This window comes from Lithobates pipiens, unplaced genomic scaffold (assembly GCF_037356315.1).
Source record: "Lithobates pipiens isolate NorthernLeopardFrog02 unplaced genomic scaffold, aLitPip1_a1.2 Scaffold_13, whole genome shotgun sequence".
Lineage (NCBI taxonomy): Eukaryota > Metazoa > Chordata > Amphibia > Anura > Ranidae > Lithobates > Lithobates pipiens.
In genome coordinates, this window is record NW_027507718.1 from 273816708 (window position 1) to 274050829 (window position 234122).

General features: G+C 42.8%; 1 protein-coding gene across 8 annotated transcripts; it reads left to right on the forward strand.

Annotated features, from left to right (window-relative positions):
* The first annotated feature begins 38787 nt into the window (after positions 1-38787).
* NFKB1 (nuclear factor kappa B subunit 1) lies at positions 38788-231686 on the forward strand. 8 transcript variants are annotated; one of them, XM_077476639.1, is made up of 25 exons: positions 38788-39003; positions 81274-81313; positions 87705-87813; positions 96709-96796; positions 104049-104089; positions 105916-106014; positions 150102-150250; positions 163230-163384; positions 167026-167184; positions 167556-167660; positions 168522-168613; positions 169975-170113; positions 173191-173337; positions 178392-178472; positions 180436-180576; positions 190372-190513; positions 195063-195177; positions 199349-199550; positions 201855-202024; positions 207317-207419; positions 209397-209518; positions 210782-210842; positions 212611-212783; positions 219257-219416; positions 230874-231686. In XM_077476639.1, exons 3-25 carry the CDS (start codon positions 87811-87813, stop codon positions 231038-231040), a joined length of 2814 nt encoding a protein of 937 aa, XP_077332765.1. In that variant the 5' UTR covers positions 38788-39003; positions 81274-81313; positions 87705-87810; the 3' UTR covers positions 231041-231686. The 8 variants fall into 8 exon arrangements, with proteins under 8 accessions (XP_077332765.1, XP_077332767.1, XP_077332766.1 ...); XM_077476641.1 differs by having other exon boundaries at positions 104052-104089; XM_077476640.1 differs by having other exon boundaries at positions 96712-96796.
* Positions 231687-234122: the final 2436 nt, after the last annotated feature.

Here is a 234122-nt window from a genome sequence, read left to right on the forward strand (position 1 = left end):
GCATGCGCAGTGTATATAAAGTGGAACACACGTGCATCGTACGTACAATCTGTGAGCAGAGGAAAGAGTAGCGGAAGCATTGATCGTTCTAAAGAAGGTACAATTTTAACTTGGGGCATCAGTGGCATATACTGCTTATAGATTGAGGCCTATATTGGGACAAGATTATGTGAGTTTAGCCTGATCTTTGAGGGTTTGTCTTGTTTTGTGTCTTGCAGATAAAATGGATAGATTCAATGATCATAATTTACTACCCCAATTCATTGATTTGTACGGAGAGCTGCCTTGTCTGTGGCAGACAAAACACCCCTTTTATACAAATCAACTAAAGAGGAAGGCAGCACTGGATAAATTCCTGGAATTTGTGAAGCCACAGATCCTCATGGCAGACATCAACTATTTGAAGTGCAAAATTGGTGGCCTGAGAAGCACTTATAATAGGGAGCGCAAGAAGGCCCAAGATTCCCAAAGATCAGGAGCAGCAGCAGATGACATTTATGTCCCCAGGCTGTGGTACTATGAAAGATTGTTATTTCTGTCAAACCAGACTGAAATCAGGCCATCACTCTCAACCCTTCCTTCCACTCTTCCTTCCACCCTAGCATAGGCTTCCAATGTCCAACCTGGGCCTTCCACCCAGGAAGAAGATGTGGAGGAGCCCAGCATGAGTCAGGTATAACATTGTTCAACATATTTCTCTAAATTGTGTGTGATTGATGAACAATAAACTAAAACTATGTCCCTTTTTCATACACAGCAAAGCCTCAGCCAGGAAGAGGCTGTGGAAAGTGGCAGCCAGGAGGTGGCAGGGGAAAGTGGCAGCCAGGAGGTTGCGGGGTAAGTGGCAGCCAGCAGGTGGCCAGGCCCAGTAGCCTGACCGAATCCCAGGTCCCTCCCTTCCGCCTTCAACAAAAAAGGCCCTGGAAGGGAAGGAGTGTGGAGGAGTCAGCACTTGGGTTAGTTTGGCAGGCTTCTGCAGCCCTCAGAACCCCCCCCCAGTCTTCTTGCGGCCTATGCCTGCATGGCTGCCAACAAAATGCAGGAAATGGAGGTGGGCCAATGCCTCTTTTGTGAGGAAGTGATATATATGGCCCTAAATAAGGGGTTGAGGGGCAAACTCACAAGAAAAACACACATGTGTGAATTGGACTCTCCTCCTCCTCCACCTCCTGCCACAACTCCAACACCAGAGCCACAGCCTGGAAGCAAGCGTGGAAGGAAGTGTGGAAGGAAGACAAACGAGTGATGGCCTGGGTTTGGTCTGGTCTGGCAAAATATGTAGGCTGTTGTAAGACCACAGCTTGGGGACATATATGTCACCTGCTGCTGTTCCTGATCTCTCTGAGTCCAGGACCGGATTGTGCTCTCTATTAAATGGACTCCTCAGGCTTCCAATTTTGCATGTCAAATAGTTGATGTCTGCCCTGGGGTACAAAGGTTTCGCTAATTTCACCAGTTTATCCAGCGTTGCCTTCCTCTTTATTTTGTTATGACCCCTTAATAAATGTATATATTTTTTAATAAATCATTGGCTATGTGTTCTAATTAAAAAAGGACAGTTTTTTAGTAGGCAGGTACATTTAAAAAATACAATGTCAAATTAACAAGGGACACCAACACCAACCAATCTCTTTGAGGTTAAAAATTACAAGATAATAATGGTGTTGTGGTAACTTGACACATAAAACGAGAAAAAATATCATGGAGATCACTAGAAAAAAAATAAAAAACAGGAGATCCTGATTTAAAAAAAAAAGGAGATCACTATAAACAAAAATTATAAACATTATTCTGGAGATCTGGCGAAAAAATAAAAAAAGATTATTCATGAGATCACAAGAAATAATAAAGAAATCAGTTTGTCAGAACTCTGTGTGAATATCAGCAGCAAAACAACTTTATAATTCTAGCATTATAAAGAAGAAGAGAATGCGCCGCATTAAAAGATTAAAAAATGTGCAGCGTGATGAATGTGCTATCTCCATTACGAACACTAGTTGTACCAGACTGATCGCTTCCGTCTCATACTTGATTCAGAACATGTGTGGAATTTTGTGCGTAAAGGAATTGTGTGCACATGCTCGGAATTTACAACCGATTTTGTTGTTGGAAAATTTGAGAACCAGCTCTCAAATTTTTGTATCGGAAATTCAGACTAAAAATTTCAGATGGAGCCTACAACAAGCTCCCATCGAACATTTGTTGTCGGATATTCTGACCGTGTGTACGCAGCATAACAGTCTGAGTAGCCCTCCATAATAATTCACAAGTTCTGTCTTCTCTAATCCAGCAACTATACAGCCCTATCAGTTTGTCATAAGATCAAAGTAGCTCTCTCAGGACCTATAGGTAGTTCCTAGCTTCATTTTTTAAGAGTAAATTTCTATAGCTTTTAGATCTGTTGTGGCTGCTACTTATACTGTTCAATTGGAACCTTTTACTACCGGACAAAAAAAAGAACAAAATGTGTCACAGCAAAAAATACTTAAACAAGCTTTTTTCAAGTTTTAATGAATCTGTGAAAATCATGCTGTTCCGTAACACAGCTTAAAGTATACTCTCAAACAAAATACTTAAAACGAATGGTGTTTTTCCCCATGTCACCTTTGAATCCACACTAAACAAATGACCCTCTCTCTGCTTTATGGTATTTTTTTACTTTAAATGTTTTTCTTTTTTTGCATAGGACCTAGGTGCCCCATGGCAGCCCAACTCCCCATTTCTTTTTTTTTTTTTTACAATTATTTTCCTAATAGCCTTGAAAATGACCATGAATGATTATCAAGATTTGCCACCATAGACTTCAACAGGGTTTCTTTTTAAGTTGGGTACCTCCAGACTTTATGCAGGGTTTCACAAAAATGTCTTAATCATACAAGAAAATACAATACAAAATGAAAAAGGTTTAATAGACCGAACCAAATTTTACAATTCTACATGCTTAGTAATATTTTTTACATTTGAGTAGTCATATTATTGTTAAAATAAATGCTGACCAGTTTACATGCACAAAACTTACTAGCACGGAATAATTAATTCACTGTTCATTCACCACTTATTTGCAGCAATCTATGAGTTATTTGTCATAGTTTGAATTCATTAAAAAAGTATACATCTTGACTTCCCATTTTCTATGGAAAATCCAGGTCTTAATATTGACTGTATTAATAATTTTTTTTTTTTATAAAACTAACATAGCCACCAAGCCTGGGCTATCTTTTGACATTCACCATCAGGAGTAGGTGTATAATTGAATTTATGAAGAGAATAAAAATCCAGCACCAGGATACCTTGGCATTAAAAATGTATATCTTAATTTTATCCAAATCATAAAAAGGAATCAATTCCTAAAAATGTACATGTTTCAGCCTACTACATAGTCCTTGATCTGTTTTTTTCCCCTAATTGCTTTGCCCGAATTCTGAAAGCCAGTGCTCCACAGGAGAACTGTAATGCCGTGTACACACGACCGGACTTTCCGGCAGACTAGGTCCAACGGTCTTCTCTACTGACTTTTCAGCGGAGTTCCGACGGACTTTCCGAATGAAAGGACTTGGCCACACACAATCACACCAAAGTCCAATGGATTTGAACGTGATGATGACCGAACTAGAATAAGGAAGTTCATAGCCAGTAGCCAATAGCTGCCCTAGTGTCGGTTTTTGTCTGTCGGACTAGCATACAGACGAACGGATTTTTCGACCGGACTCGAGTCCGTTGGAAAGATTTGAAACATATTCTAAATCTAAAGTCCTCTGATTTTTAGACAGCAAAGGTCCGATGAAGCCCACACACGATCAAATTGTCCGGCGGATTCGTTCCGTCTGACCTTTGCTGTCGATAAGTCTGATCGTGTGTACACGACATAAGTCTCAGCACAGTGCCGATCTCTTGTCACTGACCTGACCCTTGAGATCTGTACCTCTGCCTTATATATATGTAGCTCCCCATCCTAAAACAGGGTTACGGGTAAATTTAGCTTTGCTAGTTGGTAGCTAGCCTAGCTAATTTGTAGTGTTTAGTGGTCAAATGGCTTCTTTCCTAAACTGTTTAGCTGTGGCTTCCCCTTTTTGTCAGTAGGTGGGTAGCTGTTGCCTTTGACATTAATATGATGAGCTACAGTGAATGCAGGTTACGAATAAACATACAGTGGTGTGAAAAAGTGTTTGCCCCCTTCCTCATTTCCTGTTCCTTTGCCTGTTTGTCACACTTAAGTGTTTCGGAACATCAAACCAATTTAAACAATAGTCAAGGACAACACAAGTAAACACAAAATGCAATTTGTAAATGAAGGTGTTTATTATTAAAGGTGAAAAAAAATCCAAACCATCATGGCCCTGTGTGAAAAAGTGATTGCCCCCTAAACCTAATAACTGGCTGGGCCACCCTTAGCAGCAACAACTGCAACAAAGCGTTTGCGATAACGTGCAATGAGGCTTTTACAGCTTCCTGGAGGAATTTTGGCCCACTCATCTTTGCAGAATTGTCCTAATTCAGTTACATTAGAGGGTTTTCGAGCATGAACGGCCTTTTTAAGGTCATACCACAACATCTCAATAGGATTCAGGTCAGGACTTTGGCTAGGCCACTCCAAAGTCTTCATTTTGTTTTTCTTCAGCCATTCGGTGGTGGACTTGCTGGTGTGTTTAGGATCATTGTCCTGCTGCAGAACCCAAGTTCGTTTCAGCTTGAGTACACGAACAGATGGTCGGACATTCTCCTTCAGGATCTCTTGGTAGACAGCAGAATTCATAGTTCCTTTTATCACGGCAAGTCTTCCAGGTCCTGAAGCAGCAAAACAGCCCCAGACCATCACACTACCACCACCATATTTTACTGTTGGTATAATGTTCTTTTTATTAAATGCAGTGTTCCTTCTACGCCAGATATACTTGGACACACACCTTCCAAAGAGTTCCACTTTTGTCTCATCGGTCCACAGAATGTTGTCCCAAAAGTCTTGGGGATCATCAAGATGTGTTGTGGAGAAATTGAGACGAGCTTTGATGTTCTTTTTGCTCAGCAGTGGTTTTCTCCTTGGAACTCTGCCATGCAGGCCAATTTTGCCCAGTCTTTTCCTGATGGTGGAGGCATGAACGCTGACCTTAACTGAGGCAAGTGAGGCCTGCAGTTCCTTGGACGTTGTTGTGGGGTCTTTTGTGACCTCTTGGATGAGTCGTCGCTGGGCTCTTGGGGTAATTTTGAGCGGCCGGCCACTCCTGGGAAGGTTCACCACTGTTCCATGTCTTCGCCATTTGTGGATAATGGCTCTCACTGTGGTTCGCTGGATTCCCAAAGCTTTGGAAATGGCTTTATAACCCTTTCCAGACTGATAGATCTCAATTACTTTCTTACTCAATTGTTCCTGAATTTCTTTGGGTCTCGGCATAATGTGTAGCTTTTAAGGATCTTCTGGTGGACCTTACTGTGTCAAGCAGCTCCTATTTAAGTGATGCCTTGATTGTGAACAGGTGTGGCAATAATCAGGCCTGGGTGTGGCTAGAGAAATTGAACTCAGGTGTGGACAACCACAGTTATAGTATGTTTTAACAAGGGGGGCAATCACTTTTTCACACAGGGCCATGATGGTTTGGATTTTTTTTCACCTTTAATAATAAACACCTTCATTTACAAATTGCATTTTGGTTTACTTGTGTTGTCCTTGACTATTGTTTAAATTGGTTTGATGTTCCGAAATACTTAAGTGTGACAAACATGCAAAGGAACAGGAAATGAGGAAGGGGCAAACACTTTTTCACACCACTGTACCTTTCTCAGCCAATCAGACTGGCCGCTATGAATACTGGGAGAAGGTATTTATTTGGAAGAAGTCAAGTGAGCTAGGTCTTCGGGCTGCGGTCTGGGTGGGATGTGTGTGAAACGTTTCCTGCTGGGTAGGCCTGAAGTCTGAGGCCTAAGCGTGTGCTCAAGGTTCTGCAAGGGATAACCTGCTCATTACCTGGAAGCATAAAGGAAAGGATGGAGACCTGTGATGAAGTACCAGAGGTGACTCTTGCATGGACTCTTGTATGGACCCATGGAGAGCCTGGGAAAGCGTCAAGATGGAGTCATCCATAGAAATCCTGCACCTTCCGTTAAGTTCAGTTACTAAAAGGAGACAGTCTATCCTACAAAGTACAGATGTGCTGGTTCAACTTAAAGGCTCTTTTCCTGTACTGCTGTCTACCTCATCTCATCATTTTTGTCTAAGGAGTCTGCTAATCTGCCTATCTGCTGATCGTTACTATTTTTGTCCAAGGGTGTCCTTGTGCCTAACCCTTCTCTCCCACGTTTTCCTGTTTGTGAGAAATAAACTTCTCTTTGTTTAAGCATAAAAGTGACTGGCGCCCAATTCCTATCTTGTTCATCACCCACCATGCCTAGTAACCTGCACCCTGAGAAAGTATGTCAGTCCTCCCTGCCTGTCACCATCAGGCTCCCGGAAAGTTGGGGTAGGCGCTACATTTGGCACCCAATGTAGGGCATGTCGTTTTTTTGTGGCGGCTGGTGGTTCATTTTGGGGAAGGGGCAGAAAACAACCACCCATCCCCCCAGCGGCACCCTCCCGCTGTTTGCTGATCAGAGCCTCTGGCTCTAATTGGTGCTTTAAAAAAACAGCTCCTCTGCATTGGATTCCATGTGCTAGTGTCCTAAAAGGGGCCGGACGTATAAATGGGGGAGGCGACTATAGACGTGGGCAGCGCCCATGCGCCCCTAATGAATGGGCCGCCCCTGCACCCCTAGCAATGGACTGCAACTACTACAGAAATGTTGTTTGTCTCCATGGGAGAGTGGAAAACAATGTCTGTGTACCTCAGAGATTGTGCTATTGTTTTTTTTAAACCACGTGGGGAAGAACCTAATTGTCTTTTTGCTCTTGTGAGAGTGTCAGCCTGGTCTTTTGTCAATTTGCGCCAATGTTGAAGGGGTTTTCCCAGACTCCAGAAGAGTTTTGGTGTGCTGCTGGAAGAAAGAGGCAGGAACAGAAGTTTCTGCTGTGCAGCCAGACCAATCACTTGTCAGGGGGAGGAGTCACCGCTCTTCAGAGGAGGAGACGCAGCTGTGCGCAGTGCCATCTTGGGTCCACGTGCTGCAAGACCTTGAGAGAAACATGGCATATCTTGGAGTTTCTATTGCTGACTAGAAAGTCTTCGCACCAGGTGTCGGCCCTGGGCCTGTTGGGCCGAAAGAAGCTATTACCGACACCAGAGTGGGTTTCATCCCACTTCTGGTGCTCTACACGGCGGGAGGCTATGAAGCGATTGGGGTGTTATGTTCAAAGTGTTCAGGACTGGCTACAAATATCCAGCCCTGGATCACCTGCATCCACTGCGGAGACACGTTACTGGAGGTAGTCTCGCCGACATTATCACCGCGGGTGCTGCAAGTGGATTGGGCCAAGTGTGTCGACAGCTACTACTCCAGAACCAGCTCCTGTGGTTGCTGACATTGTTGCTTTGTCTGCTGAAGTGTCCTCTACAGCAGTTACCATGCCTACTACAAAGCCAGGTGCCTTAGTGACCTCCCAGGGAGAAAATTGCTGAGCCTGGTAAGCCAGATGTAAATGAGAGTAGTGTGCCTGTTGGGACAGTGAAACCTATAGTCACAAAAGAAGTAGAGTCAGGAAAGTCTGCCTCTGCATTTTTAAAGTCTAACCTACTCCTGGCTGCAGAATTCTCCCCAGAGTTAGACTCTGATATTGTGTCAGATAGAATTTTTGAGCTGTCCTTTGTAAAGAGATAGACTGATAGCGATACTTAACAGCAATTTGAGCCTACAGAGGAGGATGTTCTCTTATCCATTCGTACATTTAGTAATAGGCCCGAACTGTCCACCTCCACCTCTCATGTCCCTTGTCTGGCAAGTTCTCTGGAAGAGGAGCGTTGGGCTCACTGTGCTAAAATCACTAATTTTGCTGTGCGAGTATCCTCTTCATTCACAAGCATCTCTCAAAAGCCAGATACAATTGCAGGTTATCCTATGAAGTGGGCTCCAGATACTCCAGTGTTACCTAACTGTGGAGACCCTAAACTTCTGCCAAAGTTGTCTAAACTGCAACGCATTGTGATGAAGAAAGTGGATGAAGAATATGGTTACCTGTACCCATATGTACCAGAGACTCTGATTTCTGAAATCCAATGTAGATGAGCACAGTGGTGTGATACCGCTATCAGAGACTATTTGAAAATTTCTGCTGTTTGTGATGTAAAGAAACTATCACCCAGAAATGCAGGAAGATACACTACTATCTTGCAAACCTGGGATTATGGTTGGCACATTTACCCGGGCTGTGTTATGATCAGATGGCCTAATCAAGCTGACTTATGGCACTACATCACTACCATTGGATCATCAGGGAAGCCAATTCAACTACCTAATCCCCGTTACTACTAGTGATGTCACAAGTCGTGAATCTTCTTCTCACGTCAGCATGGAACACAACTCTGTTGCTCAGTTTAGCTGTGCTTGGTCAACAGGAATTACTTCTTTACAGAGAAAGAAAATCCTGCTGTGGGGACACTCCTACCTGTGCTTTTTGCTGCTGGACTGTGCTTCTGATGTCAGCAGTTACAGGAAGTGCCCTAAGAGTGACATACTGGTGTGTTGCTTTGGAATTGCCCGTATACCTCACTCTGCAAAGTGATGTGCTGATCTTTTTCTATGTATTGTCAGCATGTCCTTGTCTTCCATGTGCAAGGAAAATAACCTCAGTCTCCTGCAATAGGCATGTTTCAAGTTTTTGTGTTGCCTATGTGAAAGTTTGCAACACTACAGTTTAAGTCTTTAGTCACTGGAATTGGTGTGTAGGGAAAAACAAGTTGTTATCTTTACTGTGAATCTTGCGATACAAAAAAAAAAAGCAAGTAAAGTACCTGTTGGTCTTTGGTGTGACAGAGCCAACAGGAATGTTCACACTAACGTTTGTACCTACTGAACTCTGGGGATACAGAGGCAGTAAAAATCGTCAAGGACAAAGACAAAGAAAAAAGGAATTTAATTAAAGTCTGTGCCTATTGAGGTTTCAGAGACAATATGATAATATAGTTAGGTAGTGAGGTAGACTGTGCTTTTGTGCCTGGGGCAGACCTACATTTGAAACCTACGCTTCATGGACTGCAAAGTATGCAAACTTTCTGTTTTACTGTCACCAGATGGCAGCGGAGTAGCTAATCTGAGTAAGCAGTATGATTTTTTTTCCCCCAATAGTGATATGTTTAAGGATTTAATGATTTCAGTATATTGATATGATGTATATATATATATATATATATATATATATATATATATATATATATATATATATATACACATTCTTTGGAAAAACTGTGTCACTGTAGGGCCTTGTTTCCACCACATATTGATATTACTATGTACAGTTAATTGCTAAAAGAGTAAAGTATATTTAGATATGCTAATGTGAGTTTACCTTATACATTTTATCTTCCTTGGCTGAGAGTAGGCAATGTTCTGAATATATTATATATATATAGATATGTTTAATGTAATATATAGTGACAATAATTGTCTTCTTTGGCTGAGGACAGACAACATTTCAACCGTATACATAAATGATTGCCTTAGTATAGACATATAATGCTATAATGGTAGATTGTAGTGTTGTGTGTTGCCAATTAAATATATATACACTGGGTATTCCTTGGCTAAGGAGAGACAATATCTCTAATTTTGTACAGTAATATTCATTTTCTATTACTATTGAATAGTCAATTACTAGTGTGTGTTATATCCTTGCGTCTTCCTCGGCTGAGGAGAGACAGTGCCTTAAATTGGTTTAATAACAATATTTTTTACTACTTGTATAATACATTAGACAGATAAGTAGTTAAGGTTAAAATGTAATTCGTTTTTTTGCATTCTTCATCTGTTTTTGTGTGGAATGCCACATGCATTTGAAATTCAAAGTTTATCTTTTCCTGTTACCCTTCCCTATCCACTTTTTGCCAGGACATCCACTTTCAGGCTTGAAAGCATATGTTTTTTTGCAGACTCTGAGGACGTAGTCTCTTTGGCAGGGGGAGAATGTAGCACCCTCATCTTAAAACAGGGTACATGTAAATTGAGCTTTGCTAGGTGGTAGCTAGCCTGGCTAATTTGTAGTATTTAGTGATCAAATGGCTTTTTTCCTAATCCTGTTTGGCTGTGGCTTCTCCTTTTTGTCAGTAGGTGGCGCTGTTGCCTTTGACAATAATATGATGAGCTACAGTGAATTCAGGTTATGAATAAAAATACCTTTTTTCAGTCAATCAATACTGGGAGAAGCTTTTTATTTGGAAGAAGTCAGGTGATCTAGGTCTTCCCTGCGCAGGCCTGAAGCCTGAGGCCTAAACATGTGCTCAAGATTCTGCAAGGGAGAGCCCGTAGTCACGTTCAACTTCCGGTCCCTTTGGTCCTAGTGCTGAGCTAGGTGGAATGCACACCAGCACAGGAGGAAACCGAGAGAATAACACACAACCAACAGACACGCTCACAGCCCCTGTGCTGGGCAAAGGCACTACATATATAAGCAAGCCACTTGTTTTTTTTTAATATAATGTTATTTTAATAAATGGGATTACATGATATCCAGTTTTTATATCTCTTTATACACACTATATGATTCTTGGTGGGAAGAAAGATTTTTCTCTGCAAGTCCAAGACTAACCATTGCCAGCAGGTTCTGCTACAAGCGATATATGACCTACTTTTTAGTTAAAGTGGTCAATCCAGTCTGGTAAGCGGCCCATTTATTTCAGCACAATATGGGTGATTTAAAGTGGTGAAGGCTGATGTTCTTTGAGGAACACTAGATTATAACTGCATGGCATCAAGCTATTGGTTGCTGACTTATAAAAACTTTCTTTTTTGTTTATGAATTGTTTTTGCTTTTTTAGATCCACCATTATTTTTAGGTGGCACATGTACTTGCAATTGTGGACATGCATGGGCTCTGTGCACTTGATATAAGATTGATGTGATTTTAGTTGTTATGCACTATGATGAACAATTAATGATTAGCACACTCAGCCCATACTTTATTATATGGGTATTTATATCCCAAATGTCCTTTTTACTATGAAAACACATAGCGCCTCCTTTTCTACATAATTCAGAGCCTGCTCACTACCTGGAAGCATGAAGGAAAGGATGGAGACCTAAGATGAAGTACCAGAGGTGACTCTTGCATGGACTGGGGACCCCTGGATAGCCTGGGAAAGCATCAAGATGGAATCACCCATAGAATTCCTGCATATTCCGTGAGTTAAAGTGGTGTTGCCCCCCAAAAAATAAAACTACTTAAAATTCTTTAAAAAAATCAAAAAAAATAATTGGCAAAAAAAAAATTTTTTACTCACCTCTAAATACCGGTTGCTAGGGGGTCCCTCGTAGTCTGCCTTCTTCATTGCCCGGACTGGTGACATCACTTCCCCTCGCGCCGCACATTCACCTGGGACCTGTCACGTGTCCCAGGTGACTGTACGGCGTATCACGGCGCCCTGCGCCGCTCGCGCATGCGCAGTGGGTGCCCGGCTGTGAAGCCACAGCCGGGTGCCCACAGTATGCATGACGGCGCCGCGAGCGGAGCGGGGAGCGAGGGGGGGCTTCGTTCCCCCGCATCGCTGGACCCTGGGGCAGGTAAGTGTCCGATTATTAAAAGCCAGCAGCTGCAGTATTTGTAGCTGCTGACTTTTAATTTTTTTTTTTTAGGGGGTACCCCACTTTAAGTTCAGTTACTATAGGAGACAGCCTATCCTACAAAGTACAAATGTGCTGGTTCAGCCTAAAGGCTCTTTTCCTGTACTGCTGTCTACCTTATCTCACTATTTTTGTCTGAGGAGTCTGCCAATTTGCCTATCTGCTGATTGTTACTATTTTTGACTAAGGGTGTCCTTTGCCTTATCCCTTCTCTCCCACATTTGTGAGAAAAACACTTCTCTTTGTTTAAGCATAAAAGTGACTGGCCCCAATTCCTATCTTGTTCATCACCCACTATATCTAATAACCTGCACCCTGAGGAAGTGTGTCAGCCCTACCTATCTCTGAGGGTCACCGACTCACCACCAGGCTCCCGGAAAGTTGGGTTATGCACTACATATAACACAGGACAGGAGGCTGGACACCAAAAGCCAGCATAATTATAGCAGTAGAATACAACCCCCATACTGGACATCCATGCTAATTTAACTAGTAACACCTTAGGCAACCTGCCTACATCTTTGCATTTTCGTATAGCTATAAAAAACAATCACATTCCCTCATTTCCCTCTGTTCTCAGCTGCATAAGAGCTGGGGGAGGAAAAGCAGCAGCACACTGAGCTTCCCAGTGAATGGCTGTGCAGCGGGGGCATGTCAGGAGAAGTCTGATCATTGGAGGAGAGCAGGCCGAGTTCCGAGCATAGTTAGAGAACTGACCACAATGTGCTCTCATGCTTAGTGTGGTCAGTTTGTAATTGGAAGGCAAAGGGACTGGCAGGAACACTAGGGATTTCACATAAGGGAAGCAATACAAAGAAAACTGGAGACTTTTTCATAAAAATATATTGTACAGCAGGCACATATTAGGAATATGAAATATTGGGGTAACACACGCTTTAAGACAGAACTCAAACTTTACTTTATGAAATAAATGGCCTTTACCCTTACATTATAGTCCTAATTATGTTAACACAATCGGTCTGATTTACTAAAGTGTGAAGTGAGGTAAAGTGAACCTAAATTAATTTCAAACATTCAGCCATGTACAGTAAAAGGTCTCTGCCATTCCTACAGGTGATTAAATGTGTGAAATAAACAAAGGTTCACTTGACAGCATAATAAATCAATGTGCCCTGCAAAAGAAAATGTAAAACTGTAAGGAAACTGAAACGCATGTCATTATGTAAATTTGCTGCCTGACCTATGCTTTGTTTAACTCTAACTTTCGTCTCTAGCTGATTTTAGTTGTTTTTTTTACAAATCATGGCATTATTTACATTTTGACAAGATTTTGAAGGGTTCCAGTAAATCACTGATTTTGTATATTCAGTATTTTCTTTCTTATCACCAAAACGAAAAATGATTATGTTAAAAAATGTTTTGTCTTATTGTAGTAAAAACAAATATTTAGTAGCTTTGTAGTCGGCTACCAGATGAGTTGATTTTTACATGTTTTCCTGGTTGTGGTTTACAGAGCTCAATAGTTCAAGCTGAAGTTTACACACAGAAGTAAATGTTCTGCCTCCCTCCCTACAGTTCTGTCTACACACCTTGTATTAAAACTCAAGACTTGGAATGGGGCTTTAAAGTAGAACTAAAGCCTTATGCCACGTACACACGATCGGACTTTCCAGCAGAAAAGGTTTGATGGTCTTCCTGACGGTCTTCCCGACGGAGTTCTGACGGACTTCTGACCGAACAGACTTGCCCACACACGAACGGATCAAAGTCTGTTCGTTTTGAACATGATGACATACGACGGGACTAGCAAAGGAAGTTCAATAGCCAGTAGCCAATAGCTGCCCTTGCGTCATATTTGGTCCGTCGGACCAGCATACAGACAAACGGTTTTCCCGATAGAAATTGATTCCGTTGGACAGATTTGAAACATGTTCTATTTCTAGGCCCGTCTGAATTTTTTAAGAAAAAAGTCAGAGGAAGCCCACACATGATCGTAATATCTGATGGAATGATTCCGTCTGACCTTTTCTGCCGGAAAGTCCGCTCGTGTGTACAAGGCATTACAGTTTTTTTTATCCTAATAACACATGCTTTGGCCAGTTGAGTATAGGAAAAAAAAGCTTTCTTTTAACTAAATGTGGACTGCCCACCGTACATTTACTGCGGCAGGGTGTCTACTCTGTACCAGATTATGTACCTAGTACATGATCTGACACTTTCAGGTCTGGGGCGTGCGAGTGTGCCACCGGTGACCCGCCCCCACTGTGATTCTACACAGTGGGAGCCCAGCAGCAGGTACTGTGTACACAGTGTCCCCCAGCATCCGCCGATTACACCTGGCACAGGCAGAACGACAATCTGCCCATGTAAACAAGGCAGATTGCCGTTCTGTCAGCAGGGAAGGTATTGATCCTGTGTCCTGTGTTTCTGTTAAGCAGGAACACGAATGCCTAGTCAAAGCACCCCCCACCCCCCCCCCACAGTGAGTAAGCACAACCTAGGCACCTTTTGATTGCCCTAGATGTTAACCCCTTCCCTGCCAGTGCCATTAGTACAGTGACAGTGCATATTTTTTTTAGTACTGAATTAGTGTTACTGGTCCCTAAAAAGTGTCAAAAGTGTCAGTTAGGTATCCGATTTGTCCGCTGCTATAAGTGGCTGATCCCCAGATGATGTCCCTTTGTGATGAAACGTAGGGTGGGGCCAGTGACGCTGGCGTCATTACGCTGATAGGAGATTTATGGATAGCAAAACAACAGCGGGATGCCTGTGGAGACGCCGCAATCTTCGTTTTTGATTTTACATGCTCAAATTTGATGTTCCTCTTGTAAGTGCATCTTTTTACTACTTAATAAATAAGTGGTTGAACAATTACACTATGGGGGCAATTTTTGTTTTTGTTTCCTGAGCGGCATGCCTGTTATATCAATCAAGTGAGCTGCCTGAGCAGCCGGTTTAGGTACTGGGGATACCTGGTGAGAGCATTGCAGTGTGGTCATCTGGAGTCGGTAAGGGTTATTATTACTAACCTGTGGTGTGTCACTGGTTTGGATTCAGTCACCATTCTGGATAAAGGATTCTGTCTTCATTGACCTGTGATTGCATTGCATTTTTGGACTATTATGTGGACTTTTGTGTCTTTTCTTTTTATGCACTTTAACATCCTTCATCCTTTTTTAATTATTATATAATTATTATTTTTTTGTATATAATTAATTGTATATATATATATATATATATATATATATATATATATAATAATTTATACTGGCTAGATGGTGTTTCTGGTATTTAGGGTTTTTTAACCACTTGCTTACTGGGCACTTAAACCCCCCTCAGTCCCAGACCAATTTTCAGCTTTCAGCGCTGATGCACTTTGAATGACAATTGCGCGGTCATACAACACTGTACCCAAATGAAATCTTTATCATTTTTTCCCCACAAATAGAGCTTTCTTTTGGTGGTATTTAGTTACAGCTCGGATTTTTATTTTTTGCTAAACAAACAAAAAAAGATGCAAAAAAAAAAAAAAAAATCATGTTTTAATAGTTTGTTATAAAATTTTGCAAACGGGTCATTTTTCTCCTTCATTGAAGTGCGCTGATTAGGCGGCACTGATAGGCTGCACTGGTGGGCACTGATGGGCTGCATTGGTGGGCACTGATGGGCTGCATTGGTGGGCACTGATAGGCTGCCCTGGTGGGCACTGATAGGCATAGTTAAGGTGGCACTAATAGGCACAGATAAGGCGGCACCGATGGGCACAGATAAGGCGGCACTGATGGGCAAAGATGGGCACAGATAAGATGGCACGGGTGGGTGGCACGGATGGGTGGCACGGATGGGTGGCACGGATGGGCACTGATAGGTACCACTGATAGATGGGACTGATGGGCACTGATAGGTGGCACTGATAGGTGGCTCTGATAGGTGGCACTGCTGGGCACTGATGGGCGGCACTGCTGGGCACTGATGGGTGGCACTGGGGTGCAGCACCTTTGAGGCAGATTGTGGGCACTGCTGGGTGGCACTGTGGGTGGCACTGCTGGGTGGCACTGTGGGCACTGCTGGGTGGCACTGTGGGCACTTCTGGGTGGCACTGACGGGGGGCACTTACTTTTAGTAGATGTGGCACTGCAGGGGGCAGGTGGGCACTGGCAGGGGGCAGGTAGGCATTAGCAGGGCTGGCCGTGATCGGGACTGATGTCCCGATCACGGCCGCCGGTGATCGGCTTTTTTTTTTTCTCCTCGCGCTGTCAGCGCGAGGAGGAATAATAGCCGATTACCGGCTCTGTTATATCACATGATCAGCTGTCATAGGCTGACAGCTGATCACGTGATAAGGGGTCGGGATCGACCCCTTGCACGGATCGGTGATCAGGCGAGTCTCATGGACTCGCTGATCACAGAGCGCGCCGCGCGCGCCCCTCAGGGGGCGCGCAGGCCGCTCGTACACGGGACTACGTCTATTGACGTTGTCCCGGAAAAGGAGATCCGCGCTGTAGCCGTCATTTGGCTATAGCGCGGATCTCAAGTGGTTAAACACTCACTAGTACAGTGATTCTCAACCAGGGTTCTGTGGAACTCTAGGGTTCCTCTAGAGGTTGCTAGGGGTTCCTTCAGCATTGGGCAATTTCTGCCTCTCAGATAAGTTCCCAATGACACCATTCCTCTTTTTAGCTATCTGTAAGGAGGCAATTCTATATAGTTTTTATATATTATGTAATATCACTGATTTATTTATTTGCGATATTTTAGTGAGATAACTGGTTTAGTTGTTTTTCATTATTATTCTTTTAGTAATATTTATTAGCACTGCACTTTTTTGCACTTTATAAGTGGCTGATTGCTGCCATTACTAGTAAAAAAAAAAAAAAAAAATTAAGATTAATAGATTGTAGATGTAAGATATTACCTTTGCACAAACCAAGTAATATAAAATATGTAGCAGAATACATATGGGCCTAAATTGATGAAGGAATTAGATTTTTTTCTATTTTTTTTTTTTTTTGTCAGTTAAAATAACCCAGTGCCATATCGCAAAAGATGGCCTGGTCAGGAAGGGGGTAAAACCTTCCAAAGCTCAAGTGGTTAAATAGCCAGAACTTCTGGTCAGGAAGTGTGCACCGATAGCCCAGTATTTCAAATTAGGAGAAAACCTGTTTGCTTCCCTCCAGCAAAAATATGAAAGAGGTTACATCAGCTTTGACATTGTTCTTTGCTGACTTGAACACTGGATATAATGATCATGGAAAGCCATGAAGATTTATGACTAAAGGGAGAGTCATTCTTGACATATCTCAGATAAATCAGTGGCGGAAGGGTGTTTTTGCCAGAGCTCTTGGTCCCTCTCAGGGGTGGACTGACAACTCATGGGGCCCCCGGGCAATAGGAGATTATGGGGCCCCCAGGCAATCCGAGATTATGGGGCCACACAGTATACAATCACACAGTATACACATACATGTACACACAGTATACACCGACATGTTTCTATTGGCTGAGAAGAAACTGGAGAGGTGGGGCAGCTATAATCTTGGGATTTTTAGACCAAAAGGATGTCGGTAATAGACATTTCAGAGACAGTGTAGACATGTAAAAAAAACAGATTTTTATATACTGTCCCTGGTTTTACTGAGGCTGGCAACCCTGATGGGGCCCCCTAGTGGTTTGGGGCCCTCGGGCAGTGCCCGAGTGGCCCAATGGTCAATCCGCTCCTGGTCCCTCTTCTTTTTTTCTTCTTACCTGGAAACTGTAGAAACAAAGCAGGGGTACAGGATTTGTTTTCTGCACAAATCTGAGTGCCTGAAATTAACAGAGATATTGGGAAAAATAAAAGGAAGATTCCTGTGCTAATCGCAATAACAATGATCTGATAATACTTAAAATCTAACATACCCAAAATCCAGTCTGTATTTACATGAGCACTGGAGTTAAAGACGTAGCAAACATTTATCATATTGCAGTTTACCAATTTTTAGATGCGATGGCTGCATTTGTTTTCTTTTTTAGACTTTCTTCTATCTGGTGATCTGGCCAGTAAGTCTGTTCTTTTTCAAAGGAACGAGCTCTGGTCTAGATGTATCAGTTACAGCGATGAGACCATTTATCACAGACAGGGGTTCTTACAATGATCAGCTTTTATTTATTTATGTAAAACAAAACTGTTTGCTGTAATGGCTTAAAAAAATGTTAGCTGGAGTTTGGCCTCAATTTGTTAGTGTATCTAAATCTGCAAGTATATCTAACACTCACCTCCCCCCCAAGCTGACAATGCTGCTGTCTGCTGTGCACCCTCCTTCATCCAGAGTAGGGGGGCCACTCTAATACAGAAGGTGTAATACTGGACAGATCACCAGGTAAAAATGGAGGGGAAAAGGCCTAAAAAAAGAAAACAAATGCAGCCACCACAGCTAATGATTGGTAAGCTGCAGTATATTATATCTTTGGTTTTGGGTTTAATAGCACTTTAAAGTGGTTGTAAACCCCTACATATACAGAGTAAGGGGACTATCCTCAGGCGATACACAGAGATCGAACAAATCCTCCTACATAAGTTGTACCTCTTCTCTACATCTGCTCAAAGTCCCGAATTTATACGTTTGTCTGAGAGTCTAGAAAAAAGATGACGGAGAGCTGAAGTCACACTGTGAGGAGAAGTCACACACAGGGACAGGGCTAAGACTGTCAATCATATTGCAGTTCCACACTATGCAGCCGCAGACAGCAGAGAGATTACAACATCTCTCTGCAACATGCCTTCACTCTGGGACACAGCAAGTGACAAGCCTCACCTTGTGGCAGGCATGTGAAATGGCAAGGGACAATCCGCATTGTGTGGCAGGCAAGTGACATGCAAAGTGACAATCCTTACCTTGTGGCAGGCAAGAACATGACAAGTGACAATCCGCATCTTGTGGCAGGCAAGTGACATGGCAAGTGACAATCCTTACCTTGTGGCAGGCAAGAACATGACAAGTGACAATCCGCACCTTGTGGCAGGCAAGTGACATGGCAAGTGACAATCCACACCTTGTGGCAGGCAAGTGACATGGCAGATGACATTGCGCATCTTGTGGCAGGCAAGTGACATGACAAGTGACAATCTGCACCCTGTAGCAGGCAAGTGACATGATGGCAAGTGACAATTCGCACCTTGTGGCAGGCAAGTGACATGGCAAGTAACAATCCGCATCTTATGGCAGGCAAGTGACATGGCAAGTAACAATCCGCATCTTGTGGCAGGCAAGTGACATGGCAAGTGACAATTCGAACTTGTGGCTGGTGACGTGGCAAGTGACAATCTGCATCTGAAGGCAGGTGACGTGGCAAGTGACAATGCGCATCTTGTAGTAAGTGACAAGAAAATGACAATCCGCATCTGGTGGCAGGCAAGTGACATTGCAAGTGACAAGCTGCATCTTGTGGCAGGCAAGTGACATGGCAAGTGACAATCCGCATCTTGTGGCAGGCATGTGACATGGCTAGTGACAATCCACACCTTGAGGCAGGCAAGTGACATGGCAAGTGACATTGCACATCTTGTGGCAGGCAAGTGACATTGCAAGTGACAATCCACACCTTGTGGCAGGCAAGTGGCATGGCAGATGACATTGCGCATCTTGTGGCAGGCAAGTGACATGACAAGTGACAATCTGCACCCTGTGGTAGGCAAGTGACATGGCAAGTAACAATCCGCATCTTGTGGCAGGCAAGTGACATGACAAGTGACAATCTGCACCCTGTGGTAGGCAAGTGACATGGCAAGTAACAATCCGCATCTTGTGGCAGGCAAGTGACATGGCAAGTGACAATCCGAAACTTGTGGCTGGTGACGTGGCAAGTGACAATCTACATCTGAAGGCAGGTGACGTGGCAAGTGACAATGCGCATCTTGTAGCAATTGACATGGCAAATGACAATCCGCATCTGGTGGCAGGTGACGTGGCAAGTGACACACCCGGGGGTTTTAATGATTCTGCATTATGGTGAGTTGAACTATTTAATTTTATATTACAATGTAATAATAGAAATAATGCACTTCAATCATCCTGACACCATATTAACCATGGTGCCGTGATGATTGAAGTGCCAACACCAGCCATTGCCCCGATATTTCCTGGCAGTGCCCCTCCCGAGACTAGGCTCTGGATCCGCCCATGCTCCCCTGTCACCATTTTTCTCTTGGTGTCAGGAAGAATTGTCAGAAGTGAATCATGTTGATAGCAGAGGAACAAAGCAGCAAACAGAAATAACACTTAGGCCAGCCATACACGGTTCAAATCCCAGCCGGTTCAGCAGGAGCCGTCCGAGATTCAAAGTGTTAATGGGCAGGGTGAATGTACCAAGTTGATCGATCAACTTGAGTACAACCAGCCTGTTGGATTCGCTTGCAATTATCACAAGTGGCTGCTATACTAGCTAGCTATAATCACTGTCTTCTGCCAGTAGTGATGGCTTCCCCCTCCGGGAGAAGACAATTGCTGATTCTCCTGTCAGCACTGCCTGTGTTGATGGGGGAATCGTGCAAATTTCTTTACTGCAACCATGAAATTTGCACCATGTATGGCATGCCTTAATGCTTTTTCTTGACAAGTACACACTATGGGATTGTTCATATTTCATGTCTGAGGTTTACAACTACTTTAAGAGATCACCCAACTCGCTTTTTGTTGGCATATGAGTCCCATTGCATATAACTGCTCACTGGTGTTGGTGCCCAACAGGGGAAGCCAAGCAATTGATTGGTTCAGCCATGCACTGAATGTAGCAGACAAGATGTGGGCAATCACTCCACCTCCCTACCGCTCACACGTATACTGAACTGAATTTAAATTAGCTCCAACATTTAGGAGGTGCCTGATAGGGATCATAACTGTCTGTCGAGCGCTTATTTATAGGGCCGATATGTGAATGAGGCTTTATGGACAATTGTGTATGTTGACTTCAATAACAGGAGGAAGCTACTTCTGGTTACAGAATAACCATAGATTGATAGTATGCTATGTATATTGATTTAAATGGAAAGAGAGAGGTTCCCCTAAGTGGACTTTAAAGGCAACTATAGAGTATTTAAAGATGTACTAAGATAATATAATAATAGAAATGCTTTATTAAAGATTGAACATGATTAAAAAAAGGACTGAAACATTGATTAACTGAACACAATCAGTTATGTATCACCATAAAGAACATTTACATGATATAACATCCTTACACCCAACGCATTTCGGGATAACGTCTATTCCTTCTTCAGGGGTGCTAAGGAAATAGGAACCCCTGAACCTTCTTCAATAGACGTTATACCGAAACGTGTTGGGTGTAAGGAGCTTATATCATGTAAATGTTCTTTATGGTGATACATAACTGATTGCGTTCAGTTAATCAATGTTTCAGTCCTTTTTTAATCATGTTCAATCTTTAATTAAAAAAATTCTATTATTATATTATCTTAGTACATCTTTAAATATTCTATAGTTGCGTTTAAAGTCCACTTAGGGGAACCTCTCTCTTTTCATTGAAAAAAAATTTGGATGTGGCACTAAAAATAGCACTGTTTCTGCCATTCGCTCTCTTTTTCCCTGTATATTGATTTAGAGGACAAGTGTATCTATGATGTCATTTTTATCTCTGTATGGATATAATTTCTTGTAGACCAGAAGGAAAGTACCCTACATTCCTATCACACATAGTATACATACTTTGTGTGTATCTGGAAAGCCCAACATGTGCTATTTTCGCTTCTTATTTTCAGTTTACAAACGCAGTTTTCAAACAATCTTGACTTTCCCACTAGGGTGACCTTCAAGCTGTATTAAACCCAAAAGCAAACATTTAGTGTATCACAGCTTACCATTTCTTAGATGTGATGGCTGCATTCCTTTTCTTTTTTTAAGCTCTGTTGTACATTATTTCAAAAGAACAAGCTCTCTGTATCAGTTACAGGGATGAGACAAACTATTCAGCCCTGACAGAGGTGCTTACAGTACAATGATCAGATTTTATTTATTTGTGTAAAACCTTTATCTCAAAAGGAAAAAACTGTTTATTTTACCTGTTTGCATGAAACCTTTATCTCAAAAGGAAAAAAACTGTTTGCTATAACTGTTTCTAAAGTGTTATCTGGAGTTCTAGAGTATTTAAATCTACTAGAACAGGGCTCAAAATTTAAAGTCCTGAGCTACTAGCCAGGCATCAAGGGTCACTCGCCATTAGTTGCCCCACCCACCCCCTATCTCATGAAATTACACTTAAAGGTTTTATGCAGAATTAAGTTATAAAAACAAATATTAACAACAATTTTATCAGTGACCATCAGTGCAGCCTAACCTGTGCTCAACAATGCAGCCTACCTGTATCCATCAATGCAGCTTCATCTGTGCCCAACAATGCAGCCTACCTGTATCCATCAATGCAGCTTCATCTGTGCCCAACAATGCAGCCTACCTGTATCCATCAATGCAGCTTCATCTGTGCCCAACAATGCAGCCTACCTGTATCCATCAATGCAGCTTCATCTGTGCCCAACAATGCAGCCTACCTGTATCCATCAATGCAGCTTCATCTGTGCCCAACAATGCAGCCTACCTGTATCCATCAATGCAGCTTCATCTGTGCCCAACAATGCAGCCAACCTGTGCCCAACAATGCAGTCTGTGTCCATCAATGCAGCTTCATCTGTGCCCAACAATGCAGACTACTGTGCTCAACAATGCCACTTCACCTGTGCCCAACAATTCAGCCTACCTGTGTCCATCAATGCTGCTTCACTTGTGCCCAACAATGCAGCCTACCTGTGTCCATCAATGCCGCTTCACCTGTGCCCAACAATGCAGCCTACCTGTGTCCATCAATGCTGCTTCACTTGTGCCCAACAATGCAGCCTACCTGTGTCCATCAATGTTGCTTCACCTGTGCCCAACAATTCAGCTTACCTGTGTCCATCAATGTTGCTTCACCTGTGCCCAACAATGCAGCCTACCTGTGTCCATCAATGCTGCTTCACCTGTGCCCAACAATGCAGCATACCTGTGCTCATCAATGCTGCTTCACCTGTGCCCAACAATTCAGCCTACCTGTGTCTATCAATGCCGGTTCACCTGTGCCCAACAATGCAGCCTACCTGTGCCCAACAATGCAGCCTACTTGTGTCCATCAATGCAGCCTACCTGTGTCCAACAATGCAGCCTACCTGTGTCCATCAATGCAGCCTACCTGTGCCCAACAATGCAGCCTACTTGTGTCCATCAATACAGCCTACCTGTGCCCATCAATGCAGCCTACCTGTGCCCAATCAATGCACCCTACCTGTGTCCATCAATGCAGCCTCACCTGTGCAGGAAGAGAGAGGAGAGGGAGAGGATTGCCAGCCGGATCATTAGAGTGCCAAAGAACATTGCTGTAACAGCTTTCATTTCAATTGCTGTGTGTTCCACACGCTCACCATCACATACAGCCCTGCCTCCTGGGTCGGGGACTTTGATGCGGGGAACACACGGCAATTTAAATGAAAGCTGTTACAGCGATGATCCAGCCAGCTCTCTCTTCTCTCTTCCTCTGGGTGATCACTGGGAGAAGAGTTCCCATTAAACCTGCCTGCCGGCAGTGCTTGCCCCCCCTCCCCCCCGCTCCCAGGCAGCCCACGCTCTCCAGCCCTCATTTTCCACTCGTAAAATGTGAGTAGGTGAGTGGAAAATTTGAGGGCTGTACTAGAACACCTAACAATCCCCTTTCTCCAAAATGACAATGCTGCTATCTAAATGTGCCCCCTGTGCGCCTTCATCCAGAGTAGAGGCACTGTAATACAGGAGGTGTGTTATTGGCCAGATCACCAAGTAAAAAGAAAGGGATAAAAATAAATAAAAAAAAGAAAACGAATGCAGCGACCACATAATGATTGGTAGGCTGCAATACAATACATTTTGGGTTTTGGGTTTAACATCGCTTATTCACAGGTCCTGCATTCATGGACCTTGCTTGGCAGTTTGTGGGACCCGATGCAAAAGTTGACCTGGAACCCCCCCACTACCACCCACCACTTCCACCAATGCTTGCAGATACATCCACTGCATGCCAAGATACTCAAAGTGGCTTAAGAGTTTTGAGTTCCCAGAGTTCCTCCTTACATCAGAGGACAGGGATCGCCGCTGGAGAATCAGAGGACAGGGATCACCGCTGGGGAATCAGAGGACAGGGACTCCTGGCAGGTCACTTGGCAGAGCTCCTTTCCCATCCCAGCAGTGTATACAGGCCCCCCCCCCCCCCCCCCCTCCCACACACACATTACACAGGGCTGAAATCACATTGCTTTACACACAGTATGTCAGCCTACACAGGGTGTATCCGGTTTTATGTTGCCATTCTGATCTGTGAAATTCTCTGGTCGGAATGGCAGTGTAGATGCAGTAGGCAGCTACACCCTGTGCAGATCGAGGCTGACTGGCTGTGTAAAGGATTGTGAGGAGGAGGAGTATAGAGTGCTGTAATGGGAAAGGAGCTCAACAGCCAGGCATAGCGTCCAGCAGGGGCGGACTGACCATTGGTCCACTCGGGCACTGCCCGAGGGCCTCGTGCCACTAGGGGGCCCCATAAGAGTTGACATCCTCAGTAAAACCACTGAAAGTATGTAAAAATCTGTGTTTTTTTTACATCTGTCTCTCCAGTACCTTCTCAGTCAATAGAAACATGTCTGTTTATACTATGTAATTGTATACTGTGTGTGTGTGTTTGTGTATACTGTGTGGCCCCATAATGTCTGATTGCCTGGGGGCCCCATAATCTCCTATTGCCCGGGGGCCCCATGAGTTGTCAGTCCGCCCCTGGTGTCCAGGCTGGGGGGGGGTGGTCAGGGGGCTTTGGTAGGGCAACTTAGATCTGGGGGGGCAAAGCCATGTGACACAAAATCGGGAGCCAGCAGCCGCTCAGGAGGTGTTAAGGGATTTGTTTTAGCAATTTCTGATGGTTTCTTTGTTAGTGTTGGCAGGTGGTGGTGGGGGGGGGGGGGGGGTCTTTTCCCCTTTGTCAGGGTAGTGGGGTAAGTGGACATCCCTGGGTGGTGTCACATAGAGAATCCCAGCTGATGACTAGGAGACAGTGAGCGGTATCTTACCTCACCAGTGACATCGGTCCCATTGTGGCTACAGGACGGCACTCTCCTCCTCTTGCCTCCCTGAGCTCAGTTACCATTCCATGTTGCCAGCACAGAGCACAGACGCTTCCCCATCATAGGCTGTTCTCACTTCGTGCTCCTCTCCATTCAGGAAATAAATCACAGCTTCTCCCCAGCCAAAGAAAATGGAGGGGTATGGACTGTGGAGGGCTGTCAGGAAAGACATCTGCATAGTACAGCTGCCATTTCCAGATATACACATGTGTGCAGTGGCAACAACGAACAAGCAGAACAGTTCCGGACACATATACAAACGCGCATGCGAGAACGCAACTGCGCATTCGCGTACGTGCACCTGTCACCAGGACTAGCGCCAAACAGAGCTTCAGTGCTGTCTAATTGCTGCTAGGTCTAAAGCTTTTGTGTATGTTCTGATTCCTGTGTTTGACTTCTGATCCGGCTTGCTCACGGCTATCCTTGTCTGTTACCTGCTCAGACCCCTGGCTTATCCTGGACTCTGTCTCTGCTTGTTGCTCTTCCAGTTCCTCCAGCCTACTACAGCTCCTTTAGTCACGCCCAGCACCTCCATGTTCTTGCTTCCTGTTCGTGCATCCACAATCTGTCATCAGCCAAGCCTGCCAGCCTGTCTGCTGTCTCATCTGCCTACCAGCCAAACCTGGTTTCCTGCTGGTGGGTTCCTGGCTACTATATGCACAGACTTCTGGACTGATCCCGGGCACTCTTACCCCACCCTGCTCCAGTGGCTGCTCTCTCACCATCAGTGGTCCTCGAGCCGGAGCTGTATGAGAGGCCTTCCTCTGCACGTCAGGCTCATCAGCCAGGTACTTGACAAAGGAAAAGTGGAAGCCCAGTACTGGAGCATGGCTGTGGGGCCCTAGGGCAGATCGGAGCTGGACTTTGTGGAGGATATCATAATATGACTAGGAGGATGCAGGGGCCCCCAGGAGCTAGGTCCGGGGGTTGCGATTCTGACCCCTGCAACCCTTTATGCTACACCCATGTTGCTTGCCATAAGCTATATGTAACATCTGAGGCATTTGAAATGTCAGAACTCACCTTTGCCTCCTCATGTATGGGCCTAAAATCATTATAAAGTCTGCTTCCTTTCTTAATATTCTTTTGGTTCCTATGCCAAGGTAAACAATGGCTGACTTTTTAATAAACTTTCCATATTTTATTTCAATGTGTACCAGTCATTAAAACCCACATGAATCAGTCGAGCTTTGGAAAGTACCTATTTGTGACCACCAATTTAAAAAAGCTACTGAGCCAAATAAATGAAAAGAAAAAATATATAAATGAATCGTAAAAAAAAACAGCTAAAAATATTACCTAAGAGAAGGGGATTACAAAATTAATTAGGGCTAATTAGGCTTAAAGTGGAAGCTTATGTTTGGCAATATTTGCATAGTTACAATTGTCCAGCTTGGACCAAACTAAGTATGTACAGTATGTGCCATACCTGTGGAATCCCCGTAGAAGCTGATAACCATTGTAGTAGGCACCACTATTACAGTAATCTCCACTTGCTTCCAGGTCCTGTGCTGAGTGACTGTGCTGCTGTTTACTGAACACAGGAGGTCAACTGGTTGGTTTCGGCCAGTGTGTATCCAGCTTTAATGGAAACTGTGCATTTTCTCAATGAATGAAAAGAGCTCTGATTGGATGAGGCAGAGATGGTGACTTCCACTGCCACCGCTCCACCTAGTTCAGAGAACACCTTGTATTCACTGAGAAAATGCAAAGTGTTCTCTGAATGGCGCCTGTGCCGAATGAGCGACTTTGAGTGAGCTAATATTGATCACTGTAAGCCCTTGTACACACAGTTGGATATTCCGACGGAAAATGTCCGATCGGACCGTGTTGTCGGATAATCCGACCGTGTGTGGGCTCCATCTGACTGTTTCTGTCTGAATATCTGACCAACAAAGTTTGAGAGCTGGGCTATAAAATTTTCCGACAACATGATCCGATCGGACTTTGTCGGATCGTTTGTAGAGAATTCCGATCGGACAAAGTGCCACGCATGCGCAGATCAAATTACGACACCAAAGCTATTGGCTACTAGTAGTCCCGTCGCAAGGCATGAACGTCATCACGTTCCCGAAGGATCGGATTTTCTGACAACTTTGTCCAACAGTGTGTATGCAACACCACTTTCGGACAAAATCCATTGGACAAAATCCGAGGGATTTTTTTTCGGAATGTCCGACCGTGTGTACAAGGGCTAATAGCAATGCCTACGGTATTAATTTTCAGCTTCCACAGGGACCCCACAGGTAAGGCACATACATACTGCTGGATGGGAAAAAATCAGCAACAACCATTATTTTATTTTGTGAAGTTACTTTACATTTCATTTAAAGTGTTAGTAAACCCACAACAGTAAAATCAGTCTGTATATGCAGTAAAGCATACTTGTTATACTCACTGTAGAATCAAAGGGGTTAATCCTCTGCATTGTGTAAAAAGGCTGTTAGTTCCTGTCTTCTCCGATCCACCCCTTCTTCCACAGTCCCCAATCCATCTCCTGATAGAACAGAGCCTTGAGGGAAAGCTGCACATGCTCAGTTTGGTGTGTATTGCTAGAAAAAAAAATTCTTTGTAGAGTGCATGTGCTCAGCACAGGGCCATTCACCACTGTCCAGACAGAGGGTCAGGGGTCCTGCAGCCTCATAGGACAATCAGAGTAGAATGAAAACTCCTCCTACAAGCTTTAGCCAGACATTGATAGAAGCCATAAGACTGCTATATACTGTTGACGAGAAAAGGTATTAACTAAATTATTTGCATGTCCATGTTTTGTGTACTGTGTGAGATCAGATATAGTGAATGTAGGGTCCTGGGTTTAGTAACACATTAAAGTCTAGGTAAATCAAGGTAATGAAATAAAGCATTTTTGGGCATACATCATACACCGAATACCCATAAGTGGCTGATACACTAATGCCCCATACACACGAGCGGAAATTCCGCCAGCAAAAGTCCAATGAGAGCTTTTGGTCCTGAAAATGCGACCGTGTGTATGCTCCATCTGACTTTTCTGGCGGAATTCCAGCCAGCAAAAGATTAAGAGCATGTTCTCACTTTTTCGGTCGGAAAAAATTCTCGATCGGAAATTCTGATCGTCTGTACCAATTCCGAAGCGCAAAATTCCTACACGTGCTCGGAAACAATTTGACGCATGCTCGGAAACAATTCGACGCATACTCAGAAGCATTGAACTTAATTTTCTTGGCTCGTCATAGTGTTGTACATCACCGCGTTCTTGACGGCGAACTTTTGTGTGACTGTGTGTATGCAAGCCAAGCTTGAGCGGAATTCTGTCGGAAAAACCATCCAAGATTTTTCCGATGGAAATTCCGCTCGTGTGTACGCGGCATAAGGGCTTGTTCACACGTGAGGTTAGGGAGTTGTAAAACCCCATGGGTGAGACACACTTTTACTGCTCCCCAACCGCTACCCTCTTTAGCTCCATAGACAATGGGGGTTATTTACGAAAGGCAAATCCACTTGGCACTGCAAGTGCACTTAGAAGTGCAGTCGCTCTAAGACCTCTTTCACATTGGGGTGTTTTTCAGGCGTTTTAGCGTTAAAAAAAAGCGACTGTAAAGCGCTTGAAAGAAGGCTCATCTGCAATCCCAATGTGAAAGCCCAAGTGCTTTAAGATCTCTTTCACACTGCCAGCGCCTGATAAAGCACCACTTAAACTAGCGGCCCTTTACCAGTGTTTTTCAAGCGCTAGCAGGGCGCTTTTAACCCCTGCTAGTGGCCAACTAAAGGGTTAAATGCGCCCACAAAACGCAGCTGCTAAAAGCACTTTGCAGGTGTTTCCCAATGATTTCACTGGGAAAGGGCACTTAAGGAGCGGTGTATTCACTGCTCCAAAAGCACTGCAAAAGAAGCTGCTTGCAGGACTTTCTTTGATGCCCTGACAGCGCAGCTCCTCAGTGTGAAAGCAATCTGGCTTTCACATTGGGATTGCAGATGTGGCTTCTTTCAGGCGCTTTACAGGTGCTTTTTTTAACGCTAAAGCGCCTGAAAAATTCCCCAGTGTGAAAGGGGTCTCAGTGTGAAAGCACTCGGGCTTTCAAATTGGGATTGCAGAAAAGGCTTCTTTCAGGTGCTTTTTTTAACTGTAAAGCGCCTGAAAAACACCCCAGTGTGAAAGGGGTCTAAGGGGTAGATCTGAAATGAGTGGAAGCTCTGCTGATTTTATCATCCAATCATGTGCAAGCTAAAATGCTGTTTTTTATTTTCCTTGCATGTCCCCCTCGGATCTACAGCCACTTTACTTCCAAGTGCACTTTCAGTGCAAAGTGGATTTTCCTTTAGTAAATAACCCCCAATGACTTGGAGTATATGCATACCACGACCGCAATGCTTTGCATCACAGTTGTGGCAGAAGTTATACCCCCTGTTGCTTTCAGTGGGCACGATCCATTCAAGAGAATGGGGCTGCTCTGCAAGCACCCTACAGCCTCAGTTTCACTACTCTAGTGTGGGATTCAAGGGGTTAAAGCAGGCGGTGGGGAGGTTATACAATGCCTCCTCACCACCTCTCTGAAGAGTGATCCTAACAAAGAATGCTCTTCAGAAATAAAAGTTAGTGTGAACGAGGCCTAAAACACAGAAATAAGATGTTTACATGAAATTAATATTTTTTACATGTTAAAAAAAAAGCTATACAGGTATACCCCACATTTAAGTACACAATGGGGTTTATTTACTAAAGCTGGAAAGTGCAAAATCAGGCTCATTTCTGCATAGAAACCAATGAGCTTCTAACCCCAGCTTGTTCAATTAAGCTTTTGTAATAAAACCTGGAAGCTCATTGGTTTCTATGCAGAAGTGAGCCTGATTTTGCACCTTCCAGCTTTAGTAAATAAACCCCATTGTGTACTTAAAAGTGGGGTATGCCTGTAGTTCCCCTTTAACAAGCTAAAAAAAATTGTAATTATAAGTTATTTGAAAATGTAAAAACACAGCAGAAGTATGAGAAAAATGTGAGGAATTAAATCTAGGAATATATTGAAAGCCAGGAGATGGCAGCACTTCACAGATTACAGTATACTAAACTGAAAAAACAATCAAGCTACTAAACTGAAAGCACAAAACACTTTGATGAACAATTGTGAATGGCGCGCTAACATAAAGCTAAAATTGATTAGGAGATTTTTATTGAATCTATTGACACACCAAGGACATAATAAGGTTTACATGACTGCTGTATCTCAAAGGGCTCATTCATTGAAGAACAGATACTTCTTAGGGCTCATGCCCACCCAGTGTCGGGACAAGGTCATCCAGAGCCCAGGGCAAACATGCCAAAATGCACCCCTGCCCCCAAGGTGTATGAGCATTATGCATCATCAAACCCCCCCCCCCCCCAAAAAAAAACTGAGCACTAACCTTTTTCACCCCCAACATAAATTCCCCCTCCTCCCAGTGCAAATCTGTTCCCCTGCTGAAATCCCCCCCCCCCTCCCAGCACAAATCTTACCCTCCATCCCCCAAATCCCCCCAATTCAAGTGCCCCCCCCAAAAAAAAATCACTCCTCTTAGCACAAATTATCTACCCCTAAGATTACCCCTCCCAATAACCCCACTGGAAATCCCCCCTTCCAGCACAAAGTGCCCCAATCATCCCTCCTAGCACAAATCTTCATCCCCCATTCTTTCTGCCCCTAAATTTTAGCATACCCCAAATTTCCCCTCCTAGAACAATACTTACTCCCTGCTGACCCCGCCCCCCCCCAAATTCCCCTTTCCAACACAAATTCCCTCCCCTCTTTGTGGTGCCCCCCCCCCCCACCTCACATGATACCACAGTGCCCAGGGCAGCCATCCCTCCTGCCCACCCCTTGTCCCGCCCTGTGCCCACCATATCCATTGAGCTGCACTGATTAACACAAGCTCATAGCAAGGGCACATAGAGAATCATTACACCATAAGGCTGCACTGAGGGGCTGTGTACATATAAAAATCAGGAATATATGCATTTTTATGCTACAGTGCATAGACTTCAATGAAGAATCATTTTGTGACATTAAGTTAAAAAAAGAGTAAACAGTGTGATACAATGTAACAATACATTGCACCACCCCTTCCTACCGCTAGACAATATATACCAGCGGGCACACTATTTTGGTTGTGATCTGGTGTGAACAAGACCTTTTTTTTTTTTAAGTCAGCAGCTACAAACGCTGTAGCTGCTGACTTTTAATAAAGACACTTACCTGTCCAGGGAGCCAGCGATGTCGCCCCCCACCCAAGGCCGAACCGCCCATCAGATTGGGTGCAGGCGCCGCCATTCTAACTAAGAGTAACCGGGAACGGAGCCTTGCGACTTCACTCCCGGTTTCCTACTGCGCATGCGCAAGTCGTGTGGCGCTTTGTGAATGGCCAGCTTGTCTTCTGGGACACATGCATGCCCCAGAAGACAGCGAGGGGGCTTGCCGCACAAGAGGACGTGACATAGTGTGTACCAGGCTTCAGTAAAACACACTGCTACAGCAGCTTTGATTGTGATTGAAAGCCTATGATAGCGGCCAATGTTCAAAAAACAGTGCAAGTGGTTAATGCCACTTCAGCTCTGGAAGGATTTGCCCCCTTAATGACCAGGCCATGTTTTGCGATTCGGTGCTGTGTCATTTTAACTGACAATTGCGCAGGCGTGCGACTTTGTACAAAACAAAATTGATGTCCTTTTTTCCCTACAAATAGAGCTTTCTTTTGGTGGTATTTGATCACCCCTGCGATTCTTATTTTTGATTTTGTGCTAAAGAAAAAAAGCGACAATTTTGAAAAAAAAAAACATAATTTTTAACTTTTTGCTATAATAAATACTACCACTTTTTTTTTAAATCTCTTCCTCAGTTTAGGCCAATATGTTCACTTCTACATATTTTTGGTAAAAAAAAATGCAATAAGGGTATATTGATTGGCTTGTGCAAAATAGGGGCTATATTTATAGCATTTTTATTATTCTTTTTTTTTTCTACTAGTAATGGCAGTGATCTGCGATTTTTACCAGGACTGTGACATTGTGGGGGACAGATCAGACATTTGAAATTTGTTTGGGTCCATTGACATTTATACAGTGATCAGAGCTATAAAAATGCACTGATTACTGTGTAAATGACACTGGCAGGAAGGGGTTAACCGTAGGGGGTGATCAAGGGGTTAACTGTGTGTCCTAGGGAGTGATTCTAACTGTAGGGGGGGTGAGATTGCTTTTGTCAGGAGACCGATCCTGGTTCATACTTAGTATGAGCAACAGTTCAGTCTCCTCTCCCCTGACAGCACGGATATCTGCATGTTTACATTGACAGATCTCCGTTCTGTCTCTGTGTGGAGCGATCCCGAGTACCCAGTGGTCGTTTCGACCGCCAGGCATGCGCATCGGCTCCGGCAGCACTCGCGTTCCCCCTAGTGGCCTGAAAGCGAGCCTATGTATAGCTACGATGGTTCACCCAGGGAAGCCAACCTTCCGCAGTATAACTGCAGCGGCTGGCCGAGAAGTGGTTAAAGTGGAATTACGCTGCATCTGAGCACCACAAACCAAATATTTTAAGGCTACACGAAAAAATGCAAAACGCGGGCAAAAACGCAAACTGTGATTTTACCATGATTTGCGTCTTCTCATAGTCAAACTATCCTGAACGCGATTCTTCCGCATGCAGCAGCTCCTAAACTCTGCTAAAAGCATATGTGTACATGGATACATAATGTATCATGTTCTGCTTGTTAGGCCTCTTTCACACGGGGTGGATCAGTAATGATCCGCCCCGTGAAGATCCGCTCGCTCAGCGGGGATCGCTCCGTTGTCCCCGCTGAGCTGGCTGCGGACAGGGCGGTCTCCGCACACTGTGCAGGGACCGCCCTGTCAGCTCTCCGCTCTCCTCTATGGGGATCGGACGAGCACGGACCGTGTGTCCGTGTTCGTCCGATCCGCTCTGCAGACGGATAGAAAAATAGGATTTTCCTCCGTCTGCAGAATCGGACTGTTGCGGAGGCGGACTAAATCGGTTGTCTGCGGATGCTCATCCGCAGACACCCGCTATCCCATAGGGATGAATGGATGTCCGTATTTCATCCGCAAACGGATGGATGAAATACGGACATACCATCCGCATGTGTGAAAGGGGCCTTAGAGGAGAAAAGTGTAAACAAAAAAAGTGTGTGTAGTAGGAAAAACAAAAAATAATGATAAAATGGTTAGATCAGGGTTTGATCTGAGGGCCAGTTCACACCAAATGCATTCCAGTGTATTTTTTTTTTCTGTATGAAAAACACACGGACAGCAGGTTATATGGTTTCCAATGGCATAGTTCCCCCCAGTGCGGTCAGTTCCAGGGTGTTCCAATTTTAGAAAAAAAGTAAAACATGCTGCATTTTTCCTGCACTGGACTGTGCTAGAGTGCAGTAAAACGCATCAAAAATGCACCCGAATGCACTGGAACGCATCAAATATGGACCAGACCCCAGTATAGTAAAAAAAATAAATAAACTGGAAATAAGAAACAAAAAAGCATCTAGGATGCATCCAGAAACACATCAAAAACGCACTAACAAACGTATTGTATATGCGTATACAGAAATGCATCTAGAACGGATCTGGTGGTATGAACCAGCCCTAAGTCAGTGTTAGGCCCCTTTCAGACAGAGCGGAATCTGTCAAGGGGATCCATCTGCTCAGTGGGTGGGATCTCTCTGCTGAGCAGGCAGATGACAGGCATGTGTCCACTCTGCTGTGCGGACATGGACAAAGCCTGCTGTCCTCTATGGGACGGTCAGATGAAAGTAGGCTGCCTGTCCATTCCTATCCGACTGTCATCAGATCAGCCAGACGGATAGGAAACAGATCCCGATCCATCTTTTTTTTTGCCGACCGGATGCTGGCGAGTTTCAGTGGACACATGTCCACTGATATCCACTGCTCTATAGAGAACAATGGGTGGTCTGATCAGATCTGCCTTAAAAAAACGTCAGGCAGGCCTGATTGGTCCGCTAATGTGACAGGGGCCTTAGGATTAGAGTCATGCTCAGAGTCAAAGTCAGGGTCAAAGGTTAAAGCGGAGGTCCACCCTAAAGTGGACCTTCCGCTCATCGGAACCCTCCCCCCCTCCGGCGCCACAATTGGCACCTTTCAGGGGGGAGGGGGGGTGCATATACCTGTACAGTACAGGTATCTGCACCCACTTCCGGGATAGCTCTCTGCGGAAAGGGGCGTAGATTACGCCCCTTTCCGCAAGTGCCCGCCCCTTTCCGCAAGTGCCCCGCTGCCTGCTGGGAAACACACAGATCCCAGAGGCAGCGGGGACCGTCCTTATTGCGCAGCGCGATTCGCGCATGCGCAATAGGGAACCGGGAAATGAAGCCGAAAGGCTCCACTTCCTGATTCCCATACCCAAGATGGCGGCGGCAGCACCCGAGAGACGATCTAGAGATCGGCTTCGGGTGCCGACATCGCGGGCGCGCTGGACAGGTAAGTGTCACTATTTTAAAAGTCAGCAGCTGCAGTATTTGTAGCTGCTGGCTTTTAAAAAAAAGTCCCGGCGGACTCCCGCTTTAAGCTCAAAGGTCAAGGTCAGTGTATTTTAAAGAGGGGTTCCCATTGAAAAAAAAAATGAAAAGTCAGCAGCTACAAATACTGCAGCTGCTGACTTTTAATAATCGGACACTTACCTGTCCCAGGGTCCAGCGATGCGGGGGATTGAAGCCCCGCTCGTCTCCCCCTCTTTTCGGCGGCGCCGGCATTGCAACTGTGGGCACCTGGCTGTGGCTTCACAGCCGGGCACTCACTCCGCATGCGTGAGTGACACCACGCGCCGTGATTGGCCGCGCAGTCACCTGGGACCTGTCACGTGTCCCAGATGATTGACAGGAGAGAAGGGGCAGAGCTGAGCCCTTCCTGCGCCGAGGGGAAGTGATGTCACCAGCCCAGGCACTGAAGGAGGCAGACTACGAGGGACCCCCTAGCAACAGGCATTTAGAGGTGAGTAAAAAAAAAAACAATTCCTACTTTTTTTTTTTTTTTTTTTTAGGCTGAAACACCACTTTAATTCGGCTAGGTACTCTCCACTTTGCAATTTCAGAGAAAATATGTTGTGACTTGGTTCCGTTTTGGATGTGGTTCGCATATTCTATGGACCAAATCACATTGGGGGTTATTTACAAAAGACAACTCCACTTTGCACTGCAAGTGCACTTGGAAGTGCTTTCGCTGTAAATCTAAGGGGTAGATCTGAAATGAGAGGAAGCTCTGATTTTATCATCCAATCATGAGCAAGCTAAAATGCTGTTTTTTATTTTCCTCGCATGTCCTTCTCGGATCTACAGCGACTTTACTTTCAGTGCAAAGTGGATTTTCCTTTAGTAAATAACCCCCTACTCTAAATTGCACCAAAGTGGCACAGGACCCTTTTCCAAAATTGCGCCACTTGAAGTCGCATTGATATAAACGGACACCATTGAAAATAATGTGATTTCCATTGTCATGTGATTCTGTGGGACTAAAGTCACATCTGAAATCACACTATTATGAACAAGGCTTAAAAAATAAAACTTTTTTTTAAAATTAGCGTCAGTGTCAGTGTATTTTAAGTAGGATGAAAAAAGGCGACATGGGCCCTACTTACGGGTACAAATAAATAACATACACAAACAATATATTGTCAAAAGTATTGGGACACATGCCTTTACACACACATGAACTTTAATAGCATCCCAGTCTTAGTCTGTAGGATTCAATATTGAGTTGGCCCACCCTTTGCAGCTATAACAGCTTCAATTCTTTTATGAAGGCTGTCCACAAGGTTCAGGAGTGTGTCTATGGGAATGTTTGACCATTCTTCCAAGTGCATTTGTGAGGTCAGCTACTGATGTGGATGAGAAGGCCTGGCTCACAGTCTCCGCTCTAATTCATCCCAAAGGTGTTCTGTCAGGTTGAGGTTAGGACTCTGTGCGGGCCAGTCAAGTTCCTCCAGCCCAAACTCACTCATCCATGTCTTTATGGACCTTGTTTGTGCACTGGTGCGCAGTCATGTTGGAACAGGAAGGGGCCATCCCCAAACCTCACAAAGTTAGGAGCATGAAATTCTCCAAAAATGTCTTGAAGCAATGCCTGTGTAATCTTGAGGTCTTTGGACCTCAAGTAGCATCAAAGTCAGACCAAAGTAGTGCAGGGACTACTTTGAAATCACTGTGATTTGAAGTCGCACAGATATGAATGGTACTTGGAAATCATGGGGTACGACTTGTCATGCAATTTTGCAGGCCCAAGTCGCAGGACAAGTTGCAAAGGTGTGTAAGCGGCCAAGCCCAACCCCTGAAAAACAACCCCACACCATAATCCCCCTTCCACCAAAGGATTTGGACTAGTGCACAAAGCAAGGTCCATAAAGACATGAATCAGCGAGTTTGGGGTGGAGGAACTTGACTGGCCTGAGTCCTGATCTCACCTGTGGGATGAATTAGAGCGGAGTCTGTGAGGCAGACCTTCTCATCCAACATCAGTGCCTGACCTCACAAATGCACTTCTGGAGGAATGGTCAAACACTCCCATAGACACACTCCTAAACTTTGCAGACAGCCTTCCCAGGAGAGTTGAAGCTGATATAGCTGCAAAGGGTGGGCCAACTCAATATTGAACCCTACAGACTAAGACTGGGATGCCAGTAAAGTTCATGTGCTTGTTAGGGCAGGTGTCCCGATACTTTTGACAATATAGTGTATGTGGTATCACTGCAATCCTCAGGAGTAGGGGAATTTATATTAGGTGGTTGTTTGTAATTCTGTCGAGCTACATTAAAATATATATTTAATTAATGTACACTTGCAAACCAATTCAAATGTCTTTTATGGCAAACCATGTTGGTTTTCATGGGCATATTACTAAGGCTGGGTTCATATGGAGCAGATCCACTGGACTGACTCTGCTAGCTCAACGGGGGGATCGATCCGCTGATCCCTGCTGAGCAGGCAGATGACAGGTCCATCTCCGCTCACTGTGCAGAGACGGACCTGTCAGAGCCTCGCTGTTCTCTATGGGGAGATCGGATGAAAATGGACCGCCTGTCCATTTTCATCCAATCCCATCCGATCCGCTGGACGAATTGTGAACGTATCGCCATCCGTCTGTTTTGAGCGGATCTTGTCGAATTGGATGGCAGGTGGGTGTCAGCGGACATTTCTCCGCTAACATCCGCCTGCCCATAGAAGTCAATGGGTGGCCCGCTCGGATCCGCCTTAAAAATGGACAGGCAGATCCGAGTGGGCCGATAGTGTGAAAGGGGCCTTATAGCCCGTACACATGATGCGAAAATCGGACGATGGATTGTCTGTTTTTTTTGCATGCTAGTTGCATATCGAAAATGGAGAGGTTGCTAAAGGTGCTCCCACCTGAGCTGTGGATCTCTGCAGCTCCTCAGAGTTACCATGGACCTTCATGATGCTAGCTGTTCACTAAGGTCCCCTAACAAATCTCTGAGGGCTTCACAGAACAGCCATATTTATACTGAGAATAAATTAACCACAGGTGGACACTATTTACTAAATATGTGACTTCTGATGGTAATTGGTTCCACTAGATTTTAGTTAGGGGTATCAGAGTAAAGAGGGCTGAATACAAATGCACGCCACACTTTTCAAATATGTATTTGTAAAAAAAAAAAAAATTGAAAACCATTTATCATTTTCATTCCACTTCACAATTATGTGCAACTTTGTGTTGATCTATTATATAAAATTCAAATAATAAAATACATTTACATTTTTGGTTGTAACATGACAAGATGTATGAAAATATTAAGGGGTGTGAATCATTTTTCAAGGCACTGTAAATTTCAATGTTGCTAACTGTGTTTCTTTTTTTTTTTCTTTTGTAAATTTTTATAGATTATTATGACCAGTATGAGAGAGTGAGAGCGATAACACCAAATTTAACACACCTGAGATCTTGTAACACTAACGAGTCACATGACACTGAGGAGGGAAAATGGCTAATTGGGCCCAATCTGGACATTTTCAGTTAGGGGTGTACTCACTTTTGTTGGCAACAGTTTAGATATTAATTGCTGTGTGTTGAGTTATTCTGAGGGGACAGCAAATTTACACTGTTATACAAGCTGTACACTCACTACTTTACATTGTAGCAAAGTGTCATTTCTTCAGTGTTGTCACATGAAAAGATAGAATAAAATATTTACAAAAATGTGAGGGGCGTATGTTTGTGAGATACTGTGCATATATATATATATATATATATATATATATATATATATATATATATTTATTTTTTTCTACTATTATACTACTACTATACTATTATGCCAGTTTGCCTTTGATAATGAAAATTAGGAGATATGTTACCATTTCTTACCAAAATGAATTTCTCCTAATATAAAACGCGGTATAATCCACTTGGATACACAAAGTCGCTGTGACAACATGTACAGTTTTACTAACGCACGTCAAAGTTGCAAACTTGCGCAAGAGGGTTCTGCGTAACATTTTTTGTCGCCTGCTTAAGGGACATTTTTGTGAATTGTATTTATTTTTCTTAATTTTTAAAAACTCAATAAAAGATAATTTTCCACATAAAATTGAGTTGCAAAATGGTGTTCAGGTGTTAGGATTTGTTTGTGAAGGGGTTAAAAACGAGTAAAGTGCAATGTGTTACATTGTAATGTTTGGGCTGAATAAGGGGCCAGACCTGGTGAAAGATGAGCGGATGAGGTGAGTGAGGTGAGTGACTGGGTGTTTGTTGTTGTGACATGCGCATTAGATAATAGTATTGTTTATTATTGGTGAGGGGACATTTCACAGAAGACTTTCTTGTGAACACCTCAGCATCACTCGCTGCCATCCAAAATCCCCATGACGTGCTGTGGGGTGCCGTGTGATTGGCCAGCCTACTGCACTCATTGAGATGGGAATTTCCAGTCAGGAAGTGAGAGACGAGTTTAGTGGCCGCACACACCTCCAGCCTGGGAGGAGGAGGAGGAGGAGGGAGGAGGACCTCGGTGCTGTGTAATGAGCTCACCCCCAAAACCCGCCCAGGAGCCAGAGAAAACAAGGAAACTGAAAGAGGAACAGGCGACACCGGGGCTCAACTCAGCCTGCACTGGTCACAATGGAGCCTTAGAGGAGGAAGAGAGAGGAGTGGTACCAGCACCATCAGCGCTATCACCTCCCGGGGGGACACACCGCTCCAGGTGAGACAGAGCCGAGGGCGCCACACACTGGCCGGACCTTTATTAGCCACTTTTAGTATAGAAACTTGTCAAGAACGTACTCCATGGTTACATTACAGCTGTACAATAAGACTTCTTCATACACAGAGCACATGTGACAGCCCTGATACACACTACACAGGAAATGGAAGGACCAGGGGCTGAACTACACACAGTCAGCTCACACTCTGTCCTATCACACTGGGGTTAGAGCTCACACTCTGTCCAATAACATTGAGGTTAGAGCTCACACACCGTCCAATTACATTGGGGTTAGATCTCACACTCTGTCCAATCACTTTGGGGTTATATGTCACACTCTATCCAATCACTTTGGGGTTAGATGTCACACTCTATCCAATCACTTTGGGGTTAGATGTCACACTCTGTCCAATCACATTGGGGTCAGATCTCACACTCTGTCCAATCACTTTGGGGTTAGACATCTCACACTCTGTCCAATCAGAATGGGGTTAGATCTCGCACTCTGTCCAATCACACTGGGGTTAGATATCTCACGATTAGGGATGATCTCAGGCGTGTTCACATGGTCCACGTGCAGAGCCCGCCAGGAAGTGGGCGCAGTGCTGCGCTAATCACAGGCAGTGAGACATTGCCCCAATGTGTGGCTGCAGAGATCGAGCAATGTCTCACTGCCTGTGATTAGCGTCGTGCTGCGCTGACTTCCTGGCAGGCTCTGCACATGTTCCATGTGAACACGCCTGAGCTCATCCCTACTCACAATCTATCCAATCACACTTGGGTTAGATATCTCACGATCTGTCCAATCACACTGGGGTTAGATCTCACACTCTGTCCAATCAGAATGGGGTTAGATCTCGCACTCTGTCCAATCACACTGGGGTTAGATATCTCACGATTAGTGATGATCTCAGGCGCGTTCGCATGGTCCACGTGCAGAGCCCGCCAGGAAGTCGGCGCAGTGCTGCGCTAATCACAGGCAGTGAGACGTTGCCCCGATGTGCGGCTGCAGAGATCGAGCAATGTCTCACTGCCTGTGATTAGCGTCGCGCTGCGACGACTTCCTGGCGGGCTCTGCACGTGTTCCATGTGAACACGCCTGAGCTCATCCCTACTCACAATCTGTCCAATCACACTGGGTTTAGATCTCACACTCTGTCCAATCAGAATGCGGTTAGATCTCACACTGATTGGGGTTAGAACTCGCACACTGTCCAATCAGATTGGGGTCAGTGTTGCCAACCTACCTGATTATCATTTACTGACAAACACCCAAAATTTACTGGCACAGACAATTTTTTACTGGCATTCCCAAAAGTTACAAAATTACAGTTTTAAGTGCAAATGAGAGTATTTAGGCTACAAACAAATACAATATGCAATTAGCAATCTGATTTAAAGTAGACAATAAGGCAAAAAAACATATTTCTTATTTTATTTTTGATATAGTAAGTGGCTCAGGGACATGACTTAGGAGGGCAATAAATTATAATGGGCGGCACACACACATTAAATTGACTCTCACAGTGACACTGACAGCAGTGTGCAGCAGCAGAGATGATGATGACACCTCACTGACACAACATGTCCCCTCCTGAGTCACAGTGACAGTCTCTCTCCAAGCCAAGCGATCCCTCCAGTCCACTAAAGTCTAAACAGCACTGACGGTCTCAGCCTGCCTTGCTCTCATACTGCAGACCGCACACAAGGCTCTGCTTGGCTCCATTGCACCATAACATCACACGACATGCTCGGGCACCGCCTTTGCCAGGGCTGCCCGATCACACTGTAGCTTGCATTGGGATGGTCTCAGCCAACACCGGGCCAAACTGAGCACCAGAGCCATATTTATTACTGGCAACCTTTTACTGGCGGTAGAAAATTGCCTGTTTTTTACTGGCTTCCAGTAAAAATGCTGACAGATGGCAACACTGATTGGGGTTAGAACTCACACTCTGTCCAATCAGATTGGGGTTAGAACTCACACTCTGTCCAATCAGATTGGGGTTTGAACTCGCACTCTCTCCAATCAGATTGTACTGCCTCTTCTGTAGTGTCCATACCTACTTCTATAAATCATCCAATTCTTTCCCCATGGGAAATAATCCATTTATAGTCAAGAACCCCATATGCCGCTTGCTGGGAAATGTATTTCAATCGATAATTGGAGGAGACAATCGTAAGTCCTCAATCGTACCTCCCATTAGGAATAATTAATGGCATTTACAAAATGTTTGTTTCGGTAGCGGTATGCAAAAGGTAGACAAAACCAATAGGCTGTATGTAAAGTGGGGTACACCACTATAAGAAGATCAGGCGAACAATTGTCCGATTTTTCCTCGTTTTCACAGCAAGTCGGAACCAAGGAAGGAAATAATGTATGAAAACTCCAGGGTGGATTTGATTTAAATCACCATCATTATTATTATTATACAAGATTTATATAGCGCCAATAGTTTGCGCAGCGCTTAACAAAATGAAGGCAGACATTCCAGTTACAATACAATTTGGTACAAGAGGAATGAGAGGGCCCTGCTTGCTAGAGCTTACAATCTAAACTAGAAAAGCTACAATTTCTGGGAAAATTGTGTGAAGTGTTCTTGCCTCTACCTACTGGAGTGGGCGGTGTAAAATAATGTTTTGGCCGTCATAATGTTTTGTCTGGTCATAATGTTTTGTCTGGTCATAATGTTTTGGCTGGTCATAATGTTTTGTCTGGTCATAATATTTTGGCTGATCATGGGGTTGTCAGCTTTTGTCACCTCCCACTCTAGCTTTGAACATTTCGCCATTCATTCCTATGGGACTATTTTTGCCGCAAAAACGCCAATATTTCGTGAAGCATTCAGCAAAACGTTCCAAAAAGTAATAGCACACCAATCGGGAACAATCCGCATGTTTTGGTATATTACTGTCTATGTAGAGTAAAAGCTGTGGGAGGAGTTAGGGTGGTAAATGTGGCTATAATAATAATAATAATATATATGTGAGATAACAGTAAGTGCTCTTGCTATACAAGAACACTTAATCACCAGTAAAAAGGTTTGATTTAAATCAACTCGATTTAAATCATAATTTTTAAAGAGCAACTGTCATCTCTGTCACGCAGCTCCTCCTCCTCTAACCCGCTGTTGACTCACAGACAGTCCAATTCACTTTAAATGGACGGCTGGTGAGGTGGCAGTGACCCAACAAGGTGAGGGACGTGGCGGCATCAGGTGAGTGGATGCCCGCTAACAGCCATTGCCACAATGGATCTGAAGTTACAGGTGCTCTTTAAATGTAAGGACGTATTCTTGTTGGTAGTTAGAATCTTTAACCACTTCAATACCGGGCACTTATACACCTTCCTGCCCAGACCAATTTTGAGATTTCAGCACTGTTGCACTTTGAATGACAATTGCGCAGTCATGCTACACTGTACCCAAACTAAATTTTTATCATTTTGTTCCCACAAATAGAGCTTTCTTTTGGTGGTATTTGATCGCCTCTGGAATTTTTATTTTCTACTAAACAAATAAAAAAAGACCTGAAAATTTTGAAAAAAAAAAGTATTTTTTGTTTCCGTTACAAAACATTGTAAATAAGTAAGTTTTCTCCTTCCCTGATGGACACTGACGGGGCTGCAGTGATGGGCACTGATAAGGTGGCACTGGTGGGCACCGATGATGTGGCACTGATATGTGCCACTGATATGTCGCACTGATAGGCGCCACTGATATGCAACACAGGCACTGATAGGTGGCACAGATTGGCATGGATAGGCGGCATGGATGGGCATGGATAGGTGGCACGGATGAGCATGGATGGGCACTGATAGGCGACATGGATGGGCACAGATGGGCACTCATAGGTGGCATTGTAGTGTACAGTATTATACAGTATTAGTATTATATTAGTATTAGTATTAGTATTATACAGATGGATGCCCATCAGTGCCAAACAATAATGCATGCCAATCAGTGATGCCCATTGTGGGCACTGATTGGCATCCATTGTGGACACTGACTGGCATCCCTGGTGGTCCAGGGTGGCATACCTGGTGCTGGGCATCCCTGGTGGTCTGGTGGCGTCCCTGGTGGTCCAGTGTGGGCATCCTCGGGGGAGGCTGCACTGATAATCGATCAGCACAGCCCCCCCCCCCCCCCTGTCAGAGGAGCAGCCGATCGGCTCTCTTCTACTCACGTCTGACAGACGCGAGTGAGGAAAAGCCGATCAACGGCTCTTCCTGTTTACACTGTGATCACCCGTGATTGGTCAGAGACTCTACCAAAATCGTAGTTGCTGGGTGTCAGACTGACACACAGCAACAATGATTGCCACAAAGCGTGCCCCCGGGGGCGCGCAGCGGCTTAATATCCTGAGGGCGTCATATGACACCCAGTCAGGATATTGAAACCACTTTGCCGCTGTCATTCTGTTATATGGTGGGCGGCAAGTGGTTAATATTTGCAAACAAAATGTAGGTTTCCTATTTAGAATAATAAGATGTCAGGTTAGTAAAACAGCGATATCAGAACTGATTCAATCATACAGTTTGTAGTGTACATAGATTTGCAAAACAATGGGATAAAGGAATATTCCTAAACTTGGGTTTATCTCATGGCTACAATGAAATTGTATGAATGCGTCAATGCAGTGCATTTTATCTCAGCTTTAGAACTTGGATTCATTGAATTACCAAAATGTAAATATTGCAGAATATACAGCCTTATGCTACATAACTAAGCTCCATTTCATGCTTAATAAACTAAATGTATTATTATTGTATTATTGTATATTATATGTTTTTTACTCCAAAAGCATTTTATTAAAATTAATCTAATAAAAAATCAAAAAAACGATTAAACCACAAGCTGACAACTCGCTGTTGTTTGGCGGCGGCAAAATGGCTCCCCTGCGCAAATCACAGTAACTGTACAGTGTAACTGTGCATGCCCACCATGTCACTAAGAAACCGATGCGTGCGCTCATTGGCCGCGATGTACGCCGGGCACCTGCGATTTCTCATGACAGAGCAGTAACGTGGATCTGTGTGTGTAAACTCACAAAATCCACATCCTGTCAGGGGAGAGGAGACAGATCCTGTGTTCCTATTATATATTAACAATGATTGGTCTCCTCCCCTAGTCAGTCCCATCCCCCCACATTTAGAGCAAACAGTTTAACCCCTTGAAGGCCCCCTAGTGTTAACCCCTTCCCTGCCAGTGACATTTATACAGTAATCAGCGGCTATTTATAGCTCTGATCGCTGTATGAATGACTGTCAATGGTTTAAAAAAAGTGTCGAATCTGTCCGCCGCAATGTCCTGAGTAAAAATCACAGATTTCCAACAGTACTAGTGTAAAAAAAAATGCCATAAATCAATAACCTATTTCATAGGCACTATAACTTTTGAGCAAACCAATCAATATACGCTTATTGTGATTTTTATTTATTTATTTAATTGTTTTAATAAAATATGTAGATCACATATCGGCCTAAACAGAGAAAAAATGTGTTAATTATTGGTGTATTTATTATAGTAAAAAGTAAAAAATAGTGTCTTTTTCAAAATTGGCGCTATTTTTTGTTTATAGAGCAAAAATAAAAACCGCGGTGGTGATCAAATACCCCCAAAACAAAGCTGTATTTGTGGGAAAAAAAGGACCTCAATTTTGTTTGAGTACAACGTCGCATGACCGTGCAATTGCCAGTTAAGGCGACACAGTGCCATATCGCAAAAAATGGCCTGGTCAGGAAGGGGATAAATTCTTCTGGAGCTAAAGTGGTTAAATAAAAAAATCAGATTTAAATAAAAAAAATCAGATTTTTTTTTTTTAAATCATTGATTTTTTTATCCATACTGATTGTAAGTTACGATCATAAGTCATCAATCTTATCCCCACACAAGAATAATCCATCTATAGTCAATAACCCAGTTGATCAATATACCACATACTGGGAAGTGGATTTCAATCAATAATTGGCAGATACGATCATAAGTCATCAATTGCATCTCCCAATAGCAATCATCAGGGTTATTTACTAAAGGCAAATCCACTTTGCACTGCAAGTGCACTTGGAAGTTCAGTCGCTGTAGATCTGAGGGGAAGCTCTGCTGATTTTATCATCCAATCGTGTGCAAGCTAAAATGCTGTTTTTTATTTTCCTTGCATGTCCCCCTCGGATCTACAGCGACTTTACTTCCAAGTGCACTTGCAGCGCAAAGTGGATTTACCTTTAGTAAATAAACCCCATTATGTAATTTACAAATTGTTTATTTTGATAGCAGCATGCAAAAGGCAGAGTGTAGATACATCCAATAGGCTGTATCTAAGAGCTGTCGCCAAGAACATATTAGTTTCTTTCTACAGGCTTAGAATGAGTGCATATGTCATACAAAAACATAATATAATAATAATAATAGAATAATTGATCTATAGTAGATAAGCCAATTGATCCATATGCTACATGCTGGGAAGTGGATTTGAACCCATAATTGGAAGTTTCAATCACAAGTCATCATAAGTCATCAATCAGGTCACCCAATAGGAATATTCCAGTCTAATAATACAGTACATAATCTAGTCAATCGATATGCCACATGCTGGGAAGTGAATTTAATTTGATAGTCGGAGGATATGATAGTAACTTATGAACTCTACCTTCTGATTGGAAAAAAAAAAATCAATAGTTGACAACACAGTTGACCGACAGGCCGCACGATGGGAAGTGAATTTCAATCGATAATTAGAAGATATGATCATAAGTCATCAATTGTATCTCCCATGAGGAATTGTCAATCTATAGTCAACAACCCAGGCAACCGATATGCCATATGCTAGGAAGTGGATTGCAATCAATAGTTGGAAGATACAGTTGGAAGCTATCAATCCAATCTTCTGATAGAAATAATCAGTCAATAGTTGACAACACAATCGACCAATATGCCGCACACTGGGAAGCGTATTTCAGTCAATAATTGGAAGGCACAAACATAATAACTCATTGATCCTATCGCTTTTGTGACAGCACAGATATAATTCACACACTGGACAATCTGATTGTACCCTTTCTCAGTTTAATAAATAATCAGTTTCTTTTCCGGTCCATCTCTCCCGATAGGACCAATCAATAGTCAGCAACACAATCAATTGATATGCCGCACGCTTGGAAGTGTGTTTCAGTCATTAGTTGGAAGATACAACTCATCGATTAAATCTTATGATAGGAACAGTAAATCTATAATCGACAACACAATTGATCTAGACGCTGATCGCTGAAAAGTGTATTTCAAACAAAGTAGATTGCAATCAATAGTTGGTAGATACAAATCATTAGTCATTGATCATTTCTTCCATGGGAATAATCGATATTCGATAGCCGACAACACGATTGATATGTCACACTCATAGGAATTGCAATTGATCATTGGAAAATACGATTGTAAGTTATCGATCTTATCTCTGTTTTTATCAGATACTCTCAAAATATGATCGGATTCCTGTCAAAATCATCTCAGTGCTGCTGATCAATGTCAAACAATCGATCATTTTTTGCCCTGGGTTATCTAAAGAGTCTAAATCAAATCGGAAAGGGAAGTTGTGCCTATGTGATCATTTTCTGATTTGATTGTTTTGTTTGAATCACACATCAAACAGATAATAAAATCAAAGTCCACTATTAGAAAGATCAAAACCATATAATACAGTATGAGGACAGTCCTAAACGGCCGTCAGCTGGCATCAAATCAGGCAGACCTGTGAACTAGCTGGTTGATGGCAGATCTAAGGACCGCCATACACTTTACAATCTCACTCCCATCTCTGTAAAGTCAACTGTAGGTCTACCAAAACAATGTCATATAAAAACCTATTAAACGATTTAACCAATTTGTATTTAGTGAGGCAGGCCCTTGCATTACATAGTTGTTGCAAGAGCTACAACCAGATTGTAATGTGAGTGGTGAGCTAAGTGATTGTACACTGAGGCTGTACTGTGTATGGTAAATTTTAAGGAGATTGTACAACCAGATAGTATAGTGTATGGCAATACATCAATTTGTGATCAATCTAAGTATCAGTGCTGCAAAAAGCTATTCATTAAGGCAGCAGCTTCAGGTTGGAAGGTTTATTACCATGATTGTGGATTGTTTTTGTAACCCTTACACCCCCTCTTTTACTGTGCATTAAAGATCCATCCTGTGTCTGATAGCATGTTTATTAACCCCTTCACCTCCTTATCCTGGGACCTCCGCCAATACAGGGACCTTTCCTCTTCTGGTCTTCCCTTACAGAATTGGAGAATGTTTCAATGTTTTTGAAAATAAATTTAACTCCTGAATTTCTCATTGAGACAAGAATTATATCGGGGCACCGTGCTGCCTCTTGGGATTGTCACATCATATTCCAAAGGCAGCGATTTACACAGGGGCCACAAAATCTGCCCAGGCACAGACATGGCAGTGCTCTGCCAAGTGTTTGGGAAATGGCAGCAACCCGCGGCCTGTCTGCACATGCGCACAGATGCTGGGAGTCCCTGCAAGGTCCCGGATCCCAGAGCATCTGTACATGTGTGGGATTCCCCCCATGTTTTTGCCAGGTCCTAGACACTTGGCAGAGGCCTGCGGACATCTACACACATGGGATTTTTAAAGATGGAGGCACAGAAGGCAGGGGACAAACATTACAGGGGGGAAGTTCAATCTCCATCCTCCTCCACCCTCTGTGTATGACCTATACAATACAGTATCTACTGCACCATTACCAAACTCCATGATTGAATCCCCTCCATTCCAACTTCATTTCCAATAGTTGTGGCAAAAATTAGATCACTTTCCAAAAATTCATAATTTAGAGGGTGTTTGTACTATCCTGGCATTTTTATGTGATATGATTTATACCAGAAAGTAGGGAAATAGTTATTTTTTCTTTTATATCAGGGGTCTGCAAACTGCAGCCAGTTGGCCAGATGTGGCCCTTTGATGGCCTTTTATCCAGCTCTTCAGACACTATTCCATTCATTTATAAAAGGCACTATTGCTTTTTCTGACATCAAAGACTGGGTACTATTCCTCCCACTGACACCGACATGGGAGTACTATTACTCCCACTGACACAGACATGGGGGTACTATTCCTCCCACTGACACAGACATGGGGGTACTATTCCTCCCACTGACACCGACTGGGGGTACTATTCCTCCCACTGAAACCAACATGGGGGTACTATTCCTCCCACTGACACCGACTGGGGGTACTATTCCTCCCACTGACACCGACAAGGGGGTACTATTCCTCCCACTGACTCCGACATGGGAGTACTATTCCTCCCACTGACACAGACATGAGGGTACTATTCCTCCCACTGACACCGACTGGGGGTACTATTCCTCCCACTGACACCGACATGGGGGTACTATTCCTCCCACTGACACCGACATGGGGGTACTATTCCTCCCACTGACACCGACATGGGGGTACTATTCCTCCCACTGACACAGACATGGGGGTACTATTCCTCCCACTGACACAGACATGGGGTACTATTCCTCCCACTGACACCGACTGGGGGTACTATTCCTCCCACTGACACCGACTGGGGGTACTATTCCTCCCACTGACACCGACTGGGGGTACTATTCCTCCCACTGAAACCAACATGGGGGTACTATTCCTCCCACTGACACCGACGTGAGGGTTCTATTCCTCCCACTGACACCGACGTGGGGGTACTATTCCTCCCACTGACACCGACTGGGGGTACTATTCCTCCCACTGACACCGACTGGGGGTACTATTCCTCCCACTGACACCGACAAGGGGGTACTATTCCTCCCACTGACTCCGACATGGGAGTACTATTCCTCCCACTGACACAGACATGGGGGTACTATTCCTCCCACTGACACCGACTGGCGGTACTATTCCTCCCACTGAAACCAACATGGGGGTACTATTCCTCCCACTGACACCGACGTGGGGGTACTATTCCTCCCACTGACACCGACGTGGGGTACTATTCCTCCCACTGACACCGACTGGGGGTACTATTCCTCCCACTGAAACAGACATGGGGGTACTATTCATCCCACTGACACCGACGTGGGGGTACTATTCCTCCCACTGACACCGACGTGGGGTTACTATTCCTCCCACTGACACCGACTGGGGGTACTATTCCTCCCACTGACACCGACAAGGGGGTACTATTCCTCCCACTGACACCGACATGGGGGTACTATTCCTCCCACTGACTCCGACATGGGAGTACTATTCCTCCCACTGACACAGACATGGGGGTACTATTCCTCCCACTGACACCGACTGGCGGTACTATTCCTCCCACTGAAACCAACATGGGGGTACTATTCCTCCCACTGACACCGACGTGGGGGTACTATTCCTCCCACTGACACCGACGTGGGGTACTATTCCTCCCACTGACACCGACTGGGGGTACTATTCCTCCCACTGAAACAGACATGGGGGTACTATTCATCCCACTGACACCGACGTGGGGGTACTATTCCTCCCACTGACACCGACGTGGGGTTACTATTCCTCCCACTGACACCGACTGGGGGTACTATTCCTCCCACTGACACCGACAAGGGGGTACTATTCCTCCCACTGACACCGACATGGGGGTACTATTCCTCCCACTGACTCCGACATGGGAGTACTATTCCTCCCACTGACACAGACATGGGGGTACTATTCCTCCCACTGACACCGACTGGCGGTACTATTCCTCCCGCTGAAACCAACATGGGGGTACTATTCCTCCCACTGACACCGACGTGGGGGTACTATTCCTCCCACTGACACCGACATGGGGGTACTATTCCTCCCACTGACACCGACTGGGGGTACTATTCCTCCCACTGAAACAGATATGGGGGTACTATTCATCCCACTGACACCGACGTGGGGGTACTATTCCTCCCACTGACTCCGACATGGGAGTACTATTCCTCCCACTGACACAGACATGGGGGTACTATTCCTCCCACTGACACCGACTGGCGGTACTATTCCTCCCACTGAAACCAACATGGGGGTACTATTCCTCCCACTGACACCGACGTGGGGGTACTATTCCTCCCACTGACACCGACATGGGGGTACTATTCCTCCCACTGACACCGACTGGGGGTACTATTCCTCCCACTGAAACAGATATGGGGGTACTATTCATCCCACTGACACCGACGTGGGGTACTATTCCTCCCACTGACACCGACGTGGGGTACTATTCCTCCCACTGACACCGACATGGGGGTACTATTCCTCCCACTGACTCCGACATGGGGCTACCATTCTTCCCACTGACACTGACATGGGGGGTACTATTCCTCCCCTCTGACACCGACATGGGGTTACCAGTGGTCACCTAACTTGTGCTCCATTGAGAATCAGCGTCCCTCTGCTGTGCTGGCAGATTTGTGTGGTTTTTTTTTTTCTCATTTACCCATCTCTGAGAATTAATGACCCAGCTGTGGTGTGGCCCAAAATTCAAATATGATAGGAACCAGCTGGGAGAAGGACCCCCAGTTTCTGTATATACAAAGGGTGGTGGTTTGCGGGTGAGGGGACTCTCTAAATATGGTGGCACATTGCAAGTCAATAAAACATTGTTTATGTTAAGGAAAACACAGCAATTTGTCTGTGCTTTTTACCTGCTTTTTTTAAAATTGATGTCAAGGTCTCTCTAAGTCTGCGAATAAAATATTTAGTCACCGACAAAAGTAGATTTGCATAATAAAAGTTGCAACAATTTGTAACTTGATTTTGGTACATATGACATTTAAATGATGAAACAGAGCAATGATTAGTAGGAACCTTAGCCAAGAAAAAACCCCAGGAAATTTGAAAAATGTTCATTTGTTTTGGTTACAGTTGTCATTTCACTTAAAGCAGAAGAGCTGATTTATGAAATTGTTAACTTAAAGTGGTTGTAAACCCTCATGTCGCGTACACACGACCGGACTTCCCAGCAGACTAGGTCCGACGGAATCAGTCCGTCGGACAATCCAATCGTGTGTGGGATAGTCCAATCGTTTTTCATAAAAAAAAAAAAATCAGACGGACCTAGAAATAGAACATGTTTCAAATCTGTCCGACGGACTCAATTCCTACTGGGAAAACCGCTCGTCTGTGTGCTGGTCCGATGGACCAAATACGACGCAAGGGAAGCTATTGGCTACTGGCTATTGAACTTCCTTTTCTAGTCCCATCGTACGTCATCACGTTCAAAACAAACAGACTTAGTCCGTTCGTGTGTGGCCAAGTCCGTTAGTTCGGAAAGTCTGTGCGAACTCTGCCAAAAGTCCATCAGGAAGACCGTCGGACCTAGTCTGCTGGAAAGTCCGGTCGTGTGTACGCGGCATCACATACACCCAGTGAATGGACTGGCCTCAGGTGATACACACAGATGAAACAAATCCTCCTACAAAACCCGTTTATACTCTGTCTTCTCTACTTCCATTCAAAGTGCAGAATTTATAAAGGCTTGTCTGAGAGTTCAGAAAAAAGGGGTGGCGAGCTCAAGTTACACTATGCAGAGCTCCGTGAGGAGAGACCTAAGAGCTGATTGGAGGGAAGGGACATACCCCTTTTCACACAGGAACACAGCTGAGGCTGTCAATCAGCTTGAGATCTCTCCTCTGTCACCTTTCTTCTCTTGGTGTCAGGAAAGGTGACAGAGGATTCATGCTGACAGCAGTGAAATGAAGCAGCAGAGAAGTGACACTTGGTGCTCTTAACCACTTGCCAACCAGCGCACGCCGATTTACGTTGGCAGAAAGGCACTGGTAGGCAAAAGGGTGTACAGGTACATCCCCTTTAAGAAGTGGTGTCGTGCACTTGCCGCCATCTCCGTGACCGCGGGTCCCGCTGACTCGATGTCTGCTGGGTGCCCACAATCGTGTCACGTAGAGGAAGAGCGGGGAGATGCTTTTGTAAACAAATCTGTCATCGAGAGCAGAGATCACTGTCCTGTGTGTTGAAGCCCAGACCCCCTCACAGTTAGAATCACTCCCTAGGACACACTTAACCTCTTCACCGCCCGCTAGTGGTTAACCCCTTCACTGTCAGTGTCATTTACACAGTAATCATGCATTTTTATAGCACTGATCGCTGTATAAATGACAATGGTCCCAAAATAGTGTCAAAAGTGTCTGATCTGTCTGCCATAATGTCGCAGTCCCGATAAAAATCGCAGATCGCCGCCATTACTAGTTATAACAAAAATTAAAAATGCCATAAAACTATCCCCTATTTTGTATATGCTATAAATTTTGCGCAAACCAATCAATATACGCTTATTGTGATTTTTTTTTTGTAGAAGAATACATATCGGCCTAAACTGAGGGAAAAAAATTGTTTTTTTATATTTTTGGGGGATATTTATTATAACAAAAAGTAAAAAATATTGCTTTTTTTTAATAGCGCAAAAAATAAAAACCGCAGAGGCGAACAAATACCATCAAAAGAAAGCTCAATTTGTGGGAAAAAAGGACATCAATTTTGTTTGGGTACAACGTTGCACGACCGTGTAATTTTCAGTTAAAACGTTGCATTGCCGAATCACAAAAAGTGCTCTGATCAGGAAGGGGGTAAAATCCTCTGGGGCTGAAGTGGTTAATTGAGACAAGTACACACTGTAGAGGGATTACTCTTTGTTAACATTTAATGTCTGAGGTTTACAACTACTTTAACTGTTTTAAATGTAATCTGCCTGCATTAATCCACAAAAGCCAACATGGAGATAAAAATGGAACGGAGATGGGTGTCACATATGTGACATCTATTTCCCATGCCATCTGACTCCGCAGGGGATCAGCCAGCCCCAACGAGACTTAACAGTGAGCATTCATGTGAAAGAAGCCTTAAAATAATGAATGGAAGAAAAGAATACTTGGCTTTCTTGCAGCAAATGATGCACATGGCCCCCACCACTGCCAAAATTACCAAACACTTGGAATCCAAATCTTAGTTGAAGGGCCTTGTTGAACAACAGTTAAAACAAAACCAGAAAGTCAGCACCACTGCTAAAAATCTGATCATTCCCCTAAAGGCGTTGTAAAGGTTTGTGTTTTTTCACCATAAAGCAGGGGTGCCCAACCTTTTGAGGCACGAGGGTCACTTTAGCGACTTGGTAACCAGTCGCAGGCCACAATTAGTGTAAAGGGCGGAGGGCAGGTCTGTGTAGAGCAGACATGGATGCAGCCCGCTCTACCTACCTAAGGGCCCTCCGATCTGCCCAGACAGAAGGGGACAGATCCCCTTCTGTTTTTTTTTTAAGTAGATCGGATTGCAGCTAGGCGGGTGTAAGCAGACACGAGTCTGTTTACATCTGCCGCTCTATAGAGGGTAATGGAGGGGCTGATCGTGTGAAAGGGGCCTAAGGCTGCTTTCACACTGATGCACAGCGGTTTACCTACATCTCAACTGACCTCAATCTTCACTTCTTCCTCGGGATTCCTGCAGCTGGTTGCTGCTGTTCCCCAAGTGCTTATAACTGGTGGCTGCTGCTGACTGTCCTCCAGGGCTGGTACTGCTGTTGGGTACTGTCTGCTGGTACTGCTGGCAGATACCACTGGCTGGTACTGCTGGTTGGTACTGCTGGCTGGTACTGGTACTGCTGGCGGGTACTGATACTGCTGGTGGGTACCGGTACTGCTGGTGGGTACCGGTACTGCAGGTGGGTACTGATACTGCTGGTGGGTACTGGTACTGCTGGTGGGTACTGGTACTGATGGCTGGTACTGCTGGTGTGTACTGCTGGTGGGTACTGGTACTGCTGGTGGGTACTGCTGACTGGTACTGGTGGCTGGTACTGGCACTGCTGGCTCTGGCACTGCTGGCTGCTGTCCGAGATCACAGGAAGCATGCAGCTGCAGTAGAGAGCATGCTTCCTCCACATTTGGTATCACTCTGCCTCTGAAGGAGTCAGCGCTATACAGGAAGCATCGACTCCATTCTTTGCGCTGATGCTCGGAGATGGCGGGTCGGGAACCTGCAATCTGGGCTTGTTGACCCGCCATCTCAGAGCAAGACGAGGCGGGCCACATCGGAGGGCGCTGCGGGCCACATGTGGCCCTTAGGCCAGCAGTTGGGCACCCCTGCCTTAATGCATCCTATGCATTAAGATGAAAAAACACCTGTCAGTGACCGGCCCCCAGCCTTTAGTGTCACTTTAAAGCAGACCTGCCCTTTGAATGTCCCTATCTGGCCCTCAATGCCTCCACTGTCAGCTTCCTCACTGGGACGCAGACAGATGTTCATGTGGAGAGCTGCAAGAACTGGAAGGAGTGAGTCCGATGAGCTGATCAGTACAGCACAGTACCCTTTAAATTCTGCTGCTGATGGTCCTAAAGTACTCTGTATGTATAAAATATGTCATCAATGTATAAATAATAAACATATACTATTTATTTTGTTACCATTCTTTTGACAAAAAAGTTATGCACCGTGACCACAGACATTGATAACTTTTGATGGATGCAGTACTTTTTTTTTTTTTTTTGTTTACAAAATCGAGAGTTGTGTAGTACACAATGGCAATACACTACACTAAGAGTGAAAGTGGCTACATAAAACAGGATTGAAAAATAGCTTGATTTCTTCGGTGTAGTGTAAAATGGGTATTTACACAGGAACTTGTATGGTGTGTATTAGAGAAGTCAGACAAACACTGACTAAAATGTGTCATTTAGAGTGAACTGTGGCCAGGATACAGACAGCTCATTATTTACATATTCTTAACAATATAGAATCTTTCTATATTAGAGGCATTGAGCGCCACTGTTCTACTTTGATTTCTGACTTCTATAGTCTTATACTACCCGATCCAAGTGTATCTCAAAACAAACAGTGGGTACCCTTTATCATGATTAACCTCCCTGGCGGTACGATTATTTGGGATTTTAGGTGCTAAAAGCGGTACCATTATTTTGCATGAAAATTTGGCGTTTTATATTGTAGTCCTGTAATTCATAGGAATAACTCTCTTAAATCTTAAACCAGAGTCTAGCAGACATCCCGGGTATGATAATGTTTGAAAAATGAAATCATAAATTATAATATAATAAATAATTATAAATAATTATACCAAATAATAATATAACAATAATAAAAATTATTCAATAATGTAATCAAATCAAAAACACAGAAATTTGCTCAGTTGCAGAATTGTCACTGTCATTACTTTTCAGTATTTGATGACGGATCTCCCCACAAATCGCTATCCCTCAATTCTGCAAGTGATTACAATTTATTATCGTTGTTTTCTAGCTGGTCTAAAATTATTTTTGATGTAAAATGACAGTTTTGGTTGCTATGGACAATGTCCAGTTTCCAGGCATAAAGAACAGTTTTTATTATATAAAACTGCAAGCAGAGCACTGGGCAGACCACTAGGGACAAAGGGGATGTGAAATAATTACATACAGCAATGTAATCTGTAAGATTACATTATGCTGTATGTAATGTGTGTGTTTCACTTTTTGAATTTGACGTCGATCTCCATCCCCACGTGTCGCAACGCTCGCAGTGAACGGAGACCGGCTCCGTGATAGATCGAGCGAGACACGTCTCGCTCCTACAGCGCGGGGACATCGCTGGATCCGAGGGAGAAGGTAAGTAAACCTCCTCCTGGATCCAACGATGCAGTCCTGCTTTTGGCATAAAAATTCCACCCCGAGCCAGACTCGGGAATACCGTCAGGGGGGTTAATCATCCCTATTTAAAGCGGTTCTCCACCCTAAAGTGGAAGTTCTGCTCATGTGATCCCTCCCCCCCCCTCCGGTGCCACAATTGGCACCTTTCAGGGGGGAGGGGGGTGCAGTTACCTGGATAATCCAGGTATTGGCACCCACTTCCGGGACAGACCGCCGCAGATGCCCCCCCCCCCCCCGTTGTGTTCTGGGAAACACACAGTTCCCAGGACACAGCGGGGACCAGCAGAGAAGCGCAGCGCGACTCGCGCATGCGCAGTAGGGAACCGGGCAGTGAAGCCACAACGTTTCACTTCCCGATTCCCTGACAGAGGATGGCAGCGGGGACAGCAGAGAGACGAGCGATCGCTCGTCATCTGCCGCCGACATCGCTGGACCCTGGGACAGGTAAGTGTCAATTTATTAAAAGTCAGCAGCTGCAATATTAGTAGCTGCTGGCTTTTAATATTTTTTTTAAAGGTGCAGAACCACTTTAACTGAACCTAAGGATACTGTATATACCAATATATACCAGAGCCCTGCATGACCACGCTCTTATTTATTACAGGTATTTTTATAGCATTGACAATTTACACAGCGCTTTACATACATATTGATCATTCACATCAGTCCCCTTATGGAGTTTACAATCTAAGGTCCCTAACTCATATTCATACATAAACATACTAGGGCTAATTTAGACAGGGACCAATTAACGTGCTAGCATGTCTTTGGAGTGTGGGAGGAAACCAGAGTACCCAGAGGAAACTCATGCAGGCAAAAATCAAGGCAGGTTGTGGCATGGATGGGATTAGAACCAACAACCCTGTTTTCAAAAGGCGGCAGCAGGGAGAAGTTTCCCCAGCTGCTGTCACACTGAGGGGGGGATCGAGGGAACTGGCAACAGGAGCTGGAACATATTACCCTAAATATGTAACATGTTCCAGAAGTTGAATTTAGCTTCTAAGCTGACCTTTAGTCTAATTTCCATCATTTACTCTTCCTTAACCTAAAAAAACCAACCAATTATTTTGGTTACTCCTTTTTTCTTTTTCTTTGGTTTTAAGGTCCAGCCTGCCCCATGTCTGCATCCTTGCCTAGGCAAGAATGATGTTATCCTGCTTCCACTGCTGCCTGGGCTATTTATCCCAGGAGGCATCATAGGTATGGACACAGCACTGGAGGAGGAGGACTTTCTAGCTTGTTATTGCTAGGACCTGGAAGAGAGAGCCATTTCTGATGATGTAAGAGATTGGAGAAACTCGGGGCTGAAGTTCCTCTCTAAACTTGCATTTACAAAGATATAGGACTAGGAATACATTTAAAGGAACATGTTTAAATTATACCTGTCTATAAATAATTCTTTTTCTATAGTTCCACTAGACCTAAGCCCAAAACGGGCAAACTTCTCTATTCTAGGTGAAGAACTATCACTCCATTTTTTTCATTATTCCCAATGAGACAAAGCACAAGTAGTACTTTGTCTCATCTTCCTAGGTTCTCTAAGACACTATTTGTAATGTTGGACACAGCTTCCTCCCTATTGTCACCCAACACCCCAGCTAGCAAGATGGCTGCTTTTGATAACACCTGTCCTAAGCTCCCAGCAGTTGCCTGAGGCAAGCACCAGCACGAGGAATGCTAAGGAAGGTAATGTGTGTCAGCTTCACCTCGTGTTGATTTTTGCATTAGGCACCAAGGATGATGGGACAAGGCTCTTTGTCCCATCAGGACTTAAAGGAGAAGTATGGCCAAAGCATTGGATCGATGCTTTATCCACCTAGATCAGTGTAAATGTTTATTTTTAAAAAATCCCAAACCTCTTTTTTAAATAATTAAAAAAAAAATAACGATAGTTCTTTAACCATTTTATGTATGTTATCAGTTAATGATACATGTACAGTGAATTGGCACACATTGCACCACTATGAATGGTATCCATTTCAGGCATCACAGGCATTATATTTAATGAGATTCATAAGCCGCTTTGTTTATGTTTTCCATTCTGCCATTTTGGTTAATGTTCAATGAAAGCTAAATCATGAATGCAACTTACCAAGTTGTTTGGTGAACTTACAAGCGCAGGCAAGATGTTCTTTATGTCTGAGTCAAACATCGGACATTTACAAGGTTGGCAAAACTAAAACAAGTGGTAATCTTACAGAACATTCCCATCCCATGCCCTAATGTTTAGTCACCTATCCCTAGTATTTATTATCCCCCCAACCATAAAATGTAACTAACCACCTAAAGTTAAATAACACATAGGGGGTTATTTACGAAAGGCAAATCCACTTTGCACTGCAAGTGCATTTTCAAGTGCAGTCGCTGTAGATCTAAGGAGTAGATCTGAAATGAGGGGAAGCTCTACTGATTTTATCATCCAATAATGTGCAAACTAAAATGCTGTTTTTTATTTTCCTTGCATGTCCCCCTTGGATCTACAGCGACTGCACTTTCAAGTGCACTTGTATTGCAAAGTGGCTTTTCCTTTAGTAAATAACCCCCATAGAGTATATTTAGCCAAAACCTTTTTTCTTCTATTATCGGATAGAGTAGGAATACCTAAATCACCTGCCATTTTTTTTTTCTTTTATTTCAATGGCATTGTCTTTTGTCAGCAAGCCAATCTTTAACCTCCCTGGCGGTATGATTAGTTCTGATTTTAGGTGCTGAAAGCGGTACAATTATTTTGCATGAAAATTTGGCGTTTTATATTGTAGGCCTGCAATTCTTAGGAATAACTCTCTTAAATCTGTTCAAACCAGAGTCTAGCAGACATCCCGGGTATGATAAAGTTTATAATATAATAAATAATAATAAAAATTATTCAATAATGTAATCAAATCCAAAAATACTGAAATTTGCTCATTTGCAGAATTGTCGCTGTCATTAGATTTAGTGTTTGATGACGAATTTCCCCACAAATCGCTATCGCTCAATTCTGCAAGTGATTATAATTTATTATCGCTGTTTTCTAGTTGGTCTAAAATTACTTTTGACATAATGGGACAGTTTTTGGTTGCTATGGGCAATCTCCAAATTCCAGGCAGAAAAAACAGTATTTATAATATAAAAGTGCATGCAGGGCACTGCACAGACCACTAGGGACAAAGGGGGTGTGTAATTTTTTTATACAGTACTGTAATCTGTAAGATTACAGTACTGTGTGTGTTTTAACTTTTTTGAATTTGGCGCCGATCTCCGCTCCTGTGCGCCGTAACATCGCAGGGAACGGAGCTCGGCGGCATTCGGGCACTGTGTGAATCGAGCAGAGGACGGCTCGATCACACAGTGGTGGAACATCGCTGGATCCAGGGCACAAGGTAAGTAACTTCTCCCTGTATCCTCTCTGTATCCAGCGATCCCGAGTCTGGCTCGGGGTTACCGCTCGTGGTACTGAAATCCCAGCCCGAGCCAGATTCGGGATCACCGCTAGGGAGGTTAAACAGAACCGCAGGAGATGGTTTCTTGTGATGTGACCAAGGCGAGAAGGCAGAGGTGAAGTGAGCTGGACAGCTTTAAGTAGGCAGGTCAGACAAGCAAGATCAGGAACAGCTGGTAACTGTGGAGAGAGATGAGAGCTGGCAATTAGCCGACAGCTGAGCAGCCAGCCCAGAGAAGGAAGGGCTAAGCCAACCCTGACATTTTGCTACCTCCAGCTAACTGTGAGTTTTAAACTATCACCTGAACTATTAAGTCAATATTTATGTTCTAAAAGTACATTACAGTTGCAGAGAGGTTTTGAAATTTGCAGATGCAGAGGTCTTGGCTGCTTCAGTTGTCAAACAGCTAGTGGAATCATCTGATTGAGAACCCCTAAACAAAGTTTTGTTATTTAACCACTTGCTTACTGGGCACTTAAACACCCTTCCTGCCCAGACCAATTTTCAGCTTTCGGTGCTCTCACACTTTGAATGACAATTACTCAGTCATGCAACACTGTACCCAAATGAATTTTTTGTCCTTTTTTTCCCACAAATAGAGCTTTCTTTTGGTGGTATTTGATCACCTCTGGGGTTTTTTTTTTTTGCGCTATGAATGAAAAAAGACCGAAAATTTTGAAAAAAACGCATATTTCTTTGTTTCTGTGACAGAATTATGCAAATTATTAATTTTTCTTCATAAATTTTGGCCACAATTTATACTGCTACATATCTTTGGTAAAAATAACCCAAATTAGTGGATATTATTTGGTCTTTGTGAAAGTTAGAGAGTCTACAAGCTGTGGTGCGAATCGCACAAAATTGATCACATCTGATGTACTGGTGGCCTATCTCGCTTCTTGTGACCCGAACAAGTCAGGGAAGTACAAGTACCCCCAAATTACCCCTTTTTGGAAAGTAGGCATTCCAAGGTATTTAGTAAGAGGCATAGTGAGCTTTTTGATGTTGTCATTTTTTCCCCACAATTCTTTGCAAAATTAAGATTTTTCATTTATTTTTTTTTCTCCACAAAATTGTCATTGTAATAGGTTATTTCTCTCACGTGGCATGTGTATACCACAAATGACACCCCCCAAAAAATTCTGCTACTCCTCCTGAGTATTACAATACCACATGTGTGGGACTTTTTCACAGCCTGGCCACATAGAGAGGCCCAACATGCAGGTAGCGCCATCATGTGTTCTAGGAACATAAATTACACATCTAACTTGTTGACTATTTATTACACTTTTGAAGCACCAGGACAATGACACGTGACACTGATGACAGATGGCACTGATACGTGGCAATGATGACACTTATACGTGGCACTGATGACACGTGGCACTGATGACAAATGGCACTAATATGTGGCACTGATGACAGATGGCACTAATATGTGGCACTGATGACACGTGGCACTTATACGTGGCACTGATGACACGTGGCACTAATACATGGCACTGAAGACACGTGGCACTGATGACAGATGGCACTAATACGTGGCACTAATACGTGCCACCGATGACAGATGGCACTAATACATGGCACCGATGACGCGTGACACTGATGACAGATGGCACTGATAAGTGGCATTGATGACACGTGACACTGACAACAGATGGCACTGATAAGTGGCATTGATGACATGTGACACTGACAACAGATGGCACGTGACACTGACAGGTGGCACTGATGACAAATGGCACTGATACGTGGCACTGATGACAGATGGCACTAATACGTGGCACTGATGACAGATGGCACTATGTGGCACTGATGACATGTGGCACTGATGACAGATGGCACTTATACGTGGCACTGATGACAGATGGCACTGGGGACAAATGGCACTGACAACAGGTGGCACTGGGGGCAGGTGGCACTGGGGGCAGGTGGCACTGGGGGCAGGTAGCACTGGGGTGGATGGCACTGGGGGCAGGTAGCACTGGGGTGGATGGCACTGGGGGCAGGTAGCACTGGGGTGGGTGGCACTGGGGGCAGGTAGCACTGGGGTGGATGGCACTGGGGCGGATGGCACTGCTGGGGGAGGATGGCACTTTTTTTTTTTTACTTTTTTTTTTTTTTTTAACTCAAGGCAGAACGGCTGCCGCTGCAGCCATTCATCTCTCCCCTCTCACACTGTCTGTGTGAGGAGGGAGAGCGGTGCTGAGAGATGATCTCATATGTTTACATATGAGATCCTCTCCCATTGGACACGCCGATCACGCTGTAAACGGCCGCTGTGATTGGCCGTTTACAGCGATCTGTGTTTGCCTGTCCCCGGGGGACACAGCGAACACAGAACTTCCGCGATGCGCGCCTGCGGCGGCGCGCATTGCGGAAGTAAACATTAGGACGTCCAGGGACGGCCTCCCGGATGAACGCGCCTGCTCTACGGCCGTCATTCGGCTATAGGGCGGGCGCGAGGTGGTTAAATGACATACTAAATACTCAATAATTGTATCCTTTTAAAGTAAACAAAGCTCTTTTGGCTTAGTTCTCTTGTGGCTCACAGGAGTGCAGTTTGTCCTGCACTCCTGTGACCCGTTTTTAGCAGACAACAGGACGACATCATAGAGCCATATTGTCGGGATACGCCAACATGCCTGGACCATTGTTCTGTCAAAATAACCAACTCGTCGAAATCCCCAATTACGTCACTTCTGGTGACTCTTCAGCAGCAGATTTCGACGAGTTGGCGCTACTGCCCATGCATGCACCCGACAGAATAACAGAAACCCCGTCGGCAGCTGTTGGAGAACTTACGTTTTTAAAAAAGGTTATTGACATACATTGCGCATGCACACTGAGGCGATTGGAAGAGCCGACAGGGTTTCTGTTATTCTGTTGGGTGCATGTGCGTGCATGGGTAGTAGAGCCAACTCATCGAAATCTGCTGTGGAAGTGGCGTAATTGGAGATTTCGATGAGTTGGAGATCAAAGTATACAGTTGTTTACTGACAGATGTTCTGGCAGTCCTAGTAACTAATAGCAGGCATATACATATATTCATCATATCCAAATAGGCACAAAATAATAAGATACCTTTAAAATCAAATCATGCATACAGTGTTTTTTTTCTGCAGAACTGGTTGGTTTGAATATGGGGATCTATGTATAAATAAAATTGCTTATCACAAACATTTACACAGCCATAACAAATGACCCCATAATTTGTCTAATATGTACGGTATCATGTCTAGGATCATCGGCTCCATCTAGTGGCCATAATGCAGTATTTCCCTAAAATACCTGAATCAGAAAAACACAGCGTTGCGTTCACTAGATGGAGCATACGATCATAGGAAATAAACATATTAGATAAAATACAGGGATAATTTGTGATGGCTGTGCAAATACTTGTTGCATTTGTCCAGTATTTTTTTTTCAAAATATAAATAGACCCCTTACGCCTGGTATACATGATTAGATTATGGGAAAAATGATCGTCCTTTTTTTTTTGCTTGCTAGTCTCTATATCTTTACTAAATTTAAGAAAATACTCACATGACAGAATAAAAATTTGTAAGTGATGTAACGTTTTGTATTGTATTTTTGGCCGAATACTGTACTGATTAAATGAAAATCGTACTATCTGGTATCAAAAGTGGTATTTTTCATCAGATTTTTCTAATTGTGTGTACTTGGCTTTAGTGTATTTAGGAAGAGAAACACATGGTTCATATCAGTAGGCTTTACTTTTGTATGGACAGATTTATAATGCATATAGCTTGTAGATGTTACTTATTTCAGTATTGCCAGATATGACATTCTGCATGTTTGTACCTGCTTTAGTCTTTTGTGTAGCATAGACCAGTTCGTTAAGAGAAATTATAATGGTTTGGGGGCATTTCTCTTGAACTTATAACTTTTTAAACTGGGAGAGCTTTTTTTTTTTATTTATTTTTTATCAAATAAGCTTTTATTTGACATTGGTTTTATAATGCATTATAAGATTCATAAAGAGAGAGAGAGCTCCTCAGTACCTCTTTCCTTTAAGACTGTGGCTAGTTGAAACTGAACAGTTATACAAAGCAAGCAATGCATGAGGGGAAAGAATCACTGCTCTCATTTCTTTGTTTTGGTAGTTTATAGCTTCAGCTATTGAGCTCTGTAAACACCATTCAGCAAAGCAATACAGATTACCTACTAAAAGTACATATGAACCTAGAGCTCATGGATATAAAATATAAATATAAAATATTTACATGCACATTGTGATATTTCCTAAAAACAAAATAAAAATAAAAAACAAAACAAATGTATTTTTAAAATGCTATTTTTTAGTCCAGAACATAATAAAAAGTTATGTTTACAAACTATATACCTTCCTATAAACTGAGAATGGGTTCTTGTACACAGTACTAGTCAGAGCTGCACGATTAATTGTTAAGAATCGAGATCGCCATTTTTTTCCCCCCCTTGTGATCTTAACAAATTATTTTCCCGATTCTTTCTTTCCAGAGAATTCTCTGCTCAAGCTGAAAGCTGTCAAAAAAACAAAAACAGGCAGTCTGCCAAGTATCACAACATTCCTCAGCCCTGAGCTAACTATAAACATTGGGGGTTATTTACGAAAGGCAAATCCACTTTGCACTACAAGTAAAGTCACTGTAGATCCGAGGGGGATAGCCAAGCAAAATAAAAATCAGCATTTTAGCTTGCACATGATTGGATGATAAAATCAGCAGAGCTTCCCCTCATTTCAGATCTACCCCTCAGATTTACAGTGACTGCACTTCCAAGTGCACTAGTAGTGCAAAATGGATTTACATTTTGTAAATAACCCCCATTGTAACGTTTTGTCCTTTAGAGCAAAAGAATGAACTGCGGTCTGTAAATGAGGGAAGTTTAACCACTTAAAGACCAAACCTTTTTCTGACACTTGTTGGTTTCAAGTTAAAATCATTATTTTTTTGCTAGAAAATTACATAGAACCCCCAAAGATTATATATATTTTTTAGCAGAGACCCTAGAGAATAAAATGGTGGTTGTTGCAATATTTCATGTCACATGATATTTGCACAGTGGTCTTTCAAATGCATTTTTTTTTTTTAAATACACTTTAATGAATAAAAAAAATAAAATAAACAGTAAAGTTAGCCAAATTTTTTTGTATAATGTGAAAGATGATGTTACGCCACGAGAATCGTGATCTTTATTCTAAGCAATAAAAATGTGATTCTCATTTTGGCAGGATTCGTGCAGCTCTAGTACTGGGGTATTAACACTAAATCTGCATTTAAAAATATGAGGATGGTCTGAATAATGCGCTTGTTTACATGACTATGAACATCAAACATGCAGTCACAAACATACTAATGTCATTTGAAATGCTGACATTTCTGCCAATACTGCTGATGATGTAGGCATGTTCCCATTAAATAAAGCAGTCTCTGATGTAAGAGGTCCAAATATATGCTGTTTTTTAATGTAAAACCATAAAAGTGGAAACGTCAGCTGTATTAACCATGCTTCCTGAATGGTGGACGTCTTGTGGTCACTGTATGAACCTATGTTACGAAAGCGAGAGTTTTGTCTTTTTGCTTGACTTCCTGGGCGGCAATATGGTCTTATGGAATGTTGCAGCATCATGTTATGTCCCCATCTTTTGGCCTCAGGGCTCCCTGAGCAGGGAGCTTGTGACTGTCAGTCACCACTCTCTGCTCTGCCCCCTCCTCGCTCACTGGAACGCTGGTCTGTGAAAGGGGTGGGAGCAATGGTCCGTTGGAGTTACGTCTTCCATGCCAGATCTTCAGCCTTGATCATCTGAGCCTGATGTTCCCATGATGTTTCCATGGATTTCCCACTTCTTTGTGTTTGACTGTCTGCCGCTGGCATTCGAGTCCACACATTCTGGTAAGAGTACCTACATGGTGGTGGATGCACAACCTTGATGACCCTTACAATCAGCTATGATTCTTAATTGTGGAAAGAAATCAAATTGCACAACAAAAATGAATACAAATTAAATACTGAGTGTATTCAAGTCCATATGGTGCTTGAATAATATTAGTAATATTAAATCATCTGGATATGACTTGAAACTTCTGTTGGATCTTTATAGTAAGAGAGGTTGTTTACCGGATCAGGTGGATCTCAAATTATGGATATCAAATTCGCTCAGCAATGGGTCATTCAGCCTGTGAGTATTCCTCCTGGGATTCCGCTAGAGCCAGTTTCCCTCTGATAGAGCGGACGGTAGTTCTGATGCAATATTTCTTACACAAGCACTGACAGATCCTCCAGTATGGTCCTCCACATTGGAATATTTTTACCAGATAAGAAGAAAAAAGAGGCTTCATGGTGCAGTATATCTGTTTAAAAGATTTATTGCAAGCTTAAAAGGTACTAACATCCACAAGCAAAAAAAGATTTGAAACAGCCGCTGCTCAAGCTAGCCAGCTGGTGCGTGATGATGTCAAAGACTGGTTCTCCATGTGACGTGTTTCCCCGTTCAAGGCATCGACTGGGAACGGAGGCTGATGAGGCTATGATTCTTCATTGTCATTACACAGACTTTTCATTGTATACATCGTTCCACCTCAGTTTGGTGATTTCTGCGTTTGGATTTGGATGAACTTTCATTATTCACTTGTTTTTTATTAGTTTTTCTCTACTTCATATCATTGGCGATTTTTAGTGTATGAATTGCATAATTTTCACCTCCACATCAGCACGCTGGCATTTTATTGTGATTCAGTATTATTAATTTTATTTATATTAGCACATTGTCACTTTATTCATTAGTACTAACGGAGTCATCTTCATTGTATGACTGTTGTTGTTTTCTATAGAGCTACACTTTTATTCATATCACCTATACAATTTTGTCACATTGTACTGTTAGCAACTATCTTCTCTCCCTTTCCCGCAGTAATTACATATACTTACACTGTCATTTACCACTGTATATTCGCCCGCATGTGTGACTCTATAGTCACATGGGCTGCCCTGGTGTGGTAGGGAGAAAATTCTCAGCATAGAAACTCACTGAAAACTGAGCATGTGCAGAGTTACCACCACAGCTGCAAAATCCCTAGCTGAATTTGGGGACATGAATAGAAGGTGGAGATAAAGAGCAGCAGGATCAACCAGGTTTTTGCAGGATACAAAAAACAAATCTCATAGTGACTGAGTGATTATAAACAGCATGTAATACATCATTTATTGATAGTTTTTTATGATGTGGGTTTAGTGACACTTTAATCATTTTCACAGCTGCCATCAGGAGCAAGTATATTATGTCGATACAGTCTCTCATGTATGTACCACCAGCCCAAGATATATCATAATGGCTCTCGTAAAGCACCAGTCAACTCTGTTGAATGCCTTTTTGGCATCAGTGGAGAGAAGGAGGGTGTGGATGTTCTTGGAATGTGTGTAGTAGATTTAAAGTCCTGAGTGGCGTTATCTGTGGCCTCTCTAATTAGGATTTGTAAAAGTACCGACTATGCCCGCCCTTTCTTCCATTCGTAGCACCTGTACTATAAGTTTCCACAATACAAAGCATTCCAGGACCAGTAGATGGGTGGATGGATGGATGAAATATCTGCCTCCAAGCCCCAGACAATACAGGTCTTAAGCATCAAGAAGCAATAAGTTTGAAGCGGACCTTCAGCCCAAAAGACCCACCATTTTTTGACTGCTTTTTTTTGTGCAGCTCTTCTTCCTTTCTTGTCAAGGTGAGAACTGACGTTGTGTATGCATGTGCAGATTTGCTGAAGGACTCTACCAGGCTGCAGGACCCGGTAGAGATGCTGATTTCCTTGCTCTTGTGCGTGAGGATGATGCCATCTGGGGTAAAATGTCAGATAGGATCCTTTGACTAAAAGTAAGACCAAAAGGGTATAGCAACCAGAGATCGTCTTTTCTTACCAACATGTAAACAGACTCCAGTCAGTAGTTTGTTTTAATTTTTCTATGCAGGCTGTTAGAGCTGCACGATTCTGGCCAAAATGAGAATCACAATTTTTTTTTGCTTAGAAAAAAAGATCACGATTCTCGTGGTATAACATCTTTCACATTCTAAAAAATAATTGGGCTAACTTTACTGGTTAGTGTTTTTTTTTTTATTATTCATTAAAGTGTAATTTTTCCCCCAAAAATTGCATTTGAACGACAAATACAGTGTGACATAAAATATTGCAACAACCACCATTTTATTCTCAAGGGTCTCTACTAAAAAAAAATATATATATATATATATATATATATATATATATATATATATATATATATATATATAAAATATAATATAATATTATATATATAATAATGTTTGGGGTTCTAAGTAATTTTCTATAAAAAATAAAAATAAAAGAATTTAACTATAAACCAACAAATATCAGAAAAAGGTTTAGCGGTTAAACTTCCCTCATATACACACCAAAGTGTTTTCCTTTGATCTAAAGGACAAATCGTTACAATGTTTATACTTAAGTTACACTGCTAAAGAATGTTGTGATTCTTGGCAGACTGCCTGTTTTTGTTTTTTCCTTTCTTTTGATGGCTGTCGGCTTTAGCAGAGCAGAGAGGATTTTCTGCATAGAAAGAATCGGGAAATACTTTGTCAAGATCGCAATGGGGAAAACGTTGCGATAACGATTCTTAATGATTAATTGTGCAGCTCTGCAGACTAGCTTTCTAGTTGAAGAAATTTCAACAGCTATAAAACCTTATTGTGAGAGCAATAAAGTTAGGTTAAGAAAAATTTTTTTTTTGAATTTAACGTTCCTGTGTCAATTTGTTTTTATTACTTGAAAGAAACAATAATATAAACGCACCTACAAACATTTTGTTCAGATCAGAGGCTGTAAGTTGGAAGCCTTAAAGCGGAGGTCCACCCTAAAATGGACCTCCGCTCATCGGAATCCTCCCCCCCTCCGGCGCCACAATCGGCACCTTTCAGGGGGGAGGGGGGTGCAGTTACCTGGATAATCCAGGTAACTGCACCCACTTCCGGGCTAGCTCTCTGCGGAAAGGGGCGTACGTTACGCCCCTTTCCGCAAGCGCCCGCCCCCCTTCAGCAAGTGCCCTGCTGCCTGCTGGGAAACACACAGCTCCCAGAGGCAGCGGGGACCGTCCGGATTGCGCCGCGCGGCTCGCGCATGCGCAGTAGGGAACCGGGAAATGAAGCCGAAAGGCTCCATTTCCTGATTCCCACACCCAAGATGGCGGCGGCACGAGCGAGCGATCGGCTTCGGGTGCCGACATCGCGGGCGCGCTGGACAGGTAAGTGTCACTATTTAAAAGTCAGCAGCTGCAGTATTTGTAGCTGCTGGCTTTTAAAAAAAAAAAAAAAAAACGCGGAGTCCCGGTGGACTCCCGCTTTAAAACACATGCAATATATGCATCAAGTAGAAAAATAGGAGAACATAGTACAACCACCCCCCCTCCACCTCCCATCACATCAGTGATAAAGGAAGTTGTTGATCTCCACTAGATCCTGCAGTGGTATAGCTTCCAAGAACATAAGAACATAAGTTCATGTACAAATGAACATTGTTCATTAAAAAATGAGGGGAGGGATCAGCGACCACTGATGAGTTCTGATTTGGCTAGATTAATTTTTAACTGTTCATATTTCATAGATTGCTTATTTTGACAACGCATTATTGCAGGATGTTAGAAGATCAAATCCGTATTTTCAACTTTGCAGCATGCATTTCTCAAAAATATAGATACATAACAGGACAGCACAGTGGCTAAGTGGTTAGCACTTCCACCTGCCAGCACTAGGATCATTGGTTTGAATCCCAACTATGGCACTACCTGCCTGGAGTTTGCATTTTGTGCCTATGTGGGTTTTAACTGTGTTCTCTGGTTTCCTTCCACACTCCAAAGACACGCTGGTGGGTTAATTGCCTCCTGTCTAAATTGGCCCTTGTATGTGTATGTCTGAATGTGAGTGGGACCTTAGATTGTAGCTCCTTGAGGGCAGGGACTGATGTAAATGTACAATATATATGTAAAGCGCTGCATAAATGATCTGAGCTCAATAAGTACCTGTAATAAATAATACAGGGAAACTAACACGCTAACCTTTATTGCTATAGTAAAGTATTAAGTCCAGTTAGGCCACAGCAGCCAAATCAGAATTCTCTTTTGACTATTTTGAGATATAGTAACTGAATATAATTTTTCAGTTATTATATGTGCTGCACATATTTTTTATTCTCAGTTACTCCATATAACCCACATTGTTGCTTTCCAGTATACCAAACGCATCTGGTTTTACAAATGTAATTTGCCTCATAACAAAACATAACACTGTTTAAATTTTCACCTGCAACTCCCACGGGTTTCATTATTACTACAGTACTGTAATAGGTTACAAGTATGTACCTAATTTAAAGGACAACTCTGTTCTAGTGGAAAAATACATTACTTCCAATTAAATTGGAAATAATGTATTTCATTAAAATTAAAGCAGAAATATAATAATTTTGGCTCCCATGGGTCAGAGGAGTACAGTCAGTTCTGCATTCATGTGACCCGTTTTCAGCCGAGAGCGGGCTGAAGCCCTCTGTTGGTTGACATCACAGAGCCAGTCCAGATTCTGAAAAGATCCCAACCATATAGTTAGGATCTGCCCAGAAGCCTGGATCAACAGCTGACAGTAACCCGCTGAGAGCCTGAGCCAGCCAATCCCACCCCCTCTACAGCCCATCTATTTCTTCAGAGTTTGTGGCTCCAACGAACTCTGACGTCATAAGGGGCTGTGACCCCGCCCTTTATGATGCCACAGTCCCAGCATGCCCCAGGGCTGTGCCGTCATAAGGGGCAGGGTCACCGGGTGACATCACCCGGTGACCCCGCCCCTTATGCCTATATAAGTCAGCGGGAGAGAGTGTCGGGTCAACATCGGAAGAACAGAAAACGGTGACGGTGACAATGACGAAGGAGAAAGCCGGGTCACCAGTGGCAAAAGATAGAGAAGGAGCCCGGCAGAAGAACCAGAGAGCAGGAGAAGAGGCGGAAAGTGTGGAGAAGTTGGAAGAAGACCTCCGAAGTTGGAAGAAGACCCCCGGAGCTGCCTAATAAACTACTTTAAAAACCTGTGTAGTGTGTTTTTTTTTATTGATACTTTTTTCCCCCAGGTGAATGGGTAGGGGTACAATGTACCCCATACTTATTCACTTAGGGTGGGGGGCCAGGACCAATGGCCAGGATTGTCGGGAAGAGGCCCTTGTCCTCATCGACATGGGGACAAGGTGCTTTTGGGGTGGGGGGTGCCGCAGGGCGCCCCCCTTCCCCAAAGCACCCACCCCCCCATGTTGAGGGCATGCGGGTCTGGTATTGACTTTGGGGGGCCCCCACGCCATTTTTTCGGTGTAGGGGGTTCCCCTTAAAATCCATACCAGACCCAAGGGACATTACCTCTTACCTCGCGCTCGCTGCAATAGATAAATGTGTTTTTCCTATTGCAGCAAGCGCGAGATGTACAGTATCCTGCAGCCGATAGGATCGCGCTGGAATCATTCTTGTGGGCAGGTGCTGTAGCTGCCCTTGCTTCGTATTTGGTCCGTCGGACCAGCATACAGACGAACGGGCTTCCCGAGCGGACCAAGATTTAAAACATGCTCTGTTTCTAGGTCCGTCTGACTTTTCGGAAGAAAAAGTCAGATGGAGCCCACACACGATCGAATTGTCCAACAGATTCTGGTCCGCCGGACCAAGTCTCCCGGAAAGTCCGATCGTGTGTGTACGCGGCGAACTCTGATGTCTAATATGAGAGATAAAGATTTTGGCTTTCAGGTTTTTAGCAATATCACCCACTTTCGACTAAAACAGTGATAACACTTTTTATACTTTTATGCAAGAATGTTACCACTTGTATAGTCTGTATGTGGCCAGTATTAGGTCTCATGCACATAGATGTAATTGGGCATAAACTATTATCCCAACCACAACACTACCTGCCTCGAGTTTGCATGTTCTCCCTGTGCCTGCATGGGTTTCCTCCAGGTACCCTGGTTTCCTCCCACACTCCAAAGACATGCAGGTAGGCTAATTGGCTTCTGTTCAAAATTTGGCCCTAGTATATGAGTGGGGACCTTGCATTGTGGGCATGAAAATCCCAGTAGATCAGCAGTTTTTTTAAATACATAGACAAGCCATGGGCGGCACAGTGGTGTAGTGGTTAGCACTCTCGTCTAGCAGTAAAAAGGGTCGATGGTTCAAATCCAACCACGACTCTACCTGCCTGGACCTTGCATGTTCCCCCTGTGCCTGCGTGGGTCTCCTCCAGGTATTCCAGCTTCCTCCCACACACCCCAAAGACATGCTGGTAGGTTAATTGGTTTCTGTCCAAAATTGGCCCTAGTATATGAATGTGGACCTTGGATTGTGGGCTCCTTGAGGGTAGGGACCAATGTGAGTGTGCAATGTACAGGGATAGGGACAATTGTAGACACTCACTCAGGTTGAACTGGATGGACTGGTGTCTTTATTCAACCTTACTAACTATGAAACTATGAATTATATACAGAATACCCATGCTTATGGGTCTATAGCCGTGTGACTACAATTAGTGAAAAGTTGCAGATATATGTAGCTCACCACATGTAGCCTTGTACATTACTATAATATGGAGAAAAGAGCCGCGTTTATCAAAACTCCTAAATAAAATTATAAACCCTATACTCTTGTTACTTGGTGTACTAATAGATTGCTAAATAAAGTGTAGGATGTGCTATACAAAGTGCTGAGTTAAAAAAAAATGTAGGTTGTACTTTTGTTTATATATAATACAAGGTGCAAATCAATATAATGACCATTACAATGTGTATGCTGCAATTTTTATAATGCATTTGTGACCTGTTCTCAATAATCCAAAACAATCGTGTGCATACAAAGTCCCATGATTCATTTTCTTCAAAAACTGTGAGTAGGGTGTCCAAATGAATCCTCCAGAATGTGAATCGGCAAACATAGACCAGTCTATCACACCAACAGTCTATGGACAAATAATTCTCTTGCCATAGTTACATAGTTGGTAAGGTTGGATAAAGACTAGATTTAGTTCAAACTGTCGTTGTAGGGAGTGGTGCGTGAATTGTGTCTCTACTGCTTTCCATATCCCAGTGTATTGTGATCAATAAGATGCCTATCTAGGAATTTATTGAAACCAGTGACATTATCTGCTGAAACCACTGCATGTGGAAGGGAATTCCACATCCTTACCCCTCTTAACAATGGAAAACTCCTTACGCAGAATAAGGTTGAAGCGCTTCTCTTCCAGCGTCCATCGAGTGGCCCTGTGTCTTCTTGAGTAGCCTGAGACTGAATAGTTTCCTCCCTATGATAAAATCACCAAGATATTTGTATATCGCTGTCATATATCTCCTCTCAGGCGTCTCTTCTCCAGGGAGAATAAGTTTAATGTATATGTAACCCCTTATTAGTATTGTTGCTCTCTCCAGTTCCACCAGATACCTTCTGAGGACTGGAGACCAGAATTGGACAGCATACTTAACGTGTGGCCAAACCAGAGTTTTGATATGGTTTTATCGCCTTCAAAGCCAACATAGGCTGCAGTGTGTGCCCACTCATCTGATTTAGTTGACCCCTTATGTTTAATAAGTGGCTCTACCAGCGCTCAAGCTATTGTTTTTTCTCCTCTGAGCAAGGACCCAGAAGGACACAGGATTGGCCATCGACTGTTATTCATATCTCAAATGCATATAGTACATAGGAGTGGCAGACCTTTAAAAATATCATTGCACAATGCCTTTTATTTAAAATTGCCCAAAATCATAAAAAATTTTACACTCCCAAGGGTGTGGTGCCCATCCAGCAACTGGAATGACTGCACAGTAGTGTTCAGGAAACCACTGCTGCTCCGCTCAGCCTAAGCAATGATATGCGGGTCTCCACACTGCATGTCATATTAGGACACGTCGGCTGCGTGTCCCATTAGACAACAATGTACACCTGTGTATTTCAATGGGGCACATAGATAATCGTCCCGTGTGAATGGGGCCTTATAAGTAATGATATCCGTGTTGTTGCTCAAATGTCTCCAATTTTATTGGTGAATCAATACACCCATAGCAGAAGTGTAAAAATTCATCTTTTCCATAAAGGGTGTACAGGTGCAAGAAACAAGGGATTAAAATGGCACAGATATAATGTACGATATATAATACTATGAATGTATGTTGCAAATAATATAAAAAAAATATATATATATATATATATATATATATATATATATATATATATATATAATATACAGTACAAGGGACAGGCATATTTGCGGATTCCACTAAAAACTGTTTCCTTCTTAGTAGTGATGCACACTGATTGTGCTTTAGGCTGGGTTCACACTGCTGCGGGGGGAGATCCGGATGTGATTCGCACAGCAAATCACATCCGATCTCCGTAGCACTGCGAGTTCAGCCATACAGATAGTATGGCTGAACTCGCAGCTGTCCCGCAGCAAACTCGCACAGGACCCTTTTTTGGGTCCGCAACGGAATCGGATCGCATGGGGGTTCACACCATGCGATCCGATTCCTGTGCGAGTCGGCAGATCGCACTGCGATATGCCGACGGATCTGGGGGTGTCATTAACATAACATTGACACCCCCAGCCGTCCGCATAGGGCAGTGTGAACTGCCGGCGGGAGGTGAGCGATGCGGGAAAACGCCGCGGATTCGTGGCGTTCCCGCATCGCAATAGTGTGAACCTAGCCTTAGGCTAGGTTCACACTATTGCGATGCGGGAACGCCGCGAATCCGCGGCGTTTTCCCGCATCGCTCACCTCCCGCCGGCAGTTCACACTGCCCTATGCGGACGGCTGGGGGTGTCAATGTTATGTTAATGACACCCCCAGATCCGTCGGCATATCGCAGTGCGATCTGCCGACTCGCACAGGAATCGGATCGCATGGTGTGAACCCCCATGCGATCCGATTCCGTTGCGGACCCAAAAAAGGGTCCTGTGCGAGTTTGCTGCGGGACAGCTGCGAGTTCAGCCATACTATCTGTATGGCTGAACTCGCAGTGCTACGGAGATCGGATGTGATTTGCTGTGCGAATCACATCCGGATCTCCCCCCGCAGCAGTGTGAACCCAGCCTTAGTGCAGGTATATTAGTCTTCTAAAACTGACAAGAAGTTCACTATGTGGTTTAGGAGATTTTCTTATTATGAGAGCTGCCAACTTCCATGAGTCACATGAGATTAGAGTGACAAATCTTGCATACACAAATAGACAATTTGAATAAATCCCAGGACTGTTATGACATGAGGAAGTAACAACACAGGTAAATGGTTCCTTTTCTTTAGGTTGGCATGTATGCTACTGCTATTAAAACTCAATACTGATGTTTTCACATCATTTCTTTATCTGAAATATTACAAAATCTTTCTCAGATATTTATCAAGCTCAATCCAGTAAGACTATATGCATGCAGCAGTTTGGCCTATCAGCGTAAATCCTCATTGTTTTCGGGTGCTCGGGTGGTGCAGCATCCATCCCTGCTGCCCAGACTGTCAAAATGTATGACATACTGCATTACTTGCACTTAGGGCTGTATGCATTCAAAGACATATGCCCTGAACACAGCCACTGCATATTTCAACCTGTCATGGCTTTCATCAGGCTGCTGGCAGCAGGGCTGGATGTTGCACTTGTGCCCTTCTGGATTTGACAATAATGGGCCAAATCACCCTTGTGCATGTAGACCAAGTAGCTTTTACTGCTTTTTTTGGCTTTAATACATTTAAAAAAAAAATTCCACAAACATTTTTATTAAAGCAGTAGTAAACCGCCAAACCCCCCCCCCCCCCCCCCCCAAAAAAACACAAACCTGGAAGACAATAGCATGAAATGCTTACCTTAGAACGAAGCTCCCACAGCTCACCGGGCACCGCCGAGGGGGCTAACCGTGGGCTTCGGCGCAGTGAGCATCTGGAGCTGCGAAGATGTCACTTCCGTGCATGCGTACGGGAGTCTTCCATTCCAGCAAGTTCCGTCACAAGCCGCCGGACCTTCAGCACGCAATATAACTGCTTTAAGAGCAAAAAGATCCATACATTACAGACATCTCAAACAGCGGTTGAATGTCCATGACAGTCATAGGCAATCCAAGTAACAAATATCATCAATGCCACAGAGTATAACAATAGAAACGATAGTCATTTAAATTAGATTGCAAAATTACATGTCAAACAAGGATACATCTGATAGCACAACTGCATCCCTGAGCAGAGTTATTTCAACCCCAGATTTTGAGTCTTGTGAGGTTTAAGAAAGGCCTCATACGAGGACAAGAAAAGTAAAAAGAGCAAAAAGAAGAGGAAAGAAAAAAAAAGGATGGGGGGGGGGAGAAGAGGGAGGAGAAGAAGCGTCTTAAAGTGTTACTAAACCCACAACAGTGAAATCAGACTGTATATGCAGATAAGCATGCTTGCTTGTTATACTCGCTTTAAAACTGGGTTAATCCTCTGCATTGTGTAAAAAGGCTGTTTGACCCTGGATTCTCTGATCCTCCCCTTCTTAACCTGTTCTCAGTCCATTTCCTGATAGAACAAAGCCTTGGGGGAAACCTGCGCATGCTCAGTTTGGTGTGTATTTCTAGAGTGTGTTTTTTTTTTCCTTTCTGGGATGGGTGCATGTGATCAGCACAGGGCCAATGAGCACTGTCAAGAGGGTCAGGGGTCCTGCAGCCTCATAGGACAATCAGGGAGTATGAAAACTCCTCCGAGCTTTAAAACAGACACTGATAGAAGTCGTAAGACTGCTATATACTGCTGATGAGAAACTGTATTTAGCAGTTTATATTTACTAAAATAAATGTATTTCCGTGTACTGTGGGAGACCAGATATAATGAATGCAGGGTCCTGGTTTGAGTAACTCCACTTTTGTTGAGAAAAAAACATTCCCCTCTAGGTGATCTATGTACATTACAATGATTGTATTAAATTTTGTTGCAGATTCCTACCTTTTGTTATTCTGAAAAAATCCTTGTTTGTCTTTATCCATGTGGAAAAGTGAATGTAATGGGAGTGGTTTCATACTTATGAATCACCTGCTGCACCTGCAGGGCACTAATGAGGAAAACTGCTGGGCCTGCATGCCTTTAGATGTGATTTCCTATTAGAAATCTCTTACCAATAATTACATTTTTGTTGCAGGGATACCTGAAATCTGACTTGTATCTCAGGGCAGGCTTCTGGGAAAATCAGTGAGCCAATCACACAAGCAGTAAATTATGTTTCTGGGGGGTGTTCTGTACACATTCTGTATAAAGAACACCTCCAGGTAGCCATATTGCATTTTACAGAAAATTACAGGGCTGCAGATTGAAAAGGAAAGGTCATTTTAACCACTTAAGGACTGGAAGGTTTTGCCCCCTTAATGACCAGGCAATTTTTTGCGATACGGCACTGTCTTGCCTTAACTGACAATTGCGCTGTCGCGCGATGCTGTACCCAAACAAAATTTACATCCTTTTTTTCCCACAAATAGAGCTTTCTTTTCTTTTGGTGGTATTTGATCACCTCTGCGACAATTTTGTAAAAATATATATATATAGATATATTTTCTTTTTTGCTATAATAAATAACCAAAAAAACTAAAGTAAGGCCTCTTTCACACTGACGTCCCGTTCAGGCCCGCCTGTCAGTTTTTCAGGCGGACCTGAACGGGTGCTCCATAGAGCTCTATGGAGCGTCGGATGTCAGCGGTGACATGTCCGCTGACATCCGACCCGCTCCGATCCGAAAAAGTGTAACGGAGGAAAAAGCTATTTTTCCATCCGTCTGCGGATCGGATCGGGTGACGACGGGCACTGCGGTCCGTCGTCATCCGATCTCCCATAGGGGAGAGCGGCGCTGTGACAGATCCGTCCCTGCGCAGTGTGCAGAGATGGACCGGTCATCTCCCTGCTCAGCGGGGATCGACGGAGTGATCTCCGCTGAGCAAACTGATATCCACGGGGCGGATCAGAACTGATCCGCCCCGTGTGAAAGGACCCTAAGAAAACGAATTTCTTCATCAGTTTAGGCCGATATGTATTTATTCTTCTATATATTTTTGGTAAAAAAATCACACTAAGCGTATGTTGATTGGTTTTCGCAAAAGTTAAAGCGTCTACAAAATAGGGGATTGATTTATAGCCTTTTTATTCATCTTAATTTTTTTTTTACTAGTAATGGCGGTGATCAGCGATTTTTTATTTTATTTTTATTTTTTTTAACCACTTACAGACCGGACCATTTTGCTGGTCAAAGACCAGATCGCTTTTTGTGATTCGGCACTGCGTCGCTTTAAATGACAATTGTGTGGTTGTGCAACGTGGCTCCCAAACAAAATTGACGTCCTTTTTTTCCCACAAATAGAGCTTTCTTTTGGTGGTATTTGATCACCCCTGCGGTTTTTATTTTTTGCGCTATAAACAAAAATAGAGCGACAATTTTGAAAAAAACACATTATTTTTTACTTTTTGTTATAATAAATACACCCCAAAAATATATAAAAAAACATTTTTTTCCCTCAGTTTAGGCCGATACGTATTCTTCTACATATTTTTGGTAAAAAAATCGCAATAAGCGATTATTGATTGGTTTGCGCAAAAGTTATAGCATTTACAATATAGGGATAGTTTTATAGCGTTTTTATTAATAATTTTTTATAATATTTTTTTTACTAGTAATGGTGGCGATCAGCGATTTTTATTGTGACTGCGACATTGTGGGGGACCCATCGGACATTTTTGACACATTTTTGGGACCATTGTCATTTATACAGTAATCACTGCTATATAAATGCAGTGATTCCTGTGTAAATGACACTGGCAGTGAAGGGGTTAACCAGTGGGTGGCAGTGTAGGGGTTAAGTGTTCCTAGGGGTGTGTTACTAACTGTGGGGGGGTTGGGCTTTCATTTAGTGAACACTGATCTCTGCTCCAATCACATGGAGCAGAGATCAGCGTCACTAGTTGCTAGGCAGAATGGAGAAATGCTGTTTACACAGCATTTCCTCCATTCAGCCGCCCCGCGAGACGATCGCGGGTATGCCCGCGGCGATCGAGTCCGCGGGTACCGCGACCGGATTTGCGGGGGTCCCGACCAGCGCGGGAGCGCGCCGGCGGCGCGTTCCCGATGGCAGGGCGGCATTGAAGATTGGACGTACCTGTACGCCAATATGCCTGCCCATGCCATTCTATCGACGTACATCGGCGTGCGCTGGTCAGGAACCGGTTAAATACAGCCGCTGATTACTGTGTAAATGTCACTGGTAGAGAAGGGGTTAACACTAGGGTGGTGATAAAAGGGTTAAGTGTTCCCTAGGGAGGTGTTTCTAACTGTGAGGGGAGTGCAGCGACTGGAGGAGGAGACAGATTGCTGTTCCTAATCACTAGGAACAGACGATCTGTCTATCCTCCCCTGAGAGAATGAGGATCTGTCTGTTTACATTGACAGATCCCCGTTCTGTCTCTCTCAGGAGCAATTGCGGCCGACGTACACTGACGGGGGTTCGCTTGGAGAGCCAACCTGCCACAGTACAACTGCGGCAGCTGGTCTTAAGGTGGTTAATAACATTCAATCACAATATGACTTGTATCGCAATTGTATACACTATATTTTATCTTTTCTTTATTTACTATTCCCCCCTCCCCCCCGCGAATGTGGAGTTACCCTTTAAGGGAAATATAGATTCGGGGAATAGATGGGTCAGGGACTTTACCCGCTCCACTATTCCTGTCTGTCCACCCTTGACATGATGGTTTCTGCTAATAGCATATGGATCATAAGTGCATCTGAGAATAAGTAGGATTGAAAGTGTTCAGTAGTTTTGAAGTGAGTCCCGCAGAACCATGTATGCCTGAATTTTTGTATTCGCTCCTCAGATGAATAAGTTCTTCCATCTCCTCTATTTTAGAGAGCCTGGAAAACCATTCTCTAATTATCAGGACACATATAGACCACCAGTGTACAGGAACGCAGAGTCTTGCACAGTCACCATATGCATAGCTAGTGAATTGTGGTAGTCTATTTTGGACAGGGTCGTGTGGTATAAAAGAAATTGCGCTGGTGTTGTCCAGAGTGAACTTGATGACATAGTAAGGTTGAATAAAGACACCAGTCCATCCTGAGTGAGTGTGAATGTCTACAATTGTCCCTATCCCTGTACATTATACACTCACATCGGTCCCTACCCTCAAGGAGCCCACAATCCAAGGTCCCCATTCATATACTAGTGGCAATTTTGGACAGAAGCCAATTAACCTGGTTTGGATTTGAACCAGCGACCCTTTTTACTGCTAGGTGAGAGTGCTACCCACTACACCACTGTGCCACCTATGACTTGTGCAATAAGATCATGGACCTCTCTCCAGAAGGGTTGGAGTAATTCACAGGACCACCAAATGTGAAGCATGAAGCCTTCAGCACATCTCCAACAAGTATTCAGTATGGAAATTACAATCTAGTTTTAATTTTATTGCAGTTTTTCTAAATAGCTACATTCAGGGAGCCTGTATGCGTGTATTCGTGAATGGTATCCCATTCATAATTTTCATTGGTTTTCTAACTGGAAATCGTGTCAATCTAGAAAAGGCCACGCAGCTTTGAAAGCCTTGACAAAGCTGCTTTGCTTTTGCAAGGATGACAAACGAGGGCTACAGTGTCTTTGCAATGGCTAAATTCCCGCCTAAAAACATTCATTGTTGATGGGAGAATGCCTCCTGCAGAGATGTTGTGATCTGCCATTGGGATTGGGGTACCTGTTGGTACAATCAGCCTGTGACGGTGTTGTGTTGAAGTGCCCAATATCAAGAAGTGCCCGGGACGAACGGCGCATGTACCATACCCAACAGCACAAAAGCTGATTTTGCGATCAGCTGTTGTGACTGCGAGACGACGCATGCACACAACAGTCAACAGAATAATTTTTTCTGTCAGATTGTGCCGCGCGCTCCCGTGGCGAGTTCATGTCAGCAAGGGGTGTATTTTTATATGTTGTGGGCGGATTTATAAATAATGGGCAGTTGGGGGCGGCATTTTTTAAAGATGGCCAGTGTTGCAAAACAAAACTGTTTATACTATATACGCCCTGCAAACCCACCCATCAGTTGGCTAAACACTCCGTCCAGAAAGAATAGCGTAAAAAGTTTTGTTTTGCAGCACTGCCCATCATTTATAAATCCGCCCATAACATGTAGAAATCCACCCCTCACCAACATGAGCTCGGGGCACAGTCTGACAGAATTTTTTTTCCTGATGGCTATTGTGCACAGGCGCCGTCACGCCGTCACAACAGCTAATCGTAAAATCAGCTGTTGTGCTATTCCATACGATGCATGTGCAGTTCATCCCAGGCACTGGTCGATAGCGGGCACTTCTCAACAGAACACCGTTGACAGTAATCTCATGCCAAAAATCAGACAGGCTGGTTGTACCCAGGTCGATCAACTTGGGTACAATCAGCCTGCCCATTCATGGATCAAAATTCAGTTGGTCCCTGCTGAACCAGCTAAATTTCAATTCATGTATGAACAGCCTAAGTAATGTAACAATTTAGTCCTGAAAAGAATTCAGTCCAGTAGGACCGGATGTTTTCCAGGCCTGTTATGTGTCCCCCTGTTTGAGGGTCTTTGATTCATTTATTTTGCTTCACTTTGGCTTTCCAAAACAGGGTTAACAGGGCACCAGGTTATTTCTACAACTCCTGGCTGCGATAATCGAGGGGAGGAGAACAGATTTGTTTGGTAGGTTTTTCTTGGTCCTGAGTTATGAAGATGGCCCATGTTTTTGATAATACAGGCACGTGTTCTAAAACTGAAATGATTGGGTCAGTTAAAGGGATATTGTGCTTAAAGCAGTATTAGACCCAAAAGCAAACAATTGTATTGCAGTTTACCAATTCTGAGATTTTAAGGCTGCATTGTTTTTCTTTTTTGGGCCTTTTATGCTTCAGATTTCACTTCCGCTGCTGTCAGACAGGACCCATCTCACACATCATTGTCCAATTCTGCCAGTGTCCGCTATGGGAGAGCAGGAGCAGATATCTTGTGCACTTCAGTCGCCACATTTTCCAACATTCTTTCAATTTTAATTGTATTAGGTTTTTAAAAATATTAGCAGATATCATTTTTGAATCTTTGTTTGTATTTTTCTTTACAGGTGAAACATGGCAAGACAAATGTTTGATTTGGATGAGCCAGTAAGTATTATGTCTGAATTTTTAAAACTATTTAACCCTTTTGCTGTCAAAGATATTTTTGTATTTTTTTGCAGACATATAAAAAAAATAATTTTAGGCCTTTAGATTAGCTTAAACCTCCAAACAGTGTAATGGACCCCTAATATCTTCCCTACACTCACATGAAGCTAATCTAGCTTCATGTGGGGGGGGGGGGGGGGTGGGCGCAACGGGGCAATTGCCCCCTTAAAATATTACTGACAGTCTCTCTTTCACATCATTATCATCAGCATCAGCGGCACAGAGAGAGACCCTGTTGTTGTCTTCACGCCACACTGGAGCCTCTAGAAGAAGGGGGGAGGAGGTGGATGGAGTCGCGTTGCTGGATGGCCTCTACTGTTCTCTGCACTGGTTGCTAGCGCCTGCTCTGCCTGGCATCTAACAACCAGAGCCACTGCTGAGGAGGAGAGCCCCAGCATTCAGAGCAGAGCCTTCTGCCTTCGCGCCTAGTGAGAGTGTTGGCCCCACCCACCTCCTCCCTCCAACTTCTTCACACTCCAGCGCAGCGTGAACACAGGATGAAGCAATGGCTGTGTGTCACTGTCATGTGATGCTGCCTGCAGTGCAATCCCACCTAACTGACAGTTTTGACACTTTTTTGGGGGGAACCAGTGACAATAATACAGTAATCGGTGCTAAAAATATGTCACTGTACAAATGACACTGGCAGGGAAGGGGTTAACACCAGGGGCGATCAAAGGGTTAAGTGTGTCTTTAGGGGATGTTTTCTAAATGTGTGGGGGGTGGATTCACTAGTTGAACAGTGATCCATGTTCCTCATTAGCAGGAACACAAGATCACTCTGTTCATCTCTGACAGAACGGCAGTCTGCCTTGTTTACATTGGCAGACTGCCATTCTGTTTCTGTGGGTAGCGATCAGGGGTGGTCGGTGGACATCGCTTCAGGACTGCATGATAGGTTAACCAGTTGCCGACCGCCGCACGACGATGTACGTCGACAGCATGGCACGGGCAGGCATATTGGCGTACCTGTACGTCCCTTGCCTCCCGCGGGTCGGGGGCCCGATCGGGCCCCCGCCCGGTGCCTGCGGCGGTCGGTTTTCGTCCGGGAGCGATCCGGGACGAGGGGGCAGCCATTCATTCATGGCCACCCCCACGCGATCGCTCCCGACGAATAGGAATCCCCCGTGACATCACTTCCTCTCCTGTAATGTAAACACAGGAGAGGAAGTGATGTATTCTCTCCTCCGTGTCGGTATTTTTCGTTCCGACACGGAGGAGAGCGGATCGGTGAGTTGCACCAACACTCTACACACACAGTAGAACATGCCAGGCACACTCACACCCCCCCGATCACCCCCCCCCAATTACCCCTGCCCCCCAGTCACAGTGACACCAATGTCATTTTTTTTTTTTTTTTTTTTTTTTTTTTTTTTTGCATTGGTGTCATTTGTGACTGTAATAACTGTTAGGGCAGTTAGGGTTAGCCCCCTTTAGTTCTAATGTACCCCCCTAACCCCCCCAATAAAGGTTTAACCCCGTGATCACCCCCCGTCGCCAGTGTCACTAAGGCTGGGTTCACATTGCAGCGGTTTATGAGAACGAATGTGATTCGCACCGCACTGCAGTGCAAATCACATCCGATCTCTGTGCGATTCGAGTTCAGCCATTCGCCGCACCCGCCACACCCGCCGCACCCGCCGCAAATTCGCACGGGACCCTTTTTTTGGCCCGCAGCAGAATCGGATCGCATGGGTGTTCACACCATGCGATCCGAGTTTGCAGATCGCACTGCGATATGCGAACTGATCTGGGGGTGTCAGTAACATTTCACTGACACTCCCAGCAGTCCGCATAGGGCAGTGTGAACTGCCGCTGGGAGGCATGCGATGCGGGAACCCGCCACGGATTCGCGGCGTTTCCGCATCGCTCCAGTGTGAACCCAGCCTAATAAGCGATCATTTTTCTGATCGCCGTATTAGTGTCACAGGTGACGCTAGTTAGGCAGGTAGGTATTTAGGTTCGCCGCAGCTTTTTATAGCGCCAGGGACCCCCATATACTACCGCATAAAGCCCCCTGATTGCCCCCTAGTTAACCCTTTCACCAGTGATCACCATATAACTGTTACAGGTGACGCTGGTTGGTTAGTTATTTTTTTATAGTTTCAGGGCACCCACCATTTATTACCTAATAAAGGTTTAACCCCCTGATCACCCGGCGGGTGTCATTTGTGACTAATAACTGTTAGGGCAGTTAGGGTTAGCCCCCTTTAGTTCTAAGGTACCCCCCTAACCCCCCCAATAAAGGTTTAACCCCGTGATCACCCCCCGTCGCCAGTGTCACTAAGGCTGGGTTCACATTGCAGCGGTTTATGAGAACGGATGTGATTCGCACCGCACTGCAGTGCAAATCACATCCGATCTCTGTGCGATTCGAGTTCAGCTATACAGATAGTATGGCTGAATTCGTGTCGCACCCGCCGCAAACTCGCATGGGACCCTTTTTTTGGTCCGCAGCAGAATCGGATCGCATGGGTGTTCACACCATGCGATCCAAGTTTGCAGATCGCACTGCGATATGCGAACTGATCTGGGGGTGTCATTAACATTTCACTGACACTCCCAGCAGTTCGCATAGGGCAGTGTGAACTGCCGCCGGGAGGCATGCGATGCGGGAACCCGCCGCGCATTCGTGGCGTTCCCGCATCGCTCCAGTGTGAACCCAGCCTAATAAGCGATCGTTTTTCTGATCGCTGTATTAGTGTCACAGGTGACGCTAGTTAGGCAGGTAGGTATTTAGGTTCGCCGCAGCTTTTTATAGCGCCAGGGACCCCCATATACTACCGCATAAAGCCCCCTGATTGCCCCCTAGTTAACCCTTTCACCAGTGATCACCATATAACTGTTACAGGTGACGCTGGTTGGTTAGTTATTTTTTTATAGTTTCAGGGCACCCGCCATTTATTACCTAGTCTCACTAGTGTACCCCTAAATTTAGGGGTGTCTACTTTCCAAAATGGGGTCATTTGGGGGGGGTTTGTGCCATCTTGGCATTTTATGGCCTTCAAAACTGTAACGCCCTTAGAAAGCCTGAAGGCGGTGCTTGGTTTTCGGGGCCCCGTACGCGGCTAGGCTCCCAAAAAGTCCCACATATGTGGTATCCCCGTACTCAGGAGAAGCAGCAGAATTTATTTTGGGGTGTCATTTCACATATGCCCATGGCATGCGTGAGCAATATATCATTTAGTGACAACTTTGTGAAAAAAAAAAAAAAAAAAAAAAGTTTGTAATTTTCCCGCAACTTGTGGCAAAATATAAAATATTCCATGGACTCAACATGCCTCTCAGCAAATAGCTTGGGGTGTCTACTTTCTAAAATGGGGTCATTTGTGGGGGTTTTGTGCCATCTTGGCATTTTATGGCCTTCAAAACTGTAATAGGTAGTGAGAAGTGAACTCAAAAATTTACGCCCTTAGAAAGCTTGAAGGCGGTGCTTGGTTTTCGGGGCCCCGTACGCGGCTAGGCTCCCAAAAAGTCCCGCATATGTGGTATCCCCGTACTCAGGAGAAGCAGCAGAATTTATTTTGGGGTGTCATTTCACATATGCCCATAGCATGTGTGAGCAATATATCATTTAGTGACAACTTTGTGTAAAAAAAAAAAAAAAAATTTTTTTTTGTCATTATTCAATCGCTTGAGGCAAAAAAATAAAATATTCAATGGGCTCAACATGCCTCTTATCAATTTCCTTAGGGTGTCTACTTTCCAAAATGGGGTCATTTGGGGGGGTTTTGTACTGCCCTGCCAATTTAGCACCTCAAGAAATGAGATAGGCAGTCGTAAACTAAAAGCTGTGTAAATTCCAGAAAATGTACCTTAGTTTGTAGATGTGACAACTTTTGCGCAAACCAATAAATATACAATTATTGACTTTTTTTTTACCAAAGACATGTGGCTGAATACATTTTGGCCTAAATGTATGACTAAAATTGAGTTTATTGGATTTTTCTAATAACAAAAAGTAGAAAATATCATTTTTTTTCAAAATTTGCGGTCTTTTTACGTTTATATCGCAAAAAATAAAAATCGCAGAGGCAATCAAATACCATCAAAAGAAAGCTCTATTTGTGGGAAGAAAAGGACGCAAATTTTGTTTGGGTGCAACATTGCATGACCGCGCAATTACCAGTTAAAGCAGCGCAGTGCCAAAGTGTAAAAAGACCTCTGGTCATTGACCAGCAAAATGGTCCGGTCTGAAAGTGGTTAATTACAGTTCTGTAAGCACCACCTTATTTTCTGGCAGTGCCCCTCCTGAGACTGGATCCGCCTCTGTGTAGGAGTTGAATGATGTGTGTGTGAGTGAGTGGGGGGTGAATGTACTGGGGTTTTGTGAAAAGCAGACAGTAAGCCTGAAACAATTAAATGCACAGCAGCCAGGAACTTATATAACCCCTTCCCCACCACAGCTGCTGGGGTATGGGCTGTATGTTGGTGGCAGTAAAAGGGTTGAAACTGCGGACCAGTTTAAAAATTGCTTCTAAGATATAGATTTAGTAACATTACTTTCCTCTAATGAAGTGCAGGGGGAGAGACAGATGAATGCCAGGATCCCTCTCTCCATTTACAAGTGTTGCAGTCTGTGAAAACTATACAAGCACTTTTCTGGATAAAGATAAGAAAAGAAAGGGGTAGATGGCTGTCTATTGGACAAAAATTTTGCATGTAAGAACATTACACTTGGAAAAAAGTATTACACATTAATCATACTTACCTAGGTGGATGCAGCATCGATTCCACGCTGGTCCTAACACTGAGAACAGAGCGATTGCTTCTCACAGCTCCCTGAGCAGAGTGCTGGTGACTGTCAGTCAGCAGCTCTCTGCTCTGCCCCATCCTCACAGGGGAGTGATCCACAGGAGAAGCACAGCCAAATGAGTTTTCGGTGTACTTCTCCTTTAACTAAACTTAACTAAACTTCCACTTTAAGCTTCTGCTTAAAGCCGAACTCCAGGGAAATATAACCACTTGCTTACTGAGCACTTAAACCTCCCTCCTGCCCAGACCAATTTTCAGCTTTCAGCGCTGAGGCACTTTGAATGACAATTGCGCGGGCATACAACACTGTACCCAAATGACATTTTCATCAATTTTTTCACACAAATAGATCTTTCTTTTGGTGGTATTTAATCACAGCTGGGTTTTTTATTTTTCGCTAAACAAACAAAAAAAGATGGAAGATTTTGAAAAAATAAATAAATCATGTTTCATAGTTTGTAAAATTTTGCAAACAGGTAATTTTTCTCCTTCATTGATATGCGCTGATGAGGTGGCACTAGTGGGCACTTATAGTGCAGCCTACCAGTGCAGCCTATCAGTGCCCACCAGTGCAGCCTGCAGTTAAGGCAGCACTGATGGGCACAGATAAGGCAGCACTGATGGGCACAGATAAGGCAGCACTGATGGGCACAGATAAAGCAGCACTGATAGGCACAGATTAGGCAGCACTGATGGGGACAGATAAGGCGGTATTGATGGGCACAGATATGGTGGCACTGATGGCCACTGATAAGATGGCACAGAAGGGCACTGATAGGTACCACTGATAGGTGGCACTGATGGGCACTGGTAGGTGACACCGATGGGTAGCACTGTTGATGAGGCACTGATGGGTGGCAACGTGGGCACCGATGGGCGGCACTGTTGTGCACTGCTAGGTGGCACTGGCAGGTGGGCACAGATGAGCTGGCGGCAGCTCTCAGTCATCTGTCCTGATCAAGGAGAGCTGCCGCTAGCTCATCTGTGCCCACCTGCCAGTGCCACCTAGCAGTGCACAACAGTGCCGCCCATCGGTGCCCACGTTGCCACCCATCAGTGCCTCATCAACAGTGCTACCCATCGGTGTAACCTACCAGTGCCCATCAGTGCCACCTATCAGTGGTACCTATCAGTGCCACCTATCAGTGCTGGTCTTTTTTTTTTCCTGCTCACGCTGTCAGCGCGAGGAGAAAAAATAGCCGCTTCCTGGCTCTGTTTACATCACATGATCAGCTGTCATTGGCTGACAAATGATCCAGTGTTAAGGGGTCGGGATTGACCTCTTAATCTGATCTGTGATCAGCCGAGTCTCATAGACTCTCTGATCACAGAGCGCGCTGCACACTCCCTGCAGGGGGCGCGCGGGCCGTTGGGGTGTCAGAGGACGTTCTCTCTGCAAAGTAGGTCCGCGCTGTAGCCGTCATTCGGTTATAGCACGGATCTGAAGAAGTTAAAAGCTACCCTTACCCATACTGCAAGGGTTAAATGCTCACATTTGTCTAGGGTACCAGTAAGAAGCAGTTTTACTTATCTTATCCCTCACTACTCCTGATTTGTGTCTTCACTTACAATTCAGGACTGCTGATTGTGCAAAATGACATCAGAGGGACAGTGCACTGAAGAGAGAAGAGACTTGGGGAACCAGTTGCACAGGGAAAAAGAAGCCTGTGGGAGCAAGGGATATGGTAAATACTGCTTTTTAATGGTTCCCTAGGCAAAAATGGACATTAAACCCTTGCAGTGCAGGGGGAGTCCCACTGCAAGAGAAATTTACCCTGCATTCAACCTTAAATTGTTATTTTCCTATTTTAACCACTTCAATACCGGGCACTTAAACACCTTCCTGCCCAGACCAATTTTGAGCTTTCAGCGCTGTCGCACTTTGAATGACAATTGCGCGGTCGTGCTACACTGTACCCAAATGAAATTGTTATCATTTTTTTCCCACAAATAGAGCTTTCTTTTGGTGGTATTTGATCACCTCTGCGGTTTTTATTTTTTGCTAAACAAATAAAAAAATACCGAAAATTTTGAAAAAAAATATGTTTTTTTTGTTTCAGTTTCAAAACTTTGTAAATAAGTAAATTTTCTCCTTCACTGATGGGCACTGATGGGGATACACTGATGGACAATGATAAGGCGGCACTAATGGGCACCAATGAGGTGGCACCAATGAAGTGGTACTGATGAGGTGGCATTGATGGACACTGATATGTGGCACTGATAGGCGGCACTGATGGGCACTGATAGGCGGCACTGATGGGTGGCACTGATGGGTGACACGGATGGGTGACACGGATGGGCACTGATAGGTGGCACAAATTGGCACTGATAGCTGGCATGGATGGGCATGGATGGGTGGCATGGATGGGCATGGGTAGTCGGCACAGGTGGGCATGGGTAGTCGGCACAGGTGGGCATGGGTAGGCGGCACAGGTGGGCATGGGTAGGCGGCACAGGTGGGCATAGGTAGGCGGCACAGGTGGGCATGGATGGGCACTGATAGGTGGCATGGATGGGCAATGATAGGCGGCACGGATGGGAACTGATAGGCAGCATTGTATTATTATACTGTACTAATGGATACCAATCAGTGCCAAGCAATAATGCATGCCAATCAGTGATGCCCATTGTGGGCACTGATTGGCATCCATTATGGGCACTGATTGGCATCCATTGTGGCACTGAGTGGAATCCCTGGTGGTCTAGGGTGGCATACCTTATCCTGACCATCCCTGGTGGTCTGGTGGCGTCCCTGGTGGTCCAGTGTGGGCATCCTTGGGGGGGCTGTGCTGATAATAGATCAGCACAGGCCCCCCCTGTCAGAGGAGCAGCCGATCGGCTCTCCTCTACTCGCGTCTGACAGACGCGAGTGAGGAAAAGCCGATCACCGGCTCTTCCTATTTACACTGTGATCAGCCGTGATTGGACACGGCTGATCACGTGGTAAGGAGTCTCCTTCGGAGACTCTTTCGGAGACTCTTTACCGAGATCGTAGTTGCCGGGTGTCAGATTGACACCCCGCAACAACGATCGGCGCGATGCGCGCCCCCGGGGCGCGCAGTGGCACATAATCCTGATCACATCATATGACGTCCGATCAGGATTATGAAACCACTTTGCCACCGTCTTTTTGTAATAGGGCGGGTGGCAAGTGGTTAAAGTAGAACTGTGGCATCAGGTAGGATTTTCTTGCAGAACAAACTCTAAATGTCTTTTCTGCAATAAACGCTTCTTAAGATTTTACCCCCTTCCTGACCAGAGCACTTTTTGTGATTCGGCACTGCGTCACTTTAACTGACAATTGCGCGGTCATGCGACATTGCACCCAAAAAAAATTGATGTCCTTTTTTTTCCCCACAAATAGAGCTTTCTTTTGGTGGTATTTGATCACCTCTGCGGTTTTTATTTTTGTGCTATAAACAAAAAAAGAGCAACAATTTTGAAAGAAACTTTTAAAATAGTAAAATATTTTTTACTTTTTCCTATAATAAGTACCCTCAAAAATATATAATTATATATATTGATTGGTTTGCACAAAAGCCCGGTGGTGATCGGGACTGCCGGGCACTCGCATCAGCTCTGTTTTGGATAGAATGCAGAGGGATTAGAACACTGATTGGAACGCGTGTCAGTTTTTATTGTTGTCTGTGTCCACATTAGGAAGATTATTCCTATTTGTCCTGTTTACCATTATCATTGAAAATGAAAGTAAAAGAAAATCCCCAATTTTGTGTTGTCCCCAGAAAAGTAATAGAGGGGATATCTTCCTATGAGGACACTAGTTTTGGTGACCTGGGGGTCTCCAAGGAATTTCCCTGTCCCACGGTGCAGTGATGCAGGTGCACGAAGCCTTGCTTCTCTCCCCCTACTCTCCGCGGTGCCAGCATTGTAACTGTGGGCACCCGGCTGTGGCTTCACAACCAGGCTCGCACTGAGCATGTGCGGGCTGTGCTGTGAATGGCCAGGCAATCTTCTGGGACCTATGACGTGTCCCAGAAGATTGCAGGGAGGGAGGGAGGGGGGAGAGGTGGTCTTCCGGTGCCAGGGGAGAAAGTGGGAGCTGGGTGCCTCTAAAAACAGGGTACCCGCCCCCCCCCCCAAAAAAAAACAAAACAAATGTGGCATGTCAGGGGGTCACCAGCACTTAAAGCAGAAGTTCCATTTTTAGGTGGAACTCCACTTTAAGCTGGTCATAGATGGCTCAAAATTTGTCCGGTTTAGCTGGGATTGGACACATTTTTATCCATATGTAGTTAATGATCGACTTCTGTGGAACAGGCTTGTTGGAAATTTTTTCTCGATAAGCAGCTTCAGTCAATGGGGTGAATTCTGAGAACAGAGTGGGGGATTCTATCCATTTCAACTGTGTGGTTGGAGGAATCTGTTGATTTTTTTATTTTTATTTTTCGATGGCCAGCCTTACCTGCTTGCTAGCAAACTCCAGAGAAGGTATTTTGAGCTGCACATGCACATCTTGGCATGCACTTGATGCCAGGATGAATGAACTCTTGCATACACCGGAGTTGCATTATCCCGGGCTGGCCTGATAGCCAAAATGCTAGACCCTAAAGAAGAAACCTTCAGAGATATCAGTGCTAGGGGGCATGTGTAGCGGAAATTAGTTCTGCTTTAACCTATAATCTAGCTAGTACATACATCTTTATAGCTGTACAAACATATGCATATCAAAAAAACAAACGTTATAAATTAGATGTTATAATATAGGTAGTAGATGCCATAGTGGGTTTTAATGTACTTTGGAAATATTATCCATTGTATGTTGGTTTATGTATTAAACATTGTGCTGGTTGAGGTTGGAGCTATAACTTTTTGCTCTGGCGGATTTTCTTACACATAGATAGATGCAATCAGCTCACTGAGCACCTAGATCTATAATAATTTGATCAGGTATGCTGGACAAATTTTTTTGTTGTATTATTGACAGTAAAATAATAGGCAGCACTATATTCAAAAAAATAATTGATCACCACATCTCTAACTGTTCCCGCCAAGTAGCAGAAAAACTTGAATGTGTAGCATGGATGAAATAAATTCAGTCATACGTTTTGTCAGTTATATAAGGTTACTGTATCCTTAGGCTATACATTATATTAAACTATGTAAACAATGTCAGTGAACATGGCACATATTTCTTTAATTCATTTCTAAAGGCAAGAAACAGATAACATATTTGAAGGTCAATGAAGCACAACTGTCAAGATCGTATTTGCTAGTTTTTCCAAGTCGACAGCTTTAAATTATGCTTGGGTTCAATATTCAATATACTGTAGTATGACACCTTTACAATGCTGTACAGTTTTGTTTTAATGCATTACATTTTAACATTTATGGCACTTTGTTATGCATTTTAAAGAACATGTTGCAGATAGAGAAACAATTTTACAATATGATACTTGAATACTAATCTTTTTGCAGGGCTTGACAAATTTGCTTTGAATCTAGGGACCAGCTAAAAAAGTTAGGAGCCAGCTTGTGCGCATGCATGGCGATATGTAATCATTTTTTGGTGACAGGTTCTCTTTATTAAGATATGCAGAGTCAAAAAGACTCTATGAGAGTGAAGCTGGAAAGATGTTCCTGTACAGTGATGAACGGAGAAACTTGAATCCAGGAAAGTCTCTCTTTTTGGGTCCTTTGCTGAATGAGATGATCACTGATTTTACAGTGGTTCTGGTGTGTGAGAAATAATTGCAGCCATCTATCCAGTGCTATTTATCCCTAAGATCTTCTGTGCAAGCAAAGGTCTTGGTTGGTCTATAGCCACATGCCTGGTTTTGCTTGCTATCTGGTAAGCAAGTTTTTCTTATGGTGGTGGTACACTTCATAAGGATTTATCCCACCATCTTCAAATACTGAAACATATCATCATGTTTTTCAATCAATCATCCTGATTCACCATTTGGGACTATACCAGCGCGGCTTCTCTTATCTTATGTAGACCATATTACTGACAAACTGACACATGAGATCAAGGAGCTGAGACCGAGAACTGCAGAGCTAGAAGGCAGAGTGGATGACCTAGAGAATCACACACAGACTTAGCCCTTGTACACCCGGTCGGACATTCTGCCAACCAAATCCGTTGGATTTTGTCCAACGGATTTTGTCCGACGGATTGTGTCCGAAACTGTTGCATACACACGGTCGGACCAAGTTGTCGGAAAATCCGATCGTTAAGAACGTGATGACGTTATTTCGTTACGACAGGACTACGTTCACGCTAGTAGCCAATAGCTTTGGTGTAGGAATTTGATCTGAGCATGCGTGGCACTTTGTCAGATTGGAATTCTCTACACATGATCGGAGTATGTCCGATCGGACCAGTTTGTTGGAAAATATTTCCAAGTTGGAAAATTGGGTTTGACGGATATTCCGACGGAAACAGTCCGATGCATACCACACACAGTCGGATTATCCGACAAAACGGTCCGATAGGACACATTCCGTCGGAATCCCCGACCGTGTGTACAAGGGCTTACACTGCTGAATTTGAGGACCTCAAGGGGGAGAATATGATCCTACAGTCTCTTCTGGAGGACCAGGAAACTAGAGACCGCAGGTCTAATCTAAGGATCAGGGGAATTCCTGAGACAGTGCTCGACCTGCAAGCCACCATGATTGCCCTTTTCCAGGGACTGCAACCTGCTATCCCTGTGGAAAGGTTGGAGATGGATAGAGTACATAGGGCTCTGTCTTTATGGAAAAACATTGGTCCACCCCAGGACATTATAGTTAAGTTCCACTATTATCGCACTAAGGAGCAGCTACTTGCAGCAGCCAGAGGCAAAGACTCACTATCCTTCCAAGACCACACTTACCAGCTCTTTTCAGACAATTCCCCACTCATAGTGGCTAAGAGATGGGCTCTCAAACCCCACCTGCAGGTGCTTCAATGCAATAATTTTGCATACCACTGGGTTTTTCCATTCTCAGTACGTTTCACACATTTGGAAACCAAATATGTATTCTGCACGGCCGAGGAGTTGCAGTCAGCCCTGATGGATTTTGGCCTTATGAAGACCACCACACATAGAGACTCATCGCGATCAGCCTTTCGCTCCCCCCAAAAGTGGGCATCAATTGACAAAGGCCATCCAGATCACACACCAGAATCTATATAAACTAGGCCGATTTGATAACCCTGCACGGTCCAACGAGGACTCGATGGACTGATTTCACCTTTTTGGTTCTGATGTCAGTCCAACATCTTCTTTTGCAGTCCACACGAGCTGATGGAATTCTCTTTGGCGACAGCCTTACAGAACCTTCCCTTGAACTTTGACCTCAGCCAGGAGCCATCTTTTGGAACCCGCCCAGCCTGTGTTCCACTAGGCCTGTCCCCCCTGTCTAATTAAGTTTCCACCGTTGTGTCACCCCAGCTTGACAAGTAGTCTTGGACGTATTACCCGGTGTTCTCGTTTTTGCCAATCGGCTTGATGGGACCTCAGGTTATGTCTAGCTTGTTGGTTTAAATACCAATAACCTTACTTAATCCTGACCTGCCTCAGGTACTCCTCTCTCCCCTGAGACGCTCCCATACCCTGTTGTTATGCTGTTATATGATAATGTTCCATGCATCTAAAAGGGTTGTTCTATTTTGTTATGCTCCTTCCCGTTCTGTCCTTTTCTCCCCTCTTCTCTTACTCCACATGGTGGCTGTAGCTCTCTGCTCAGGAAATGTCCTCTTCATAATCGGGCCAGCCTTGGGATTACTATGGCCCCCATAAACATACTTTCCTTGAATGTTCAAGGATTCAATATCCCTCATAAACTACGTTCTTTTGCAGCCACTAAGGCCCACGTTGAATGCCTACAGGAAACTCACTTTACTGATACGGCCATCCCTAAATTCCTCCGCAGCTCATATCCACAATTCTTTACTGCTTCAGCCACAACCAAGCAGAGAGGGACCCTTATAGGTTTCCAATGCTCCAAGCTATTTACCTTTTCTTCGCAAGTTACTGATCCTGAGAGCAGGTAACTCATACTCACTGGCCATATCTCAGACACTGTGATCATGATTGTGTCGTATTACACTCCCAATAAGCGCCCGACAGCCTTCCTTTCACATCTTTTTCAAGTGGTGGACAAGCACAAATTTGGTACAGTAGTTCTATGCAGGGATTCCAATCTGACTATCCTTCCATTCCTTGACAAATCACCATCAGCCCCACCATCTAGCCCCAGCAAATTGACTTTCCAACACCTACTATCCACACACAACCTAGTTTACACGTGGCGAGAACTCAATCCTGTTAGTAAGCGCTATAGGCATTATTCTCATCTACATAAATCCTTCTTGTGCATTAACCACATATTCTTTCAGCTAGCATGATCTCGGATATCATCTCTTCCTTCATCACCACTTTTCTGAAGGCCGACCACTGCGCAGTATGCACCACCAAAGCCTCCCCAATCCCCAGAACACAAGACGTGTCCTGGAGTATTAATCACACTGTTCTCTCCCACCCCTCTCACAATCTAAACATCGAAGTGGCGCTTAAAGATTACCTATCCATTAACGATATGGATGATATCTCTGCTCTGACACTTTGGAAAGCTCGCAAAGCTGTCATTTGTGGCAGAATAATCCAACAAGCAGCGTCCCTTAAGTGGGACCACAAAATCCTATTTCAACAACTAGAAGTCCACTTTAACACATGCCACGAGACATTTCAGTCCACCCCCAACGCTAACAACAATGCACGTCTTGATGGAGCTCGACTTGACTTTGACCTATTTCTCACAGACTCTGCCGATAAGCTTATCCGCAGATGCCAACATTTATCCTACCTTAGGGCTAGCAAACCTGACACACCTATGTCTAACACTTTGCGATTGATTCATCACCCCAAGACATCTATACGCCTAAAAAAGCTTGTGATACCAACACTAGCAACCCAGCTAAAATACTTGAGATATTCCGTTCCAACCTTGCCAGACTTTACTCCCCTACACAGGACTTCGACTCTGTGAATGCCGATACTCTCTTCTCCTGTATTACCCTTCCAACCCATAATTAGGAATAACTGGATCTGATTAAGTGCCCTATTACAGACTTGGAGGTCACAGCAGCCATTAAAGCGTTAAAACAAACGACCGGGACCTGATGGATTCTCAATGGCTTACTATATTTGCACCCATTTTAGCACCTTTGTTAACTAAAGCCTTCAATTCTCTGTTAGTCGGGCACTCATTTAGAACTCAAACACTAACCTCTACAATTTTTATGCTACCCAAACCTAAATCAGATCTCTCTTCATGTACCAACTATCGTCCCATCTCTGTCCTCAACTTGGACATCAAGTTGTTAGCCAAGATTATTGCGACCTGACTGAACACCGTTAAAGGCCGCTTAATAAACCATGACCAAAAGGGCTTTATGCCAACCCGTCAAGCTGGCGACACTGTTAGACGAGCCATCCTGCTCTCCCATGCAGCTAAAACTAGACATATCCCAGCATGCCTCCTATTCCTTGACAACAGGAAAGCGTTTGACTCAGTAACCTGGCAGTATCTACAATACACTCTTCAGTGTTGGGGTTTTGGGAACCACTTCTTGACCTGGGTCTCCTCCCAATATAAAAAACCACGGGCTTACATCAAATATTTGGTCTACAAATCGGCGACAACTTTTAGCGGTACCCTAGCCTGGCACACACCCGCTATTACCTCTTTCACCCCACCCCTCATTTTCCTACTTTATCCTCAACCCTGCAGTGCATTTTAATGAGATATCCTTTTCCTCCCAAAGTTATTAGCTGTCAATGAGGTTGGACAACTACTATTTCACCCTTTTGTCAGAGATTGATACTTTTATACCCTAAACCGCTACATACTGAAATGCGGTGGTATATGTGGCACGCCCGCTCAAACCCTCTCAACTCAACCCACACTTGTCGAGTGCAAGTCCGTTTATATGATTGTTCCATTAGACACTTGATATGTGAGAGTTCCCTGTTAACTCTGTACCCATGTGCCTCTTGTGTCACACTTGCATTTTTGGACTAGGTCCGAATTGCAACTTGTCGGATGTGCCCCCACCCGTCCACAGTTTGTGGTGGGGTGGACCAGAGGCGTATTCAAAATTTCTTATAGACTATCGGAGTCTCTCTCTTCTAGTCTTTTTGAGATCTGACTGTATCAATCCATTATTGATTGTTTTGTTTGAACGCAACTAATTGCACATGAGTTTTATTTTATTAATGTTCATAATGTACTTATCCCATTTGAATGTTTGTATAGCTACTGTCATATTCCTGAAAACTTCAATAAAAACATTGAACAAGAAGAAAATATTGAAAACCTTGTTCTTCCACCTAATAAGCTAGCACCAGGGGCTATCTACACTGCAGTGTGCCTTTAAAGCCTTCCCAGCTGTGCAATTCCATTATAAAAACAGAGCTCACGTACATAATGAAATATCTAATTTTAATAAAACAGAATAAAAAATTATATAACTGAAGATGCAGTTTGTCTTTTGAATGACAAAAACTATGCATGTACTGGCTATTGATCTTTAAACTAAGTTTAATTATTTTTCTTTTTTTAATAAGCAGACGCTCGAAAATTATTTCAGAACTAATACGATGGGTGTATATGATGAACAAATTTTGATGCCCCATGAACATCATATTCGACCAGGTAAGCTCAAACATTCATAGTTATTCTTCAGATTTTTCTGTATATTTAATTTGAATGTCAACCACTTAATCTAGTTAAAGTGATTGTAAATACTCAAATATTTTTTATGAAAAGAACAAACATTTTATACTTGCCTGCTCTATGCAATGGTTTTGTACTTCCTTTTCTTCATTCTCCTGCCAGCACTCCTGGCTCCACCCTGCCGAGTGTCCCCAGAGCAAGCTGCCTGCTCTGGGGGCACTCGTATGTGCTTGCACCACACAGAGCATGGTGGCCCACTATGAATCAAGATTGGGCTCAGGTAGATATAAGTTGGGGCTGGTATAAGGGGGGGCTGAGTGAGAGCTGCATGTAGAAGGTTTTTTACCCTAATGTCAAAAATGCATTAAAGTGGAGTTCCACCCTGAAATGTTTTTTTTTCCGAATCGGACTCCTCTAAATCTATAAAACAACATTTGGAGGAAAACATTTTTTTATACTTACCAGAATCACCCTGTTGCTATGTAGTCCTCCTAATCTGCCACTTTCTGGTCCGTAGAGCTCCTCGTCGCTTCCTCCCTCGCCTGTGCCTGTGATGGCACATCATTTCCCAGGAGTCTGTGAGCAGTACTGTGATCAAAAATCTCGTTATTTCCTGACAGGAAATGATGCGATTTAAGGTGGATCGGCACCGAGATGTGTTTATCTATGTTGCCATAACAACGGGGCGGGACCTTCCTCCATTGCTGCCCGTTGTTATGGCAACTTTAGAAACAATCAGCACTACGGCAGCCGGTAAATCATGCATGCGCTAGATCCAGAGGTGCATGCTGGTTACCCAGCATGCACCTCTCCAAAGCTAATACAGGAAGAGATATCGTTTTGAGCTTCATATGCCCACAATCATGATGGCAATGGCCACACCAGGAGGAAGACAATATTGGGTAAGAAATGTACATTTTTGCTAAATCCATAATGAACATTGTATACGGTACTCGTTTTTGTATTTAATTAGTAATAATGCTAGGATCAATTAAAACATTTTTTTGGGCCAGAACTCTGCTTTAAGGTAAAAAACCCTCTGCCATTAGAACCACTATAATATAGTGGTTGCAAACCTCAGAAATGAAATATGAACAAAGCATATCTTCATTTAAATTTATTTGTCCCTAGCATGTAGTGTGGATACTGGCTACTCTCCCCTTCCTCTGCAGTTTGCATGAATCACTTCTGAGTTTTATTTTGACATCAGTCAATCCATGGGAGGATTTGCGTCATCACTGTGTATTACCTGAGGCTAGTCACTTCCGTGGGCTTATGTAAGGGTTTATTATCACTTTAACCGCTTCGCGCCTGCCCTATAGCCGAAATACGGCTACAGAGTGGATGCTAACTGCCAGGAGGCTGTTCCTGAACGGCCTCCTGTTTACTTCCGCAATGCGTGCTCCCGCGAGCGTGCATCGGGGAAGTTCTGTGCTGGCCGTGTCCCTCGGACACAGCCAGTCACAGATCGCTGTAAACAGCCAATCACAGCGGCCATTTACAGCGCGATCGGCGTGTCAAATGTGAGATGATCTCATATGTAAACATATGAGATCATCTCTCAGCACCGCTCTCCCTCCTCACACAGACAGCGTGTGAGGAGGGAGAGATCAACGGCTGCAGCGGCCGTAAGTTTATAAAAAAAAGGAAAAAAAGTGCCATCCTCGCCCCAGTGCCATCCTCACCCCAGTGCCATCCTCCCCAGAGCCACCTGCCCCCAGTGCCACTTGTTAGTGCTATCTGTCCCCAGTGCCATCTGTCATCAGTGCCACGTATAAGTGCCATCTGTCATCAGTGCCACGTGTCATCAGTGCCACATAGTGCCATCTGTCATCCGTGCCACATATTAGTGCCATCTGTCATCAGTGCCACGTATCAGTGCCATTTGTCATCAGTGCCACCTGTCAGTGTCACGTGCCATCTGTTGTCAGTGTCACATGTCATCAATGCCACTTATCAGTGCCATCTGTCATCAGTGTCACGCGTCATCTGTGCCACGTATTAGTGCCACGTATTAGTGCCATCTGTCATCAGTGCCACGTATTAGTGCCACGTGTCATCAGTGCCACGTATAAGTGCCATCTGTCATCAGTGCCACGTATAAGTGCCATCTGTCATCAGTGCCACATATTAGTGCCATCTGTCATCAGTGCCACGTGTCATCAGTGCCACGTATCAGTGCCATCTGTCATCAGTGCCACGTGTCATTGTCCTCGTGCTCCAGGGCCTTCAAAAGTGTAATAGGTAGTCAACAAGTTAGATGTGTAATTTATGCTCCTAGAACATGTGACGCCCTCCCTGCATGTTGGGCCTCTCTATGTGGCCAGGCTGTGAAAAAGTCCCACATGTGTGGTATTGTAATACTCAGGAGGAGTAGCAGAATTGGGGGTGTCATTTGTGGTATACACATGCCACGTGAGAGAAATAACCCATTACAATGACAATTTTGTGGAAAAAAAAATAAAAAATCTTAATTTTGCAAAGAATTGTAGGAAAAAAATGACAACATCAAAAAGCTCACCATGCCTCTTACTAAATACCTTGGAATGTCTACTTTCCAAAAAGGGGTCATTTGGGGGGTATTTGTACTTTCCTGACTTGGTCACAAGAAGTGAGATAGGCCACCAGTACATCAGATGTGATCAATTTTGTGCAATTCGCTCCACAGCTTGTAGACTCTCTAACTTTCTCAAAGACCAAATAATATCCACTAATTTGGGTTATTTTTACCAAAGATATGTAGCAGTATAAATTGTGGCCAAAATTTATGATGAAAAATTTATAATTTGCATAATTTTGTCACAGAAACAAATAAATATGCATTTTTTTTCAAAATTTTCGGTCTTTTTTCATTTATAGCGCAAAAAATAAAAACCCCAGAGGTGATCAAATACAACCAAAAGAAAGCTCTATTTGTGGGGAAAAAAAGGACAAAAATTCATTTGGGTACAGTGTTGCATGACTGAGTAATTGTCATTCAAAATGTGAGAGCACCGAAAGCTGAAAATTGGTCTGGGTAGGAAGGGTGTTTAAGTGCCCAGTAGGCAAGTGGTTAACATTGTTAAATGATGTTAACCTAATTTTTAAATATTGGCATACATGAGATCAGTCAAGTTTGTAACCTGTTTTGGAACAGTGTCCAGTAATTGTATCACTGTCTATGTTGCAAATTCGTTTTCATAATTGTGTATCACAGGACACATAAGACTTGATATTCATGGCTACTTGGGTTATGCTGATATCTTCAGGTGAAGATGGCCAAAAAAAGAAAGGTGTCCATGCCCAATCATAACCCCTCATGCAAGAGGCTTGCTATTGGTGGCACTCCGCATGGGGAGGGGCCAGGATTGCCGTCGGGGGACCCAAAAAGAAGAGCATCAGGGCTGTTATGGGCAAAACCATTGCACAGATCAGGTAAGTATAACATGTTTGGTAATTTAAAAAAATAAAAATCTTCCCTTTTATAATTAAAAGTCAGCAGCTACAAATACTGTAGCTTTCCCACTTTTAAAAAACAGGTGCTCACCAGTCTAGGATTCTAGTGCTGTCTTCACCCAGGGCAGTTATTCGCCAGTCTTCGGGTCTCTGGCGCCACCATCTTGGCAGTGGGAAGCCAGCTGTGACTTCCTGCTGTTTTCTTTAAAATTTGACACTTGCAGAAAACATTTATTATCATTGAGGATAATGTGCATTCTAGTGCGTTTAAATGTGTTTACATGCATTTTGATGTATTCTGGACAAAAAATGCAGCAGGTTGTCATTTTGTTAAAAGCAGTGGAACTGACTGCACCGGTGTGAACTAGGGCCATTAGAATACATGGCAAACAATGTGCATGCACTCTAGATGTGTTTTAAAAAGGCACTGGAAAGCATTTGGTGTGAACCAGCCTGGAGTGTAACCAAAGATAATATACAAGTGCATTCAGTAAGGTGCTATAAAACACTCAACCTGCTAGACAACAGCAACATTTCTAAATTTGAAACCTATTTGTTTTTTTCTTTACAATATACTGTATATGGGTTTTTTATTTTTAACATGTACCTGTTAGAAAACATTTAATAAGTAACCCAGTTATTTATTCCTTAAAGTATATATCAAAATAAAATTTTGATATATTGAAAATTTGATTTTTACCACCCTCCAATACATACTAATTTTTCCATGTTTTATCTCTTTGATGTCCCTTCACGTACAAAAAAATACCCTTTTGTTTGCCAGAAATGCATTCATTATCAGTGGCGGCTGGTGCTGGAGGATTTTGGGGGGCTCAGGCGGGCCCCACCAGGTCCCCATTCACCCTACGGCGGAGCCCTCCAGCTGTCACGGCTCCCCTGGTGCCCGGTGCCGCAGTTTCTGTCTTTACCCGGTTTTTATTCCATCTAAGGTTTGTATCTGCCTGTCTTTGGTCAGCCAGCTAGCTTGGAGTGGAGTCGCCCCCTAGCAGTGGCCAGATGTAGGCGGGCTGTGCAAAGTGTATCACAACAGCCTTACTTGCTCAAAATAATCTCCCCCTCATTTCCTCCTACCCCAATTAAGGGCCTTGCCATGGTTAGCTAGTCGTTATGGGCTTGCGTTCTTGACAGAGGGCTTAACAGAATCTGTGAGCTAAAACAGGAAGCATGCAGAAGACACAGCACAGTTCAGAATTTCTGAGATCAACTGCTATTCAGTTGCACTTATCAAACATATATAACAAAATGCTTCCAATGGTATATTAATAAAACCATTAGGGAGCTAATAAAAGATGTTTATTGTTATGGTTTGCATACACTTTAAAAAAATATTTCAAAGTAAATGTTTGCTTACAACTAGCATAAGTATTTTTAGGCCTCTTTCACTCTGCTCCCGTGTGGTGTCTTTGCAGTATGGGTGCAGTGCAGTGTACCCACAGTTTTCCTGCAGGTTACCCGCAGTTTGTTTTAGACTTCCATTAGAACGGGAATTTTTGTGCACTTTAAGAAAATGCACCGAAACCTCCCAATCTAATAGAAGTCTATGGCAAAGCGCGGGTAACCTGCACAAAAGCTGCAGGTACACTGTGCTGCACTCGTGTTGCAAGAAAACTGCACTGGAGCAAAGTGAAAGGGGAGGAATTTGGTTTCATATTAGGCAATTGAGGTACAGCAGGACTAGATCATAATGAAAGAGTGGAAATATCCTGACCTAATCAAAGCTATGTTTCCTTGCATACTGCATGTTCCTCATTATCATGATTACAGAGGAATGGTTGTTCAACTGTTCAGCCTAGCGGCCTAAGCAGAACCTAATTATAACAATTGATGCAGCCAATCTGAGTACAGCTAGAAAGCACTGGGCATTTATCATGTAAAGCTTAAATGGAAACTATAATGGTTTAAGGCTAATTAAATTTTTGTTTTAGTTTACATTATTTACATTTTGGTACACATTTATGCGGCCTCTTGACGTTAAGACGTTCCAGAGCACTGTGGGTTCGCTCAATAGGCAACACAGCATTAGCTTCCAGCTTTGAGGCTTGACTCGTCTGACTGAGCTGTCCAGTAAGGGATTTATCACTGTGATGGGTCATTCATTTGGGAGTGTAAATTTTAGCTTGAGCTATTGAGCCATTTTAACAACAGACTTTTAGATCAAAAAGGGAAATCATTTTTTATTAAATACATTTTCAGGAATAATAAACATAAAATATAAAAATATAGGTGGTTTAGCACACTGAGGCTTTAGGTTATGAAACTTTTGGCTTGTGATTGTACTCTTGGTTAACAGGAAAGAGGTTTAGCTGCGCTGAAAAAATAATAAGTGCTAACAAATGACTAGACTGAAAAAAATATACAGATAGTTCAATCATTAAAATTAATATTGATAATATAATGACAAAACCTGTGATAGAAATAAATAAACAATAATGTCCAAAAAGTCCAATAATTTCCAAAATAACTGTGTTCAGTATTCCATCAAGTGATATATGTTGTAATGGAGGGTCCTTAGCGCTCTATTCACTAGTGACACATTCACGAAAAACACTGCACAATACACAGATACGAGTGGCCCGCTCGTGTGTGAACAGTCAAAGTCACGTGACAGTGACGTAACGCATAGGAAAGCAGACGGACACCGGAAGTGACGTTCACACACGAGCGGGCCGCTCGTATCTGTGTATTGTGCAGTGTTTTTGGAAAACAATGTGAGTAGTATGTACTTTTAATAAAATTCTTTAATATGCAAACTACTACACTATGGCAGGCTTCACTTTTGTTTTCTGAGCATCTCTTTTAAGTGACCCTCACTATTTATTTGGAAATAAGAAGTGGTGTGGACAGGAGGAGAAGTGAGATATTGAAGCCCCCCCTTTCAGGATTTTACGTTTGTGCTGTTCACCTTACAGTTGTAAGGTAATTACCTGGTACACTCACGGGCTTGGTGAACACCTGAGAATCACTAGTATTGCTGGACACCATTTGCCACTTATGTGTGATGCTTCTCTCACTGTCGTTTGGAGGATTTAATTCACTATATATATAGACTTTCACTTGAGTGACACTTGATATTTTGGATCGGGATATATGCAATTTTATATATCACAGCCTCCTTTATTAATTTTTTTCATGTGTATTTATTGTTTGTTTTTATATTGACATTTTTAAGTGTGATTATTGCTTGTTGATCACTGTGAAGATTATAGCACATTAGCACTTTATTAATATTGGGGCTATTATTAGCATAGTAGCATTTCTACGGATAGCACCATTCACTTTATATTTTAGATTTGTTTCACTTATTTATTTTTTATTCATTTATCACATGAATTATTGACCTGATATTTATAAATTTTTTCACTTTATATGAACTATTTATATTTTCACGCTGGGAGCGCAACACCACTTTTTAATATTTTCTACCTACTTGTGAGATTTGTTTGACTCATATGGTGTGTGCAGCACCTATCTAGACGTGTTTTATTTTTCCATAGCAGCGCAGGAGCTCATCTTTCTACAAGCCATATTGCATTGCTTTTCACAGAAAATTACAGCAGCTGCAGGTTGAAAAGGAAAGGACTTTTTAATAACATTCAATTACAATATGATTTGTGTTGCAATTGTATATGTTATGTTATATTATTTATTTATTTTATTAGCTATTTTTTTTCCCCACGAAAGTGGAGTTACCCTTTAAAACTGCTAGAGATTAATCTCATTAACATTTTATCCTATTAGTTACTGTGTTGTTATTTTCTTTTCTTTTTTTTCCTAGTAGATGGGCCATACCTTGAAGTAACTGAGCAGCCTAAACAGGTAATAAACTATTAATTGATCCTTTTTACTCCATTATTTTCCTAACCATTAATTTATGGATCTGTCACATACCTTGATATTGTGCTGGTGGTGTCTGGTTTATATGTAAAGCTTGAAAATTAACTATTCTTGATATTATTTAAGAGGAACTGCAGTCTGCTCACATAATTTGTAATAAAAACATCTTTGCCATTCTGAAGCTTCTCTCCAACCACTTTGCATATTATTTTATATATACTGTGATTCTGTACTTGCAAAATATGCTGCAGAAATCTCCCTTCACTAAGTCCGGCTGCAACCATTTTAATTGTGGGCAGCTGAAGCTGCAGCCTGTTTACTTCCTGAATTTACACAGACAAACAGAGGCACACCTCCAGCTAGCTCTGCAGCTCTCATTGGCCCTCTTATGATTTATTCCCCCTCCCTTCCTGGCCAACTCTCAGAGCTGTGCATGATCTCATAAGCCTAGGCTTTTTACCAGACAAGAAACAGAAAGTGGGCTGTATAAGGTATTTACTGACAGAAAAAAAATCTATCCAAAGTTAAAACAACAAGGGCAATGGATCAGAGGATTTAATAGATGGAAAGATGAAAAAATGACTGAAGGTCTACTTTAAACAGTGGATGCAAGAATATGATTTCTGTAAACTGTCCTAGCATGCTACAGTTATTCATAAATATCAAATCCTACCTTCATACAGACAGAAATATTTGCTGAATTACTGTTTATGGGTTATAACAGATTTTTTTAGTTCTTGGTGGACCTTAGTAGGTTTATTTTCTTACTGGCACATAGCAGCAAAGAATGCTTGGAAATAAGACAGTCAGTTCTGTATAATCTCAAACCGCTGCTCCAGTTAGAGCTTACATAGGGCTGACTATCTCCCTGCCCACATGTAACAGTGCTGAACCGTTTACCAAAAGCACTATGACCCTGGTCAACAAAAGATGTAAAGCATATCGACCTTCAGCTCCTAAACTAAGCTAATAAAAATCACTTTGCAAGGAGAAATTTCACTTATTGTGAACTAAGTGAATTAGTCAAAATTGTACTGACTTCAGTCACCCAATCACGTGTAAGCAAAAGTCATGTTTTATTTATTTTCATTGCCTATGAATGGGTATTTTTTTTTACAAAATACATTTTTACTTTGTTTCATCTGGTTTATTAAGATAAGTGAAAAGCCGCACTTGTAATGTCTGTCCCACCTGTAGGAAGCTGCTACAGGTATATCAAAAAGCTGTACCTTTACGTTAGCAACCACCCACATCTTGGCAGGATATGGCAATGAATACTGAAGACTTAGCTTCTGGAGATGTTGTTTGGCTTATGGAATTTTGCCCTGTGCTTTTGCGGAAATCCAGGAAAAAAATAACTGTTTCCATTAAAAGTAACATCTTTAGTAACTTCTCTGGATCAAAGGAGGTTGTTTTCCTTGTCTCTGTAATTCAGGAGGTGTATGAGTAAAGGTCTCCGAGGGTTGCCTGGAGACAAGGGGCAGGACCCTGTGCACTCTTTCCACTGTTAACACTGGAGAAAAGAGCATTTTGCCAAAGGTGTCTAGTACTGTAGCTAGCACTCTGCATACTCTGAAGGGTTTGTGTTCTCTATACACTTAGGAAGGCCTACCAATCTGATATTTTTGAGACTCAGATGGTTCCCGAGATCGCTCAGGAACCGGCTACACCCCCTGAGATAAATGAAAAATCACCTTGAAATTGGTCACACTCCCTTAGTAAATCAGCCCCCATCTGCTCATATGTTAATCATGCATGTATCCCTTCATATACTTTCAAATACATAAATTTTTCTGAAAACCTTGCAGAGAGGGTTCCGCTTCCGATATGTGTGTGAAGGACCATCCCATGGAGGATTGCCCGGAGCTTCCAGTGAGAAAAACAAGAAATCCTATCCACAGATTAGGGTATGATTTTCATGATAAAAGCTGATCACACATTCGTTATCTTTGACTTTAAATGTTAATGAAACGCCTACCATAAATACACAGTTGCACTATGTGTATATGTGAACTATCTTGCTTCCTTAAAGATTTGTAATTCTGTTCAGAGTTTTTTTTATCCAGATATGATTATTAAATACTATACTACATCTGGACCATTTACTGTCCTTCAGTGCAAAGAAATACATCTTGGTGGCCATAGATACAGTGGAGGAGCAAATCAAAAGAAGCTTGAAAAAAGAGAACAAATGCACCCACCACACCAAGCACTTATAAGTTGCAGTATAGTATACTTTTGGCTTGAGGTTTAGAGGTTTAGATACACTTTAATGAAGTTATTAGTATGCCAGTAAAAGTAGAACTATAGGCAAAACAATTTTTGTTTTCATTTTGGATAGAGTAAGGTAGGGTTATAACCCTTGTAAGGTTATTTTTGCCATCTTTGTCCCATTGGGGAGATTTACCTTCATTTCCTCTCCCATAGCTAAACAGGAAGTGAACAGGAAATCTATACAAATTAAGGGAATCTCTTGGGGACCCCCAAGTCACCATAACTAGTGTCCCCAATGGAAGATTTTCCCTCTTACTTTTCTGGGGACAACCCAAAATTTGGGATTTTCATTTACTTTCATTGACAAATGTTCTAACTCCCCTCTATCCAAAACAAAAAAAAGTTTTGCTTTTAGTTATACTTTAAGTAAAATTGTTAGTATTCAATTTTTATCATATTTGTCTTATTGGATAGTCAAATGCTCCTAGAATGAATATTTACTGGCAAAAAATAAACTGACTTGTCAGACAGAAATCTTTTTGGTCTTTCTTGTGCAAAGCAAATTGAAAGGTTCTGTACAACAGAAAATAAATTGTGATAGTAATCTCAGTCTAGACTCAATGGTTTTCTTATTTCTTAAAAGGACTGGTAAACTCAGAGGTTAAATTATGCAGCAGAGGCAAAAAGAACGCAGTGCACCACTTTTTATAGTTGTATAAAGGTTTCAGTATCTGTACATAATTACCCTTGCACACTCGGCGAAGTGAGGAAATCCTTCCTCTTAACTTTCTTGTAGCTCAGCTTGTAAATACTAAAACTGTATGTAAAGAGTAGTGGGTATGGGGCTGTTTAAAATAGAAGAGAGCCGCATAAAGGCAGTTTAAAAGCACTATTCTCTGTTTCTTAGTGGCAAAATTTGAGCTTTTAAAGTAGATCATATCCCAGACTGAATGATATTTCATTTACTAGAACACAGTGTAAGATAAACAGTGCCAATTAGTATACCGATCTCTTAAAGCCTCTTTACAGCCACTTTCTTTTACATACGGTACGTGCACTCCAGTTATAGCTGCATGGCGTTTTTACAGTACAGGTGTCCTGATGGTGATAACAATGGACCATACCTACATAATCTATTAAAACAGCTACGTGTAGTCTCCATTGGAAGCCCATGCAACCGGTTGTAATGCAGGAGCACAGATAAGAAACGGGATTGTCACTGCATAATAGTAGGTGTCTTAAAGTTGAATTCCAAGATTGACTTAACTAAACTTAAACCCACTCCCACCCACCTCCTTTACTCCAATACTAACTATCCCGTAGAAGGAATATGCTTATACTTGCCTATTCTGAGGGTGTTCCGGTCTGGTCACAGGGGATAAGAGAGAGTGACAACAATAGCTGGAATGCCTGGGCGGTGACGTTACTCATAGGCTTACTATGGGGCATCGGTGGTTGGCTGCCCCCCCCCCCGAAGTCGACCACTGGGAGTCGATCACTTGACTGAACTGGAGCGCTCTGACAATAGGTAAGTATAAGCATCTTCCTTCTATAGGGTAGTTAATAAAGAATTTTGACATAGGGTAGGAGCAGTTTTAAGCTTAGTTAGATTGATTCTGGAATTATACTTTAACAAGGAACTTGACAGCAGGATTGGCTGGTGGTATTTTGATGATTTAAAATAAAGAAAATTACTTTTTTTTAATGACTTTTATGTTAAAGCGTATATGAAATTTTAGTGATTACGTTTCTGACCCTTTCACACTTGTACGCTTCAAAGTCGGACCAAAGTAGTGCAGGGACTACTTTGAAGTCACACAGATATCAACAGTACTCATTGCAGTCCCAAGTGTCAGGACAAGTCGCACAAGTGTTCTTTGCAGTGATAGCTGTACTTTCTGGCATAAATGAAAGTATTTTAACAATGCACAGAAGTGAACTAGACCCTCACGAGAGGTCACTTTTGTCATAAAAACCTCTCTGCCTGGAGTTTGATGCTCTTCACATTAGTGTTATAGGAGTTTACCATAAAATGGTGGTACTATTAAAAAGAATATATACGCTAATTATTTTGATATTTACAGGTATAGATAGCAGCTAGTAGTATAGTATTCATTTTGCTTTTCATAGTTATATTTTAACCGTTTTGAGAAAGGGGAAGTCTTAAGTTCTGCAAATGGTGTGCTAACAGAAGGAACTTGGAAATCAAATAAGTCATCTATTTATACTTTGGTGTTATAGTCTGTTACAGAAAATTGCAGCATTTCGTAATGTTTTTGGCAAAAGCATTGAAGGGGGCTGGATGACTTCTATCAGTTAGTAGTTTTACTGAGCGTAAAAATTGTCAGATTACCCAGAAAACATGATCATACCTAACAACTGTCTGGATAACTTTCCGCTGAAATATTGCTGTGCTCAGTAGTTAGTGCATGATATCCAAAAGCTCTGAGAATACACACATTTTTTTCCTTGTGTAAGTGGTGGTCAATGTAGGCTGTAGTTTCTGCAGCAGCCCACAAAACAGTTTAACTTCAGGCACAAGAACATTTATTTAAATATTTTCCTTAATAGCCGCAAAGTATATAAATCTACTTTGTATGCACCAAATGTCTTTGATAACCCAGTTATTACTTCATAAAAGTAGCAGTAACGTCATCGCTGTGCTGTCCATAACCTGCAGAGAGAGCAGAGCAGTGGGAGGGCCCCAACCAAACCAACCACCGCAGGCTGCTGGGGAAAACTACAAGAGGGGGTGCATACCAGACAAGCTACCGTATCTTGCATCAAGAGAGAGAGCAGAAGTGACTGGTCTTAAAATATAACTAATGGTAAAACTTTTTTTGGGTTTTGGATAGAGTGGAGAGGGGTTAGACCACCACGTGTCAGTTTTTATTGCTGTCTGTGCTTCCGTTAAGGAGATTCACCCTATTTTTACTGTTTACTAAGGATGAGCTCCGTTCAGCGTGTTCGCACAGCCCATGTGCAGAGCCAGCCAGGAAGTCGGCACTGCGCTGCACTAATCAGAGGCAGTGAGACATTTCCCGATTTCTGCAGCCACGGATCGGCACAATGTGTCACTGCCTATGATTAGCGCAGAGCAGCGCAGTGCCGACTTCCTGGTGGGCTCTGAATGGGGGTTGTGAGAACACGCCGGAGCTCATCCTTACTGTTTACTATTTTCATTGAAAGTAAAAGAAAACCCCAAATTTTGGGTTGTCCCTAGAAAAGCAATGTAAGGGTAATCTTCCAATGGGGACGCTAATCTTTGCAGGGATTTCCTTTCACTTCCAATTTGGCTGTGGGACAGGAAGTGAAGGGAAATCTCCGCAATGGGACAGAGATGGTGAAAAAAAAAATCTTTTTATTTTATTTTATTTTTTTATAATTTTTATTTATTTATAATATAGTTATTACACAAACAGTAAAAGAAGATTTAAAAAAATAGAGCTTTGCAATACATAGTGTAATACTTAACAGTGCATAGTGACATTATTTACCCTACTCACCTGCTTTCACCCACCCAATCGTCTACCACCCACACCTTTCTCTCACACCACTAAAACTCTTAGGTATATTTGCCTGCTATTGTTTACACATCCATCAAGGGGCACAGAGAGGTGGGTGGAGCCCCTCCCAGGGGTCAGGGAGAACTACCGCGGCAATGGGCTTTAGAGATCCTCCAAAGTCACGGGTTGGTAGCAATAGGGGGAAGAAGAAGAAAGAAACATGTCCCCCACTCTCCACATTCTACCCACTCCCCCCTATGGAGGGTGCCCCAACTCATCCAACCCAGGTCGCCACATTCTTTCAAATTTCCTATAATTTCCCTGCCTGATGTATGTCACTCTCTCGTTTCCAATTGTTGAATTGATGGTCTCAACCCAATTCTTCACAGACGGGGAGTTGTATGCCTGCCATTTTTGTGCAGTTAGTTTTCTTGCCTGAAATAGGCACCTTAGGACTATTTCCATAGTATCTTTTGGGACTCCACCCTCCTCCATACCCTTGATAGACAAGTCTTAGGTGTCGGTTCTATTGCGGTCTTGAAAGTTTTATTTATCCTATCTACTATCTCTATCCAGTATCTGAATAGCTTCGGGCATTTCCAAACCATATGGATAAAATCCCCTGATGCCCTACATGTAGGGCAGTGATCATTTTGTCGCCGCCCAAATTTGAGCATTCTAAACTATCGGAATTTGGTGTGACCGTGTGTAGGCAAGACAGCTTCAGGTGGGTTTTAAAGGGGACTCAAAACCACCCCTCCAGGAATGCTATGGGGTTGGGGCCCTCGCTTTGTTCTGGGAGGCCTATCACTCTCACATTGTTTCTGTGACTTCTATTCTCCATTTCATCGAGTTTAGCCGCCTGTATGTCCATTTGTTCCTTCGACCTCCTTATTTCTCGCCTCAACGGGTACAAATCATCCTCCACTACACTTATCCTTTCTTAAAGAGCTGTAGTCCTTTCTTCAATCTTACAAAGTTCTTGCCCAGTGGTATGTATTTCCTCCTTAATACTCCTAAGCTGGGTATCAAGGCTATTAATTGAGTCTTTGCATTCGTTAACCGCATCTTTCCATCTTTCAGTGAAGGTTCCTCCTTCAACAATATGGGGCCGAACACAGGGGCCTCCTCAGATAATACCGCAGTTCCAAGCTTTACTCCCCCCAGTCCCTTGGTACTTACAGTTTTAGTGGTTGATGTAGTGGATGGGTTTGAGGATACCTGTCCTTGGCTCCTCCTGCCTGTTGAAGAGCATGTCTGGCCTTTAGCTTGCGCTGTTGCCTGTTGGCAGCCCCCTTTAACAGGTGATATTGAGGCTGTATGAGCATATCGCTCCAGTTTGACTGCAGCAGCTGTAGCCTGGTTCCCCTTCTCCTTAGCAGCACGTGTTTGTTGAGACCCCTCCAGGGGCAAGTGCTCCTCTGCTAATCGTTTCCTGGACATATTAAATGTAGAAAAAAGCAGATGAGAGCAGTTAACATTTGTTGAAGTTATTATATTGCTATTAAGTTTACTGATTTTCTTTGGTAAAGAAAATGTCAATAAGCGTATATCTATTGGTTTGTGCAAAAGTTATAGCGTCTACAAACTAGGGTACATTTTCTGGAATTTATGCAACTTTTAGTTTATGACTACCTATCTCATTTCTTGAGGTCCTAAAATGGCAGATTGACACCTCAAGGAAATGTTGAGAGGCATGTTGAACCCATTGAATATTTTATTTTTTTGTCACAAGTAATTGAAAAATGACAAAAAAAAAGTTGGCACTAAATGATATATTGCTCACACATGCCATGGTTATATATTCAATTACACCATAAAATGCATTCTGCTGCTTCTCCTGAGTATGGGGATACCTCATGTGTGAGACTTTTTGGGAGCCTAGCCGCATACAGGACCCTGAAAACTAAGCCCTGCCTTCAGGCTTTATAAGGGCGTAATTTTGGATTTCACTCCTCACTACCTATCAGTTTCGAAGGCCATAAAATGGCAAGATAGCACAATCCCCCCCCCCCCAATGACCCCATTTTGGAAAGGAGACACCCCAAGCTATTTGCTGATAGGCATGTTGAGTCCATGGAATATTTTATATTTTGCCATAAGTTGCAGGAATATTTAAAAAAAATTTGCACAAAGTTGTCACTAAATGATATATTGCTCAAACATGCCATGGGCATATGTGGAATGACACCCCAAAATACATTCTGTGCCTAAAAAAAGTATGCTGAAGCATGGGGGCAATCCGCCCCTAATATTAGGAGCAAATCGCTCCTCCACCCCTGCCCCCATGCTTCGTCATATACGCTCTTTTTTTTATTAACTGTGGTGGGGAAATCCGCTCCAACAGTGCTGCTTTATGTATCGTGGGAGCAAACGCTGTTGCTGTCAAGATAAATAAACCCGTGCTGCAGCTGAATGGCATACCTGCTAAGCAAATGATGGTTAACAATAAAACAAACATTACAGTATAACATACCATACCTGCAAAGCAAATACAATGAAACATAGTCAAAATAAAACAGAGAGAGAGCGATAGATATAGAACAATAGTGAGCGGACAGTAGAGAACGAACATAAGAGAGAGAGAGAGAGAGAGAAAGAGAGAAGAAAAATGCAACCACAATTTTTGGCTTTATTATTTTTAATTGTTTTTGTGTGTGTTTTTTTTTTTCACTTTTATAAAACTGTAAAAACTATAAACTGAACGTTGCAGATTAGGGTCTCTCAAAATGTGATGGCCATCAATAGCGAGTGCTTTCTATAGAAACGACATCTTCTTTGGGGTTTTTTTTTGGGTAGGCGTACCAGAGAGGACATGTGGAAAATGCCTCTCATGCAGCCAGCTTACTGCATTTGGATTGAGAAGTTGAGCCAAAGCACCGTCTGGAAACAGAACGGCTCTGATGATCTCTTCCTGGAATTTAAGGAAGAATCCAGTTCGTTCTGAAGCTTTGTATACCACAAAAGCATTCAGCAAAGCCAATTGAAATAAATAAACAGACACTTTTTTGTACCAGTGTCTGGCCTTTCGGGCAATTAGGTACGGCGCCAACAACTGGTCATTGAGGTCCACCCCACCCATATTAAGGTTATATTCATGGACACGGATGGGTTTCTCCACAACACCAGTCGCCGTAGGAATTTGGACCGTTGGTTCTGCGCGAAGGGAGGACAGAACGAAAACATTCTTATTATCCCTCTACTTCACAGCAAGCAAATTATTACATCTCAAGCAGACTCTTTCCCCCAGCCTAAGACAGGAATCTACAAGCCGCTGGGATAAGCCCCGGCAATTAGATTGCACGGTGCCACATGCGCCAATTTGATGATCAAACAAGTGACTAAAAAGTGGCACACTTGTGTAATTGTCCACATACAAGTGGTACCCCTTTCCGAATAAGGGTGACACCAAGTCCCACACAGTCTTACCAGCCCTCCCTATGTAGTCAGGGCAGTGGCTCTACATAACTATCTCTTCCCTTGTAAACCATAAAACTATATGTATAGCCTGTGGCCCTGTCACAGAGCTTATACATCTTGATCCCGTACCTGCCACGCCTGCTGGGAAGATACTGTTTGAATGACAAGCGGACAGAAAACGTAATCAGGAACTCATCAATGCAGACAACTTGATGGGGAGTAAACAAGGCTGCAAAATGTTGGTTGAAGTGGTTTACAAGGGGCCAAATTTTTGTAGAGCCAATCAAATTCGGGGTCACCCCGAGGATGACAGAGTTCATTGTCATTGAAATGCATGAACCGCAAGATCTGCACGTATCGTGTCCTGGTCATGGAGGCAGAGAACACGGGCATAAGGTGAATTGGGTCAGTGGACCAATATGACCACAACTCACTCTTTTTAGTTACGCCCATGAGGAGGGATAGGCCCAGGAAAGTCTTAAGTTCGGAGACCGTAATAGGTCTCCAATCTCTGGCAAGGGTAAGCTGGGGATTAGCGGCGACGAATTGACCAGCATATAAATTGCTTTGGTGAAAAACAGCAAATAAAAATCAAGTTACGTAAAATCAACTGTTTCCACCTGATTTCTGGGTTGGCCAGTGAATAAGGGAAGAACGGGTGCTGCAGAAGTGGTGGGTTCCCAATTAGCATTGGCGAATGCAGCCGGAAGGGCGCTTGTTCTGGCTCTCTGCTACATTCGAGGGACCTGGGGTTCTTGCGCCTCAACGACAGCGGAAGGAGAACAGGGTCTGGTACGCCTGACCTTGGCAGGGACCACAACTTTGTCGTCAGAGCTATCTGTCAGGGTGCCGCATCTGTCTACAGGTTAATATTCTGAGCCTGAATCCGACAGATGAGTGACTTCCTCTTCACTATCTGTCATGCTCAGAAACGTGTAGGCCTCTTCACTACTGTAAATTTACTGGTACAGTAGTGAGACTCAGAAGAAAAAAAGCACCTGACAGCGACTGATTCAAGCGCTAGCAAAAAAACTGTTAAGCCCCATACACACTATCAGATTTTCTGCTGATTTTTGTCTTAAAAAAAACAAAACCATATAATATGAGGTCAAACCTTAGGAGTTTCAATTTGTATGCAATCAGGCACTACATGGTTTTGGTCAATCTGAAGACCAAAATCAGCAGAAAATCGTAGGGGGCTTTAGCATTCGCAGGGATCAGGCTTGACTCTGCGAACATTGCAGTTATGTGTTTTGTGATTTTAAGTTAAGTAACAGTGATCGATTGATACTGCACTTGGGTGGGCTGAGCTTGGCAGAGGGGCTAAATGCAGGTGCTAGCAGGTATCTGGTCTGATGTCGCTAACACTGCATTTTTGGGAACCCTAAACTGCTGGGGGCGCTAGTATAGATCTGATCAGATCAAATATCGATTTGTTCAGACACTATACTACTAAAGGGAGGTGTATGGTGCGTGCAAGGGTGTTAGCGCTACTGGCACTGATGTGATGCTGCCTGGGGCGACGCAGACCCTATCTGATGCTAAAACCTAACTTTGATCACCCGCAGGGTGATCTGGGGGTTAAACATTTATTGGGTAAAATATGGGGAGTGCCATTGCGCTATAAAAATAATCTAGCTAAACTGCGTCACCCATGACACTTATCACTTATATAGTGATCACAGGTGATGGGGTAATCAAGAGGTTAAACCTTTATTGGGGGGGGGGGGGGGTAGGGGGAGTCCCTAGACCTATCTGGGGCTGATTGCCCAAGCGCTGATTTTTGGCACTAATGACACAGTACAGCGATCAAAAAAAATCTGAACACTGCACTGGTGTCACAGTGACAGGTGGTGAAGGGGTTAACCAGGGGGTGAATTGTGTGTCTACGTGGCCTGGTGTCAGTGTAGTGTTGTGCAACTCACTCTGTGATGTCTTCTCTCCTCGGTCTGGAATGGAAAAGATCGACACGAGGAGAGATGACATCACTTCCCTGTCAATGTTTACACTTACACGACAAGGGAAGGATCTCATTCGTCAGGACCAATCACCAGGTCCAGGCCAGATATCATTGGCTTGGGCCTGGGGATTGATCGATTCCTGATCAAATCCGATAGTCCTGGCAGGCCTTGCGCCCACGGTAACATGACGGCAATTCGACTGCCTGTGCCATTCTGCCGCACTACAACTGGGGAGGATGGTCGGCAATCGGTTAATGGCTATACTGCTGGCAACAAAAGTGAGTACATCCCTAAGTGAAAATTTCCAAATTGGGCCCAAAGTGTCAATATTTTGTGTGGCCACCATTTTTTTTCCAGCACTGCCTTAACCCTCTTGGGCATGGAGTTTACCAAAGCTTCACAGCTTGCCACGCCACTGGAGTCCTCTTCCACTCCTCCATGATGACATCAAAGAGCTAGTGGGTGTTGGAGACCTTGCACTCCTCCACCTTCCATTTGAGGATGCCCCACAGACACTCAATAGGGTTTAGGTCTGGAGACATGCTTGGCCAGTCCATCACCTTTACCTTCAGCTTCTTTAGCAAGGCAGTGGTCGTCTTGGAGGTGTGTCTCTGAAGGAAGGGATCATGCTCTGCTTCAGTATGTCACAGTACATGTTGGCATTCATGGTTCCCTCAATGAACTGTAGCTCCCCAGTGCCAGCAGCATTCATGTAGCCCTAGACCATGACACTCCCACCACCATGCTTGACTGTAGGCAAGACATACTTGTCTTTGTACTCCTCACTTGGTTGCCCCCACAAACGCTTGACACCATCTGAACCAAATAAGCTTATCTTGGTCTCATCAGACCACAGGACATGGTTCCAGTAATCCATGTCCTTAGTCTGCTTGTTTTCAGCAAACTGTTTGCGGGCTTTCCTGTGCATCATCTTTAGAAGAGGCTTCCTTCCGAGACAATAGCCATGCAGACCATTCGATACAGCGTGCAGCGTATGAGCACTGACAGGCTGACCCCCCACCCCTTCAACCTCTGAAGCAATGCTGGCAGCACTTATGCATCTATTTACCAAAGACAACCTCTGTATATGATGCTGAGCACGTGCACTCAACTTCTTTGGTCGACCATGGCGAGGCCTGTTTTGAGTGGAACCTGCCCTGTTGAACTGCTGTATGGTCTTGGCCAACGTGCTACAGCTCAGTTTCAGGGTCTTGGCAATCTTCTTATATCCTAGGCCAGGGATATGCAATTAACGGACCTCCAGCTGTTGCAGAACTACAAGTCCCATGAGGCATAGCAAGGCTCTGACAGCCACAAGCATGACACCCAGAGGCATGGTGGGACTTGTAGTTTTGCAACAGCTGGAGGACCGCTAATTGCATATCCCTGGCCTAGGCTATCTTTATGTAGAGCAACAATTATTTTTTTCAGATCCTCAGAGAGTTCTTTGTCATGAGGTGCCACGTTGAACTTCCAGTGACCAGTATAAGAAAATGAGTGCGATAACACCCAATTTAACACACCTGCTCCCCATTCACACCTGAGACCTTGTAACACTAAAGAGTCACATGACACCGGGGAGGGAAAATGGCTAATTGTGCACAATATGGACATTTTCACTTAGGGGTGTACTCTGTACCAGCGGTTTTGACATTAATGGCTGTGTGTTGAGTTGAGGGGACAGCAAATTTACACTGTTATATAAGCTGTACACTCACTATTTTACATTGTAGCAAAGTGTTATTTCTTCAGTGTTGAGACATTAAAAGATATAATAAAATATTTGCAAAAATGTGAGGGGTGTACTCATTTTTGTGAGATACTGTACATGTAGGAAAGGTTCTTATGATGTCATCAATCTAAAGCCTAGTACACATGGGCCAAATGTCTGGCAACGTCTGCTGGTTCAATAAAAACGGAAGCCTGCCGTTTTTTTTTTTTTCTTTTTGTTCAACCCGACAGGACAAGACCCTGCCATGTCATAAGAGGAGACAATACCAAAGACTTTTATGTTGGATAGACACACAGTAAAAGACACTGTCATGTTGTAAGAGAAACTGACACACCAGACTGGTTTTTATAGAGCACTATAAAAACGGTTATGTAAGTGGAATTTACATTTTGTAATATTGTATTGAGTGCTATTAAAAAATACCCTTTCTTATCAATCTGCAGCTCTGAAATTGTCTGTAAAATGCAATGCAATATAACTACCTGGAGGTGTTCTGTACACAAATGGTGTACAGAAAGCCCAGAAGAAATGTAAACTCCTGCGTGTGTGATTGGCTTACTGATTTTACCAGAAGTCTGCACTAAAATTCTAATCAGATTTTGAGCATCCCCTTGCAGCACAAATGTCATTTTTTAGTGAGATACCCAATCACATTTAATCCTGCAAGTTTCCTCATTAGAGACCTGCAGGTACCCTCACCCCATGGACACAGACAATCAAACAACTATTCCTTGAATAACAAAAGGTAGGAATCTGCAATAAAGTTTGTTAAAATCCTTGTAAAGTACATAGATCAACAAAAGTGGAGTAATGCCCTGTACACGTGGTCGGACACTCCCGACTACAAAATCCGTCAGATTTTTTCTGACGGATTTTGGCCCAAACTTGTCTTGCATACACACGGTCGCACAAAGTTGACGGAAAATCCGATCGTTTAGAACGTGGTGACGTAGAACACATACAATGGGATTATAAAGAGGGCGGTAGCTAATATGCGTGGCACTTTGTCCGTCAGAATTGTCTACACACGATCGGAATTTAAAGAATCAGATTTTGTTGTGGGAAAATTTTAGATCCAGCTCTCAAACTTTGTGTGTCGGAAATTCCGACGGAAAAAGTCAGATGGAGCCCACACACAATCGGATTTTCCGACAACAAGATCCAATCGCACATTTTCCATCAGAAAGTCCGACCGTGTGTACAGGACATTGGTCTTTAAAGGCATTGTACACTTTCAAATGCTTTTGTTTTAACTAGGTATTATTGCAATTATATTTCCTGTGTTGTTTACCTTACCTTGGATTGATGGGTTCACATGTGGTAGTGTCATAGTTGATCAATTCCTCTATGTCCATGTATTCACTCGCCTAGTTTGTCCCCATTCGGTAAAGGGACAGGCAACGTCTTGTTCTGGGTCACAATACATGCCTCACCATTTCCTCTTGTCTTGCATCACAAATGTGGAAGTAATAATGTGATGAAAACACATCTCTTTCCTCCATTGCTCTACCTCCTTGTGCCTGTTTCAGATCTAATTACCATTACATATTCATCTGCAGATCACTTGACTGAGAGACCCAGGGACTGTGGGATATGTAGATTCTTCACAGAAAATGTCAGACTGCAGACAGGGGTCATGCATTACCCTTTGCAATGCAATTCCACATGTCCCATATTTGAGCACAAACAGAATGTAAAGGTTTACTCTACTAGAGGCTGTCTGTACAGGCCAACAAATGACACCATTAAACTACAGGAGCAATATACATCTTATGCAGGTGAAAACACAAGGTACAATTTAAAAGGTTTATAAAGCCTTTTACCCCTTCATGCAGACAGTATGCATATATGTGGCCCTACTGCACTGGGCTTTTTCTATGTGTATCTGTCTTTGTGCTGGGAGCATGCCACACAGCGCACTCCCAGCACTCTTGGTTTTGGGTCGCCCAATCACTGTGATAGCCTCTGTTTGGCTATCACAGTGATCAGTGACTGTGAAGCCCTCCCCTGTGTTTCATAAAAGATACTCTCTTTCTTTCTCTCTCTCTCTCTCTCTCTCTCTCTCTCTCTCTCTCTCTCTCTCGATCTCTCTCTCTCTCTCTCTCTCGATCTCTCTCTCTCTCTCTCTCGATCTCTCTCTCGATCTCTCTCTCTCTCTCTCTCTCGAAAAATAAAAAACTGTGTAAAAGTAATAAATAAAAACAAGCTAGATCAAAACAGATCGTAAACCCTGTTTAACCACTTCAATACAGGGCACTTAAACACCTTCCTGCCCAGACCAATTTTGAGCTTTCAGCGCTGTCGCACTTTGAATGACAATTGCGCGGTCATGCTACACTGTACCCAAATGAAATTTTTATCATTTTTTTCCCACAAATAGAGCTTTCTTTTGGTGGTATTTGATCACCTCTACGGTTTTTATTTTTTGCGCTACAAATAAAAAAATACCGAAAATTTTGAAAAAAAAAATGTTTTTTTTTGTTTCAGTTTCAAAACTTTGTAAATAAGTATGTTTTCTCCTTCACTGATGGGCACTGATGGGGCTACACTGATGGGCACTGATAAGGTGGCACTGATGGGCACCAATGTGGCACCAATGAAGTGGCACTGATAGGCGGCACTGATGAGCGACACGGATGGGCGACACGGATGGGCGACACGGATGGGCGACACGGACGGACACTGATAGGTGGCACAAATTGGCACTGATAGCTGGCACGGATGGGCGGCACGGATGGGCATGGATAGGCGGCACAGGTGGGCATGGATAGGCGGCACAGGTGGGCATAGATAGGCGGCACAGGTGGGCACGGATAGGCGGCACAGGTGGGCACGGATAGGCGGCACAGGTGGGCACTCATAGGCGGCACAGGTGGGCACTCAGGCGGCACAGGTGGGCACTCATAGGCGGCACAGGTGGGCACTCATAGGCGGCATCGGTGTTATAGTAATGGATGCCAATCAGTGCCAAACAATAATGCATGCCAATCAGTGATGCCCATTGTGGCCACTGATTGGCATCCATTATGGGCACTGATTGGCACCCATTGTGCTGACTGGCACCCTGGTGGTCTAGGGAGGATTATGGATTGTTATTACCTTTTCCCTGGTGGTCTAGTGGTGTCCCTGGTGGTCCAGTGTGGGCATCCTCGGGGGGGCTGTGCTGATAATCGATCAGCACAGACCCCCCCTGTCAGAGGAGCAGCCGATCGGCTCTCCTCTACTCGCGTCTGACAGACGCGAGTGAGGAAAAGCCGATCACCGGCTCTTCCCATTTACACTGTGATCAGCCGTGATTGGACACGGCTGATCACATGGTAAAGAGTCTCCGTCGGAGACTCTTTACCGAGATCGTAGTTGCCGGGTGTCAGACTGACACCCCGCAACAACGATCGCCGCGATGCGCGCCCCCGGGGGCGCGCAGCGGCTCATTATCCTAATCACGTCATATGACGTCCGGTTAGGATAATGAAACCACTTTGCCGTCGTCAATTTGTAATAGGGCGGGCGGCAAGTGGTTAAAACTAAAAACCTGTAAGACGAAGGCATAATGAGCTAGTATGTACAGCATACTAGTTACATACAGGTGGAAAAAATACAAAAGTCCATCAAGTTCAACCATTAAAAAAAAAATAATAATATCATACAATCCCATAAACACAATCCTATACCCAGTTGATCCAGAGGAAGGGGAAAAAAAAAACAGCAAAGCCTATAATATATATATATATATATATATATATATATATATATATATATATATATATAAAAGTGTCAGTGCCCAATTATATTAAGTACATTTAGGAAAGAATCCGGTCCTTTCTTAAAGCAATCTACTGAAATCGCCAGAAATAGACTCTGGAGGGAGTCTATTTCACATTTTCACAGCTCTTACTGTGAAGAAACCTTTCCATATTTGTAGATGAAATCTCTTTTCCTCTAGGCATAAAGCGTGCCTCCTTGTCCTCTGCATTGACTATAAAGTGAATAACTCATTACCAAGTTCACTATATGTACCCCTTATATATTTGTACATGTTGATCACATCCCCCTTTAATCTCCTCTTCTCAAGAGTGAATAAATTCAGTTCCTCTAATCTTTCCTCATAGCTGAGCTCCTCCATGCCTCTTATTAGTTTGGTTGCCCTTCTCTGCACTTTCTCCAGTTCCCCGATATCCTTTTTGTAAACTGTTGCCCAAAACTGAATTGCATATTCCAGATGAGGTCTTACCAATGATTTGTACTGGGGCAAAATGATATCTTTCTCTCTGGAGTCCTTACATCTCTTAAAGTGGATGTAAACCCCCAAAAAAAGCAAAGGATGTTATTAGAGGTTGACCGATATGGGTTTTTCTCTGGCCGATGCCGATATTTAGAAATCATGGCGGCCGATGGCCGATATATGATGCAGATTTTTTTGGGCCGATATGTTAGGCCAATTTTTTTTACTTTATTTTTTTTCTTTTTTTTTCTTTTATTCCCCTTCATCTCATAAAATCTAACAGACACCTTTCCCACTGGGGCGTTTTTCAGGCGCTTTTGGGCTAAAAATAGCGCCTGTAAAGTGCCTGCAAAACGGCTCTCCTGCAGTCTGTGTGGAAGCCCGAGTGCTTTCACACTGAGGCGATGCGCTGGCAGGATATTAAAAAAAGTCCTGCAAGCAGCACGTTTGGAGTAGTGTATGCCGCTCCTCCACCACTCCTGCCAATTGATATTAATGGGCACCACTGCCGAAGCGCATGCAATGCGATTTGGCAGCGGTGCTTCACGGGCTCATTTAACCTCTTCCTCAGCCGCTAGCTGGGTTATAAGTACCCCGCTAGCAGCCGAATAGCACCTCTAAAATGATGGTAAAGCATGGCTAAAATTAGCAGCGTTTTACCATCAACGCCTGCCCGCTCCAGTGTGGAGCCTTCATAAGTGATACAGAAAATTTCTTACATTTAAACATTTATTAAACAAAACAAACCTCCAATCAGTTTACTTGTATGTATGATTTAGATAAAAAAAAAAAAAAACGATATATTAAATAAAAACAGGTAGTCAAAACTTTTGGACCAAAAAAAAAATGGGCTAACTTTACTGTTTTAGTTTTTTTTTTTTAAATCATTAGTGTATTTTTTTCCCCAAAAAATTGCATTTGAAAGACCTAAAATATTGCAACAACCGCTATCTTATTCCCTAGGATCTCTGCTAAAAATATATATATAATTTTTGGGGTGTCTAAGTGATTTTTATTGGCAGAAAATACAGGATTTTTACTTGTAAGCAAGTGTCCGAAAAGATTTAGTCTTTAAATGGTTAAACTGAGAACTCTACACACAGAGTTGAGTTCCTTCATTCAAGTGTAAACATTGTATCTCTTTGCTCTTTTCTTGGCAGACTGCCCAGAGAGGAGGAAAGTCGCTTCTATGAAGACTCAGGCAACTTATGCCACGTACACACGAGCGGACTGTATGGCGTACTTAGTCCATCATACAATCCGACAGACAGTCCGTCACACTTTCGACTGAACGGACTTGACCACACACGGATGCACAAACAGTCCATCCAATACACAGCAAAGCACCCTTCCGCCGTGTAAATCCTTTCTGAGCATGCGCCATTCTTAGTCCGTCGAACTAGCCTACTGACGAGCGGATTGTCCGCTGAAACCAAAGTACGACGGACAGAATTTCGAAAAATCCGAAATACTTAGTACGCCAGACTGCACGCTGAAAAAGTCTGCTGAAGCCCACACACGAGCAGACTGTCCGCTGAAATGTGTTTCGACGGACTAAGTACGCCATACAGTCCGCCCGTGTGTACGCGGCATTACACTGACTTCTATTACAGAAGTCATTTGCAAGTCGCGCTGTAAGTGTAAATTGGCCTTTTTATCAGCAAAAGCGGCTGATGGCGGATTCATTAAAAAATGACAAATATCGGCCGATATATCGGTCGACCTCTAGATGTTATTTCATCCAGTCTTGCCACGGAGATTTAATCCAGCTCTGACCGAGAAATAGGTGTCCATTCTTCCGTCTTGCTGTGACAGACAGGTGATTTCCTTATTTCAGTGTGAGAGAGGCATTCTGTGTACTTCACATTCCCCCTCCTTTCTTTTCTAGGTCTCCCAGGATTGGCTGCTCCACACCTCAGCATGATTGGACATGCTGAAGTCATGTGGTGAGTTTCCTGGGTTTTGACTGGATGTTAGTGATCATGGGGCATAATCTACGAGACCAGCAGAAGTTCAATGTAAGAAATAGTGATTACTGGCCAGGGGGAGTGTAGAGTTGGGTGGGGAGTCTACTGACATGACTCCACCCACTGAGCCCTGGACAACAGACCCACCCACAGAATCCAGAGTATTGCAGGGCTCCAAACAGCTAAAGGGGAGATATTTGACAGGTAAGGATAAATGAAGGAGGCATGTATATCCTTATAGATCAGCACTATGGAAGTAATTTAGAAATGATGAGAGTGGGTTTACATCCACTTTAATGCAAGAAAGGATTTTACTTTGGAAACTGCAGCTTGGTATTGCATGCTATTCTTGAGCTTATGATCTACCAAAGCCCCCAGATCCTTCTCCACTATGGATCCCCCCAAGTGTACTCCCCCTAGTATGTATGATGCATGCATATTCTTACCCACCAAGTGCATAACTTTACATTTATCTACATTAAACCTCATCTGCCACTTAGTCGCCCAATTAAAAAGTGCATTGGGGTCGGCTTGTAAGTTGGAGACTTAGGACCTTATTCCGCTTCATAGTGTGGTGTCATCTGCAAAGACTGAAATTGTACTTTTAATCCCGGACCTTATATCATTTATAAAGGTATTACAAAGTAAGGGTACCAACACTGAACCTTGGGGTACACCACTAATAACCTTAGACCATTCAGAGTATGAATCATTAACCACTACTCTCTGAATTCTGTATTTTAGCCAGTTTTCTATCCATTTACAAACTGATATTTCCAAGCCTATAGATTTTACCTTACACATAAGCCCTGTGTGGGGAACTGTATCAAACACTTTTGCAAAATCCAAGTATACCACGTCCACAGCCACCCTCTGTCCAAGGTTTTACTTACCTCCTCATAAAAAGAAATCAGATTTGTTTTACAACCTCTGTCTTTCATGAACCCATGCTATCTGTTGCTTAAAATATGTTTTTCCAGCAAGAACTCATTTGTGTGGTATTTTATTAAACTCTACAGTATCTTTCCGACTATAGAAGTTAAACTAACAGGTCTATAGTTACTTGGTAAAGACTTTGATCCCTTTTTAAATATAGGCACCACACTCTGGACCATATCAATATTGAGCCACTGTGGATCATTTGGGGCTGTGTCCATACCATCCCCATTATGGGCTTGAGCTCCCCCTCAAACCTGACCTTTTTACTAATAATATATTTGAAGAATTTTTGGGGGTTTGGCCTACTATCTTTTGCAGTCTGTCGTTCGTTTAGAATTTTTGTGTATGTACCCATGACGCATATCTGGTACCCGGAAGCTGTGGCCAGCACACAGGAGTGACATCACGACGCTCCAGGAAGTTGCTTGCACTGCTGCTAATTTCTTCTCACCAACATGCCCTACTCACTGTTCTTTGAGAAAGAGATAATCCTTATTTGCAAAATACGATCATTTTTAATTTATTTTTACATGGGGTGGTGTTTGTGTGGGTCATGTGTGTATGTCTAAATTATTTATTTGACCTCAAAACACACACCTACTTCTTGTGTACATATTCATTTCCGGGCCAATGTATATTGCTTCCTGCTTCAGTGTGTGTGTGTGTGTGTGTGTATGTGTGTGTGTGTGTGTGTGTATATATATATAAATTGTGTGTGTGTGTGTGTGTGTATGTATGTATATGTGTCCACCAGCAGAGAGAAGATGGGTAGATGCCACACTCCCAGTTCTGGAGGCATAGTAATGGTCTAGCACAGGGGTCTTAAAAATATGGCCCTCCAGTTGTTCAAGAACTAGTCATGTCTGTGAATATCAGAGTTTTAAATGCTTCATGGGATGTGTAGTTCCGCAACTAAGATTCATCTTGCCATACATTTTGACCAAATTTCCTGTGTCTTTGTAGCTCACACATCCTCAGCGATCCACCTCCCTGTTTCACAGTAGGAATGGTGTACCTTTAGTCATCGGCCTTGTTGACTCTCCAAATGTAGTGTTTATGGTTGTGGCCAAAAAACAAAATTTTGGTCTCATCACCCCAAATGACTTTGCACCAGAAGGTTTGAGGCTTGTCTCTATGCTGTTTGGCGTATTATAAGCTGGATACTTTGTGGCATTTGTGTAGTAATGGCTTTCTTCTGGTGACTCGACTATGCAGCCCATCTTTCTTCAAGTACCTCCTTATTGTGCATCTTGAAACACCGCATGTTTTCAGAGAGTCCTGTATTTCACCTAAAGTTGTTTGTGGGTTTTTATTTGCATCCCAAACAATTTTCCTGGCAGTTGTGGCTGAAATTTTAGCTGGTCTACCTGACCGTGGTTTGGTTTCCACAGAACCCCTAATTTTCCACTTCTTGATTAGAGTTTGAACAGTGCTGATTGGCATTCTCAGTTCCTTAGATATCTTTTTATATCCCTTTCCTGTTTTATACAGTTCAACTACCTTTTCCCGCAGATCCTTTGACAATTCTTTTGCTTTCCCCATTACTCAGAATCCAGAAACTTCAGTGCAGTACTGGATGAAAGATGCAAGGGTCTGTCAGGAGTTCAGAAACTCATTGACCTTTTATACACACACACTAATTACAAGCAAACAGATCACAGGTGAGGATGGTTACCTTTTAATAGCCATTCAAACCCCTTTCTGTCAATGTATGTGCATGTTATCAGGACAAAATCACCAGGGTATGTAAACTTTTTCGATCAGGGTCATTTGGGTAGTTTCTGTTGCGATTATCATTTAAAAAGAGTAAACACAAATGATTGATGATAAATTGCTTCAGCCTAACACTAACCATGAGTTAAAAATGATTTTGTGTTATTCATATTCTCTGAAAAATGGCCAAGAAATCATAAATTCTGCCAGAGTATGTAAACTTATAAGCACAACTCTATCTACCAGGGCCTGTTTGGATAACATGCCCCTATGGTCACAGAGATCTGCTATGCGCAAAAGGCCTTTATTGGTCCACCAGTCAAAAGTGAGGCCCGGGGTGAAGTATTTGCAGCAAAGGAGCCAATGGGGCAGGATTTTTTTTAAAAAGTATTTTTTAAATTAGTATCAGTGTCAGTTAGCATCAACATCTAGGTGTTTTAAGGGAGGATTAAAACAAAGCAAAATTCGCACTTTTGTTTTTGGGCTGTACTACGCGTACAAACAACAACTAACATACACATATGTAGTATTGCTGCAATTGTCTGGAGCAGGAGAATTTTATTTTGGATTGTTCATTGGTATTAAATTATGGTAGTAAGAAGAAATATACAGCTAAATAAAAATAAAAGATTTCTATTTACTATTTTGGGCCAATTTTCCTTTGATAATAAAAAAAATATCAGGAGATATCCATTACTATTTATCACCAAATGAAAGCACAATTTGTGTCCTATAAAAAAAACGTAGTATAATGCATCTGGATGCAAAGAGTTGTTGTGGTGATATGCACAGTTTTACTAAGGCATGTCAAAAATGTTCTTGGACATTAACAATTGTTTTATCCTTAGCCATGAGGGGGTTAAAGATTATAGGAAGTCACATATTCTGAATACAAGAGGAACTATTGAAATATTAAGAAGCCCTGAAACTATTATTTTTGGCTCCAACTATCAATAATGAAATTAGCTAAGTTTGTTTGGACCAAAGTTTAAAAGATGTCTTCATTCGTAGGTTCCCTACGTAATTTTTCTCTCTGTGACAACCACTTTTTTTTTTTTAACAAATTACAACTATCCCGGGCAGCAACAATTGGAAAGCTTTTGACATAATCTCTTTCCCAGATATTTACCAGGAGGACATCCCCTATCATTGCTATCTTTTACACAAATACAAGAAAGATAAGACTTGCCACAGTGTTTCTTCTACAGATACTTTCAACTGCACCATGCTTTTGAGGCACAATTTGGAAAGGACAAGCGTATGTCTAATTACTCAGAAATAGGGATAATAACATCACAAAGTCTCAAAGAGTTGCTTATCACTTTTAATTCCTATTTACTGTACATGATGTCAGGCAAAAACACCTCTGACTGCTGAATCAAAAAAGTAAGCCAAATATGTTCCTAGAGAAGTGGAACAATGTTTGCTTGTCACACATGCTAGTCTCACTGATAGAAAAATAACAGACCCATTCAGCTGGTATACCAAACACATTTATCCCCCTGACCATCTGCATATTACGTGACATATGAATAGCACAATCTATTTGAGATGTACTCACCCTAAAGCTAATTTTGTACACCTATGGTACTATGAAACTGTTGGGCAATTTCTGAATTTTGGAACCAGGTGGCTAATTTTCTAACCACCATACCACAACTTTCTATCCCTTCTACGCCCAAGATTTATATATTCAGTATACTACATGAGGAAATATGGTCACACTATACTAGATTATTCCTGAAACACTATTTATAGCCCATAAAGTAATAGACATAAATTGGATGAACCCATCCCCTCCAACTATAGCCCACTGGATATCATTGATTAACCATCAAACTACTACTATGAGAAAGATATATTTGACAACAGAAAGTAAATTCTGGAACATGTAGGATCTGTGGTATAAATTATTTTGCCCCCAAAGCAGAATGTTTCACCTTTGTTGCATGTGTATACAAGAGAATCAGTTGAGACTGTCATTGTTTATTTATTTTTTATTTTTTTCAGTATTCAATATTAACCGCTTGCCGACCAGTGCACACCGATTTACATCGGCAGAATGGCACTGGTAGGCAAAAGGGCACACAGGTACATCCCCTTTAAGAGGCGATGTCGCGCACGCCATGGGTCCCGCAGACTCTATGTCCGCCAGGTGCCTGCGATCGTATCACTGAGAGGAAGAACGGGGAGATACTTTTGTAAACAAAGCATTTCCCCATTCTGCCTAGTGACAGGACAGAGATCACTGCTCTCTGTTATCGAGAGCAGTGATCACTATCCTGTGTGTTGAAGCCCAGCCCCCTCACAGTTAGAATTACTCCCTAGGCTTAACCCCTTCACCGCCCCCTAGTGGTTAACCCCTTCACTGCCAGTGTCATTTACACAGTAATCAATGCATTTTATAGCACTGATCGCTGTATAAATGACAATGGTCCCATAATAGTGTCAAAAGTGTCCGATCTGTCCGCTATAATGTCACAGTCCCAATAAAAATTGCAGATCGCCACCATTACTAATAAAAAAATAATTTTTGGAGGATATTTATTATAGCAAAAAGTAAAAACCCTGACGAGTTTACTTCCTCTTTGTCTCCCTGTAAAGGTAAAGTATAATGGGCTACTATGCACCTCATAGTAGCCCATTATGTGTCGCTTACCTGACACAGGAGCCTGCGATGTCACCGATGTCCCCTGTAGCACAAAGCGTACATCTTCTTCCGGGTATCGCTGCTCTGGCCATAGTGCCGGAGCAGCGATGACGTCACTCCCGCACATGCACACGGGAGCCACCCCTACGGGATATCGCCGTTATCAGCGGCATTCTCAGTGCGCCTGGGCGCCACTGTCTACGGCGCACGGTCGTAGACAGCGGTGCCTGTCTTTTTGCAAATATCTCCTAAACCATGTAGGTTTAGGAGATATTTCATTTTGAACAAAAAAATCCCCCTATATAAATGGAATTATAAGTGACCACCAACACCACACACAAATCAAAAACATGAATATTTTATTAAATACAGAACAAAACTTACACATAAATACATTAAAACCAGAGGGACTACTAAGCAAACAGTGCCCCAATGGTGTAGCAAAATATATACCGTATATACTCGAGTATAGGCCGACCCGAATATAAGCCGAGGCCCCCAATTTACCCCCAAAAAAACTGGCAAACTTATTGACTCGTGTATAAGCCGAGGGTGAGACATGCCTGTCCATCCCTGTGTGTGTGTCCGTCCATCCCTGTGTGTCCGTCCATCCCTGTGTGTCCGTCCATCCCTGTGTGTCCGTCCATCCCTGTGTGTCCGTCCATCCATCCCTGTGTGTGTGTGTGTCCATCCATCCATCCATCCCTGTGTGTGTGTGTCTCCATCCATCCATCCATCCATCCCTGTGTGTGTGTGTCTCCATCCATCCATCCATCCATCCCTGTGTGTGTGTGTGTCTCCATCCATCCCTGTGTGTGTGTGTGTGTGTGTGTGTGTGTGTGTGTGTGTGTGTGTGTGTGTGTGTGTGTGTGTGTCCAGCCTACCTGTGTCCCGAGCCTTTGTCCCGAGCCTCCGTCCCGTGCCTTGCCTCCTTGCCTCCGTCCCGTGCCGTGCCTTGCATCCGTCCCGTGTCGTGCCTTGCCTTGCCTCCGTCCCGTCCCGTCCCGTCCCGTCCCGTGCCGTGCCGTGCCTTGCCTTGCCTCCGTCCCGTGCCCTCTTCGTCGGCGGCCATTGTAAAATTCAAAAGCTGCGCCGCCGCCTTCACCTGTGATAGGCGGAACACTGAATTTCCCAGCAGCCTGTGTTCCGCCTATCACAGACATCGTATCATCCTCGTCCGTAGTACGAGGATGATACGATGTCCGTGATAGGCGGAACACAGGCTGCTGGGAAATTCAGTGTTCCGCCTATCACAGGCGAAGGCGGAGCCGGAGGCGCGGCTTTTGAATAGAATGGCCGCTGTCTGTCTGCTCGACACGCTGATCGAGCGGGCAGACAGCGATGACTCGAGTATAAGCCGAGGGGGGCACTTTCAGCCTCAAAAAAGAGGCTGAAAATCTCGGCTTATACTCGAGTATATACGGTAATTACATTAAAAAAAACAACCAATAAATATTAATCATACTCTAAGCTGATGACCCCACACCCGACGTGTTTCTAGTTGCTGAAAACTTTCCTCAGGGGTGAAGAGCAAAAAGTTGGGTGGTAAGTTGATAATTCTGAGATATTAAATCAAAGATAGATGTATTGGGACCATTCCATACAAATGCCTGTCATTGGTTTGTGTGGCTTTGTCCCAGACTGGTATTTGGCCATAACTACTTCCCTTTTGGTCCACCCTTCTTGTGTGTACAGAAAGAACGGGTTGCACAAATCTGTAGGTGCCTCAATTCTCATATACAAAAGGTTTTACTCAAAATAAGCAAAAAGCCTCAATAGGCTCAAGATTTGCAAAGAGAATGTGCCCGCAGGAGAGACTGAAGCCAGGGGCTCGGCAATGCGGCCCATAGATTAATTGACAAGTCACAGAGTGTTTCCATGTATGTGGCAAAGGGATGTAGTAGATATCGCTGCTCTGGCCACTCACAGTGCCGGAGCAGCGATGACGTCACTCCCGCACATGCACATGGGAACCGCCCCTACGGGATATCGCCGTTATCAGCGGCATGCTCAGTGCGCCTGCGCACCGCTGCCTACGGCGCACGGTCGTAGACAGCGGTGCCTGTCTTTTTGCAAATATCTCCTTAACCATGTAGGTTTAGGAGATATTTCATGGACCTACAGGTAAGCCTTAATCTAGGCTTACCTGTAGGTTAAAGTGGTCTGTAAGGGTTTACAACCACTTTAAATGCCCCCAGCAAGCAATGGTGGTGGAACTCCGAGACACACCGGGTGCTTGATTGCATTCATTTTTGTGGCTGCCAGACTTTCCATCGCTAGGTCTTGGAAATCGGCAGTTATCTCTTTTTGAATTGGTAACAAAACTAATTGTCCATGGATCATGTTTAACTGACCCTTTTTGAGAAAGCATAACTTTGGATTAGAAAAGCTCCCCCCGCACCCCCCCCCCCCCCCCATGTTATCTCTTTCCCCTCTAGCCCCTACTTTTTTTCCACACTCTGGGGATTTTTCTTCCTGATGTCTGGGGATGACTCTCTCGGAAGCATATATGGTGCAGTCAGGTGATCCAGTTGTTTCTTCAACTCCTATGGTTTCTCAGGTAGCTATGTTGGCCTTTTTGGTTACAGTCTGCTTGTCCAGTACAAACTGAATACCTGGGTCTTTAACTTACTATACAGGTGCATCTCATAATATAGAATATCATCAAAAAGTTAATTTATTTCAGTAATTCAATTAAAAAAGAGAAACTTGTATATTTTATATAAATGTGTTACACACAGGAGAGATACATTTCAAGCATTTCTTTTCTTTTTCATACATCATGGGACACAGAGGCTAATATTCATTACCTGCTGGGTTATACTCCATCTCCAGGTGAATGGACACTGGTAGACCAAAGGTCTTTAGACAGGAAGTGGTCCCCTATATAACCCCTCTCACACAGGAAGTACTTCAGTTTTTTACCAGTGTCTGCAAGGTGGATGGCACGGTTTGTTTGAGCTCTCTGAGCTCCAGGTCTCTAGTCCAACAAAAGGTTCCTAAATTAATCAAGGGATCCATTTGATCCATTTGACTCAGGATTTATATGCTTAGATAAATGGTACCCGGGCTTCACAAAGAAGACTCAAGATCCTGTGAGGTTTTGCCTGTAATGCGGCCTCTGGGCGCTGGACCCTGCAAAGTGGAATCCTGGACACTACGGCGCTAAGGCATTCCTGCAGGGTGCTGTACAGGTCTAAGGGAATGGACCCTAAACATACAAAGGGTACCCAGTCCTTGAAGGTCCTCAAGTGACAGGAACCTGCCGTAAAGGGTGAAGATTGGGCTCTTAGTTTCTAAGTGGCCCTGTGCCTGGATGGGTAAGTGAAACCCCTTTATTTATTATTGTGGGGTGTCCCAGTGATTGTAACAATCAGTCAAGCTAGCTAAAGGCAGGACACCTGTGTGCGGTGACCATATGGGGGAGTTTTGGGCTAGCTGTGGGTGTTTGCAATGTGTACCTTTTTTGCTTGTGTCTGGCTGTTTTTTACCTGTATGATGGCGCATGACGGTGCGCCATTTCACCTTGGTTCACCATGGGTCACATGCGTTCGCAAGAGTTCCACTGTGCTCAGCAGTTGTTGTTTGGTGGTCATGGCGCACGTGTATTTGCTAAAGCGCCGCTGGACTTAGCAGTTGTTTGTTTGGCAGCCATGGCGCACGTGGCTTTGCTGGACATGCGCAGTAGCCTTTTTCTGGACGCATGAAGATTTGTGTCGTACGCGAATATAGCCACGCCCGTTCGCCGGGACCACGTGCGTACACACGCACAGAACATTCCGACGCACACCCAGCTTATTTAAGCTATGTAGGCCATGTGGTGCTTCCAGAAGGCAGCTGAGAGACACGGAGCAGGCTCTGAACAGACACTTGCTGTGAGTCACCAAGTGTTGCTTGGCAGGCTAAAGGTGCTTAGCAGGATTGTTACATAGGGGCTTGGTGAGCCCTGTAAAATGGTCTCCCTTCTGAGGTGTTTTTATACTACACCCAAGTACTCTCTTTTTGTGGCTGGTAAATGTCTTCAAAAAAGAAGAGTGGGACTAACACTACAGGGAAGGGCACACCTATTTCGTCAGTAGTTCCTGACGAACCTAGTTGTATCCCTAGTGTTGTATCCCCTGAAGGACCAGAGGCTTCCAGGCAATCTGAGCCGCTGCGCCTATCTGGGCCCACAGTCAATGAAGCTGCTTCACCCTTTATCACTAAGGATAAACTGTCCTCAGCCCTAGCCTGGTTAGAGTACAGGATTGCTGGCATGATTGCCTCCATCCCGCAGGGTGGCAAGAAGCATGACAGATCCCCCTCCCAGAGCCTCCTAGTCTGGAACAGGAATAGGTTAAGGTTGAGGAAGAGCTAAAAGCTCAGCATTCAGTGGAGTGCCCAGCAGATGAGTCTGCTTCCAAGCAATCTGGATAAGAAGATATCCATCTTCAGGCCGCCTGGGCTTTCCCCTTACACCCCCTGTTGGAACAGGCAGTGTATCCTGATTGGGAACATCTTGACAGGATTTTTTTGCTCCCCCTGAATGGTTTTCCCTTTTATATCCCATGGATGAAATGTTTGTTAAAAAATGGAGCATGCCAGCTGTAGATGCAGCAGTCTTTTACTTTAAACAAGAACTTAACTTGTCCGGTAGATAACGCACAGGGCTTGAAAGACCCTGTTGACAAGAAATCAGAGTTATTATTAAAGGCTTCCTTTTCTTTGGCCAGTTCAGCTATTCAGCCAGCTCTTGCAGCAATTGGTATTTGCCAGTCTGTAAAGGATTAGGTCAAATAGCCTGATAGAGGATGATCTGCCTGAAAGTAAGACAGATATTCCTTGAGCGCTGTGTTTTGCTGTTGATGCCTTAAAGGATTCAATACAGCAGGTTTCTCATTTGACTCTCTTGTCTGTACATATGCGCAGACTTTTGTGACTTAAGAACTGGTCAGCCAAGCTGTAAAAAGTTATTGTCAGGTTTCCCTTTTCATGGGGAATGCTTATTTGGTTATCATTTGGACAAATATATCCAAAAGATTTCCAGAGGCAAGAGTTCTCTACTTCCTGTGAAGAAAAGCACCAGGCGACCCTCGTTTAAAACCTCAGGGACTGCTTCCTCAAATGTCTCATCGTCAAGGCGGTTCTGCCACCAACAGGGAGTTAGGTTGGCTGGTAGGTTAATTGGCTTCTGTCCAAAAAATTGGCCCTAGTATATGAAGTGAGTTGGGGACCGCGTTATATGGGTACCTTAACCACTTGCCGACTGCCGCACGATGATGTACGTCCATTTTTTGAAGAGGGATATCTCGGTAACGGCAGCAGCTGCTGCCACAACCGAGATATCCATCTCTTCAGGCGGCGGTCGGCTGTATGATAACGGTGGTCTCCGCGGCGGATTCGCCGCGAGATCACCGCTATCGGCGGCGGGAGAGGTGCCACCCCCCCTCCCGCCGCCCTCCCGCACCTTCCGCCGCTTACCGGAGCCGTCGGTAGCGGCGGAGGCGATCGGGTCCTTCAGTCTGCTGGGTATGGAGACGAGTGAGGCTAAGATGGCCCCCACTCGTCTCTATACCATAGGAGGGCGGAAGCGACGTCAAAGATTTTTTTTTTTTTTTTTTTTTTTTTTGCATTTTAGCCCAAATATGAGATCTGAGGACCTTTTGACCCCAGATCTCATATTTAAGAGGACCTGTCATGCTTTTTTCTATTACAAGGGATGTTTGCATTCCTTGTAATAGGAATAAAAGTGATCCATTTTATTTTTATTTTTTTAAAAAGTGTAAAAATAAATAAAATAAATTAAAATAAATAAGAAAAAAAAAATTTTTTTTAAAAACACCCCGTTACGACGAGCTTGCGCACAGAAGCGAGCGCATACGTGAGTAGCGCCCGCATATGAAAACGGTGGTCAAACCACATATGTGAGTAGCGCCCGCATATGAAAACGGTGGTCAAACCACATATGTGAGGTATCGCCGCGATCGGTAGAGCGAGAGCAATAATTCTAGCCCTAGACCTCCTCTGTAACGCAAAAAATGCAACCTGTAGAATTTTTTAAATGTCGCTTATGGAGATTTTTGAGGCTAAAAGTTTGACGCCATTCCACGAGCGGGCGCAATTTTGAAGCGTGACATGTTGGGTATCAATTTACTCGGCATACCATTATCTTTCACAGTATAAAAAAAAATTGGGCTAATTTTACTGTTGTCTTATTTTTTTATTCAAAAAAGTGAATTTTTTCCAAAAAAAGTGCGCTTCTAAGACAGCTGCGCAAATACGGTGTGAAAAAAAGTATTTCAATGACCGCCATTTTATTCTCTAGGGTGTTAGAAAAAAAACAATATAAAATGTTTGGGGGTTCTAAGTAATTTTCTAGCAAAAAAAACTGTTTTAAACATGGAAACACCAAGTCCGAAAAAGAGGCCTGGTCCTTAAGTGGTTAAATAAATAATAATATAACAGATCAGGATGTTAATGAGACACAATCTACAGGGATAGGGACAATTGTAGACACGCACCCACACTCACTCCGGTTGAACTGGATGGAATGGTGTCTTTATTCAACCATACTAACTATGTAGCTATGTAACTAAGGCCCAGTCTTCTGTCGCCACCACTTTCTCTTCTTCTCTTCTTCTTCCTTGAGATGTTGACTCGACACTCTCTCTGGCCGCAATGACAGGGACGCGTTGTGTGGCGACTTTTATAGGGACAAGGGGTGGGGTCAACGGGTGATGTCACATGGTGACCCTGCCCCCTTATGATGTCACAGTCCCGGAGGATGCTGGGACTGACATCATAAGGGGGTGGGGTCACCATATGACGTCACCCAGTAACCCCGCCCCTTGTCCCTATGTAAGTCGCCGCACAATGCGTTCCTGTCATTGCGCCAGAGAGAGCGTTGAGTCAACATCTCAAAGAAGAAGAAGAGAAAGCGGCGGCCACAGAAGACCGGGCCACCGCTAGTAAAAGAGCTGGAAGAAGAAAGTGGAGGCCCGGCAAGAAGAACTGAAGAGGGGGACAAGACCCCCGAAGTCGGAAGAAAAGAAGAAGGCGACAGAAGAACGGGCCACCGCTAGTAAAAGAGCTATAAGAAGATAGCGGAGACCCGGGAAGAAGAACCGCAGAGGGGGACAAGATCCCTGAAGAGGGGGACAAGCCTTCCCTATGGCCTTCACCTTGGTTAGCAGGGTGTTGGATTTGGTGGCCCTTTCGTGCAGGGAACCATACTTGATCCTTCACCGCGACAGGGTCATGTTACGACCTGTTCCATCCTTTTTGCCAAAAGTGGTGTTGGCCTTTCATTTAAATCAGGACATTATTTTGCCTTCTCTTAGCCTTGTTCGGCAGAAGAGAGAAGACTGCATCCTTTCGACGTTGTCAGACTTTTTTTTTTTATTATTATTATTTATTTATTTTTACCAAAAGGACTCAAGAAGGGACAGGCAGCTTCCAAGGCTTCCATTGCCAATTGAGTCCATCAATTGATCATTCAGGCTTACGGTCTGAAATATAAAGCTCCTCCCTTTAGGGTGAAAGCTCATTCTACCATTGATGTAGGAACCTCCTGGGCTTTTCGCCATCAGGTATCTGTGACTCAGATTTGTAAGTCTGCTACCTGGTCTTCAGTGCATACAGTCACAAAATTGTATGAAGTGGATGTTTGAACAGCCGAGAATTATGCCATATAAGTTCTGATGGCTATTGTTTGGCAGGGAGTCTCCCTCCCCTCAAGGCTCTTGCTCTGGGACTGTTGTTGCGCCATATAACACTGGCATTCTTTGTATAGCCTTTGTAAACTCCTTAAAAATTATTGGAAGGGAAATGCTTAGAGGACATGAAAGTCAAACTAATGTGGTGCATGGCATCACTTTAAGAGAAAACATGGCAGGAATAAAAAGAGATGGGTGGTACATAAATTGGCGTTCAGCATAGAGAATGAAAAGCATGTGTAATAAGGGTAAATTGTAATTTAGTGGTAAGCCGGCCATACATGAATCGAAATTAAGCCAGTTCAGCAGAGACCATCATATACATACTGCTTAATACTACTAAATATTTCATCTTTCATCTTATGTAAGCGTGTAAAGTTTGCTTGATACTGTATTTCTCTGTAAGCAAAACATTTTGGAATACTATGTTGAATTGGGAAAGTACAGCGTTTTATGTACTTTCCATTACAAGGAAACAGATGCTTGCTGGCTGCCTTCCAGATGCATATATCTATTTAGAAGCAACCTTCAGCATGCTTAACTATTACTCTGGAATTTTTGGTTTGCATTCCTTCTGCTACATTTCTGTGTCACTGTGTTGTGTTCTATATATAGTAAGCTCCTGTAAATAGCATTTATTTTGATTTTAATGAAGAAGTGTAAAACAAGCAAAATAAATTGCAATACACAGAGGCATCAATTGCCCTGAACCATCATAAGCAGGTGAAATAGGAAGCCTCATGCCGTGTACACACGGTTGGACTTTCCGGCAAAAAAAGTCAGACGGAATCATTTCATTGGATATTCCGATTGTGTGTGGGCTTTAGCGGACGTTTTTTACCGAAAATTCTGACGGACCTAGAATTAGAACATGTTTTAAATCTTTCCGATGGAATCAATTTCTATCCGGAAAACCGTTCGTCTGTATGCTGTTCCAACGGACCAAAAACTACGCAAGGGCAGCTATTGGCTACTGGCTATTGAACTTCCTTTTTCTACTCCCGTCGTATGTGTTGTACGTCACCGCATTGTAAACGATCAGACTTTGGTGTGATCATGTGTAGGCAAGTCCGTTTCAGTCGGAACTCTGTCGGGAAAACCGGTCGTGTGTACGCGGCATCAGAGTATTGACATTTATGTCTGAGTAAACCAGAACTGGGCACAGAGGTTTTAGCTATAAGCTGCATTTTTCTGATAATCATACATTTCATTCATTTGCCAAGCTCTTCTTGACCTTGACTCCAGAAGGATAAAAGCACAACCTGATCTAAAACTGACTTTAAAAGTACTGTATACAGTATCAAAACTTTCTTCTTTTTTTTCTCTTAGTTTAGAATATAAAATTATTAAAATCGCCAGTAGGCTTTTTTATTTTTATTTTTATTTTTTATTTTTTTACCAAAACACATATCACCTTTGGAAGATTCCCCCCTTTATTCCTATACTGGAGACAACTCAAAATTTTAGATTTAACCTCACTTTTAGTCCCAGTGACAATGCTCACCAGGACAAATACAGAGGTTGAAGCTCCCAAACAGGGACATCAATAGACAGCAATAAAACTCTAATTGGAGTTCAGACACCTCACTACTCTGCCTAGGTTCACACTGTGAATCACACAGGAATAGCATTGCATTCCTGTGCGATTCTGTTTGGTGCAATTTGAGCCCATTTATTCTGGATGGCTCAAATCGCCCCACATCAACATTAAAAGGGTGCAGGCAGTTTTTTTTTTAATTATTTGCACTGGAAATGGATAGCATGGGTGTTTCAGGCAAACGCGCTGCATTTGCAACCTGCTTTTGGGGTTTTGTTAACTTTACATTGTCACCCACAGTAGATCACAGCGATTGCTATGCGGAAATGCACAGGGATCACTGCGTTTCCCGCACCACATCAGTGTGAACTGGGGTCTATTCAAAACGATGGCCAAAAATGGCTTTAGATACTGCCCTCAGGCCTGGTTCAGACTTATGCAGTTTACTTTTGATCCAATTCTGCAGTGCTTTTTGCAGCTTGTTTTTTTTTTTTTTTGCCCAATTTGTTGTTGGGCAGATTAAAAACCACAAAGTGCAAAATGTGGCAAAAACGCACTACATGCTTTTCTGCGGCTTCTCCATTGAGGTATATTGAACCAAAATGCACCGTTTTGCATTTAAAAAGTCCCTGACCCTTTCCGAAAATGCAGAGGCTGAAAAAAACATTGATGTGAATATGGTCCCATAAGAAACCATGTTAAATGGACTGTAGTGCGTTTTGGCAAAAAGCATTAAAAAAAATACATAGGCGTGAACTAGGCCTCAATGTCCACTCCAAGTAATGTCATCTTTTTATCTATCTGTAACTTTTTAACTCAAAAACAAAAGTGTCAGTTGGGCTTGGTTAACATATATGCAGTGTGGGAAACTCAGCGAATCCTGTGCGTTTCCTGCACCTCATTGAAATCGCACGGCGTTCATGTGAACCGCAGTAGGTGTCATTGTTAGGTTAAGTGCACCCCAAAGCAGTTTACAAAACAAAACACAGTGCGATTTACAGATACGGATTGCATAGCTGTGCACACAGATGCAATCTGATTCCAGTGGAAAAAAAGAGTCCTGCACCTACAAACAAATAGCTCAAATCGCACTACACAGACATCACTTTGAATAGGAATGCAGTGCAATTCCTATCTGAATCACATGTGGTGACCCGCACCTCATATACTGTATGTGAACCCAACATTAACCACTTGACCGCTCCATAGCTGAATGGCGGCTACAGCGTGGCTCGATAACTCTGAGAGGACTTACATTGACATTGGCATCCTCCCAGAATTGCGCCCCCAGGCCATAGCTGACATCAGCCGTTTACCACGTGATCGCTCCGTCAAATGACGGAGCGATCACTTGTAAACAAGCTGGCGTCATATCCGGTTGCTCTCTGTACCAATCAGTACAGTGTGAGTGGAGAGGGGAGAGATCAGGTGCAGCACTACAGATCCAGCCCACAGCGCTGATATATGACAATTCCAGCCTCATCCATCCATCATTGCTCAGCCATCCATCCCTAATCAGCAATACTCATCCATCCATCCCCAATCAGCAATACTCATCCATGCTCATCCATCCATACTCAGCAATACTCATCTATCCACCCATCCCTAGTCAGCAATACTCTTCCATGCTCATCCATCCATCCCTAATCAGCAATACTAATCCATGCTCATTCATCCATCCATACTCAGCAATACTCATCCATCCATGCTCAGCCATCCATCCCTAATCAGCAATACTCATCCATGCTCATCCATCTATCCATACTCAGCAATACTCATCCATCCATGCTCAGCCATCCATCCCTAATCAGCAATAATCATCCATGCTCATCCATCCATACTCAGCAATACTCATCCATCCATCCATGCTCAGCCATCCTATCCACCCCCAGCCATACCCAGCCATCCCATCCATACTTGGTCATACTCGGCCATACTCAGCCGTACTTGGCCATACTCAGTCATACTCATTCATGCTCAGTCATCCCATCCATACTCCGCTATCCCCATCCACGGCTCATCCATCCCCATTCATGCACATCCATGACACATCAGTTCTCATCCATGCCACATCCATGCCACCAGAGTGCCTTTACAAAAGTGTAATAGGTAGTCAAATTAGATTTGAAACTTACTGTATGTCTCTAGAACACCTGATGGTGCTCCCTGCATTTTGGGCCCCTGTATGTGGCCAGGATGTATAAAAGTCTCCCATATGTGGTATCGCCATACTCAGGAGGAGTAGGAGAATCTATTTTGGGTGTAAATGGACAACTTTGTGTAAAAAAAAAAAAATGTGTTTTCATTTTCTTTACACATTTTCCAAAAACGTGTAGAAAAAAATGACATGTCCAAAAGACTCATTATGCCTCATAGATTATACATTGGGTTATTTCCTTTCCAAAATGGGGGTAATTTTTGGGGCGTTTCCATTGTCCTGGTGCTCTAGGGCCTTCAAAAGTGCAAGTGATAGTCAATAAATTATATGTGTAATTTATGCTCCAAGAACGCCTGATGGTGCTCCCTGCATTTTGCGCCTCTGTATGTGGCCATGCTGTGTAAAAGTCTCACACATGTGGTATTGCCATACTCAGGAGGAGGAGTAGAATGTGTTTTGGGGTGTAATTTGTGCTATGCATATGCTGTGTGTGAGAAATAACCTGCTAATATAACAATTTTGTGAAAAAAGAAAAAAAAATCTTGATTTTTGCAAAGAATTGTGGGAAAAAATTACAGCTTCAAAAAACTCACTATGCCTCTTACTAAATACCTTGGAATGTCTACTTTCCAAAAAGGGGTAATTTGGGGGGTATTTGTACTTTCCTGGCTTGTTATGGTCTCAAGAAATGAGATTGGCACCATAGCTTGTGGACTCTATAACTTTCACAAGGACCAAATAATATACACCAGTTTGGGTTATTTTTTTTTAAACTATGTAGCAGTATAAATTTTGGCCACAATTTATGAAGAAAAATTACTAATTTGCTCATTTTTATTTTAACGGAAACAAAGAAAAAATGCATTTCTTTAATAGAATTTTCGGTCTTTTTCTTTTATAGTGCAAAAAATAAAAAAAAAACAGCGGTGATTAACCACTTGCTTACTGGGCACTTAAACCCCCCTCAGTCCCAGACCAATTTTCAGCTTTCAGCGCTGATGCACTTTGAATGACAATTGCGCGAGCATACAACACTGTACCCAAATGAAATTTTTATCATTTTTTCCCCACAAATAGAGCTTTCTTTTGGTGGTATTTAATTACAGCTGGGAGTTTTATTTTTTGCTAAACAAACAAAAAAAGATGCAAAAAAAAAAAATCATGTTTAATAGTTTGTTATAAAATTTTGCAAACAGGTCATTTTTCTCCTTCATTGAAGTGCGCTGCTGAGGCGGCACTGATAGGCTGCACTGGTGGGCACTGATAGGCTGCATTGGTGGGCACTGATAGGCTGCACTGGTGGGCACTGATAGGCATAGTTAAGGCGGCACTAATAGGCACAGATAAGGCGGCACCAATGGGCACAGATAAGGCGGCACTGATGGGCAAAGATGGGCACAGATAAGATGGCACGGATGGGTGGCACTAAGGGGCACTGATAGGTACCACTGATAGATAAGACTGATGGGCACTGATAGGTGGCACTGATAGGTGGCTCTGATAGGTGGCACTGCTGGGCGGCACTGCTGGGCACTGATGGGCGGCACTGCTGGGCACGGATATGTGGCACTGGGGTGCAGCACCTTTGTTGAGGCAGATTGTGGGCACTGCTGGGTGGCACTGTGGGCACTGCTGGGTGGCACTGTGGGCACTGCTGGATGGCACTGTGGGCACTGCTGGGTGGCACTATGGGCACTGCTGGGTGGCACTGACAGGGGGACACATTTGTTATTGATGTGGCAAAGCAGGGGGCAGGTGGGCACTGGCAGGGCTGGCCGTGATCGGGACTAATGTCCCAAACACGGCCGCCGGTGATCGGCTCTTTTTTTTTCTCCTCGCGCTGTCAGTGCGAGGAGGAATAATAGCCGATAATAATAGCTCTATTTGTGTGGAAAAAAAAAGGACAAAAATGTCATATAGGTACAGTGTTGCATGACTGAATAATTGTCATTCAAAATGTCAGAGCACCGAAAGCTGAAAATTGGTCTAGTTAGGGAGTGCCCAGTGGGCAAGTGTTTAAAGGGTTTTAAAACTGTTTACTACTGACAGGGGTGCTTGTAATGGTCAGCTTTTATTTATTTATGTAAAACCTTTATTACAAATTGATTATTAATATAATATGGCTCTAAAAGACATGCCACATCCTATATATCCAGTATCTATCAAAATAAAGGCGCAGAAAACATTGAATTGTACATAAAACTCTATTTTTTTATTTATTATTTAAAAAATGACAATCTGTCTTTTATGAATAAGAAATAAACTGAGTTTTATGTAAAATTTTATGTTGTACAGTGCCCCCAAATGGCCTGATATTTCTGCACCTTTTTTGATAGATACTTTATCCCAAATAGAAGAAAAACTGTCTGTAACTGCTTATAAGGCATTGGCTGAAGTTTAGCTTTAGGCCCCTTTCATACGGGCTTTCCAATCAGTTCCGCCTGTCAGTTTTTCAGGCTGACCTGATTGGATCCTCCATTCGCTCGTATGAAATGGCGGATGTCAGCGGTGTCAAGTTCGCTGACACCCGCTGCTATCTGGTCCGATCCTGTCCATAAAATCCAGACAGATGGCTATCCTATTTTACATCTGTCCGGGGGATCGAATTGAATGGGATCGGGGTGGTCTGTTTTCATCCGATCTCCCCATAGAGGAGAGTGGGACTCTAACAGGTCCATCTCTGCACAGTGAGTGGAGACAGACCTGTCATCCGCCTGCTCAGCAGGGATCAGCTGAGCAAAATGGAATCTGCCGGGCAGACTGCCAGTGTGAAAGGACCCAGGGGCGGATCCAGGGGGGGGGCAACGGGTCAATTGCCCCCTCCGAGAATACGGCCGGTTCCGCGGGTCCAATCGCGGTCGGTTCCGCGGGTACCCGCGGGCCGGTTCCGTGGGTCCAATCGCGGGCGGTTCCGCGGGTACCCGCGGCCGGTTCCGCGGGTCCAATCGTGGCCGGTTCCGCGGGTCCAATCGCGGGCGGTTCCGCGGGTACCCGCGGCCGGTTCCGCGGGTCCAATCGCGGTCGGTTCCGCGGGTACCCGCGCGGCCGGTTCCGCGGGTACCCGCGCTTAGTGGACGAGTGAGGGGGGGCAGCTGGGCGGCTTAGGAGGGCTGCTGGCCAATCAGGAAGCCAGCAGGCAGGGGAGCAGGGAGATGACATCATCTCTCACTGCCCTGCATCCCTCCAGTTCCACCCTCACTGTGTAGGAAGCTGTGTGCAGCAGAGAGATTGCATCATCTCTCTGCTGCCTCTCTTCACTCTGGGACCCAACAAAAGACCACCAGTAGGTGACAATCCGCAATGTGTGGCAGGCTACGTGGCAAGTGGCAATCCGCAATGTGTGGCAGGCTACGTGGCAAGTTGCAATCCGCAATGTGTGGCAGACTACGTGGCAAGTGGCAATCCACAATGTGTGGCAGACTACGTGGCAAGTGGCAATCCGCAATGTGTGGCAGGTGACGTGGCAAGTGACAATCCGCAATGTGTGGCAGGTGACGTGGCAAGTGACAATCCGCAATGTGTGGCAGGTGACGTGGCAAGTGACAATCCGCAATGTGTGGCAGACTACGTGGCAAGTGGCAATCCACAATGTGTGGCAGACTACGTGGCAAGTGGCAATCCGCAATGTGTGGCAGGTGACGTGGCAAGTGACAATCCCCAATGTGTGGCAGGTGACGTGGCAAGTGGCAATCCGCAATGTGGGTCAGGCAACGTGGCAAGTGACAATCCGCAATGTGTGGCAGGTGACGTGGCAAGTGGCAATCCGCAATGTGTGGCAGGCTACGTGGCAATCCGCATCTGGTGGCAGGCGACGTGGCAAGTGACAATCCGCAATGTGTGGCAGGTGACGTGGCAAGTGGCAATCCGCAATGTGTGGCAGGCTACGTGGCAATCCGCATCTGGTGGCAGGCGACGTGGCAAGTGACAATCCGCAATATGTGGCAGGTGACGTGGCAAATCACAATCCGCAATGTGTGGCAGGCTACGTGGCAAGTGACATTCCGCAATGTGTGGCAGGTGACGTGGCAAGTGGCAATCCGCAATGTGTGGCAGGCTACGTGGCAATCCGCATCTGGTGGCAGGCGACGTGGCAAGTGACAATCCGCAATGTGTGGCAGGTGACGTGGCAAGTCACAATCCGCAATGTGTGGCAGGCTACGTGGCAAGTGACAATCCGCAATGTGTGGCAGGTGACGTGGCAAGTAACAATCCGCATTTGGTGACAAGTGACAATCCACATTTGGTGGCAGGCGACATGGCAAGTGACATCCTCAGGGCTCCCACTGATTCTGCAATATGGTGAGTTGAACCATTTAATTTTATATTACAATGTATTAATAGAAATAATGCGCTTCAATCATCCTGACACCATAACAACCATGGTGCCGTAATGATTGAAGCGCCAATACCAGCCATTTCCCATATAAATTGCCCCCCAAAAAACATATTTTATAGCAGTGCCCCTCCCGAGATTAGACTCTGGATCCGCCCCTGAAAGGACCCTTCATTTTTTCAAGCCCATTTAAATCTGCTAGTGCATATAACACTACCCTCTCCCAAGATTGACAATGCTGCTATCTAAAGGTGTCTCCTGCACCCTAATTTACACTTGTGCGAGTTCAAAGTCGTGCGATTTAGGCTTTGAAGCAACTTTGGATGGGTGCGATTTTGGATGTGACTTTGGCTTTGACCGTTGCACAACTGTCGCATTGATAACATTAAGATGTGACTTTTGAGAGTTTACATTGCAGTCTATAGGACTCGTTGCATGAAAGTCACATCAATGTAGTGCAGGAACCTTTTTAAAGTCGCATAGAAGGGTTTTCATTGAAGTACATGCAAGTTGTCATGTGATTTTATGTACCCAAAGTCATTGACAAATTACACAAGTGTGAATACCATAGACGGTGTTAAATATGTATGGTTCCCCACTAACACTGACAGTGCCAAGCCGTCCCCACCAGGAGAAGACAGTGATTATTGCTAGTGGCTATAGCAGCCGCTGGCGATAATCGAAAGTGAATCCAGCAGACTGGTTGTACCTAAGTTGATCGTTCGATGAACTTGGTACATTCAGCCTGCCCACACGCGGTTCAAAGCTTCGAACCGCATATAGCCAACCTAATGCCCCGTAAACACGATAGGATTTTCCGAGGTAAATGTTCAATGGGAGCTTGTTGTCGGAAATTCCGACCGTGTGTAGGCTCCATCGCATGCTCGGAATCAAGCAGAAGAGCTGCACTGGCTATTGGACTTCATTTTTCTCGGCTCATCGTACGTGTTGTACGTCACTGCGTTCTTGACGTTCAGAATTTTCCGACAATATCTATGTGACCGTGTGTATGCAAGGCAAGTTTGAGCCAACATCCGTCGGGAAAAAAAAACATGGATTTTGTTGTCGGAATGTGCGATCGTGTGTACAGGGCGTAAGAGAGTAAGTGTGTTACTGGTCATATCACCAGGTGAAAATTAAGGAAAAAAGTCTAAAAAAAGAGTAAACCAATGCAGACACCACCTTTTAAAGCACTGGAACGCTGAAAGGTATTTTTGTTTTGGGATTAAAAAATGGGTTCCAGGACTCTCATACTCATATTTAGGAGTAAAGATTCTTAAACTCATTTACTAAAATCTCATATAAAATATGTTTGTCATTTCGGTCTTTTCAGGTAAAAAAACATAATAGTTTCAATGTTGTGCAGCTAGGGTCCTATTTGTTAGTGTCTGTCTGGGAGACACTCATTTCACATCAGTCATCTGTACATGGAAACTGGAGAGATGACATATTCTGACTTAAATATTAAGCAGCTGTTAGTGTGTCATATTATCACAAATGTAACAGACTGTGGTCTAGGAAATATACTATTTAATACTATTTAATAATATAGTATATCAAAGGCTCCGTTTGACAAATATCTGAAAGCAGATGTTTATAGCTGCCTACTAATGTCGTCATGAAACCGAATGTTTCCATCAAATAGCCTGCAGATTCTAATTCTTGGTTTCAAATGTTTATCATGTAGAGCTTTTCATGTACTTTTTTTTTTTTTTATTCCTTTTATTGTTTGTTTGATTTGGTATCCAATAGTAACAGAAAGTTAAATCTAATCTCTAGACAGAAATACAATCCAGTTAAAACAGTTGTATTTATTAAAAAATGATAACTTATTTTTAAATGCTGCTAGTGTACAGTGCCTGAAATGATCTTGGTGTCGAGTTCCTGTAATCCTCTTCACTTTTATATAGAGAAGAGGAAGGGATACCACCAACAGCCAATTCGGTGTGTTGTGTGCATTGTGCATTGATTAAGAAGGACTGGAAGGAGAGAACAAGTTGAGCTGAGGGATGAGCTCATCAATGTGCTGCTGATAATTTTTTGTTCAATCACAGGCTGGCCTGGAGGGGAGGCAAGGTGGTCAAGCTGTATTGTTTAAGCACTTCTGCCCCGGAAGGTTTTACCCCTTCAAGACCAGGCCATTTTCTGCGATACGTCACTGCATTACTTTAACTGACAATTGTGCGGTCGTGCGACACTGTACCCAAATAAAATTGATGTCATTCTTTTCCCACAAATAGCTTTCTTTTGGTGGTATTTGATCACCTCTCCGGTTTTTATTTTTTTGCGCTATAAACAAAAAATGACCGACAATTTGGAAAAAAACTTTTTTTTTTACTTTCTGCTATAAAACGCATTCAATATAAAAAAAAAAAAAATCTAATCTCTTCATTAGTTTAGGCCAATATGTATTTTGCTATGTGTTTTTGGTAAAAAAAATCCCAATAAGCGTATATTGATTGGTTTGCGCAAAAGTTACAGCATCTACAAACTATGGGATATGCTTATGGAATTTTTTACTAGTATTGGCAGTGATCAGCGACTTGTATAACGGGACTGCGACATTGCAGTAGACAAATCAGACACTACTTTTTGGGCACCAGTGACACCAATACAGTGATCAGTGTTAAAAAAAAAATGCAGTGTACAGAAGACACTGGCAAGGAAGGGGTAAACATCAGTAATGAACAAAGGGTTTAATGTTTACCTAGGTGGTGCTTGCTAACTGTGTGGGGGTGCTTGTACGGGGGGAAGACAGAGATCCGTGTTCCTGCTTAGCTCACATCTCTGTCTTCCCTTGTCACAGGACGGTGATCTGCCTCTGTCGGGAGCGATTGGTGGGTCCCTCTGATTAGCTTTTGCTGTATCCAATCACAGTGGGAGCTGGTCGCCGGTGGCAGCGTGCACTCCGCAGACCTGGAAGTGAAGAATCATGTACCTGTATGTTATTCTGCCTGTAGGAGCCGCCGCCCTGCAGTATATTTGCATGGGGCGGTCGGCAAGCACCTGAAGACCGAAACTGTGAAACTTGTGCCCAAAAAAAAAGCAAGCAGGAGCCAATAGACTGGTCAGTGGTGTTGCCTATAGGCTCCCTGCAGCTAATTGAAGTGGTTGTAAAGGCTTTTCTTTAATAAACATGTTATACTTACCTGCTCTGTGTAATGGTACTGCACAGAGCGGCCCCAAATGTCCTCTTCTGGGATCCCTTGCCAGCACTCTGGGCTTCTCCTCTCCCTCTTCTCCGAGTGCCCCCATAGAAAGCCTCTTGCTATGGGGGCACTCATGTGGGCTCTCTCCAAAGCCAGGCTTGTGCGTCTATTGACACATGCAGTGCAGCTCAGCTCCGCCCCCCACTCCCTCCTCAATGAATTTGAAAGCAACAGGAGCCAGTGGCTCCCGCTGTTGCCTGTCAATCCCTGTGTGAAGAGGGGTATAGGAGAGAAGACCGTGGCCAGAATTGATCAAGGAGTGGAGGAAAAGTTTGATGAAGGCAGGCACATCAAGTCCTAAAATGTTTTTATCTTAAGTGGGGGGGAATGCATTAAGGTAAAAAAAAAAAATAGCTTTAGAACTACTTTAAGTTACTTGCTTACCAAGCCTTTTTCTGTTTGAAGGCAGCCATCTTGGTAAAGTGGCAGGCTTTGATTTATCATGACTGTTAGTAGTTGGTGGTCTGTTGCCTGATGGAGGACCAAAAATACAGCTGCAAAAGTGGTTCAGAAAGCACAGATCCGCAGAATGTATGAAGCAGAACCAGGAAGATGTTTGTTTTCAGGTCTCCAGGTTCAACTTTCTTTCCAGCAAGTAGAACAGTGAACACAGAAACAGCGGCAACAAATCTCGATCCAAATCTCATAACACTAGCAGTGTTAGCTCGTGGATAACAGAAGCCAGTATCAGAAATAGACTCGAAAGACTTAATACAAATAAGTTACCAGGACCAGATGGCTTAGACCCGAGTGTCCTTAAGAAACTCAGTCAAGCGATAGCTAGACTGTTTGTTCCTATTTTTTTATGGACAGTTTACTGACTGGAATGGTACCAGCTGATTGGAGTAAAGCCACGTGGTACCAATATATAAAAAAAAAGACAGAGATATATCCCTAAACAGGCCAGTTAGCCTAACATCAATAGTCTGCAAGCTATTGGAAGGGATGATAAGGGACTATATCCAATATTTTAGTATTGAAAACAGTATCATCAATAGTAATCCGCATGGATTCATGAAGGATCGTTTTTGCCAGATCAATCTATTAACATTCTACGAGAGTGAGTTGCCATCTAGATAAAGGAAGGCCTGTGGATGTGCTGTATCTGGATTTTGCAAAGAAATTTGATACAGTTCCACACAAATGTTTACTTTACAAACTGAGGTCTTTTGGCATGGACCATAGGGTGAGTTCCTGGACTGAAAACTAGTTACAGAGGCATGTCCAAAGGGTGGTGATAAATTGTGAGTACTCGCAATGGTCTGTCGTAGTAAGCAGGGTCCCCCAGGGATCTGTCCTGGGGCCAATTCTGTTTATTCCATTCTCTATATCATTAATGAATATACTAAACAGCTCAATCTCAGTATTTGCGGATGATGCAAAGCTAAGCAGGGCAATAACTTCCGCACATGATGTGGAAACCTTAGAAAAAGACCTAAGCAAAATTATGGGGTGGGCAACTACATTGCAAATGAGGTATAATGTTGACAAATGTAAGGTAATGCATTTGGGTGCCAAAAATATGAATGCAAGTTACTCGCTTGGGGAGAAGATCTGGGAGTCCTAGTAGATTGCAGGCTCAGCAATGGCATGCAATGCCAAGCTACTGCAAGCAAAGCCGGCAACATCTTGAGTATGACGTCCAGTTCTGGACATCAGTCCTGAAGAAGTGCTGGAACTGGAAAGAGTTTGAGGAGTGCAACAGAGCTAATAAAGGGACTGGAGGGCCTCTGTTATGGGGAAAGACTGCAAGCATTGAACTTATTCTCTGGAGAAGAGACGCTTGAGAGGGGATATGATAGCGATAACCAAATACTTTGCTGGTGACTTTAGCATAGGGAAAAAACTTTTCAGTGAAAGGGAGTTTAAAAAGACAGGCAGCCATTCACTGAAATTGGAAGAGAAGCAGTTTCACCATAATCAGTGTAGAGGGTTCTTTACTGTGAGAGTGGTAAGGATGTGGAATTCTCTTTCACAAGCAGTGGTATCAGCGGGGAGCGTTGATAGTTTAAAAAAAAACTATTAGATGCGCATCTTAATGATCACAACATACAGGGATATACGCTTTAGTCAGAGGAGCAGTTTTACCTGTACAAGCCACAGGAGTTCCACTACAATTTTCAGGAGGAATTCAAGAAAAATAAAAGTTACATTTTTCTGGGCACTGCTATGATGCAATTACCCTTTCTAGATGTTGCCAATCACATAACGAATCTTCACTTTTTGAGTTCAGGACTACTTTACTTGCAGTGAAAAAAAAACAAAGTAATCAGCTTTAGCTGTCTGGCAGAGCTGTGTAAATATCAGAACAACATAAACAAAAATAAAATTTTCTGGCAAGTAAAATAGACCCCATAATGGTATTTAAGCCTGTGTTAGCTTTAAGGCTGGGTTCACATTATTGCGAATTGGATGCGGGATATCTGCATCCAATTCGCAATAGCAGGAGATTGTGATCGGCACTCTATGGAGCCGGTTCACATATTTCCAATACGGCTCCAGTGCGAATTTGCACAGGGGTCCTGTGCGTCTTTTGATCCATTTCAGGTCCGAATTCAGCCCAATATTTGGGTTGAATTTGGACCTGAAATGATGAACCAGGACGCACAGGAGCCCTGTTGGGAGTGGCATCGGCATTAGGTGTGAACCCAGCCTTACAGTCATATGTGGCAGAATACTTGTTATAATATACTATTTGGCTATACTATTCTGGTAAACATTTTCCTCTTCTCTCAACAGATCTACAATTACATTGGCCATGCTAAAATTATTGTCCAGCTGGTAACCAATGCCAAAGATGTCCGGCTACATGCCCACAGCCTAGTAGGGAGGCATTGTGAAGACGGAGTTTGTTCTATAAATATGGGTCCTAAAGACATGGTAGTTGGGTAAGCATTTGTTGGATTAACTTATGTAATAACATTTTCTTACATGTTTTCTCTAATGGTTAAAGGGTTAAATAAACGAGAGCAGGAAATGACTAGTAAGCCTTGGTACATGAGCTGTTCAAACATTCCAAACCACAGCATGCTTCACACTTCAATGACATTATTTTGAGGTTTATGTACACTAAAATGGCACTTCCCACACTAGATGACTAGCGACAGTGCGACACCAGTATTCACACCAAATCTTCCTGTGATGCTAGAAAGGCGTTACATATCTTAAAGTTGACATGGACTGCAAATTTTAATAAATTAAAGCATCAGACCATTTGGTTTGGTTTTTGCCTGAGATATTTTGCTGTAGTCGTTTAAAATAAAAAATGCATGCATTCAGTACTATACAAACATACTTATCAAGTAGTAATAACCTACACATTACTACATTTTGGATTTAAAGCATTCTGGGTTTGCAGTCTAGCAATGTTATTTGGCCGCACCACTGCATTGTCACCACACTTGTGGGCCAGGGTAAGCTACTTGAACTGATCGCTGTCATTCAGTATTAGTTAATCATTTTGCAAAATTTACTGCCACTTGAATTTTAATTACACTAGCATAAGGTTGAAGAATTTACAAACAATGTCGAAGAAATGTTAAGGTGGAGGGTATAATGGCAGCTAGTATGTGCAAGGGAGGAATGCAGGGAGTATGACGACAACCCATATGTGTTTGACAGTGGGTAAAATGTTCAGGGGAGGAGTTCAAAGCTTATACGGACAAGCAGTATGTGCAAGAGAGGGGTGTGGAGGATATTATGACAGGCAGTTTGTGCAGGAGAGGCATACAAAGAGTATGATGGCAGCAGAGGAGTTCTGAGGGTATGACAGCAGCCCATATGTACAGTTAAGGAGTGCAGAGGCTAAGGCTCAGTTCACACCTATGTAATTTGCTTTTAAAACGTTTCTGCAGTGCTTTTTGCTTTGCGTTTTTGTTTTTGCACACACAATTTTACCATGATTTGCCTCCTTTTACAACGATATGTCTCCTCCCCTAGGCAGTCCCATCCCCCCACAGTTAGAAACACATATAGGGAACAGTTAAACCCTTAAAAAATAATAATAAAAATTACATAAATCTATCCCCTATTTCGTAGACGCTATAAAATCTTTTGCACAAACCAATCATTATACGCTTATTGCGATTTTATCAAAAATATGTAGAAGAATACATATTGGCCTAAACTGATGAAGAAATGTGTTTTTTTTGTTTTGTTTTTTTAATTTTTTGGGGATATTTTTTATAGTAAAAAGTACAAAATATTGTGTTTTTTTCAAAATTGCCACTCCTTTTTTTGTTTATAGCGCAAAAAATAAAAACTGCAGAGGTGATCAAATACCACCAAAAGAAAGCTCTATTTGTGGGGGGGAAAAATACATACATTTTTTTTTTGTACAATGTTGCACGACCGTGCAAATGTCATTTAAAGCAACGCAGTGCCGTATCACAAAAAAGGGCTTTTTCAGGAAGTGGTTAAAGAACGCAAATTGCGGCAAAATCGCAGCAAAAACACACTACATGTTCTGCAGCTTCTCAGTTGAAGTATATTGAACCAAAAAAGTTTTTAAAAAAAGCATTGTTTTGCATTTAAAATAGTCCCTGATCCTTTCCAAAAATGCAGCAGTTGAAAAAAAACATAGATGTGAACCTGTCCAATAGGAAACCATATTAAATGAACTGTAGAGCATTTCTGCAAAAAGCACCAAAAAACACACAGGTGTTAACCAGGCCTGAGACGGTAGGAATTATGTGCAGAGAGAAGTGTAGATGATGTGACAGCAGGCTGTAGGTGCATGAAAGGAATATGGAGAGTGTGATGGCAAGCAGTTTGTGAAGGAGATGGATAGTGTTAAGGCAGGCAGTAATAACAGTAGAGGAGTACAGAGAGTATGATAATAGTTGTACATGAGGTAGGTAAGGTCTTCTAGTTGGTATGGTGTAATTATCAGTTGGGTACAAAGGAGTTAGATAAGGTTATTTAGCAGGTAGCTAAGCAGTGTTACTTTTTGCATCGCATTTTTAATTTGTTTTAATTAGTCTTTTGCCTAAAATTCCATTTTAATCCCATTTTAGTCATCTGCAATGGTTTTAGTTTTAGTCATATTTTAGTCGACTAAAATCTCCAGTACACGTTAGTCGAATAAAATCACTTTAGTTAACTAAAATCTCATGTGTTTAGTTAAATTGTAACGCATTATTTAGAAATTGCTATAGAATTTTCAAACTCATTATATACTCCTGGTGTAAAAGAAATCTAATATGTTATTATTTATGGTATTAGAGTGCTGCTAAACCCAGTAATATGAAAATAGTTATTTTAATAGTTAGGAGGTCTGTAATGCTGGATAGTGATCTCGGGTCTGAGGAATGGCCTGCAATGCACAATGCTCTGGATGCCGCCATGCCGATGGTCACTGGTCAGAGGAGGCCTGTAATGCTGCACAGTGCTGGGTGGTGGTCTCAGGGGTGGCCTGTACTGCACAGTGCCCTGGATGCCACTGGTCAGAGGAGGCCTGTGATGCATGGTGCACAGTGCTCTGGACAGATGGTGGTCTGAGTGGAGGCCTTCTCAGGCCTGCTGTAATTGTAATGTACACTGCACACTCACAGTGCGTGCTCTGTCTGCTCTCTGCACTAGACGTGGGCGGTCATCAGGACTCGGGAGTGGGACTCTTGTCGGGACTCAGGAGGCCTAACTGTAATGCACAGTGCTGCTCTGGTCTCTGGCAGTTGTACTCGTCACGGTGTGGCCTGTAATCATGGTTGCACACAGTCACTTGCTTGCTGGGAGCGAAAGCAGTTCCATGGAAACTGGAAGTTGGTTCATAAGGGTAAACGTCCCTGCCTCACATTTGCATTTACTTTTTGTTTGTTAATGAAAACAGAATTGATTTTTGTCATATTTTTCGTCAGTGGACGAAAATATGGTGTACTTTTCGTTTCACTTCTCTCACTGTAAAAATGCTGCTGACGAAAAAGTTGAAGAAAACATTTTCGTTGATGAAATTAACACTGTTGCTAAGTTGATTCATTTATAAGGTGTAGCACAGTAGATAGCAGGTAGGTACACAGTAGGTAGGTGGTAGGGTATAGGTAGGTATACCTCATTGAGCAGGTTTGTACTCACCACAGTGAGCTGCTATCGGTCACAATGTTATCTTTTGTGGTAGCAGCTGTACTGATCCTCAGTATTCCCCCTCTTCTGCACTGATTGAGCACTGTTCTGTATACAGGGCTGGGGGGAGTTGCTAATACAATCCAGACACAGAGCTGATCAAGAAGCTGCAGAGCCACCCAAGAACTGTAGTGTGAGGTGCAGTTATGGCCAAGTCATTTGAGAATACCCAAGAGAACTAATCAATGTTCATGACCTGGGACTCAAGTGCTGACTTCCCTGCCGCTACCTGACATGGGGCTGTAAACAGCCGACACTCTACATGTGGCTGTATTTCAAGTGCATGCTTTTTCTCCAGCCATTCTAATTTAGTTATTGTAAGCCTCAGACATGAAATATGAACAAACTATAGCCTTCTATATAGTGTGTACTTGTCTCAATTAAGAGCACTAAGTGCCATTTCTGTCTTCTGCCTTGTTCTGCTATCAGCATGAATCACTTCTGACAGTTTTTCCTGACACCAAGAGAAAAATGGTGATGGTTTAAAACCATTTTAATTGTGTGTATATATGTGTGTGTGTGTGTGTGTGTGTGTGTATGTGTGTATGTGTATATATATATATATATATATATATATATATATATATATATATATATATATATATATAATACGTACGTATGAGTGTAAAGAATGAGTGATTGACTGCTGCAGATGCAAAATCCACTTTTACTTTCTTCCAGTGTTTGTCTTTGAGGCCCTTTGTGTGAAACCATACTTTCAGTACCTAAAACATATTTGTAATATAGAAACTTTTGGTACAGGAAGTTAATTATAATTTTGTTCACTGATAAAGCACTGCAAAATATAAATATGCACGTTTGTGTCCAGTTCTCTTTGAACCAACTGATTTACAGCAAAAAACGATTTGACTATACTTGTTTTTAGCTTTTTATGCAAATTTAAGTACTCTTTAGCTGGCAACAATAAAATATTGGCACCTCGAATTATTACTGTTAAATTGAGACACTGAACAGAAGATAGTCAATGTGGTGTACAGTTTATGATTTTTTATTTACATGATACTTATTATGAGCCTGATTCCCTGTCTTTCATGCTTATTAGGGATGAGCCAAACACCCCCTGGTTTGGTTCGCACCAGAAAATGCAAACAAGCAAAAAAATTGTGCGAACACCTTTAAAGTCCATGGCACATGAAAAATCAAAAGTGCTCAATTTAAAGGCTTGTATGAAGTTATTGTCATAAAAAGTGTATGGGAACACAGGTACTGCCTCGGGGGACATGTATCAATGCAAACAAAAAGTTTAAAAACAACCAACAAACAACCAACAATAATGCTTAAAGTGAAACAATAAAAATTAAATATTCCTTTAACTATGGTGCCGGGGGTGGGGGGGGGCCGTTTGTTCTCTTAGTCTGCCTGTAAAGTAGTGCATCTTTCCGATGTGTTTTACTGTGCCGCATTTCTAAAGGAAAAAAAGTCACTTAAAATTGCTCATGGCTGTAATGTATTGCAATATAAATTTTAAAAAAATATTGAAAAAACGGCTTGCGCCCCCCCCCCCCCCCCCCAGTCCAAGTCCATGACAGGCCCTTTGGCTATATATATTTATATATATTTTTATATATGTGTGTGTGTAATAAATATATTATATATTAGACTGTATGTGTGTGTGTACGTATGTATATATATTTATTTAAAATACACTGCACGCCACTAACTAACCTTCCTGCCTAATCTAGCTCGATCTATCTCCAGCCACACAGTTACTATGTAAGCAGCCTTATATAGTGTTGGGCATGGACTTAGTCCCCCTGAGCCATGATTGTCCAAAGGCACCCTGCCTTTGGCCAATTATGGTTCTTGCAGCAGAGCGCACTCTGAGATTGAGCATGCTTTGGCCGATCATCAGACGCCAATGCATCGCGATCTCGCATTGCATTATGGGGCATTCCACAGCGCTGGAATTTTCCGCAAACGCCTCATATGGCTCATCCCTAATGCTTATGTTAGGCTTTAGTGCTGTGTATATCTATGGATACACACAGCCCAACTCAGTAGCGTTATTAAAAGTTGATTTTAGAATCCCTTTTAAATATTTTTTTCTCTTATATTCACAGACCGACACAGCTCCTCTCTGTAACAAAATGTGTTGTCAGCCCTATCACTGGAGATTACTAGGCAAAGTTGTAATACAACACTTCAGAACTTTTAGTTTCGCCCAGAGGGGGTCCCTAGGCTACAACCCCCACAGCCTGCCCTAGCAGACTCAGTTTTATTTTGCCTAGTGAAGGAGATGCACCTAGGAACCCTGCGGTCCCATAGGTACGTGTTTTTTTGATGCAGAAGCTTTGCTTTTTGCGCATGATGATTGATCCTGTGATCTTCTATCAACAGCTGGCTGGGTGACAGGCTAGTTCACTTATCCCTGTAGTCTCCCCAGTCCAGCCATCGAGCGTGTGCAGGTCGCAGCTACGGCTCAGCAGGCCACAACATACCTCAGCTCCAGAGGTGGTCGTGAGCTTTTATGCTCCGGGGCATACATATGACCAGGCTACTGATGTCTGGCTCACAGAATGCTGAGGCTAACAGCCACCCTGTACTGATCAGTGAGTGGGTCTGTAATGGAATGTCTCCCAGCTCTTCAGGACTGGTAAGTACAGTTCTCTCTGCTTCGGTGGGGCTGAGCAGCTGGGCATTCCCTGGGAGATCGATTTGGGGGCCACCTCACCTCCCTCTCCTTCTCCCCTGTCCCTATCTTCCCTCTATCCCCCCTCCGGGGAAGTCACTGCATGTGTCTGCTGAGCGGTGTGTGTATCCTATGCAGGGGCTCTCTGTGGACTCTCACCTGTCATGGGGGGGCTGAATGGATAGCGGTGGTCCTGGGTCCTGTGTGGGGGTCCCTGGAAGGTGCCTGTGAGGTTTTACTGTGTTGGGCCAGCGCTGTGACTCTGCAGGGGGTGTTTTATTTTCACCTCATGGCGATGTCTGGCGGCCATTTTAGGTATGGGCAGAGCAGGTTGTCTACATGGGCTTCAGCGGCCATTTTCTGTGAGTTTTCCTATTCGGGACACTGGCGGACATTTTCCAGAGGCCTGAGCACGTTCGTTCAGTGTTCTCTAGCAGCAGCATGACATGTGCTTTCACAGCCTTGCTTCCTGTGGTTCCTGTCTGTGTATAGGACGCCGGGCGGCCATTTTCCTAAAGCCTGAGCATGCTGTACAGATCGTTTTAGCGCTCATTTCCACGGCTGCTGCCGACACAGTTTTTTGCCCCTCTGCGCTTGGGAACCCCTGGGTGCTGCAGGCATTGCTTTGTATTCAGCACAGAACTCCTCAGGGTGGTGAGTCCGGCAGGTAGGAGCCCCCCAGTCAGCGGCAGCAGGAGGGTGGGACTTTTCACTGTCCTAAGTCCCCTTCAGGCGGCAGACAGGGTAGGGTCAGCATGGCTTCAGAAACTGCTGTTTCTTCCCCCGAAATCCAGGCAAACGGGTCACCTGCGGACTGCGCAGTGCCCATGGACACCCTGACAGCGGTCCTCAATTCTTTGTTGCTAGGATGGAGGCGGTGCGTGGGAAGAAAGGTGCATTAGAGAGGCCCCTGTCCTCCCGTCCTCTGGGGAGAGCTCTGATGCAGACTCGGGCCCTGCTGAGGCTGGTGACCCCTGCTCTGTATCAGATGACGCTGCCCAGGACTGTTCGGACAGTGAGGATGAGTCCCCGTCCGGGTCTGTGCACGACAAAGCTCTTGTTGGAGCACTTATCACAGCTGTGCGTGATACCCTGAAGATTCAGGAGCCAGCAGATCCCTCTGCTGATGTACCGGTCCCTTTTGGGTCCTTCAAGCCAGCACGTTCACCTAAGGTGTTCCCATATCTGACTTATTTTGACATGCTCATTTACAGGGAATGGGTCGACTGCAACGGACCTTTTCGGTCCCCAAAAACATGGCGGTGCGTTACCCCTTTGAGGAAAGGACTCCCCAGTATCCAGGTTAAATAAGTAACCAAAATCCCGGTAGAAGGGACTGCATTTTAGGATCCCACAGACAGGAAGGCCAAGGTAGTGTCTCGTTCCTCGTTTGCGGTTGTGGGGTCCGCCATGCGACCAGTACTGGCATTCACACTAGTGTCGCAGACACTGACTGAGTGGGCAAAAGTTTTGCATCACGAATTGGGAGAGCAACAGGCTTGTCCCGTCTGCGTAGAACTAGCAGACCAACTAGTGCAAGGCCTTAAGTATGTCTGTGACGCATCCCTGGATACTCTCCCATTGTTATCCAGGGCTTCAGTGTAAACTGTGGTGCTGAGGTGCCTAATCTGGTTAGAATGCTGGTCTGCCGACCAGACATCCCAAAAAGCCCTGGCGGATCTTCCCTTCCTTTGGCGACCGGCTCTTTGGAGCCGCTTTGGATGACATTATTAAAAATGCCACTGGTGGTAAGAGTACACTACTCCCACAGGCCAGGAAGTCTAAGGAGCCACGCCGTAGGCAAGGACCCTTTTTTCCTCTCACAAACGGCTTTTTTGTCCGCCGGGGCTTCGACAAGGCGTCCCCAGCCCGTCAGAATGGCCATGGGCGGACAAAAGCATCCCTGGCACCGCAAGCCTAGCAAGCCTGCGACAAAAAGTGCTACCGCATGAAGGTTCGCCCGCACCCTTGTTTTCGGGTGGGGGGCCGTCTTCGGGCGTTTGCAGCCCGGTGGTCCTCTCAACTGTCCGACCGATGAGTTTGCGTTCTGATTTCCTATTTCCTCCGGCTACAAGATAGAGTTCCTCTCTTGGCCACAGAAAAGATTCTTCCCCTGCAGCATACCCGTTTCCCCGGTTCGCCGGGAGGCCCTCTTGGGGGCAGTAAGGAACCTGCTGAGTCGCGGGGTGGTTGTATTGGTTCCGGACTCGGGACGCTTCCAGGGATTCTACTCAAATATGTTTGTAGTTCCAAAAAAGGAAGGGGTACGTCCAATCTTGGACCTAAAAGCCCTCAATCACTTTGTAAAAGTGCAGAGGTTCAGAATGGAATCAGTTCGCTCGGTAGTCGCTGCACTCCATCAAGGGGAATTCCTGGCATCTTTGGACATCCAAGATGCGTACCTGCACATACTCATATGCCTGAGGCATCAGAAGTTTCTGCGATTTGCAGTTGGGGAAGCCCACTTTCAGTTTGTGGCTCTCCCTTTTGGCCTGGCATCAGCCCCCCGAGTCTTTACCAAGGGTAGCTCCGGTCGAGGTCGTGGGATACCGAGACGATCTCCTCCTGTGATAAAGAAGTCGTTGTTGGTGCCGACCCAACCTCTGGAGTACCTAGGCTTGCTGCTGGACTCCTTGGAAGCGAGTGTTCTCCCTTCAGACAATCTGCAGACGCTCAGATCCGTGGGTACATTGCTGACGAACCGTCAGTGGTCGTCGCTTTGCTTTTGCATGCGAGTCGTGGGGCTCATGGTGGCCTCCTTCGAGGCGGTACCGTTTGCCCGGTTCCATACCAGAGTCCTGCAGTAGGAGATTTGTCAAAATGGGACAAATCTCAGTTGTCCCTGGATCGCCAGATCCAGGTGTGCCAGTCAGTCAAAGACTCACTGATCTGGTGGTTGAGGTCCCCGGTGATTTAGTCAGGAAAATCTTTCCTACCTCTGAAGTGGACAGTGATCACAAAGGACGCCAGACTATCCGGCTGTGGTGGAGTGATGGGGGTTCAGTCGGCCCAGGGCCTCTGGTTGACTGAAGAATCCAGGTTGCCGATCAATCTGCTCGAATTGAGAGCGATCAGGCTGTGCCTATCCACATGATCAATGAGACTGAAAGGAAGTACGATCAGGATCCAATCAGACAATACCACCGCGGTGGCATACATCAATCACCAAGGGGGAACAAGAAGCTCAGCCGCTGCTCGGGAGGTCGCTAACATACTTCAGTGGGCAGAGCGACATGTACCGGCCCTGTCGGCCATTTACACTCCTGGAGTGGAAACCTGGCAGGCGGACTATCTGAGTCACCAGATGCTGGACCCAGGAGAATGGGCATTGCATCCGGAGGTTTCAAGTCACTGTGCCTGAGGGGGGGCACACCAGACGTGGCTCTCCTGGCCTCCCATCTCAATCGGAAGGTGCCAAGATTCGTGTCCAGGACAAGAGATCCATGGGCAGATGCGTCGGACGCGCTGGTGGCAAAGTGGGATCAGTACCAGCTGATCTATGCCTTTCCTCCACTAAAACTGTTGCCACGCCTGCTTCGCAGGGTGGAAGCTGAGGGGATCCCAGTAATACTGGTTGCCCCAGATTGGCCTTAAAATCCTTGGTGTGCAGACGCTCCCTGGCGACCGCCATTGCGGGAGGACCTTCTGGTTTAAGGTCCGATTCTCCATTCTGCTTTACCATCGCTGGGTTTAACGGCATGGCTATTGAGAGCCAAGTGTTGAGGAACCAGGGTTTGTCGGAATCGGGGATCCCAACCATGTTGAGAGCATGAAAATCTTCCTCTTGGAAGATATATCATCGTACCTGGAAGGCCTATATCTCCATGTGTGAGGAGAAAAGATGCCATCCGCACTGCTTTTCCATATCCAGGATCCTGCTGTTTCTTCAGCAAGGATTATACCAGAAATTGGCATTGAGCACTATTAAAGGACAAATTTCAGCTTTGGCTGTCTTTTTTCAGCGACCCCTGGTGTCTCCCTCGTTAGTGAGTACCTTTGTTCAGGGGGTTTGTCATGTAGTCCCTCCGGTGCGTCCACCGTTACCCCCTTGGGATTTGAACCTGGTGTTATCAGCGCTTCAAAAACCACCATTTGAAAATATCAGGGAGATTCCCCTGTTGACTCTTTCCCAGAAAGTGGTCTTTCTTGTGGCCATCGCATCGGCCAGGAGGGTTTCGGAACTGGCAGCCTTATCTTGCAAGTCGCCCTATCTGGTTATCCACGAGGATAAGGTGGTGTTGCGTCCGCAACCATCCTTTCTATCAGAGGTAGTCTCAGCTTTTCATATCAATGAGGACATTGTGTTGCCATCTCTGTGTCCTAAGCCGAAACATCTTAAGGAGGTGGCCCTTCACACTCTGGATGTGGTTCGGGCTCTTAGGGTGTATTTGTCTGCCGCGGCTCCCTTTCGGAAGTCAGGCTCACTGTTTGTTTCGGTGGCTGGTCCAAAGAAAGGCATGGCGGTCTCGTCGGCCACCATTTCCAGGTGGATCAGACAGATTGCAGTACAAGCCTACGCCTTGAAGGGGCAGGTGCCCCCCTTTCCGGTCACGGCCCACTCCACGAGGGCAATCGGAACGTCTTGGGCTTTCCGACACCAGGCGTCTGCCGTTCAGGTGAGTAAGGTGGCGACTTGGTCGTCTGTCCACACATTTACCAAATTTTACAGGGTAGACGTCAGTGCATCGGCTGATGCCTGCTTTGGCCACAAAGTTTTGCCATGTAGTTGCAATTAAAAATGCAAAATATAATTTTTCCTGTTTTTTCGAAAAAACACAGTACTGTTTTTTTTGGGGTGATCACTCCTGTTGAGTATACCCTGATTTTAATGCACTGTTGCATTACTTCCGCAGTTTTGGTGCGGTTTTTGGGTAATCACTCCTGTTGAGGATACCCTGATTTTTGTGGTGGTTTTTCCACGCACTGTTTGGTGGGTAGAGTTTCACTAGTTCGAACTTGCCATGGCGGATGAAGTTTTATGCTCTTTTCCCACCCCTCGTTTGGCACTGCTTGGGGACATCCCATTTTGTTACAGAGAGAAGCTGTGTCGGTCGGTGAATATAAGAGAAAATAGGATTTTTTGTACTCGCCGTAAAATACCTTTCTCTGTAATTCACCGACCGACACAGCACCCGCCCCTCCTTTTTCTCTATACGTTATACTGCTTGTTGACGTACTGAGTCTGCTAGGGCAGGCTTTGGGAGTTGTAGCCTAGGGACCGCCCCCTGGGAGGAACTAAATGTTCTGAAGTGTTGTATTACAACTTTGCCTAGTAATCTCCAGTGATAGGGCTGACAACCCATTTTGTTACAGAGAGGAGCTGTGTCGGTCGGTGAATTACAGAGAAAAGGATTTTACAGTGAGTACAAAAAATCCTATTTTTTTAATACAAGCAGTACCTGATTTTGAGCTGGTATCAGCCTTTTCCAATCCACTGTATAGCAGATGGGGGAGGAAGAAAATAAAACAATGATCCAGTCGGCTGTGCTGCAGTGCTCATGTGCTAACAAGAGGCATAAGTCCATCAGTGTGCTACCTCTCCTGTCCTTCGCCAGCCTTATGGGAAGGATAAGACCTGTAAAGATTAATTAACTGCAGCAAAGACTTAAGTCTGCCTTGGCAGATAAGGCTGTGTGCAGAGCTGTCTGAATCTCTGTACTGGATGGATAGAAATATAAATCCTTTGGTAGACAAACGGCTCCCTTATACTGTATGTATAAAATCTGTGTATTTCCTTGTTTGCCTGGAGTTCAACTTTAAACTTTATGCTGATACACAATGAGTTTGAGCACAGTGTTTTGCTACACTTGCCCTGTTGTTTTTAGTAAAAAGTAAACTTTTGTTTGTTTTAAACACCTAGTTAGTTTAAAGCTAAAATCTAGGAAAGCCAAAATCTACCCAATTTCTAGTGTAAAATAGGATTTTTGCGCTTGCCGTAAAATTCTTTAATTGGAGTTTAATTGGCATTCATTGAGGTACACAGGAAGTCTTTAACCTTAATTTTTTACTGCCAACAAGACGATTGGACACTGGCAAACAAAACAACTGTAGACCAGCCCAGGATAATCCCTCCTACCACCAGCATGCACCAGTTTTATAGCAAAGCAGTACTAAAATCATAAGCACAAACAAATGTGTCCCTCAGTGGATGCCAAGAAAAGGATTTTACCGTAAGTAGAAAAATTCTGTTTTCTTTCATGTCTGTTGAGGGACACGTGAAGTTGTTAACCTTCCAGACCTTCCAACAGCCAAACTAAAGGTGGGCAACATAGCAAACAATTACCAACAGACAAAAAAAAAAAAAAAAACTCAGGAAAACTGAGGACTGCCTGCACCTCAAAGAGCTGTCTGAAGGACCTAACATCCAAAGCTAGCATCGGGTGAAGCCAAAATGTCCACCTAGTAGAACTTAGAGACTGTGTGAACAGAAGACCAGGTGACAGCCTAACAAGTTGGGAAACAGTTATTTGATAGCAAAATGCCCAATACTCACAGTGCAGTGTGCCTTATTGGTAAAGGTTAGATGATAGTGTTCCTGAACCACCTAGAAATGGTGCAACAAGAAGCTGGTTCTCTCTTCTTGGATGACAAAAAGAGACTCAATCTTCCTGAAAGAAGCAGTGGGTGAAAAAAAGACTAAATCCATGACCAAATCCAGGGGGAAACTTCCTTTTGGTGAACTGCAGCCAACAGAGGGACTAAAGAAGGATATGCTTGTTAAGGTGAAAGGCAGAAACTACCTCAAGCAAGAAGGAGGTCCCTGATGATAATTGTAAACAGGATAAATAGAGAGGGTGAATCTCCTTAATGGAGGCAAAGTGGTTCATTTACTAAAACTGGAGAGTGCAAAATCTTTGACTAAACAAACTGGAAGCTGATTGGTTTCTATGCAGAGCTGCACTAGATTTTACAGTCTCCCGTTTTAGTAAATCAACCTCAGAGCCAGGTGTTCTAGTCCCACTCCACTCTATCCAAAACTCCTCATGGAGGAGAAAGAAAGACTGCTCACATAGTAAACCATGATCATACAGTTTGAAACGGTAGCACTCTTCTAAACATGATATACAATAATTTTTTTGTATGTGCTGCATAACTTGCAGGTTCCCCAATCTAGGAATTCTTCATGTCACAAAGAAAAAAGTGATTGAGATACTGGAAATGCGTATGATTGATGCTTTTAAGAAGGGATACAACGCTGGTCTTTTGGTTCATCCTGAGTTAAACTACCAATATTCAGGGGATAGGTCACTGACTGGTGGGTAATATTTAATTACTATCTTGTTTCTTCTATCTTTTCATTTTTAATGTTGATGGATGCATTTCTTTTTAATAATAAGTAGAAAAATTCTCTTTTTCTTGTCTGTTTTAAGTGTGCCTGTCCTTTCTTTTCTGTGTCTGCTTTACTAATATTTCTCCCTTAATATGTAAGACTATTTTCCTGCTTCCTCTATGTTTGCTTTCAAAATATCTTACCTATTGGTATTACATCAATCATTGTACCTTCCCTTAAGGAATTTATGAAGCTAGTCGAACACCCTTAACAACTTATCCTTACATGCACGTGTTTTTATATGCACAGTAACGTATTTTTGGCACTTCATCACATTTTTTTTATTGAACAAGCCCAGTTATTTTCAGTGGGATCTTATCTGCACATCACAGGGCCATAAAAAGGCACTCTATTTATTTGTTCCAGAGCACAACAAAGCTCTCATTATAAGGTGCATTTCTTTATTGACTGTATACAAGAAAAGTTCCCTTGGAGTAGGGCTTTCCTTGTATTGCATCCTCACTCACAACGCACGACTGTTGGGCCTGCATTGTAAACAATGACTTCACAGCTGTGACTGCCAGCCACAGAGCCAAAGCAGACTTTAGAGGACTAGTCACATGGAAGGAGGAGCCTACAGAAGTGAGGGATAAGGAACAGAAGGTACAACCTACAGATAAGGAACAGAAGGTACAGCCTACAGAAGTGAGGGATAAGGCACTTTAGGTAAAAAGGAGCATTTCACCCTTGCAGGGTGGGGGGAGCCCCACTACAAAGGTAATTTTGTTTATGTTGCCCAGAGTTCACCTTTAAAATTGATCATACAATGTATGTAACCTATAGTGCATACAAAGCGTATTGTACCATGGGTTTACATGCTCACTACAATGCACATAAAGTGTCCGTGCACCTTAAAGTATAGATTGTACTAACTGAAAAAGGATGTGTAACTTTTTTAAATATCCTGTTTACAAATTAGTAATTAATGTAAGTTTTGAAATTTTCTTATATATGCATATACCTTATTTATCAAATATTTCACAGCTCCCCAAATGGTTTACAGAGAAATTCTCAGCAAATGAGTCTACAATGTTAGGCCAGCTGTATTTAGCCCTCTCCTAGATCAGGCTCCTTCCTGCCTCCATATCTAAAGACTACGGATGAGCAAAATTAAGAGCTACTTCTATAACATTTTTGTGAAAATCTGTAGTTGTCTGCAAAATCAAATTTTTGAAAAATGCTTTGGGGTCAGTTTGGAAGATAACGTTTAGATAAAATTAAGGTTATTGTTAAGTGTAAAATGGGATTTAAATGGTCCCTGAGGGATTATGGAAGTTTCTCTCAACTGTCCTAGCCTTTTTCTTGTGCCAAAAAACAGCATCTTTATGGGTTTTTTTTCACAGAAATTAAAAAAAAGTGAAAAGAACTAGATGTGACAGTACCCAAATAATGATCAAATACAAAAAAAGAGAAAAAAACATGCACTCTTTGTTTAAGCAAATTTCACAGCAGCTCAGTGAGCAAAAAACTGAAACTTTGGCAAAATCTTACCAACATCTGCAAAATGAAAATCACTTCATACATTGCTACTTTTTGGCCCCATTCACACTACCCATAGCAAAAACCTGTGTTTTCTGCTTGCATTTTTTTTTCTCACGCGGAAACACCCTGTGGGCCTTTTGCCGCAATTTCAGAGTTGCAGCGATTCTGACTGATTCCAAATCACCCATATGTGAATAGGTCCTTTTTGAAAGCCACTCCTTTTTCCTACAGTCCCAAAGTTACTGCTTACCCTGATCTGAACAGGCCTGTAGTCCTGCTCAGAAGTACTTTGAAAGCTAACTTTCAGTTGATAAAAGTTGATAAAATTTAAAGCGGAAAATAAACTGTATCTGAACACCATAAACTGAAAGTGTGGTTTAATTCATTTTTAATATTCAAAGCAAACTCACCCATTCTTACTTGTCATGCTTTATTTAGTTGAAAACACCCCCTTAGCATTTCTAGCCATGGCAATCTTGACTAAGAGCAGAAGACTTTCTTATCATTTACTTGTTGGAATCCATCTGCCCTTAGGCTAGGTAGGCAGGCAGGAGGGTGTGTTTACCTGAGAAGGCTGCTCCTCCCCTCCTCCAGATTAAACAACAGATTTTCCCATGGGATGTGTGATGACATTTTGGCCTAAGCCAAAAAACAGAAGGCAGCTGAAGAAAGGCAAAAAAGTTTAACCCCCCTGGCGGTATTTCGAGTCTGGCTCGGGGGGTGAAAATTCAGTACCATTAGCGGTAACCCCGAGCCAGACTCGGGATTGCATTACAGGATCCAGAATGAGTATGCTTACCTTGTCCCCTGGATCCAGCAATGTCTTCCCGCAGTGCGAGTGGCTCGTCCTCCGCTCGATCTATCACGGAGCCAAGCTCCGTTCCCTGCGAGCGTTGCAACGCGTGAGGACGGAGAACGGCGCCAAATTCTAAAAGTGAAACACACACATTACATACCGTATAATGTAATCTTACAGATTACATTGCTGTATGTAATTATTTCACATCCCTTTTGTCCCTAGTGGTCTGTCCAGTGCTCTGCATCCAGTTTTATAATATAAAAACTGTTCTTTCTGCCTGGAAACTGGAGATTGTCCATAGCAACCAAAACTGTCCCTTTACATCAAAAGTGATTTTAGACCAGCTAGAAAACAGCGATAATAAATTAGAATCACTCCCAGAATTAAGCGATAGTAATTTGTGGGGAGATCCGTCATCACATACTGAAAACTAATGACAGTGACAATTCTGCAACTGAACAAATTTCAGTGTTTTTGATTTGATACTTTATTGAATAATATTTATTATTATTATATTATTATTTGATATAATTATTTATAGTTATTTATTCTATTTTAATTTATGATTTTGTTTTTCAAATTTTATCATACCCGGGATGTCTACTAGACTCATTACTAAGAATTACAGGCCTACAATATAAAACGCCAAATTTCCATGCAAAACATTGTACTGCTTTCAGCACCTAAAATCCAACATAATCATGCCACCAGGGAGGTTAAACAAGTGAATATAGAATAGTTTCCAATCTATTTACTATGGCTAGCAGCATAAAGGTTAAAAATAGTTAATGCTGATTGAGAGATTTTAGTTTCAGTTTAAGTAAATTGAGTAAACTGTATTCTAGCATAGCTGAACTGTTTCAAGTTGATTTTTCATTTTATCATAAACAGGTTAACCCTTCTCCCTCCCCAAAAAGCAATTTGATAAAGCGGTATTGTTGCCATAAGAATTTGGGCAACATGCTGCTATCAGATTGTCTCTAAAAAAAAAATCTCACAAATGTGTTCTAGAATTTAGCCATAAATGATGGTATTGTATGAGAGTGCCAGTCATACAGTAGTAAAGAAAAAGGTTCTATAATCCCATGTCCTGAGATGTGTAATTAGTCTCAAAGCACTTCTCTTGTATGCTTCACTCAGGTCAGTGACTAGGACTAACCTTTCCAAACAAGTCATTGTTCGTTTATACATTTTTTCTGTCCTCACAGGTTATACTTAATCCGGAGTTTGCATGGACAAATCTGTTAAAGATTGTACATTTACAAATGTCATTTTTGTGTTGTAGAGAGAGAAAAAGAGATTATTCGTCAAGCAGCCTATCAGCAATCGAAAGACATAGACCTGAGCGTGGTACGACTTATGTTCACTGCTTTCCTACCTGATAGCAATGGAAGCTTCACAAGAAGACTGGAACCTGTTATATCAGTCCCTATCTATGATAGCAGTAAGCATGATATTCCTCAAATATAACAATATAGTACATTCTGTGAGCAAACCTAAAGGCCCTAGCTACTAACTTTTTTTATGTGACTTCACGTATTTTACTATGTTAAACATACCCACATTGACGTGCTTTAAAGTGGTTCTAAAACCTCAAGGTTTTTTACCTTATCGCATTCTAAAAAAAAAAAAAAAAAAAAAAAAAAAGATTGTAAGCTGTTTATATTGCTAGAATTAATCATGTATTAAAACAAAATCAGTTTAGTGTATTATTGTTCTATATATATATGTACTTTATTGATGCCATCTGCCTTAGTTGAATGAGTACTTTTTATCTGTGATTTTTTACTTTTTTTATTGGTCCTTATTTTGCAGAAGCTCCAAATGCTTCTAATTTGAAAATTGTGAGAATGGATAGGACCTCTGGCTGTGTGACGGGAGGTGAAGAGATTTATCTTCTATGTGACAAAGTTCAAAAGGGTATGTGCAACTTTGTGATTCATATAGTACCCATTCCTCTTTGAGTTGATTATTTGTTACTAAATATTGTAGATATTCGATTGAAAGCTTTTTATTTTTTTCATAATTTATTATCCTTAAGTTTGCTGTCCCTGATCTAGAAATTCAAATAAATAGATGCACACTAGCCCAACATAACAGCTGCTTTGAATATAACAACATTTTCCATATCTTGCTAAAATATGCAGGTTCTCAATGAAATTACCGTTTACACTTTTATGGCAGGCAGTGCATACAGTAAAGTACCAGTAATCATGATTAGCATCCTAAAATGACCACATATATTAGAGATGGATCGTACTTAATTACACGGCAATCCTTCGAATTCAGCTTTTCAATAATCTTGTAGACTAAGGCCCCTTTCACATGTGCGGATCCGTATTCAGCCATCCTCTTGCTCAGCAGGGATCGCTCCGTTGATCCCGCTGAGCCGGCGGATGACAAGTCCATCTCCACACACTGTGCAGGGACGGATCTGTCAGATCCCCACTCTCCACAATGGGTGATCGAATGATACCGGACTACCTGTCCATTTTCATCCGATCCGCCAGACGGATGAAAAATAGGGTCTCCATACGTCTGGATTTTGCGGAGCAGATTGGATGTCAGCGGTGACATGTAAAGATGTATGGAGTGACTGTTCAGGTCCGCCGAAAAAACTGACAAGGAGATCTGAACGGTCCACACATGTGAAAGGGCCCTAATGCTGCAACAGCTGTTTTATGCACTCCAAGTCTTAGTAATGTGGCCTCATATTGTTCTAAAGCTAATGAGATTTTATTTTTGTTTTTACCTGATACATTAGTAGTTTGTCTGTTGTAGATGACATTCAAATACGTTTTTATGAAGAAGATGAGAATGGCCATATTTGGGAAGGGTTTGGGGACTTTTCACCCACAGATGTTCACAGGCAGGTATGTACTATTTTAGAGCTAAAGAAAGCAATAAATATCAGTTCAGATCTTTAATGGAAATGAATGCTTTAGTGGCTTTATAAGTATGAACACTCTGTTATATAGCATGTAATGAGAGTTTTTCATAGTTTGGGTTTAATGAGACTTTAAGTGTATGTCCAGCCAAAACATTTTTCTTTAGTTTTAAATAAAGTGGGGAAGGGTTTGAACCCCTTTCAGTTTTTTTTTACTGCTGTTCTGGGCCAGTTATAAGCCATGGTTGTGATTTCTCCATCTCTGCCAGACTGCATTGGCAAATCAGTGTCCTCTCTGCAGAATACAGTGCAATTAAGCAATTCAGCTTAGTCAATTATTCAGTCCATAAGTGAATAATAAAGAACCAGATGAATAATGATGAGGTCATCCCTTTTCCCTTGAGCATGCTTATGTGTTAAATTGACAGCAGTGGGCAAAGCAGTAGATCTCTGCTTGGCTTGTAGCACTGCCCTTCTTTCTCCAGTGTCACTGATGCTATGTCGGGAATGGCAGGTGCCTAAAATAAAGACAGATTCAGGTACTGTATTTTTTTGGGCATATAACACACACTTTTTCACCCTGAAAATCGGGTGCAAATAGTGTGTGCGTGTTATACGCCGATACTGCAATTTGGGCTGCTTAGGAGGGGATAGGGAGGGGGCGGGACAAGAGCCGTCAGATTACATACAGCGAGAATCTGTTTACTCAGCAGCCTGTGTAATAAGAAGCCCCATCTCCTGGGCTGGCATTGGAACACTGTTCTGTCTATCATAGAAGCCGGTCCAGGAGGCAGGACTTTGTATTGAAGAGGCCGCCGAGTAAACAGGAGATTCCCTCTGTATGTAATCTGACGGCGCTTGTCCCGACCCCCTCCCTGTCCCCTCCAGCAGTAATCTGAGGTGAGACTGCAGATTGGCTCTGATCAGGCTGCATTCATGACAATGGTGAGGCTGCAGATGGGCGTTGATCAGGTTGCATTGATGGGCAATTGTGAGGCTGCAGATGGGCATTGATCAAGCTGTATTGATGGGCAAAGGTGAGGCTGCAGATGTGCAATGGTGAGGCTGCATTGATGGGTACTGACCCTTATTTTGCTTCAAAGTTCTTTATTTAAAATTAAAAAAATTTTCATGAAACTTCCCTCCTAAAATGAAGGTGCGTGTTTTACGCATATGCGTGTTATATGGCAATAAATATGGTATTTCTGAAAGTTATATATGAAATAAATGTGCTCATTTGTGATCAATGTGAAAGTGTGTTTTTTTTTATATCTGTCAAAAATTGTGTAAGAACGTTGACAGAGAAAAGCTAAAACCTTACAATAATCAATTTTTTGTCTCCTTTAGTTTGCAATTGTATTTAAAACTCCTAAATACAGAGATCCCAATATTTCAAAACCTGTTTCTGTGTTTGTTCAACTTCGGAGAAAATCTGATTTTGAGACCAGTGAGCCCAAACCATTTTTGTATTATCCAGAAATAAAAGGTAAGAAACTGTAAGACAACATCCACTATCAAGTATTCATTGCTAAATCTGATGACTCATGTATGCTTTGTGGCAACAAACTGTGTTTTCTTTACTATTTAAGCATTCAAATTAAAGCATTTCTGGGAGGGAAAAGACATTTTGAGTGGGGGGTAATGTGGGGCATCTTGCATATAAAATCAGATTTTTGTTTGCAACTTCAATGTAAGGCTTCAGAATGAATTTTCATTCTCCATCTCTGTTCCCTCACTGCAAGTTTTAGTGTTGCCTTAGGTGTCTGATCCTGAGTTAAGGTATACAATTATCACATGTGGAGGTCTTTTTTGAACCCGTAACAGTTTAAAAAAAAAAGAATGTTCTTTAGCAAGGAACATACATTTCACATTAATAACTATGTTGCCAAAATTAGTGTATGCTGTAAATTGCTTCCAGCATTGTTCCTGTTTCTTCTTGCTGGAGGTTACCATTTTGCTGAAGCCTAGAGCCCCTAAGCAGCAGTAAATCTTCAGGCTGTCAGCAGATCGGCCTCTACAATTTTCTGCACAGTGATGAAAAATAGAGAGCAACTGAGCAGCACAAGTCTCTAGTGTCAATCAGAATGTTTCTGGAAACATTATACAATGTTTCCGCTTGCGACGTCTAATCAGGCAAAGCAAATGCATTTGTGTTTATGGGGCATCAGCCACGTTTGGTTCCTTGGCACAGTCTGGTGTGCGTCCTTGGGTGGTGTTCCATCATCAGCTTCCTAATTTTGGCAGCAAATTTAAAACAAATATATATATATATATATATATATATATATATATATATATATATATATACAAAAAAAACCTTGAGGGCATAAACATATATGATTGTAGAACCTACTTTGCTCAGAGATTGTGTATATATATATATATATATATCCATACACCAATATTATGTATGGATTTTTATGTCTATGTATATGTTATTTTTTCTCCTTTTTTTATGTGTAATTTTTTCTTGAATAAATATATTTATTTTATAATATAAACATGTTCGCCTTAAAAGTCCTACTGTACTGGGGGGTACTGATATCCCTCTAATCAGGGATTTTCAAAAAATCTATATTGGGATGTTGGCAACACTGGTGGTCCATTTACCTTTAACCAAATTATGTTTTGGGTACATTTTTATTTATGTTAACTTTTTTAACTTCAAGTGAAAACAGGCTTGGGTAAAAAATGATTAATTTAGTACAGTATATCATTCATACATGAGAGGAATTCATCAAGTAAGGTGTAGATGAATCAGGTGTCCGCTCATTGCAGGTGACGTATGTAACATATCTATCAATTCAAATTTTTGGGGAATTGGAGTCAGAGGTAGGCCCTGTTCACACTTGGGTGACACTGCTGCAGCATGGTTTTTGAAATGGCCCTATTCATTTTGAATAGCCCCCCCACCGCTCCAAAAATGTGGCAAAGAAGCTCATGTACCAAATTTTGGCACTGAGTCAGGCACGGTAGGCGGTGCATTTCTTTGCAGAGATTTCCATGCATTTTGTCACACAACAATCGCACCAAGTTTGGGTGCCATCTGCCCGTGATTCCAGTACTCTTAGGTGTAAACAGAATCTTAGAGCCAGGATTGTAAAGAAAAAAAATGTACAAAAGAAGATACAATGTAATAGTAAATACATCTCAACAACTAAATATAACTATGAGACTGATTTACTGAGTTGAGAATCTTGGCTGAACAGTCGCTTCAATTATCTAATCATTTGAAAAGTGTGAATCTGGCATTAAATATATGATGCAATCTGACAATAGCAATAACACAGCAGTCTTTGTTTTCTGAGACCCCATGTAACCAAGTTTATTACCTGTTGGTCCCGCCAGTAGGTCTGTCATTTAGTAGATCTGTCAGCTGTAACTACTTGGCTTCTTACCTAAAGTTAGAGCTGCACGATTCATCGTTAAAAAAAGTGAGCTCGATTCAACCCCCCTCACGATCTTAATCCGCCATTTGCACGAATCAGTGCAGAGCAGGCAACAGCAGCAATGACTCACAGCGGACAGCTGTCAAAAAAAAAAAGAGGCAGCCTGCCAAGTTTATCACAACTCAGGGCTTGAGATAAAAAGAAAAAGAAACATTGTATCGATTGGTTCTTTTAGATCAGAGGGATGAACTTCATCTGTAAATGAGGTCAGTTTAACCACTTAAAGAGGAACTGCAGTCTGCTCACATAATTTGTAATGAAAACATCTTACCATTCTGAAGCTTCCCTCCAACCACTTTGCATTTAATTTTTATATATACTGCGATTCTGCACTTGCCAAATATATTGCAGAAATCTCCCTTCACTGAGTCTGGCTGCATCCATTTTAACTGTGGACACCTGAAGCTACTGCCTGTTCACTTCCTGGATTTACACAGATGCACACCTCCAGTTCTGCAACTCTTATTGGCCCTCTTATGACTCATTCCCCCTCCCTTCCTGGCAAACTCTCACAAGACAGCTGACAGCTATCAATAAAAAAAAAGGCAACCTGCCAAGTTTATCACAACATTGCTCAGGGCTTGAGATAAAAAGAAACATTGTATAATTTGTTTTAGATCAGAGGGATGAACTTTGTCTGTAAATGAGGTCAGTTTAATCATTTAAATGAATGGACACAGGGAGCTGTGACTTGGCTCGGGTGCCCCATAGCAAGCTGCTTGCTGTGGGGGCACTGAACAGGAGGGAGCAGCAAGGATCACAGAAGAGGGACCTTAAAAGAGAAAGAACTGGGCTGCTCTGTGCAAATCCACTGCAACAGAGCAGATAAGTATAATATGTTTGTTATTTTTATAGGAAAAAAACAAGACTTTAAAATCACTTTAAGTTTAAAAAAAATGTTTTTTTGGGCTTTTATAAATAAGAAAACACTGCTCCTAAGCTTTGTCTTGTGCCCCAAACCTTACGCAAGGTTTTCATGTACCTGACACATTGTGGGTGGTTTATATCATTGTTTTCTATCATAGAGACTCTTAGCAATTATAAGCACTGAGATGAACATTGTTTTGATTCTGATATTTTCGGTATCACTAAAAGCATAATCTATTCTCACTAGATAAAGAGGAAGTTCTTCGAAAGCGTCTAAAACTTATGCCTAACTTTTCTGATGGGTTTGGTGGAAGTGGAGCAGGATCTGGAGGCAGTGGTGGAGGAGGTGGTGGCAGTATGTACGGTGGTGCAGGAGCATCCGGATCTGGTGGTGGTAAACATAACCATATTTTCCACCTTTTATATGCTTTTTGATAATGGTCCTATAGCCTCTTTTCTATTGTTATAACTGTTTTGAAAAGAAATATTGACTTTTTCCACTGAACAATGATAATTTTGTGTTTAGTTGGAAAGAAAAAACCACTTAGCTGTTTACTATAGCTTTCAGCGCGGGGTATTTGCACTTAAACAATAAGTTCACCTTTGAACAAAAATAATAAACACACATTTTTTTGCAGGTAAAAAAATGTGTGTTTACTATTTTTTGTTATAGGAGCCTGGAATGCATTGCACAAGCAATCAGCAGATCGCTGATGCCATGCATGTCTCCTACAGACTGTCAGTCTGAGCTGTCTGCCTGTACATCATACGGGCAGTTTTACACTGACAGAAAGAAACAATGAACTACCAGAACTCTCAACAGCACCATGGTAGTTCATTGAAAACTACAGGTCGTCAGCTGCAGAGGCTGTCAAAACTTGTAGTTCATTGAGTTCCAGGGATCTATTAATCAATGATGCTGCCGTGATAGGGGGGAGAGGGGTCTGGTGCTCAACTTGTTACACCTTAAATATGGGTGTGACGTGTTCAGAAAGGTGAACTTGTCCTAAGTCCAATTGAAGTCTCAGAAGTATATAATTAAATTGAGGGTGCAGCAGAAGACTGATCTATATATATCTTACTTTTTTGTTTGTGATTCAGTCCCAGTGCCAGTTGAAAAATCTGTTTCCCAGCAGCATTCTGTAATATAGACTCCTGCTTTCTGTGTGAAATTGATGCAGTCTATCTGCAGCAGTAAACCTCTGCCTCAGTCTGCTCTGCAATCAGCAATGCTTACACTTCCTGCTCGGGGATTGTGGCTGTTGCTGATTGCAAAGCTGTAGTTCTGACTCAGGCAGGAGCATGTCAGACCACTGCAGGTAGACCACTGATTTCACACATTGTACAGGGGGCTTTAACTGATTTTACACAATACACATCAGTTTTTTATCTGCAATGGTCTGACACTTGTTCTGCCCCAGTCAGAACTAGACTTTGTAGTCAGCAATGCCCACGCCTTCTGAGCTGGAAGGATGAGTATTGCTGATTGTAGAGCTCTAGTTCTGACCAAGACAGGAGAGCATGTCAGACTGCTCCAGATAGACTGCTGGGTCTTTATCTGCCTTGATCTGGAAAATTAAAGCAGCCATTACAGGGGAGTCACATTCTCCTTTTGGATTCTTTACTTTTTTTATAAGTTGAATGCAACAGGATGAGTTGGAACACCGAAAAGTGGGAGATAACATAAAAAATTTGTAAGTGGATGACAGCAGATAATTAAATGGGGAGATATTGTCTCTGGAGTCACCAGGAGGTTGAATCTGCCCAAAAGGTTCCACGTCTGTGTGCGCAGACTCACTAACTTAATGTCTACTACACATTTTTATTGGTTTCAGAGGAAAGGTACCATATTGTCTTACATTACATTGTGCAGATGCAGGAGTGCAAATCAAATTACCAATTTCTTTCTTCAAATCATTAATACAAGGAATACCATAGCCAAACCTTGACCTCTTTATGGGTATAAATGTAGTCAGTGGGAGTGAGATTTTTCTTTAGTTTACCAAAAGAATCAATAGAATTTGTGAAACACTGTTTGGGTGGTTGGAAAGTACTCACAAACATTACCTACCTGTATTGCCCTTCATTTTCTTCTATTGAAGATTCATCTGGTTATGTTTTTCTATGATATAGTAGCTTAATACTATAACTTAATACTGCCAGAGATGATGATAAACTTGAATGCTAGAACTGAAGGCTGCAGGTAACGTGAATGCTGTTCCTACTACTGAAAGCATTTCTTTAATGATCTTACTATGTGCTGCATGCTGTAGCTTGTGCACAATAAAAATAACCATTCCACAATGACTCGCACATGAAAAGGACTTTGTTTTTTGATTGGCTATTACATCTGTACCTAACTTTGGCTCAACAAGCTGTGACATGCAAGTATGTGATGACTGAATATAACTTAGAAATGGACTTGCATGCTATTAATATGACCTCAGGGTCACAAAGCCTGCAATACAAGATACCTTTAAAAACATACTGTACTGTTGCCTTCATAGAACAGCATAGCCATAGCTAATCTGTGTTTAGGTGGAAAGGGCTTATATAAATAAACAAGTATTGTAGGTTATGCCATTTGCGCTTATTCTTTTTTTTAGCATTCTACATTTCTGCAACAATATCCTAGCAAGCACCATCAATTCTAGATTGGTCATGAATGTGCTGTACAGTTTTTTTTTAATCTTTTGCCATGGCATTTAATTCACAATGGCAGAATATTATGGCCAATATCAGTCTAGAAATATATGTACTGCACAAACTATACAATCCATTTCAACTTCAACTCTTTTTAATCTGTGATGCTATATTTTTGTAGGAAAAAAGGAGTTGAAAATGGGCACTTTTGCAGTTTTGACATTGGTCACAGGCTTGTGTTGGTGCCTCTTAAAAATGTAAAGTTGCTATTCAGACTTTTTTTTCTTATTGTGTAAAATAGCTTTAAATAATTGGGTGCAACATAAAATTCAAAGGGACAGCAACAGTCTGCTGAGGAGGTATAACCCTGCAAAGCCCCCAATCTGACAGCATTCATAAAATTTATGGCTGACATGGGCTGATGTTCTGAAGGCACTGGCACTTTGCCAATGTTTACACCCTTGTGCTCCAGATTTGATATGGTGTCTGGGGCACACTGGACTTCCCATTGAGCATAGATGGGCGTGTTTTGGGCACCAGGTACGTCTAAAGTGTTTCTGACATATGGACTGTGATCGATAGTCTGACTGTCCTTTCTGTATGCCGAGCGACAGGCTAGATGGCACCACCGAGCAAGCATACAACTGGGTATCAGAAACAGATTACAGCAGAGTGATCATGTGTAGGTGCGTTTATAAGCTATATAGTTCATATTTGGCAACCGTGTCTGTAAACATCAGCAAAAATAAATGGTTTCTTTAGGGACTTTCTGCTTTACCTGTTGGTTTAGCAGTTGCCCTACTGAACCTAGCCAATTACTATGAAAAATTTATAGATACTAAAGAATACAGCTCACAGTATACCTTTATAGTAACTGAACACTCTGAATGTAAGTTGGCAGGCGGCTCAGTTGGTGCACTCTTTCATGTCAACATTTTGAGGTTTAGAGCACTAAACACATCAAGGGGCATCAGACCATTTCTAATTGAAAGAGAATTTGGGTACTGCCTTGCATTGCTTTAGAAAAAGTCATACAAATGGATAGAATAGATGAAATGAAGATAACAAATGTCTTCTTGACCTTGTATCTCCATGTTTAGCTTATTTTCCATTGTAAATACAAAAACAAGTTTGATCTTTTATATTGCTTGAGAAAATAGTATAAGCTGAAATGATCCTTTTCCAGAACTATGTAGGCTGCCATTGCTGACTACTTCTTTTGAAAATGGTAAATGTCTAGCGGTCATGCTGATGCTTTGCAGTCGAAACATATTGGAGCACTTACTTTAAAGCCAAACTTTAGGAAATATCTTTTTGCAAAATTATTATTATTATGATACAGGATTTATATAGTGCCAACAGTTTGCACAGTGCTTTATAAGGTTAAAATGACATTGGTCCAGTTTGGGTATGTATCTATATCTGTTATCTGGAGGGTCGCTGGGGTGCTGAAAATCACTGTAGTAGACCGCACTACAAAAAGTGATAGCCATAATTTTCTGTGTGCTTCTCAAGTGGCTTTCCCTCTGCATACTGATTACAGTGGGTCACTAGCTTGGCACTGCTGCCATTCAGACAACATGTATTTTTTTCTGTGTATACAAAGCATTGTCTGATTGGATGAGATGTAGATTGGGATGACAGCCTCCGTCTTCTCCACCTTGCCCAATCAGAGAACATATTGTACTCATTGGAAATAATGCAAGAGTTTCTCTGAATCGCAGTGGTGCCAAGAGAGCAACCACCTGTGATATGTGAGCTGAGGGGAAGCTGCTTGAGCAGCACCCAAAAGATCACAGCTATCAGTGTATGTAGCATGGACTCCTGCAGTGATTTTCAGCATTTTTCCCGGAAGCCCTCCTAATGTCAGATATTGATATTTTCATGATTCCTGGAGTTCTGCTTTAAGGAAAGAGATCAGGGATATTGAAATTTTTGTGACTTTTATTAGCTGCAATTTTTCCAATTCAGTGACTCAGAAGTATAGAATTCAGACACAGCCAGGCAACTAGCATTTTGGAAGGAGGCCACTAATGGTAGCCCTTATATTTATTACTATGACAGGTATGGATTACGGCCAATTGCAACCAAATCTCTGCTGACATTTTTGGTGACCTGCTGGTATTACATGATTCTTTAAACCTTCGTTTTCTTATAGAAACAAAGTAGTTTAAAATATTTTATGTTTACTGCAATCTTATGATATATTTTCAAAGATGCATATATTTGCCATCCCTCTGAAAGGAGAAAACATTGTCATTTAAGACCACAAATAGATATCATGGCATGTTTAAAAAAGGAAAGTATATGTTATTATAGAATACAGCCATATGAATTTTTTAATTAAAATAAGGTATATTTGGTACAGTATGTGGACTAAAAAATTGATTATGCAGAATTGTTTGACAGAGAACGGTATACTAGAATATTTTTTATTGGTGATGGCTTTTATGCTCATAAAAAGGTCTCAACTGACAGCACCACTTTTTTTCCATTTTATACAATCGTATAAAATGATAATATATAAAAAAAAGACCTACAAATTAAGGATGGAAAATTGTCCATGTACCATAAAGCGCAGTGTAAGCAGATAAAAAATTTCATTTTTCAATACTTTATTTCCATTGTACTTGTTTTTATACTGTTTTTTTTTTTTTTTTTACAAAATATTCAGAAAGAGACACTTTAATAAAATAGTGATGCATGACAAAGGGTCTACAAAATAAGAGTCTAAAATTGTCTAGGTACTATAACCGGCAGTGTAAGCAGATATACTGTTTAACCTCCCATTGTTTTTTTTTTCAGGTTATAATTATTCCACATTCAACTACACCAATAATTATGGAGGACTGAATTTTCAAGTTGGCACAATGAACTCCAACACAGGTATGGCACACCCTAACTCAGTGATGGCGAACCTTGGCACCCCAGATGTTTTGGAACTACATTTCCCATGATGCTCAACTACACCGCAAAGTGCATGAGCATCATGGGAAATGTAGTTCCAAAACATCTGGGCTGCCAAGGTTCACCATCACTGCCCTAACTAATGCTGGCCACATTTTGTTGGACATTATTTTATGCAAGTTGGTATTGTACATTCAGAATGATTTTTTAAGTGGTTTCAACAGAATAGACATTTTGGAAAGATAGCCAGGCTGGTACAGTAACAGTAATTAAATGATACCAGTTTCAGGGATGGGCATGGAAGTGTTATTGCACATGCACTGGGAGAATAATGCACATAAAAAGAGGAATAGGTGCTGAAATGTTACATAACCTACTGTACTTTGGGTATTCAGTGCTGAGGAGATTAACCTACATGAGTTGAATGCTGGATGCATTTCATTCATTCATTCATTCATGCTAAGAGGTGAACATACATACTTGGTGACTGGGCACTGAGCAGCTAATGCATATGAGTTGAGGACTAGGCATTGAGAGGCTATCATATATGCACAGAGAAATAGATACTGAGTGATTAACACACCTTAGCTGGGGCTGGACGCTAAAGGATTTAAGTGGAATTTTATGGGAACAATTTAAAAAGGGCAAACGGGCAAGATGTTTATTGCAGAAAAGACGTATTAAAGTTACCTACATGCCTGTCCGCCCCTGTACAATGAGCTGTGCACTCACCGGTCATTGTACAAATTCAGCAATGCAGAGCTGACTGACATCATCTCAGCCGAACCAGTGAAATCATCTGCAGATCGATACCCAGACGCCAGCTGCCTGAAGGTGCCAGCAGGGAGCTTCATGACGCCGCATTGTTGGACTAAAGGTGAGTATAGTTTTGTTTAAATGACTACACTCTGGGAATGGGCCACTGAGAGGTTGAGGCACACTGAATATTCATCGCTAAAGCTTGGAGGTAGTATCTTGAATGGAGCATTGGTAGAAAAGGGGCAGGAAGGAAAGGTCATTCACTTTCCTCCAGATACGGTAAGTAGCATGGCTTTCTAGTTTTACAGGCTGTTTGGATTGTATCAGTATTTAGGTATCCAGGTTACATGATATGGGTTGTCATCCATCATTGTCATATTTTAGGATTTTTTTTGGGCATCCTATATGAATAAAATAATCTTAATCTTAGAGATCCAATACTCCAAGGAATCCAATTTCTAATTAAAGGTTTACAAGCTATAAAAAGGGTTTTTTGTATAACTATAGTATCATATTTGTTGATCTCTTTGGTCCCTGTATGCCCAGCAGATATAACCTTGTGTCCAGTCATTGGGATCTTATGTAACCATTAGGAATGATATTGTTTATTGCCAATATCCCTGGATTATCAATAAGCCAACAACAAAGAGTACCCCGAGATCCATTTAATTTTTGGCACAGAGGGGCTGGGAAAGTTACAAAGTTAGATGATTGCAATGGGGTATGTCCTATGAATGATTTATATTTACATTCAATTATATGATATTTCAGGGGATGTGCAATGCTGTGCCTCCTCCTACTCATCATTAGTCAAGTCCCTTCTCTTTCCCTGTTATTCTTTTAATCATATATCAATGTCTGAGTATAATCTTTCATCTTTTTTTGTTTGTGGGGTACTACAATGGCATAGAGTTGTTTTAGATAAGCACGTCATGGGCAGTACTGTACTTTTCTATTGGAATAGAATTACAAATACCACAGATGTGCATTATCAAGCATGTAAACAAACACCATTGTTTACCATTAATAAATGCTACTTCCTTGTTATGGATATCTTAGCCCCACACAGTTCTTTGCCATTTTTATTAGCTAACAAGTCTTTTTCTAAGAGGTGACAGCTGTTAAATACATAAAAAACTATGGGCAGCATAATATAGTATGCAAATCTTTTGTGTATTTTCAGTTTTACAGCCTCAGTGCGAAGGAGTCAAGGAAGAGACTGAAGTCTTGTGCTCCCAGCATAAACAGAAATGCCTGGAGGCTTTGGTCACAGAAGGTGATGTGCAAACAGAACTTACACTAGAAGAATTGTGCAAAGTATCAGGTAAAAAGCACAGGTTGTTACATTTAGTGAATTCACTGCATAGTTTTTTATGTGCCAAAGCTTTTTGTGTTGTTTTTGAATACAGTGGTCAAGGCTTAGAACTGCTTTCATGTTTTTATCTCTTTTGGAGTGATTTCTGCCCACCTCCTGTCCTGGTGACTTCTTCATACAACCATTATACTGCCATAAAAGGTGTTTTTAATGCCATATATGTACATCATCACACAAAAGTGAGTACACCCCTCACATTTTTGTAAATATTTTATTATATCTTTTCATGTGGCAACACTGAGCAAATTACACTTTGCTACAATGTAAAGTAGTGAGTGTACAGCTTGTATAACAGTGTAAATTTGCTGTTACCTCAAAATAACTCAACACGCAGCCATTAATGTCTAAACCGCTGGCAACAAAAGTGAGCACACCCCTAAGTGAAAATGTCCAAATTGGGCCCAAAGTGTCAATATTTTGTGTGGCCACCATTATTTTCCAGTAATGCCTTAACTATCTTGGGCATGGAGTTCACCAGAGCTTCACTGGTTGCCACTGGAAATCTCTTCCACTCCTCCATGCTGACATCACGGAGCTGGTGGATGTTAGAGATCTTGCACTCCTCCACATTCCATTTGAGGATGCCCCACAGATGCTCAATAGGGTTTAGGTCTGGAGACATGCTTGGTCAGTCCATCACCTTTACCCTCAGCTTCTTAACAAGGCAGTGGTTATCTTGGAGGTGTGTTTGGGGTCTTTATCATGTTGAAATTCTGCCCTGTGGCCCAGTCTCTGAAGGGAGGGGATCATGCTCTGCTTCAGTATGTCACATTACGTTGCCATTCATGGTTCCCTCAATGAACTGTAGCTCCCCAGTTCCGGCAGCACTCATGCAGCCCCAGACCATGACACTCCCACCACCATGCTTGACTGTAGGCAAGACACATTTGTATTTGTACTCCTCACTTGGTTGCTGCCACACACGCTTGACACCATCTGAACCAAATAATTTTATCTTGATCTCATCAGACCACAGGACATGGTTCCAATAGTCCATGTCCTTGCTCTGCTTGTCTTCAGCAAACTGTTTGCAGGCTTTCTTTTGCATCATCTTCTTTAGAAGAGGCTTCCTTCTGGGATGACAGCCATGCAGACCAATTTGATGTGTGGCGTATGGTCTGAGCACTGACCGGCTGACCCCCACCCCTTCAACCTCTGCAGCAATGCTGGCAGCACTCATACATCTATTTCCCAAAGACAACCTCTGGATATGACGCTGAGCACGTGCACTCAACTTCTTTGATCGATCATGGCGAGGCGGTTTCTGAGTGGGACCTGTCCTGTTAAACCGCTGTATGGTCTTGGCCACCATGCTGCAGCTCAGTTTTAGGGTCTTGGCAATCTTCTTATAGCCTAGGCCATCTTTATATAGAGCAACAATTCTTTTTTTCAGATCCTCAGAGAGTTATTTTCCATGAGGTGCCATGTTGAACTTCCAGTGACCAGTATGAGAGAGTGAGGGCGATAACACCAAATTTAACACACCTGCTCCCCATTCACACCTGAGACCTTGTAACACTCGAGTCACATGACCTTGTAACGAGTCACATGACACCGGGGAGTGAAAGTGGCTAATTGTGCCCAATTTGGACATTTTCACTTAGGGTGTACTCACTTTTGTTGCCAGCAGTTTAGACATTAATGGCTGCGTGTTGAGTTATTTTGAGGGGACATCAAAATTGCACTGTTATACAAGCTGTACACTCATTGTAGCAAAGTGTAATTTCTTAAGTGTTGTCACATGAAAAGATATAATAAAATATTTACAAGAATATGAGGGGTGTACTCACTTTTGTGACATACTGTCTATGTTGAAAGTGATTGTAAACCCCCACCTTGTAAAACAACCCATTCAGTTTCAAATAAGAAATGAAAGGCAAATCATTTGTGTATAGATACCAAAAAAATTATAATATGATAATAATGTTTATTCTCATTTTTTATAAGTGATCACATCCCCTCTATTTTCAGCTGCATAAGAGCTGGGGGAGGAGATCTTCCTAGTGCAAGGCTGTGTGTGTGAGGGGGGGGGGGGGTCAGGACAAGTTTGAACATTGGAGGAGAGCAGCCTTCCCAGCACAGCTAGAGCACTGACCATGGTGTGTTCTCCTGCCTAGTGTGGTCAGTTCTTAATAGGAAAGCAGAGGAACTGTCAGAAACAGCAGGGATTTCACACAAAGGAAGCAATACAAAGAGAACAGGATACTTTTTCATACAAGTACATTGTAGAGCAGGCACATAGCAGGAATATGAAATGTTGGGTTTACATATTCTTGAAGAAACTGCTCCTTTTGCTACTCTTTGTGGCAGTCGGCTGCACATCTTGCGGTTACACCAACTGCCTCATTCAAAATAACTGGATCGGTTATTAGGTAGGTTTAAAGAGTTTAAAAAAGCTGTTCACTGCTTTTTATTGTCTCATTATTTGCTGCTTTCTTAACATTTTGCCAGTAATTGGGGTACCTAAGAACCTCACTGCAAATGTTAACTGCTTACCAAACTGTACCAAAGCCATACAGGTGATAGGTTAATTAAAAAGATATACATTCGCTGACTTCACTGTAAAATCCATAGGCATGATAAATAAGAAGCATTTGAAATTAAATGCATGCAGAATGTTCCAGATAAACAAATGAAATTAAGAATGGTTATTAACCACTTAAAGACCTAGCCTCTTTCTGATATTTGTTGTTTACAAGTTAAAAACAGTTTTTTTGCTAGAAAATTACTTAGAACCCCCAAACATCATTAAATAAAGGCACATCGTATTTGTGCAGCGGTCTTACAAGCACACTTTTTTTGGAAAAAATACACTTTTTTGAATTAAAAAATAAGACAACGGTAAAGTTAGCCCAATTTTTTTTTTTTTGTATTGTGAAAGATAATGTTACGCCGAGTAAATTGATACCCAACATGTCACGCTTCAAAATTGCGCCCACTCGTGGAATAACGACAACATATTACCCTTAAAATCCTCCATAGGCGATGTTTAAAAAATTATACAGGTTGCATGTTTTGAGTTTTTTTTTTTTTATTATTTATTTAAATAAAAAAAAATGGAGTCACTTTTATTTCTATTACAAGAAATGTAAACATCCCTTGTAATAGAAAAAAAGCATGACAGGACCTCTTAAATATGAGATCTGGGGGCAAAAAGACCTCAGATCTCATATTTACACTAAAATGCAATAAGAAAAAAAATATGTGTCATTTGAATTTTTTTTTAAAATAGCTCTTTAAGAGCTATGGGCGAAAGTGGCGTTTTGACGTCGCTTCTGCCTTGCAATGGTATGGAGATGGGTGGGGGGCCATCTTCCCCTCACTCATCTCCATACCTCGCACAGAGAGGACCAGATCGCCTCTGCCTCTGCCAATGGCTATTATTGGAAACCAGAGCACCCACTGAAGAAGAGGATACCGGGGTTATGACAGCTAGCTGCTGCCATAATAAAGAAACCCCTCTTCAAACAGCCGACATATATCGGTGTGTGGCAGTCTGGAAGTGTTTTAGGTTATGGCTTTGTCACCTATGAACCAATCAGATTTCAATAAAATCTTTCTAATTGCCAAAGGTTACTGCACTTTGCACTGGAGAGATAAATGACACATTTTAAATATTATCAAGAAAGTTAGTGAAGAGTGCAATGTCGATATTGTTCACATTAGCACAAATCATTTGTCCCATTCTGTTCTAGACAGAAAGATTCTCACAGTTTGAGCCAGGATCATCACCAGTTAGGGAGTACTCTTACATTTTCAGAGGTCCCAACCTGTCCAAAAGGGACAACAAGGGAAAGTACTTGTTTAAAAGACCACAATGCTTGATTAAAGGAGAAGTACAGCCAAAGGTTTTTTGGCTATACTTCTATGGATCACATGAGTGCAGTTCGTTCTGCACTCCTGTGACCTGTTTTCAGTCGATAGTGGGCTGATATCCACTGTCGGCTAACATCACTCAGCCTGTCCAGACTCTGAAAAGATCCTGACCATATGCTTGGGATCGGCCCAGAAGCCTGGACCAACAGCTGGCTCAGCCTCTGAGTGAGCCTGAGTCAGCCCTTTCAGTCCCCTTCACAGCGCAGCACTCCAGTGAGTACTGGAGGGGCAGAACAGAGAGCCAGTGACTGACAGCCATGGCTCTCTGCTCAGAGTGGAGAGGGAGAACTGAGCAAACAGTGTTTGATCGTTCAGTTCTCGGAGTAGAGCGGGGGGGGGGGGGGGTCAGCTGCAGCTGCAATCGGTGCTGCAGCCATCTAGGTGAGTATGTTTTTTTTATGCCATTCCTGCACTTTTCTTTTAAAGAATTGGTGCAAAGCTGAAGGTTTTCGGTATGTTAGTCATGATGCTAGCAGGTGGTCTGATATTGAGATGTGCAAAAGTAGTTGTCTGCATCTCTCACACAAGGGCTCTGAGCTTCTTAGTATGGACTTTGGGAACTTTTTGGACATGCATTTAAACTGAGAACTGGGGGCAGAAATGGAATTGTTTTCTGCCTCAGCAGGTTAAAACAAATGTGAGGGTTTATATTGCTAAGGACTGGGCTGGTAGGGTAGTTACTTCAGTTAAAGTTTTTGGTGATAAAAATAACGCAGTAAATAGCAGTTTGTCACGTAATGTGTACTAATGTGCATAGTTTAGGCAGCAAGCTTTGTGAGCTGACAGCTCTTATGTTTAGGAACAACGTGGCCTATGTTGCAATTACAGAGACATGGATCAAGGATTCAAATTACTGGGAAATAACTATATCAGGGTACACACTATTCAGGAATGACAGAGTAGGGAAGAGGGGAGGGGGAGTTGCCATGTATGCCAAAATCAGAAAAATACTAAGATTAATAAAAAATAAATAAAAAATACTTGAAACCCTCTGGGTCTGCCTTCCAACCAGAGACCCTCCCTTAGAATTGGTGTAGTATGCAGACCCCCAGGACATATGAAGATTATGATAACTTGTTGATTGATGAGATGACTCAAATGGCAATGAAGTGAGAGATTTTAATTATGGGTGACTTCAAGGTGCCTGACATGAACTGGAATTCTCAAACTGATATTACATGCAGGAGCAGGGATGTAATGGAAGCACTGGATGGGGTTTCTCTGAAACAGTTAGTAAAAAGCCCAACCTGAGGTGATCATATTCTGAACCTAGCACTGACAAATGGGGATCCGTTGTCTGATGTTGAGGTAGGTTAAAATTTGGAAGTTTTAGGTTTCGAAAGAAAAATGTTTGCTAAAATGGGGGAATTTCTAAAAAATGAATTAAAAGCTTGGAGTAGAACAATAAGAGTCAGTAATTCCTAAAGTGGACCTTCCGCTCATTGTTCTCCCCCCCCCCCCCCTCCGGCGCCACAATTGCCACCTTTCAGGGGGAAGGGGGGTGCAGGTACCTGTACAGTACAGGTATCTGCACCCACTTCCGGCGTAGATTCTGCAGAAGGTACGCTCCTTTCCGCAGAATCTACGCCCCTTTCCGAAAGTCCCCTGCTGCCTGCTGGGAAACACACGGATCCCAGAGACAGCGGGGACCATCCTTATTGCGCAGCGCGATTTGCGCATGCGCAGTAGGGAACCGGGAAATGAAGCCGAAAGGCTCCACTTCCTGATTCCCATAGCCGAGATGGCGGCGGCAGCACCCGAGAGACGATCGAGAGATCGGCTTCGGGGGCCGACATCGCGGGCGCGCTGGGCGGGTAAGTGTCATTATTTTAAAAGTCAGCAGCTGCAGTATTTGTAGCTGCTGGCTTTAAAAAAAAAAAAAAAAAACGGCGGACTCCCGCTTTAAAGTCTATCATCCTGGAGGCGACTAGATTATACTCAGGCAAATTAGTAAGAGTAGATGGAAGAAAAAAAGGTGTGTAGGATAGTAAGGGAGAAAAAAATCAGCATATAGAAGATTTAATGAAACAAGAGGTATAGCCGATAGAGAAGTGTATAAAAATAGACAAAAGGAGACCAAACACATTATCAGTGCTTCCAAAGCTCACAAAGAGGAGGAAATTGCTAAATCTATTAACCACTTCCAGACCGCCGCAGGCCGATATACGTCCTAACTTTGAAGAGGAATATAGTTGTTATGGCAGCAACTAGCTGCCATTACCCCGATATATTCTTTTTCGGCCGGCGGTCCGGTTTCCGATAATAGTGGTCTCGCTGTGAGATCACTTTTATCAGCAAGGGGTGCCCTCCGCCGCTCACCGGAGCCGGCGGCAGTGGCGGAGGTGATCGGATCCTCTCACATCAGTGGCATGGAAACATATGAGGGGAAGATGGCCCCCCCATCTCCATACCATTGTAGGGTGGAAGCAATGTCAAAACATCACTTCCACCCATAGCTCTTAAAGGGCCTTTTTTTTTTTAAATTACATTTTTTTTTATTGCATTTAGTGTAAATATGAGATCTGTGGTCTTTTTGACCCCATATCTCATATTTAAGAGGTCCTGTCATGCTTTTTTTTTCTATTGCATGGGATGTTTACACATTCCTTGAAATATGAATAAAAGTGACAGATTTTTTTTTAAAAGATCAGTGTAAAAATAAAAGGTAAAATAAATAAGAAAAAAAAATAAAAAATGTTAAACTCTCCCCGTCCCACCGAGCTCGCGTGCAGAAGCGAATGCATACGTGAGTAGCGCCTACATATGAAAATGGTGTTCAAACCACACATATGAGGTATCGCCACGATTGGTAGTGCGAGAGCAATAATTCTAGCCTTAGACCTCCTCTATAACTCAAAACATGCAATCTGTAGAATTTTTTTAAACGTCGCCTATGAAGATTTTTAAGGGTAAACGTTTGTCACCATTCCACGAGCGGGCGCAATTTTGAAGTGTAACATGTTGGGTATCAATTTACTCAGCGTAACATTATATTTCGCAATATGAAAAAAAATTGGGCTAACTTTACTGTTGTCTTATTTTTTTTTTATTCAAAAAAGTGTATTTTCTCCAAAAAAAAAGTGCGCTTGTAAACCGCTGCGCAAATACGGTGTGACAGAGTATTGCAACGACTGCCATTTTATTCTCTAGGGTGTTAGAAAAAAAATGTATAATGTTTGGGGGTTTTTAACTTGTAAACAACAAATCTTAAAAAGAGGCTCAGTCCGTAAGTGGTTAAGAAAGGAGACAAAACCTTTTTTAGGTAGATTCGTGATGGAAGGAAAAAATACAATGTGAACACTAAAATGAAAACTGGGCACAACCAGTGTTGGTCATCTTACTTTAAAAAAGTAATTAGTTAAGTTACAAATTACTTCTCCCAAAAAGTAATTGCGTTAGTAACTCAAATACTACATTGGAAAAGTAATTAGTTACTCAGCAAAGTAACTGTGACTTTTTTAAATGCAATTACGTTCTATAACATCTTTAATATCAAAAATGTTTATATTAACTGATTGAAGAATAAAAACACTATATACAGTATTTCAGAACATTTGGTATTTATTTGAACTCAAATGTTGAAGGGGGTGGCAGCGGTGGTACTTGAGGGGTGGCAGCGGTGGCACTTGAGGGGGTGGTAGCGGTGGTACTTGGGGGGGTGGTGGTGGTGTACTTGTGGGGGTGGCAGTGGTGGTGGTGTACTTGGGGAGGTGGCAGCGGTGGTACTTGGGAGGGTGGCAGTGGTGGTGGGGTACTTGGGGGGGTGGCAGCGGTGGTACTTTGGGGGGTGGCATCGGTGGTATACTTTGGGGGAGTGGCAGGCAGCGTGCTACTTGGGGGGGTGGCAGCGGTGGTGGTGCCATCCTCTCCCACCACCACCACCTCTGCCTCTTACTGATCCCATCCCCCACCACCACTGATCTCCTCCCTACTGTATCCCTCCCATCACCTCTGTTGTATAAGTGATGGTGGGTGGGTAGGGATGGGATCAGTAAGAAGCAGAGGTGGTGGAGGACTTGGGATGGATCGATTGCACTGCAATTCGAATCATCAGTCACTTACTTGAATGCCTCAAGGGATGCCTTTCCTCATGGGGAGAGAGAGAGACCCTCCCCTTCAGCTGGTCAGCGGACTTCATTTTTCAGTGTCCGCCCCGCCTCCCTACATTCTGTCTCTCTCTCTCTGGATAGGCGGGGCAGGATGGGCGGTCCAGACAGTCTCTCTGAGTCTCAGCCTCTTCTCAGCTCAGCGTGCGAAAGCCCCCCTCCCCACGGCGGAGCGAACGGCCAGGCAGCGCGGCCACAGCGGGGCCTGTCGGGCGGTGGATGTAATTGAGGTAACGCCGCCCAAGTAATGGGAACTGAGTTACCATGAGGGGAAGAGTAATCAGTTCGATTACTCGTTACCCTCTAAAGTAACTGCGTTACGTAACTCCGTTTATTTTAACTCAGTTACTTACATCACTGGGCACAACACATATGTTGAGGGGGACCTGGATGTAGCAAAACATTTAAACAATTACATTGGTTCAGTCTTTTCAGAAATGAATTCCACTAACAATAGCAAGTTGGGAGATCCCATTGGTTCTACTAATGATAGTTCATTTTTTAGGATTTGATACATTGATACATCAGTGGGAATAATGCACCTTAAGGCTCTTTCACACAATTGGGCTGCTCGGATCCGCCTGTCTCTTTTTCAGGCAGATCCGAGCAGGCCACCCATTGATTTCTATGGGCAGGCAGATATCAAGCAGGCTGTCTGTTTTCATCCGATCTCGCCATAGAGAACAGCGAGGCCCGAACAGGTCCATCCCTGCACAGTGAGTGGAGGAGGACCTGTCATCTGTCTGCTCAGCGGGGATCAACAGAGCGATCCTCCACTGAACTGGCGGAGTCTGTCCAGCGGATCCGCTCCATGTGAAAGGGGCCTTACACTTGTGCTCCTTGGGAAGAATTAACCCCTTACAGATAGCTAGAAAGATCAATAGTGTCAGTGGGAATATATCTGAAAGGCAGAAATGTATCATTGGTCTAGGAACCCCTAGCAGGTTCTGGAGGAACCCTACGTTTCTATGAAACCCTGGTTGAGAAACTCTGACTTCTAAAAAAATGTTTTAGTATATTCTTCTTGCTGTAGAGCAGCTGCCCATCTGATTTTATATGAATTAAATGCACTGCTTGGACAGACCCTCTCCCTGGTTGCTACTAAATCAAAGGGATTGTGCATTCAATTATAATATGTGCCCGCCTTGATGTAAAGGATTTGCTAGTTTTAGGCTGGGTTCACACTAAAGATCGCAGCGGCTCACAGCAGGAGTCCGACACGTCTCCATTCATCATTGCAGGTCCGATTTCAGCCTGCATTTAGGGCTGAATTGGGACCTGAAATGGACCAAAAGACGCACAGGGCTTCTGTGTATTTTGCACCAGAGCCGCAGTGAAGATGTGTGAACCAACTCCATAGAGAGTCGGTCACAATCTCATGTTATACCAATTGGATGCGAGGAACCCGCATCAAATATGCAATAGTGTGAACCTAGCCTCACAGACCGTATTTCAATATTTTGGGACCAAGACAAAGAAGAGGTTGTAGCAGCTGACATTATTATTATTTTACAGGATTTATATAGCGCAAACAGTTTGCACAGCGCTTTACAACACAAGGGCAGACAGTACAATTACAATAACATTTTAATACCGTAGGAATCATAGGGCCTGCTCATTATCATAATTACAATCTAAGAGACATTGTATACACATCACATCACATTAAAATCACAGCATAGATAGTAAAGCAAATGCTGTCCCTTATGTCACTTTCGAAATCTTTACTGCGTTACAGCTATGTTACTCTCATTAATCGCAGGTTGCCACTTCCTGGAGAAGGCCATGCAAGTTGCTAAGCACCATGCTGACTCCCTTTTTGATTATGCTGTGACAGGAGATGTAAGAATGTTATTGGCAGTACAGCGCCACCTAGCTGCAGCTCAAGATGAAAATGGGGATAAGTAAGAATTTAATAAAAAAAAATTTCCTGTTTTTCTTTCTTCTATTCTTTTCGTGTTTGTTTTTATTCCCCTTTGGTTTTACTTTATGTTAAATAACTTTTATAAGTAAAATAGCTTTACAGACCTTAGTTTTGCTTGACGTCCAGTGTTACTGGCATGACATCAAGTTATAGATGTAAATCTGTTATGAGAGAAATAAGTAATCTGCCACTGCTAACATCTTTCTGGAAATGCTAGCTGCCTGGCTGTTTTGCTGACTCTGTTTTTAATAGTTTCTTTTCTATTAAATATTTTTTTACATCTTTCCTAAAAAATATTATTCCATATAAAGAGAAACATGTTTACATTCTCTGTTATTGTCATATGTCACGTCTAAATTAAAACAGGATGGCAGTTAAAATCTTCACATAAAAAATTGGCATGTTCTTTGTGTCTCAACAGTCAAATTATATAGATAAGTTGGCTGGTCATTAATGGGTTTCAGAAGCCAATTGCCCTTGCCATTACATGGAAGATCTAGAGAATTCTATAATGACACATAATTTATGGTGAGAGGAAATTATAGAAAGAAGAAGAGCATTATAAGGTGTTGAAACACACTGGATGTATACAGTGGATACAAAAAGTCTACACACCCCTGTTAAAATGTCAGGTTTCTGTGATATAAAAAATGAGACAAAGATAAAACATTTTGGAACTTTTCTACCTTTAATGTGACCTATAAACGGTACAACTCACTTGAAAAACAAACTGAAATCTTTTTTAGGGGTTGGGAAGATGAGTAAAAAAATAAAAATAAAAGAATAATGTGTAAGTAAGTAAGTAACAGTAAGATCCGTCTGATGCTTTGAAAGCTCTCTGCAGACCATGGCTTTTGCTGTAAGATGCGACTAAGAAAATGTCAGGAAAGACCTACTAGAACAGCTGAACTTTATTTGGGGTTAATCAGAGGCACTTTAATGATGGCAAGTGTGTACTGACTCCTATTTAACATGCGTTTAAATGTGATTGCCTAACTCTGAACACAGCTACATCCCCAATATAAGAGGGTGTGCACACTTATGCAACCACATTATTCTTTTATTTTTTTACTCATCTTCCCAACCCCTAAAAAAGATTTCAGTTTGTTTTTCAAGTGAGTTGTACAGTTTATAGGTCACAATAAAGGTGGAAAAAGTTCCAAAATGTTTTTTACATCACAGAAACCTGACATTTTAACAAGGGTGTGTAGACTTTTTATATCCACTGGATTTAAGGGTGGGGTTACAAAGAAGTATGGGTGTGTGATCAAGGGGGAAATGGGTTAGGGGTCAGCAAAGGGGTGTCCACCTTGCAAGCTTGACTGCCTACTCATCCCCCAATGCACCTGAATGATATATGGTTCCCCAACACCCCTGAAAGCCTCCATCCTATCATTAGTATTGTGAATAATTTTTAATTCATCAATAATCTGGAGAGTGTAGCTTTTACTAATTTAAACATCAGTGCTTTAGATAGGGACTTGCTATGGGTTTTTTTTAGGTAAGAAAGTACAGTATGTAAAATTGTATATTGTAGCCTACAATCTCTAATCTTTTATAAAGGCAAATCCACCATATCTGGTTAGCCCTACCATTATATTTGCATTGACAAAAGCAATTGGGTGAATCATCAGGTACAAAAATGTCTCATCGTAATGGAACCATGTACCATCTTAACAATACCTTATAGCAGCCCTCAAAAATTCCACTCGCCTGCTCGCATTTTGCGAGTGGATTTTGAGGGCTGGCAAGCTATTGGCTGCCTGGGAGTGGGGGGGGGGGGGCGAGACCCGCCGGCAGCCTGAGTTGAATGGTCCTTCTCCCAGTGATCGCGGAGGGGAAGAGAAAGGAGAGCCGCCCAGATGATCAGAGCACAGGGAACACAGCGATAATAGCTTTAATTTCATATGGCTGTGTTCCACACTGCTCGCTGTCACATACAGCCCCTCCTCCTGGTGCCTGGACTTTGATAGACAGATCCCCGGTACAATCCCAGGATGGACTATCTGTCAATCAAAGTTCCCCGGCCAGGAGGCGGGGCTGTATGTGACATTGAGCTTCAGGAAATGAAAGCTGTTATCACTGTGTCTCCTGCACTCTGATTATCCGGGCGGCTCTCCTGCTCCTCTCCTCCCCTGCACAGGTAGGCTGCATGGTGGGCACAGGCAGGCTGTTTTGGTATTTTGGTTGTTGTTAATATTTATTTTTATAACTTAATTCTGCATAGAACATTTAGATGTCAATTCATGAGATAATTTATGAGGGCATGTTTAGGGGCGGGTTGGGTGGAGCAGCTGGTGGCGAGTAACCCTTGAAGAGTAGCTAGCAGGACTTGAAATTTTGAGCTCTGCCTTATAGTTTTCCTTGAAAATTAAATGTCTCTGATACCTTAAAAGCTAGTTTATGCCATTCTGCCAATTCCATCTCGTTCTTTAGGCCTGTTCCTATCTTTCCACACAGGGCAATATTTTAGATGCTGACGTTAATAAAGTGTATATTGCGCATATGTTACCTCTCATCAGGGCCCCATCAGAGCCAAATCTAGCCTATCTGATCTGGAGGTGCAGTAAAAAAATGTCAGAGAGCATAATGTTAACACTGTATGTGAGTCACTGACATTCTGTTACACAGTGTCATGACCTGGGAAACACTTGTATGTTTTAGGCTCTCTTTAGATTAGGGTGAATAAATAGAACCTGTGCCCCCTTATATCAGACATCCCTATTAGAATCCTACTTTACATAAGAAGTCCTCATCAGAGTCCCTCTTTACATCATGAGTACTCTTAAGAGTCCTCCTTTAAATCATGTTCCAATCAGAGTACCCCCCCCCTCCTACATCAAGGTCCGTATCAGGATGCCCCCTTACATCGGAGTGTTCCCTTACATCAGATGGCCCCATCAGAGTGCCCCCTTATCAGGGCCAATGGGTTATGAGGAGATTTGAGTTTATGCCTGGTGCAAAGAAGGTCCCAGAGAGTAAGAGAGCAAGAAAGACTGGATATAAAGAACTATTGGGATTTGTATCCTTTCATAGAAAGTGCTGTGGAGGGAGACTGGTATTTGTTTATAAGAATTTGCATGATTTGTGGTGTAAACCTAGTGAAGGTAAATCGAGTTTTTCAGATCAGGAAAGCAAGAGAAAATCACTATCCTGATCTTGTTTTGGGTCACTAACTCCAAAAAAGTTGGGACTCTAAAAGCTACAGAATGCAATAATTTGCAAATCTCATGAACCCATATTTTATTCATAATCGAAAGCAAATCAAATGTTTAAACTGGGAAAATCGTCATGTACCTGCTGGTGGAGCCTGACATAAAGAAGGCCTCTTTTACACCTACGGCTCAAGGTCTCTTGGAAATTTAACAGGAAGCAAAAGGGCATAGAGTGGCATGAGTGCCTGTTAATTTTTCCAGCAGTTGGTGTCGGTAGGTGGCTGGTGCGTCCACAGAGTCAAGCCGAACATCAGGGACAGCTGATGGAGGTTGGCACTCGACAGGACTGGCAAGATGGTTAAAAGCAGATCAGTAGTCATTTGCTGGAAGCAGTTGAATGACAGCAGGCAGTTGTTTGGCAGGGGGTGATCAGCAGGCACTTGGCTGGTGGGTGGGTGGATGGTCAGCAGGCACTTGGTTGGCAGATGGGTAGCAGATTACAAGGGTCAGGCTAGCTGAGTTGGTAACTGACAGTCAGGTCAGGTACAAGCAGGTGACAGAAGAGTAGTCAGAAAATAAACCACCAAAACCTAAGCCAATCACTGCAGTGTTAGTAACTGTGACAATCTCCAATGAAGTGATCAAAATGTGTGCAATTATAGTACCTCAAAAGTAATATATGCATATAGTTATATGGCCAAATACTGGTGCCCACACCTTATGTGTTCCCACATGTGGCAACCAAAGTTATATAAAACAGTGCTGCGCAGTATCCTGTAACGAACAATAAAATTATACACACATCCTGTCTTTTTTTGGAAAACGGTCTCAAAAGAGAAAACATGTCCAAATATTATATTAATAAAAGGTCTTCAATTATAAAGTAAATGTCCGTTACTAATTTCTTGCCACTTGTGTCGCTTATATTATATATATTATATTCCTTCTGCCACTGTATTTTATGACCTCAGTGAAACTTATCTTCCACCATTATATTGTGCAAGTAATCATGTTACTGACTTGTTGCCAACTAACCTGATTAGTTGCAAAATGTTCTTCTAGCTCTTCCTTAGTACCATTTACTTTCAAAATTACCTTATTTTTTTCTTAAAATTTTCTAATTTTAAACATTAGCTATGTTTTCTATTTTCTATTGTGAATAAAATATGGTTTTATGAGATTTTCAAATCATTGCATTCTGTTTTTATTTAGATTTTAGACAGCTTCCCAACTTTTTTGGGAATTGGGTTTGTAACAAGCAAATCAGTGTGATAACAAAGCAATTGGCATCTTCAGAACTCAACAAGGCACCTTCTCTGTTTCCAAAACAGCAGTTTTTTTATTTAATCTCTATAATGTTTGTTCTGTTTGCAGTGTCCTTCATCTTTCTATTATTCACCTTCATTCTGCACTGGTTAAGATCTTTCTGGAAATAACATCTGGGGTCATATGTGAAGAGATTATCAATGTACGAAATGATCTTTATCAGGTATGCAACTTTCCTGTCTACTAAGAGAAAGATTCTTGAAGCAGGGCTCCTTTTTTAAAATCTTCCATACATGTTCGTTTTAAACTTTGTCCATTAATACCTTATTTCCTGGGTTTTTCTGGTCAGTCTCATGATTGGGGTGTGTCCATGACAGCCTGTGGTCACAGGAATTTGCTTGACTGTAGCTTAGAGTTGCCACCTGTCCGGTTTAGACACAAACAATCTGGGATTTGAATGCTCTGTCCAGGTTTCCCTCTACCTCAGACCCAGACTCCAACGCTGCCACCGGGGGGGTGCCACCAGGCCTCCTGTAGGGTGCCCCAACACACGGTGCAGGGGACAATTACAGAGGAGACAAACTGGAAGGTAAAGAGGTGTCAGGTGCTAGTGCAGTAGATTTTCTTTAATTAGATGTTTGTTTGTTTTTTAATCTGTATTGCACTCACAATTGTCATAGCCATCGGCAATTACAGAGGAGACAAACTGGGAGAGAAAGAAGCACCAGGTAACCACTGGTGTAGTAGTTTTACTTTAATTAAATGTTTATAAACAAACAAATTGTACAAATCTGTATTGTACTCACACATGTCAAAGTGGTCGGCATATCACAGTCTGTGTAAGGTCCACTATCAGCATTCTCCCGATCCACGCTGCTCTGATCACTGAATCACTGAATTACTGGAGAAAGCTGGTAAAAGTATAGAAAGAACAGCGGGGAACTCCAGTGAACTCCAGTAAATTGTTTTATGGCAGAGAGCACTATTGCACAAGATTTGGATCTCATTGTGTATGGGAACACAACTACAAATTGAAGATTTAAGTGTTTTTTGCACTGAAGCAAGTGGTATTTTTTAATGCGTGAATATCATAGACTATATAAGCACACAGTTTTTAATGGTATTTTTGTATAATTTGTGAGATGATTTATGGTTTTTGAGAAAAAAAAATTTTATTATTGGAATTGGTCTATGTATTTTGTATGGTACAATATGCTACATTTTTTCCACGTATACTTGTTATATATGGTTTTGCGTTTGATTTTTAGTAGATAAACGCTGAACAGTATTTATTGGTGTATAACACACACCCCAATTTTCGGAGGGAATTTTAAGGGAAAAAAACTTACATTTTTTTTTTTCCATAACCAAGTTTATTATGTCAAAGAAAAATAAAACAAGAAAAAGTGCATACATATTATTACATACAGCCAAAGTGTCACTGATATCAGAAGGGTGTACAGTAAGTAGAGTACAGCCGGTTCAAAACCGGTGTCATGAATAACAAACATTTGTAAAAAGGATCAAAAAACAGGGAGAGAGCGGTAGCTGGTCCCGACCATGTGGGTCAGTTAGACCCAAACCAAAACACACAGTTAGGGGCAAACCATCTAACTGGCAACATAGATTCAAAATGCCTTCCGTACAAGTATCGGAGTCTTGTAACCAACGATCCCATATTCTGTCGTATTTGGCCGGACATTCCCTGTTAATACACATAACCTTTTTATATGGTAAAAATAATTCGGTAAAAAGGATTCGGGGTAGCCCGGGTCCTTCCCCGGTTTGGGGATAAGGACTATCGTTGCTTCCCGCATAGAGGGGGGAAAAAACTTACATTTTAAATAAAGAATTTTGAAGCAAAATTAGGGTCACAGCTTATCAATGCACCCTGCTCAGTGCCCATCTGCACCCTCTAAATTGCCCATCAATGCACCCTGCTCAGTGCCCATCTCTAGCCTCTAAATTACCCATCAATGCATCCTGCTCAGTGCCCATCTGCAGCCATTAAATTGATCAACAATGCCACCTGTTCAGTGCCCATCTGCAGCCATTAAATTCACCAACAAAGCACCCTGATCAGTGCCCATCTGTAGCCTATAAATTGACCAACAATGCAGCCTGTTTAGTGCCCATCTGCAGCCTCACCTTTCCCATTATTGCAACCTCGCCAGTGCTGGATAATCCCTGCTGTCTCCGAGGGAAGAGGAGAAGCGAGCGCCGCTGAATTACTCCTGTGTACTCGGCGCTCTGTCACTCACAGAACCGCCTCCTGGCCCTGCTCATATGATAGACAGAACAGTGGCCCAATGCAGGGCCAGGAGGCGTGGCTGTGAATGACGGAGCGCCGGGTACACAGGAGATGACTGTGCTCCTCTTCCCTCAGAGACAGCAGGGATCGGTGTATAACACGCACTTACAATTTCCCCCTGATTTTAAGGGGAAAAAAGTGCGTGTTATACGGTAAAAAAAATGTAATTTGTGTAAAGTGAAACACAAGAGTGCTAGAAGCTAGGAGTTAGAGGGAATGTTGGAATCAGCAGACATTACATAATTTTTTTAGATTTTTTCTGATTGGCAAACTGTAGGCTTGTGAACCTGTAACATCAATGCTGATTGCCATGCCCCCTGCAACTTTTTTTTCATTCCATAATAGTGCAAGCAGGCATAGGCTACATAAGAGTGGCAACTCTTCTCTGAATTCAGGAGCAGAAAGTTAGATTGGTGAACTTTACTGGCAGTCTCAACAGGTATTTGTTGGACTTTGTCCACAGATATATTTTTATTTAAGCACTGCAGCAGTTTTTCTTTTTTTTTAATGGGAGGATGTCACCTGGAAAACCCCTTCTAATGGAAAATACTCATTTAAAAGTTACCAATAAACCTACATATTTACCAGTACACCTAGATAATGTGTACACTTTTTGTATTTATTTTTCTGATTTGGGGTTGCTATGGTAGATAGAAAATAAATTCCAACTTAAAGTGTTACTAAACCTAAAAACGTTTTTTACCTTAATGCATTGTTTGCATTAAGGTAAAAAAACATTTTTAGTTTCTCTGTGCCCTCCTTCTCCTGTGTGAAGGGGAAGAGAGGGGAGAAGAGATCAGCGCTGTGTAAGTCTATAGAGTGCGGCTCCATAGACACACAGGTCAGGAGCGTGGGGACTACGCTCTCCCCATAGCCAGCAGCTGGCTATGGTGGTCCCTCTAAAGAAGAGGAGGAGTCGAGAATGCCACCGGGGACCCCAGAAGGGAAAGATCGGGGCCACTCTGTGCAATACCACTGCACAGAGAAGGTAAGTATAACATGTTTGTTATTTTAATTTAAAAAATAAATGAGTTTAGTAACACTTTAATCTAGCCACAATATGTAATTAGAATATCCCTGGGTTTCCTTGTGTTTTAAAAGACACTTGTTTTTTTTAAACTTAAATACTAGAAAGAAAAAAACTGTAGTAGCCTATAAGAGGAGTCCAGAATTACACATTCACTGGTAAGGCTAAACTGATGTAACTTGCTATGGATTCCTGCACTTTGTACCTCATGATTTCTCTTTGCCCTTCTTCATTATTTACTGTATTTATTGGCGGTATAACACTCACTTTTTCACCATGAAAATCTGATGCAAATAGCATGTGCGTGTTATACGCCAATACTTCAATTTTAGCTGTCTCAGAGAGGACAGGGAGGGGGGGGGGGGGCGGGATGAGCGCCATCAGATTACATACAGCGAGAATCTCCTGTTTACTTGACGGCCCCCGTAATAGGAAGTCCCATCTCCTGGGCCGCCATTAGACCACTGTTCTGTCTATCATAGGAGATTCTCACTGTATGTAATCTGTCGGCGCTCGTCCCGCCCCTCCATTGTTCCCTCTAGGCTGTAGATGGGCATCGATGGGGCTGCACTGATGGCAATGGTGAGGCTGCATTGACGTGGACTGATGAGGCTTCCTTGATGGCACTTGTGAGGCTGAAGATGGGCATTGATCAGGCTGCATTTATGGAAATGGTGAGGCTGCAGATGGGGACTGACCCTTATTTTGCTTTAGAGTTCCTTATTTTAAATGTAAGTTTTTTTTCCTGAAACTTCCCTCCTAAAATGAATGTGCGTGTTATACACCTGTGCGTTATATGCCAATAAATACGGTACTTGCTGCATGTGGCTTATAATTTTGGCAAACATCACTTTGGTTTATTTTATTTATTTATTTGATAAATAATAAACACTATTATACAGAAGCATGAAATCAACTAGATTTCAAGTGGAACTCATGGAGTTCCACTTTCACTTCCTATTGTTAGGTGAGAGTTGAGGAAGATCCCTGTTTATAAACTGCTCTTGCTCAGTATAGAACATGGCTTATGCTAATAATCTCTTTCTACATTTGTAGACTCCTTTGCATTTGGCTGTCATCACTTGTCAATCTGATGTAGTTGAAGTTATTCTGAAAGCAGGAGGAGATCCATTAATGTTGGATCGTAATGGGAATTCTGTCCTGCACCTTGCATGTGAGGAAGGGGATGCGACCACTCTTAGCATTCTTCTTAAACACCCAAAATTAACGGAGATTATCAATCTTCCCAACAACGACGGTAAGATAGTAAGAATTAATACTGAAGTGAAGCAGTACACTGTTTATTTTAGACATATTAAAGTGAACACGTCACCACAGGATCACTTATAAATGAAACTGACCTGTAAAAGAAGATCATGTATATGTATGTATCTTTCCAGTAGCTTGTGTCTTTAAATGCCACTGGTTTATCCTGTTGTGACAAACGAGCCAGCCAAAGGAAATACTACCTAATATTTATATGCACAGAAGCATGGAATAGCTGCATCAGCCAGGGAGCAGCAAAGTGGCTGTATTTGAAGACACGGGCAGTCAGAAAGTTAAGTATGCAGGATCTTCATTTACAGCCCAGGTTTCTTTTACAAGCGACTATGTAGATACAGGTTCACATTAATATTTATATGGAAATGCTGTCCTTTTTCTAGTATTCTATATTGTTTTAATATCCTTGTTTTCCGGTTTAGTAATATGTAATTATGTAAAAAGGAACAGCCATATTTGCCACCTTTACACTTCTTATATCACTACAAATCTACAAGATAGAGGGGAAGATTTACTTAAAAGAGAAGTATGGGATTCATGAAAAAAAAAAAATTATACTCACCTAGGTGGATGCTGCATCTGTCCCCTGCTGGCTCCAGACCGAGAACTGTGCGATCAAATACCACTGATCACATAGCTCTCAGTCTGCAGGCTGCAGAGAGCTGGTCACTGTCAGTCACCAGCTCTCTGCTCACCCCTGGAGCGCTGGGCTGTGGAAGGGGGTGGGAGCGGCTGGCTCAGGCTGTGTGCGGCTCACTGAGAGGCTGCACTAGCTACCGGTCCAGGCATCTGGGTGGATCCTGATTATATAGTCAGGATCTTTTTAGAGCCTGGACCGGCTCTGTGACAGCAGCCGACAGCGGGCTTTAGAACAAACTGCACTCCTGTGATCCATATAAGTACAGCCAAAAAAGCTTTGGCTATACCTCTTCTTTAAGCCTGGTACACACATTCAGTTTAATTTTTTTTCATTCAACCTAGTAGGCTGAACAAAAAAAAAAAAACTGAGAGACCAACCGCCTTTGTGTTCTGACAGGAGGACTCCCCCCTCCCCAGCCACTGGCTGCAAGCACTGATTGGATGCTGGTTTTCCAGCATGTCCCTTCAACAAAAGCTGCTCCTTGGACCAGCTTCTGTCAGAAGGACAGCTGTAGTCCAAATGTTGGCTGGACTGTCCTATATTCGGACCATGTATCCAGCTTTAGGCTGGGTTCACACTGCTGCGGTGACAAGATCGGATGTGATTCGCACCGCACTGCGGTGCAAATCACATCCGATCTCTGTGCGATGTGAGTTCAGCCATACAGATAGTATGGCTGAATTCGCAATGGCATCCAGCTCAAGCTCACACAGGACCCTTTTTTTGGTCCGCAGCAGAATCAGATTGCATGGGTGTTCACACACCGATTCCTGTCCGAGTTTGCAGATCGCACTGCGATATGCGAACTGATCTGGGGGTGCCATTAACTTTTCACTGACACTCCCAGCAGTCCACATAGGGCACTGTGAACTGCCGCCGGGAGGCATGCGATGCGGGAACCCGCAGCGGATTCGCAGCGTTCCCGCATCGCAGCAGTGTGAACCCAGCCTAAAAGTGGTTCACATAGAATCTAGTGCAGCTGTACATAGTAACTGATCAGGTTCTAGGTTTTATTTGCAAAACTTAATTGAACAAGCTGAAGTTAGAAGATGATTGGTTACTATGCATAGCTGCACCAGATTCTTTGAGCACAAGTTTTAGTATATCTCCCCCAGAGTCTTTCTGAAAAAAAAATAGATTTTACACAGTCTCTAAAGCTGGCCATAGATTACCCATCTTTATTTCAATCAGTCAGCAGGCTGAGTTGGAGAGGCCACACATGGATTGCTGAACCGGATGAATTTTAATCCATCTATGGCCAGCCTAAAGATTGGTATCTGGCAAAGGTGGCATTTTTTTTTTTTTGAAAGAAAGAAAGTGTTTATACTCCTAATCAAGAAAATCAACCATGTGGTTTATTAATGCATGCTAATGATTCATATGGAGAATACATTTATTTATACATGTAATTTTATTGCATTTATATATGTATTTGTCCTGGTTGTGCACGCTAGAAGTACAGTATTCAGTAGTGCTAATTTTGGTAGTTAATTATGAGTTTTTTGTTATTATAAGTTGTGCATGGACTAATAAAGTATGAGAATTTCTAAAAAATGTTAAATGAAATAGTCATGTTTGTCAGTGTATATAAAACAAATGAAAATGCTGCTCAAACCATAACAGCTTTTTGTTCTCCACCAGGCTTAAGCGCAGTGCACACTGCAGTGATTGCAAACAGCATGGGCTGCCTTCGACAATTAATATTAATGAGGGCAGATATGGATGTCCAGGAGCGGAAGTCAGGGAGAACCCCTTTGCATTTCGCTGTTGAACAGGACAACATCTCTCTGGCAGGCTGTATTATTCTTGAGGTGAGAATATGGAGATGTTTGCTTCCTAAGTCTTGTGATAACACTTGACTGCTGTAGCATTTGCCAAGTTGTTGAGCTTTTATATATACAGTCATGGACAAAAATATTGGCACCCCTCTATTTCTGCCAGATAATGCACCACTTTTCCCAGAAATTTGTTACAATTACAAATGTTTAGGCATTCTCATGTTTATTTAAACAAAAAGCCAAATCTGCCACGTGTGTTTGTGTGTGTGTGTATATATATATATATATATATATATATATATATATATATATATATATATATATATATAATATTACAGCAGATAAAATAAGTATTGAACATTTCACCCCTTTTTCTAGGTAAATGTATTTCTAAAGGTGTTATTGACATGAAATTTTTAGTACATGTCGGTAGCAACCCATACAAAACGAATACGTTCAGAAATGAAGTTATGTGTAATAGAATGGAGTGACACAGGGAAAAAGTATTGGGTATATAAAGAAAGGGACCAAAACAAGTAATTGAAAGCCAAGACACCAGCTGAAATCTATCAGTAATTAGAAAGCAATCCTGCCCCTTATCAGTGCAAATTAATATCAGCTGGTTCAGTCTCAACTGATGGCCTATAAAAAGGGATGTCATTACCAAGGTGTCTTAAAAGAAACATCCCATGATGGGTAAAAGCAAAGAGCTCTCTCAAGACCTTTGCAACCTTATTGTTGCAAAACATACTGATGGCATTGGTTACAGAAGGATTTCTAAACTTCTGAATGTTCCAGTGAGCACTGTTGGGCCCATAAGCTGGAAGTGAAAAAAACATAATTTCACCATAAACCAGCCATGACCAAATTGCAAGATTTCTGACAGAGGAGCGAAAAGAATGATCAGAGTTTTCCAAGAGCCAAGGGACACTTGTGAAGAGCTTCAGAAAGACCTGGAATTAGCAGGTACAATGGTTTCAAAGAAAACAATAAGTAATGCACTCAACAGCCATGGCCTATATGCACGCTCACCATGCAAGACTCCATTGCTGAAGAAAAAGCATGTTGAAGCTTGTTCAGCCCCAGAAGATTTTACCCCCTTAATGACCAGAGCATTTTTTGCGATACAGCATTGCTTCGATTTAACTGACAATTGCACGGTTGTGCGATGTTGTACCCATACAAATTTTTTTTCCCAAAAATAGAGCTTTCTTTTTGTGGTATTATATCACCTCTGCTTTTTTTTTTTTGCGCTATAAACAAAAAAGAAGTGACCATTTTGAAAAAAAAATCCCCATATAATATCTAAAAACAATAATTTCTTTATCAGTTTGGGCCGATATGTATTCTTCTACATATTTTTGGTTTGTGCAAAAGTTATAGCATCTACAAAAAAGGGAATAGATTCATGGCACTTTTATTATAAACTATTTGTTACTAGTAATGGTGCTGATCAGTGATTTTTATCGGGTCTGCCACATTGCCACATTGCGGTGGATAGATCAGACACTTTTGGGACCATTGACATTTACACAGAGATCAGAACTAAAAATGGCCACTGATTACTTTATATATGTCACTGGCAGGGAAGGGGTTAACACTAGGGGGCGATCCAGGGGTTAAGTGTGTTCCCTCAGTGTGTTCTAACTGTAGGGAGGATGGGCTCACTAGGACATGGCAGAGATCCCTGCTCCCAATGACAGGGAGCAGTAGATCCCTGTCATGTCACTAGGCAGAACAGGGAAATGCCTTGTTTACATCTCTCCGTTCTGCCTCTCCTTGACATGATCACGGGCCACCAGTGGACATAGAGTCCTCGGGACCCACGAGCATGCTCCCGTGGCAGCGTGTGCGTGCCCGCTAGCCTGCGATGACGGAGGTACAACCATTTGTGCACCCGTGCGATTCTGCCAATGTACATAGTCATGCAGCGGTTAGCAAGTGATTAAAGTTTGCTGCACAACATTTAGACAGGCCTGTGCAATACTTGGAGAATATAGTCTGGTCAGAGGAGACCAAAATTGAACTCTTTGGAGGTCACATGGCACTGCACATCACCCCAAAAACACCATACTAACAGTGAAGTTTGGAGTTGGGAACATCATGGTTTGGGGCTGTTTTTCAGCATACGGTACTGGCATTTCAAACAGTTGAAGGAAGGATGAATGGAAAAATGTACCAAGAAATTCTTGATAAAAATCTGCTGTCATCTACCAGGATGATGAAGATGAAACAGTGGACATTTTAGCAAGACAATGATCCCAAACACAAAGCCAAGGAAACTCTCAGTTGGTTTCAATGAAAGAAAATAAAGCTGCTAGAATGGCCCAGCTAATCAGCTGACTTGAATCCAATAGAAAATCTGTGGAAAGAACTAAAGATCAGAGTTCATAGAAGAGGCACACGGAACCTTCAAGATTTGAAGACTGTGTGGAAGAATGGGCCAAAATCACACCTGCGACTAGTGTCTCCATACAGGAGGCGTCTTGCAGCTGTCATTACCAACAAAGGATTTTGTACCAAGTATTAAATACATTTAGGTTAGCATGTTCAATATATTTTCCCTGTGTCCAGGGCCGCCATCAGGGAGGTACAGCTCACACACTTGTAAGGGGCCCAAGCATCTCAAAGGGCCCGCCTGCCTGGCGGGGATGGAAGAAGGCAGGTGTGGGTGCAGGGGAGCTCTGTGGGTGCTTCTGTATGAGTGTGAGTCAGCAGCTGCTGCTGCTCTGTGTCATTGAGCTCACCTGGGGCTCTTTGCTGCCACCTCTTGCAACCTCCAGCATGTTCTCTCCTCGTGAGTACTGCCTGTACTGTATCCTGGACTGCAGCTCCTATCTGTGTCTCAGCTACATGTGGAAACAAGAGCTGGGGCTAGGAAGATCACCTTATAAGTAAGGGATGTTGTACAAGTGAAGGGAGGGGGCTGTGTGTGTGTACATGTCTGTCTGTGTGTGTGTGTACATGTCTGTGTGTGTGTTTGTGTGTCATATATACACACAGAGCGTACAGGTGGTGGGGAGCTGAGAGCGTACAAGTGCTGGGCGCGCTGAGTGCGTACAGGTGTGAGGGGAGGCTGAGAGCGTACAGGTGTAAAGGGGGGCTGAGAGCATACAGGTGCGTGGGGGGCTGAGAGCGTACAGGTGTGAGGGGGGGCTGAGAGCGTACAGGTGTGAGGGGGGCTGAGAGCGTACAGGTGTGAAGGGGGGCTGAGAGCGTACAGGTGCGTGGGGGGCTGAGAGCGTACAGGTGCGTGGGGGGCTGAGAGCGTACAGGTGCGTGGGGGGCTGAGAGCGTACAGGTGCGTGGGGGGCTGAGAGCATACAGGTGCGTGGGGGGCTGAGAGCGTACAGGTGTGAGGGGGGGCTGAGAGCGTACAGGTGTGAAGGGGGGCTGAGAGCATACAGGTGTGAAGGGGGGCTGAGAGCATACAGGTGCGTGGGGGGCTGAGAGCGTACAGGTGTGAGGGGGGCTGAGAGCGTACAGGTGTGAGAGGGGCTGAGAGCGTACAGGTGTGAAGGGGGGCTGAGAGCATACAGGTGCGTGGGGGGCTGAGAGCGTACAGGTGTGAGGGGAGCTGAGAGCATACAGGTGTGAGGGGGGCTGAGAGCATACAGATGGGGGGGGGGGGCTGAGAGCGTACAGGTGTGAAGGGGACTGGGGCACTGAAGGACTTGGTGGGATGGCTAGTGCGCAGATTCGGTGGGACGGCCAGTGGGAGGGCCCTGGGGAACATTGGTGGTCAGGCTGGGGAGGGGGGCAGTCCTAAAGCTGTGTAAAGGGACCCACAGTTTCTCATGGCTACCCTGCTTCTGTCATTGCATTTTATTACACATACAGTGCCCTGAAAAAGTATTCATACCCCTTGAAATTTTCCACATTTTGTCATGTTTCAACCAAAGGCATATCTGTAATTTATATGATAGACCAACACGAAGTGCCACATAATTGTGAAGGGAAAGAAAATTTATAAATGGTTTTCAGAATTTTTTGCAAATAAATATCTTTAAAAAAATAAAGCTTATAAATAAGCTTATGTAATTGGCTCACTGATTTTCCCAGATTTTGGGCATCATTTGCAACAAACATTTCAGTTTTGGCGAGATACCCCCAAAGGGTTATTCACGCCTAAATGGATTCAGACCCTACTGATTTCCTTATTAGAACCCTGCAATTGCATCAGCTGATAATGAAAATGTCACTCAGATTCAGGCACACATGGGCACAAATAAACAGCTATTTCTTCAGGATAGCAAAAGGTAGAAATCTGCAACAGAGGTTGTTACAATCCCTGCAATGTACATTGATCACCCAGAGGGTTTTTTTTTTTTCTAAACAAAAGTTGAGTAAGTACACTGCTGGACATTCAGACTGCTGATCAACAGTTTAGTCTGACTGATGATGTCTAGATTCAGGGCTGTCTAACTTCTGACTGTTCATGCCATGCATTACTCCTGTGTGTTTGAACTGCGTTTGTCATCACCCCACAACCACTTTGTCTGTCTGTGCTTTGCCTTATTTTCTGAAAACTGATCTCTGTGAGGCTTACACTGGCATTAAAAGCAGGTGTTTGATGGGCATTTTTAACCCGTCCTTAACACTTGTAAAACACCAGTCTAACAACTATAATAAAGCTCATTGACGCCAGTTTAATCCCGTACTAAAGCTTATTAACGCGACTTTACCGCCCATACTAATGCTATAGGAGCGTTCAAGGGTGAGAACTTTAGTCAAGTGTGAACAAGCGCTTAAGGATTGGTTTGTTGTACCCGATCTGGCCACCAGTGTATTAACTCTTCTACTGTCTACTGATTGGTCTGACCATCTGTTTTGGAATTTACACCCCTCTAGCTGTCCTGGCTATATAGCGCTGTCAGAGCGGATCCACTAAACTCTGTAGCAATAGCAACTGGTTGCTCTAAAAGCTGCAGATTCACAATCTTACAGCCAAAAAGAAGATATTTACTGTTAAACAGATGGCCTGTGCAGTATTTATCAAGTCCGTGCTTCTAGCCACCACCATAAAGGCTCCAGGGCTGGCAGCTACAGCTAATGTGAAGAAGAGACATGGGTCTTGTTCATACTACCGGTTTATTTTATTATTTGGATACAAATGAATACTGTATTTGGATGTTGAATGTTTTTAACCTTTAGATACAATAAAGAGGTTTTTATGACCTCATGTGGGAGTTGCAGGTCAACCTATCACACGTCAGTGTAAAATATAATATATAAAAAAGAGTAACTCCTTTTGCTATTGCTGTCACTGACATGTGGTTGCGTAGTCTGTATTCTTTACCCTCAGTATTTGCTTCCTTCCCACAGGGAGATGCATGTGTAGATAGTACAACGTATGATGGGAGCACCCCGCTTCATATAGCAGCTGGCAGAGGTTCTACAAAACTCACAGCTCTCTTAAAAGCAGCAGGTATGCTCATATCTAGATTTGTCTCAAAGTTGTAATATGATGTTGCTGTTTGGGGAATGGATGATGTGTTCTATGTATGGATCCCAGGGCTTTGTTTATTAGAGTGCTATATATAAGACTCATACTACTTTGTATCAACATCCAAATCATTCTCCACCATTTTCTACACAGCACTAATTATGATCTATGACTGATGATGAAATAAAATTTCAAACACTTTGATAAATGAGGTCTACTTTTTCACATATGGAAAAGTAAATAATCCAGGGAGATTTCAGTGAGTTAGTACATCTGTAATATACTTTATCTACACTGGTTTTATTCTGGTCCATCAATAAGATATGAAGGATGAGGTGTTTTGTTTTTGTAAAGATTTTAGAATGTTTTAGCAGAGAAAAATCTGAATAAAAGGACCTTATTAGAATTAATTACATTTGAAATAAAAGTAACTGTAGAAAGAAAGTTTACATGCAGACGGCTAAATTCATGTAATATACAACTATACTATATGTACAACAATCCTTTAAGTTCCTAAAAAATATAACAAATTTAAAAGTGATAAAAGTTGATAAATCTATATATTGTGCTTTATGTGCTCATCTTTCAGCTGATTATTAAAGGTACTAAATACTCCAGTGGGAAACTGTCACTGATACTGTTGTGGATATTAGGGCTCATATACATATCTCCTCCTCCAACAAAATCTCAGTGACCTTACTTGTTTAGCATTATGCTGAGTAATACCAGTTGGATATACAGTATCTCACAAAAGTGAGGAGAGAGTGAGCAATAACACCAAATGTAACACACTTGATCCCCATTCACACCTGAGACCTTGTAACACTAATGAGTAACATGACACCGGGGGGTAGCTAATTGGGCCCAATGTGGACATTTTCACCTAGCTGTGTACGCACTTTTGTTGCCAGCGGTTTAGACATGGCTGTGTGTTGAGTTATATAAGCTGTACACTCACTACTTTACATTGTAGCAAAATGTAATTTCATTAGTGTTGTCACATGAAAGATATAATAAAATATTTACAAAACTGTGAGGGGTGTATATACTTTTGTGAGATACTGTATGTGTGTTGGATTCTCCATTCATATATGGAAGATCCAGCAGAAGTATAAGATAGGTGTCACTGCTACTTAAAAGGAAATTTAGGCTAGTGAGATAACCCAACAAACACTTTAATGACTTTTGGATAAATTTACACTTAAACATACATGTTTGTGAGAGAAATTTTATGAAGATTTAGGATTTGTTTTTTTTTTAATTTATGCTTGTTACCTAAAGGTGATCTAGTGTTTATTATGTTAAATTAGTAATGATTGCCTTTTTTAGTAAATAGTACATATGCTATACCGTATATTGCCATATCTTTATTGAACAAATGGTTCAAACAGTCAAGGTAACTGGTGGGAAAACATGTAAACATCTACAGTAGGATGATGACATCTTTAAAAAAAAAAAAAAAACGTGAATAGGGTCAGAGTGTTCCAGGAAGGTTATATATGGATATAAACTGCCCTCATAACATATTTTGGTTACAAGCTCTTTTTAAACAGATTTCTGTTTATGCCCTGTGACTAGTAGGGAGTTGTAGAGGAATTCATAAAGAGTCATCGTCAGTTCACAGTCAGGCGGGTCATTTACAAATGGAAGGGATTCAGCACCATTGCCAAGCTCTCTAGAAGTGGGTATGAAACAATAATCAGGGTACACTATACAGTCTTCAGACAGATGACTCTGATTGCAAGCATTCATTGCATTTGATAACATTTGTTTCAACCATAAGAAAAATACTGAACCAGTTCAACCATTCTTTCAAAAAAAAATTATGGAACTCTAAAATGTTGCTAGCATTGTTTGTTAAATAAGACTTAAATAAGTCTTTGTATTATCTTAAATTAAGATCAGATCATATTTTTGTAGGTATTAATGTTATTGTATATCTTATTTTATTGCTATAAGGTGCGGACTCATTCATTGAAAACTGTGAACCACTGTATAACCTTGAGGACATGGATGAGAATGATATAGATGAAGGCATTGTTCCTGGAACAAAACCAACAGACATGGCAATCAATGACGAGGTTAACTGCTGCAGTGATTTGCATTAGATATTTCTCTATTATCATTTGACATTTCTTTTAAAACACCTGGCGAAACTTTTATTTTGCAATATCTGATTTGTGGCCACAAACCACAGTGGATTTAATTAGAGGTGCTCAATTGTCCACGGACAGCACATCACAAGACCACACTGGTGTTCACTAAAATACCAATATTATGCACTTTGCAGGCCACTAACTTGAGAATTGAGGTTCAGTCTAGTGTAGATTGTTCTCTATGTTAAACTGATTATTGTAGTGGGAATTTGTTATTTATATGTATTGTATTAAACTAAACAAGTGCGTGTGGTTTACAAGAAACAATAGATTAGGGCATGTGCTCATTGACTGTTGGACTGTGTTTGTGCTTGGGTGTGCATGTGTCAGGTTCAACATAAACTATTCGGCCTGTGTATACAGCAGCCTGTCTTAACAGAAGCCATTCTAACGACCAGCTTTTAGCGAATTGGGATGCTAGAAAACCAACATTCGATCAGTGCTTGCAGCCAATGGCTGTGAGCGCTCATCAGTGTTTTCTGGCGGGGCCAGTTCCCCTGTCAGAACACAATTGCTCAGCAGGCTGCACTAACAGCACTTAGTATATCAACCTCTCTGGGTTTTTTTTCGTTCAGCCCGCTGGGTTAAATAAAAAAAAACTCCCCGTGTGTACCCAGCATTAGTTTAAGAAAACCTTTATTGTGAATACTATTAGGTTCACTTGTCAACCAGATGGAACATGCAGAGCTTTGGTGCATGTTAAACAATATACTGTAAAATTAGTAGTAAGTACTACAGCTGCATTTATTATAGAGATGTTTCCCAAAAAAACTTGTGCATTGAATTGACATGAATGGGAGAATTTAGGTTAACACATGCAAACCATTATGTTTAATATTTTCAAAGTGTACTGCACGGAATTAGTGAGGATCAGGACATACACTTTTCATAAGATACACTTGGCAAACTGTTGAAAAAATATTTCATTTTTATTACATGAAACTCTGTCTAAATAGCTTGCAGGATGCTTATGTATTCCGAGAGGGAGACTCAGTGTTATTACCCCTGGCTAAGATACATTAGCAGGTGACACTATGTACTCTTTATTTGGTTATGTTTCACTAGAGGTCCTGAAAGTGCACTGAAGTATTGTCTGCCTTTATACTGCTTTACATGGAAACAGACAGTTCAATAAGCTCTATTGATGTGCTACTCATGTCTTTTTTTTATTTCATTATTATGTCACAGGTGCTGGAAATACTGAATGGAAAGCCATACACAACAACGTTTTCATCCAATTGCCCACAAGGTATATCATCTGTTTTATCCAGCGTTAATTTCCAGTGTTAGTGACTTTGCTTTCAGTTTATGCATAATAAAGTTGATCATTAACTAATCCAGCAAACTAAAAACACAAATGTACAGTAACCTAAAGGAAACAAACTATTGCCATTCATAGATATTTACAGAAAGGTTTCCATATCTTTATCCAACCTAAAGTGGTTCTAATGCCACATACACACGGCTGGACTTTCCGTCAGAATAAACTCTGGCAGTCTTTCCGACGGTGTTCCGCCCGAAGGGACTTGCCTACACATGATCACACCAAAGTCCATTCGTTCCGAACACGATGACGTAAGACCGGACTAGAAAAGTAAGTTCAGTAGCCAGTAGCCAATAGCTGCCCTTGCGTCATCTTTGGTCCGTCGGACTAGCATACAGACAAACGGTTTTCCCGATAGGAATTGATTCAGTCGAAAAGATTTAAAACATGTTCTATTTCTAGGTCCGTCAGAATTTTTGAAGAAAAAAGTCAGATGAAGCCCACACACAATCGAAATATCTGATGAAATGATTTTGTCTGACCTTTTCTGCCAGTCGTGTGTACGCAGCCTTAGGGGTTTTTTTTACCTCAATGAATTCTTTGCATTAAGGTAAAAAACCTTCTGTGCTGCAGAATCCCGCCAGTCCCGCTCCCCCTTATATTTACCTGAGCCTGATCTCGATCCTGCACTGTGCACAACAGCAGCGGCACTCTCCCTCCTCACAGGGCAGATTGATAGAAGCAGGAGCCGTTGGCTCCTGCTGCTGTCAATCAAACCCTATGGCTGACACAGGCAGTGGAGCTCGAGAAAATGCCTGCATGAATATCCCCCTTTGCAAGAAGCTTGCATGGGGGAGTACAAAAAACTCTATGGACCATGGCTCCTGAAAAACTGGCAGAGCAGACCTGATCGGTCCACTCGTGTAAAAGGGGCCTTAATGTTGATTGAGAAAGTTTGTATGAGCTCTAAGCAGTTGTAGCAACAGTTTTTATTTTTATTTTTTTAATAAAGGTTTTACATAAATAAAAGCTGACCATTGTAAGTACCTCTGTCAGTGTTAAGCTTGTAGTGTACCTCAAACCATTCTTGAACTCATCAGCCCAGGCCACCTTCTTCCATTGCTCTGTGGTTTAGTTCTGATGGTCATGTGCCCATTGTAGGCGCTTTTGGCTGTGGACACAGGTCAGCATGGGCACTCTGACCCATCTGTGGCTGTGCAGCCCCATACACAACAAACCACAATGCACTGTTTGTTCTGACACCTTTCTATCGGAACCAGCATTAACTTTTTCATGACCCTGTTGCCAGATTGGCAATTTTCCTTCCTTGAATTACTGTTGGTAGGTCCTGACCATTGCAGACCAGTAACATCCCACAAGAGCTGCAGTTTTGGAGTTGCACTGACCCAATCGTCTAGCCATTACAATTTGGCCCTTGTAAAAGTCACTCAAATCCTTACACTTGCCAGTTTTTTCTGCTTTCAATACATCAACTTCAGAGGCAACATGTTCCCTTGCTGATTAATATATCTTGCTATTGTCAGGAGTTAATCAATGTTATTCTTTTTACCTGTCGTTCATAATGTTATGGCTGATCGGTGTACGGTACCAAGTTAAAGAGACATTTACTGCCTCAGCCAGGGTGAAAATACTAAATATCTTAGCAGATTTAATATGATTGATTAATTTGCAAGGTTACAGAATCGAATTACCCCAGCGATGGGCAAAGTGCTAATCCTATATGTTTATGTAGGAGACTTGAAAGACCTGAGTGAGGAGACAAAACAGAAGCTGTATACATTGTTACAAAGTAAAGACACAGACAAGAACTGGTCCACTTTGGCACAAAACCTTGGCCTAGGAATACTGAACAATGCTTTCAGGTTAAGTCCTCAGCCTTCCAAAACCTTACTGGACAATTTTGAGGTAAGCAATATTTTACACAGTGACATTTTTGATTTCCACAGAGAATAGTCATAGAGTGTTCACATAAGTGTCCGAGTTGTTAAGAGTTTTAATTTAGAGTAATTGATTTATTTCTAGACCAGCATATCTTGAATTGTTTGTAGATCCGAGCTGTTACCTTATTCAGCTGGATAGGAGTACATGATTTAATGTCTAAAATGTAGCCGGCTGCCGCTGTTTAAGGAACTTTAGCAACTGGACAGGATAAACTGTGTCCTAGTATTGTCCTAATATCCCTTATAAGTTGCATGGAAAATAAATAAAGCAAGAAATAAACTCCCTGTATGCAACCAGTAACAACCACATGATTATATTTCAGTTTCTTTGTATAAAAAATAGATAAACATAATATACAAGGGTATTTATCTTAAAACAGTCCTAAAAAAAAACAATTATGACAGCCTCCTATGTTCCCAATAAAGTTGGCATTGGGCCATATACTTTGTTGACACTAAACTCTGGTTTAAAAAAAAAAATCTATTTCAAATATGTATTCATTACTCTAAAAAGGTGCCTCCTATCGCTCTCCTATTTTTGCTGCTGTGAATTTGCTTTCTTTTAGAGTGTGGCTACGTCCATTATTGCACTGTATGTAGGAAAGTAGCCAGTCGATATTGTTTAGTTTAATTTTGAGCTAAAGGCAGCTCTTCCTTCCTCACACCTGATAGCTCAATATTCTCTTCCTTGATGTTTTCTCTATCACGCTCTTTACTTTTTGCTTTTGTTTTTGTCCATAAGTGGCTTTAGAGCATGTCTCTACAGTCAGCCTAACATCAATATTAGGTAAATTATTGGAGGGGATGATAAGGGACTATATTCAAGAATTTGCAGTATCATTAGTAGTAATCAGCATGGGTTTCCGAAGGACCATTCCTGCCAGACCAATCTGCTAACATTCTACGAGGAAGAGAGCTGTCATCTAGATGGAGGCCTGTGGATGTGGTGTACCTGTATTTTGCAAAGGCATTCAATACAGTTCCCCATAAACATCTACAAACGAAATCTACAAGCTGAGGTCTGCAGGCATGAAGCATGTTTGTTCTTGGTTAGAAAACTGGTTACAGGGGCGTGTCCAAAGGTGGTGATAAATAACATGTACTCAGACTGGTCTAGGGTGGTAAGTGGGGTACCCCAAGGCTTTGTCTTGGGACCATTTCTGTTTAATTTATTCATAAATGATATAGAGGATGGGATAAATAGGTAAATCTCAGTTTTTGACAACACAAAAATAAGCAGGGCAACAATTTCACATCAGGATATAGAAATTTACAGAAAGACCTGTACAAAATAATGGGCTGGGCAACTACATGGCAAATTTGTTTTAATGTGGATAAATGTAGGTTAATGAACTTGGGGGCTAAAATCATAAAAGCAAACTACTCACTAGGGCAGTGATGGTGAACCTTGGCATGCCAGATGTTCCGGAACTACATTTCCAATGATGCTCATGCACTCTGCAGTGTAGTGGAGCATCATGGGAAATGTAGTTCCAAAACATCTGGGGTGCCATGGTTCACCATCATTGCACTAGGGCGAGAACATCTGGGGGAATCAAGGATGAAGAAAGAGCTGAGGGTCCTAGTTAATGACAGACTGTGCAATAGCATGCATGTCAAGTGGCAGCTACCAAGGCCAGCAGAAATTTGGCATGCATAAAAAAGGGGATATACTCCAGAGATAAAATTATATTCCTGCCACTTTATAAAACTCTGGTCGGGCCACATCTAGAGTATTCCGTCCAGTTATGGTCACCAATACTCATAAGGGATGTGCTAGAGCTGGAGAGAGTCCAAAGAAGTGCAAGGAAATTAATAAGGGGACTGGAAGACCTCAATTACAAGGAACGACTACAAGCACTCAGTTTATTCTCGCTGGAGAAGAGACGCTTCAAAGGGGACAATATAGTGATTTACAAATACCTTAATGGTGATCCCAGCATAGGAAAATAATGATTCAGTCTCAGGGAGTGTAATAGGACACAGGGCCACTCAATGAGATTGGAGAAGAAGCAGTTTAACCTTAAGCGGCAAAGGGGGATATTTATGTGGAACTCTCTTCCACAATTGGTGGTGTCAGCAGAGAATATTGAGGTTTTTAAGAGACTCTTGGAAATGCATCTTAAAGAACACAACATACAGGGATATGAAAAGTAATTATAGACATTGACACACATACCCTCACAGGTTGAAGTACATAGATAATTATCTTTATTCAACTTTACCTACTATGTAACTATGAATAGTAGACAAAAATACACAGCCACCGTCCATTGGGCTATGGCTTAAGAAGGAATTTAACTTGATGGAAGATCTGGTACTGAGTTTGCAACAAAAAAAGAGAGGTGTACTTGAAAACTTGGACTTTGTGGACCAAGTTTATCTACTCCATGTGGGTTCTGCTTGATGGTGGAGATCATGTGCCTCCCCTTGAGACATAACAACATTACCTTCCCTCCTCCCCCTTTTTTTTTCTTCTCTTTATTCCCTCAACTCTCATTTTCTTAGCTTTTCTCTACACCCTCTTTTTTTCTCTCTGTATACATACAACTCTGACAGTCTTCTAATGTGTAGTAGGTACACGCCATATGTAATCTCCCTGCGACAGCCCTATCTTAGGACTGCCAGCTGGGTTTCTTCTATGGTCATCTAGATCAATGTTTCACTATTCATGATCCCTCTTACTGATTTTGGTATGGTATGGAATCACTGTTCGTTCTGAAAATACTTTTGCTCCTTGTTTAGTCTAACTATGTCAGTAATTTCATACCACTGATTTATATCACCTTTACAAATGTCAGAAGCTGATGGTAGTATTTTGTACCCATGGTTACGTTTTCTTGTGTCTTGTTGCTTGAATATTTTGGAAACCGCCTTTTTCCCTAAATAAAAAAAAAAAAAAAAAAAGAATAGTAGACAAAAGAATGGCTGGATCAGGTGACATTCATGTAACCTGTGCAGATAAGTTCATTCACCAGAATTTCCTAGCCAATCACAGAAAATTGACACAAACATTTGCCCGAAGACCATTATGAGCAGATATGCTACTTCTATAATTGTTGCAAAGAATGGAGGTCAGATATTCCTGCTATCCCATGTCCATTGCCCAATATAATGTCAAATGGTAACATTCGGACACCTGAGCCTTTTACTGCTACCAGCAGCCGGTTCATGAGTTTTAAAGGTGTGTCTATTGAACCCTGAGCTATCTTGCCCCTGCCTTGCAATGCAACATGTCAGATCCCGGACACATAAGAAACAATCCTATTGCTCGCAGCACAGTACACCATCACCTGAAGTGCCTGGCACTAACAATATGGAATTTGTTGGAACTCTGCTTGAGTCTTGGAGTTCTGTTGGGCATTACCCCTTCTCAGCTCTATCCTGGAAAGATTTTGCCACAGTTATGTGGGAAATTTAGTTTAAGGTGAGAGGCTGGAGCAAACCACTGGCGCACTACAGATGGTGGAAGCATTTGGATTTATTGGATTCCATTTTCTGCACAAGCACTTTATATCATGAAGTTTAAGATTAGGCATGTTTATTACATGTATTCACCACATTGTCACTTTGTAATTGTTGCACTTTATTGCATATGACATTTACTCACTGTATTTGTCACTTTGGAATTTGCACTTCACTGTGTATGCAGAACATGTTATTTGTGTATAGATGCACATCCAGTATTATTAATTGTTCATTTGCTTTATTTGAAGAGCATCATATTGCACTTTAAGTAAGCACCACATTTTTCATTATATCATTTACACTGTGTGGGAACACCATTTATGTTGGCAGCTACTTCGTTTATTAATCATTTTGGTTTGCGCATTAGTATTTTCACTTTGACTTTGACCACAGAGGTCGTAAACATGCTTCCACACCTTCCCTTATCTGATCCCTTATGATATTAACAGCCTCTAATCTTTCCACCGTTAAGACTCTGTTAGACGTTGAGTCCTTAATGGATGATGCTACACCTTAGAAGTCACTGCAATTACTCCTAGAACAACTCCGGCATGGTGATACAATTTGCACATTAGCCCTGTGTAGTTAGTTAAAAGTGCAAATGTGATTTAGATTAAAATTGCACACTGTGTACAAAAAAAAATCCGCATCATCTCTTTACACATAATTTTCTCTATTCCTGAGCTCCAGGAGGAGGGATCTCCTGGAGCAGGAGCAGCAACATTATTCCTTACTTAGTTTTTGTCATTACATACTAAGACTACAAATGCCATCATGCCCAAGAATGTAGAGTCTGAATGGGTGGCAGTGTAGGCCAGACTGTGGGTGTGTATGGGATGAATCAGACACCTGGCTTGTCCGTCTACCTTTGCTGTACAGTGGACAGAATGGAGAGCCTGAAACTCCTGGCCTGATCTGCCCACTGTACAGCATAGTTAGATGGACAGGCTGGAGTCTGAGTCATCCCATGCACACCCACAGTCCCACCCACATTGCTGCCCATTCAAACTTTAGTTCTCAATAAAGGGAGCTTTTGCTGCAGTGAGTGGACTGGATAGTCTCAGACTTCCAGTCCAAACCACTCACAATCTGAATGGGTGGCAATGTGGGCAGGACTGTGGGTGTGTATAGGGTGAACATGTGTATGGGATGAAACAGATTCATAGCCTATGCGGTACTGTTGACAGGTCGTACCAGACGTCTGAAACAATCATGTCCACCCACTGTAGCTTTACTGAAAACTACAGGATGGTAATGTACAAGACTGGTGGCCAGGGGGATAGAGGGAATTGGGGCCACCGGTTTTATAAACTGATTGTGAGGGGAACCAAGGGTTGGATTTCGGATTTAAAAGGGATTGTGCAGTAAAACACAAAGAAATTATTTAAAGGTATGGGGAAAAGAAAAAAAAATTATATATTAGCATAATATTTCTTTAAAGAAACTGTATCTGCTTGTATTGGCACAGTTCACATCATTTTGAAGCTAGAGAACGAGTCTGCAGTTTCTCCTACGTTTCCAGCTTAGGCTCTTTCAGGGTTTCCAAGATCTTTCTGGTGCATCCATAGATTCCTGTTGTCCTTTACGGATGCTAGAAGCAACCTGACAACATTTTTCATCCTTCCCAAGTGGCATCATGAGCCCTGTACCTATATGAGAGGAACTTTGTAAAAAAAAGAGATGCTCCTGCTGTGGATTCAGCCCATCCCATATTAACAAAGCCTTAACCATTCTGGTAGAGAATGCGCATGTTTTTGGGGACCCTTTTGACAAGTTTACCAGCCTACCTTTCACACCTCAAATATTCACCAACGTACTGCCACCTGTGCTACACTCCGAATATTCAGGATGGAAATAAAGGGCATTCCATCGATCCTCACAGCTCTAGACTGTCCCAGATAGATTTGGTACATAAAGAACTCTTTCGCACTGCGCCTCAACCTGAACATTATTGTTATTCTGTCCTCTGTCCAGCTGCAGTTCACGAGAAGGAGATCTCTTTCCAGTGTCTTGATATGGCTCATACTATGTGTGTCTACTGCTGCTATTAGAATCCCTCTCTCCCTCTCCTTCTTCCACCATTTCTCGATGGCTCAGTAAGATCATTATTCAAGCTTGTGGTTTTAAGGATTGATTCCACCCTTTTCTGTCAAGACACACTAGCTCTGTGAGTTCTTCTTGGACTGTTCGGCACCTGGCAACTGTTTCTCAGATTGTCAAGGCTGCCACCTGGTCTTCTGCTTGCACTTACTCCAAGTGGATGTTAAGGCCTCATCTAATGCCTACTTTAGGTATAAGGTCCATCAGGAAGATAGTTTTTTTTATTTTTATTTTTTTGTGGGGTTGTTATTGTTTTGTTGCTGTTGCCCACCCCTGAATTGGACTGTGTATGGACAACAAAACAGTCTCTAAATTAATGTGCCCCTCAATTAATGTGAAAGAAATGAGATCATTTGCATTTATTGTAATATTAATTTCTTGGAGTTTATTGATGTACAAGGGGCCCATCCCTCTGTACATGATCAGGTTTTTGTTACTGCATTTCCACCAAACTCAAGCATGCTGGGAGTAAGAGGGATTATATAAGGCTGGCCACTGCTTTTTTTTGTTTGCCAGTGTCCAAATCCATTTGTAGGCCGCAGTTTACCCCAACATTCTCTGAATTCCTGTGTCCTAAGAGCTATAAGGAATGGACTTCATGGCAAGTACAGCAATCTAAGCTTTTTTTATAGTTACTTTATTTTTGGATTTGTTATATTGTAACACATAACATTATGACTGATATTTTGGTTGCATGCACCGATACCTAAATACGTGTTCACTTGTTTCTTCAAAATACTTTTTGCTTTGTGACTTTTTATCACTGTGTAACCCACACCTGTACAATTCAGTTTACATATAATACTGAAAGCAGAAGCACAAGTGGCAGTAAAAGCTGAGATTTATAGGTATGTTTTTCTATTCTGGTAGGTATCTGGAGGGACAATCTCTGAACTTCTAGCTGCCTTAAAAGTGATGTCATTCATAGAAGCTATTGAAATAATTGAACAATCACAGCCAAGCCATTCTGATGCATCCCAAAAGGATGATCCTTCTTCTGCTGAAATCTCTCAGGAACAAAGTGATTGTGGTGTGTATATTCAGAGGGCAGCCAAATCTGTGTTTGTGAAAAATGTATTTAGTGTGAAAGCTAAACAGAAAAATGGTATGCCTATCTATGTAAGGTATATACAGTCTTGATTAATCACCTCTGTACATCTATATTGTTAAAAAAAAAGGGGGGGGGGGGAGTGGAAGTTGGATGTGTATTTCCTTTAGTGCCATTTATAAATGTGACGTCAGAAAACGCCCTGTTGTGGCTGCCAGTACGCCCATTAGTGACTGATCTGAGTACAACAGTGTGAACCTAACCTAAAACTAAACAATTTGAAGGTTTCAAGAAATGGGATACATGAGTTTTTTTTCAAACTATAACTACTGTATAGTACAATATACAAAAAACATGCTAATTAAGTACCACCAAAAGAATGCTTTGTACATAAAAAAAAGTATGACCCAGTAATCCAAACTAAAACCACTAAAAATTGGCCTGTTAATGAAGAGGTATATACAGGCTAGTACTCAAGTGGTTCGGGAACATGTGTTTGTATTCGTATTTGTATTCTTTAAGGATGAAGTAAACCGCAGGGTTATTTTTTGTTTCTGACCTGCAAAGTAAAGGCATAATGTGCTAGTATGCATCGCATACTAGCACATTGTGTGAAACTTACCTGAAAACAAAGCCCTCCACCGATGGGTTGTCACCACTGGAGGCCGCATCCATCTTCACTTTTCTTCCTATCTGGGTCCGCAGACTCCGGCTGTGTGACTGACAGGAGCCACCGGTCACGGCACAGGGCTCTGAAGGAACGGCATGGGTGGCCATTCCTTCAGAGCACATGCGCCGATGATCTCATTGGCTGCATATACAGTAAATATCTCCTATACGGTACACGTTTAGGAGAGTTTTACAACCACTGTGTCAAATGCTCACGTAAGCAAATGCAATGTCAGTCAGACTTTTAGCAATCACAAACCTTTTACAAAACAAATCTCACCATCATGCTTATTTGGGTCTTCATTAATGGTTTGATTGTATCTGAATGTTATGCTAGCATAACATTCATAGAGTAACAAAGCTGTGCTAAAGTAAAAAAGCAAACCTTCACTTTAAGCTTGAAAAATATTATATTATATATATACACTACCGTTCAAAAGTTTGGGGTCACCCAAACAATTTTGTGTTTTCCATGAAAAGTCACACTTATTCACCACCATACGTTGTGAAATGAATAGAAAATAGAGTCAAGACATTGACAAGGTTAGAAATAATGATTTGTATTTGAAATAACATTGTTTTTACATCAAACTTTGCTTTCGTCAAAGAATCCTCCTTTTGCAGCAATTACAGCATTGCACACCTTTGGCATTCTAGCTGTTAATTTATTGAGGTAAGCTGGAGAAATTGCACCCCACGCTTCTAGAAGCAGCTCCCACAAGTTGGATTGGTTGGATGGGCACTTCTGGCGTACCATACGGTCAAGCTGCTCCCACAACAGCTCAATGGGGTTCAGATCTGGTGACTGTGCTGGCCACTCCATTACCGATAGAATACCAGCTGCCTGCTTCTGCTGTAAATAGTTCTTGCACAATTTGGAGGTGTGTTTAGGGTCATTGTCCTGTTGTAGGATGAAATTGGCTCCAATCAAGCGCTGTCCACTGGGTATGGCATGGCGTTGCAAAATGGAGTGATAGCCTTCCTTATTCATTTATTTAATGAAGATGCCAGTTGGGGACCTGTGAGGCGTCTGTTTCTCAAACTAGAGACTCTAATGTGCTTATCTTCTTGCTTAGTTGTGCAACGCGGCCTCCCACTTCTTTTTCTACTCTGGTTAGAGCCTGTTTGTGCTGTCCTCTGAAGGGAGTAGTACACACCGTTGTAGGAAATCTTCAATTTCTTTGCAATTTCTCGCATGGAATAGCCTTCATTTCTAAGAACAAGAATAGACTGTCGAGTTTCAGATGAAAGTTCTCTTTTTCTGGCCATTTTGAGCGTTTAATTGACCCCACAAATGTGATGCTCCAGAAACTCAATCTGCTCACAGGAAGGTCAGTTTTGTAGCTTCTGGAAGGAGCTAGACTGTTTTTAGATGTGTGAACATGATTGCACAAGGGTTTGCTAATCATCAATTAGCCTTCTGAGCCAATAAGCAAACACATTGTACCATTAGAACACTGTAGTGATAGTTGCTTGAAATGGGCCTCTATACACCTATGTAGATATTGCACCAAAAACTAGACATTTGCAGTTAGAATAGTCATTTACCACATTAGCAATGTATAGAGTATATTTGTTTAAAGTTAGGACTAGTTTAAAGTTAGCTTCATTGAAAAGTACAGTGCTTTTCCTTCAAAAATAAGGACATTTCAATGTGACCCCAAACTTTTGAACGGTAGTGTATATATATATATATATATATATATATATATATATATATAAAATATATAAAAACACACAACACACTTTCAGGCCTCATGTACACTGCTGCTGCTAAACGGATGTTTAGGAGCAGTTGGGCTTTTTTTTACTGCTCCCGAACTCTCCTCTATTTTATCTTATCAGTACAAGTACACAGGGACGTTTCTAGGCTTTTTTGGAACGCAAAATATGGTTGCAGACGCTGAGTTTGGAGGCATTTCAAGCGAAAAATGCAAGCCGCGTTTTGTTTACTTGCGTTTTTCATTTTTTCGGCTATTTTGAAAAAAAACTTTTTTTTTAAACGCTTCTAAACGCAAACTCAGCTAAATGCATTATGTAAACGTGGCAAAACGGACATTTTAAACATGGATTACTATCTGTAAAGTTAAATCGTTCATGAGAGGTTGTAAAAACGCCCCGTGTACATGAAGCCTTATGTTGCATCTTTTTTAAGGGCTCATTCAGATGGGGGCTTTAACATAAGAATGAAATGAAGAATTTTCTTCTTCAAGCTGAAGCTTGAACAATCACTTGATGAATCCATTTGGAAAATAGAGGATTTTGACGCTGCCTGTCCACATTTTGGACCCTCTGGCAGTACAAACAAAACTTATGTTTTGTGAACCTGAGTGGTCGCCTTTAAATAGACTTTGATCGCTCTTACTACATCAGGGGAATGTAGTGCCTTCTCTTCAATAGATTGAGGCTCTGGGGAGAAAGAAGGAAGAATAATATCTTGGTTTAAATGAAAATCTGTTACCACTTTTGGTAGGAATTCAGGATGAGGACATAAAACCACCTCATCCTTATGTATGATCAAATATGGTTCTTTACAAGACAGAGCCGCTAGTTCCGATACTCTTCTAGCAGAAGAAATCGCAACCAGAAAGATTATCTTTCTTGTCAAAAGAACCAAGGGAATTTCTCGTAAAGGCTCAAATGGCTGATTCAGCAAAGCCAATAAGACCAAATGAATCTCCCTATCAAGGCACCTCTTTGGGATTTAAATCCGTGTTACCCCCTGAATAAGCTACGCACCAAGATTGGGAAGCAAGAGGCCATTGAAAAAACACTGACAATGCCGGGGTCTGGCTCTTGATAGAAGTCCAGGCCAACTTCATTTCAGCTCCCATTTGCAGGAAATAAGGTTTCCTGCCTATGACATACTTCCTGGGGTGCCAACCCCTGGATCCACACAAAGAAACATATCCCTTCCAGACTTTATATTAAATGATTCTGGAAGCCGGATTCCTGGCATTAATCAAAGTAGACACTACCGAAGGGGGTCACCCATGATCCTTTATAAAGTGGGATTCAACAGTCAAACCGGTTACATTTTTCATCCGTAAGGTAGGATGGAATACCGGACCTTGTGCGAGAAGGTCTGGCTATAATGGAGGACTCCTGCCATCTTTATTATCTTAGTAAATAAAGATCTTCTGGGACCCGCTGGGGCCACCAGAATCACCTCCTTTCATTCCTGCTTGATTCTTTGGAGAAGGCATGGAAGTAGCAGAACTGGAGGAAATGCATAGATCAGTGTAAAAAAAACACAATCCCATGGAAAGACTAATGCGTTTGTTCCGCCTGCTAGCAGATCCCTTGTTCCCTACACAAAATTGTCGACCTTTGTTGTTGAATCTGGATGCAAATAGGTCCATGTCCGGAATACCCGATCTCTGACATATCGCTAGGAAGATGTGGGGGTGAAGAGACCATTCTCCCGGAAATAAATTGTTGGCGACTCAAGTAGTCCGCCTGCCAATTCTGTATTCCTGGAATGAAAATTGCTGATAGGCAAGGAATGTTGTGTTCTGCCCAAGCTAGAACATTATTCACCTCTTTTTGGGCTGCACGACTTCCCATGCCCCCCTGGTGATTGATGTAAGCCACAGCTGTGGCCTTGGCAGACCGAATCCTGCAATCTGACCGTCCAAGATTTTAGGGCCAGACGTACTGCCCGAATCTTCCAAAATGTTGATAGGCAACCTGGACCATCTCCCCTGGACAGAATCTTCTTCCAGGGCTGCTCCCCAACCTAGAAGGCTGTCATCTGTTGTCAACACTTTCCAGGATACAGGTAGAAAAGATTTTTCCTTTTGCTGGATAACCACCAATTTAGGCTTTGACTTACGGCAGGAGGTAAGCGTATTTGGAAAAAAACGAAGGCCTGAATCTTTTTATTCCAGAACGACAGGATGATGTCTTGAAGCAGTTTTGAGTGAAAAGTGCGAGTAAGGGACGGCCTCGAAGGAGGCCACCATTTCCCCTAATAATCTCATGCACCGCTGAATGGAAGAATTTTTCTTTGTTTTGATAAGTTGAATTAGTCCTACAATGGAACCGATTCTTGTCTGGGGTAAGAATTCCTTCTTCTGCACGGTATGTATAACCAGCCCCAAGTACTGTAATCTCCTTAATGGTTTCCAGAAGGATTTTTCTAGGTTGAGTATCCAACCCAGAGGTTCCAGGAAGTATGCAGCTAAGATCAGACTCTGGTTTAGACCTGAAACTGAATGATCTATTAAAAGTAGATAGTCTAAATAGGCTAGGACCGTTGTGCCTTGAGCCCTTAATCTGGCTAAAGGAGGTGCCAGAATCTTTGATAACACCCATGGTGCTGAGGCTAAACCGAATGGCAGGGCCACAACTGAAAATTATGATTTTCTATTTCAAAAGCGCAGAAATTTCTGGTGAGCGGGAAATATTGTCACGTGGAGATATGCATCTTTGATATAGACTGAAGCCAAAAACTCCCCCCCCTTGCAGGATGGACACAACCGATCGGATTGACTCCATGCGAAAGGATCGGATGTATAAGTGCCGATTCAGACCTTTGAGATCTAGAATGGGTATTACCGCTCTGGTTTTGGAACTGTGAAAAGGTTTGAATCAAAGCCTGTGCCTTGTTTCGCTAAGGGAACCTCTGATATCACCAACTGGGATAATAGATGATTTAGAGAGAGAGAGAGAGAGAGAGACTTCTTTTTCTCTGGATCCTTGGGAACATTTGACCTAAGAAAAATGAGGAGACGGAAGCTCTTAGAACTCTAGTTGTAAGCTAGAGAAAACTGCAGAAGCCACCCATCTGTCTTGACATTGTTCCTCTTTGATAATTGCAGGAGCCTACCCCCCACCCGAGTGAGTGGAGGTGCCCCTTCATGAGGAGGATTTAGCATCCTGCTTTGTGGGCTTTCTGCCCCAAGATCTCTTCTCACCCTGGTGCTGCCCTTGGGGTCTTCCCCTTGAATCTGACGGTTGAGGCTGTCGAGACTGCCTAGAGGCTGATGCCCCTGGCACAGGAGAGGCAATATGCTTAAAAAGGAGAAATATTTGAATTACTTCTTTACTGATAAAAGAGAGCTTTTCCCATTAGAGATCCTTTGGATGTATTTTATCCAGATCATTTCCAAATAGCCATGAAAAGGGGAAACTGGCTAGGAGCTTTTTACATGGTGCTTCAGCTGACCAATTTTTTCAGCCATAGAACTCTGCGAGAATGCACTAGTCCAAGCATAAGCCATGAGGCAATAAATTATAGAATCTTTCATAGCATCTACTGTGAAACAGTGTGTCTGATACACCAGCTCATTGCTGGGCCTGCTGATCAGGCAGAACTTTCGGTATGTCCACAAACTGTTCCTTAAAGAGGAAGTAAACCCTGATGGGTTTACTTCCTCTTTCATTCCCTGCAAAGGCAAAGCACAATGGACTACTATGCATCGCATAGTAGCCCATTATGTGTCACTTACCTGACACAGGAGCCAGCGATGTCACCGCTGTCCCCTGTAGTCCAGCGCATCCATCTTTTCGGTGGGGTCTCGCAGCACCGCCGCTGTCATTCGGCGGAGCCGCGATGACGTCACTCCCGCGCATGCGCACGGGAGCCGACATGCGCGGCAGCTCCATTGTTGGAAATGCCACGCTCAGTGCGCCGCTGTCTACGGCGCCTGTCTTCGGGCAAATATCTCCTAAACCGTATAGGTTTAGGAGATATTTCTTGGACCTACAGGTAAGCCTTAATCTAGGCTTACCTGTAGGTCAAAGTGGTTTGTAAGGGTTTACAACCACTTTAATGGACTGGGATACACCAATTGCAGCAAGAACCGGCTGCGCTACTGAACTTGCTAAAGACATATAGCTTTTAGAAAGAAGTTCCAACTTTTTATTTGTTGGATCCTTTAACATCAGCGCATTATCCACCGGACATGTAAAATTCTTGCTCACTGAGGCGATTGCAGCATCAATTTCTGGAACCAGAATTTATAGAAATACTCTTCCATAGGATAAAGTGTGGACAATTTCTTAGGAGGATAATATTGTTTATCCGGATGTTCCCATTCAGAATGCATAAGCTTTTTTATCCATGCATGAATAAGAAAAACATCTCCAGATGGGAGAGTTTCTAATTAATCCAAATTAGAGGTGGGGTTCCTCAAGAGCCTGCAGCAGTAAAAAAGGGTTGAACAGACCAATTTAGTAAGGGAGTGCACAAGCAACCTGTATTGTGATGCTTTTATATTAGGATCCATGGAAGAGGATAAACAAGTATCTTCCAAATCTTTAGGAAGATCTACCTGATCCCCAGCCACCTGCACCTCAATAAGAGGGTCCTGAGCACTAAATGGGAATCTGCTATGTTTGGCCCCACTATGGAGAGATATCATAGCATCAATCTTCTTTCCAAATTACAAATGGTAGAATAAAAAAACCTCTTGTGTGATATATACATAGACTGAAGTGTCTAGCGCAGCTGCAACAACAGTTCCCGCTGACGGCTCACTCTGACCAGCCGCATCCCTCTCAGAGGATGACATTCTTTTGGAAATGGATTTAGTTTATTGTGAAACCATTGACCCCCTTTATAACCCTTAGAGGAGTTCCTGGTCCCATTACCACTCATAGCCTGAAGCATAAAGCAGAGGCACTACCAGCAAAAGAATGTACACGTCTAGGTTATAGTCCAGCGCTAATAGCTGCTATTAATCCCAGCCTGGTAAATTATAATGTGTCAAAGGGAAATGCCTAGGTCACCAACCTGAAACAAGCCATTATCCTGCTCTGTCCCTCCACAGCCAGCAGCAGCTACACACATACAGTGCTTTAACAACTTCCTGCACGTGTGGCCGGCGTCTGATGCCGTTAGCCACGCTTACTCGCGCAAATTACGCCCCCCTTTCCTTTCAAAGGAAAGTGTTTTCCCGCGCAAACCGCGTCCTGTGAAACAGCAGACATGGCAGGGGGGGGGGGCTAAATCCTCTGCTGAGTGGCCAGCGTGGTCTGTCGCCCTTTTAAAAAAAAAAAGAAACTGCTTTGGCATATCAATCCCTCGAAGGGGAGAAAAAACAACAACATTGGGGGCGCAGGAGGCGAGCCAGACCCCCCTTTCTTACCGGAGGATCTGCTTGTAGCCGGAGGAGAGGAGAAATAAAGGCTTCCGCTCTGTTTCCAGCATCAGGCCGGTGAGTGCTCAATACAGGCCCCAGTGGTGACACATAGGCATGACAGCATTATACATAGAAGGAGAAATTCCTGAGAAAATCTCCCTTACCTTTCCTCGCAGTGGGGTTATCTGAGATAAAACCCAATCTTCAACCTTCACGGTGGGCTCCGAAACCTTCAGGAACAGGGGAACCTCAGGTTACCCACAATCCTGGACCTGCGACAGCACCCTGCGAGTAAAAAACTTTATGGCCTTACTACCAAAAAGTACTGGATCCCAGGGTCAATCTCGTTTCTTCGGACACGAGGCCCGGGTACCATCCATTTAGCCCATGGTAAGGACATCAGAACGGATCCAGTCAGCATGGCTAGCCCCAGCAAGAAAGCTTCCAGCGGAGCTCAGCACGCACATCTTTTACTAGTGACCAACACCTTAGACACTGGCAAAAAAACTGAGGACTCCCAGTAGTGGGAGGGGTTATATAGGGAGTACACTTCTTGCTTTAGGGCGTGCCAGTGTCCATCACCCATGAGTGGCCCTATAACCCACATAGTAAGTACTATGGCTCAGTGTCCCCCGATGTAAGAAAATAAAATTATGTATGACGTGGTAGACAACAATTTAAGGATGTGAAACCAAGATATCACTGAAAACAAAAACTAAAAACGATCTTGGACTCAATGGTGTCATATTGAAAAGGCCCTTACTTGAGTGGTTAAAGTTTAGGAACCTTCACAAGCAAATATATGACAGCTAATATAGTTTTTCATGCAAGTGATTTTCTTTACCTAGTTATTTAGACCAGTCTGACTCTTCAGTCCCTCTGTTTAAATTCAGTATTAACACAGCACTGGAATAGCATGTATCCTTAAAAAAAAAAAAAAATAAATAAAAAAAAGCTGTTTTCCTAACGAGGACTTTCAGTACCGTAAAAAAAAAAAAAAAATACCTGTTGCCTTAGTTATCTATTTTTCATTGCACAAAATAAAAAACATCATCAAACTTGTCACCATGCTGCCTAGGCCTGTCACTACCTTCTCCGCACACTAGATTGTGTTAGAGGACATGTGGTACTGTTTTTTGTAGTAAACAGCAGTGCATGTACTCACACAGAGCAGTTGGGCATGTCAGAACTCTGAATCACCTTCATCCCCACAGAGCAAGGGTCCCACTCTTCAGCTGTTGCAGGGGATAGGCTTTTCTACTCAGGCAGTGGTTGCTTTAGAAAGAAAGCAAACTGCAAGAAATTTAACACATTTTGCTTTGATACACCTTGAATGTACGTGGGTGATTTAAACTGAGGGTTTGTGTGTGCATTAATGCAGCACTGGAACATTTAGATGGGCGAGGATTAATTTTATGAGAACAATAATATACAGTATATTCCGTGCAGTTATAAGCTGCAGTATTTTATCACCTGAGAAGTAAGGCTGTTATCCGAAACATGAACTGAATAGCAGATTACAGTTACTCTGGAGTATGAACATACAAAATTATATATTTTATATCCGCTTTAGCTAGAAGAATCTGATACAGCATTAATTGGGACATACAGGAGGATTCATAAATAGTGTCTTTGACACTTTTAAATTTCGTCATGCCTCCACATGACACATGTCAGTGTGGGCAACCGACTGCAACAGCTACATGAATTTGGGGCAAGTACCACATGCGCAGGCACAATGAGGCCAGAGTGTCTGTATGGACAAACTGACAGTGCAGCATCTGAGGATTTTTGAAGCTCAGTGGGCAGAGCCAGATAGGGATTCAGAGACACTAGTTCCCTATCAGCAAATGGTGGGTGTATCAATAGCTAATAGTCTGTTACTGGCTATAGAATCTGCCTGCTGTCAAATCACAAGAAGAGGGTTGACCTGATATAAAGAATCTAGTGTCTCAGCTTCCCCATTAGGCTCTGCCAGCTGTCAGTGTTGCTGGCTGCCGGGAGGCTGTTGTCTGTAAAGCCGACAACATCAACAACCAGTGAGAGGTTAATGGGGGTAGCAGCAGCACAACAAACATACCACCTTCTACACAGTTACTATTGGTCCTAATTACTTCCCATGTTATCTACTAATTTACGAAATTATTTTTGAACTTCGTAATAGTGCCACTTTTACAGAGTGGTACTATTAAGAACTACTAGAACCTAGCCAAAGTTTCTTTTCAGTTGCTGGAGATGGCCACACGGACTGCCTGACACTGGCAATCAAAGTCAGAACTGTCTGTGGGGTAAACAATCCAAAGGAGGCAGAGATTATGGAATGGTCTGCTTGAACTTTTCCTAATGTAGGTGTCACTGCGCAGGGGAATTAGGTAATGGGGTCATATGCAGAACAATACATTTACAAATATATAATAATATAATCAAATAATAAACAATACTTCACAATGGATTTGAATGGCCGGGGTCCTTTATTATTGGTATTTTATTTATTTACTAACTTATAATAAACATGTTCAATTTTATAACATATCATTCACTACTTACTTTTTACCATTAAATTCACTTTAACTCACTTTAACTCAGCCATAACAGCTCCAGTTAAAGGGGTTGTAAAGGTAAAAAATGTTTCACCTTAATGCACTCTATGCATTAAGGTGAAAAAACATCTGACAGTGCCAGCCCCCCCCCCCCCCCCTTTACCTGATGACCCCTCAAAAGTCCCACGCTCCTCTCCGACATACTCTTCGACGCTCAGCCTGGTTGTTGATTGGCTAGAGTGGATGGATTGAAAGCAGCGCAGCCATTGGCTTGCACTGCTGTCAATCACATCGAATGATGCGGGGGGCAGGGCCGAGTGATACAGTGAGCGTCTATAGCCGCTGGCTGTATCACGGGAGCTTGCCCGCAAGTACTTCTCACCATGCGAGGGAGCTCGCATGAATGTGAGAAGTACTTGCGGGGGGAAGCCGAGACAGCCGCCGAGGGACCCCAGAAGACCAGGTTCGAGGCCACTCTGTGCAAAACGAGCTGCACAGTGGAGGTAAGTATAACATGTTTGTTATTTAAAAAAAAAAAAAATCCCTTTACAACCACTTTAATACTATGACATGTTCAATATCTGTATAACTGTCACTTTTCATGAGAAAAGGACTAAACCACATAACAAGGGCCGTGACGATGGGATGGAGGGTGGGATGCTTCTTCTTTGCTGATCCACCACTGGCTGCTGCTCCTACACACTTTTTATTCCTTTTATAAGGGCTAGCTTGTGCCAAATTCAACATGTGACATGCTTTTAGCCAATAATATATTTTTTTCATTTTATTTCGAACTTTACTAATAACTGTCATTTTTACGTTTTAGTCTGCCCTGGCCCCATAGGTGGGCGGAGCAAATTCTTATGCCAGTCCCTTTTCCCTTCTGAGTTATACCTCCAGCAGGAGATGTGCTTACATATCCATCCCTTACACCCCCATACCCTCACTATGGCATGATCTACTTCCTGTCTGTAATGGTTCTGGCTAATATAAAATCCATTTTCTGAATGTACATGATGGCATATAATAAAACTTGTAATCATTTTAGAAAACATTAGCCTTTAGAAGAAAGACGTCATAATGTTGTTTTGTCTAATGTACTATACTATAATTTAAACCTTACCTTATTCTTGTTTGCGTAGATCATCATAGAGGACCATCTGATGAGTACACGCAACAGTATAATGACAGTATGTGTGACAGCGGAGTAGAGACATCCTTCAAAAAGCTGAGCCTTTCATATTGTGAACTGCAGAAAACAGAGAATGAACACTTGGCCCCTCTTTCTGAACTCATCTGCAACAACTGATGTTCACACCAAAAAGACTATACTTTTAGGCATATTTATAGTGTGGTAAAACACTGGTCTCACAAGGAATGTCAATGTTACATAAAAAATGCCAGCAACGGTGAGAAAAGGCTGGTGTGAATGAAATGTAATGACTAAAGGTTTTCAGCACCTTCATCATGATGCGGATTTAAGTAGCCCATAGCCCAAGGCTATGGGGACCCATACTGTCTGACTCCTTAATACCTTATCTAAGCAAGAAATGCACTTTGCAGATAAATATGAATGTATATGTACTCCAAGCTTTAAGCTGCAGGTGGGAAGGTCTGCCAACACTGTAATGACATCTTTTCCCCACCTTGGTAAATAGTGTATAAACCGCAACCAAAGACATTGGTGTCTCACACCAACATCCTCCTTGCACTTACTAATTTAATAGGCCAATTGATTTTCTAGGCCGCTTAATTGGAGAGTTGTTGAATCTTACTGGGTGTTGCACATAATGTACAAGTTAAAATATACAGACTTTTCTGCATATTATTTTTTACACTTGTGAGTAGAAGATATTGAACTTTAAATATACTTACATATTGCTGTGGGTTAAATGTCATGTCTATTAATCATGTCTTATTTTAATACAGTATAAATATTATATATTTTAATTTTTTTATTGTGCCTTTTTTAATAAAAAAATATAAAGGCAAAAAATGGTTGTCCGTTTATTTTAACATATTCTTTTCTTATTATCTAGGATTGCATGTCTTATATTTATAATTCAAAATATTAATGAGCTTGAGGCAAAGATCAAGTAATGTCCTATTATAGGGTAGACAGCGTATAGCTCTTGAGTTATCATTGTTCTTTCTTAGTAGTACCCAGTTGTGTTAGACCCTAAAAATACCTCAGAAATATATTCCGACTTCCTACTGTTATGCTCAGGCACAATTATTATTACATGGATTATTGGCCCTTAAAAGCTCATTTGGCCATCTTTCCCCTGTGCGTCACAGGAGTACCTTAGTTATGCACTCCTATGACCCAGATTCAGCTGACAGCAGGCTAAATCCTGCTGTCAACTGATGTCACAGAGCTGGTCCAGGCTCTGCAGGGATCCTGAAAATGCCAGGATCAGTTCTGATGCCTGAATGACAGCTGACTCAGCCTCTCAGCACACCGTTGAGAGACTGAGGCAGCCACTCTTGCCCCTTTCACAACATGGCAATCTAGTGAATGTTGAAGGGGCAGAGTGAACCTGGGAATTTAGTGATCAGCTGTCTTTGATTTCTCAGTTCTTGGTGTAGAGCCAGCGGGGGACAGCTGCAGTGTCGGATCTATACGGCAGCCATCAAGGCACGTATACATTTTTATTTATTTTTTTAAATCTGCAAACCTTAAGATTTTTGTTAACCTTTCGCTTTGAATCTATGGAGATGGACTTGGATGTATGGTAATTTATAATCAACTCTAACAGATCATTAATATATATTTTTTTAGAATATCGTATATAAAAATTTGAGCCACTGCCAAATGACAATCATGGTTAAGTTTGGATCTGTGCTAAAGTCTGCATTATTCGTTAATCTCATTTCACTGTGAAAATCCTAATGATATGACTTGCTTCAGGTTAATTTGCTCACCTAAAGAAAATTGTAAGCATTACAAGAAAACAGAAAACTGTACAGAAATTGTAAATCATACTTTAGAAAACATGTGACCAACTTAGCAACCAAGTCACAAAACTGCAAATCTATTAAAAATATACCTGCTGTAAATTCAGTAGAGATCATGAGCTTAAAGCGGAGTTCTGCCATGGAAAAAAATAAAATAAATGAAAAGCCAGTGGCTAAAAATACTGCAGCTGCTGATTTTTAAATAAGGACACTTACCTGTCCAGGTCACCTGCGAAGTCCTCACCCGAAGCCGACCCATCCCTCAGCTCCGGGTGAAGGCGCCGGCATCTTCAGTAAGGGAATCGGGAAGTGAAACCTTGCGACTTCACAGCCTGGTTCCCTACTGCCCATGTGCTAGTTGTGCTGCATGTTCTGAATGGTCCCTGCTGTCCCTATCTGCTCCCCCTGAAAGGTGCCAAATGGAACTTCCGCTGATCCGATTCCTCCTCCCCTCCGGTGTCACATTTCTGGGTGGAACTCCGTAAACCCATCACTGCACACTTGGTTCATTCAACTCTATATGCTGGCATGATCATTACGAAAGAGCACATGGGGTTTCATTCTATTCAGCCCATATTTGTGGTTGGCATCATCCATGTAACAAAAGCTGCCTTATTGAAATTTACATTAATGGATCAGAGTCTATAGAGTGATAAACTCAGTATTACTAATTAATATCCTTAAAGTGGAGTTCCACCCAAAAAAGAAAAAATCCTTAATGTGCATAAAAAAAAAAAAAAAAAACATTTGGAGAATTTTTTTTTTTTTTTTTTTTTACTCACCTCTAATGCAATGTTGCAAGGGAGTCCCTCATAATCTGCCTTCTTCGGCACCTGGGCTCCTGACGTCACTTCACTCGGCACAGGAAGGGAGATCAGCTCTCCCCCCTCCCTCTAGGCAATCATCTGGGACACGTCACAGTTCCCAGATGATTGCGCGGCCAGTCGCAGCTCGCGCATGTGCAGTGGGTGCCCGGCTGTGAAGCCACAGCTGGGTGCCCACAGTTACAATTCCAGCGCGGCCGAGCCAAGGGGGAGACAAGCGGGATTTCGATCCCCCACTTCCCTAAGTGTCCGATTATTAAAAGTCAGCAGCTGCAGTATTTTTTTTTTTTTTTTTTAAGCGGAACTTCGGTTTAAGGGCCTATGAGAAGCCTTTCTCCACAGACCAATAAAAGATAGCCCTTGGCTGAGCAGCATTCTCATTACTCATATTTTTAAAGCTACTAAGCAAACCATTGCTAATGCGTGGAAGTCTCTATCTCTTAATCTTGAGGTGGCCAAACCCAGAGTAGCTTTGTTAATGAAAAATTAACTGCTATCCTAGAAAACAAGCAAGACAAATTTCTATCGATATAGCAACCTCACAACTAACCTTGCTTTTGCTCTAACTTTGATGGTCTGGTTAAGTGCTCCTCTTTGAATTCTGTCAGT

Excerpts from the sequence above, each read along its gene's own strand:
- NFKB1 (XM_077476635.1), top strand. The coding sequence starts at position 81,281 with ATGGCAAGACAAATGTTTGATTTGGATGAGCCA. Across the intron at positions 173,338-178,391 it reads AGCATCCGGATCTGGTGGTG|GTTATAATTATTCCACATTC; the intron begins GTAAACATAACC and ends TTTTTTTTTCAG. Across the intron at positions 202,025-207,316 it reads CAGGCTGTATTATTCTTGAG|GGAGATGCATGTGTAGATAG; the intron begins GTGAGAATATGG and ends TCCTTCCCACAG.